The sequence below is a fragment of the Sus scrofa genome, chromosome 2 (assembly GCF_000003025.6).
Source record: "Sus scrofa isolate TJ Tabasco breed Duroc chromosome 2, Sscrofa11.1, whole genome shotgun sequence".
In the NCBI taxonomy this organism is placed as follows: Eukaryota; Metazoa; Chordata; class Mammalia; order Artiodactyla; family Suidae; genus Sus; species Sus scrofa.
The window spans coordinates 141,587,803-141,871,560 of record NC_010444.4 but is presented as its reverse complement, the minus strand read 5'-3'; the positions used below and the strand labels follow the sequence as shown (position 1 = coordinate 141,871,560).

Below are 283,758 nucleotides of genomic sequence, written 5' to 3'. Positions count from 1 at the left end.
TGGCCCATCATAAATTAATCTGATCTTGAGTTTACATCTATCTGCAAAACTATTTTAGGTAAAAGACTCCTGAAATCCGTTGACCTCAAATATTTTCACTGAATCAAGTTTAGTAAAATTATCTTTTGAGAGTTCCCTGATGGCCTAGCAGGTTGGGGATCCGGAATTTTAACTGCTGTGGCTCGGGCTCCATCCCGGGCCTGGGGACTTCTACATAGCATGGGCACAGCCAAAAAAAGAGATTTCTTTGTTTATTTCCTTGTATTTTAATTTACCAGAGGTTCAAATTACCTTCTTTCGACACAATTACATGATGCAATGCAAATTAATCTCTCAAAGAAATCTCAGTACTTGTCTTACTTCTGTTGTCCATGGACTTGACCACTGCACAATAACCAGAAAAATAAGCTCAAACAGATGGTACCCTAAAAGTCTTTTTTTAATTGAAAAAGCCATCTTGTATATAAACAGTTTTCATCAATAACTAAAAACACATGGAGATGAAAAAAGAATCCAAGGCAAATGGCAATATATGTATATTTTTGAGAACTTTTAGAGCTCCTTGTGTTTATTGTCTTTAAAACAAACAGTTTGCCATTCGTCTTTTTTTTTTTTTGGCCTTTGAATGAAAAATTTTCAAAGGCAGGGACTGGGTGTTTGTTTTCTATTTCTTTATTATATTGTTAAATATAGTATCTTATCCCAAAGGGAAACTCAGAGTATACGAATTGAGTGCAAAAGTCCCCTCTGTACCATTAATATTTGTTGACTGACAAAATGACTGAGTGAATATTCATGACCAAACAATAAGAAAGCTGCAATCACTTTCTTCTTTATTGTACTGTTGCTATTTTTGGGATAATCATTCATCAGGGTGAATACATTCATGCCAGGTGAGTGTTTTTCAGCTTTATTTATACAGCTAATACGGTACTGAGTCAAGTTGCTGTCAGCCATTGGTTTCTGTCATGTTCTCTTTCACAACCACGTGCCAGCTCTTCCCTTCTATTCTGGGGGAGGGACCTCAGGTGCTGCAGAAGTAAGACGGCCTGCTGCCAAAGCACCCTCTGAGTGGGGACTTTTCTTTTATGTCATGCAGTGCAGGTGGCCTTTTCCTTGGTTTGCTTTTGTTGTTTTGCAAGGGGTAGTCTAGAAGAGAGGCTTAAGCCTTCCCTTTTTTTCTTCGTTTTTTGGCTGGGCCTGCAGCATGCAGAAGTTCTGGGACCAGGGGTCAGATCCGAGCCACAGCAATAACAATGCCCAGTCCTTAATGCCGAGGCCACCCGGGTTTTCTTAGCCTTTGCTTCTACATGGATTGCAACATAATAACATCCTCACTCTCTGTGAGGAGGTAGCCTCTAAGGAGGCTCTGATTCCTGCCTTCTAGAATTCGTCCCCTCTCCACCGTTGTCTGAGGTTTGGGCTGTCTGACCAACAGAATACGGCAGAAGTAGTGGTACGCTCCTGGCAAGATTAGGTTACACCAGAGACCTCAGGCCAACTTAGAACCTCAGCTAGTTCTAAAGGGAACTGTTTCTGGAGTTCCCGTCAAGAAGCAGCGGAAACAAATCCGACTAGGAACCATGAGGTTGTAGTTCGATCCCTGGCCCTGCTCAGTGGGTTAAGGATCTGGTGTTGCCATGAACTGTGGTGTAGGTCACAGACATGGCTCAGATCCTGTATTGCTGTGGCTGTGGTGTAGGCCTGCAGCGGTACCTCTGATTTGATCCCTAGCCTGGGAATTTCCATATGCCCAGGGGGCAGCCCTAAAAAGACAAAAGACAAAAAAATTAAAAAATAAAAAAATTTAAAAAAGAGAGAGAAAAACTTGGATACGTAAAAAGCCATAAGTAGGAGTTTCACTGAAAGATAGTGAATAAAAGAAGAGAGCACACAATAAAAAGAAATGAAATACAGACACATGCTACAACGTGGTTGAACCTTAAAAACATGCTAAATGAAAGAAGACAGCCACAAAATACCGCATATTGTCTGATTCCGCTTATATGTAATGTCCAGAGTCAGCAAATCTTTAGAGATAGAAAGTAAATTGAGGAGTTCCTGCCATGGTACAGCGGAAATAAATCTGACTAGGAACCTTGAGGTTGCGAGTTCGATCCCTGGCCTTGCTCAGGGGGTTAAGGATCTGGCCTTGCCATGAGCTGTGGTGTAGATTGAAGACGCTGCTCAGACTGGACCCCTAGCCTGGGAACCTCCATATGCTGTGGGTGTAGCCCTAAAAAGCGGGGGGGGGGGGAGAAAGTAGATTGATAGTTGCCTAGGGCTGGAAGGTTGGGGTGGGGGAGTTTGAGGTGCAAAGGCTTCCTTGACAGTTTCTTTTCAAAAGCACTGAAAATGCTCTAACATTGATTGTGGTGGTGGTTGCAAAACTCTGTAACTATATAAGCTATTGAATTGTACCCTTTGAATGTGTGAATTGTATAGTGTGTGAATTACAGCAGACCCTCGCACATAGGGGCTTAAGGGTGCCAATCCCACCCCTTCCCGCCCCTATGTCCCCACCCCTCACCGTCAAAAATCATCATATAACTTTATATATATCTATCTCAATAAAACTGTTTTAAAAAGGATTTTGGCTTCTAATCTTGGCCTTTTTCTCTCTTCTATCACTTCTCGAGGAAGCCAGCCTCTAGGCCTTGAAGACACTCAGCCGACCTATGGAAAGGTTTATAAGGTTTCTAGCCAACAGCCAGAGAGAAACTGAGGCCTGCCAATAACTTTGTGAACCATCTTTGCTAATCCTATAGGTGGAAGGTGGGATCTTGCTGAAGTTTGAATTGGCAATTACCTATTACGAGTGATAGTAGGCATAGTTCATACAAGGCTTAAAGGCATTCGTAGGAGAACAGGAAATAAAAGCAGGCACTCCCTATTCAGTGACGTCAGGAAGTGTCTTTAACCCCCAGGCACAGTATGTGAAGGCTAAAAGTGGACAGAGAAAAGAAAAAGGACCTAAGTCGGAGGAAGGGAAGACTTCAAATGCTGTAGATGAGGAGGACACCAGCGACACGTACACAGATTTGTCCCGAGGAACCGGAGGGGCAAAGAATACGTGCAAGGAGGGAAAGAGCTAGAAGGCGGTGGATTATTTAAGAGTCTATGTAATGGTCAGGAAGTGCCCAGATCCTCTCTCCTCACTCCTACTCCAGGTAGTCAGACGCGCTCCTCTCCTTCACCAAGCAGAAGACAGAAGGTGTGGTCTCTGCAGAAAATGAACTTGGACGTGCCGGGTTCTGAGGAATGGGTATGCAAACAAGGCTGTGGTATGAAAATCATATTCGAAACAGGACAGTCTGTGCTTTCTCCTCCCCAGCTCCAGAAAGCAAGCAGCCAGACTGCTACTATCACCAAGCAGCAGATGGGGGGGAGTAGGGTGCAGGTGGGGTTCTTTCTCTGGAAAACTGAGCTGATACAGAGGAAATATTGACATATACTAAAGAGTGCTTTTTTTTTTTTTTTTTTTTTTAAGCCAGCTGCATAGTGTAATAACATTCATAACATATCCACGTCTCTCACCCACCTCTGGCCCCACCCCTCACAGTCCGGCATCCTGGGGCCAGTCACTATCACGACCCTTCCCTGCTAGTGAAACTGACCGCACTGGCAGCCCGAACCCAGCCCGAACACAGTTCGGGACTTGAACCCACGGGCTGGGACTCGAACCCAGACTGGGACTTGAACCCACAGTTTTAAATGAGAATCACTCACCCTGTGTCTGGACTCACGGAGGTTCAGGGTCTTCATGCCTCCGAGCAGAAGGAATTCAGCGAGAGACAAAGTGATAGGCGAGAAACGGATTTATTCAGATAGGACGCTTGTGAGAGCTTCCAGAGGCCAGGCCAGGAAGCTTCTACCCTCCAGAATCCAGTGGGCACAGTTTTATCATCCAAGGGGAGTGGGGGTTGGAAAGGCCCGCCTCTTCCTTTGTGGGCGTAGTAGCTCCTCCTTAGTATCCGGTAAGGTGTGTATTCAAATCAGCTGAAGGGCCCCCCTCAAACCCTCGCCCTTGGTCTGAATCTGAATGCAGGCCTCATCCCATCCCCCACCCAACGACCTGAGGCAATTCTCGCAGCTCCACTAGTCCAGCAAACCTGCCGTGTTCCGATGGGTTTCTTGAACTTACTGTGGTTTCCCAACATCCCCCAGGTTTCCCTCTTTATCCATGATTCCCCTACTGGCATGTCCACAACCACCTGTGCCTACTCTATCCCTACCCCTTGGACCACTGCAGCATTCTCCTATCTGGTTACCTGCTTTCCTTCCTCTGCCCCTAAAGCTAATTCTCACCCTGGCAGTCAGAAGAATCTTTTTATAATGGAAGTCAGGTCCTGTCGCTTTTCTATTCAAAGCCTTCTAGTGATTACAGCTATCAAGGCAAATGAAAACCCAAGTCCTTAACATAGGGTACAAGGCCATACATGAGTGGCCACCACTGCCCTTTGCCTCCCTGACCTCATGTTCTTCTAGTTTCTACTTTGCTTTCTCTGCTCCAGCCATGTTGGCATCCTTGAAAAGGCTAAGCCCTCTCCCACTTCTGAGCCTCTGCATCTGCTGTTCAGCCCACCTGCAACCCTCTTTGCCCAGGTATTGCCTTGGCTAGCCACCTCACTGCCTTTAGGTCTTGCTCAAATGTAATTTTTTTTTTTAAGGATTTTTAGTTTTTCCATTATAGTTGCTTTACAGTGTTCTGTCATTTTTCTATGGTTCAGCAAAGTGACCCAATCGCTCACACATATATACATTCTTTTTTCACATTATCCTCCATCATGCTCCATCATAAGTAACTTGATATAGTTCCCAGTGCTAGACAGCAGGATCTCATTGCTGATCCATTCCAAAGTTTGCATCTATTAACCCCAGATCCCCAGTCCATTCCACTCCCTCCCCTTCTCAAATGTAATTTTTTTTAGGGCCGTACCACGCCTATGAACGTTCCCAGGCTAGGGGTCTAATCGGAGTCGTAGCTTCCAGCCTACACCACAGCCACAGCAATGTGGGATCTGAGCCATGTCTGCGACCTACACCACAGCTCAGGACAACGCTGTATCCTTAAACCACTGAGCGGGGCCAGGGATCAAACCCATAACCTCATGGTTCCTAGTCAGATTCGTTAACCACTGAGCCACGATGGGAATTCCCTCGAATATAATTTTAACAAAGAGGCCTTTCCTAGTCCCCAAATTAAAGCATGTACTTCTTTTTTTTTTTTTTTTTTTTTTTTTTTTTTTTTTTTTGTCGTTTTGCCATTTCTAGGGCTGCTTTTGCAGCATATGGAGGTTCCCAGGCTAGGGGTAGAATCGGAGCTGTAGCCACCGGCCTACACCACAGCCACAGCAATGCAGGATCTAGCCGCATCTGCAATCTGCATCACAGCTCACGGCAATGCCGGATCCTTAACCCACTGAGCAAGGCCAGGGATCGAACCGGCAGCCTCATGGTTCCTAGTCGGATTCGTTAACCACTGAGCCGTGGTGGGAACTCCAACACATACTTGTCATCATAGTCTCCCTTAGCCTGCTTTATTTTCATCAGAGTTTTATCACTACCAGATATTATGTATTTATTTGCTTAATTAGTTTTTGTGTATCTACCTTGACCAAATGTAAGCGCTTGAGGACAGAGACTTTCCATTTTTGCTCATTGGCACATACCCAGCACCTAATACAGCATCTGGTACATAGTAGGTACATTATGAAAATGTCCTGGCTGAATGAATCAATCACTCAAAAGGGATAATAATATGCTTTTTCTCTTTTGATTTGTTAATGTGATTAGTTATTGAAACAGATTTCCTAATGTTGAACTATCCTTGTATTCCTAATGTGATCCCATTTAATCTAGGGTTTAATTTTTTTGAGAAACGACTTAATTTTTGTTAGTATTTTCTCAGTAGCTTTTCTTTAATTGTGGTAACTTTATCATATTTTTATTCTTTTTGTTTTTGTGTATTTTTTTTGGCTGCACCCATGGCATACGGAAGTGCTTGGGTCAGGGGTCAAACCTGTGCCACAACAGTGACTCTAGCCACGGCAATGACAATGCTGGATCCTTCACGTGCTGAGCCACCAGGGAACTCCAAGATTTTGTTCTTATCCATGCTTTGGATGGAAACAAAGAAGCATTCTTGTTTTTGTTTTTGTTTATTTTTCCCTCAAGGCAGCCTAGCTTTATCTTGCTAGCAGAAGAGAGAAGAGTTTGTTTAATTTAAAGAACAAGGATTCTTTTAGTACATATTTTTGTCCAATGTCTGAGGCTGAGGCTCCTTTTAGCTCAGGTTCCATGTACTGATTTTGTCCATCAAATATAGTGAGAAACTCTCGAAGACGTTTATCTGCCGCAGAGGATTCTGACTTTCTCATTTTCTTTTTTTTTTTGGGGGGGGGTGGGTTTTTTTTTTTTTTTGTCTTTTTGCCTTTTCTAGGGCCACTCTCACGGCATATGGAGATTCCCAGGTTAAGGGTCTAATCGGAACTGTAGCCGCCTGTCTACGCCAGAGCTGCAGCAACGCCAGATCCGAGCCGCGTCTGCAACCTACACCACAGCTTACGGCAACGCCGGATCCTTTAACCCACTGAGCAAGGCCAGGGATCGAACCTGCCACCTCATGGTTCCTAGTCGGATTCGTTAACCACTGCACCACAACGGGAACTCCAGACTTCCTCATTTTCTTAGTTACAAATAAGTCTTTCTAGGAGCCTTAGTTTTCCCTTCATCATAGTCTTTCTGGTTTTCTCTTCAATAGAGTGTTGACCATAATTTAACTGATGCTTTGGGATAATTCTTTGGAACATCAGTTATGTTGCTGTAAGAGAGTCATTCTCATTGGCTGTTGCAGTAGGTATGCCCTTATCTTAAAGAGACTCGGACTTGTGCGTTTTGCTATCTTGTCCGCATTCGCACTTTTGCGCTCCCTTCCTTGTTAGTTTTTCTCTCTGTTTTTCCTTCTTAAGGCCACACTTGCGGTGTATGAAAGTTCTCAGGACAGGGGTTGAATTGGAGCTATACCTGCCGGCCTACACCACAGCCACAGCAATGTGGGTTCCCCGAGCTGTATCCTACACCACAGCTTATGGCAACGCTGGATCCTGAGCCCACTGAGCAAGGCCAGAGTTCGAACCCATGTCCAAATGGAGGCTCATTGTATTCGTTTCTGCTGGACCGCAACAGGAACTCCAGTTTTCTCTTAAAATCAGCACTTTTATTTGTTCTTTATTACCTCCTATGAGTTTTAAAAATATCAACACACTTTTAAAAATGGTGCCTAAAATGAAAGCCAATAGGCCTTGAGCTTGAGGGGATCCCTTCTAGCAAAATGAAAGGCATTAAAAACTTTTGACTTCTTTTTTGGCTTTCCAGAGTTTTTTTTCTTTCATGTTTCTTATTTTAGTCTAGATTACCTACTACACTATTAGATAAGTAGAGAGACAGTACAGAGTTTCCTGGATACAACTCATGGCTAGCTTTGGGCTTTGGGACCAGAATCATAACTTTCCTGAGCCTTAGCAAAATGGGAATAAAAATGACGTTACCCCATAAGGTTGTTGCAAGGCATGAATGGTTTAATACATGTAAAACATTTAGAATGGTGCCTGGAACACAGTACGTACTCAAATTTACCTTTGATTTTTATTGCTATATTCCTAGAGTAACTCTCCCTGATGCTCTTCAAGTGTCTGATGAACACGGTAAAGACGGTCAAGGCCATATTTAAATCTTCTTGTATTTCAAGTTCAGTATTATCGGTGTTATCATCTTCCTGTCTTTTTAGCAGAGAAATTGAGTCATAGAGAAAGAAACATGATTTCCTCAGTCACACAAAACCATTAAGGAATCATGAGTAAGACCCAATTCTCTTTAGTTTTCCCTCCCGAATTGTTTATAAATCAGTTACTGACATCATATGATTATCTATATACATTGAAAACATGGATTTCATATTCAGGGAGTTGGTTTTACTTTATTTTTATTTTTTGGCCATGCCCAAAACATGTGGAAGTTCCCAGGCCAGGGATCAAACCCACACCACAGCAGTGACAATGGCAGATCCTTAACCAGCGAGGCCACCAGGGAACTTCCAGGGGAGTGGTTTGGGATGCATCATTCATATACCACTATATTTCTGCTACATTTCATTGTTCATTAAGATAGACGACTTTTTTTTTTTTTTTTTCTCTCTTTTTGCCTTTTCTAGGGCCACTCCCGGGGCATATGGAGGTTCCCAGGCTAGGGGTCTAATCGGAGCTGTAGCCGCTGGCCTATGCCACAGCTACAGCAACTTGGGATCCGAGCCACGTCTGCAACCTACACCACAGCTCACGGCGACGCCGGATCCTTAACCCACTGAGCAAGGCCAGGGATCGAACCCACAACCTCATGGCTTCTAGTCAGATTCGTTAACCTCTGTGCCACGACGAGAACTCTGAGACAACATCATTATGACCACAGTCACTGAAAACTCGTGTTATCTTGAACGTATTATGAATTGGACTATACGCTAAGGAATTCACTTGCTCAAAGCCTAATTGACTTCTCTGTCTCACTTGGCGTTAAAGATAGGATTACACACTTGAGAAGTACCGAGTTCTCGCTACAACAGAATGATAGAGAGAGCAAGCAGCCTAGGTACACGGTACGGGAACTCCTGTAGTCTCATTTCTACTCCTGTATGCTCCTGTCCAAACAAATTACTCTTGGTGGTAATTTACTCCTTTGATAATGAAAAAAAAATAAGCTTCAGCAAAAAACTTTCACCTGTCCCCCATTGGTGTTAAAAGCTTTTTTTCCCTAGTGGTCCCTTGTAGGGTAAAGTCTTAATTTCTACCCTTGTCACATAGGATCTTTAAAAACTGGCCCCCAGAGACCCAAATGACTTAGGATTCTTTTGTTGCACATGACAGAAGAATTAACTTAAAACGACGGAAGTAAATATGGAGGCGTATTGGCTAGCATAACTGTACAATCTAGGGGCCCTTGATCTCAGTCATGCTTTGATTCAGGGGCTGGATAGTATCACTTATTCCCTCGCTTCATCTCTTAGTTCTTTCTTCTGTTGTATAGAACCATTTGGTGGCACAGAATGCTCACTTCTCAGCAGCTCCAAATTCACAGCATCCTTGCTATTAGCAACTTCAGGAGAAGAGGCCATGTGGAGGCCACTTCTCTTAGGAAAAGTTTCTTTGCATCATGTTGCCCCTTCCTGACCCATCTCTGCAATTTAAGGACTATGACATTGATTCACCAGGTCTGAATCACATATTCACTCCTGAACTGTGGTTAGAGATGCTTCTACCTAGAGTTCACCTTGTTGGAAAAAGAGGGAGAGGAGTTCCCTCTTGGCACAGTGGGTTCAGGATCCGGCCTTGTCACTGCCATGGCTCTGGTTACTGCTGTGGTGCAGGTTTGATCCTTGGCCTGGGACCTGAATTTCCACATGCCATGGGTGTGGCCAAAGCAAAGGGGGGGGGTGATTTGCAAGAGGAAATTAATGTTGTTATCCTTCCTTCTCTAAGTCTCTGCTCAGCCAGGTCAGTCTACTTATGCCTCCTGATCTTTCACGCACATTCTCACTGTCCCCTCAGAGAAGGAAGGGCTGTCCTCCAATTTATGTCCAAGTACGACCCATTTTTGAATCCTTCCCAGAGTGTCCTGTGGATACATGCATCTTTCCCTCTTGTGAATTCATTAATGAGACCAGTCAGGTAAATATATCAGGATGCAAATCAATGAGGATGATGTTATCATAAAAATAATCTTGAATTCTGGGTGCATTTGTGTGTGTGTGTGTGCATGTGGGACAGAGAGAAAGAGAGAAAGGGCAACTCTGGGAACGGTTAAGTTATGGAACTTAATTATGGATATGTATTGCTGTGACATACTGCACAATTTATGGTTAACGTGTCACTGTACTGAGAAGCCATGGCTGGGAATTGCTAATCTATTTGACTCACTGGATTATTGCTCTTAGATCAGAGCTATTGACTCATACTGTAGTAATTTTTCTCGTGTTAATTTTATGATTTTTAAACATACCACAAAATTGGCAAATATTACTGAAAACCTCACACTATATTACTTTTTAGCTTTTTCTATGTCATACCTCAATCCCAACAAGATCAGAAGTTTCTTTGTGCCTTTGTCGGCATTAAGTAGGCAATTAATAAATATTTGTAAATGAATGAATTAAAAGATAACCTGGTGATGGAAAACACTATAAAAAATAGTTCTAGATAATTATAGTGGCAATTTAACAGATCTATTAAGGAAAAAAGTAAATCTCCCTATTATTAAACTTGCTGCACTTCGGTGTTCGTTCCCACATGTTTTATTCACACTTTTATTATTGCACTTACTGTGTCAGATTATAATTTATCTTTTAAAATAACTCTCTCCTCGTCCAAACACTGAGCCATTAGAGAACAGCTCTGACTCTTCTTCATTCTCATAATCCTGAGACGTGGTAGGTGTCCAGTTAATGCTCACGGAAGGAATAAATGCCTGATAATTTTGAGATCAAAATGCTATTTTTACACCCTTCTCAAAGGGACATGTTTCCATCCTCTTTTAGATTTTAACTCAGTTTTCCTTTGAGTCCATTTATAGCAGAGGCAATGGGTAAGGCTGACTTGTTATTTTAGGCCACGAGGCGCAGTTGACTGTACTGCGGTGGCATAACTATGCTCTGAGGTCTATTCACCAATGAATACTTTAGACAGTAGCAACCTGACCAGCTCCTAGCAAGGAAATAACACGGTGGTGGTAGAGAGATATTACCCTGTCGCTGATGGGCAAGATAATTAGAAGGTTATTGCATTAATCTGAGTATGAGGGCATAAGAACCTGATGAAGAAGAAGAGAGGAAACACCTTCTGTGTATGTATTTCTATTACTTTTTGTTTTCTTATTTTAATATGATATTTTGATTTTCAACAGACTTCCAAGACTGTTCAGTGGGGGAAAGAATAAACTTTTCAGCAAATAGCAATTGTGCTGGAACAACCAGATAAACACATGCAAAGCAATGAAGTTAGACTTCTCCCTCGAACCACATACAAAAATTCATGCAAAGTGGATCAAAGATAGGGATCATTATATTTAATAAGGGCTAAACCTATAAAACTTTTGGAGAAAACTAATTGTCACATCTTCATGACTTTAGATTTGACAGTTATTTCCTACATATGACATCAAAAACTCAAGCAACATAAGAAAAAATGGACAATTAGACTTCATAAAAATTAAAATGTTTTATGCATCAAAGGACATTATCAAGATGGTGAAAAGACAACCCACAGAATAGGAGAAAATATGTGTAAGTCATATATCTGATAGGGATTTATATCCGGAATATATTAAAAAACTCTTCTGACTCAACAATAAAAAGACAATTCAATTTAAAGATGGACAAAGAATTCGAATAGGCATTTCTCCAAAGAATGTGTACAAATGGGCAACAAGAACACAACCAGATGCCCAAGATCATTTGTCATTAGAGAAATATAAATCAAAACCAAAATGAACCACCACTTCACACCCCCTGGGACGGTCATTTAAAAAAACAACAAAAAAGGTAGAAAGTAACACGTGTTGACAAGGATGTGGAGAAACTGGAAGTCTGTACATTGCTGATTGGACTGTAAAATGGTGCAGCTCACTGTGGGAAAGTTTGGCAGTTCCTCAAGAATATGGAATTACCACATGATTGGATAATTCCACTTCTGGATATACTGTTGACTCTTTCTTTCTTTTTTTTTTTTTTTTGTCTTTTTGCCATTTCTAGGGCCGTCCCATGGCACGTGGAGGTTCCCAGGCTAGGGGTTGAATCGGAGCTGTAGCCACCGGCCTACACCACAGCCACAGCCACGCGGGATCCGAGCTGCGTCTGCAACCTACACCACAGCTCACGGCAACACCGGATCCTTAACCCACTGAGCAAGGCCAGGGATCGAACCCGCAACCTCATGGTTCCTAGTCGGATTCGTTAATCACTGAGCCACGATGGGAACTCCTGAATATACTGTTGACTCTTGAATAACACAGGTTTAAACTGCCAGGGTCCACTTGCATGTGGATTTTTTTTCAGTAAATATGTACCACAGTACTACAGGATCTGAGATGTATGGACCCTCAGGGTGCATAACCAAGGCTATGGAGGGACAGTAAAGTTACATGTGGAATTTTCAACTGCCCAGAGGTTAGCACCTCTATTCTTTGTGTTGTTCAAGGGTCAACTGTGTATCCAAAAGAATTAAAGAGAGATGTTCAAACAAAAACTTGTACACAAACATTCATAGCAACCAAAAAGTAGAAAGAACCCAAATGTCCACCAACAGGTGACTAGATAAACAAAATAGGTATATCCATAGAAAGGAATCTTAATCAGTCTCATAAAGGAATGAAGTCCTAATACGTGCTACAACATAGATGAAACTTAAGAATGTTAGGCTAAGTGAAAGAAGCCAAGAAAAAAGGGCCAAATGTTGTAGGATTCTATTTATACGAGCTATCTAGAATAGGCAAATCTGGAATGTTAAAAAATTGGGATAGCCCAGAAGCAGAGAGTTGGCTGAGTAAATTAGAGTATCTCCGATTATGGAAGAGTTATATGCAGTTATAAAAGTCATTTTGAAAACTACCTGATGGGAGTTCCTGTTGTGACCCAGTGGTTAACGAATCCGACTAGGAACCATGAGGTTGCGGGTTCGATCCCTTGCCTCACTCAGTGGGTTAAGGATCCGGTGTTGCCGTGAGCTGTGGTGTAGGTTGCAGACGCAGCTCAGATCCCGTGTGGCTGTGGCTCTGGTGTAAGCCGGTGGCTACAGCTCCGATTTGACCCCTAGCCTGGGAACCTCCATATGCCTCGGGAGTGGCCCTAGAAAAGGCAAAAAGACAAAAAAAAAAAAAAAAAAAAAAAAAAAGAAAGAAAAAGAAAGAAAAGAAAACTACCTGATGGACATGGAGAAATATCCTGGATGACATAGCAAACAAAAAAACATAAATAATAGAGCAGATACAATGAACATCTTCTTGATCAGAAAAACTGTGAAAGGACAAATAGATATAAACCAAAAGGTTAACCCTGGTATCTTTAGCTGTTGAAATTAAAGGTGAATTTTGACAGCAGTCCTTTAATTGTTTGTGTATTGTCTAAATTTTCTACTCTGAAAATGAATACTTATTGTAACTTGAGGAAAATAAATAATGACCGTTATTTATAGCAAGAAATCTACACCAGGATCCTTATAAAAATGTAGAAAAGTATTTGTTAAAGGAGAAAATAGAAATCATTTAGTATCTGCTACGCAATGAGAAACTCTGTAATTGCCTGTTTTGTATGCATTCGTGCTTACTTTTGCACTCACTTTGTGGGTGTGTGGAATATATGTGAATTAGTAAATCCATGTAAGTATAGAGTGTACTATGCCACAGCCACAGCAACACGGGAGCCGAGCCGCGTCTGTGACCTACACCACAGCTCACGGCAACGCCGGATCCTTAACCCACTGAGCAAGGCCAGGGATCGAACCCACAACCTCACAGTTGCTAGTTGGATTCATTTCTGCTGCGCCACGACAGGAGCTCCAACCGTTCTACTTTTTTGTGTGAGCGTGTGTGTGTGTGTGTGTGTGTGTGTGTGTGTCTTTTTGCCATTTCTTGGGCGGCTCCTGTGGCATATGGAGGTTCCCAGGCTAGGGATCGAATCGGAGCTGTAGCCACCGGACTACACCAGAGCCACAGCAACTCAGGATCCGAGCTGTGTCTGCAACCCACACCACAACTCACAGCAAGGCCGGATCCTTAACCCACTGAGCAAGGGCAGGGACCGAACCCGCAACCTCATGGTTCCTAGTCGGATTCGTTAACTGCTGCGCCACGACAGCAACTCCAACCGTTCTACTTTTAAAGCCTGCTCTCTAGAGAACTTGCCCTGGCTCTTTATCCTATCAGTTCCCGTCACTTGGGCTTCCCTCTCATTTTGAGACCCGTCAACAGACCACGGTTCACGGGTTTGTTCCTGTAGATGAAATTCAGTGCAGTGTTGACACCAGCCTTACTCTTTGCCTTCTCTTCGTTCCTTCCGCTCCCGAAGGGGCTGGGAGAGGATGAGAAGCATCACTCCTCCGCTGTTCCTCCTTTTAGTCAGGTCTTCAGCCTTTTCATCGCAAAGGAGAACTCAATTAATGGGAACCATCAGGCTTCCCACCCATTAAGTGGTGACCTGGACAAGGAAAAGAGGGCCATTTCAGCTTTGGGGGGCCCTTGGCTCCAATTTCTACAAGAATAGTAGAGAAAGGAGGTGGCTATTTCAGTCATGAAAGATTGTGTTCTCCGAGGCTAAACCTATAAATATTAAACGCCAATCTTGGTGGTGGCAAATGCCACCAAACTGGATTGCTTTTAAAACTACCCATAACCCTGGCAAATATAATTTCGGCTCTTTTTCTCACACTGCGGTATCCTTTTCCTGACGCCATAGTTTGACAGAGAAAGAATGGAACAAGCTTCATTTTGATTCATGAATGTTGTTTTTATTCGAAATGCCCCATGTGAGGGGAATGCAAATGGACACAAGATATATGCAAATTCACTTGCATACCCAGAGAAGGCAAATGAGGCTTAGTTCTTAGATTCCTTGATCAGGCTCCCTGGGTGAGAAGGCTAAGGAAAGAGGTGTCTGTAACTGAATTACAGAGAGCGTCATGTTTGAGAAGGGAGAGGAGAGATGTTGGCTGCCATACAGCTCCCAGCATTCCAGAACCTGCATATAAAAGTGAGTGCAGCTGCCAAGGCGAGAGAAGGAGCTCAATGAAAGACCGGCCTTCACGGGCCCGCGAGGGCGCCCAGGGCACAGAATCCACACAGCGGGATAAAGTGCAATCTCCAACTTTTCTGCTTTAGGTCTTGACCCCCAAACCCAGCATACATCTTTAAATCACTGACCACCTCTTCCTGCCTCCTCCCTCTGTCTTTACAGCCCAGGCCAGGCCAGGACTAGGGTCCCTCAGGGAGGCACACAGTTTAAGGGGACCCCCCCCCAAGTCAGTAACCAAGATAAATAATGTGTTAGTGGAATACTTTTTAAAAATTCAAAATTAGTGCTAAAAGCCCATGTTAAACAAAATACTTTTTTTTTCCTTTCTTTCTTTCCTTTTTTTTTTTTTTTTTGCCTTTTAGGGCCGCACCCGTGGCATATGGAAGTTCCCAGGCAAGGGGTCGAATTAGTGCTGCAACTGCCAACCTCCACCACAGCCACAGCAACACGGGATCCGAGCCGCCTCTGCGACCTACACCACAGCTTAAGGCAACCCTGGATCCTTAACCCACTGAGTGAGGCCAGGAATCGAACCCACATCCTCGTGGTTCCTAGTCAGGTTCGTTAACCACTGAGCCTCGATGGGAACTCCCCCAAAATACCAAATTTTAAATGAAGACAAAATGCTATTGTGCCTTTGTATGACCCTGCCTCTGTCACTTCACCCTGAACCTGAACTTGGTTCCTGTAAAATTTATTTGCAGGGTAGGTGGCTGGTTGTAGTTTGCCAATTGGATTTTTTTTTAGACTATTGCATTTAAATATGGTTTAGGAGTTCCCTTCGTGGCGCAGTGGTTAACGAATCCGACTAGGAACCATGAGGTTGCAGGTTCGATCCCTGGCCTTGCTCAGTGGGTTAAGGATCCCGCGTTGCCGTGAGCTGTGGTGTAGGTCGCAGACGCGGCTCGGATCCCGCGTTGCTGTGGCTCTGGCGTAGGCTGGCAGCTACAGCTCCGATTCAACCCCTAGCCTGGGAACCTCCATATGCCGAGGGAGCAGCCCAAGAAATGGCAAAAAGACAAAAATAAATAAATAAATAAATAAATATGGTTTATCATGATGACTGAGTTTTTTGGTGCCTCAAATTTGGTCCCCAAGGGGAGCGTGTCACTCACCCTACCCTAGTTCTAGCCCTGTTTCAATCCCTGCTTTTTTCCTTTTTTGACCTTATGATGGTTCTGTCTGTGAACAAGCCTCTTCCTGGACCTGGCTCTGTGTAATGAGACCTGGGAATATGCAGGATGTACAGGTTTTTGCAGAAGCTTTTCTCATTCTTTGCCTTCTTTCTCTGAAATCAGTTCCCTGTCAGAGCATTATTTTTAACATTTTAAAATTTTTTGCCTTTTGTCTTTTTAGGGCTGCGCTATGGCATATGGAGGTTCCCAGGCTAGGGGTCCAATGGGAGCTGTTGCTGCTGGCCTACACCACAGCCACAGCCATGCGGGATCCGGGCCGCATCTGTGACCTACACCACAGCTCATGGCAACACCGGATCCTTAACCCACTGAGCAAGGGCAGGGATCGAACCCGCAACCTCATGGTTCCTAGTTGGATTCAATAACCACTGACCCACAACAGGAACTCCTGGTACTGATTTCAGACAAGTAGGAGGAAGAGAAATTTGCTCTGCTTGTGACAGAGGCTCTTATGCCCAAGTCATGTCTGTGCACAGGACAGGCTGAGATGGTTCGCTTGGAAGAATGGACATTGTGTATATGCCACGACAAAAACGTGTCAGGATATCTCTGAGGCTCTTATGCCTGCGCTGTGTTTATAAAAGAAAAATTATTACTTTTCTTTCTTTTTTTTTTTTGGCTCTGCCCGCAGCACATAGAAGTTCCTGAGCCAGGGATCGAACCCACGCCATAGCAGCGACACTGCTGGATCCGTAACCACTAGGCCACCAGGGAACTCCTACTTTACTTTGGGTTGCCTTCACATTTATGTTCCGTGCTAGGTTTGTGTGAGAGTGGAGTCATTTCACAAGTATTTTAAAACTGTATACTTTCAAGTATACACAATAAGAGGGAGGAAAGGAAAGAGGAGAGAGAATTTAAACTTTGAAGGTGGATCTCAGCCATTCCCCTAAACGTGAGCACGAGAACGGACACATGAATCTGTTGTTTTCTTACAAAGCTCTGTCCATAGCCCTGTACTTTATGGACAGCTGTAAAGAATTTTAGACTAATTTGTCCATGTTCAGTTTTTCCTTACATGTTGATTTCAGAACCAAGTCCCCAGTAAGAGAGTGTTCCACCAGATAGCAATGAATGATTGTTGCTATTGTGTTTTGTAAGAGTATTTTTCCATTTTTAAAAAATGCATTTGGGGCGTTCCCCTTGTGGCTCAGTGGTTTACGAATCCACCTAGGAACCATGAGGGTGTAGGTTCGATCCCTGGCCTTGCTCAGTGGGTTAAGGATCCAGTGTTGCCATGAGCTGTGGTGTAGGTCACAGACGAGGCTCAGATCCCACGTTGCTGTGGCTCTGGTGTAGGCCGGTGGCTACAGCTCCGATTCGACCCCTAGCCCGGGAACCTCCAAATGCCATGGGTGCAGCCCTAGAAAAGACCAAAAAAAAAAAAATGCATTTGAAATCTCTTTACTCAACTACATCTACTGTCTTTGAGAGAAAATGTGGGGCCACAGCTTTCAAACAATGTTACGCTTAGATTTTTCTCCTCGGGGTTGGCAGCTGATGTCAGGACGGTGGGCTCCATACGTTGACTCCCCAGGTTCAAACTCTAGCTCTGCCATGTCCTAGCTGAGTGACCTTGGATAAGTTATTGAGTCTCGGGCTTTATTTTTTTTTTCTCATCCATAAGATGGAGATAATGCTAACACTGACCCATAGGGTTATTGGAAGGACTAGAGGAAATCATGCATTTGTCATGCTCTTTGCCCAGGGCCTGGCGTTTGGGAGGCATTCGGTACATCTTGGCTGCGATTACAATAGGGCCGGGTTGCATGGCTGAAGCGTAAGTCTGCAGTTTGAGGAGCTGCCAGTAAAAGCAGTGACTTCTGACGATGGTGGTAAGATCCAGTCAGGCTTCTTTCTAACAGAAGTCGGGTCCTCATAGGATTCTGGTTAGTTGTGAGGTTTTTTCGTAAGAGTATATTTCGTTAAGTTTATGGACCTGAACAATTGACTGAGTTCAAAGGACCACAGAGAAAATGTGGTACACTTGGAGCAAAATGGTTTGACATAGACTTCGGTAAAATCTGGGTCCTTTTTTAATTTGCACCCACAGTTACCTAATTTTGAGTTGCGTTTCCTTTGCCCAAGTGTTAATGGAAGGTGATCTTCCTCCCGTGGTTGACAGACTTGCTTTGAAGGTTTAAAACTCAGCTTTGCTCAAAGGTCTTAGCGGCTCGGCGAAAAGACCCCAAGGGCAGTTTTCTCCTCTTTTCTGTCTTCTCGTTCTCTTGCCTGGGGAGCGCTCAGCCCTCGTTCTATGATTTCTTAAAGGAAATAGAAAAAAATCCCACCACCCTTCCAATTATTTTATTTCTCCTCTCTTGGCCAAAACGTCCAGGGAAAGATTAAAAAAAAAAAGACTTGTGACCATATGTCCACTGTATCCATACTCTTTTGTAATCAGGGGTGTCTTTGGTGGTTGGCTTTGCAGCCTTAAGCTGAGAAATCCTCCAGCTTCTATTACTCCTTTCTAATCATTTCTTAATATCATTAAAATTGGTTTCTCTAGAGCAGAGGTTGGCAAACTATGGCACATCGCTGCCTGTATTTGATTTGTTTTGGTTTTTTTAAATTATAGTTGATTTACAATGTTGTGCCAATTTCTGCTGTACAGCAAAGTGACTCAGGCATACACACATATATATACATCCTTTCTTTAAATATTATTTTCCATCATGGCCTCTCCTAGGAGACTGGATATATTTCCCTGTGCTATATAGCAGGACCTTGTTTTTCTGTATTTGTAAATAAAGTTTTATTGCAGCACAGCCATGTTCATTTGTTTCCCTACTGTGTGTGGCTGCTCTCCTGCCACAACAGCAGAGTTGGGGAGTTGTCCCGGAGACCATCTGGGCCAAAAGCCTAAAACATTGCCTCTCTAGCCCTTGAAGAGAAAGTTGAGGGCCCCACGGCTGTAGAGCACCTGTAGCTTTCAGCTTTGTATTGATGCTCTGTAGCTGAATAACAGATCGTCCCCAAATTTAGCAGCTTAAGACAGCAAATACTGTTTCCCAGTTTCCGTAGGTCAGGATTTCAGGAGAGGTGTTGCTCGGTGGTTCTGATTTGGGGGGTTTTCATGAAGTTGCCGTCAAGACACTGACAGGACTCCAGCCATCTGAAGGATTGACTGGAGCTGAAGACATCCGAGATGGTTAATTTAAATAGCTGTTCGTAGGAGCCCTGGCTCCTTGCTCGCTGTAGGCGGGAGGTCTCAGGGTCTTGCCACACGGACCTCTCCATGGGGCTCCTTGCGTGTCCTTACAACACAGCAATTGGCCTCCCTCCAGCAAGAGATCTGAGAGAGGGCAAGGAGAAGGCCATAACCTTTCATGACCCAGTATCAGAAGTCACACCCCCCCCTTTTTTTCTTTTTGTCTTTCTGTCTTTATAGGGCTGCATCTGTGGCATATGGAGGTTCCCAGGCTAGGGGTCTAATTGGAGCTGTAGCCACCGGCCTACACCAGAGCCACAGCCACACGGGATCCGAGCTGCGTCTGCAACCTACACCACAGCTCACGGCAACGCCGGATCGTTAACCCACGGAGCAAAGGGGATCGAACCCGCAACCTCATGGTTCCTAGTCGGATTTGTTTCCGCTGCGCCACAACGGGAACTCCCACACACCCTTTTTGCACAAGACTCTAGTTATTAAAAGCAAACTGCTAAGTTCAGTCCACACTCACAGAGAGAATTAAGCTTCATCTTGTACGTTTGTATATTAATTTATTCTAGCTTTGAGGCTTTTTATTTTTTTATTTTTTGGCCATGCCGCAGCGTGTGGAAGGGTTCGGGCCAGGGACTTGAACCTGTCCCACAGCAGCGATCTGAGCCACAGCAGTGACAACACCGGATCCTTAACCTGCTGAGCCACCAGGAAATCCTGGGGCACTTTATGATAAAAAAGGCTGGTCCTTAGATACATACATAAATAAGAACTTAAAATTCATCATATATTTATTTCATTTTCTAGCTTGAATGTCTAGTCAATCTTTAGCTTCATTGATTTTGTCCCCTGGTATATAAGGAGACCCTGCCTTTTCTGAGTGATTTAAATGCATTATTTGTCGATGAGCGTCTCTCATTTTTCCTTTATCGGCAGTAGGATTTATGCCTAGTATTAACACTGCTTCTCATTTTATCATTTTTGGTTCAACTCCACCCCTGTAATAGCCACTATTGAAGGCAGATTTGGATAGACTGTGAAAAACTTGTTTTACCTGAGGCTCCGTATGCTTCATGATTTGCAAAACACTAACAGCCCACAAATCTTGCAGCAGCAATAGTCGGTCCACCTGCCCACCGCTGTATTGGCCATGACTCCTGGTCACCTCCCTTCCCTCCATGGAGAGTATGGTCCATCCCAGCCCAGAGGCTGCGGCCACCACCTCCACACCACTACCAGAAAGCAAATCGGCCACCACCAGCAGGCATAAGTCTCCCAGACAGGGGTGACCCAGGGCTTTCAGCTTCATCTTTTAAAGGAAGGTGTATCAAAGAATTTATGGACATATTTTAAAACCACTAAACCTTAATTCCAAACCATTTTTAAGGTTGTTTGTTTGTTTTTTTTAAAGACCTCCTACAAGAGGAGTTAAATTTTTTTCCATAATGGAGCAGTTAGTAAATATTTTTGGCTTTGTGGGCCATATGATTTCTGTTGTAACAGCTCAACTCTGTATTAGGATGGTAGCCTAGACAGCAGGTAAGGGAATGGGCATAACTGTGTTCCAATTAAATTTTATGTACAAAAATAGACAAGGACTTGGATTTGGCCCATGGGCTGTGGTTTGCCAACCCCTAGTCCAAAAGATTCTTCTTTAAGAACACAAAGTAAAAAACATCGAAGACACATAATTTAAAGTAAAAGATCTGTGCATCTTTGACCCTTATTTTCTTTTTTGGCCGCACCCACCGCATGCAGAAGTTCCTGGGCCACCGATGGAACTCACACCACAACAGTGACAACAGCCAAGTCCCTAACTGCTAGGCCACCAGGGAACTCCCTTTGAGCCTTCTTAACCAAGTCATAAGATCCTGCAAGATAAGAATCACGGTTCATAATTCCTTTCACTCTCTTTCAGCACTTAAAAATCGTTTATCATTTAATGGGTTCAGAATATTCCATTGTATGACTCTTCTATAATGCTTAACCACTTATTTCTGGTCTTTCTGGGTACAAATAAGCTGCAATAAATATGATTCTGCATATGTATTGTATATATATGTGAGTATATTGTAGGAGAGATTTCTAGAAATGTTAATCACTGAGTCAAAGATCATATGTACTTTTTTTTTTTTTTTTTTTTTTTGGTCTTTTCTAGGGCCGAACCCACGGCACATGGAGGTTCCCAGGCTAGGGGTCCAATCGGAGCTGTAGCTGCGACCTACACCACAGCTCATGGCAACGCCTGATCCTTAACCCACTGAGCGAGGTCAGGGATTGAACCCGAAACCTCATGGTTCCTAGTCGGATTCCTTTCCACTGCACCATGGCAGGAACTCCAAAGATCATATGGACTCTTAATCTGACAAAAAGTTTCAAGTAAATGTTAATGTATAATTTATTTCAACAAATGTACAATATTTCAGGACAATTTAAGGTGTTGAGTGCCTTGAACTTTATTTATAGACTTGTGTTTCCTGTGTGAGAGTCATGGAACCTTGCAAGCCTTTTCTATGCAAAGTAGTACAATTCACTGCTAATGACCAAGGTACCTATTGTTAAGGTGGTGTCTGCAGGTCACAGAGCAGGCGGAAATGAAATATGTCTTTCCTCACTATGTTCTCAGAAACTTTTGGAGGTGTCTCATAGAACTTGTAAATTTCCCAGAAGAGGATAAAGACGACCCATTACCACTGCCCCGGCCACATTAAACCTCCCTATCCTGAAGGTCTTTGTGAAAACACAACAACATTCAGAAGGCAGCATATCCCCTGATCTCACTATCCTGTCAGTGTCTCCCATGGAAGGTGCCAAGGGATTGGCCTTACAGCCTTGGACCAAGAAAAGGTGACGTTTGAAAAAGTCATTCTGGATGAAGGGAATGTGCTGGAGCGGGGAAGAAGGGGCTAAAAGGTACTGAGTACTTTCTCGGTATCGATTCTTTACCCACGTTTCTTGTCAGAGTAGATATTATTCGCTCTCTTTCGCAGATGGGGAAACCTGCTCAGAGGATTCATTGACTTTATGTACCAATCAGTCAAGATGGATTTGAACTGGGGTCTTTCTGCCTCCAAAGCTGTTTCTGCTGTATCATGCTGCTGCCTCCCACTATGCTCGGAATGTACTGATAGTCTCATGCTAGGGACAAACAAGAACTCAGGGCACTGATCTCCCTAGCCTGGCCTTGTGACACTGATGAACTTCGGGAAAATCTCAGCCTTTGTGTGTCTAAGAACAAAGCAGGAGCTGCCTATCGGAACGCAGGCTTTTCAGCAGGTAAAGGGAGACCAGCAGAAAAGATAGGGTGACCAGAAGTCATTACTTTGATTTCAAGGTGAGAGAAACGGAATGATTTAATTTAGTCATATTGTCTGGTCAGTATGCTAATAAGATGATAATACATTTTCTTTTTAGAAATAGTGTGTGCATCGTCTAAAAAACGCACATGGGATAGTGATAAGATAATTCCCATCTAGAAATCATTCAAAGTTGCTGGAAGGCAGAAATTTTTAAGATGTATGTTCTGGGTACTCTTTGAACCACAAGCAGAATGCTGAGCTCCATTCCTTCCCACGAATATTTACTGTGTGGCTACTTTGCTGCAGGTAACTGTGCATGTGTTGATTCGTCTCAATTAGCAACAATCCATCCACTTGACAGATCTTTACCAAGTATGGTCTACGCCAAACTCTGTTCTCTCCCTGGGGAATCCCTGTCTCTGGACTCACTGAGGTTCGGGTTCTTCAAGTGTCCTCGTAGAAGGACCTCAAATATGCTAATCAGAAGCAATAAAAAAGAATGAGATGGCAAATGGAAAAGAAAAGGTGATGGCTGGGGGAATACCTGAGAGAAACAAACTGTTTGCTATTTATGGTTCCAATGAGGCAAAATCAAAACTGAAACTTCTTTGCTGGGCCTTTTTATGATTTTACTTTAAGGGAAAGATCTATTTTACTGTAGTTCAGCTTTTCTACCTAGTAAATATTAGAAACCAATTTTGTGATTCTCATAACTTCGTCTCTCCCTGTTCTTGGAAATTGTTCCTGGATTGCCTTTCTTCCAAATACATATCATCGTATGTATGAACATATACATTATAATATAACAAAAAAACTAGAGTTAAAATTGCACTTATTTGCTCTCTAGTTATTCAGAATTTATACGAAAAATCAGTCATAGGTTGTGCTGAAATTTATGTTATTGGGAGTAGAGGTTTTACAAGATGATAACAAAGTCATCAGAAAAACAAATGGCGATACTCAACTCCTTTAAAGTATTTAATTACCCAAATCAAGCAATTTAACACCTATTTCATATTTCCTGCTTCAGTCTGAATTCAGAATAACAACAAAAAAAGTTGAATTTATTCAGTAAAGAAGCTCTTGTTTACATGACATTCAGCCACGGAATTAATCCCCAAGGGGCTGCTCTACCACCTTAGATCAGCTTTCTGGGAACATTGACAGTAAGAGGTTAAAAAAATAATTTTGGAGGGAAGGGTTATGCTAAAAGGAAGTAGAGAATTAGGGTCTAGAAAATATTACTGGAATCAACACGTAAGAGGTTTTTTGGTGACATCCAGAGGTTAGTTTTGGTAGTGTGGAAACAAATTTTCAGCATTTTAAGGAATGACTACGTAGTAAGGAAATGGAATCTTCTAGAGAACATTCATTCCAAATAGTTCACAGGGAAATGAAAGAGAAAAAGGACGATAACATGGGGGATGAACAATAAGTGCAAATGAAAATTTTTGCAAAAAGGGGGAGCATTCTACATGATGGGAGGCAGCAAAAGAAGACTATTCTAGAAAGGGATGGATTAAAAAGCTGGGTAGAAATGGAGAAATTTTTAAATTAGACTTTGCAAAAGACAAAAAATTCTGTTCTTCAAAGGAAAGTGTGAGAAAATGGGAAAACAAGCCACACCCCGGGAAGAGACGTGTGCAAAACCCTTATCTGATCAAGTGATGGAAACCAGAATATGGAAAAGACTCACTACACGTAATAAGAAAACAACCCAAAAAAGGAAAAAATCGGCAAATGACTTAACAGACCCCATACAGAAGAAGATGTGCAGATGACAAAGAAGTCCGTGAAAAGATGCTCATTGGTCGTCAGGAACATGCCCATGAAAATGACAATGAGACACACTAAATTCCTAGCAGCATGGCTCAAAAAGAAAAAAAGAAAAAGGAAAAACCAACCAGACAAACAAAAACCTCCAACAACTGATAATGTCAAATGCTGGCGAGTATGCAGAGAAACTGGAACTCTCACACATTTGTGGAGGAAATGCAAAGTGGTACAGCCTCTTTGGGGAACAGCTTGGTAACTTCCTATAAGGTTAAACATACGTTTATTCTAGGACGTAGCAATCCCATTCTAGATGTTTGCTCAAGAGAAATGAAGACTTAGACGCCCACAAAACCCTCTATGGGTGTATTTACAGCAGCTTTGTCCATATTATACAAAGCCTGGAAACATGCCAAATGCTCATCAGCATGAAACAAACTGTGGTACACCTGTACCATGGACTACCATTCAGCAATGAAAGGAACAAACTGCAAATACACAGCGCCATAAATGACTCTCGAAGGCATTATGCTCAGTGAAATGAGCCAGATTCGAAAGCCTACATACTGTATGGGTCCCTTTATGTGACATTCAGAGAAAGGAAAACTATAGAGACAGAAATCCAATCCAGTTGCCAGGGGGCTGAGGGTAGGGAGGTACAAGTGTTGGGGGAAACTTCTAGGATGATAGGAACACTGTATATCTTGACTGTTGTATTGGTCACATGACCAGTATAAGTCTGGCAACATTTATAGAGCCTTACACCATAAAAGGATGAATTTTACTATATGTAAATTACACTTCAGTCCACTTGAAAAACAATTTTAAAGAGCTGGGCAGAGAACAAGCTCCTGAGTAAAACTAAGAACACGAGCATGCACGCTTTTTTCTTGCTTTAAAGCTTTGGCAAACATGTTTCCTTCCCTTAAAAATTCTCCCCCTTTCCCTTTTTCCTGAGTAACTTATTCCCCTTCGGTTTTCAGTACAGCATTACTTTCCCCCAGAAAGTCATCCTTGATCCCATAGACCTGATTAGTTTTCCTGCTATGTGTTCCTAACTGCACTCTGATCTAATCCCCATGGCAGAGTGTATCATACACTGTCGCAAGTGCTTATTTAATTGTTTCTCCCTTTTGGGCTGTAAGCTCCCTGAGAGCAGGGATAGCATCCATCTTGGGTGATTATTGTATCCTTGCATTTAGCACAGTGCCAGGAAGAATATTTGTGGAATATATAAAGCAGAAGGTTTGGAATGGTTCAATCAGAAATTGAATATGAAATTGAGGAGGGATGGAAAATACGTGAGTTATTCCCCAAATGACATCTTAAGTTCTTTTTTTTTTTTTTTTTGATCTTTGTTCTTTTGCTTTGCTTTCTAGGGCCATACCTGCTGCATGTGGGGATTCCCGGGAGCCGGGGATCCGAGCTGCATCTGCTCACCACAACACCAGATCCTTAACCCACTGAGGGAGGCCAGGGATCGAACCCGCGTGGTCATGGATAATAGTCAGGTTCCTTACAGCTGAGCCACAACAGGCACTCCATACATCTTCAGTTCTGATCTCGTACCGCAGTTCTATACCATAATTTAGATGGTCTAAGTGGTATCTTCACACAGATGTCCCATTGTAACTTGAGCCTTAATATTTCTAAGCAGAAGTCATTTTCTCCCTCCTAAATTTCATTCAAATTGAATTATTTTCCCAATTATTCTATTTCGGTCAAGTGCTATCTCTGTCCTTATAGTCTTCCAGAAGAGAAATCTAATTACATTTAACTTTTCCTTCTGTTTGCCCTCCGATCTAATTTGATATAAAGAATTGTAAATTCTTCTTTTAAAATGTTCCTCATTCACATTTGCTTTTTTATATTCCCATGATGGTCAGAGAGACTGGTACTAAACAAGGAAACACATATGCGAATACGATATCATGACTTATGATAAGTCCGTGGAGGAGAGAGACAGACAGCTGTTAGAATTATGGGATGGGGAGGACCTCATCTACATAGGGTGGTATTGACTTAAGAAATAGGCACAAATGAAAAGTTGAGACTTAAGTTTTATACGGGGCAAAATGAGGACTATAGCCTGGGAGGCAGCATCTCAGACAGCGCTGAGGTACCACTGCAGAGAGGTTGGGGAAGGTCAGCACATGTGTGATGTTGGTGAACGGAAGGTCCACACACCCAAGCACACACCTTACGGATGTTAATTTCTAGTCTCATGGAGGTTACTGCCAGTCACGGGAGGCAGACCCCACCATGAAGGGTTTTTAGCGATTTTTCTAGATACAGTTGGGCTCATAAAATCTTCTCTTGAAAGTATCTATCTATCTGAAGACCTGCTCTGCCAGTTTTCCCCGAGCAGAGGGCCTCACCCCTGATCTCCACCCCGAACTCCTTTCGGGGGTGTTGAGGACCAGCAGGTGCAGGGGTAGAGGCAGATGGCAAGTGCCCACGCCCCACTCCCGTTCAGAGTGGGAAGGTTACATTTACGCTGAGAAAAGGAGAAAGCCAGCAATAGGGAGACTGGAAAGACCATACTGAACCGGAAGACAAGAACGTGTGGAGGATGTGAGGCGGGGAAAGTAAACGGTGTTCAATTGCAGCATTTTCCAGGAACTGAAAAAAAGATGATTATATCCGGAGGGCGGTGAGCAGTGCGGAAGAGGCTGGAGAAGCAGCAGGGACCCGACCACGTGAAATATTGTGAACTCTGGCAAAGGGTTTGGGTATTGTTCTTTCTAAGGGGAAGCGATGAGAGGATTTCATTTATTTATTTATTTAATTTGTCTTTTTAGGGCCGCACCCGTGGCATATGGAGGTTCCCAGGCTAGGAGTCTAATTGGAGCTGCAGCTGCTGGCCTATACGACATCCACATCAATGTGGGACCTGAGCCATGTCTGCGACCTACATCACAGCTCATGGCATCGCTGGATCCTTAACCCACTGAGCGAGGCCAGGGATCGAACCTGCAACCTCATGGTTACTAGTCAGATTCATTTCCACTGAGCCATGACTGGAACTCCCCAACTACTGAAGGATTTTAATACAGGGGATAACAAAATGCAAGAAGTGAGGGTAGCAAGAAAATTGCTAAATATGAGCTTATCTAAATAAGTATTTATTGTCAACAACATTAACGATGATACTAAAGTCTAGATTGAGAAGATGTTAAAACTGAAAACACTATAGCTAATAGTAATGAGCAAGATGGGGGGGAAGTGACTGGAGATGAAATTTTCTAATATCTTCTAATATTCAGGAAGAGAATTAGATAAATTTTACCTTCTAGTGCACATGTTAAAAATGTAAGGATAATTACCAAAAGGATAGAAATGTAAAGACTCCAAACCAATAAAGGAAAAGAGGAATAAATAAAACCAGAACGATCTAATAAAAGTCATGCAAGGAGGGAAAAAAATTTAAAAACTGCAGTATAAATAAAAAGATGCCATAGAATTGGATACGTAAATCCAAATATGTCAGTAATTTTTTTTTCTTTTTTGTCTTTTTGCCATTTCTTGGGCTGCTCCTGCGGCATATGGAGGTTCCCAGGCTAGGGATCGAATTGGAGCTGTAGCCGCCGGCCTACGCCAGAGCAACACAGGATCCGAGCTGCGTCTGCGACCTACACCACAGCTCACGGCAACGCCAGATGGTTACCCCACTGAGCAAGGGCAGGGATCGAACCCGCAACCTCACGGTTCCTAGTTGGATTCATTAACCACTGCGCCATGACAGGAACTCCATGTCAGTAATTTAAATAGATAAGTAGTACATATATTCAGTGGAATACTACTCAGCCATAAAAAATGAACTGATGCCATTTGTAGCAACATGGATGCATTTAGAGACTCATACTAAGTGAAGCAAGTCAGAAAGACAAATACCATGTGATATCACTTACATGTGGAATCTAAAATATGGCACAAAGGAATCTGTCTACAGAACAAAAACAGACTCACAGACATAGAGAACAGACTTGTGGTTGTCAAGGGGGAGGGGAAAGGGAGTGGGATGGACTGGGAGTTTGGGTTTAATAGATGCAAACTATTACATTTAAAATGGATAAGCAATGAGGTCCTACTGTATAGCACAGAGAACTACATCCAGTCTCCTGGGATAGCTCATGATGAAAAAGGACATAAAAAAAGAATGTATATTTATATGACTAACTTTGCTGTATAACAGAAATTGGCATAACATTGTAATTCAACTCTAATTTAATAAAATTAAAAAAATATATAAATATATTAAGCTCATCAGTTAAAATCAGAACTGTTTATATTAGATAATAAGGAAAAAAAGCCTAGTTATATGTGTTTGCCAGAAACATAGCTAAAATATAGAGGCATAGAAGTGTTGAAAGCAAATGAATGGAAAAGATATATGATAGGCAAATATTACCCCAAAGAATGCTGATGTAGTGATATTAATGCCAGACAAAATAGACTCTAAGGTGAAAAGTATTGTTGGGAATAAAGATTTTAAAAAACATATAGTAAAGGAGTAATTTGCAAAGGGTCTTTTTGGGGTTTTTTTGTTCTCTCTCTCTCTCTCTCTTTTTTTTTTTTTCTTTTTAGGGCTGCACCCATAGCACATGGAGGTTGTCAGGATAGGGGTCTGAATTGGAGCTGTAGCTGCTGGCCTACGCCACAGCCACATCATTGTGGGATCTGAGCCGCATCTGCAACCTACACCACAGCTCATGGCAACACTGGATCCTTAGCCCACCGAGTAAGGTCAGGGATTGAACCTGCGTCCTCATACATGCCAGTCAGATTCATTTCTGCTGAGCCAGGTGGGAACTCTGTTATAGCACATCTGAATCTGTATGTAACTTAAACATTTATCTTCAACCGATATAAAGTAAAAATTTCATTGACAGAATTGCAAGAAATAAACATTTTAAGTTACAATGAAAGAGGTTTTTTTAAAAACCACATTTCTTATAGAAACAGAAAAAGTAGATAAAAAATAAGGATAGAGAAGATATGAATAACAGTTAGCAAGACTAAATAGAGTGATTTGTAGTTTCTGCCTTAAGTACACAGGGGATGGTAATAGTGTCATTTTCTGAGGCAGCAAAGGCTGAAAGAGGAGAATGTTTTTAAGCTGAGTGGAAATGGGGTCAAAGGAAAGATGAATCAGTTCAGAGATGTCTGGCCAACCTAACACCTAATGAAGAATTGGGACAGAGGTACCTCATCTGATTCAGCAGCCATAGACTTAATGTGTCTTCTGTGACCACACTTCTTTTCAGAGAACCCTCTTTCTATTTGGGGATTTTTGTAAATTCGAGTTTGAAATTTACCTAAATTAATACTGCCAATTAATTGGTTATGCTGCCACCTAGTGGTATACATTTGGATAGCAGGTGCTGTGTTTGCTTCAGGAAGGATTCCTGTACACTTATTTTTAATTAAAGAAAGCAAGGACTATAAAACCATTGGTTTCATTGTTCAGAAATATTTCCATTATCATATCTATATTATGCACGCTTTTCATACCCAAATATCAATATTGCCGTTATGTTCAACTATTAATATTGCGAAAGTTCAGGTCCCCAAAAATGGAAAAACTGAATGCACAAAAATTATGCAAATAACTAATATTTGTTGAATGCTTACCGAGCGCTAGGTACCACTGCGAGTTCTTGATCTGAACTTCTCATTTAATGTTCACAACATCTCTATAACTACTGATTCTGATTTGAGGAAACTGAGGCATAAATAAGTAGTTTACTCAAAGCTACGTGGCTGGTAAAGAACAGAGCTGAGATTTGAATATAGGTGATACAGTTTTACAGCTCTTAAGCTGAACCATTGTGAACATGGTTTAAATCAGGAAAAACTGAATATAATCTAAATATTTAACAATAGAGAAATGGCCCTGTAAACTCTCCAGCGTCAATTTGATAGACTGTTAGGCAGACATTTAAAATGATAGATTCAAAGATTACATAATACCATAAGAAGATATTTATAATGTGAACCCAGCCAATATTATGCACACAGTATGAATTCTACATCCATATGTGACACTCGAATACTTTTTTATTTTGTAAGTTTTTAAAAACTTGTTTGGAATTAATTTCAACCCAATAAGAAGTTGCAAAAATAAAAACAGTACAAAGAACACTCATATACCCTTTACAGAGTCACCTATTATTATCATTTTACCTCTTTGGCTTTGTCATTTATTCTCTCTCTCCCACCCACCCACATACCACACATAATGGGCCCTTTTTTTTTTTTCTGAGCCATTTAAAGTAAGGTACATACATCTTAATTGCTTCAGCATATATTTCTGAAGAATAGGACCTGGCTCTATAGCTATTAAATTCATCAATTTGCATTGGTGGAATACTTTCATCTAATTCACTGTCTATATTCCAAATTTTGAAGGTGATCTAATAATGTCCTTTATAGGTTTTCTCCTTCCAGGACAGGTTCGGTTTTAGGGTCAGAGACACAGCTTAGGTGCCGTGTATCTTCAGCTGCCTCAAATCTGGAACACGCCCCCTGCCCCTTTGTCTTTTTTTTTTTTTTTGACACTGACATTTTTTGAAGACTGTACCTCCTCCACGCCTCCATGTTTTGTTTTTTTTTTTTTTAAATAGAACCCTTTTCATTTGCTGTTTCTCTGATGTTTCCTCATGATTATATTATCAAACGCTTTTAGGAGGAATACTGCATGGATGATGTTGTGACCGTCTCCGGGTATTACAGCTGGAGCCACGTGAAGCCCATCTGCCCTCGTAGATACTGCAGTGTTAATTTTGATCATGCAGTCAAGGTAGTACTTGCTTTCTGCCCTGTACAATCACCTTCTCATTTTTTTCCCTTCCAATTAATAAGAAGTGGAGGAGGGGGGAGATAATTGAAGACCATGCAAATATCCCATTCTTCACCAAAAAGTTCTCTTAGATTTAGCATCTATCAATGACTCTGGCTTGATCCCATCTTTATGAAAATGTTGCAAAATGATGATTTTCCAGCTAGCACCCTGACTGCATTTGCCACTTGTCCCTCATAGGTGGCATGACAACTTTCGTGACCCCTATGCTCTCGTGCCTTTTGGGCCCCCTATTCCGTAAACATTTTTTAAATTATATTTTATGATGGTGTTGGTACGGAGATTAATATGATCCAAGATGTATTTACTGTTATTACTTTTCTCTTTTTTTTTTCCCCACACCCATGGCATGCAGAAATGCCCAGGCCAGGGATCAACTCCGAGCCACAGCCGTGACAACGCCCGATCCTTAACCCGCTGCACCGCCAGGGAACTCCCTCTTTTTGGAAAAAAAAAAAAAGAAAATGAAAACATTTTCAACAACAAGGTCCTACTGTATAGCACAGAGAACTGTATCCAATGTCCTATGATAAACCATCATGGAAAAAATATAAAAAATAATACATATGTGTATGTATAACTGAATCACTTTTCTGTACAGCAGAAATTAACACAACATTGTAAATCCACTACACTTCAATTTTTAAAAATTAAAACAATTTTCTTCATGGGCCTTTAAAAGTGTCTTGGGCTTCAGACACTGTGTCTAATGGATAAGTTGGCTCTGGGTTCTCAGGCTTCTCCTCTGAGCAAACGACCTCCCTTCTCCCTCATTCATTGATCTGTCTCTCTGTCTATCAGTCTGTGATTAGGGATTGCTATTTTTTCAATGGTCTATAATTGACTATTGTTTTTACTTAGTGTGGTGCTCAAATTGTCCTAGATTTGGACAGGGGGAGCCTCTTCCCACGGCCCCCCATGTCCTTGCCGTGTGCTTCCATCAGCTTCTAGCATTTTCTCTCTGGCATAACAAGGTGTTTCATGCTCCACCTCTTCCTACATGGCCCTACCCCTGGAATCAGCCACTTCTCAAAGGAGCCCAGGTCCCTTTTAGTGGGGAAAATTGTTAGAAACCACAATCTGGGCACCAGACCTGCTCCTTGCTACTGGGTTGTATTTGCTTCTTTGACTATTCTTTCTTTTGCCTAGCCAGAGCTGGGAAATAGTGCACACACACACACACACATTACAGGGGCACCTACATAAATGCGTATCCACACAGACACATTCTCAAATGGTAGAAATCATGGCTTCACACCCGTTTCGCTAATTCCAGTCTAGCTCCGCAAGATTCTCTCCTGCCTTCCCTCAGTCTATCCTTCCATACCCGCCTTCCACACCAAGGAACCTGGTTCCCAACAATTTGTTCCCCCCTAGAGTACATCTAAGATAGTATCACAATTGCTTTGCCCACCCCACTCTCCAAAGAGTTCAGGACCAGGACTTGCTGGCACGCTTCCCTCTCTACCCTCTCCCTCTCCCAGACCCAGGATGTCCTGCGTCCATGCGGTCCTTGGATTTGCCCTCCTTTTAATTTTATTCCTGTTTAATTTTATTCCTGTCATGGTATTCCCTTGAAATAAACAGTGTCCCTTTGTTCACCTGGATTTTGGTTTTAGTTTTTCCTCCCTTATTATTTTTGAGTATGCAGGACATTGATATGCTTTCAAAAGTCAAAACTATATAAAAATTTACACTCAGAGAAGGGCCATTCTCTCCTGAGTCCCTATTCCTTGCAGCAAAGACCTTTCGTTGTTTTCTGGTTTGTCCTTCAGAGGTTTCTTTCTGGGATGCTAGTGCATATTTTCTTGTTTTCCCTTTTTCTTACACAAAAGGGGCCTTATTTTGATACACTGTTTTGCACTTTGCTTTTTTCCATTTAAGATCTCCTGGAAATCATTTCGTGTCAGTTGACAGAGACCTTCCTCATTCTTCTCTAGAGCTGCCTAGGACTCCATGGTACGGGGACACGATGGTGTAGTCCAAAAAACTAGACGGGCACTTTCCAAAATCTTGACATTCCAATGTAGCATCTTGTTCAGCTGGGTTTTTATGTTATTGGGGGTGTAACTTCAGGATAAATTCCTGCAGCTGGGATTGCTGTGCCGAAGGGCGCATGTCTACGCAGTTTTGCATATTCCCTCCAGCAACGTATGAGGGTATCTGTCTTCTCATAGCCTTACCAACAGTGTATGGTCAAGCTTTTGACGGTTTTGCGAGTCTAATGTGTGAGACAGGATATCTCAAAATGCGTTAATAATGTCGCTTGCTTTCGTTATGAATGAAGTTGGATACCTTTTTATAGGTTTAAAAACTATCTTTATCTATCTCTTTGTGAACTGTCTGTCCCTGCCTTTTGCCTAATTTTCCACAGATTAATCATCTATATTTTCACTGTTTAATTCATAGCCTCTAGTCACATATGGTATTTGAGCACTTGAAATGTGGTGAGTACAAATGAGGGACAGAACTGAAATTTTTCTCTCTTTTTCATTGCTTACAATGAAAATATCAACAGCCACACGTGGGTAGCCGCTCCCAGACTGGACAGCGCCACCTGATGGCTCCCTTGGAGCCCACCAAAGTTTGGAAGTTTGCTCACCTACTTTTCCCTAGAATCTGAAAAAACTGAGCTGTACTATGGTAATTCACGAATGAGCCCGTCATTTGCCCTATCTTTCAGTTTTTATCTGTAGCGATTTGATTAACATCTGCATCTCTCATTGGATCATGAGCTCCTCGGGGGCAAGTGCTGGGTGTTTTTCTTTTATCTTGTGAGAAGTAGAGTCCAGAATCTAGAGCATAGTAGGTGCTCAATAAATGAATGGATTTAAAAGCATCCCTGAACCTTTGGTATAAATGAGGATGCCACTCTCTACTCTGCATGTGTGTGTGTGTGTGAGCATGAGAGAGAGAGAGAGAGATGTTTCCAGAGAGAAACCTAAAGATGTGGAGAGGACACCCAGACCAGGTTTGGTTGCAGAATACTTTGGAATCAGAAAATTAGCTGTATTAATAAGAAGCCTCGTACACACTCATTCTATGCCAGATAGTATCCTCAATACTTTCTGCGAAGTGTTTTATGTTGTCCTCATAAAATAACCCTGTGGAATAAGTACTGTTATTGGCCCATTTTACAGATGGCCTGGAGAATAAGAGCAGTCAATTGCCCAAGGTCATAGAGCTAGTCAGTCCCAGGGCGAACATTTCAATTCGAGCAATTTGACTTCAGAGCTACCTTCTTAGCCACCAGACTGTATCGCTTTCTATTCAATTGTGTCCATATGGTGACAGAAGCTTAGGGACCTCAAATGTCTCCATCAGGCTTTTGTCTCAATTTAAGCTGCAGGAAGCCACTGTCTCCTCGAGTTTTAGGCCACTTTCCAGTGGGGCAGGTGGAGGGAGACGGGGATAAGGGGATATAGACATCTTCACGGGATGCCTTTTCTCCAAAATCAAACAGATATTTTTGCCTGTAGGATTTTCTGCCTTGTACTACTAAGGGGAAATAAAGACTTTTCTTTGATAAAACAAAACACAAAATAAAATAATCCCCTCTTCTCCGCCAAACCTCTGATCTGGTAGGAACGATTATTGAAAGCGAAGAGTTACTATAATCTTATTGTGAATTCGCTGGTTTTAAAGGTTATTTTTTTTTTTTTTTTTTGGTTGTTGTTGTTTTTTCTTTTTAGGGCCACACCTGCATGCAGCATGTGGAAGTTCCCAAGCTAGGGTTCGAATCTGAGCTGCACACTTCTGTCCCACACCACAGCCACAGCCATGCCAGATCCGAGACACATCTGCGACCTACGCTGTAGTTTGCAGCAATGCCGATCCTTAACCCGCTGAGCGAGGCCAGGGATCAAACCTGCATCCTCATGGATACTAGTTGGGTTCTTAACCTGCTGAGCCACAGTGGGAACTCCAAATTAGCTGGTTTTATTTAGCTTTCCCTCTCCCCTTCCTTCATCTCTATCATGCAGTTAGGGTTCCATACACAGTCCTATTTAGCTGATATCCCTAATAGTTGACACATTTTTCTATTTAGTTGTTTCTTTAATTATTTCATGTAAGGACATCATCTCTCCCCCCCCCCCATTCCCATCCCTAGACTCGCCCTCCATCCTTCCCTGTCCTGCTCTGAACCATGGAACACTGGCCCTGTGGGTTATATCACCTGGCATCTCCTGCCCTCTGGCTTCCAGTGGGTTGGAAATTTCCAGTGTGCAAAAGCTTGGCACAGGGGTGGGAAGAAGAGTAGGAAGAGAGGTGGGGCATTTCTTCTCCCCTCTGTCTCCTTATTTGGGTGCCATGTTCTTGCAGTAGCTGCCCGACAGCGCCTCCTACAGGGCTCCAATATTCACTGGGCTCCCATCACACTTTCTTCGCCTTGTTCCTGCCTGTCTAGGGGAGCGAAGCTTTTAGGAAACTCTTACTAGGCCCTAGGTGCCTCTGCATACCTACTGCTTCCTGAACTGCCCACATCTTTGAAAACAGTCCCTTTAATATTTTCAGTAAACTGTTTTGAGTAGGACTTTTTTTTTTTTTTTTTTAGAGCTGCACGTGCAGGTACATGGAAGTTTTCAGGCTTGGGGCTGAATCTGAGCTGCAGCTGCCAGCCTACGCCACAGCCACAGCAATGCAGAACCTGAGCCGCGACTGCAACCTACACCACAGCTCACAGCAACGCCAGATCCTTAATCCACTGAGCAAGGCCAGGAATTGAACCTGCAACCTCGTAGTTGTCAGTCAGGTTTGTCACCACTGAGCCACCACAGGAACTCCAAACATTCTTTTCTGGTTGGGTCCCTGCCTGATATATGTCCCATTTAGAAGACTTGCAAAATTCTTGAAAGCATGGAAGAGGCTTCTTAGATTTCCAAATAGGGGTAAGATTAAACAGGCCTCAGGTGGATGGTCCCACAAATTGGATTAGGAGATGTTATCACTATTCCCAGGAGCATTCGAGGGAAAGAGATTCTGACTGTGACAAACACCTGTGCACCCTGTTGTGTGTATCAGATAGAGTTCATCAAACTTTTTTTTCCAGCTTGAGCAAAATGACCTCAAGATTATCCATACCCTTTGCCCTGGGACTCTGAACATCAACAAACCTTGTGATTATTTCATTGGTTTCCTAGGTAACTGGATGCCGAGAAAGGGGTACCCTGGAGGTACCAATTTTCCAACCACTGCAAAAGTATAGTCTTCTCTTAATCAAGAAAATAAAAAGAATACAGTTCCTCGTCTTTCCCCTTTGACGTACATACAATTTCTTTCTTTCTTTTCTTTTTTTTTTTTTGGCTTAGGGCTTCAGCCCTGTATTCAAATGAAGATTCCTGCTACCCAGATCTGTAAACTCACCTGTCTCTCTCCTCCGATACGGTAACCATTTTCTGTCTTCCTCCCTGTTTTAACCGAAGAATCTCTTTTTCTGTCCAAGAGCAGCCCCTCTCCTTGGGCTGTGATGCTCTCCCTCTCCTGTCTTCTGAAGGGCTTCCCTCGTCAATGCTCGCCTTCTCCCCAGAACAGCTTCTTCCTTCTCACTGGAACATTCCCCGTGAGCTTACAAGCGTGCTCTAGCATCTCCTGGGTCGGTAAAAACCTTCCCTCCACTCCACATCCTCCTCCAACCAGTGCTTCATTTCTCTGCTTGTCTGCACAGCAGACCTTTTGGAAAAAAACTGTTTATCCTGGCTGTCACCACTTCTTTCATTGGCTCCACTCTGGCCCCCTTCCAGGAAGCCATTGCTCCACCGAAACAGCTTCGGTCAAGGTCATCCGTGTCCTTCGTGTTGCTGAATTCTGCTGCCCTTTCTCATCTTACCCAGGCTCTTATAATCATTGGACACTGTTAACCAGACTCTTTTGGAAATACATTTTTTTTCTTTTTTTTTTTTTTGGCTTCCATTCTCTCAGTCTCCTTTCCTGACTCCTCCTCCTCTGTTCAACCTCTAGTGTGTTGGGCTGCCTTGGGGCTAAGTTCTAGGCTTGCACCATCCCTATGTGGCTACAGAGTACTTGAAACGTGCCTAGCGTAAGATGAGATACGTAGTAAGCGTAAAATACACTCCAAGTTTCTAAGACTTGGTGTGAAAACTTATGTAAAATATCGCATTAATAATTTTTATGAGTACCCATCGACATAATATTCTAGATCTATTGGATGATTGAAATTAATTTCCTCAGTTTCTTTTTATTCTCTTAACATGGCTACTAGAAAATGCAAAATTGCATATGTGTCTTACGTAAGTTTTATCGGGAGGGGCTCTTCTACATCCTCTTCCCCATTAACTTTCTCTTTTCATCGTCTTGTCTCACGTCATAGCTTTAAATACCATCTAGATGTGGTCCCCAAATGTAAATCTCTAACTCTGGTCTCTCATTTGAAGTCAAGACTTAGACATCCAACTGGTATTTGAATTTCCTTTTTGAATGTCTAAAGGTATTTGAGTAGTATTAATACGTCAAAAATGGAATTTTCTTTTCTACCAGCCCCATTATGGTACCTGCTGTTTCCCATCTCAGGGGCACCATCATCTGTCCAGATGTTCAAACCAAAAAATGTCACCCTGGATCACTCTGTTTTCCTGACCCACTTCACCCAATCTTCCAGCAAGTCTTGTTGGTTCCACCTTCAAATTATACCTCAAATTCCATCCCTTTTTCTTCATCTCCACGGCCACTACCTAGGTGATGTAAGCCACTGACACCTCTCACCCACATCGCTGTAACATCTTGCTAACTGCTCTCTTTGCTTCCACTCTTTTCCTAACAGGCTCTCTCTCTGCTCCACATCTCAGAAGGATCTCTTCTAAATAGAAACTGGAGTTTCCTGGTGGCCTAGGGGTTGGGGACTTAGCATCGTCACTGGGTTGATGTTGTGGCTTGAGTTTGATCCCTGGCTCAGGAACCTTCACGTGCTGCGGGCTCAGCATCCATACGTATCTGACATGCTGCTACCTAAGCTGTTCATGATTTCTCATTGTACTTACAGTAAAATCCAAACCTGCCATAGCTTGCAAGGCCCAGCCTCAGTCTGATCCCTGCTTGTTTCCCTAACCTCATCTATGCCATTCTTTGGCCTTCTTCTAGCCACCTCTAATCTCGTTGGCCTTCTTTCCATACCTTGATCATGTCAAGTTTGCTTTTGCCTGAGGCCCTTCCGATGGTATTCTTCCCTCTGCCTCAAATGCTCAGCTGCCAGAGTTCTGTCTGTAGGGCTGACTCCTCTCCAGCCTTCGGATCTCAGCCCAGATGTCACCTCCTTAGAGGAACCATCCTTGCAAGTGGCTTTCTGTCCTAGTCACTTTCAATCTAATCATACTCACATATTCTCTTTCTTCCTTCCTCTTTTCTTTCTCTTACAGAAACGTTTCTTTCCTTTTCAGTGTCTGTCTCCCTTGAAGAGTGTAAACTCTTCAACAGCAGGGACCTAGGGTGTCTTACTTGCACCTACATTCCCAGCATCTGGTGTGAAGCTTGGTCCAGAGTAGGCAGTAAAAATAGATTTCAGTGATCCATTGCAAAATTAATAGTCATCGAATGGATTTTTGAGAAGAAAGAATGCATGAAACTATTTGGGGAAGAAATAAATCCATTTTGGAATTAATAATATGAAATATCTTAGAAACGAAGGCCTAAAACAAGGAGCTATGCATTCAGTTCCTTTAGTGCCGTTGAGTTTGTCACATTCAGCAAATATTGAGGGCCTAGCCTTTGCACACCGTGCTCTCTCTCTGCCCTCAGAACTGGGAGAGCCGAGACAGAGGGACTTTGAGCCCGAGAGGCAAAGAGGAGGGAGCTATTAAAGAAGGCAAGAATGCCTGGTGGGGAGGCCCGGGGCAGGAGCTAACTCCACAGATAATAGCTCCTGACCCTACTGTTGCCTAGGTTTTAACTCAAGCAGCAACCGTGGCGATGATTTCTTTAGCATCTAGGGTAGTGTGCATAGTAGGCTTGCAACAAATGCTTTTTTGGTAGAATGAATAATGACTTTATGAATTTTAGAGAAAACGCAGGAAAAGTGACGCCTTAAGACTTCTGACCTCAGATGATATGGGAAGTGTCTAGGAACCAAATGAAAAATAAGGCACAAGACCTGGAAATGATGAGGTAGAAACAAGGTTGAATTGGACACTCGAAGGTGCACTAGCCTGAGGATTTGGGAGTAAGGAAATAATTTCTTCTCCTCGTCCTGCTTCACGCCCCCAGAATTGAATCAACCCCAGAGTTCCTGTTGACCTCAGGAGAGGATTCTGAATACACAAATCAGGAAAACAGAGAGAGGAAAATCTTTGAATGTTAAACAGAAAAAACATTCAGCTTGAAAGACATCTCATTTTTTTTTTTTCCCCAATCCAAGTTACACGCCTTGATGTGTAAAAAAAAAAATGAAAGCTGGTGTGAAGCCCGGATGTATGATCTGATCACGGTAACACACAGGACAGATACATATGTGCCCAGATTGAGCTTCGGCTGTGGCCCAGTTTAGGCAGCTTCTGGATTTGAATCTAAAAGTGATATCTGGAAAAGAGATAATAATTTGTGCTCACATGGCGCTTTTTATCCAAAGGTCTCAAGCCACTTTACAAAGAAATAAGTATTATTATCCCAGATGGAACAAGTCAGACAGAGGGGCCGCTGCCCTCTTCTGTGAATTGGACTCCTGATGCAGCCCTGGGCTATAAATTATTGAATCATGTCCTCTCTTGATAGGGAGCTGGGACTACCAATGATGTGACTTAAAAAAAAAAAAAATAAAGTATACCATCAGGCTCTATGCTTAAGAATTTTAGCATGTGTTTGAAGCATATGAAAATGGGTGTTTTTAAAACTGTTGAGTTTGGGGTAAGGTATGGCTACTTAAAGTAAGAAAACAGCTCTTCTAATCAGACTAGTAATAGTTAACATATGCTAAGTATTATTCTAAGCGTACTATATACATTCTTTGATTTAATGCTCATGATTTTTTAATTGACGTATAATTGACGTGACATTATATGAGTTTCGGGTGTATATTACCACCATAATTCGACTTTTGTGCACATTGCCAAGTGATCACCCCAATAAGTCTAGTTACCACCTGTCACCATACAAAGTTACAACAATTTTTTTTTCCTTGGGACGAGAACTATAAAGATTTACTTTCTTAGCAACTTTCAAATTTGCAATACTGTATTTAGATGAGGCAGGAAGCGTGGTCACGTTACCCCTTGGACAGCTGAGATCCAGAGAGGTTACCTCACGAGTCCGAACCGTCAGTTAGGTGAGCGGTGGAGCTGGGACTCAGAGGTAGGCAGCCTGAGCCCATGGTCCATACTCTTTGCCAGCTACTCCGTGCCAGGTCCTGCGAAGCTTTTTGAAGAAATTATGTCACTGAATCCTCACAAACTCCCTAGAGGTTGATATATTATAATCCCAATTTTATTTGAGGAGGACACTAGGGTTAGATCGGTGAAAAGACTTGCCCAAGCTCACATTGCAGTCAGGGTGGAGCCAGGATTTTGAATCATAGACAAAAGAACACGAGGCAAGTAGTCAGGATTGTCGTGTTATTTCTGCCACTAATCGGCTGAGTGTCCGTGAGCAAATGCAGCCGTCCCCGTGGTCTCTGCCTCTTCCTCCGGGGACGGAGGCCATCGGGCTACATGGATGCCGGTTCCTTCCCCGTGCAAATATCCTCAGATTCTCCATATCTGTTTTCTATTTAGTCACTTGTTTGAAAATCCTTGGAGGAAAAGAAATGAACCACACAGAACCTGAGAGTGACTCTGGAAGCCAAATTTAGAAAACAGATCTCAAAGGAGAAAAAGAAAAAGTTTACCAAACGTCTTCATTTAGAAAATGAGACTGTCCTGCAAAGTGTTTGGCTTGATTTGCGAGACCCAGTGATCACGTAAAGGCCGCCCACAGCTCCCCGACAGGCCAGTTCCCTTGGATGGGAGAAGCCATGTACCTGATGCAGTGGCCCTTTCTGGTCACTGAATCGGCTAAAGCTGGAAGAAGCCCATCTCGTGTGGGAGGGATCTGGGAGCAGAAGCCAAGCTTTTCATGTGGGTGTTCTATCTTGAATTCAGTATGTCTATACCATTCTGTCTACTTCTGTTTTTGTTCTCAGTGATTATGATATAGTGACACAGCCCACTGCTACCATGAACCCGTTTTTTCACAATCCTGTGGGGAGTCACGGGATAGTGAACAGGTCCACCTTCCACGTCTTTGGTTCTGTTTGAAAGCATTGGTTTGATCCCCAGGACACGAAATCATTGCCTCCAAAAGATATCTGTATGCCTGTGTTCACTGCAGCATCGATCCCAATATCTAAGGTATGGAAGCAACCTACATGTCCGTCAGAGGATGAATGGATAAATGCGGTATGTATTTAACGGAATATTACTCAGCCTGAAAAAAGAAGTCCTGCTGTTTGCGACAACATGGATGACCATGGCGGACATTGTGCTAAGTGAAATAAGCCAGGCAGAGAAAGACAAATACTACATGGTATCATTTATGTGTGAAATCTTTAAGGGGTAAAAAAAAGGTTCATAGAAACAGAGAATAGAATGGTGGTTGCCAGGGGCAGGAGAGTAGGGGAAGGGGGAGAGGTTGGTGAAAGGTACGCACTTGCAGCTATAAAATGAATATGGTCTTAGAATACAATGTATAACGTGGTGATTATCGTTGATGGCTATTGTATCGCTGATATCTGCTAAGAAAGTGTCCTCATTTTTTTTTCAAAAAGGGAAATATAAGAGATGATGTTTATGCTAATGCAAATGTAGGAATCCTTTCCCAGTGTCTACACAGAGCAAATTTTCATCTCGTACACTTTAAATATACTACCATTTTGTCAATTATATATCAATACATCTGAAAAAAAAATAAAAAAATTCAATGAGGAGTTCCTGTCGTGGCTCAGTGGTTAACGAATCCGACTAGGAACCCTGAGGTTGCGGGTTCGGTCCCTGCCCTTGCTCATCGGGTTAACGATCCGGTGTTGCCGTGAGCTGTGGTGTAGGTCGCAGACGCGGCTCGGATCCCGCGTTGCTGTGGCTCTGGCGTAGGCCGGTGGCTACAGCTCTGATTAGACCCCTAGCCTGGGAACCTCCATATGCCGCGGGAGCAGCCCAAGAAATAGCAACAACAACAACAGCAGCAAAAGACAAAAAAAAAAAAAAAAAAAAAAAAATTCAATGAGAGAAAAAGAAAGAAAACCAAATAAGCCCCCAACGTGTGAGCTTGAGTTTGTGATAAAACTTGACCCCATCAGGAATTTGTGACCTTGGGAAAGGCATTTAAATTCTCTCAGTGCTCCTCATTTTTTTGTAAAACGATGCTTATACCACTTGCTCTCTAGTGTTACGAGTTTCAAAGAGCCTGACATTGGGGGAGGTGTTTTGGAGAGACTGGAGGTCCCTCAGATGACAAGGAACACGAGGCTCTGAGACCCCTGTCCCTTAGCGACGTGGTGGTGCAATGCAGAAAGCAAGCCTGAACAGGGATGCTCATCAAGCCTGCCATTTGGGAAAGCTATTAAGCCTCTCTAAGGCTCATCGCTTAGTAAAATGCAAAGTTGTAGAGGCATGGAATTACAAACACGAAGCTCCTGACACCCAAGAGGCCGCTTAAAAATGGTAGCTATTGGCACAACATTGTAAATCAAGTAACTTCAAAACAAACAAACAAAAAATGTTGGGGAGTTCCCATCGTGGCTCAGGGGTTAACGAACCCGACTAGTATCCGTGAGGACACGGGTTCTATCCCTGGCCTTGCTCAGTGGATTAAGGATCTGGCATTGCCGTGAGCTGTAGTGTAGGTGGCAGACGTGGCTCGGATCCTGTGTTGCTGTGGCTGTGGTGTAGGCCAGTGGCTACAGCTCCATTTGACCCCTAGCCTGGGAACCTCCCGTAGGCCATGGGTGTGGCCCTAAAAAGGACTAAATAAATAAATATTTTTTAAAAGGTGGCGCTTCTTATTTTATCAATTACTCATCTACAACGAAGAGTTAGCGCGTTCAGAATATCAAGCTTTCTTTTCTAAGATGTGCCGCAATTCACTTTGATCACTAGCGAAAGGCCAGAGGAGAATCGGGCTGTCCTTCTAGCAAACCAAGGGCCCTGGTCTTCTCTGCTAAATGGCTGAGGCTCATTCTGAAAGCTTATCCTCACACACTGCACCTTAGGGAAATCTAGATGGGAGCCCCTCTTTCTTTTATGAGTCTCTGCCAAAGTCCCCACCCTCTGTGGCTGCAGGAATTCTAGTGGACTGTTGGGATGTCAAAACTTATCTTTGCATTCTAAAGAAGTTAAAGTTACAGTGCCCTCATTCCCAGCTCCCCCTTTTTTTCTTTTTAGGGCCACACCTGCAGCGTATGGAAGTTGCCAGGCTAGGGGCTGACTCCTAGCTGCAGCTGCTGGCCTGTGCCACAGCCACAGCAATGGCAGATCCCAGCCGCATCTGTGACCTACACCACAGCTCACGGCAACGCCGGCTCCTTAACCTACGGAGCAAGACCCGGGATCGAACCTGCATCCTCATGGATGCTAGCTGGGTTCTTAACCCACTGAGCCACAACAGGAACTCCTAGAATCTCATTTTAAAGGAAAAATGTTTTCAAGGGATCCCATTTAATAAATAGTCCTACTTGAAGTAGCATTTGATTGAGAAAACACATGATAAAAAAATCAGCAACGGTAAAAAAAAAAAAATTGGAGGATCTGCTCTTAAAAACATTTTTTGAGAATAGGTGGTATATGAACTTGATAAGAAAAACTTCACAAGGTACAAAAGGGAACAGCATGAAATGGATTCTTCTTGCAAAAAATTCCTCAGGCACCCAGCACCCTTCCCCAGAGCCAACTATTGCTGCCATTTCTGCTGTGTCCTTTCAAAGGTAATCTACACTCCACAACTATTTATATGTTTATCCTTTTAAAAAAAGACAAAACTGGCAGCTTCTCTTGCCACTCTTCTTCAGCGTGTTACACTCTTCTTCATACTTAACTGTTTCTTATACTTTAAAACGGATAGAGGAGAAAAGGCAAATACACAGGTCTATCCATCACAAGGACATCTATTATTGAAAAGTTGCATTGCATTATTGTTTGTCTACACCCTCAGCATGTGGAAGTTCCCGGGCCCGGGATGGAACCAGCGCCAAGAGCAGTGATGAGGCTGGATCCTTAACCTGCTGAGCCACTAGGGAACTCTGCATTGCATTTTTAAGATACAGAAAGTCCTAGTGTGCTATAACTACATAGCACTTAGAGCTTCTCAGCCCTCCGACTGGGAATCACCGGTATAAGTAAAATATCAATAACATTAGACATTAATCTCCACCTTACCCGGCACCAGGCATTGTTCTAAGCACTTTACACTTATTATCTCACATAATCCACATCCTTCAAATCCTCCTAATCTCAGTTTAAATGTTATCTCCTTAGAGAAGCCTTCCCTTATCCAAGTAGACCTACCCTACCCCGTTTCCATTATTTCCTATCATTTCACCCTGTTTATTTCCTTCAGGACAGTTACCTATTTATCCATTTGTTTACTGTCGTCTCCCCAATTAGAGCTTTGAGAGCAGCAACATGTCAGTTGGGGTCACTGCCATATACACAGTGACCAGTCTCATTCCTCGGAGCTTGGCACAGTGGAGCCGTTCAACTGAATATGGATTCAATACATACAAAAGGAGCAAAAACAACAACAAAAAAAACCCCAGTTTTATGATGTAGACCCTATTATAAAATCTCTATTATACAAGTGGGGAAACTAAGGCCTAGAGAGGGAAATAGAGTCAAGCCAAAACTAGTAAGTTACAAAACTGGCTTGACACCCAGTCAAAGTTGCTTGACCCTAGAGCACAAGCTCTTCGCCCCCTACTCTAGTCTCAGAAACGGAAGACAAAGTACAATCTTGGCTGTGTGTGATCTTAAGTGAGTCTCTTTCTCCCCTGGGACAGTTTCTTCGGCTAAACAAATGAGGGTGGAGTGAGTACATTTCTGGTAGGTGTGATGGATGAAAATGGAAAAGGAGACACCGAAGGGGCAGCCCTCAAGGGGCTTGATGGAGAGTTGAGTTTCCATTCTTTAATTCCTACCTTCCTTCCACCATGAAGCATTTGCTGATTCTCATTCTATGCCAGGCACTGTGTTGGGTGGCTCTCTGGCTAGGCATTCAAAGACGACTGGGACATAGTCCCTGCCATTAAGGTGCTTAGTTTGATAGGCCTAAAGCAGACCCATTAATAGCTGCTTGAAGTACAGCATAGGTCTTTGCCATAACAGCAATATGTATGGGGCACATGGCAACACAGAAGAGGAAGGAGTTAATCCCATTATGTGATGAGGCGAAAGGTGTGGAGACCAGGTAGAAGGCTTTGCTGAGGTCCAGGTGAAGGGTAAGGAGCCTTTGGATGGCAGGAATTCACGTGGACTTGGAGAGGAACTAGATACATCAGGGATTTTTTTAAAAAGGTAGAGGCAAAGGACCTGGTGGTTGGTTGGATGAGAGAATCAAATGAGACCGAAGGACTTACTGGAACTGATTGGGTGGCCAAGTATAAAAGGATGCCATTAATAAGGATATGGAATTTGAAGTGGGGTGGGAGAAATGATGCTGCTGGCTTTGAATATGTTGAGTTTGAGGTGTCTCTTAGCCAGAAGGAAAAGTCTAGCTCTCTCCTTCCTTTCCAAGGAGCAGTCTGAGCCAAAGTCAGACATCCTCGGGCCACTTCCCTGTGGTCCACAGTCAGGGATAAGAGTCTCTCTCTACCTCGCTGCAATTCCTGAGCTCCATATCCTTCAAAGACATCAGCTGGGTATTGAAAACTGCCTGGATCCTCATGGATAGAAGGAGACTGGCTTGTGAACTTGCTTTTGAAAAGGAGATGCTGGCTTCAGGGGAACAAGTTCACCTGCCTCTTGCAAGCACCCCACCTTTAGAAGAAAACCATCTGGTATGGGGCAGCTCCGGCCCCGATGGGCTCTGGATCTGAGCCTGGCTCCCAAGAAGCCCCCGCCTCCCTGAGGGAGCACCTTTTTAACAAGAAGATGAGGTTATCCAGCATGCAGCCCGGTCCTGCCTGGCTGCTGGAGAAAGCCCAGAGACTTGGGGCTGGACCCTCTCTCAACTGCCACCCCTGGCTAGGTGTCCTCACAGCCGAGGCAAGACTCCATGGGGCCCCAACTCTCCCCAGAACGACAGGGCTGAGATGCTCCCCCATCTTAACTCAAATCGCCAGCGCTCACCAGGCGGTGGCAGGGCCGAGCACGTGGGTTCGACCGGGGGCTGGCCTCTAGGGTCCTCCCAGGGAAGGGTACGAACAACCCAGGAGGCTGGCCAGTCACCCTGGCCGGCCGTGGCGATAGCCCTGGCTCCTGCGGCCCGGGGCCAAAGGCAGGGGCACACCTCGTGTCCCACTCCCACGTTCGTAGGACCCTGCCAGCATCCGTTCTCTCTACTCCGCCCTCTGCTCACGCACTACCCTTACTGTCATGCCCATAAATCCCAAGAGCAAAAGGAGAGCACGATTCCTCCCGCGTCCCTGCGGGCCCTGAAGCCGGGCACTAAAGCAGCGCAGTCCCAAGCTTCCCCTGCAGAAGCCGCGCTCCCCACTCGGTTCGAGGGTAGAGGGGGCGCGAGAGAGCAAGTGGGCGGACGTCCCATCCTCCGCAGCCACCTCCAGGTCCTGGCGCGCAGGGTGGGAGCGCTGCGCGGCTCCGCGCTGCGCATCGCGGCCAGCTTGCCGCCTGGCCCCTGCCCTCGCTGGGCCGCCTCCCCGGGCTGCCGGTGGAGGGCTACAAGGTGCTAACGTTACGCTGTTTCCGGTTTTCCAGCGGGCTGTTTCCCCTCCCAAGGCGGCAGCGGCGGAGCGGCGGAGCCCCCCAAATGGCCTGGCCAGATGCGGCAGGTTTGCTGCTCAGCGCTGCCGCCGCCGCCACTGGAGAAGGCTCGGTGCAGCAGCTACAGCGACAGCAGCAGCAGCAGCAGCAGCAGCGAGAGGAGCAGCAGCAGCAGCAGCAGCAGCGAGAGCAGCAGCAGCAGGAGCAGCAGCAGCAGCAACAGCAGCATCTCCCGTCCCGCTGCGCCCCCAGAGCCGCGGCCGCAGCCACAGCCGCAGCCCCGCAGCCCCGCAGCCCGGAGAGCCGCCGCCCGCTCGCGAGCCGCAGCCGCCGGCGGCATGAGGCGCGACCCGGCCCCCGGCTTCTCTATGCTGCTCTTCGGTGTGTCGCTCGCTTGCTACTCGCCTAGCCTCAAGTCAGTGCAGGACCAGGCGTACAAGGCACCCGTGGTGGTGGAGGGCAAGGTACAGGGACTGGCCCCGGCCGGCGGCTCCAGCTCCAACAGCACCCGCGAGCCGCCCGCCTCGGGTCGGGTGGCGCTGGTGAAGGTGCTGGACAAGTGGCCGCTTCGGAGTGGGGGACTGCAGCGCGAGCAGGTGATCAGCGTGGGCTCCTGTGCGCCGCTCGAAAGGAACCAGCGCTACATCTTTTTCCTGGAGCCCACGGAGCAGCCCTTCGTCTTTAAGACAGCCTTTGCCCCCCTCGACACCAACGGCAAAAACCTCAAGAAAGAGGTGGGCAAGATCCTGTGCACTGACTGCGGTGAGTCGCCCCCTCCCTCTGCTGGAGAAAGGGGGGAGGGGCGAGCTGGCGGAGAATGGGGGTGGGGCGGGAGGTGCTGCAGGTGCCCAGGCCTGGCAGCGCCCAGCCGCTGGGGGGTGGGGCCACCCCTGGGCAGGGCGCTGGGCGTCCTGGGCGAGGGGTTCGGGGTTGGGGAGAAGGAGGAGCAGGCTCCAAGTGTGGCGGGGCTGGGGCCGGGCCGGGGGAAAGCGCTGGCCTGTGCCAGCAGGGATCTGCGGCTGATGTATGGCCTGTGGGGCTGGAAGGCTGCCATCCTAGCCCAGTAGCGGCAGGGAAAGCGGAGAGGTCCGGGCGGTGCTGGCCCGAGGCTCAGTGAGTCAGGAGTGGCCCTCGGAGGCCTGGTCCGCTCTGCTCCCACGGGCCTGTCTTGCCCAGGCTGGCAGGGTCTGCAGGAGCAGCTGGGCAGACTCCCAGGCTGTGAAGGCCTCTGCTTACAAGTTCTCCTGGGCAATCATGGCCCCCGCCCCCTCCTTCCTCTCCTGGGCTCTGGGCTCAGCTCGTCCACACCGCTGGGCTGGCGCAGGCAGAGTTGGACTTTTTTTGCTACTGTTTTCTGTCCTCCTTGTGGCTGGGTTTTGTTTTTTGTTGTGGTGGTGGTTTTGTTTTTTTTTCTGTCTTCACCGTGATTGCCTGCCTCTGCTAGGCTGGTAGCACAGCCCTCTCTTAACCTCTAGGACTAGTGAGCAGAGTCCGCTTTCCGCTGTTTCTGGGAGATCTTCCCAGGTCTGTTGATGGCGATGACGATGAAATAGAGTAAGTTACTTCTGCTGAATGCTGTAAGTTCAGCTCGGACATCTTACTGGCAGGATGTGTTGACTGCCTACCTCGGCCTCATGATGTTGGCTGCAGAAACAAAACACTGAAATCCGTAGCTCTGTGCAGCTGGGAATGGAGGTCTCCCTCGTCAAAAGTTAAAGAAATGTCCGTTTAAGATCTTGTGCCTGACTCCAGAGCACTTTTTTTCTCAGTTAAGATATTTCAAACCAAATTGTCCCCATTCTGGAGTGTTTGGTGTTAGCCTGTCTTGTGCTTATGCATACTGGGGCTTCCTCTTGTCCCAACTGCGCCTGAATGTAGGGCTTGCGGGGGTGCCTCCGAGCTGGGTAATCACTGAATTGTGATAGCTGTCCTGGTCTGCCATAGAAGTTGGTGTGTTTACCAGTTTACCAGCTGATTCTGGCTGGAGTAAAACAGGCTTTCCATAGCAAAGAACACGTAACAGCTTGTAGGAAGTTTGGCTGTCCTCATCTTTCTAGATCAATCAATGCCTTTGACTTTTGGAAGCTTTTCTTCTACCGCAGGTCCCCTGCCTCCTCCCCGCCCCTGTCCTTCAAGAGACAAATTTTAGTTTAGTGGTGGGTGTATGGCTAAGTGTTAAACTGTTGATCGCTTTACTTTAATCCGAAGAATCTTGCCGTGTCTTAAGAAGGAGGCAAGAAACTTTGGTGATAACAGCAGTTTCTCCTTTCTGATATTGTTCTGAGGAATAGCGTTGACTGTGGTCTAAGGCTGGTGTTAGGCTCTGAGATGTTTTATGATGGCAAGTTGAGACCAGGGGAGAATTTCTAATTCTTTATGAAGCAGTGTCGCCGAGATCCTCTGGAGAGCTGTGGAACTGTGTCGGGCAGTGGGAAATAGATCGTAGACGCATTTTTTGACCCTTGTCCAAGGACAGCTTCTGTTTTGGTTTTCGGCGGGTTGCTTCTGCATGTGCGCTGTGTGCACCGCCCCATCATCCCTCGTCTGGTCCCCTGAGCCCCGAGGGTCATCAGCCCCTGTCCGCCTCCTCCCGTGCCCCCGCCCGCATCAATCATGCTTTGTGTTTGTGAGCATTTCAAAGCTGAACAGCCGAAGGTGGAGCTCGTGGAAGAGTGGAGTGTCAGAAATACAGTCTGCTTTCAGGTTATGGTCCTCTCGTGTGATTAACGGGCGTGTGTGGGGTCGTTTTCAGAAAGATGGACAGGGAACTGCAATCCCTGCTCAGGAGGAGGCCCGCGCACAGCGCACGTTATCAAGGGGCAGGGCCAGGTATGGGAGTAAACATTGCAGAATGCAATGATTTGGGCTTTAAGTTGAGAATCTATGGATACAGGTCAGTCTGGGGGCTTTACGTAGGAGGATTAGAAATTAAAGACCATCTCCTGAGAGGAAACTCGTCGAACTGGTGATAAGAAGATACAAGAGCACAAACTGCCTTTTCTCGCTTCTACAATGGGGTTAAGGTACAGTCAACAAGGAAACCCATCTTCCTCACTAACCACAACACCTTCCTTGTGCTCAGCAGGAAATAACCAACACATTCATTTTCTGTTTTCTATCTCCAAAGAAAGCCCTCTGGGCCACAGGGTCATCGAGAACATTTTCTCCTTGGAGCAGATTTGCCCATTGCAAAATAGGGAAACTGGCCCTGGGAAACTGTCAGCCCGGCCGTTATATTGAGCAACTGTGGTTGAATTGTTACTTTGTTTAGCCCGTGGTGGCTCACGGGTGTCTAGGTCCTGAGAGGGATGGGTCCTGGGAAGCTCAGCTAGAAAACCATGTTTGGGTGGGGCCAGGGCTTTGAGATCCTGGACGCACAGAGGAACTCGTTGTGCTTAAACCTGGGCACTTGCCTCCGGAGCATCAATGCAGGGGTCCGACCGGATCCCTTCTCATTTGACTATAACTGTGAGATGTTGACCTGACGCCCGCGAAGTCCTCCTGGAATAGCAGAGGCTGTCAGAGAGGCATTTTTATAGATCTAATGTGTATCATGCATCTGAAATTACAACCTCTGGTGGTAAAGCGTGGAGTAAAATCTTTGCATATTTCAGTAGATTGCATACGTGGAGATGCCTCTTGGGATTTCTTTGGGAAGGACAGGAAAAGAATTGCAAAGGATTTTCAGGGGGCAGAAACTGTACAATGCTATTAAAGCATTGTGTCCTGCAAATAGTCCTGCATTTTTAATGAGGGTTGTATGTATTTTGGTTAAATCACCCCCGATCGCACTGCTTTCATATATATATATATATTTTTTAAGCTGTTTCCTTATTGAATAGCCACAAGAGATATAACTTAAAAAAAATAAAGCTCAAGAATGTATCTGTGTATGTGTGACTGGGTCACCTTGCTGTACAGTAGAAAATTGACAGAACACTGTAAACCAGCTATAATGGAAAAAATAAAAATCATTATCAATAAATAAAGATCATTTTTCCTTCGGGATTTTCTGAGGTGCCGTGTTCTCGTAACACAGAGCATACTCTGTTGTTAAAGATGGAGAAGGTGTCTTCCTGGGGGACTTTATACTCTTGAGGACAGTTGTAAATTACTGTGGCACCCAGATTCCCATATTAGAGGAAGGTCGTTCACAAAATTCAGTACAGCAAAGTAACTGCATCTTTTAAAAATGCTGTTTATTTAAAGAATCTTTTCTTCCCCAGCCAGCTGGAAACCCAGCTGTGCTGCAGCTTGAAGATGGGAAAGTGAAACTAGATTAGAAACTGACCAGTCCTAGCAGTGGGGACAAGCTTGGTTATAGATTTAAGGGTAGAATTACTGTCATAATGTCATGATTTCTCTCGGTGGCTGCTTTCCTCAGCAGACTGGGATTCTTGGGGGCAGGCACCATATCTTATCTTTGTGGTCTTTCTTCCAGCTCCCCTGTCCCACGGTGTTTGGTATTGCCCCTGGCTTACAGAGGGATTCTCCTAAGTGTCTTTTGAATGGATGAAGGCAAGAGAAGTTTAAAAAGCAAACCTCCAGATGAATACTAAAGCCATCTTAACTCTCCCATCTGTGACACTGAGGCCTGTGCTGAAAAGCCGAGTAGGAGGGTAGCCCTTACCTGTCGCTATGGGAACCTTTTTTCCAAAGGAGTCGTTATCAACTAGAGAACTTCGCTACAACGTGTGTAATCATCGCGCTGATTAGTGTTAATGGGATTTGAGCCGCAGAGAATCTGGGTCCTGCAGGAGAAGACCCTCTTTTATTTATTTATTTTTTGGAGGACAGATTGTCCACTCCCTCCCCCATCCCTGCCCCCGACCATTCCCATGTTTCAACAAAAATAAGATAGCTATCAGCTTGAAATAACAAACAGTTTGGGAGCTAGAGAGGGTGGCATATTAACTAACTAGGTGACTAACTTCTTCTCCGTCCCAGTGCTTTTTACCATCTTTTATTATCTAGGACATTTCAATTTCAGGTCCTAGTAGCAAACACGTTGTTAGTTTTCTCCTTTATAAAATTGTATTTATATTGTCACATATGTCACCGCTTCACGTGGCTCAAAACTTAGGAGGTACCCAAGAATAGACCTGAAGATCTCCTCGCCCCTGCCCTTCGCTACCCAGCTCTGAGGCAGTTATAAAATAACGTATTCTTGAAATGTGTATTTCTCTAAAAGAAACATGTTTTTCAGTCATCCCATGTTTTTTTTTCCTTAGCAGATGGAGAATGTTAATGTTGCCATGAAGCCAATATTATGGTAAATTCTTCCCAAGGAGTATATCTATCTTTTAAACCTAATCCAAGATTTTAATCCGTACCCCACCTTACGAATATGACCCCAGGGTCAGCAATTAAAATATAAACTTTTTTTTTTTTCCCAGATACTTTGCCATTAGGAAGTTTTCTGTGACACTGAATTTTGTGAGTGAGTTTTAATTGGCATGCTCAGAGAGAGCCACAGGTTTGTCACTGAGCATCAGGGCTGCCGCTCTGCCCAGACAGCAGTTCCTACTGTTTCACACTCTTGGTCGGTAATCTCACAGGAGCAGCCATGTGGGAAATCACACGATCCCGTAGATGGAAAGAGAAAACTCCACAGTGCCTGATGGTTTTGATTTTCATGTAGAAGCCGAGGACCCCAGATGCTGATGGAGAGTTTGATTTGACTCTAATTCCAGGGGGAATTACCCGCTTGAATCCTATTTTGAACCGTGTTGAAGCTCGCTGATTGGAACATAGTGTTCACATTTCAGAGGATCAGGGCATTGCCATTTGGATAAGGAGGACAAAAGCAAATATGCAAATCTAAACAGTGGGAAGTCTTAACCCTCAAACCTGTTGGCTTAGTGGCATCGGGCAATTGTGAATATGGATTTGTAAAAGGAATGATGATCTCACTACCAACCAAGTGTCCTCCGTGCGGTCTTTGACACTCGCTGTTGGGTCTGTCTTTTCAGGGTCTGAAGTGTTGTTAGTGTAATTTACACCGAAGGGCAAAGAATCCCCTCCCCGCCACCCCGCATTTTGATTGTGGATGGATGTGTGTGAAATGGGAATTCACTTGTTTCTAGTGAATGAACTCAATCCACTTACTTACTGGAATTTGTTTATAAAAATAAATCCAGTTTGTGCATGTCAAGAGATGATGGAGGGAACTCTTTAGGAAATTGGGGGACGTAGATGACTGGACCAGTGGACTTAAGACACATTTGAAACCACGACTGTCTTACAGGAAATTAAAGTAGGCTCCTTTAAGCACAAGGGCACACACAGATGAGTCTTGGTGTGGAGCGTTTCAAGCAAGCCTGTAGGAACCGAAGCAAACCTGGGGGATGATCGAAGGGCTTTCAGGATGACGTGGAAGAGGACACGCTGTTCGCAGGCAGAGAGCTGGGAAGCTTCGGTCAAAATCTGAGGTCAAAAGTCAGATCCACACTGAGATCATTTGCTGCTAATCGGCTATGATGGTTTCGCTAATTACGAAAAGAGGGCAAGTTAAGGCTCTGGCTAGTTGCTGCTGGCAGAGTGTGGGATGCACGCTCCGTTCTGCAGTAACATTCTCTTCCCACTTTGGACATGCAGTGGGATCCCAATAGCCTCTCCAGGGACCTTCTCTGGGACAGAGCCTGTGGCTCTTCCCTGTGCCACAGCTCGGACCCGTGCTGATCATGCTGCTTGCCTCCCGGGGTGGGGCTGGAGGCAGTTGACACTCCATCCACCCTTGCAGCTGTTTCCAGAGTAGCAGGGGCACGGGTATCCGAGAGGGTTTCTTTATTCTGCCGGCAACGCCGACCCCCCCACCCGCCGCCGGACACACATGATGTCATGTATAGGTTACTTTTTGTTCTCTTTTTGGAAGCAGAATCTTTCATGGGTCTCTTTTTTCTTCACAGATTTCCTGCCCTGTGCAGAGGACATTGGCTTCCCCCTCCTTCTTCCCTCCCTCCCCTGTTGGTACAGACTGAGGATCTGCCTTTGTCCTTTAGGCTGGGATGTTTTACTTGGTCTTGATCTTGATGTTGGTCCAACTGACAGAAGCCAAGCTGAACTAACAGTCCTCAGAACTGAATGAGAGGAAGGTTACCGCATGGCTAAGTACCAGGTCTAGACTGTGAGAAAGTCAGGACATGATTAATTCAATTGCGACAGTGATGCAATTTGGTATCCCAGAGGTTGTAGTACCCAAAGAGCTTTCTTTCAGTTCCATCTTTCAAAGGGTTGCTTCAAAAAATATTTGAATGTGTGCGCTGTGTAAAGAACTAGGTGCTTTAGTGGCATCAGACACAGTCCCTGTCCTCACGGAGCTTACAGTCTGGAGGAACGGAAAATAGAAACAGTAGTAATTCAATCTAGAATACAATAAATATCATGAGATAGACCAACATGGCACTTTGGGGAGGAGAAGAAGAGTCATAAAAGAAAGTTCTGGTTGGAGGATTAAAGAAAGTTTCTTAGCGAAGTAGTTTGCAAGAGGATTCTACCAGCCAGAGAAAGATGAAGTAGAGGTGCTATAGGGATAGAGATCCATTGACTAAATCAATTGCATGCAGACAAGCAGTAGCAGAGGGGCGTGTTTGTAGCATACCAAATACTCAGGGACAGATGGGCAGAGAGTCTGGAGGGGAAGATTAGGTTGATATTTCCACCTGTCTTGAGTGCTGGGCTGATGAGTTTATTTGTAATTATGCAAGTAGTATATGAAAGCTTAGGGTAAAAGCAGCTCAGTGATGTAGTTTCAGTGAATGTGTCTTTCACATATTTTGTTAACTTTATCACTCAGTATTGCATGTTTTCTGGATGATTTTGCCAGTGGTAGTTTTGTTTAATGTTGGTTCATTGCTAGTATGTAGAAAGGTAATTCATTGCTAGTATACACAAAGGTAATTTTAAAAATAATGACTCCGTATCCTGTAACCTTAATAAATTCACTTGTGTTCTTTAGTAGCCTTTTTTTTTTAGATTTCATAAGGACTTTTTTTCCTATGTACGTGACTGTATTATCAGTGAAAAAGACAAGGCAAATCTATTTGCCTTGATTTCATTTTCTTGCCTTATTCCTCTGGCTGGAACTGCCAAGTACAATGTTGAATAAGAGTAGTGAGGATGGGAGTTCCCGTCGTGGCTCAGTGGTTAACGAATCCGACTAGGAACCATGAGGTTGTGGGTTCGATCCCTGGCCTTGCTCAGTGGGTTAAGGATCCGGCGTTGCCATGAGCTGTGGTGTGGGCCGCAGACGTGGCTCGGATCCCGCGTTGCTGTGGCTCTGGAGTAGGCCGGTGGCTACAGCTCCGATTCAACCCCTAGCCTGGGAACCTCCATATGCCACGGGAGCGACCCAAGAAATGGCAAAAAGACAAAAAAAAAAAAAAAAAAAAAAAAAAGAGTAGTGAGAATGAATATACTTGTTCTGTTCCTGGCATAGAAATAGTGAAAGCATTCAGACTTTCACTATTAAATATGATCCTAGCTGAAGACTTTTCATAGATGCCCTTCCTTAAAAAAATAAAAAATAGGAGTTCCCGTCGTGGCGCAGTGGTTAACGAATCCGACTAGGAACCATGAGGTTGCGGGTTCGGTCCCTGCCCTTGCTCAGTGGGTTCACGATCCGGCGTTGCCGTGAGCTGTGGTGTAGGTTGCAGACGCGGCTCGGATCCTGCGTTGCTGTGGCCCTGGCGTAGGCCGGTGGCTACAGCTCCGATTCAGCCCCTGGCCTGGGAACCTCCATGTGCCGCAGGAGCGGCCCAAGAAATAGCAACAACAACAACAACAACAAAACAAAAAAAAAAAAAAAAAAAAAAAGACAAAAAGACAAAAAAAAAAAAATAAATGTTTAAAAGACGTGATAAATGTAGCATAATGACTAAGAGTTTGTGCTCACAGCCAGATAGACCTGGATTTGGAAAGCACCTTCTACAATTTTTAGCCGGGTGATGTTGGGCAAGTTAGTTTCTGTATCTTAGTTTCCTATAAATGGGGGTAGTGATAGCACTTTATAGGACTGCTATAAGTATTAAATGAGATAATGCATGTAAAATCATTAATACAGCACCTCCTCAATAAGTGTTATCGACAAAATCTTATTAACTTAGACCAGTGCGAGCAGGAAGACTAGTAAGGGACCAGCGAGTGAAAATTTTAAGTTCTGGAAGTGAACTGGAGGCAGACAAGGGGAGGAATTCTCACCAAAAACTGTATCTTTCACCCAGATGTTCTTATTTATCTCAACTTTAGAGTCCCTGGGCTGGGCTGGTGGAGGTGGTAACGAGAAGAGAATGGGTTATGTGCGTGGTGTCGCTGCAGGGAAGCTATGTGAGTCCAGGATAGGAATGCTGGTGCTGGGGTGTCCCAAGCAGGCTACAAATCTTGATATGTTCACGGGTCTGTTAGTCAATTTTTTCAGAAGCCCACAGAGAGAGTTTTCTCTCTTTTACACATGGGAGGACTAAGACTCAAACTCCAAAGTGTCCCTTTCAAAATTCCATCATGCTCGTGGGGTCGACCAAGGGTCCATGATCTGGAGTCCTGCCAGGCCTGCTCTTGAATTTCAGCAGATCTTATCTTACACTGTATCGTTGTGAGGAGGAGTTGCTGAAACTTTCTGGAAGATAGCTGAAAGTGTCTCTCTCCCCAACCCCCCCAAAGGAAGCAGATCCCTGACCCATCCTGCTTTGATTTGGGGGTTTCCAGAGTTGGGGATGGGTTCACACTGAATTATTCATACTCTCTCTTTTCCTTGTTTCTACACTGGGTTGGGATGGACCTGATGGCTGCCCAGGGTCAGAGGAGTTCAGGTGTTGGCATGTAACAGGTGGCATTTTGGGAGTTTGTGGGGTTTAATTCTAATTAGGAAGTGGTGTATGGTGCCCATCGGAAGTATGAGACTTGGATTCTTAAATATTTGTAGGACAAAGACTCTTTGCTTTGGGATCTTCCTCTAAATATTTGCTGGGTAGTATTACCTCTCAGATCTTGGTCCAGCACACATTCCTCATCTCAAGAAGGATTCTTTGTTTTTGTTTTTGTTTTTTGTTTTTTTGTTTGTTTTTGATTCTTGGACTTTTAGTATTTACGGCCTGTATCACTTATATGACACATCCTTTAAGCCATGCCCTGTTAATTGTCTTTTGATAGGTCAGGTCTGAGCTCCTTCACATGATTATAAGATCTTTGGGGCCTAAAGCTTAAAAGATGGTTAAGTAAATATTTAATTACTGGTTATTGCCAAGTAAGGGAGCAGTGAGAACTTTGCTTTTTCTAAAGACCACTTTGTCCTAGATAATTTCAAGATTCCTCAAATGACAGCCCAGGGACTAAACCAACCATGGAAAATGTCTTCGGACATTTTGACAAAGGGCAAAATTTTTCTTCTCAGTTATGTTCCAGATTTGGGTTTTTTTTTTGTTTGTTTTTTTTTTTTGCCCCTTGCTAGTCCATAGTTCCTTCATTTTCTTGCAAACAACTCTTGAGTTTTAGAATTATCTCTAGGTGGTTTTCCTCACACATGTCAATATTTTGGCTTGTGTTTCAGTCCTGTCTTTTAGTTAGCTGGCATTCTATAACATTCTCAAGTTTCACTTGCCGTATAAGCTTTTTGGATATTCCCCTATTCTCTCACTAGAATGTCCAACTTCTATTATTGTGGCCTGTTCGTGCTCCAGGCTGCATACCTTAAAGAGACAAGAGGTAAGACCGAGCATCTTCCGTAGTAATTGAGATCACGCATTAGGGGTGGTTGTACCATTTGGTCTATAGGCGGCTTGGGGGCTTCTGGATGCCAGTACTGGTTCTTAGAGCCTTCTTTTTCTGAAAGGGTAGGGATTTGGGACTCAATGTTTCTTCATGTCTCTCTTTTGGTATGTTCATTTTATTATTATTATTATTATTTTTTTTTTTTTGCAATTTCCTTGAAATGAGGCATTTTCTGCCATGTCTACTTGGCTGAATTATTGGGTGGGGATGGGTGGGGCCTCTCCAGAAGGAGTTCTCGTCTAGAGCAGGGCTCCTAAGGACCCCTGGCCATCACCTTGCAGAAGGCTCTGTCCCTCAGCGTCCTGGAGTCAGAGTCCCTTTGAGTGGTGCCTGTGGCCATAACCGTAATCTCAGCACAGCGCCTCGCCATGTTGCTTCGGGCGGCAATGACCTTCCCGAGCACCGCCCAGGCGATGGCTTCCCTCCGGAGTTAAACTTTCTGTGGTTTTAGAGAAGAGAGTTTATTTACCAGTCAGGGTGGAAAAGGTAAATAAGTAGAAGGTCTGTTGAGGCTGAATTCCTGCTTCTGGGTGAGAAATAAAACAATAGCAGGGCTGCGTCTGGTGCACCTTCACCCCAGCATTGTCACTGGTTGCCTGGATTTCAGAGAAAAAAATGATAAAGAGAAGAATTTTGTAAAAGAAAGAAAGGAGCCTCAGACCTTGGCCTGTCCCACTTGTCACAGGCTTCCAAAGGCAGCCTGAGTGCTCGCTTCTAGATGGCTTCCTTTTCACCGTCTGGTCACGTGGGTCTTGCATCTGAGATCCTCTTACTTGGGTGTCCACCCCTCCCGCCTTTTCCCATTGTGCCCCTGTTTTTCTATTTAGGCCTCTGTCCTGCTGGCTTCTCTCATAAATGTAACAGCCATTCCTCAGCCCCTGTTCCCAAGAACCAGAGAAGTTTCCAGAAGTTTCTAGGACAAAGTTCCCAAGCCTTCCTTGGACTTTAGGTCAGATGGACCTGGTAGGAAAATAGGAACAAGGCAAGAGATAGGTCCCCTGTGTGGCTGGAACCTTATTCAACAAATCGGGCTAAATTTCCTCTCAGGCCCGATTCTTTGGAATAAAAGATGGGTTTTTCCCAAGAAAGTGTCTCCCCAAATGAAATACTTTCTCCAGAAAGGCGGGTAACATTCACTGGCCCCTTGGTAACACGTACATTAAATCATCTTGGCCAAGCACTGACGGTAATCCCTCTCAGATGGCACCTCTGGGGCTTGGCCGAAGTGATACTGCCCAATACTGAGAAGATCTTAGGATGTGGAGCCAGGTAGAATGCTCTGGGCAGAGCAAGACATCACCACCTCTGAGGGAAACTCCTTGCTCCCGAGAAGGAATCTATTTGGTAGGGGGAAGGGAGGCACATGGGTGGCCCCCAGATTGGGAGCTTGCTTTGTTTCTCAGGATGTAGATCATCTGAGTAGGTTTCCACTGTGCGTGGTCTGCACTCAGCTGCCTGAGAGGGCAAAGGGGAGCTGGTGCTGAGACTGGTTCCCTTGGGAATGCTGGTTTCATCATTGGCGGTCTTACCCCAGCTTCTGCCCTTGCTCACACATAATGTGCGCTTTGTGCGTCTTCTGGGCGGTGTCACGGCCTCTGGGCTTTTGGTGAAGGGTCTGCACTTGGCCCAGAACTAGTTGTACCAGAAGAGTTAAAGGCATTGGTTTTAGATTAGCCCTGTGAAGGGATCACCTGAAGCTGTAGTGCTGTATCTAAAAGAAAACATCAAGTTGATGAAGGGTCCCAGTGGGTTCGATGGTCTTCATGGAGCCAATGTATATATATTCAAATATATATACTTGAAGTATAGTTGATTTACAATCTTGTGTTAATTTCTGCTGTACAGTGAACTGATTCAGTTATATATACATTCTTTTTCATATTCTTTTCCATTTTGCTTTATCACTGGATATATAGCTATATAGCTCCTTGTGCTACGCAGTAGGACCTTGTTGCATATCCATTCTTTGTATCATAGTTTGCATCTGCTAACCCCAACTCCCACTCCTTGCCTCCCCCCCGCCCTTCCCCCTTAGCAACCACAAGTCTGTTCTCTATGTCGGCGAGTCTATTTTTGTTTAGTAGATAGATGAACCATATTTTTAAAAGGAAGTATAACGGTTCACTTTTTTCATCTCTGAAGTTAAATGGCAGCCTCATAATTCCAGAGTAGCGGCGAGCATTGTTGCCATTGAAAGAAGAGCAGAAAGGGCCAGTTCTGTATCCTTTTAGGTGATGGCTAGTCAACCACCAGGGGAGGAGACACGGGAGAGGCACACACAAAAAACACGCTTACTGTGTTCCTTGGTCCTAGAGATGGGGACCGGGCAGTCACTGAATGCCACACAGGGTCACAGGGGAAGTGCTAGGTTTTGGGAAAAGACAGGAGAGAGGGGAAAATATTCGGTTGGAACCTTTGTTGGGGTTTCCCTGGGGAGAGGAAGGCAGGGCAGGGCAGGGTGAGCAGTCTGGACTTAGCTAGCTTGAATACTTTTGGTGGGTTCTGAGTGGTCCCTGGTTGCCTGGTACCTGGCCCTGGAGGAGGAAAGGGCTGATAGAGGAGGCGTGGCTAGTTTGCATATCAAAAGCCTGCACCTGGCCAAGTCCTGCCCTGTTTCCCTGGGAGGGCTCGTCCCTCCCCAGTCAGAAATGGCTTTTCAAGATGTCAAAACATCATAACACATAGAAAATAAAAAATGTACACAGTGCACTCAGCCTGCTCCCTACTTGTAGCTGTTTGGGGGCCCAAAGGCTTCATTTTATTTTGCGCTGCTTGGTTCCTTTTTGTCCAAGAGGGCAGTGGTCCTGCTAGTATCCTTCTTTTGAAAAATTTTTGGTTTGCCTGTGAATCTTATCAGGGTTGCCTGCATTAGACAGAACCCATACCTAAAAATCTTGTCAAGCTATGAACTCAAGCTTCCTTGAGCTCCCTGTGGGGCTGCTATGGGAAAATATTCTTCAGGCTCCAGGAATCACTACTTAATGGAAAGCCCTGAAGTTCCTTAGAGGGTCTTTTGTCTGTCTCAAAGATTTTTCGCGGCATTGTGTTTGATCTTCCTGAGATCTTAACAAAGGATACATTCACAGTGTCTCATGCTAAGCTCGTTACCGTCTCCTTACCGTATCCTATTCTGTCCAGGACACCCTCATCCTAGATAACAGCATCCATCTAGTCTCCCAAACCATTAGAAACCACAGAATCATCTTTGGTTCCTTTCTCACCTCCATCACCTATGTTTAGTGCCTCGTCAAGTGATGACAATTCCTTCTACTGCGAGTATCTCCAATTTAATTCTTTCCATTCAGGAGGCTCTAGTTGGGTCCTTATACCTCACTTAGGCTGCCACGGTAACTGTTTTGAGTGGAACTCCCCATTTTCAGAGTCTCTGCTCTCTTCCACCTGTCATCTATTGATGGAATTAGCTTTCTAAAACAAAGTAATTCTCTCTGCCCAACCCAGGCATCCTCAACAGCTTTTTGTTGTGCATAGAATAAAGTGCGAACTCCTTCCCATGGCATGCAAGGCTTTCCACAACGGGCTCCAGCTGCTGTTAAGCCTTTAGCCCACTTTTCCACACGTACCCTTTGCTAGAGCCAAAACGTACTCTTTTGAAAATTTCAAACATAGTTTACATTGTCCATCCCTAGTGCTTTTGCTCTTTGTTTCCTTGCTGTGGTATGTGGTCTTCCTTTTCTTCTCGGGCAGTTGCTAACCTCCTCATCCTTCAAGACCCAGCTCAGATCCCACTGCTCCCCAGTGCTTTTTCTGAGCCCCTCAGTCCTCTTGGACCCTGGCCTGTTTCCGTAGCCCTTCATAGCTCTTCCGTAACCATCACGCTCTATCGCATCACTTAGCGTAGCTGGATGGGGAAGCAGGTATGTGTGTATGGTCCTCTAGATGGCGAGCTCCTCGAGGCAAGATGGAACCATAGCAAAGGATGCATCTCACTCTTTGTGTGCGTCTCCTGTAAGTTAGGTGGCTAACAACTGCTAGGTGACTTGAAAAGAAAATGAATTTTACCGTGGGATGAGAACTGGCAGTTGGGAATAAGCATCTGGTTCACGGAAGGAGACTGGTCCAAGTGGGTAACATACCTTGGTAGAGATGTGGAAGTGGTGAATGTGGGCAGCCACGTTAGTTGAAAATGGGGGTGTGTGGCTTAGTTACAAATTGCTGCACTGGACTCTTTCCTATCATTGTTGCTGCTGTTTATAACAAAAACCACTGAATCTCTGATATGTGGATTGGAGTCTGTGTTTTATTAGTCTCTCTGGGAAGTACCTTAGGATTTGGCGGTTGTGTGTATCACTGTATCCCCGTGTCCTTTATGTTTCTTGGCATGTTATAGGAGCTCAATAAATATTAACTGAGGGGAAAATGAGTGAAGAAATGATTTCTTCTCCTGTGCGATTGTAGGGTACCAACACACACCATACACCCTAGAAGCAAGGCCAGGAGAGCCTGTCCAAAATCAGCCCTAGAGAAGGCTTTATTCATCACACGAGATTTCTCCAGAGTCCGCTTGGTACCCAGCGCTCTCTGCTTTGCCCCAGAGGAGGAGGAGCTATTAGGGCCTCAGGAGGTAGACCGGGTGTTTGGGGGCAAAGGGATGGCAGATCTGCCATGTGCATCAGGCAATCAGAAATGATAGGAGCTACTTTTAGGTGCCAGGAGGAAAGTCTGGGCTGTGTCCTTAGTTCAGGCAGAGGAGACTGTTCAGGCTCTGTCAGGGCTTTTGGTTGTTTTGTTTACAGATACTGAGGGTCCTTCCTGGAAGTCAGCCTCCCTGGTCCAGTCTCAGCCCACAGCTCTCTGTATGACCTTGGGCAGGACCTCCTCATCCCCTGGGCTTGGTTTTGAGCCGACAAATGGTGGTTTCCTCTTCGGCTCTGAGAGCTGGGGTGGAGAGAGTGTTTCAAGCCACTTGGGTAACGTGGCATGGCCTCGGTGTTGAGCCAGCATAGGTTTATAGTTTTCCTTTGAAAATTTTCACAAAATCTTGGCCAGAGGGACAGTCTGGATGTCTGGAGTGCTGGATTGCTTTCTTGAGGCTGTTTCTTTCTGAGCATCCAACACAAAACAGCCTCCCCAAGTCTAGAGTCTGTGATTGCGATAATTAGATGGGAGGGGTTGGGGCAATTTCGGGAGATGAAGGGGCCTGGCCTCTTCCTGCCTTTTGAAATCCACTAAAGGAGCCAGAATGGGGAAAATGATGAAGAGCTGATCAAAAACGGGGAGGGTCCTTCCTAAATGAGCTGGCTCAGGAATGAAATCATCTCACTCTCTCAGTGGCCCCCCAGGACCAGATGCTGGGAAACCAGAATTTAAACTATGGCTTTGGGGAGTTCCCATCGTGGCTTAGTGGAAACGACTCTGACCAAAATCCATGAGGATGCAGTGTCCATCCTTGGCCTCACTCAGTGTTTTAAGGATCCAGGGTTGCCATGAGCTGTGGTGTCGGTCGCAGGCACGGCTCGGATCTGTCGTTGCTGTGGCTGTGGCCTAGGCCGGCAGCCATAGCTCCAATTCAACCCCTAGCCACATGCCTGGGGTGCAGCCCTAAAAAGACCAAAACCAAAAGCACCCAAAAAACCAAAACCAGGAAACTACAGCTTTGGGCAGCTCTTGCCACACAGGGAGCGCAGGTGCCACTTCTTTTCTCTGCCCTTGCCTGCCTGTGGGCTTCCTGCCTGCTAGTGAAGTCTCAAGTGTCCTGAGGGAGGGGGCTTACTGGACCCCTGTGGCTGGATTCCAGGCAAGGGGTAGATGCAGGTGACGGGGGCCTCGGGGGATGTGGGTTTTGCAGCTGCTTGAGCTTTGGCTTGTCCTGGAGACTCTGTGCCTCTGTGTCCATGGGCGGACCAGCTCAAGGTGACCTTCCGTTTGTAGATGGGAGAGTTGCCCTGCGTGATCTCTCCAGATCCCTGAGAAACCCATTTTGCTACAGGGCTGGGTGAACCATATGGCAGCCTCAATTACAGTGATTGTTGGCGTTTGTCAACGGAGAGAGGAGGCTTTTTGGCGATAGCAACTCCCCCAGGTAGGGCTGCCCACACCATCTGTGTACGCAGCATATAGGATGAGCTAGATGGGTAAGCAGTCCCGTTCTCATCCTCTCCCTGCCTCCCAAAGGGGAGAGGCAAGTTCGTCATCAAATATTGGCTAATAGATATTTATTTTTAGCGCCTCTATTGTTCTTTTCTTTGAGGGATGCTGGGGATGGCGAGTAGACGTCTATCTTGTTGCAGAGAGGTTTGCAGTCTGGTTGGGGATATCCGATGAACACAAATCCGTGGCAAGTGAGGTCAAACAGAAGGTATATAATACTTGCAAAAGGGAAACCAGATTGTAGAATTCAGAGACTCTAATTAGGGCTGAAATTTTCTAGGACGGCGTTAGGGTTAAAGGTTAGTTTTGAAGAATCGAATAGGGTGGCGGGCTTTAGGAGGATAAGGACAAGGCTTCTAGGTCAAAAGAACACTATGAGCAGAGGCAGAGACCAGCAAGCTGTCTTTCCAGAACTAGGAGGAGAGGAGTGTGCCTGGGGTAGAGATACAGGGGAGATAAGATTAGGGAAGGGGGGCAGGGCCGGATTAAGGAGGGGCCTCCAGAGACAGCAGAGGAGTTTGGACTTGGTTCTGGAGGTGATACGGCGTCATTGTAGGTACCGGTGCAGAGATACGGTATGAAGAGAGGAATGTTTGCAGATACGTTGTGTATGCAATTCAGAGGGGGCTGGATTGGGGGCGAGATACAGGTCTGAGAGAGCAAGGAAGGAATTACAGAGTCTTTGAAGCCCATGGAAACTGGCCGAAGAGGCAAGTAAACGATCCTGTCTCTTTCCAGAATCTGTGAGACATGGTGAGGAGCTGGGGAGCAGACCTACAAGGGCTCAGGGGTTCATCCTGGCAAGCTGGGGGAAGTAATAGTGCCATTAGCAAAAATGGCCAAGTTGCAAGGAAAGGAATCTGGAGGAAAATGATGACTTTGGCGGTGATTTTATTTACTTAACAAGTACTTAGAGGACACTTAGTACGTACTTGGCATTGTCCTAACCACTTTATAAATGTTAACTCATTTAGTTGTCGTAATAACCACACGGAGTAAACACTGTTATTATCCCCTTTATGACAAAAGGGGGAAACGCACGTGCACTGAGAGGCGCAAAATACCTTGCCCAAGGTCATGAAGCCGTGTGTAAAGGGTGGAATTAAGATTCCGAACCCAGGCCCTTTATTCTAGCTTTTCTCTGGTTGATGGGAGACCCAAGGAGAAAATACAAGACCGAGTAGATCACATATTTGTTGGGTGCTTCCTTTGTGCAGAACTCTTCGCGGGAAATGTGAAAAATGAGAATGACGTGGCTATACCATCAGGGAGATTGTGAAGTTCTAGAAAAGGGATGGAAGATGATCAGATTGTTGATAAGGGTCCTACATTTTGTGCTGTGAGAGGGTAGCGCCTAAAGAAGGAGAGAGGCGGATACATGTGTGTATACTCAATAGAAATTAGAGACGCGTCTACTTAGAGACATCAGGAAAGACTCAAAGGAGAAAGACCTTGGAAGATGGGGCAAGTTGGACTTTGGCTGCTGGCAGTAGGGAAGGAAGGTCATTCCTGGTAGAGAGAAGTGCTTGAATAAAATTGTGGAAGAAAGAAAATTCAGAACCTCTCTTGGGACCAGCACATGGCACAGCCTAGCTCAGTAGATGTTTGACCTGAACTAGGAGGGGAGGGGGCTTAGTGAGCTACAACCGAAAGCCTGGGTTGGAGAAGCAGTAAGAGAGAAGGCTGCGATTCCCTGGAGAGAGGGCTGGAGGAGCTCCCGTCGTGGCTCAGTGGTTAACGAACTAGGATCCATGAGGTTGCTGGTTGGATCCCTGGCCTTGCTCAGTGGGTTAAGAACCCGACATGGCCACGAGCTGTGGTGTAGGTCGCAGACAAGGCTTGGATCCGGTGTTGCTGTGGCTCTGGCATAGGCTGCCAGCTACAGCTCTGATTAGACCCCTGGCCTGGGAACCTCCATGTGCCGCAGGTGTGGCCCTAAAAAAAAGACAGGAAGGCTGGAGCCCGCATGAGATCAGAGTGGAGAAGGAGACCCTGCCGCTGAGGAGTGGAGAGCTGATGCCCAAAGAGCAGGGGACTCTTAGAGGGAAGACCTTAGAAAGGGAAGAGGGGAGGGCTGAGGATGGAGCCTGTTGTTTTACACATGCAAATATCTAGGCTATTCTTACTTCAGGATGGGCCTACATATTTCCTAAAATCAGGGCCCTTGGCTGGTGGGATGTGGTTGTTTCTCAGTCGGGGGAGACCCTTCTGGCTCTCTGCCTTTGCTCTTCAGGGGTCTCCCAGCCCCCGGGGGAAATGAATTCTTACTGCCTTTGCTCCCTAAGCGGATGCAGACAGGTGTCCTAGGACCCCTCCACCTGGCCCGGAGGAGAAACGGACAAGACATGAGACCGTGCTCCTGTTATGGATGCAGAGGGCATGTCAGGGAACCCCTGTGTGGTGTGACGCTTGAGTGCCTGAGATTCCTCGTCTAGGTCATAGGCAGTGAGCCTCAGAGGAGAGGCCGAGCGTGGTCCATTCCACACTATTTCATACCCCTTTGGGCCTTTAAGGGTCCTTCTTAGGGAAAATATTGAGTGGAGATGGAACTTAAAAACACAGAGGTCAGACGCTACCTTCTTCAGTGGACCTGCTGGGGCGCTCCTAAGCTCAGGCTCCAGCTCCTAAAACAACACGGTCCTAGGAGAGAGATGTCACTTTACACACCAATCTGCCACTCGCTAGCTCTGCGGCCTTAGGACAACTGGCCTTTGGGAGGCGGTTTTTTGTTTGTTGTCATTTTGTGTTTCTTTAACGGAAAACGAGGGTTAGTAATATTTACTGTCCTTACCTAGCGGGGGTATCATGAGCCTCAGAGGCAAGGAGTCTGTGGAAGTGCTTTGGGATGGCAGGTGCTCTCGCAGAGTGAGCCCTCATGACAACCACTAACCAGCTGGCTCGCCCTCCAAGACGAATACTCTAAGAGTGTATAGGCTCTTCCGCATAACCTCGACACAGTCCCTCTGCCAAGGCCTTACCGGGCAAGGCCACAGAGTGGGGGCTGACACACAGCCTGGAGTATTTCCTCGGGCAGGTACTCCCTATTTCATTGGCTCTCTGCCGCACCCCCCCAGCCCACGCCCAAATCACATCTCTTCCATTTGGCCATGCCTTGCAGTTGTCAGCATAGTAAGTGGGTTGGAACCTGCTAGTTCTTTTCTGGGAGTTGGATGGGCCATATATACAAACTTTCTTCTTTCTACACGAGAAGCTATTTCATCTCCACCTCTACTGGAGAAGAGCTTGCCAAAATGCATGGGGGCATTTTGCTGCCTCAGGAAGTGTAGAATTCAGTCTGTCCTGGAGCACTGCGTCCTGTGCCTCTTTTCTCATTGCACAGACCTCTGCAAGCCGAGATCTGGCTTAAATATATATGTCTTGATCTTGGGACCTACCCTGCCTGTTGATTAAAGATGAAAAATCTCTCATGACACTTTTGTCATCGTTTCCTGCTTCTACCTAAATGTGGAAGGCGAGATGCCTTTTGCTTAACTGATGGTTTATATTACTCCGGATTTGACTGACTCGGGCCCTGGGATGTTAGAAGGTGAGGAGCTGGGTCTCCTGTTCCCGCCCTGCGTGTACGCCCCTAACATAAACCCTCCAAGTGAGTCCGATAAATCCTGTTTTAGTTTTCTTTTACCTTTAGATGGCACCTCAGATTCCCAGCTCCTGTCTTAGTACCAATTCTGTTTTATTTTATTTATTTTATTTTTATTTTTGTCTTTTTGCCTTTTCTAGGGCCGCTTCTGCGGCATATGGAGGTTCCCAGGCTAGGGATCGAATTGGAGCTGTAGCCACCAGCCTACACCACAGCTGCAGCAACGCAGGATCCAAGCTGTGTCTGTGACCTACACCACAGCTCACGGCAACGCCAGATCCTTAACCCACTGAGCAAGGCCAGGGACCGAACCCGCAACCTCATGGTTCCTAGTCGGATTCGTTAACCACTGCACCACAATGGGAACTCCAGTACCAATTCTTGTGTCAGTCTCTGATTGAATATCTGGGTGTGGATTTTTTTTTTTTTTTTTTTTTTTTTTTTTTTTTTTGTGTTTTAGGGCCGCACTCATGGCACATGGAAGTTCCCAGGCTAGGGGTTGAATCCAAGCTACAGCCGCCAGCCACAGCCACAAGTCACGCAGGATCCAAGCTGTGTCTGTGACCTATGCCAGAGCTCATGGCAATGCTGGATCCTTAACCCAGTGAGCGAGGCCAGGGATCGAACCTGCAACCTCATGGTTCCTAGTCGAAACTGTTTCTGCCTCGCCCCGACGGGAACTCCTGGACTTTCTACCTTGTAAATTGAATGGCTGGGAGCCTTCTGAGTTGCTCCCCCCACCACCCCTCCTCCTGTCCTCTGCTGTAGGTTCAGAGAACATAGACTAAGAACTTGCAGTTATGTGTATAAATCCTCAGCCAAAGGAGACAAGGAAGGGATGCTAATATCTACCGAGCTGGTGCTTTTCCAGCCATTACTTCACTGGATTCTCACAACAACCTAGAAAGGTGGGCCTTCCCTTCCCAGCCTTACATCTAGGAACCCGAGGCTCTAAACAATTAGGTGAGTTCCAAGCTGGCCACACTGGTTATAAGCGAGCTCATTGGAACCCATGCTTTCTAGGCAGAGCCGGTTCAAAAACAAAGAGACGTGATAAGGGGATTACCTGCTCTTACTGATTACCTAGGCATTCCTTCCCGGCTCAGGACTCAGGAGATGACAGGTCGGGGTTCTTTGAAGAGTTCTGTGGTTTTTCTCCCCCGCCCAGCCTTGGAAGTAGGCCGGTGACCCAGGCCCCTGGCTGGAGCTGTGCTGTATTCCTCAGCCTCTGATTGGCCCTCGGGCCCCTGCTTCCAGAGGCTCCTGATTCAGGTCAGATGCTGTTTGGTGCCCTAGAAATAACCGGGTTTCTAGCCCAGCAGGACTCCCTGGAGTCCCTGGGCCTGCTGGGGCACTGCTTGCAGCACCTCTCCCGCAAGCTGTGTTTATTTCTATTATGTCATTTGCTTATTATAGGCCGTCTGCTAGGTGTCAGTTTTCACCTCTGCATGCTTCCCTGCCTTTTCTTCTCCTTCTGTCTTTCCCAGGGCTTCGGAGATTCTGGGTGACAGGGACTTCGGAGGCAGCATCCTTAAATAGGTTCCTGCTACAGTTCTTCCTGTGGAATTAAGCTTTTCTGCTGATTTCCCCTCGGGGATGAGCTTTTGTTAGAAGCACTGGCACATAAACAAGGCTCCTTGCCACGGTCCAGGGAAATAGGGCCCAAAGGGTTGAAAAGAGAGCAAATTGGGAGAACAGGGCCTGGACTGGCGGGGCTGGGGTGTTGGGCTGGATTTGTAGGGGTCAGATGCTGAGCTGGGCTTTGGCAGCCTCTGTGTTTTGCTTTTCTGCTTCCTGTGACCTTGGCAAGCTCTTGTCCTTTTAGATCGCTGCGTCCTTCGTGCTGGTTCTGCACTTTGGACTAAAAGATGCTGATTGAATTCTGGTCCTGGAGTTGCAGCCATGGTTCTAAGTGAACTGGAGATGCTGCTCTAGATTCTAGGCTTGCGGGGAGGGGGCGCAGGTGGAGCGGTAGGTGGGGCGCCTGGACAATGACCTGAGAGGCTCTCACTAAGGACTATAGTGCATAAAATAAGGGCTTAGTCTGCCAGGCAGCTAGGCAGCCTCTGCCACCTTCCAGAGTCACTGCATGAAAGAGTGGGGATGATTTTCCCTCCGTTTTTTTTTTTTTTTTTTTTTTTTTTGTCTTTTTTAGAGCTGTACCCACGACATATGGAAGTTCCCAGACTAGGAGTTAAATCAGAGCTACAGCTGCCGGCCGACACCACAGCCACAGCAATGCCAGATCCTTAACCCACTGAGCGAGGCCAGGGATCGAACCTGTGTCCTCATGGATAGTCAGATTCATTTCCTCTGAGCCACAACGGGAACTCCTGATTTTTCCCTCCTAAAACATGCCCATCTGATTCCTCATCGGCCGCCTGGCCCTTTGTGACCCCACCTTCTCCGCTGTGTTCAGTCATATGCCCACATGGGACCTGGTCACACCTAGGCCTTCTCCGGGAGATCCTGTCACATCACCTGAGGACAGCGGGGCTTGAAGCAGCTCCCACTTGGCCTTGTTCAGACTCAGGAGCAGGGCCGAGGAGGCGGTATGATTTGTACTCGTGTCAAGAGGGGGCCCACGGGGGCTGTTTGCGCCTGGGATCTGCACTGCCCACCAAGACTGCGGGGGCCTGTAGCTGGGGAGGTTTTCTCTGGAAAACATTAGCAGAGCTGACGTTATGACTCTGTGTTTGGAGGGACGAATATAAGCAGACCTTCCCTCATCCTCTCCCCCGCCCTCTTCTTTTTTTTTTTAAATCGAATAAAAGAATCTCTAAATTCTGTGGTGCTTTACAGTTTTCAAAAGTTTCGCACACACAATTTCCTATAATCCCGTAATACCCTCCCCCACGCTACTCTCCCGCTCTTGCTCCTCCCCCTTCCCTCTCCCCACGGGTTTTCACTGGTTTATTCTCTGTGTCTGTGAGTCTGCTTCTTTTTTTGATTTATTTTTTAGATTCCACATCTCAATGATGTCTTGCAGTATTTGTCTTTCTCCATCTGACTTATTTCATTGAGTTTAATACCCCCCAAGTCCATCCGTGTTGCTGCACAGGGCAAAATTTCATTCTTTTTTAAGGCCGCATAGTATTCCTTTACATATATATGTATGAAGATAGGACTATATATGAATAGTCCTATCTTCTGTATCCAGTCGTCTGTGGAAGGACACTTAGTGTACGTCCTACCTTGGCAGTTGTAAATAAAGCTGCTCTGAACACGGCCCCCTTCCCTTCTAATGCACAGAGGAGCTGTCTCGTCATCTGAGGCCAGTCCTCCAGCTCTGCCCTGTGGTCCAGGCCTTCCCACCTTCTCAGGAGTCTGATTCAGTTGACTTTTCTTTCTCTCCACGGTCTCTCCTCTGTCTCCATTTCTGCTCAATCATTTCTATCTGTTCTCAACATACTCAAGCTCTCCTTGAGGGCGATAGGCTCGCTTTCTCTCCTCTTTCATCGCCCAGCTTCGGGAAAGATCAGGCTATACACCTTGTTTCTCTTTCATGACCTCCTCTCTCAGACCCCTTTGGCTTCTTCCCTGATCCCCCCTCCATTAAAACTGCTTTGGGGGAGCTCCAGGCGCCTCACCCTCGTGCACATCTTTCATTTCCCATCTTATTTCACCACTCTGCACTTGAATACCATCAACTAATCCTGACATCTTAAAATATGTTGTTCCTTTGGCTGCCATGATGGTAGACTTTTAAGTTTTCTTCTATCTCTATCCAGTATTTTACATTCTCTCCTTTTCAGCTCTTTCCTCTCCGTTTTTTGTTTTTGTTTTTTGCTTTTTTTGTGCACTCATGCCGTATGGAAGTTCGCAGTGACAACGTCAGATCCTTCACCTGCTGAGCCACCAGAGAACTTCCTCTCCTCAATTTTTAAACGTGAGATTAGCTCAAGCCTCCATCCTAGTTTCTCTGTCTTTCTCCCACCCTCCCTGTGTGGGCAGTTTTCCTGGCTTCACTTGTTGCATCTACACGACGCTCAGATTCAGAGCTTCAGTTCTTTAGTTGGAGACCTGAGCTCCCGATTCATAGAGTCACCTTCTCCCTCCTCTTCTCTACTTGACCTCTCCCAGCTCTCTTAAACCCAGCACATCCCAAACGGAATTAATAACATCAGCCCCTTTCCAAATGTGGTCATCCAACAGCGTTCCCTAACGTAACACCAAGGTTCCATTTTTTTTGGGGGGGGGGTCTTTTTAGGGCCGCACGCAAGACATATAGAGGTTCTCAGGCTAGGGGTTGAATTGGAGCTGTAGCCACTGGCCTACACCACAGCCACAGCAACTTGGGATCCAAGCTTCATCTGCGACCTACACCACAGCGCACCACAATGCCGGATCTGTAACCCATTGAGTGAGGCCAGGGATTGAACCTGCGTCCTCGTGGATGCTAGTCAAGATTCATCTCTGCTGAGCCATGATGGGAACTCCCAAGATTCCATTTTGGTACCTCCTTCTTTCTTACCTGCCTCCCATGTCCCTCTCTCATCTTATCACTTTTACCTCCTAAATCTCTCTTGAATTGATCTGTTTTTCCCCTGATAGCACCCTGTCAAATACTGATCATCTTTTACCTGTTGGCTTCATTACCAACCTTTTCACGTTGACTTGTGCCCCCTACAGTTCACGCTCACGTCATGTGCTTTAAAAATACACATCTAATCCCATTTCATTCCACTGCCCCTGCTCTGCTCCCGTCTCTTTCCTTAACTTTGACATACATGACAGCCACATCCCTCTTGTCAGGCCCTGTGTGGTCTTACCTGTTCTGACCCCACTAAAGTCCACTCTGCCCACTGGGTCCTTGCTCTGCGCGGGGGCCATGCTGGCCTTCATAAGATATGCCTCCTGCCTCAGGGCATTTGTATGTGCTCTTTTCTGGCTCTCAAAGGCCCTTTCTTCTCCCCTAGTTCATTCCTCTCTGTCCTAAGCTCGGCACCGGCGTGACTTCCTTCAGAGAGACATTCTGAAAGCCCAGACTCAGCCACGGCTCCTTCACCGGCTCACACAATCCCTGCCACGACTGATTTCCTCCACTCCTTCTAGAATGTATTTGGGGTAGTAAGTGAAACGTGGCCGGATGTCAGAGGTCTCTCTCCCCGCCAGACCATTGGCTCTTGAGGGCAGAAGCTGGGTCTGCCATGTTCATGCTCAAGGCAGGGCCCATAGTTGGCACCAGGACTGGGTATTTTTATGAATGAATGACAGCTGAGCTAAGGACGAGGCGGGTAAGAAGAATTTGCTCAGAGGTGTATGCGGGCAATGCTGTCTTCTCAAACAGTCAAATTAGAGTAGTCAATAATAGTTTAGTTTTTATTACAAGGACCTAGTTAGATCATGTGGCTCAAATTTTTAGGTTTAAACATGAGGCAACTAAGGCCCAGAGAGTGCAATCACTTGCCCAAGGTCACGGAATGAGGCCGTGGCAGAATTCTCCCTCCTCCGGCCTGGCTTCCAGGTTGGCACCAGCTCTCCTTCTGCACCACCCCCTTCCTGCCTCTCTTGCCTATATGTCCGCTGGCACAAGCAAGGCTCTGGAGTCGGGAAGAAGTCGGATCGCTTCCTCCTTGACTTGAGGGTGTGGCAGTAGGAGCAGCCGACCCCACAATGGCAGCACAAGGAGCCATTTCACCCCCCTCCTTCTCGTGTGGGAAATGAATGATGCACTGCAAAGGTATCTGAGCCCGTGCCAGCCTCACCCATCAAGATGCGAGCCCTGAAAGGAGAAGCACAAGGCAGGTGTTTGTTGAAGTAACTTGATTTTCCAGTTTCTAGTTATCAGAATTGGGGCCTTGGAAGCCTGACGTGGACGCGAAAGCCTCCAGGAGCCCGGTTTGCACCTTTCGCTTCTGGACTCACGGCACACCATCTGGAAACCCTACCTGTGCTGTCCGATGGTGATGCTTCCCTGACCTCTTCATGTCTAGTCCTTGAGAATTACAGCCTGAAAGATCCAGAGATGGAAAGCTCCAGGCTAGGAGTGGCCATGGAGGAAGCAGGACACTTAGAGAAGGCTGGCACCTCACAGTTCCAGTCTCACGTCACTCATGTTCAGTTTTTGGGTTTTTTTCCTTTTCTTTAGCCACCATTTATTAGTTCTCCATTCCTGTCCGGGGTACTGAGGAAGCAAAGACGAGTAAGTCACATCCCTGCCCATGGAACGCTCACAGCTTAGCGATAGAGGGACCATTCGTTTATCATTCCCTCACCCATTAAATATTTGGTAGGCATCTCTGTGTGCCAGGTACCGTACTGGGCTTATACAGTCATCCTCTGGGCAGTATGGCAAAGTTCCCCCTGTGCATCAAAAAGTCTTCTAAGTGCTCTGAATATTGAACCAACAAAAGCCCTGCCCTCCTGAATTTGCTTTCGGGTGGGTGGGACCGCTAGCCTGGCATATACATAATAAGGAAATTAAATAGTGTTTAGAACTGGCAAATACTATGAAAAGCAAAAAAAAAAAAAAAAAAAAAAAAAGAATGGAGAGGAGTAAAGGGAGTGCCACGCGGTGTTTGCAGTTTCTATAGGGGGTTATGACGGACCTAACTCGCCAAGTGACATTAGAGCAGAGACTGGCAGCAGGTGAGGAAGTTAGACATATGGTTGGCCTGGAGAGAGGAATTTCACCCAGAGGGAATTCCACCTGAGGTGGAAGCACGCCTGGCGTGTTTGGGGAATGGCGAAAAGACCCATATGTCTGGGGTACAACGAGCCGAGGTTAGAGAAGCAATGGATGCCACATCAGGTCGGGCCTTGGGGTCCATTGTGGCGACCTGGCTTTTTCTTTTAGTGAAAAAAGGATCTCCTGGAACGGTTTGAGGAGTATTATGATCTGACTTATGTTGGACAGGGATCTTGCCGTCAGCTGTGTTGAGATTAGTCTCTCAGGGTCAAAGATGAAAAGAGAGAAAGGCGTTAGGAGGCCACTGCAGACTAGATGAGAGATGCCAGTGGCTTGAAGTAGTGCTGTGCGAACGAGAGAATGAGAAGAGGTTGGATTCTGGTTATTTTTTAAAAAATACAGCCCAGAGGATTTCGTGATGGATAACATACTTGGGGGGGGGGGGGGGGAAAGGGAGGTGTGTGGATCACGTTTTAGGGGAGGTAAGGAGTTGGGTTTTGGATGTGTGACCTGGAGAGTTGGATCTGGGCTGGAGATAGACACGCAGGAATTGTCTAAGGATTAGATGGTATTGCTTCATGACAGTAAACGAGATCGCACAGGTGCCTCTGCAGAGAGGCAGAGCGAGGACCTGGGCCAGCCCAGGATGCTACAATATTAAGAGCTTAGGAGAAAGGGCGGGGTTGGGGAAGGAAGGAAACCAAGCGAGAGCCGTGATCCCAAAGCCACCCAAAGGCTGCGCATCGCAGAGGCGGGGAGAGCTGATTGGTTCAAATGCTGCTGAGGCGTCAAGGGAGACGAGGAGTGAGACTTCATCCCCGGATTTGGCAGTGTGGATGTCACCGGGGATCCTGACAAGAGCAGTGCCTGTGCCGTAATGGAGGTTAAAGCTTTATTCGAGGGCATTTAACAGAAAATCAAAGAGAAGGGATTTATTGCAAGTTCACTGCCAAGGGAAACAGAGTAATGGGTTGGTAGCTGGTAGGGAAGTGGAATCAGAAGGAAGGTTTTTATCCTCTTTTTTCTAGGGCTAAAACACACATACAATCTGCCATGTTAACCTTTGTTTTGTTTTTTGTTTTTTGTTTTTTGCTTTTAAGGGCCTCACTCACAGCATATGGAGGTTCCCAGGCTAGGGGTCGAATTGGAGCTACCACTACCAGCCTACACCACAGCCATAGCAACATGGGATCCGAGCTGCATCTGCAACCTACACCACAGCTCATGGCAATTCCAGATCCTTAGCCCACTGAGCAAGGCCAGGGATCGAACCTGCAACCTCATGGTTCCTAGTCAGATTTGCTTCCGCTGCACCATGACGGGAACTCCGCCATGTGACGCATTCTTGAGAGTACCGTTTGGTGGCATTAAGCATAGTCACATTGTTATGTGTCTGTCACCACTATCCATCTTCATCTTCCCAAACCAAAACTCTGTGGTTATTATCTTTTTAATATGTTTATATGCCGGTGGGAGCGTTCCAGCTTGGGGAGGGGGATTACTTATGCTGGAGGGTGAGGGGAGGTTGTCGGAATGGTTTTCTAGAGTAGGGGAGGGGTGAGAGCTGGTTCACAAGTAGAGAGATTGGCTTTGGGACCAGGGATAATTCATCTTTAGTAACAGCAGGAAAGGCAAAGTTGTGTGCATGGATGCTGATAGGTGCGTGCATGCGGTCGGAGTCCGTGGAAATTCTCCTCTGACTGTTTCCGTTTTCTCAGTGAAGTAGAAACAAAGTCATCAGCTGAGAGTATGGGGGTGGAGTGTGAGAGGCTGGAGAAGAAAGAAGGTGTGAAATCGTCATCTAGGAGAGTGGGTGAGGGAAGGGAAGGGACTAGGGAGGGGCAGTTTTGTAAGGCATCTCTAAGGGCCCATGTCTGGTTCATTGTCATGAATTAAAATGAGACCAGTCCACGTGGCTGTGTGCTTTTCTCCAGCTGCATTCAGTTGCGTGGGTACAAGTACCAGGTTGTATTTAACTAATCTCAAAGTTAAGGTGGGACTAGTACACAGACACAAATGAATGACAGCCCCGTGCCCTGCCCTCAAAGAGCTTGCAGTCCAAGCCAGGAGAGAAGCAAGTCAAAAGCATCGACAGCGTCGTGGGATAAATGCTCTGAGTGGGAAAGTTCAGGGAAGGGACTTGGCGCGAATGGAGATGGAAACCCAGTCTCGGGATTCTCCCTGGAGGAGAGGGATTAGAGCTGGGACTTGGAAGAACAAATGGAAGTGAACTAGTGAAGCGAGAGGGAAGACATCCTCCAGAAAGTGGGAACAGTACATGTAAAGGGAGATAGATAAGACTGACCCAGTAGGTCAGTTTCACCCCAACATGGTTCTGGGCTGCAAGTTAGTTTGGCTCGTGCAGGGTTCCTTGTGCCTGAGAGGGCAGAGAGAGACACAGGGGCCTTGATCCACTGGGGAGTGAGCCATGCAGCCCAGGGAAGCTCGTGGTGCCATCTTGGTAGCATCTTCTGGGGAATCAGATTGGAGGGTGGGAGCTGGGTTGCTCCTGAGTGCCGGAGACAGTGGCCACTGCATAGGTAGCAGTGCGACGTCTTCCTTGGCACACGTTATCTTGTCTGGTCCTCACAACAGCCCGAGGAAGGCGGTACTATTGCATTTATCCCATCATCACACGGGGAAGTGAGACTCAGAGGTTAAGGCATGAGCTCAAGGCCACAGAGGTAGTTGGAAGTAGAGATGGGCCTTTCTCACTTCAGAGCCCACATTCCAACCATACTACGAGCACCCCCCACCCCCCTGCCCCGTCTTCATGCTTTTATCCTTTTGAGCCCATCCCTTCCGTCTCTGATCATACTCATTTGGCAGAAGATTATTTTTCCTGCATGGCTGGGGCACATAGGCTCTTCTTTTTCCTTCTAGGTTTTAAGTTGGCCTTTCAGCGCTGACCCATATGGGATTCGCTGCAGGGCAGGTATACATTTCATTTGGTTTTCGTTGTGCTCTTTTGGTCATAAGCCCAAGTTAGATTCTCCTAAGCTAGCTCAGGTCAAGATGCGCTTACTGCAGGGAAACTTGGGGTGGTGAGAAGTGAGGGAATGCCAAGGGATCCATGAATAGGGCCTACCCGGGGCTGGACCTTTGAGAGACCAGGTCAGACCCAATGGCTTGGTTTCTGGGATATAATAGGTGCTCATTAAATATATGCTGAAGAGAGGAAGCCGATCAAAATTCACACCTGTTGTGAAACCTCTGATTTTCCCACGTGTCGTCTGCATAGACATTGATCTTGTCTTCAGCGGCTGCAGCCAAGTGGGGTACCTGGACGATGGGACATGTCAGAGAGAGTGACACCTCCTCTGCCGGGGCTGCTGTGTGTGCTCCCGCAGCACCAGACTTCCTGGCGGCGGAGGTGCTGTAAAGGAGTAGAGAGAACGGAAGGTCTGGGTTCGAGGGCTAATTCTGTCTCAGCTCTGGGACTTGGCCCGATCCCGCGCTGCTGTGGGACTTGGTTTCCTGGTCTGTAAAGGGAGGGGGCATTTGGCCCAGCTTCGTTCCAGCGCTCGAGCCCTGGGAGTTGTCAGTTGGACCCAAGAGCACAGGACACAGCGGCATCACTTCTGTCTCCCCTTGAAACCCATGGAGAAGTCCCAGCAGGTGGCCCCTCTGATGGAGGAGCGAAGTCCCAAGACGGGAAAGACTGTTTCTCAGGTTTTGTTGGGGCTCTTTCTCTTTCTGCAACTCCAAAGATATTTGGAAGGAAGCTAGGTCTGGCATGGTCACCCAGGACACTCGAGGTGCCAGAAGTGAAAATGCACAAGAAGGACATGCAAACAGGGCTCCTGTCCCTCAGTGTGGCCAGCGTCTTGACATCAGGATGCCCTTCCCTGCCCCCGGCACCGGCCCATCTCCTGTATTTGAGCTCTTGACCCTAAGCTGTGTTCTGTTTGCGTGTCTTACGGCTCTGGTGTGAAACGAACAATTTATTTTTCTCCAGTTGCAGGAGGACGCTTGCTTAATATGAGTAATAAAGTGCTTGGTGCTTATACCCCGGGGCCCGTCAAGTGCCACGTCAGACCCTCTGTGAAGCAGAAGGCGCTGCAGCTCGCACAGGATGTGAGGCAGGTTGGAGGCTCCTGATGTACTTTTGAGCCACTGGAGCTCTTTCAAAGTCCAGGGTGGGGGGAGAACACTGGTGGTTCCCTGGTCCTAGAGCAGGGCTTCTGACGCTGGCCCTCTTGGCACTTTGAGCCAAAGAATTGCTTGTTGCCAGGGCGCACTGTAAGATGTTGGGCAGCCTGTAGCACCCCCTCCCCCACTCACAACCAACACAACTGTCTCCAGACCTGCCAACTGTCCCCTAGGGGGCAAAATCGTCCCAGTTAAGAACCACTCTCCTCCAACTACCACTGCACTCACGCTGGCAGCTTGCAAGACGAGCAAAGCTTTGGAAAACCAGGGTCTTTATTTTTGGTTTCACGTCTGACTCACTGAAGATCCCAGGGCAAGTTAACGGGGCTTCTGTAACTCTGTTTATTCACCTGAAAAATCGGGGGCAAGGCTGCTTTCCTTATTAGAATAGCAATATATGTTTGCTGGAGAAAATTTAGACGCAAAAGAAAAGTGTGAAGAAGAAAATCTAAAATCTTTCAGTCTCTCACCCACCTAGGGATCGTTACTATTAAGGTGTATTTTCTTCCTGCATTTTATCTTATTTTTAAATGTATTTCATTGACGTATAGTTGACCTTCCTGCCTTTTTAAATGTGCGTACCTCTCCTCTCCCCCCCATACACAGCGAGTCAGAAGCCTATCATCCCACATTAGCAAACTCTTCTTGAAAAATGTGATTTTTTAAATGGACCCATAGAAGGCCATCTTATGAGTGTCCCCTATTTTATTTAATCAACTTTGGCTTGTGTAGCGTTTATCATGGCCAGTGTCTCGTGACTAGAGTTAGCGCTGGGACCGCAGCCTTAAGCATTAATCTTTGTGTGCAGCTCTGATTTCCTTAGGATAATTCCGAGGAGGGCAATTTCTGAGTCAAGGGGTGGAAACCTCTGACATATCGTCATGGTACCTTCCAGAATGGTTGTGCTGTTTCATACCAGCAGTGGATGCAACAGCCAAATTGGGGCAATCCGTACTTAAAAGCTTTCTGCAACACCTCAGGCTTCTGCTGAAGCTCAACAATCCCCATTGTGTTTGTAAGAGCTCACAGAAGCCCTGCAGAGTCCAGCGGGGGTCTGCTCTCAGGGGACAGCTGGACAGAACATGAACCAACCGGGGTGGGTGGCGGATGGCGCATTTTAGAATTATTGACAGAACTAAGACCCAAGACCAGAGGGCTCTTTCTCTTCAGCCTGACCCCAGCGGGGGGCGATGTTTGCTAATGGCCCTTTTCTTACTGGCCTTCTGAAAGGGCCGCTGATTTTCAGTCTTTGCCCTGGATGTCTTTGGCGTCCTGTTTTCTAGAGTAGGAATTCGGTGGCCTGTGCCGAAGGCTTGGAGAGTCACATCTGAGAGTCGGCGCTTCCCTCCCTGCGTCTCACCTGCACCCTTTCTCCCCCCCGCCCCCAGGCTCCTGGATGCATTCAAGGTGCCCTTGGAAAAAGCGTCACGCCCAAGGTGCCCGTTCTCATCTTGACATGAGCCTAAGTTGCTTGAGGGGCCAGAGGTGGACTGGGTGACAGGGAGGGCATGTGGTACCTGAGATACTGGGTCCGTGTGGCTGTGGAAATGACCTTGATGGCCCTTCTGGTCTTGGTGACCGCAAGCGCTCCTGCCATGGCTGTCTCTGCCCAAGAGTGTGGAAATCAACGCCGCCAGCAGCGATGCTGTCAGAGGGACAGATTTTTTTTTTTTTTTTTTTTTAATTTTTGTTGTTGTTGCCATTTCTTGGGCCGCTCCCACGGCATATGGAGGTTCCCAGGCTAGGGGTCAAATCAGAGCTATAGCCACCGGCCTACGCCAGAGCCACAGCAACGCGGGATCCGAGCCGCGTCTGCAACCTACACCACAGCTCACGGCAACGCCGGATCCTTAACCCACTGAGCAAGGGCAGGGACCGAACCCGCAACCTCATGGTTCCTAGTCGGATTCGTTAACCACTGAGCCACGATGGGAACTCCAGAGGGACAGATTTTGAGGCCGGGTGCTTGCTCCTTTCTTTTGGAGGCAGAGACTTGGGGGAAGATCAGCACTGGCTCTGCCGTGCTCCTGGGGTGACGGTGTCTGGGGACCCCCAGCTTCTAGTCTCAGACCACCTTTCTTTGGCCAGAGGAATTGCAAGTGGAGGTCTCAGCTGAACTGCTAAGTGGTGCTCGCTGATGGCTATGTCAGATCTATTGTCAGGTCCTTTCGTGTTCCCAGAAGTTCGCATTGGTAGGAGGAGAGCTATTTAAAGCTTTGGGGTCCTTCCTTTTGAATCCTCACTTCTGGCCCTAGGGAGCTCAAGGCCTAAGAGATATTTTGTCGGGGGGAGACCTACCCAATGATCCCTTTCCTAGAGGAGAGCGGGTTCCTCTTATTGTACAGGGAGAATTGAGGGAAAGGTGTCTGGAGTTGGGGGATGATGTTTAATTAATGGTAAATCTAGAGATTTCTAATTTTTAATTTTGAGCTCATTTTAGATTCACAGAAAATTTGCAAAAATAGGACAGAGGGTTCCCGTACCCCCCTCCCCTACCTTCCCCTAATATTAACATCTTACGTAATCATAGTAAAATGATCAGAACTGGGAAATGAACATTGGCGCAATACTATTAACTCAAGCGTAGGCCTTAGTTGAACTTCAGCAGTTGTCCACTCAGGTCCCTTTTCTGATCCTCAAGCCTGTGAGGACCCCATATTGAAGGTAGTTGGTTTTCCTCTTTCATTTCTTCTTTCATCTGTGATCGGTTTTTCATCTCTTCTTATCTTTCACGATATAGACATTTTCGGATCAGTTATTTTGAAGGCTGAAGCTCCATTTGGCTCTGATGCTTTCTCCTTGTTGAGGTGAGGTTATGCCTTTGGATGGAATTGCCACAGAAATGAGGTTGCATCCTGCTCGGTGGGGCACTTGGACAGGTCGTGTCCGCTGAATTGCTCCATTGTAAAGCTACCATCTTTCCCTTTATAGTTCATAAATATCTTGGAGGACATGCTTCGGAACCAGGTACATCCTTTTTCTCTTCCAACCTTTGACCACTAGGTCCTGACCCCCATTGGTGGATGCTGCTGGCAACAGTTGTTTGTGGAGCTTGTCTGATGGGAGTGTCTATTTCCTCTGTGCCTTCTGCATGTATTCATTATAGAATACTATATTGTATGAACTAGAGGGCTTAGAGACATAATCTTGATGAAATATATTATGCCCTAATCAAGCTTTTATTTGAGAGCAGTAACTCTTTCCAAAATATGATTTATGTCTTTATGCCTCTATGAATTGCCTATCTGTGCTCACAGGAAACTTGCAAAAATAGTTCAGAGGATTCCCACACACCCCTCCCTAACTTCTCCGAATATTAACGTGTTACATAACCATAGTATGATTATCAAAAGTAGGAAATTACCTGGTTTATTTGAAGGCTATTAAAACAACTAGGCAAGAGATAATGGTGGCTTGGATAAGTGGATAATTGGGGAGGTGATGAGAAGTGGCTGGGTTTTGGGTGTATTTTGAAGGTAAAATGCACAGGATTTGTGAAACGACTGGGTGTGGAGTGAGAGGAGAGAGGAGGGTGGGATGGCTCCAGGATCTTTGCCCCAAACGACTGGCCTTGCAAATTTTTTTTGGAGTTGGCGATGATTACAAGAGATCTCCAGGCAGTTCTGTCCATTAACTGACAAACTCCTCTTCTCTCATCACCTTCCCAATTACGCACTTGATCCAAGCCACCATTATCTCTTGCCTAGTTGTTTTAATAGCCTTCAAATTGGTCTCTCTGCTTCCACTCTTAACCCCGCTTCAGTCTGTTCTGAACACAGCAGCCAGATTAGCCAAAAAAAGAAAAGTCAGTCAGCTCCCATGGTTCTTCTGCTGAAAGCCTCCTCTGGTTTTCTGCCTCACCCGGAGTAAGATGACGCAGGGCCACTTGCATGTTCTGGGCTGTTACCCCTCAGACCCCAGGTCTCCCCGCTCCCCCCCATGGCTCCCACTTTACCCCAAGTGGCCCTCCTTTCCATTTGCTGACTCTGGAACTTGCGTTTCTGCCTCTGGACCTGTGTATGGATTGTTCCTTCTATTTGGAATATGCATCACCTAGAAATCTCCCTTCCCTCCTCCACGTAACCCCAGTGGGGGCTCCTGCTCCTTGGGCTGTTGCATCTAACACAGCAACTCCCATTTCTCCTTGTCCCTCTGTCTGTCCTATTTTTCATCTTGGCTCTGTCCTTATCAAACAATATATTATATGTTTGACTGATTTATCTTATAAATGCTGTCTGTCTTCTTCCACTAGAATTAAAGACTCCAAGAGGACAGGGATTTTTGTCCTTTTTGCTGTCACACCTCTTGTATTTAAAACAGTGCCTGGCAAATAGCAGGCTAGCAAAAGATGAGGCCAGCAAAGTAGGTCTCCGTGAGCTGGTGAAGGACCTTGCTTTGGGTCCTGTGTTAGAGTTTGCACTTCATTCTTAGGGGGTGAGGAGCCCCTGAAGGGTTTCTGAAGAGTGGGTTGAAGTGATTGCAGGTTATAGTGGATCAGCTCTGATGACAGATTAGAAAGAACTGAAGTTCCAGAGAGCAGTTCAGAAGTACCTACAGTAATTGTGGGGAGAGAGGACAGGGGTCCGGAGTACAACAGAAGCTGTGAAAAGGAGAGAGGTGATGCCCTGGAGAGAATTCGAAGGGAGAGTTAGTACATGGAGGAAGAGTTACTCTGGGGGCAGGAGAGAAGGGTTGATGGAAGATAATGCCAGGGTTTCTAACTTGGGCAATAGGATGGTTTATAGAAAGAAGTGTGTGGCCGGAGGTTGGGGTGGCAGGAGTGGGAGGGTGGAGGTGATGATAGAGATAGATCCTGGTAGATCCGCCTTTGACCTCTTTGAGTTCCCTGCTGTCTGACTCTAGAGCATTTTATGGCTGCTGAGCCAGGAGGGGCCGAGCCTGTCCCCAGGGCTGATACCCTGAACTCCCGGGCAGAGCTGCTTCTCTGCCCACCACCTCCAGCATCGAGGAGCCGTGTAGACCAAGCTGGTCCTGGCCATGGGGAGGAGGAGGTGCGGTGCCCGGGGAGCATCTCCCTGGGCCCAGAAGGGAGCCAACAGGGAGCAAGAAGGAGGCTCGCGGAGCCTGGAAGCCAAGTTCAGCTCAGCTCTATTTTGGGTGACATTTACAACGTTCCTTCACCCAGAATCATGCCGCCTGCCTGCCCGCCTTCAGTGTTTCCAGCTGATGGGTTCTCACGCCTACTTAACAACCGGCTTGGTTCAGGGGCTCCTAGCTCGCTGACTACTGTGTTTCAGGGCCCTCAGTGTTCAGGAAGATGCCCAAGGCCCTGGGGGGCCAGGATCCTAAGCTGCCTCCCCCCATGAAGCTGAATCGGTGGCGCAGAAGCTGGAAGCCAGGAGAGGAGGTGACGGAAACGTCCGAGTTCAGGCACCAAGGTGTGGAGGGAGGTGTGGAGGCAAGGGCCTTGCGTTTCCAAGCTTCACTTCCTCAGAAAGAGCAAGTTACCGAGGGAGACAGTGCTTGATAGTGATAGTATTTTGTGTTTCCGCATCGCGTCTAAGAACCTCCCGACACCAGATCTGCCATGGTCCCAGCTGAATCTGTGGGCATGTGCAGGGCATGTTAGGGCTCCGCTGATAGACGGTGGAAGGGACAAGTGTCATTCTTGTATAATTGAAAACTTATTATACACCCACTGTAGGAACTACACGCGAGTATAACGAAAAGAATTAAGATGACTGTGATCCCATTGCTCAGAGGGAACTATGACTAATTCTTTGGTATTGTTCCTTCCTGCATGAGTGTGTGTGTGTGCGTGTGTGTGTGTGTGTAGGCTCGTGTGTAGCACACATGCGGCCGTCTTTGCTCAGGCTCCCTCGGGGCAGGTTTAGAAGGCTCTGAGAACACCCTCAGCTCTGAAGCCTTCTCACTCCGAGTGTATTTCCCATGAAGTCTGGACGGTTTCCGTCCTACGACTTGCCACCTTTTTTCAAAAATGAAGTCGTGCTCATTGGAAGAGACTGTGGGTTCTCCCAGGAAGGGGGAGCTCAGCGCAGGGCAGTGCACAGTGGGGGAGATGAAACTGGGGTCGTATAATCATCTTGCCTCCTGGGCAGTGATTCCAAAGAGCCACAGAGCACCCGCGGGACACTTGCTGTCCCCTCCCTCTTTCCATGAGCCTTGCTGGATGGGGCAGTGACGAGCTGGGTCTGCTCTGGAGCTGGATGCCCTGACCTTGTGGATGCGCGAAAGCCAGGGGCATGACCAAGAAAGCTTTTCAGGGTAACCTGGCTCATCCCTGCAAAGATGCCAGGTCACCACAGCTTGTAAGCCCCAGATTCTCCACTGATAGTTTTGGTCCGGGTGCACCTGAAAGCAGCACGTGATGCGAGGACCTGGAGAAGAGGTGCCAAGAAGCAGAAATGCGGAGCAGCAGGAGCGGGAGGGAAGCCGGGGAGGAGGGAGGCCCGTGTGAGGGGCCGTAGCAAGGTCCCCACTGTGTGTGGTGGCATCTCCTTTCTACTAGGACTTCCTGAGAATCACACCGAGGGCCCGGGAGACCTTGTGCCGGCAGGATGCGAGGCTGAAGCATTCATCCACAGCTCCCATTCCCCGCTGCCTGGGCGTTGTCCCCCCTCACCTGTCAGAAAAGGCCCCATGGGGTTGTGTGCTCGAGGTGTGGCCCCATCAGCAGGACAGGGGTCTGAGCACTCACAGAACAGCCGAGCAGAAATAGCAGGTGCGCTGGGGAATGCACTGTGGGGCCTCAGAGGTCATGCTCTGACTTAGAACTTTTAGAACCCTTCTTGGTGTTGCTGATTTGAGCAGGTTCTTTCCTCTGTCTTAATGACTCTTCCTATCTCCCCCGATCCTGCAATTCTCTGTTCTTAGCCCGTATTTGCAAGTGATGGGGTGTTTCTTTGACTCTGGGTGGTAGATGGTGTGTGTGTGTTTTCAGCTCCCCAGCCCTGATGTCCTTAAGCTCGCAGTGGTGATCTCAGCCTTGTCAGGAGCAGCCAGGAGGCCTCCTGAGCTTTGAGAGAGTCCACCTCAGGTGACTCTGAGTTCGTTCTGCAACTTCTTGCTGCATCACCCATAGAGACAGACTTGGGGGCGATGGGAGGAGAAGAGCAGGGGAGGGAGGTAGGTTACCCTGAGCTGCAGCCCCTGGCTTGGTGGGGCTCCAGTGCCATGCAGACCAGACCCAGCCTGGCTCTGGTTTGGGGTTGGTCTGCCAGGAGGCCCCAGCGCAGGCTCCCCACCTGCCTGTGCCTGGGTTTGGGGGAAGGCCGGCCCACCAGGGCCTTCTCGGCATCTGGTTTGGTCTCAGTGTCTAAGGATTGACCATGATAAAGGCATTTCTGCTGCCCTCTGCGGCGTTTCTCAGAACCATGTTCTGACCTCTGAGCTCTTTTCCGGGCTGCAATAGCATTGGTCGCTCATGTTTCTAGTGCAGAAACCAGAGGCCCAGAGAGGTTACGTGATGTCCCCAAAGTTGCATCATTTGTCACTGGTGGCAGAGTGCCCAGTCTAGGCCTCCCGATTCCCAACTGCAGTTCTTGGCTGTCCACTCTCTACCTCCAGCCCAGCCCACCAACACAGAAGCATTTGGAGGGGCGCGTTTCCCCCCTTGCTCCACCTCTAGCCAGATGGTAGTAGCCCTGTAAAGAGAGGGCTTCCTCCCCACACACCTCGCTGCTCTCGGCCCCGGTCAAGGCAGAGCAGGTGTTCAACCTCCCTGGAGGGACGGTGCTCAGGGCAGCTGAGGGCCAGGGGGGATTCGGCTGGGCCCGTCCCCAAGGAGGACCCTGGCTCAGGGCTCTCCTGCAGCCCCAGGCCCATTTAGCGGGAGCCCGCGTCCCTGTGTGAGATCTCGGCCTGTGGGCTGCGGGCTTGGAAGTTCTGCCTTCTCCACACGCGGGACTCACCCGCCCGCCTTTCCCGGGAACATGCTCCGCTCCAGGGCCTGCCTCGGGCTCCGCGAGGGGATCCTCACTTAGGGCTCTGAGCCCTCGCCCTGGGGCTGGCTTCCGTCTCTGCTTTTTGGCCGCTAAAGCCCCACGTGGCGGAGGCGTTGCCGCGTCCATCCTTCCTCCGGGCTCAGGCAGTGGCGTGTTCCCTTAACCTTTGGGGCAGGTCTGCTTTGTTGACCTTTCTTCTGCCCCCTCGTGCCCTAAGGAGCCTGGAAGAACCGTGTGGAGGCAGAGGCGGCTCGCTGCGTAGCCCCTTAGAGCAGTGCTGCCAGACCACGCGTCCCATGGTTTTTAGAAGACCACTCCGTTTATCCCCGCTGCTCCCTGAGTTGTCAGAACTCTGACTGTTTAAGGTCAAGGGCAGGGGGCGGGGGGTGCCTGAGCTCTCGCAATGTCTTTGGAGGGGCAAAGAAAGGGGGGGGGGCTTTTTTTTTTTTTTTCCAGTTCTTCATTCTCAGGGACCACCCATAAGCCCTGATTAAAACTGGAGCATTTTCCTACAGATTTCCCTCCAGCTTTTCAATGAAATAATGTAACAAATATTTATTGGGTGCTAATTCCATGGACCGTGATTCTGGGACTTCAAAGCAGGACTTGGGGTGATCTCTGTCCTCAAGCAGCTTCTGCTGTAATTGGAGAGACAAGGGACACGTAGCAAAGGCCAGGCGGGTTTGAAGTGGCAGGTCTCACGAGGAAGAGGAAGCACTTTGGAGCGATCCGGTCAAGAGCAGCTTTCCTGAAGAAATGAGACTCGGCTCAGGTCCTGGGGTTTGCAGGGACAGTAGGGGTTGCAGCTGTCTCCCACCGGAATAGGTCTTATCCCACCAGGCTAGGATCCTGGCGATAAGGTTATTTAGGTCCTAGGCATTCATCGGAGTATTGTTTATGAGACCAAAGATGCGGAGTAACCTAAATGTCCACCGATGGGACGTGGGTTGACCGACCCATGACCTCCCTGAGTCCCCATAGCGTGGAAGAGCCATGCAAACACTACACATCATTTTTGCAGAAGTTCACTAGTTGACATCAAAAAATGTTCACAATAGATTGTTCAGCGAAAGCAATTCAGGTTCCAAAACAGGCTATGTCCATAGGAGTCCATTTGTATGTGTTCACACAGCAACCTGCTCACATATGACTATTAATTTTTGGGCTTCTCCATTTTCCGATACTTGGCTCCATGTTCACGAACTCATGCATCGAACGAAGCTTTGACGTTTCTCCTTTCTTTCTATAAAAGAATCAGATTGTCCTATATCACGGGCGGGTGGTCAGGTCCAGTGGTCCCCTGTCTCTTATTCTGTGGGGATGACTGCCCTTGGCTCACTCTGGCCTTGGGGTCCTGAAAAGACAAGTTATCTGGGCAGGGATGGGAGGCACTGAGGAGCCTGCTCCCTTCTGGTCCCGATAGCAATGCCTGGGAGGAAGCCGCCAGGCGCTCCTTCGAGTTGTGGGAACCTGCGGAGCTCCTAGGCGCGTGGAGCTGGCGCCAGGTTTGCTCCTCCCATTGGCATCTGCGGGAGCCCAACTTTTTCCATCCATCCTTCTTCAGACTTTGCGTGTCAGTCAGGGAATCACTGCTGCCCGCTGTCCAGCTCAGTGCAGTGCTGGGAAGAAAAAGGTGCTTTTGAGAGTCCAAGCCTCTGGGAAGAGCTTACAAGAGGGACAGAATCCATCTTCTGGCCGTAGTGGTGGGGACAGCGTCTCTGTTCCCTGAAAAGCTCATTCAGATGATCTGTTTGGTCTGGACCCTGTCTCAGCAATAGCTGTCACCTGAATGTCACATTAGGAGAGTTGAGTGCTTGCTTTTTCTTCCCTTCTAGCGGTTTTGAGATTAATGTGCCCAGTCTTCTAATTTGAATGCTAATTAGTATTTTTTAAATACCCCTCTTATTCACATCATTTCCCAAATCTAAAACCTTCTGTCTCTTGCTGTTTTCTCCAGGCTCAAGTCCAGACCCCTCAGCCTGGCCTCCGAGGCCATCCACATTCTAACCCAAACCGCCTTCACGCCCCGACCCCCACTCCTGGCCTTTAACCCCTGGCAGTTCAGCGGAGCGCATCTGTTTGTTCTCTGGCCCCCAAGACACTTGCACTCTGGCTGCTCTATGCGTCTCTCTCTGAATTGCCCTCCTTTGTCTGCGCAAGTCCGTTCCACTCTTCCTCCCCAGCCCAGCTCAAGTCTCTCCTCCTGAAGTCTCCCCAGGCCCCTCGTGTGCACAGGGATCCCTCCTGGGCTAAAAGCTTTTAGCACTGTAGTCTGTACCAGTCTGTGCCACTCTACTTGGCATTTAAAAGTAATAAAGTGTGTCATCTTAAGCATTTCTAAGTGTACAGCTCGCGAGTGTGAAGTCTACTCACACTGTTGTATCACAGATCCCTAGAATTTTTCATCTTGCAAAACCGAAACTCTGTACCTCATGTCCCTTTATGTGGCCCTTTATCAAAGATCCTGTTGCGATATAAACACTCAAGTGTTTATTTCAAGCAGCGTACAGTGAGCATCAGTGTTCCAGCCCTTGGTGGGTTCTGGGGGGATACGAAGCTAGCCGAGACACAGGCACCCAACCCAAAGCGTGCACAGCTGTTATTGACTAAGAGCTGGCCCTGTCATTTGGGTATGTCTCATCTCCCCAAATCAGTGATATGGGAGGGCTCTCCCTGTGAGCCACCACAATTCCTGTTTTGGAACAAGGCAGAGAAGAATACTAAGTAAATGCAGATTTAGTCCTCGGGTTCCCCATGACGCCCTGGATAGGGCTGGGCACGCATTTACCGTGTGTCATTCAGTGTGTCATTTGAGCACATGCCGATGTGTCAATGTGTTCTTGAGCCAGTTGAGGGGTCTTTACGCGCCTAACGAGACTGTGCCTTTTTCAAAAGAAAGAACCTTGTTTGTTCTTTCATCATAACAAGGTTACTCATTATTTTGTCTTACAGTAAATACAATATGTGCTTGTCAAAGAAGTAAAAAAGCAGAAAATACAGACAAGCCAAAGGACAGAAATCCCAGACGTTGTCCTTGTAGTTGTTCTCGCTTCACCCAGAAATGACTGCTGTTAACTCTGTGATTCTGTCCTTCCAGATGTGTGACACGTCAGATTCAGACACACATAAAAAAAATGAATTTTTTAAAGAAATAAAATCCTATCATGGATACAGACTACTTTTATCAGCTTGATACGGTTTCAATAGATTTACCTGTCAATAAACACATTCCCGTAATTAATTTTGATACAACTAATATTTGTTGAGATCCTACACCCTGCCGGGCTCCCCTTTAGATATGAGGAATAAAGCAGTGAACAGCAGCAGATTGAGCAAGCACCAACCTACTTAAAGTTTACATTATGGATTGGGATGAGGGTGAGATGATAACATAAATAAATGAACAGAATCATTCCAGATACTGATAAGGGTTATTAAAAACAAGCAATGTGAAAGTGACTGGGGTGCTACTTTAGATCAGAGAGGCCAGGAAAGTCTCTTTAAAGAAGGAAATTTTGAACTGAGACCTTAATGATGCTAGGAAGCTACCATATAGAGATTGGAGGAAGAACATTATAGACAGAGCAGCTAATGCAAGGACCAAAGTTTGGGAATAAACTTGACATATTTGAGGAACTTAAAAAAAAAAGCCACTGTGGCTAAGAGAGAGTGAGGAAGAGGAAAATTAAGTCAGAGAGGCAGGTGTAGAAGGGACTTTTGTGGGCTCTGGTTAAGACTTTGGATTTTATGCAAAGATCAATGAGAAGCGTTGGAGGAAAGTGGAATGATTGGATTTGTTTCAGGAAAATTGCTCTCCATAAATGTAATTCACCTCATTAACAGAATAAAAGAGGGAGAAGCCCTCCACACAACGATCTCATTAGATTCAAAGAAAATCTTGATAAAAACCAACAACCAACAGAAGAAAAGAAACCACACGAGTGATCTGGTGGCGTCACCAAATAGACTGCAAGAGGGGGGAAAAAAGAGATCCAAGAGACACTGAAAAATTAGGTAAGTGTCTATTACTAAGTGAAAGACGCCAACCGAAAGGCTACGTATGGCGTGAATCCAACTATATGACATTCTGGAAAAGACAAAACTATGGAGATAGCGAAATGGATCAGTGATTACCAGGGGTTGGAGCAGGTGAAGAATGAACAGGCAGAGCACTGAGAACTGTTAGGGCAGTGGAAATACGCTGTCTGTGACTATTTACTGTCATTACACATTTGTCCCAACCCACAGAATGTACAATGCCAGGTGTGGGCTGTGACATAAGCTGTGGGCTTTAGGTGATTATGATCTGTCACTCTGGGTCCGTCAGCTGTAACACAGGTACCACCCTTGTGGGGGATGATGATAATAGGGGAGGCTATACCTGTGTGGGGACAGGGTTTCTGAGATATCTCTGTACCTTCCCCTCAGTTTTGCTGTGAACCTAAAATCTGCTCTAAAAAAGTAATCTTAATAAATTAATTAGGCAAAACTAAACCATAGAGTTTAGGGATTCATGTTTGGATGATAAAACTACTGGAAAAAGGTAAGGAGGTGGCTACCAAAAAGTCAGGAGAACTCTTACTCTTAGGTGGGAGGAGGGAGTAGCACGTATTTGGGAAAGGACACATGAGGCTTCCGGGGATGGCTGATTGCCTTTCTTTTCATGGATGATGGTTACAAAGGTTTTTTTCTCTCTCTCTCCCTCTCTGTCTTTTGGGACCAAGGAAAGCCTTTCCTGGAGTGTTAGTTTTATAACAATTAAGCTGTATATTTGCTTTGTGCTGCTTTCTAGATTGTGTTATTTTAGCTATTGAAAAAGTTTGAAAAATCAATAATCATTCATGATAAAATGGAATGAAAGGGAACTTCCTCACCAGATAAGTGTGCCTATAAAAATGCTAGAGCCAACAATTTCTCAAATGGGGAAATATTGGACATATTCACCATAAAACCAGGAATAAAACAAAGGTGCCCATTATCACTCGTGCAAAAATAGAAGAAAAAGAAATGAAAGGCATAAAAATTAGCAAGGAGGAAATAAAATGGTCATTATCTGAATTCTGTGTCATTATTTGCATAGAAAACTCCAAACAATATACAAATTATTAGGCATAATGGAAGAATTTAGCCAATTAGCTGGACAGAATATGTAATTTTTGTATTCTACACACCAACAGCAATCTAGAGAACAAAGAGAAAACATTTAAAAATATGATGAGACAAAAATGCAATACTTAAGAATAAGTCTAGCAAAAGATGTACCAGTCCTCTATAGGAAAAAAGTGTACATTTTCATTAAGAGATATTAAAGAAGAATTAAATAAACAGAGGGAGATTCTATACGCATACATGGGAAATTTTAGTGTAAAGATGTCAATTCCCAGTTCTCTCCTATTTGACCTACAGATTCCAATTAAAACTCCAACAGGGTTTTTCATGTGACTTGATAGGGTTTCCGAAATTCTGAGAAAGAAAATTAGGAGGGAAGACTTGCCCTGCCAGAGAGCAGGACTTCAGAAACTAAGGTAATTAAGACAGGAGATGCGGTGTAGGTACAAAGATGAAGGAATTGGCCAATAACATAGAGTTCAGAAACAGACTCACATAGACATGAAACTCTCATTTATTAGCAGAGTAGAATGTCAAATCAGTAGGAACATAGCTATATAATAAATGGAACTTGAAAAAAATCGTATTCAAAAAGGTGAAATAGGATCCCTGCCTCATGCCATACTGATGACATCAGTTGCAGATGGTTTAAGAATTGAAATATTAAAAACCCCCCTCAACTTCCCAACTCTTAGTAGAAAATCTAGGTGATTCCCTTTTAGAATTTGAGTAGGGAAAAATTTTTAAATAAGACACAAAAATATTGACTACAAAAGAAAAATAGATACATTTGACCACATTAAGAGTTTTTATATATCAAAAGACACCTTCAAGATAGTGAAAAGACAGTTTAAAGACTAGAAAAAAGATCTTTGCAACACACACGACCAGTAAAGGATTCGTGTTAGAATACATAAAAACCACGCCTACAGATAAAGAAAAAAAATGAGTGAATGATGTTAACATGTATTTCACAGAACAGGAAACACTAAAGATCAATAAAAAGGTGAAGAGAGGTTCAACGTTGGGAGTGATCAGGGACATGCAAACGAAGACTACAATTAGATAGCTCTCAACACCTATTTGGGAAAAACGTAAAAGTTTTATAACAATGAGTGTTGGAAAAGAGGTGGATCCATAGGATCTTCAAATTTTCTGGATGTAAATTAGTGAAGGATTTGGAAGAGAGTTTACCATTCACATACCGTAAAAGGCAGACATTCCCCTGCTAGATACATATCCGAGGGAAACTCTTGTACTTATTCAATAAATGAACCAAAGTGTTCATGGCAGCATTATTTACCACAATAAAAACCTAGGAAAATACCCTAAATGCCCACTAATTGAGAGCCTGGATAAACTAGGTCTGTAAACCCAATGGAATATTAGATAGTAGTTTGAATGAATGAACGATAGTGACATGCAAAAAATAGTGCATGCCACATGTCCTTTTTAGCAAATTAAAAATAACTTTCATAAAATATGCAGATTGAGAAATTCCCATAGATGCCGTGAGACTATATAAAAAAGAGAGAAAGGGAATGAGGATTCAGGATGACGGCTGCCTGGCATGGAGAAGGTAGGGAGGTGGGATGGGTAGGGGGCCTGATGGTTCAATGCAGGTGATTGTCAGCTTCCTAGTTTTACATAAGGTGGTAGGTTTATGGGTGCTCATTACATGAAAACAAAGAGTTACCCAGGTAGCCATTCAGAGAGCTAGTCAGCCCTGGCTGCTCTGTGCAGTGCGGGTTGAAGGGATTCAAAGTAGAAGCAGGGTGACCAGTTAGAAGGCTAAACAGTACGTAGTCCAGGGGAAAGGGGTGCTTTGTACTCAGATGGTGGCAGGTGTGTTGCAGAGTAATGGACAGAATCAGAAATCATTTGGGAGATAAGGGAGGACGTGCCCTGAAGGCATAGATGTGGGAGGCAAGGCATATTCCATTCCACAAAGCTACCGTAATTTATTTAACAATCTGCTCATGTAGCCTAGCTTGTTGACAGTATTTTTTTTTTTTTGGCTCCCTAAAAAGGTCTAAAATGAACATCATTGTAGCTTAATCTTCAAACATCTTGAATTCATTTCTTTTTTTTAAATCTTGAATTAATTTCTTCAGTTTAACTTCCAGAAGTGAAATTGTTATGCCAAAGGATATGCGTGTTTAATAAGGCTTTTGCTACCTGTTACCAAATTATCTTCCTGAAAGGTTGCACTGTTTCAGCTCCCACTAGCAGTAAGAGGCACTGCCCACCAAGGAGGCTTCTCTTCTCCATCAGGAGCTCTGTGTTCAGAACAGTCTCACTGCTGAAGACATGGGTATCTTTCTAGAAATAGCCCTAGAGTGATTTTTTGGTGTGTTTGCTTCGTCTCCCTCTGGCCAGGATCCGTGCCATTCAGAGAGCATACCCTGCTTCCTGTGGTGGGCATCCTTAGCGTTTCGGACTCCTGCAGTGGGTCCCTTTCTGGAGCATGCAGTCCAGAATGTGAGATGGCATCATCTCCCTCTCCTTGGGAAAGGCTCCTAACACATGGATCCGAGAGATCCCTTTCCTTCTTTTCTGTAAGAGTCTTCCACTCAGATTCTGCCTTTCTCCAACCCATAAAGAGCCTTGGGGATCACTAACCAACCTGGGAGTTTTTCTGAGCCAGGTGGGTCAAGGTTAAGCAGACCTGCAAGAGTTCACTCAACACATTACTGAAGTTCATGCCCCGCAGAGCCTCTAGAACGGCACTGTCCAATGCCAAGGCCACTAGCTGCAAGAGGCCATTTAAATTGGAATTTAAAGTAATGAAAAATAAATAAAAACGTAGCATTCAGAGTCTCAGTTCCGCTAATCCCATTTCAAGCACTCAATAGCCACATGTGACTAGTGGCTGCTATGTTGGACGACACAAATAATGGAAGATTTCCAGCACCACAGTGAGTCGTGTCGGACAGCACTGCCAAAGCTGGGTTACTCAGGAAAGAGTCCCAGAGGTCCCTTTAGGTGTGAGGTTGGGCTGGTCGGGTGAGGGTGCCTCAAAGTTCTTGGTATCAACCCGTCTGACTTGCTAGATTTTTCTCTGCTGACCCAGAAATCAGTTCTCATCCAATCATGGTTCTTTGTACCTTTTCTTCACTGGCCTCGAGCAGGGGACTCCAGTTCTCTAACAGTTATGTCTTACGGACTGTGCGTATGTGTGTTTCCTGAGAGAAATCTGACGGCGCGTGCATGACAGTGGCCAAACTAGGCCAAAGCCCTTTTCTTCCAGTGCGGGGTCCTGGGAGGGAAATAAACCCTCGGGGCCACGCCTGACATGTAGACAACCTGAGCTTTCGCCTGGGTTTGCTGTGGTCCCAAGGAAGTCCATTCAACTGGAGCCAGAAATTTCTCCCTTCCTATAACCTCCGTTTCTTCCTGCGCAGTCGGAGAAGGAAGCTGCATCCTAAGATGCAAGAGAGGAGTGATGAAGCTCCAGATTCCATCTCTCTGTGATCCTAGACCTGGGCCCGGCATCTGCCCAGGTCCACACTCGGCAGGTGTCCGGACCCCGCGGTGAGAAGCAGCTCTTTCCAGGGTCCTAAATATAGCCCTGGGAGCCCCACATGCCTCATTTGAGTCCTGGCTTATGCACTGACTCATGGTCTGACTCTAAGTCACTTCCCCTCTCCTCCCAATGGGTCATCATGGGTGGAGGAAGGATAACGGCCCTGAGTCACCTTCCAGAGAGGAGCTAATTAGGGCTCGTGGAGGCAAAGAGGTGACACGCTGAGAGGACGACAGAAGGGGGGATTGTAGATAGCGCTGAGGAGGGGCCTGGCTCCCACACGGCCTGGGCAGGCTGGGCTGGGATCTGCCAGCCTCAGAAGGGCCGTGAACCTCCTCGAATTACGAACGAGAGGACGTGGGTCTAGGCCGGCATGCATTCTTCTGCAGAGGCTCCATAGCTTTCATCAGAGTCTCACAGAATTAAGTAACCGTCCCAGGGTTCCGAGCCCCTGGCCCTCCTGGGTCCTGAGGAGGGGAGATGCCATTCCTGCCGAGGAGCCACACACGTGAAGAGCAGGCTGCCCCGGGACGTCGGAGGGCAGCTGTTTTCAGTGAAGCTCTTGGAACACCCCATGCAGAAGGGCCTGCCCAGCAAGTATTTAATGAGCTCTTCCCCACGGTCAGGCTCCTGGGGTGGAATCGAAAGGCTTTGGGGCTCATTTTCACCTCCCATCCCCCACCCAAGATGTTTGGCCGCAAGTGAGTTTTTTATCTGTGTGGGCACAGCCCAGGGGCAAGGCTGGCGTGCACATGCCCGCAAAGAAAACGGTCATTAGGGAGGCCATCTAGGGAAGCAGAAGGCATCTTAGGCTGGGTCTGAGAACACCCGGCTCCTGATTCTGATAATGACCTTGCATCAATCACCTTGTGACACTGGTTGTCATTTAGCTTCTCTGGGCTCATGATGCCACCTGTAAAATGGGCTGATTTCCCCTGTCCTAATCCTGACAGTGGTTGTTTCAAAAAATAAAAAGGAATTGAGCAAAAATTAGCATTTGTTATATCTTCTTCTCTTAAAGTTGATAAATGCTCATAGTAGGAAGTATGGAAAACCCAGAAACATCGCATGAAAAACAGAAAAATCGCTCACAATTTCACCCTGTTGAAATACATCCTCTTGTAAAGTCTTGATAGTTTTCAAGTTATTTTTCCATGCATATATTTTCTTCTCCTACTAGATCTTAATATTCATGTAATTTTATATATTGCTTTTCTCCTCCATGGTTGTAAAGTGACTATTTACCCAAGCCATTAACTGTTCTTTAGAAACCTGACTTTTAATGGCCGATGTTCCATCGTTTGAAAGAACCAAACTTTAACCAATCCCCAAGAGGACGCCACTTATAAATTGCTTCTAAATATTTCATTATTACAAAGAAGGCTGTGTTGAACAACCTTGTATTTAAATCACTGTCCTGGCCTCTCTTTCCTCATAGTAATGGACCATTGCATAAAGCTGACGCAGTTCTATCTATAAAATGATGTAACTGCAAGTCACTGATGAGAATGATGACAAGCTGTTCATTCATCATGAATGCGCATCCTTAGGCAGCCGTTGCAAGAGGCATTTCTGTGTATGTGAGGTGTCTCCATCATCCCGGAGAGGAGGTAGGGCTGGGGGTAGAACTTTGCAATAGGATTAGTGCCAATTTCTCTCTTTTAGAATTGTCGGATGCCAGGAAAAACAAGTCATTTATGGTAAGAAAGTTTTCAGCATGAGAGGGCAGGAAAAGTTTAGGCAAAGCATCCCTAAGAAAGAACCAACAGACAAGCTTTCACCCAAGTGTTTGAAACCCTGGGTTCCAGTCCCCGTCCTGTATAAGCTGTTAATAATGCGGGCAGGTCGCATTATTTCCCAGGCTTGGGGACACTAAACCGGTCTGACACGGAGGAATGTTGCCAAGATGTCATGAATTGTGTGCGTGTGTGTGTGTGTGTGTGTGTGTGTGTGTGTGTGTGAACTCACTGAAAGTGTAACAGCGCTAGGAGAGGTTGTTCTTTTGCCTTCTCTCATGAGACTGCGGGCTGCTGAGGGTAGGAGGAACCACAGAGAAACAGAGGCGATGAAGCCAAGTGTCCGAGGGATGGGGGAGAAGGGAGAAGGTGCTGGAAAGCACCCTGAAGACGAGCAGCCGGCAGCCGCAGGCTGGGCTGGGCTTGCCTTGAGACCAGGCTTTGCCCTGGGTCAGCTGTGTCCCAGGGACCACTCCCAGCCTGAAGCCCTGATGCCTTCCAAGGAGCAGAGACCTTTCTCATTTGTCCCCAGCTGCATTGCGATTCCACCCTCGGGAAGGCAGTTTTAGTGGCTGGTCTGGTCAAACTCAGAGCCACCTTCTCTTTCAAATCTGCAGATAGGCTGTGCCCTGGGCTGTGGGAACGGGAGAGGCTCTGATCCATCTGCCCACCTCCGGCACAGCAGCTGGGAGAACTGCCGCGGAACATCTCGTAGGAAGTGGCTCCTCCCTGTTCGCAGGAATGTGCAACCCTCCCCACCCACAGCGGCCAGATACCCAGTGTCATAAACAGAGGCCGTGGCCCTGAGCAGTTGGGCCAGTTAATCCTCCAGACGTCAGGGCCTGGCCTGGTAGAGATGGGAGCCGGGCTGATAAAGCCTGATGAAGGGGAGCCGCGGGAGGACACGTCCTGCAGAGAGGGTGGTGTGTACCCCTGGGAAGGCAGCTCATAAAAGTCACCCCCGGGGCGAGGTGGCTTCTCGGCCAGCAGAGAGTCTGCAGGCAGAAGGACTGGGCTTCAGAGCCTGTCCCCCAGCTCATTGTCCCCGAGGGAAAGCAGGCACCTTGCAGGGGGATGGGAGGAGGCTAGAAAGTGAACACTGAAAGGAATCACGGGCATTCACCAAGCACATCCTGAGCCAAGAGAGACGCAAAAGAGCAATTCCACGTGGTCCCGACCCTCAAAGAACTTAAATCTCACTCTGCAGTCCTGGCGGGCACTCTGCTGGTCGTCGTGCCGCTCCTCTGTTCCGCCTGACTACGACTTCAAGAAAAGCAACTAATGAGCAACGGGAGATGCTATAAACGGGCTCGGTCACGTGGTGCAGGCTAGGAGTGCTGTAGGAGTTCAGAAAAGGCAGAGATGCGTGTGGGCTGAAGGGATCAGAACAGGCTTCACAGAGAACGGAGCCAGGACCTAGTGCTGGAAGGTTCGGATCAGTTGTAAGGAGGGAGAGGAGGATGGGAGTGGTCCCCAGGGTAGTGCGGGGATGCTGGGGGTGGGGGAGCAGTGGGAGGGCGGAGAGGCAGCCAGATTGCAGATTGCTTTGAATTCCAGGCCCAGGAGTTTAGTCTTGACTTTATAGCAAATACAGAGTAGGAAGTACCCCTAGTGCGAGGAAGTGCAGGAAGCCGGGCCTTGCTGATGGCTCCCACGAACTCATTCCTCTCAGTGAGGCCACCCAACCCTCTCAGCCACAGAAGCATCTGTGAGAGCTGGGACAGCTTTGGGGATGGCTGCAAGCCCCTCCTTCTCCAGCAGCCCCTCTGCTCACAGCTCCATCTCCCTTCTCCCCAAGGTTGGCAGGCTAGGGCTTGTCAGCCTGGGGCCGAGGAGAGGGCACACTTCCTGGGGGCTTGCTCGGAGCTAGGCTGGGTGCCAGAGCGCAGACAGGAACAGGGCCAGCCTCTGTGTTTGGGGCTCACAGCCTGGTCACCCCAGGTTCATTGCCATGGGCAGCGCTTGACAGACGGCTCCCTTTAGGCTTCCTGGAACCTCCAGTGCCAAATTGGGTCTTCCTCCCAGCATCCTGGGACCACAGAGCCCTAGACAGAGTTCTGGGACCTGTCCCTTTCCTACTTCTCTATTCTTGAGGACTCGGGATAGCAGCCTAGCTCTACGCAGCGCGCCCGCCCCCCACCCCCCGCTCCGAGTTAGCATCCCTGTGTTAAGAGAAGCAGGGAGGCCGAGGCTGCAGAGGCATGGCTGACCCTGGCCAGCGCAGTGGGTTAAGGCTCTGTAAGGGTCCCGACTGAGGGAGAACCAGAGCTGGGGCCGGGTGAGGGGGCAGTGGCTGGCCCCCTCCCCCGTGGCAGTGCAGGTCGGGCAGGCTGCATTTTCCTGCCCCGAACTCAGGCTCTCAGTGTGGGAGGACTGGTTCAGGCCGCTTCTGGGAGACGGGGCTGTTGGAGAAGCAGGGTAGCCGGGGCAGGGTCCAGGCCAAGAGAAGCAGCCTGAATCCGGCCGGCTCTATTCTGGGCCCGCATTTCCACATCCGTCGCACCACAGGAAGCCCTTCTGTGCCCAATGGTGGGGAGCTGCTGCCGCTCTTGATGCTTTTTGCCAGATCTTTGCAGCCCAGCTGCGCCCCGGGAGCTGTGGTTAATCGCTGTGCCTCTCCTGCCCCCTCGGAGAGGCCTCTAGAGAAACCACTTCTCTGCACAGCCAGGCTCCTTGTAGGGGGTCGTCAAGCCAAGAGATGTGTAAATTTTAGCCACTTGGGAAAGGAGAACAGGAGGGAGAGTCCCCAGGGAAAAAGAGCTGCCTGGCAAGCTCAGAAAAGTTTGGGCTGGGAAGAGGGCTCACTGGGAGAGAGATGGGCTGGGGACTGGGCGGGGGGTGGGAGGGTGGGGGGGTGGGAGGCAGGGTCTGTATTGGAACCAAGGGATTGCGGAGATTGGCGCGGGTGTCACTTGGGGCCCCTCAGGTCTGAACAGACCCCGAAGGAGCCCCATCCTTTCCCCGGAGCTCAGTGGACTCGGGGTGCCAAAGTGCCCCTGGGAGGACCTGGACCCTTCATGGAACGCAGAGGACCTGCCTGGGAAGAGTGGGCACAGGAGCAGGGTGTTGTCCTAGAGGGGACACCCCAGATTTGCACTGGAGCAGAGCTCGTCTGCCCGTACATTCCTGTGTGTCTTGAGTTGGACTCTTATTCAAGAGCACCTCTTTATCCCGAGGACAGGGAGCAAAATAAGGTTCAAAGACGACGGACTTTTTTTCAGAGATGCAGTGAACATCCTGCGAATTAGAAAGAGAAGTCTCTCCCAAAGAGCTGGGACTGAGTAACCTGGGGACACCTGATTGGCTTGATCTAAGGTAGGGCCCCTGCCTTGAGTCAGGGAAGAGCCGGGCCACCTCGCGCCAGTGTTCCTGGCCCCCAGAATGGCTGAGTCCTTGCCTGAGTGGGGAGAGCATCTCATGGGCTGTCACCCCCAAACCCGTATGCCTCCAGATGTTCAGGGAGAGAGAGGAAGGCCGAGGCAGTGATCAGTGGACTTGCCGTGGATGGGACAACGTAGAGGAAACTGCCATGGGCTCCGATGGGCTTCAGGGTTTTGTTTCTGGCTTTGCCAAATTTTTTCGTTTTCAACAAAGCGTTTTTCACAGATAGTCCTCCCATTATTACATATATATTACACCTTTTAAAAAAGGACCTCAAAACTTAGTGGCTTAAAATAGCACATATTTGTTATCTCACAATTTCTGTGCATCGGGAACCCAGGTATGACTTAGCTGGGTGCCTCTGGCTCAGGGTGTCTCCAGAGATGGCCGTGCCCTGTCATCCAGGACTGGGGTCATCTCGCGGTCCAAGGAGGGGCTGAAGGATGTGCTTCACGTGTCGCCAGTAGGCTTCAGAAGATCGGCTTCCTCACTCACTTCCTAACCTCTTCACCGGGCTCCTCGCGATTCCCTTCCCACGTTTTCCCAGGACAAGCGATCCAAGAGGAAAGCCGTTGTGTTTTTATAACCTAAACTCAGACACGGCATCCGGTCCTTTACCGTTGACGGTTTGTTACAAGTCAGTAAGTCCAGCCCACGGCCACGGGGAGAATCTTACCCAAGGGCTTGAATACCGGGAGCTGGGCATCCGCGGGGGCCGTCTTAGCGACTGGCGGCCGCATCTCTCATTCCCACCTTACAACGACTCCGTCCGCTAGACAAGGAGACATTGTCTACAGGGAGAGGGGAAAAGGCGCTCCAGCTGCCCGGGATCACAGGGAAACCAAGCGGGAGATTAGAACTGGAACCTCAGTATCCGCCTTCTGATCTAGCGGTCTTTCTCTGAGGCCTTGAAGCCGGTCCAAGCCACCGCCCTCGGTTGGGGGTTGGAGCAAACGCGAGTGGATGGAGCCTTAGGGACTTTGATGCTGGCTGATATGCTGCTTGATTCTTCTGGCTGTTTCCAGATTCTCAGGGGCATGGCTCGGGACCATCCCCTCCTATAACAAGCGCAACTTCTATTTCACCCCTTTTAACTTTTAAAAAAATAAGTCTTTACAAGTTTTAGGGTTACAGAAAACATTGTGACAACAGGCCGGAGAGTTCCCGTAGGATATCTGCCATTCGTCTGGTACGTGTGTGGCGACTCATGAACCAATACTGACACCTTGTCATTAGCCAAAGGCCCATTACTCCTTGGCCATTGAGCCAGGCTCTGGGCTCTGTAATGAAGTCTCCGGCCAATCCTACGGGGTTGGCGCTATGATCCTCTCTTTTTTACAGAAGAGGAAAGTAAGGCACAGAGATAAAGTCGCTTGGCAAGACCACCGAGCGGGGCAGCAGCCAGGCGAGCATCTGAGCTCACCCCCCGGGAGTGCCCTCGGCCACGTCCAGCTCCCTCTCCGCTCCCATCCTCCGACTCCCGCTCCTAGGGAGGGACATTTGCACATAAGCACGAACATCTGGCCCTGCTCGTAGGGCTTAAGTTTATGGGAAAGATCAGAGGAAGCGGGGAGACAGTGTTTCCGCGACTCCTCCGTCCGCCCCGGCGTTCTCTGTGAGATGAGGGATTAGATGGGTGACCCCGGTCGCCTCTGCCTCTGCCTTTCTGCAGCCCCGTCCGTCTACCCCCGAGCGCTTGTCCAGAGGATCGGGAGGCTGCTGGTGGGAAAGCGGGGGAGAAGGTGGGTTCTGCTTCCCAAGCACAGGGTCCTCGGCTCCTGTAGGTGGGTGGGATCGGTCCCTCAGGGTCTAAGATCGAATCTCTTGGCTGTCCCAGAGGTGAAGACCGCCAAGGCTGTAGGCTCTGCGTTGGAGCTTATTCTGTGAGCTGCTCCGGGAGCCTTCAGGACTAAGGCCTCTAGGGAAGCCCCTCTGAGCCAAATCTTTTCTGAAACGTAAAAGAAGCCCTGTCTTTGAGGAGTCCGAGTACTGCACAAAGAATGCATTCATCCATCTAAACAGTGACCTGTCAGGGTCCCAGAGGCAGCGCGTTCTCCGAGTGAGGGGGAACGTGGGCTTGAGAGTCGTGTAGACCTGGCCTGCCTCTTACACGCCGGTGACTTTGCACAAGTCTCTGAACTTCTCTGTGCCTCCATTTCCACACCTGCGGTATACGAAAAACGTAAGGATAGCTACCTCCTGGAGTCGTTCTTAGGATTCCATGTAATAATTACACCCAAAATAAATCCTTCACAAATGGTAGCTGTGTTTAGGATCTGTTTGAATAGTAGACCAATGTTAATTCCAGCTCTCAAAATTATTCTTTGACTCTGATGTCTGTTGCCCTATTGGAGTCTCAAGCAGCCAGGAAGTGCTGGGAAGCCCTTGGGTCCTGGGAGATGGAAGGCTTTGCTCTGAGGCGGGGGTGGGGGCGTTGAGCCTCTCCAGCCAGCTCCTTCTCCAGCAGCTGGCAAGGAAGCCTCTAGCTTTGGCAGGACAGCCCCTCCCAGCCCTGACTGTCCCAGCCGCCTGCCTTGGTGCCGCCCGATATTCCCCAGATGGCCTTGCGCTCCCAGGGCCACCTCCCCGGTAGTGACATGAGCACTAGCCACGGGGTCCTCCCGCAGGGCACCTCCAGACCTGGCACGTGGCTCTCTGCTGGCCTCTTTGGTTCCCCCCAGAGAGGCTTGAGCGCTGTGTACCAGCCTGGAGTCCTGGACACTAGGCTCAGTGCGGGGAGTGGGAGCAGCCCCTCTGTGATGGAAGGGCCTGGGCAGAAGGTGAGGCTGGGCCGGGCCACCCAGATGGGTCCGCCCCTCCAGCAGGAAGCGTCCATCTGTGCCGCTCGGGCCCCTAGCAGAACGGAGATGGAGGGATCTCACAGAATCTTCGCAGGGCTGGGCTGGGAAAGATGTTTAGACCTATTTTTTTCCCCCCCTTTTCCTTTTTCTTTTCACTGTGAAAGGCGCAGCATCAGGAAGGTTGGACTTGACGTTGACTCCAAGTCCACTGTTGCCTGGGGTTAGGCCGAGCGATTCTAGGAGGTTTAGAATGCGGAGGCTGAGGGACATCGCTCTGGTTGGTACTGAGGGTGACCTGACATTCGTATCTGTGTGGTACACGTGAGAAATAGCCATTGGTAACACACCCTCGAGGTGCTTGTGTATCAGTGTCCAAGAAACCTTTTTTCCAGAGGCTAGTTGGCTGCCAGCCCACATAGAGGCCCATGGCCCACATACAGACCAGGAAATGGGTTTTCCACATCCCGGGAGCACTCGCTGCATCGAAGGAGTCATTCCGTGGGCCTGTCCCCCTCTGGATTTAGGAAGGAAGAGGCCTGGACCTGTGGCCTGGCAGCAGAGGCGCCGTCGGGGGAGGCGGCCCCAGTGAGGGCCCGCGGAGAGAGCCGCTGTCCCCAGCCTTGGTGCTGAGGTCGGCTGAGCATTAGGCCATTCCCGAGGCCGGGATGCCGAAGGGCCGTGGGGGAGGGTAACGGCTGGAGCAGAGAAGGAGGCTGGATTGTGAGATGTTTTCATTTAGGCACCAACGGACGGCAAAACACTCTTGGTGGATTATTCCGTGCAGAAAACCACAATCGGGGCCCTCGCTGCGTGGGTGATTGTCTTGCTTCTGCTCCTTGCCCTGGGGGAGCTCTGATCTCTGATATCTCGTGGGGTGTGTGTTGGGTGGGGTTGCTGCTTTGTTGGGGGGGGAGGGATAGCAATAGCATCTCATGACACTCAGAGTCATGCGCTGCCGACCGAAACCCGGACCCCTTCGTGGCCGGCCCAGGGTCTCCACCCCTTCCCCTGGCTCTGTGGGCCTTTCGGAGTATCCTGCTGCCTTGCACTTTGGGAATCGGGAGGCGGGGGAGGACAAGGGGGCAGTCTGAGTCCTCGTCGTGTGCTGGCCTTTGTGGCAGTGGTTTTGGTGAAGAGGAACCCGAGTGAGGACCTAGAAAGAAACGATTCGGGTGGGAGGCACAGATCTCTAAGCCATGGGATCATTTCTCCCCAACGAAGCCTTTATATCTCCTGGAACAAACAAGGCCGGGGAGCACTGGATATCTAGGAATTGCCAGTGGTTCATAATTTTTCTCTTTTTTTCAATTTCAAAAATTACTCCAGAAGTGCTTAGTATAGGAAAGTCAGAAAATATAGATAATTAAAAAAAAAAAAGAAAAGAACAACAAAAGCACAAAGTCTTACCGCTCAGCAATGAAACTAACCCTTTTGGAGTCAATTTCTTCAGACCTTCCACTGTGTGTAAAAAGTCATTTTAAAAACGGGACCGTACTATGCTTATTGTGTCTGACTTTCCCCCCTTTGTCATTGAAGAGGCTATTATAAACATGTGTCCCTGGCACCACTTGGGTTTTTATGCCATCATTTTAAAAAGGTCACATGATATTTCATGTTTGAAATACAGCTATAATTTATCAATTATTTGTCATCAGAAATTTCATTTGTTTTCAATTTTTTCGATTTTTGGTTATGCCAGCTGCGCTTCTAGATAAGCGGTTTTTACATATCCTCCCTTCCTTAGGAGGGATTCCCAGACGGGACAGTAAGGACCAATGATGGCCTCCTCGGAAGGCTTTTAATTCCTCTTGCTAAATTATAATCCAGAAGGATTATGCCAGTTTACCTCCCCTGCCAGTATTTCAGGGCCCATTTCTACACGCTCTCACCAATGTGCTTTTTCCACCTTTAGAAATCTTTTTTTTTTTTTTTTTTTTTTTTTTTTGCTTTTTAGGGCGACACCCAAGGCATATGGAGGTTCCCAGGCTAGGGGTCGAATTGGAGCTGTTGCCACCAGCCACAGCAACGCCAGATCTGAGCCTGCACCGCAGCTCACGGCAACGCCAGATCCTTAACCCACTGAGCGAGGCCAGGGATCAAACCCACAACCCCATGGTTCCTAGTCGGATTCATTTCCTCTGTGCCATGATGGGAACTCCCACCTTTACAAATCTGATACATAAAATGTTATTTTAATTTATTGTGATTACCATTTAGACTGAACTTTTTAATACGTTTATTAGCATTTTGCGTTCCTTTTATGTCTTTGCCCAGTGTTCCATTCAGGTATTTATCCTTTTCCTATTGTCTTACAAGGTTCTTTTTACATCAAGAATACATATAAACGGCATTTTGTTTGATAACTGTTGCATGTGGTTTTCCCACTTTATCTGCCTTGAGTTCTGTGACATCCTTTGACCCAGAGTATCTATATTTTTTACTGTAGTAAGCATATCAGTATTTACTTTTGGACTACCTTTTGATCTGAGCTGAGAAAGATTTTTCTATTCCTATGTTACATACTCATCCACCATAACTCTTCTAGTGTTTTATTTAACACTTAAATCTTTTAACCATCTGCAATGTATTTTGTGTGTGTATTGTAGGTGCGGTATTTTAAAAAGTTAGTTCCCTTGTTATCCCAGCAGTTATTGGACAATATGAAATGCTACCTTTATCCTATGTGTATGTATAACATGACATTTTATATAAGTGCTGGCACCTCAATGACGCCTTTGTGAGCCGCTGCAATTGTTTCTCACCTTTATAATATATTCTACTGATCCATCTCTTCTGATGCCCCATCCACGCTTTTTAAATTACTGTAGCTTTACAGTACGTTTTAATATCTGAACGTGCACGTTCCCTTTTTTGGCTGCTTTTTGGTCTTGATCTTTCTCTCGGCTAGTCTCGTGTATTTATTCTTTTGACGAATTTGACAATCAGTTATGCGCTTGAGATGTTGACTGGAATGGGGTTACATTTAGAGAGGAGCTTAGGGAGCTTGACATCGTCAAGCACTACATGTTTCCATCAGTGCATGTCTTGGGGTTTGTTTGTTTCCTTCAGTAGAAGAATCAGAGCCTGGTTTTCTATTGGCAGATCTTACACATTTTCTGCCAACCTTATTCCTATCAGCTTGTGCTTTTACTGACACGTTTAATGGAATTTTTTTCATTGCATTTTCTAATTGTACATTGTTCATATAGGTGAAGCGCCTGGTTGTTGTATGTTGGTTTTGTAACTGGAAGGGAAACACGCTTAGCTTCCAGCTTTTTCCTTTGGTGCCAAAGGCCTGTTTGACCTAATTTGAGGCTATTTAATTTCCTCCTGGATCGGGGCCAGAGCTCCTCGCTGCCATCGCCTGTGGCTGTAGCATGGAGGTTGGGGAAAGAACGGCAGGGCCAGTCTGCTCCTTGTCAGCTGCCCGAGGCCGGCCGTGTTGTTGAACAGATGTCCACCTACTTCCCCTCCTCCAGCGCCAGCCACGTGGATTCTGGGAAGTGTGCGATACCAGCCGGTGAGAAGAAGTGCCACATCAAAGCTGAGGCGGGCGGACGGAGCCAGGGGGATGTGGCCCGTTTGGATTACATTCGGTGCCACCAGGGAAAGCTCTCGGGAAGCCGTTGAACGCCATAGGCTTGAGGGCATCAGAGGAGGTCCTTAGCGTGGCCCAGAGGCAGGGTGGGATCTACTTCTCCCCCATGTTAGAGAAGCCGGGGTCAGAAAAACTCCAGGATGGGGGCGGGGGGGGGGGCAGCAGCTGTGCGCTCCTTCTCAGAAGGACGGAGATGCGTGAACTCTCAAAACTCCAGAGCCAAAGAAGAAGATCTAGGTTGACGGAAACCGGCTTCCCAGTGGAGCCTGAAGCTCATTTGGAAAGACGTCGCAGGGAGTGGGAGCTAAGGCGTCCCAGCAGGTTTATACACGGTCCGCTTCGGGGGAATGAGCAGATGTGCGCTGCGTTTAGGCGCGTGGGCGTCCTTCCCGGGGTTGCGCAGCCTCTCGCCCCTCCCCTCCCGCCTTCCCCTCGCTCCCTGCCCGACGGCGCGGCCATCCGCCCCCTCCGCCTTGCCCTGCTCTGTCCTGCGTGGGTTGAATGCGGAGATGGCGGCCCCAGAGGCACCCCAGGGATCAGCCCAGCAGGGGGACACAGGGCCGGAATACCTGGGGAGAGGCAGGGAGGGATGGGGAGGCAGGGAGCCCCTGGGGGGTGGAGCTGAGAACTCTGCGGGTGTCCGGTTCCGGGCAGAGCCCAAATAAGCCTTGCCAGCGTTTTGAGTGTCCTTCCAGTTGAGGTGGGGACATGGCTCTAGTCCTGGGATCCTGCCTCCCTTTATCAGCTGAGTCTTAAAGGTCTGGCCCTGTGCCCAGACCTTCTCCAAACCAGGTCACTTCCTCTGTTCCCTTCCTTGGACCGCTAGACCTCAGTGGAGGCCCCTGTCCTTTTCTCCATCTTCCAAAGAAGCAAACACCGCAGCCTCGGCTGGTATCGTATTCCGGGGTTTGGGACATCTGGTTCCCAGAATGTTCTATTTGACAGCTAGCCCAGTCTCGCAGTATCGAACCATGACCCCGTGGCACGGCATAGAGAATGGGAGGAAGAGAGAGACACCCTCTTTCGGTAGAGCCTTTTAGGACCTTGAAGGATTATTGCATGCGCCTTTGAACTTGTGCCAGTACCAAGCCAAAACCATACTTCTCAGCTGTCATTACCCTTGCACACAGCAAAACAATGCTGGTCGCTGTTCTTAGGTCATGATAGCATACCTGCCCTTCGGGATTATGTATGTGCAATAGTTAACTGGAAGTAGAGAATTGTTCCGACCAGGATAGAAAGAGCATGTCTGTCCCTCTCCCTTCCTGTCTGAGAGGTAACTGTAGTAGGTCAAAGGTCATCATATGTCATGGGGGTGGGTCTGAGATCCCCACTAAACTCTACCATCCTTGAGGGCAGGTGTGTCTTATTCACCTCTGAAGTCCCCACTGCCCCGCGTGAATCAGTGCATGTTTGTAAAGAAAGGGAGAGAGAGATGGTGGCTATGTGGCATCTCGATGTTGGAAGGGACACTAAGATCCCTGTATAGAAGCTGCCCTTCTAGCGTCTCTGCCAACTAGGGATCCTGCCTCGCCTGCTTTCCTCTTAACTCCCACCCATCAGTGTGTCCCACTGAAGAGAGCTCCCTCCCCTTCCTTGCTTCCTTCTGCCCGATCTAGGCTGCACCTCGGAGAAGCCATGGGAGGTTCTGGGTCAGAGTCAGCACCGGTCATTAAAAAAAGTCAGGCTTGGGGACCCTCATCTTGGAGGGTTGCATAAGAAGGGTCCTTTCCCAGCACTGCCCCAGGGCCAGAAGGCTAGGACGCAGCCTCTGAGCCTCGGCTTCAGGGATTTCCCGCCCTCCTCCACCAGATGCGTCCAGCAGGACCTGCTCATCGTGTGTCATTACTTTGAGGACGTCTGGCACCAGGGCCCAGGGTGCGGGCTCTGGAGCCAGAAGCCCTGGGTTCACATCTTGGCCCTGGCAGTTCATTCACCTTTCTCTCCTCCAGATTCCCACTTGCAGAGCAGGATTCGTCCTCGCCCCCACCTCATAGGGGTTTAAATGGGTTAGTTCATATAAAGTGCTGACCGCAGCGCCTCCCATATACTAATCGCTACATAAGTATTAGCTGTTATTACCCTTGTTAAGATTATAGCTGTTCTTGTTCATGTTCTAGAGAAAATTTTGTAGGCAATTCCGCCTTAGCTCTTCCAGATATCCTGTGTGAAATTCTTGGTGTGCTTGTCTGCCACTCACTAGTGAGTGCACTTCCACTTGGGGAAGGGTCATTTCTCATGTGGTTCTGTTGCCACGGTGCCTGGCACATATCAGCCCTGGGGGAATGTTTCTTTAAGGAACGAAAAGCCTGAGGTTTGTATTTAGGCGTTGCCACCCACCAGCTGTGAAATTGTGGACCGTCATTTTACTCCTGGAGCTCGACTGTTTTCATGTGTGCGACGAGAATGACATTATGTATCTCTCCGGAGTTTGCAAAGATTAAGGGAGATGATGTATGTGAAAGTCTTTGGGGGGAAAAAAAAGCCTTATTTGGATAAGGATACTAGAGCTTAAGTTCCCTGAGGGCCGGGATCAAGTCTGGTAACGTATTCCACTGCAACATCTCCGCGGTACCTTGGATCTGGTTAGAGTGTCTCAAGTATTTGGTTAGATGAATGGGTGGTTGGAGGGTGAACGACCTGAAGTGAAAGAAGGAGCCTGTACAATTGTATTGTCTCATCTTTTACATCCCTGAGCTCTCTGCCTCTTCCGAAATGACTCAAGGACCACGTTCACGCCCCAGAAGAGTCCACCCTTCCTACTTTAGCCTGGGATACCAGGCTGCTAAGGGGCGGAGTGATTCTGGCCAGAGCTCCGGCACCCTCCGCCCCAGCTTTCCACCAGGTGGCAGGGCACCACCTGTCTCAGCACCGTCTCCAGCGCCTTCCTCCTCTCTCCACCAGGTGGCGCAACAGGCTGCGCCTGCGATGCTGCGCTGCCCTCTGGAAGGGGGCCCCTCCTCCTGGGCCCAGGCTCCCTGGAAAGGCTAACCTGGCTGCAGGTGCACCCAGATGTCTCCGGCTTCTCTCTCCATTTAGGGCCAGCTGATGCCCTGCTGCCCCTCTGGGGCGGTGGAGCAGGGCAACCTGGAGGCCCTGCTGTCTGAGTCCGGTGCAACCTGTCAGAGAATCTACCCCGTTGCTCATCAGTGTGTCTAGAGTAGGGCCGATGGGAACAGGCCCTCCGTGCAGGTCAGTCGGATGGAGATTCCCATGTGGGTGGCTGATGGATGCGCCAGCTGGGGACCCACCCCCTCCCCCTGCCCTTTCCAGCCCCCCTCCCTCTTCCAAACCCCCGCTGTCTCCCTGCACCACCACCCTCCCCCCCAATCGGCACTGATCTGCCCCGTTCCTCCTTCACACAGCTGGGATAATGGCCAGGCCCAGGCCGGCCTTGCAGAGCCGGACAAAAGGCAAGCGTGCCAGGCCTCTTCTCTGGGGGCGGGGGGTTGTCCACATCTCGGGCTGCTCCTTAACTTCTGGGGCTCCAGGCCCAGCTCCCCCCCGCCCAGGCCCTCTCAGCTCTGGGCCCAGACCTTGGTGTTCCGTCATCAGCTACTTCCAGCTTCTTGATCCCAGGCTCCTCTTTCCAGCCCCTTCTCAGACAGACTAAGAGACGTGGTGATGGTGGCCCCGCCTTGGCTATTTCATGGAGGTGGGATGGCCTGACGGGAGGCTGCCTGTGTCCCCTAGGAAACCAGAAGCCATCTCCCTCAGAGGACTGGGGGTCCCCCACAGCCTCCTGTCCCCAGGATCACAGCACCAGCAAGCCTTGGGGGACCACAGAGCCCTGCTCCCCTTTTGTAGTGAAGAAAGTCAAGACTCGGGGTTGAAGGAATTTGCAAAGTTACGCGACAGCGTTTTCTGACCAGAGCCCAGGCCCGCTGTGTCTGTGATGAGGCCTCGCCAGCCCCCCGCAGCCCTGTCCAGCTTTTCTTTCTCCGGGTCCACCTCACCCACAAGCAGCAGCATCTGCCTCAGCTTTTCTTCTCCCACCCTGTGGCCTTGGTGGGCTGTGGGATGTGGAAGCTCCTGGGTGGGGCTCTTGGGGAGGCGTGACCTGTATCCTGAGAGGCTCCGTGGGTTTTCTGGTCCTCCGTCTGGGAGGAGCGCTTCTTGGACCCCTCCCTGCTTGGAGCCTGAGCAGGACGTGCGCGCCGTGGTCTCTGGAGGTGCTTGCGATCTAGGGAGGAGGTTGACTCTGTCGCTCCCGTGACTGCACGGCCCATGGCCCCAGCAACACTCTGTCCTCTCCTATCTCACCCTGTCCCCATGGGCCCCGCGGCAGGGGCCCCTCCCACGCGGTTCCCATGTGCCTGGCATCCTGGGGCTCCTGCCGCTCCCTGGGGCGGGATGTTCCTGGAGAAGCAAAGGAAGATGCGCCGATGGAGCCGCTGGGGGAGGCTGGGTGCCCCGCACCGCCTCCCGGGCTGCTTTTGGACTCTGGTCCTCACCCGCCCGCCCACCCACCCATCCATTAGGGACGCAGGGAGGAGCATTCACCCTCTGCCTGAGCCCCGGTGGCCTGAGCTTCCGTTTCTGAGGACTCAGGGGATTTTCTCAATCACAAGCTTAATTCTTTTCCTTTCCTGCTTATAGCCCTTCAGCGGCTCCCCCTGCCGTTTTCCAGGCCCTCCGGGGCCGCCCGCTGGCCTTTGCAGCCTCTCTCCGCGTGGCCTCCCCATCATGCCACGCGGAGCTCCCATCTCTCCGGGTCTAAGCCGCACGCTGTCACTTATGGACCCTTGCCCGCACTGAGCTTTTTTTTAATGACATTCTCTCCTGCCCCCACCCTCCGTTCGGACCTCTCCGACGGACTGACCTGTGGCTGTCTTGGATATGCCTTCTTTACCAAGTGGGAGCATCGTCTTAAGGGAAGGGGCCAGGTTCTGGGGGGGTTATTTCTTTTATATATATTTTTAATTACACGGAAGTGTCCTCTGCTGCCACTTCCACGGAACAGGCACTCAGGGTAGACGTGTGGAAAGTGGGGTGAGCTGATGGGTGGGTGAGCAGGCGGGCCTTCCTTGCAGCACTTCCTGTCATTTGTCATCTGGACCCCCTGGGGCTCCAGGTCCTTCGCTCCTGGGTTTCTAGGCCATAGGGCTCCGGGGGCAGAGGTTCTGTGGGCAGGGGCCATTCGTTCATTAACTATCCCGAGTCCCTCCCGGGTGCCCAGCGCCGTGCTGACCCTGGGATATGACCCTCAATAAGGCAGACATGGTCCCTGACCTCATGGAGCCTGTAGCCTAGGGGAGGAAGCCAGCAATGGGAAGCAAAGACGAAAACAGCGCACGTACGTGTTGTGATCCGTCCTAGAAAGGAAGCGGATCGGATGCTTTGGGTGCCGTGGCCACGTCCTCTCTCCCCCGTGGCTGGTGCGCCTCTGGCCCTGCAGAGGCCGTCAAGCCCCCAGTCCCATCTCTGCAGATTTACTCCCGAGTCGCATTCCGGCCTTGGCGAGCGCTGTGCTGCGTGCTCCTGGGCACTTTCCTCTAGCCCTGACTGCGTCTGGGATGAGGGCCCTGCAGGGTGGGAGGAGGGGGCTGAAAGGGCAGCTTGTGCCCGGCTGCAGCGGGGCAGCCTCCGGGAGGGCCCGGTTCATCAGACGTGTCAGGGTCCTTGTAGCTGGTGTCTGCTTGCGGGAGGTGGGTGGTTCCTGGTGACCTACTGGAGCATCAGCAGGACTGATGAGGGGGTCGGGGGGGACGCAGAAGTCACCTCCTCTTGTGGCAGCTGGAGCTGCTGCTGCCAGTGCTGCTCCCAGGCTGGGCTGGGCTGGGCTGGGCTGGGGAGCGTGGTGCCTCCAGCTCTAGAGACAGCTGTGCTGGCCTGAGCCGCTTTCTCCTCTGAACAGCTATTTGTCTTCTTGGGAAACCCATGGCTTTGGTTTGGGTCAACTCACGTTGAAAGTGTTGGGGGGGGTCCCCTCTGGGCTGCTTTCCATGGACCCAACCTGGGACATGGGGAGCTGCTTGGATTCCTCGGGGCCATTCCCACGGGCCCTCGGAGGTCTTAGAGGGGGGCATTGCCAGCTTACGCCCCAGGGCCGGGGGTGGGGTGGGGGGTGGCCTTCAGGAGCCAGGTGAGGAGGCTGGAGGGCCAGCCTGACCCCTGTGGAGTTAACAGGGTGGCGGCAGCTCCCGGCCCCGGGGCAGTGCGGACATACAGCATCTTGGCACCTGTGTCTCAAGGCACCTTTGTTTCCCCTTCTGGGGGGAGAGTGGATTCCAGCTACAGGTTAGAGGCGCCTGCTGGCCCGAGGCCAGAGACTCCACTCTCTCCCAGGGAGACACGGTGGCGACTCCTGACCTTGGGCCACACACCATCCTCCCGGGCGTAAACGTGGCCTCTACTGGCTCAGGGAAGAAGAAGCATTCTGTGGGGCGGGGGCCACGGGGGCTGTTGGGAAAGGCCCTCCCCGCTCCCTGGACTGGACGGGACCCAGCCCACTCATGACCTTCCGAGAGCGAGTGGAGCAGGGGGCTGAGGAGGAGAGACCCCGTGACCCGGGCAAGACCTCCGAGTCAGCGGTCCAGCTCCCGCCTCCTTTGTTCTGTGGGTCGGTCTATAAACGCCTGTGCCGAGAGGCCTGGTACGCAGTCCCCGAGCGTGCATGTGACAGTGTTTGTGCTTCAGAGAAAGGGCATGTTTATGGCAGGGCTGGAGACACGTGAGGGGAGCGCATGTGTTGGTGATTATGTCTTAGCCTCTGGGGGTTCGTGTCCCTTGAGGCTCTGAGTGTCTCAGTGAATGAGACCAGGCTGCGATGTGGGGTTTCTGACACACACTCTGGGGTAGGCCCCCGTGTGTGTGTGTACCACACATTCTCTCCGGAGCACCTTCTCCAGGCAGGAGGGGGACCCAGCGCGGAGTCCCGAGAGGGTAGCACCCGCATCAGAGGGCCCGGCTGGGAACTAGAACTCCTGCTCACTTTGCAGGCCCCTTTCTTGCTTGGCTTTTCTTCCCGCCCGTGCCGTTCGTTTCGCTCTTGGAGATACAGAGAGGACGCGAAGACCCTAAAAAGGCTGTGTGGCCAACGGTCTTGCCACATTTGGGGGCCGGGCACGGCCGGGCTTGTCCGAGAGTCAGAGAAGTGAGAAACTGGGCAGCACAGCGAGATGGTACAGCTCCTGGAACAGAGCTCCCCCGTTTTGTTTTGGTTTTTTTTCCTTGTTCTTTTTTCCTGGCTTGGAAATAATAGGTCTTCAACCTGAGATTAGGAGAAAAGGAAACAACCAGAAAAGGAACCAGTTTGAACAAAGCCAGATTGCTGGACGTGAACAACACCCCCTGTTGTGTTGCGGCCGTTCTCACCTGTTGTGGTTCTACGTGCCGGGCCAGGGGCTGGGGGTGGGGCAGGGCCCAGCGGGGACATGCACGCTCCCTGTCACCACCAGGGATGGGGAGGGGGGGGGCGGACAGCAAGGGAGGTACACGGGGCTCCGGAATCGGGCAGGACAAGGTCCAAGCCTGCCTTGGTTGGTTGCTGTTCAAGCCTCACCCGCCCGAGTCTCCGGTTCTCTAACCCAGACGGTGCTTTGCGGACCCAAGGGGAGGACCCACCGGAGCGGGGGGCACGGGGCCTGGCAGTGGGAGCATAAAGGGACGCCTGCACGTAGAGGGCTCCGTTCTTTCCATGGCATCAGAGGGGCCAAGAGAACGGGGATTTGCAAGGACACGGGGCTTAGCCGCCTGTAAAAGTAACCCTCGTTGTCCAAAGGCCACAGCGGACAGACCAGCCCGCTTCAGACGGGGATGGGTTTGCCCATGGGGGCGGCGCCTCTGCTTTCCCTGGACACACAGGCCCCTGTGTGTATGCACATGCGTGTGCAAGTGTGCGTGGGGCTTCGGAGGCAAAAACACGTTGCCCCAGCCCCGTGAAGGCGCTGAAGCTGGGAAAGCACTACGATAGCGAAGGAGGGAAAATACCCATTTTTTTTTACTGCGTAAAAATGGAAGTATAAGCTCATCGATGATGATGACAGCAAGAGGACTCAGTTCTACACGTTTTCAGGTTCTTTTCCCTTAGAGGTTCTTATAAGATATTGAGTGTAATTCCCTGGGCTCTCCGGTAGGTCTGTATTCTGTACTTATTTTATATACAGTAACGTGTATCTGTTCATCCCAGCCTCCTCATGTACATCCCCCTGCCACCTTTGTAACCTAAGGACATGGCCTAAGGCTTTCTCCAGATCATGCTGGGCAGCGGCTGTGCACATAACGTCAGGTTGTTAAGCAAAGTGAGCGGTGCTGGGGCGTCCGGTTCATGCAGGTCATTATCTGGAAACTTCTGGTTCATTTGCTTCCCGTCGATGCGCTCTTTTGATATTGACTGAGCGCCTGGCGTGCACGCCCCGTCAGTCACGGGAGGTTTGGGTCTCTAGAGAACAAACCTAGAGACAAGAAAGCTGAGGGGGAGCCCCCCCCCCAAAGGACCTTCACGTCTAGAGGGAGCTTTGATGCGACTCCATCTTGCCTGTGAACCAGAGAAGTTGTCTGTTTCAACCACAGCAGGAAGGAATCAGGCTAGATTTGAATTCGGCACATATTTGGCCCTGATGTTTTAAAAATAAATAAGCAAGCAAGCAAGCAAGCTTCCTGACAGGGCTAGGCCCAGGCAGAAGCAGCCCCATGTGTTGCCACCCGGTCTGCCTGGGGCAAGCGGTGGAGTAGGTGACCCCTTGAGGACCTGGCCACGCCCGGGCGTCTAGAATATTCCACTGGCTTGGATGCTGATGTACTCTGAGACCTTGGGCAGATGACTAAGCGCTGATGAGCCTCAGTTTCCCTCTCTGTTAAACAGTGAGGGGAGGGTTTCCCTCCATTCCTCCCTGCCTCCCAGGGCTTGGGAAGGGCGAGGAGCCGTCTCTGGAAGGCTGCTTTGATCTCTGAAGAAGAGGTCCCTAGATTTTCACTGCGGGGAGTTCCCGTGAAGGTAGTCTGAGCTGACTGCCCCGGCTCCACTCTTACTCCACCCCGAGTCCATGTGCCTCCCTCGCGGCTCAGGATCCCCAACGCGTCATCTTGGGGCCCCTCTCCCCCGCCCCCAACACACTGTGTGCCCGGGAGGAGCCAATTCTCATGGAGACGTCAAGGGGCTTCCCGCCTCCATTTCTTGCTGGTTCTCTGGGCCCTGCCCAGAACCTCGTCTAGTGTGTATCCTCTTCGGTCCTGACTGTCCGAAGTCTGCTGGTTTCTGGCCAGCCCATCCCCCCTCCCCCTCCGAGGTTCAGTTTCCTCCCCACTCCATGCTCCATAGCTTGCGTCCAGCAGCATACGCCTCACTCGGTGCTTGCTTTGTACTGACGCCTGGTACATGCATGGTCTGCCGTGGCTACTTAGCAGCATCAGCCGAAGGAAGACCTATGGGGAGCTAGACTGGGGACTACCAGGAGCTCGAGGGAGCGTGGAGGGGGGCAAGGATGCTGGGAGGTCAAGGGCTAGTTCTTGGGCCCGGAGGCAGCTACCCTGGAAGAGGAGTGCGGGTGGCCCTTGTTGCCGGTGTCTCCTGCCACCTGGCCGACGATGCAGTGACTTGTTGCTTTCGGGACAGGTCAGGGAAGCAGGAGCTTTGGCGGGGAGCGCACACGTTGGGGAAGCCAGAAGACATTCGCTTAGGGCTGTCACGCTCTGCCCCCCGCCCCCATCATCCTGGGATCCAGGTTCAAGGCCATTGCGTGTCCCCAGGCCAGGGCTAAGGTTAGAGCAGAGGCGACTACACAGGCTTCCTAGAACTGGACTAAACAGGCGGAAAAAGAGCTCTTCTTTTCGGGGGGCTGGAGACGGCCTGGTCTCGGCTGCTCTTTGGCTTTAGCGGCCCCTCTTCCAGTTCTCAGGAGCAGCCGGGGGCCACGCACACCCTAGAAACCGAACGGGTGATACAGCCGCGTGGCCGGGCAGGGCCTTCTGGAGCGGGTTTTATTGACCAAAACGTCCCTTCCCTGGTCAGCCTCCCATTAGAAGCTCCCCAGGCGAGGGAGGGCCCTGCCGCGTCGGACCAGACGTGGGGGTCACAGAGGGAGTCCAGGCCCATGCAGATCACCCCCTCCGGGTCACTGTCCCCGGGCTGGGGGGAGAGGGAGGGCCTGGCCCCGGGGAATGTCCTATTCTTCTGGCTGCCGCGGCCAGGACCAAGGCTTCCACATGTTTCTCAAGAGGCCGGATTGTCCTTGGGAGGGATGTGTCACACGCAGGGCTGGGGCCGGAGTCCTGGCAGGAGGGGAGGAGAGGGAGGCGGGCTGGGATTCTCGGGAAGACCAGGCCGGAGGGGTGCGGCCCCGGGAGGGGGAGGCTGCAGGAAGCTAGCAGGGCAGATGCCCCGATGTGTGGAAGGGCAGGTGAGGGCACCCGCCGGGGCTCCCCCTTCCCCACCGACCACAGACCCACTCGGCCCCGCCACCGGCAAGGCCTCGCACCGTAAACAGCCTGAGTCAGAGCTGGGCCGCAGCTTACGAGCGTGTTGGTTCTGTCATTAGCAGTAATAGCAGCATCTCCCCCCGATGCTGGTGCCTTTCATCCGAGCCTCTCAAAGAACTTGACAGAACAGCCAAGGGCTGTGTTATCCCCACATTACTAATGGAGAACCCGGGGCCCAGACGAGCCAGGCAACTTTTCCAGGGTTCACGGAGGAGCTGGGAATGGGCAGGTTCTGTCCGGCTTAGGCAGCGGGTTCTGGGTTCTTAGGCGCACACGCGATTCTTTCTTCTGCAAGTTGCCGATACCGAGCGGACACCAGCAGCAGGAGCAGCTACTGCTCACCTGGCACGTGCTGCGGGCCAGAGGAGGTAGGGGCTAGGGTGTGATTCGAACCGACAGAGAGGGAGCAGAGTCACAGCGGAGGGAGCTAACTTTCAGCTCAGACAGCAGGGGAGCAGGAGCATCAGGGTTCAAACCTCAGCCGTCTGGTGCCAGTGTTCTAGCCTCAAGATCACACTCCCGATCTGGCCCATCTCTCGGGCAGACCCTTTGCACCAAGGCAGAGCTCCGCCGCAGTGCCAGCCTGAGGAGAGGAGAGCCCCCGGCCCCTCCCGCCTCCTCCTGGGGGGAAGCGGGTCGGGGGAACGACTCCCCAAGAGCCAGGGCCGGGATCTTGGCTCTCAGGAGGTTGTGGCGAAATTCCCGATTGGGCCTAAGTTCTGGCGAATCGGAGCCTGGGATCCAGGGAGAGGCGTGTGGCCTCACCAAGCTCTATTCGCGCTTTCCTCTCTGCCAGCTGTTCGGGGGCTGGGGTGGCCCCAGAGCCCCCTGGGGCAGTGGCTAGCGTGGTCAGCGTGTTCTTCGAGGAGCGCCTGCTGCCCCTGCTCCCAAGACGGGGAGGAAGCCTTTGTCCCTGGCCCTGCGCCCTGGGCTCCACAGTGCCCGCCTTCTTCTCAGTGATGGCCACGGCCCAAGCACCGTCACACACGGCTTCTTGGCCTGGTTTCCCCGAGGCCCAGAGACCCTGCCCTGGTCTGCCCTGCCGCGCTTCTGAGAGTGACAGCTAGGTGAAAAGCCAGCCTGGGGACCTGGTTCTGGGGGGCCGGGGGGCAAGTCCCTTAGGCCCTCTGATGGCCTTTGGCTTCCTCCCCTGTGACCTGAGGATGTCACTCCAGAGCTGAGGCCTTTCCCTGGCGCTCAGCTTCGTGCCTGACTCCTTGGTGCTTGATGCCCAGAGGGGAGAGTCTCATGGACATGCCTGGGTCCTTTGAAGGCTTGAGTGGTGGGGGGCGGTGGGGGAGGAAGGTGGCCAGGAAACACTGGGAAATCGAGCTGGGTAAGGCCATTGGCCATCTCGACGACATGCTTCTATTTCAACTATTTGTAACTTTCTGCAAAGTTCATGGTTTGGGGATTTTTTTTTTTTTTTTTGGCCATTTTTTCCATATTTGGTCATGGCCTGGAGCAATGATTTTTGGAAAGATAGAGGAAAAATCCCTTCAGCTGTTTGTAAGCATTGCAAACACCCACAAAAAAAAATATTCTTTTTCCATTTAGAAGAAGCAACATGTAGTTATGTTTTCTTTTGCAGCTCAAATAACTCCCAAACAACTCCAAAGCCTTCAAACTTGGCTAGTAATTAATCCGTAATGAGGGGACTGTACACTATGTGCTCAGCAAGGTTTGGACAAAAAGAGGTTTTGGATTCAGAAAAGCAGGGATGCTTGACACAGCGCTGCCCTCTGCCTGCTCACTGGCCCTCGCCCCCTCAGCAGCAGCCCCACCTAACAAACGGATGGGGACATGTCTTGCGAGCCAGGCATGCGGTGGCCCCGCTTTCTGCCTAAAGATGCTGCTGCTTTGCCCTTTGAGTGGCCTTGGCCGATTTCACAGCCTGAGAGACTGAGGCTGAGCAAAGCTGGAGTCAGGCCTGGCGCTGCTCTGGAAGGTGAAGTGAACTGGGCTTTGGAAAGCGTACGTTTGGGGGCCTTGTCCCAGGAACTTTCCAGAATGGGCTAGAGCAGTCACCATTGCTGGCGTCCCAGGAGGCACCGGGCAGGAGAATTCAGAGGACTGGCCCCGAGGCACGGAGGGACAGTGGCTCAAGTGTCCGGAGGAAGTGAGGGACTCTCCCTGGGCTGAGAAAGGGAAGCGTCGCCCGTCAGGCCGCACACCTCTGGGCTGCTACATCCCTCAGAAACCAGTGTTTGGGGGTTCTCCCCTCTCCCAAACCCCTCTTGGCTTCTTTCAAGTGTTTTTCGATCCTGCTTGCTCCAGCCTGGCAGAGGCCATGCCAGCCTTCGGTTGCCCCTTCTCCCTCTGACATATGCATATAAACACTGGCAGTTCTTGACAGGGGAGCCTCAGCCCCAGGCACGGGCCGCATCCCTCTGCACATCGGACGGGGCTTAGAGCGGGCTGTGTCTGGGGGTGGAGTGGGGTGGGGTGGGGGAAGGTGCCGGTGTGGACAGACCGCAGAGGCCTGATACCCAGGGTCCAAGCCTGCCCCCCTTCCTGCATGCCCCTGGCAGAGCTCTCTTCTCCTTCTTGGCTTCCTACCCGCGTAGCAAGTGAGCAGGGCTGTGCCCTCCCCAGGCCCCTTCAGGGCCGGGGAATCTGACTCGGCCTCATGGTCTCAGGATTCTCCAGGTATGTGCACACACTTGCACACACATCGACACACACACAGCCGAGTTTTGACTGGGGCATGGTGACTGGCTAGTTCCCATCCCCACAGAACAAGAGAAGGACCTGACTCTGGGCTGGACCGAAGCCAGACACGGGGACCCACTTGGACCACCGGGGGAGCCTCGCAGCCAGCAGCGAGGGGGGCGTGTGGGTGGGGGCGTGGAGAGACAAGCCTCGAGAAGGCCCTGCGGGCTGGGCAGTAGACGAGGGCCCTCAACTCGCCTATCGGCCAATGCCAGGGGGTCATTTTCTCCCATCTGGCTCCACATCTGGAACCAGCCAGATGCTCATTTCAAAGCGCTGATGAGGCCTGGCGGATTGCCTCGGGGAGAAGGCCTTTTGGTGACACTGTCTTCCAGACCCTGTCATCTTCTCCAGATGGTAGCCCATTTTTCAGCTGTGCTTCCCCGGCCACACCCCCTCTACCATGAAGCTGGGGAGGGGAGGGGAGGGGCGGGGGGCGGCGGCCCGGAGCGGGCCTCGCTTTGGACCCGTCGCCTGGCACGGGGGCCCGCAGCGCATCTGAGTTGCTTGCTGGGCGGCTGTTGACCTCGGCGCCTCGGCGCCTCACCCGGTCTCCCGGAACGTCCACGTCCTGCCTTTGGAGATGTCCACACTGCCTTAGCCGCTCCATCTGACAGCCACGTGACCGCGGCTCCAGTTTATGGCCCTTGCCTGGGAAAGCCGAGCGGGTGAACGTCAGGAGAAGCTACTCGTCTCCCCTTCCCCCTGCCGGGGGCCCAGCTCGGCACCATCCAGACCCTCAGATCCTCTTCCTCAGCTTCCGAGAGGAAGGAGCAGCCACCAGCCACCCGGCACCTTTGGGAAGCCCACTCCAGGGACCGTGGAGGATGCCGGTGAGACAACAGCCGGGTCCTGCCCTCAAGGAACTTAGCGTCTTGGGGGAGGGAGGGGCCCTGCGAGAGCGGAGAGCCCTCAGAGGGACGTCACCGCCATATGCCGCCTGCAAGGGCAGAAAGTCAAAGAAAGGAGAGCACGGTGAGGCAGGGTCAGGGAAGGCTTCCCGGAGGAAGTGCCAACCGGTCAGGAGAGCGACAGCCCAGAGCTGGCTAACCCGACCTCTTCAGGCCCCTGATTACTACAATATGTGTAGGGGGAAGGGCGACCAGGCAGCTTTCAGGGCTGACAGTGACTCCCACCAGCTGGAGAGAGAGAAGTGGACAGAGAGGACACTGTGGGTGGCGTCGGGGACTTGTTGAGAGGACATTTGTTTCTTGTTCATCTTGGCTCAGGCTCCCTTCCTCGGCCTCCAGCGCCAGCCCGGCGGTGGGGTCCGGCCTTCCTCTCTCTGTCTCAGCATCTGCTTCCTCCTTGGGGCACCTGTGCAGACCTTCTACCTGCACGCTCCTATGTGGCAGGCAGGTAGACAGGCAGCATGATCCTCAGTTTAGAGAGGAAGAAACTGCGAGTTGGGGCCTTGTCCCCAGCTTGTCCCCAGGCTGCTTGTGGCTAGGGGCCGTCCCAGGGTCCTCCCTCCTCAAGGGCGGAGCACTCCTGCCACACCACCTGGCCCAGGGCACGCGAGGAGCTCCTGCTCCCCGCACAGCCCGGAGCCGTGCTGCCGCCCTCAAGGAGCATCTAGCAAATGTCTCCTTACTTATACTCCAGCTCAGTGAAGATGGGCGTGTGCTAAGGTGGCAGGTTATCAACCTCCTGAGAGACAAGTGTGACAGATACGAAGCAGTTAAAAATAGTTCCAGGCACATGTCTTAAGGGCCAAAGGGAGCAGCCGCGCCCTTCCCGTGATTTCCAGGTACCCACAGGCCTCGGCCCCAGCATCCTAGTTCAGCTGACGCAGTCTTTCCAGATTTTGCTCCTGCCAAACCTCTCTAGCCTCGGCTTTCACCGTTTCTTCTCACGGTGGTCCATGCTGCTTAACCCTACTGAGCTCATGGCGTTTCCCAGATTCATCACTCTCTTCCTCGCCTCGTGAGGTCCCTACTGCGGCCAACACCTCTCTTGGCCTTCACCCTGCTAACTCCGACTCAGCTTTCAGGAGCCCACTGGTTTACCACCTCCTCCGAGACGCCTGCCCTGATTTTCCTTGCTGGTCTTGCCTCTGTGCTCCCGTTGTGCTCTGTGCGTAGGCTGTCTGAGCCCAGCACTCAAGAGCACTCCCGCCTGTAACTTCCATTTGCTTGTTCGGTTCTCCCCAGACTGTAAGCTCTTTGAGGGCTTAACTCTCTTCTTCGCCATTTCCTCCCTGCTGCCCAGTGTGGTACCTACAGCATCGCGTAGGATGCTCACTTGACATGTGGTTTGGGCGGAAGTGAACTGAGCTAAGAAGTGCAAGAAGGAAGGGGATAACAGCCATGGTTGGGCAGGTCAGGGAGACGGCGCACCGTAGAGAAGGTAGAACTTGGGCTCGGACTAGAAAGGGAATGGACCGAACAAGAATAACCGCACAGACGGCTAACGTTTCCTCTGTGCCAGGCTCAGTCCCAAGCACTTGCCGACGTTCCCCTAACTTACAGAGCCCCTGCGAGCCAGGCATCATCGCTCTCCCACTTGTCCAGATGAGCGGAAGATAAGAGCAGAATAATAATGAGGTGGCAGAGATGAAAAGGCATTTCGTGACGAGTCGGAGGGACTTGGCGGGATGCGCACAGGGACCTCTCCAGAGAGCAGCCCAGTGGAGGGCAGGGTTCAGGAGCCCCAGGATGGAGAACCGATGAGGTCCGGGCCGCTCACTCTCGGGGAAGCTTTACATCTGGGCTCTTGATTTAGGCATTGGGAAGCCGTGGCTGCTCTCTCAGCAGGAGGTTGGTGGGGTGGATCTGGGCAGGATGCTGATGAATGAGTTAGGGGGACGAAAACAGGCGAGAAGGCCAGAAGGAGGGCGCCGGCGGGACGCCCCTCGCGCCCTGCTCCTCTAGAGCCATTTTCATCCCCCCCCCCATCACAGCGCCGACCTGGTGGCCTGGGGACCGCAGGGCTGGACAGCAGCTGCAGGTCCCTGGGGGGGCCCGGCCTGCTCTTCTCTGGCTTGGCGGAGGCTGGCTGCTCAAGGCTGTGACCGTGACCTGGACTGGGCTGGATTTCTGCTCCACGGTCACTTCTGCTAATGAGAAGCAGTTGTGCTTGCCTCGACTATGGAGGTGGGAGAGGGGGAGGGGAGGGGAGGGGAGGGGAGGGGAGAGGAGGGGGGAGAAGCCCGGGGAGGGCCCCCTACTTGCTCCTGCGTGACTCCCCCCACCCTGGGTCTCCTTGCCGCTGGCTGCCAGCGGCCACCAGCCCTTACCTCACAGGTGACCTGCCCTCAACTCCGCCCATTCTTCTTGGCTCTTTGGGTTCCCAGAGAGCCGTCGAGCCCAGTGTTGGGGGTCCCCTCACAGCTGCCTCCCGCTCTCCTGCCTTCTGTCGGGTACAGGGCCGGGGCCACAAGGGCCGCACTGAGTTCTGGTTCTCAGGGCATCTCTCTCTCCCTCTTCTGTCTCCACCTCAGCTTCTCAGAGGCCTGAGGCCTCCTTAGCCCAACAGGACAGCTCACGCCCTCTTCTCGTCATCTGCCCAAACCCCTCTTATCTTTTGAGACCCCGTGTCCTCCAGGAAGCCTGCTGTGACCACCCCAGCCTGTCATTGTTCCAGAAAGAGCTGGCTGGGCCCAGGCCCAACGCCCCCAGGTAGTAAGGCAGCCCAGCCCTGATATCCTGGCTTGGAGTCTTTGTGGCTTGTCTGGCTGGTTCTCTCAGGAGAGGGGGTGGGGGGAGCGGGGACAGGGAGGTGTAGACCTTCTGCATTCTAGTGCTTTCCGGGCTGGAAGCATCCACCATACCCAGTCTCAGGAAGGCCAGGGAACGAGGCCCAGAGTTGCTGTCTGGCTCACCTACTTCTAGCTCTTCCCCGGATCCGTTAACCCTTAAACCCCAGTCACAAAGTCTTCAGTAGCTTTCTCCGCAGGGTGGGCCACACACCTCTCAGCTCAGCCCTCAGCTCCTCCCAGGTGCGGGGCTAGGCCCGGGCGGGGTGGGGGGGCTAAGAGCTAGTTCAGCCTCTCTCGCCACTTGTCCCCTCCCCCAGAGGTGTGTCAGAGGCCGCTCCCGAGGCCTCGCTCTTTCTTCTCCTCTCTTTATTGAGGCCTTTTTTATGGCGATGCTGTAGCTGATGCACATATTCCTGAGTAATATGTTCAGGATTAGGCCGCACAATGAGGTTACAGCCCCCTCCTGTGCAGCCCCCTCCCAGGGGAGCTCGCCCGACATCTGGCCGGCGTGCATCTGGCTCGGGCTCACAGCTGGCCAGATGTTGGATCCCCGCGAACCCCGGCCTGCAGCCTCGTCTGCTCAGGGCTGGAGCTGTGCACACACGCGCACACGCACGCCCGCCCGCCCGCACACCCCACTCCCTCTGTTTGCAGCCCTGAGGCGCTGAGGTCATCCAGCCCTCCGAGGGGAGCCCGGCCTCGGTGTGATTATTCCTCCTGCACGGCGGTAGGGCGGGCAGGCCGTAGGGATGCATCTGCAGAGGTATGCAAATATCAGGTTCCCTGTTTCCAGCCCAGACAGGCTAGTGGGAAGGACCCACTTGAAACCAGGCTCTGAGGCTGGAGCCCAAGCTCCACCCGGGGCCCAGCGGCGCTTAGCAGGTTCCCTGCACACTTATTTTGAGGCGCTCCAGGCCTTAAGACTCTCCTGCCTCTCACTGAGCCTCCCCTCCGCACCCTTGGGCCACCCACCCGCCTCCTCCCCACGTGGTCTCATCTTCTGCCTTTGCATTCCCGCCTTTTGTCGTCTATGGCGAGTGCAGCTTCAAGCAGCAGAGGCTGAACCCGGGTGGACCTTCCACTGACAGGTGACCTGCCAAATTTGTTTGCCCAGTGGGGTTGGCAGAGGCTGGGCAGGGGGATCGGGGAGGGAAAGGAAACTGGCATTTAGTGGGTGCCAACTATGTGTCAGGCACTGAGCGAGGTGCTTTAAATATATTATCTTGGTTAATCTTCGCAAGCACCCTGCAAGGTGGCTATTATTATCTTTGTTTTACACACGAGGAAAGTGTGGCTCAGAAAGGTTAAATCTCTTGCCCAAGGTCACATGGCCGGGAAGAGGCAGAGCCAGATTCTAAACCTGGTCTGTGTGACTACACATCACAGGCCCCTCTGCCGTGCGGTCTCCCTGACAACTGGCTGGTGAAGGCCTGTACCCGCCCGCAGGTCCTCCTTCCTGGCCGCTGTATTCTCTGGCTCTTCCAGAGCTGAGACCCTGGGGCTGTGAGCTTTGGCTTTCCTGCCAGGCCAGGCAGGACTGCTGGGGAAAGCGGGAAGCAGGGGGTGTGCAGAGAGGGGGTGCGGGGCTGAGGTTGCAGGGTTATAACCAGTGGATTTTCTGCCTGGTTGGTCTAGGGCCCTGGGGACCGAGGTTTCAGAAACACAATTAGAAGTTGGGGAAACTGGGTGATGGAGGATGAAAGGCAGGCGGATGGGTCCAGGCGGCACCTGGGGGGAGCTTGGGGGCCTGCCATGGCTGTGGGGCAGAAGGAACTTCATTAGAGGGGAAGAAGCAAGCCACAGTGCCCAGGCTGCTAGGGTCGCTTTATCATCCATCGGCCCTCCAAAGGGCTCCCAGCAGGTGGAACATTCCACCGGCACTCCCAGGATCCCACTTCCTGACCACAGAATGTGACATTCTAGAGGGGTCTCAAGGGGTGGATGTGCGCCCTCCAGCCTGTCCATGACTGATGAGGTGCCCATGGCAGCTCTGGTACTCGGTCCCTGGGCTTAGAGAGAGGGGACAGCAGCCTCTTCCGTGCCTCACCTCATGCCAGTACATGGCTGAAGTCACGAACACTGCTCTCTATCTGTGCCTCGTACAAAACTGTCCTTGTGGGGATGAAACTGAAACACAAAGAAAGTAAGTGACTGGCCCAAGGTCACATAGCCAGGAAGTGTGTAAGTTATCCTGTCTGTGTCCAGAGCTCGGCTCCAGAAGGAAGCAACCTGGGGCAGTGGGAACAGCATCAGTCGAGGGCCCCATCCAGTCTAGATGGAAATCCCAGCATCCCCCTCTTCTCTGGGCTGTGACTCAGCCTCTTGAAGCCAAGGTTTCCTCCTCCGTGAATTCCCAAATTCAAGGTGAAGATCAAGACAGTGCAGCAGGTGCTCAATCAACGGGAGCTGTTTCTGGCAGCAGCGGCCAGGGTACCAGCTGTGCCTATGGTTGGAGTGGAGCAAGGATGTTCGGCTGGGACAGGGCCAGTGAAAAGCGAAGTGACGGGAACAGTGACGTGTGAGGTGAACCTCTGTTTTGAGGACACGAGGGGTCCATTCAGGCTCGGTCTCTCAGGAAGCCCAGAGCTGAGCTTCTTTCCCACCATGGGTACAAAAAAGGTTCCATATGTCGGCGCCCTGCGCTGGACGTGACCAGATGTCAGGTGTGCACTCTGGTTCAATCCTGGCTGCGGAGAGTGTTTCCCCAGCAGCTGGGCGCAGTTAGGCATCTGCAGGAGGCATGGTCACCCGGAGCATGGCAGGACCACCCCTCCCCGGTTCCCTAGGAACGAGGTCACTGCACAGCCTTCGGACTGGCAGCTTTTTAAAGAGATGGGAGTGGGAAAGGGCTCATAGGTTTCAGGGAAAAGAGAGGCTTAAGCTCCCCCTGCATCAGGAACTGTCTGCTTTGGAAGAAGCTGAATGTTGTCCAGGCGGCATATCGTAGCCCTAGGGTGCGGTGTGGGGCAAGTGTTAGAACCTCTGGTGCTGCCAGGCAGTTCCCTGGGGATGAGCAGACCGCCCCCCTCTCCCACTGTCCCCTGGGGTGGGTCAGGAAGGTCCAGCCAGTCAGGGATGCTCCAGTGTTGACCATCTGTGCCTGGCATGGGCAGCTTGTTCTCTGCCATGTGGCTCAATCCAGTTGACATTTTTTGGGGGGGGGCAAGTTGGAAATGTTGAAACAGGCTGGCCCAAAGGCAGTTCTACCCTGGGGAGCCCAACATTCTTTTTCTACTCATTATCCTTTGAAATCACCCTTCTCATCGGGTCTCCCCTAGGAACAGAATGGGACACCACTCTCTTAATACGTTTTCACTGGTCTCTTTGTCACACGCGGGCTGGTCCTAGTGGCAGTTTACTGCTTGGATGGAGGCAGGAGCCGGGCAAAGACTGCAGCCTTCCTGGCTGTCCTTTAGGAGACCCCCGCCTCTGACCAGACCCCTGCCTCCGAGGGCCTCTGTTACTCCCCTTGTCTTCGTCCCCAAAACCAAGGTGGGTGGAGCTTGTGTGGAGGAAGCTTCTCAACATGAACACCGAGCCCTGGCCAGGTATCCAGCCGGGTCTCACGTGGAGGCAACCCCCCCATGTGAAAACCTGAGAAATGCGACTTTAGAGGCCTTGAGGAAAGCTCTCTGCACCCAAGAGCAGCCAACCCTGGGCTCATGCCTCAGCCTAAGACGTTCTTCTCAGGGAAATTGTCAGCTCCCTAGTTAAGACAAAAGAGAAGCAGAGAAGAAAGACCATAGACGTCTGGTAAGAAATAGGCTAACGTGTTTATAGTCATCATCTTTGGACGGTACAAGTTCTAGGGATTGTTCTGTCTCATTTACATTTACCCATGAATTAGTTTTGGAAAAAAGCAAAAAACACAATTCAAATCTCCCTTAAAGATCAAGTTAAGACATCAGTCGTTGGTGCTGCCCTAAAAATTAGCTCTGGGTCTTTCCCCAGGAATAGAGAGTGCTGCAGGGCCGGAGATCACCTCTGATTCCCTCAGCTTAATATGGCACATCCTGCCTGGTACCCAGCACCATCGAATGTCTGTGGAATTGACTGACTGACTGATTTTGAAGAACTGATGGGTGGAAACGGCAGAAATTTGGTAGAGGAAAGAACAGGGCTCCTTGAGATGCTTCGATGGGCAGAGTGAAGGGCTTCTTTTTCTCTCAAAGGGAAAAGGGAGGCCGGAGACCGTTTCTGTGATGGTCACACTAGTCCTGCCAGTTTTCTTCCTCAATGAAAGGCTGACAGCCTGGATCTTCGGGGAACCCTATCGAGGGAGATTTCAGTGATTAGGTCTCGGGAGCCTCTGGGTCGTCGACGTACAATTTCTCCACATCTTCACCAGCCCTTGATAACGTTTCTTCCAGCCGTCCTAGAAGAGGTGAAGCGGTGCCTCGTGGTTGGCTTGTTTGAGAGGTAGAGCTCCGTGTTAGATTAAGCTGACATGAATTTCAGCACAAGTTATAACTCATTACACTTAAAATCGTGCTCTGTCACAGTGCCGACGTAAAGCAAGAAACACTTGAACGTGCTGCATTACCCTCTCCTGTTATCCTTGCCTGGTACTCTCTGCTTCATGTAAACTTTAACATTGAGCTCGTGGCATCAAAAGTCCTTCCTAGAAGGTGCACGCGGACTGTATCCCTTTGGACTTTGCACGTGAGCAGCAGAGGTTTGTGCGCATGTCGATAAAGGGTTGGCGTTGACATTCCCAAAGTCTCCTCCGCTGTCGCAAAGGGACCTATAGCTTGGTTCTACGTCTTTGAAACCCAAACTCCCATTCATCCTTCCCAGTTGTATGCTGTCCTGCCACATGTCAGCGAGGGCTTAAAACACATAAAACTGACCATCTTGACCCGTTTTAAACATACAGTTGCGCGGCGTGAAGGAGCTTTACGCTGTTGTGAAGCCCATCTCCAGAACACGTGCATCTGGCAGATCTCCAGCTCCATACACATGGATCGGCTTCCATTCTCTCCTCTTCCCAGCGTCTGGTGACCACTGTTCCATTGCCATTCCTACGAATTTGACTACTCTAGGTCCTCTTAAGTGAAATCAGGCAGCATCCATCTTTTTGTGACTGGCTTATCTTGCTTAGCACAATGTCCTCAAGGTACCTGTATTATAGCGTGTGTCAGAATTTCCTTCCTTTTTAAGGACTAATATTCCGCGGTACACATAAACCCCTTTTTTCTATCCGTCCATCCCTTCATGGACATCTGGTTGATTCCACCTGTTGGCTACCGTGAATAGTGCCGCAGATACCCCCAGAAGTGAGATAATTGCGTCATATGGCAATTCTAGGTTTAATTGCTTTGAGGAGTCACCTTACTGTTTGCCCCGATGGCTGCACCATCTCACCAACCCTTGCTATTTTCTGTTTTGGGGGATAGAAGCCGTACCTCCTGATGGGTGTGAGGTGACATCACTGTGATTTTGAGTTGCATTTCACTGATGATTTGGGATGGTGGGTGTCTTTGAATACACTTGTTGGCCAGCTGTATATCATTTTTAGAGAAATGCCCATTCAAGTTCTTTGTATATTTTTAATTAGGTTTTTCGGTATTTTTTTTTTTTCTTGTTGAGTTGGAGTTCTTTAAATATTCTGGATATTAACTGTTTCAGATTTATGATTTGCAAATATTTTTTCCAGTTCCATACTTTGCCTTTTTATGTACTGACTGCATCCTTTGATGCTCAGAAGTTTTAAAGGTTGGTATAGTCTTATTTGCCTATTTTTGCTTTTGTTGCCCATGTCATACCCGAGTGTCTCATAATTTTGATTTGCGTTTCCCTAATGGCTAATGATGTTGAACATCTTTTCATGGACTTATTGGCCCTTTGTCTCTCCTTTGGCAAAATGACTGTTAAAAGTCCTTTGCCCATTTTTTATGATCAGGTTGGTTTTTTGTTGCCCATTTTAAATTGCTCATTTTTAATTGAATTATAAGCTTTCTTCATGGAGTTAGAGAGGATTGTCATCTTAACAATATTAAGTCTTCTGATTTATGAGCATAAGAAATATTTCCCTGCATTTAGTTCTTATTTCAACAATGGTAATTTTGAGAGTAAGTTTTACACTTTATTTATAAAACTTATTCCTACATATTTTATTCTTTTGGATGTTATTATAAAGTAAGTTGTTTTCTTAATTTCATTTTTGGATGGTTTATGGCACGTATATAGAAATTATACTTTGTAATATATTATAGAATGCAGACTATAAAAATGATATATATTATTCTTACAAATATAAGGAATATATTCCTTGTATCCTATAGCCTTGCTGAACTCATTTATTCTAAATTTTTTTTAGTGAATTCTTTAAGATTTTCTATATACAAGAGCATGTTATCTGTAAATAGAAATAGTTTACTATTTCCTTTCCAATCTGGATGCTTTTATTTTTCTTAGCTATACATTTTTTTCACAGTTGAAAAAAAAAATCAAAGAATATTTGTGACATATGAAAATTTTATGAAATTCAAATTTTGGAATGGAGAGCCACACCCACTTGCTTGTATATTGTCCCTGGCTGTTTTTCACACTTTGATAACAGAATCGAGTAGCTGCAATAAAGACCATGTATGATACTGTCGTCACTTTACTCCACTACAAATCACGGTGATGCACTTTTAGCTTCAGTGTTTCCAGTGACAGTGGCTAACTGTTCTACAAAATTTTATTATTTATTTATTATTTATTTATTTATTTATTTTGGTCTTTTTAGGGCCGCACACACAGCATATGGAGGTTCCCAGGCTAGGGGTTGAATCGGAGCTGCAGCCACTGGCCTACGCCAGAGCCACAGCAACTTGGGATCCAAGCCACATCTGCGACCTACACCACAGCTCACAGCAACACCGGATCCTTAACCCACTGAGTGAGGCCAGGGATCAAACCTGCAACCTCATGGTTCCTATTGGGATTCATTAACCACTGGGCCACGACGGGAACTCTAACCAAATTTTTTTTTATTACCAGTGCACACTCATGTCAAAACAAGAATAGACAAGTGGAGACTTTGAATGTCAGACTTTTGAGGCCAATGAGGACTGTGGATTATTTTGTTATCAAATTAAATGACAAAGACTCATTTATTATGTAACAACACTATAGCTCTGCTAAAAGAATAGACATCATCACCACTAAACTAATTCGTCACAATACCCCCAATTCACAGCAAAGCCCTGGTTGGAAAAATTGGAAAATTTAAAATGAAATCTCATTACCGGAGAATTCTTCACAAAAATAAAAAATGAAAATCAGGCTCCAAAGGAAGTTTCCAAGTGGCTCCTTTGTTAGTAAAGCAAGGAAGCCTGTTTACAAAGGGCGAGTTAATTAAATCGTGTTTGACTGTAGCAACCAAAGAATGTGTCCGGAGAAAATAAACTCCCTTAAGACTATTTAGCCTTTCGGCAAAAACAGTTGTTCAAAGAGCTAAGGACATTAGGAGCAACATAAACAGTAAACTCAAAGACAAGGCAAACGATTTCAAGTGGTTTTCCTTGGCTCTGGATGAGGTGATGGCGTTAATGATACTGGACAGTTATTATTGTTTATTCAAGGAATGGATGCCAAGGACGAAGTGACTGAAGAATGAGCCTCAAAGGACGGTCTGCACAGAGCAACTATCGACGAGAATAGTCGAGAAAACGTGAATTCAGTGCAACCTGAAGTGGAATCTGCTAAGATGTACTGTAACTGCTGATGCCAAAAACATGTATCAAACAGAAAAGCCTTCGTTGGGCAAATTACACAGCTCCTTAAAATGTTAATGGTGTTTACAGCTTATAGTTTTTCATTGCATGAGTCACTGGCAAGTACTCTGAGGACAGTGTTTTAATCTGCCATGTGCTGTTCAACCAGTAGTGACAACAGAGAACTTTGTATCTTTACAGAAATAGGTATAGATCTAAGGATATACACTCTTGGGAACTTCACTAGTGCACTTCTGTGAGTTTCTGTCAGAAATAAGAGCTGAATATATTAACTTCTCCCACCATACAACATTTTGGTGGCTTAACAGTAGTAAAGTTTTACGGTGATTTGTTGAGCTCAGAGCTGACATAGAAATCCTTCTAACCAAGAAAAACCACCTCAGTCACTCAATCCCTGAAAGGCTTTGGAATTTAACCTTTGCAAAGAAGAGAAGCCAACGGAACACTTCCCAACCCATTCTATGACGCTGGTACTGTCCTGATACCAAAATCAAACAAAGACATGAGGAAAAGAAAACTACAGATCAAGATCCCTCACAATCGGAGTTCCCATCGTGGCGCAGTGGTTAACGAATCCAACTAGGAACCATGAGGTTGCGGGTTCAGTCCCTGCCCTTGCTCAGTGGGTTAATGATCCGGCATTGCCGTGAGCTGCTTGCAGTGTAGGTTGCAGACACGGCTCGGATCCCGCGTTGCTGTGGCTCTGGCTTAGGCCGGTGGCTACAGCTCCGATTCGACCCCTAGCCTGGGAACCTCCATATGCCACAGGAGCGGCCCAAGAAATAGCAAAAAGACAAAAAAAAAAAAAAAAATCCCTCACAACCATAAACACAAGTGTATTAATTATATTTAGAAAAATCAGTATCTTGAAGGACCAAGCAGTGTTTATCCCAGGAGTGTAAGATTGTTTTAACCTTAGAAAATTAATGTAGTTAACTCTATTAACAAACAAAACGATCAGCTCCACAGATGTAGAACAGCATTTGATGGAATCTGACAAGTATTCATGACAAAACCTTTCAACGAACAAAAGGGAACTTCCTCACTTTGATATAGGACATCTACAAAAAACCTAGAGCTGACATCATACTTGACAGTGAAATATTAAAAGCTTTTTCCATAAGATTGGGAATAAAACAAGGCAAGGATGTCTGCTTTTGTCACTTTCACTCAACATTGCAAAAAAACAAGAGGAAAAAAAGTTGTATAGATCGGAAAAGAAAAGAAAAACAGTCTTTATACACAGCAACAGGGTTGCCTATGTAGAAAATTCTAAGGAAACTACAAAAAAAGCTTCCAGGATAAGTGAGTTCATTTGCAGGATACATCATCATTATACAAAAATCAAAGATGACTCTATCTTCAAGGAGTGATTATCCAGGACACAAGGGAATTTTCTTCGGGGTAATACCAACATTCCCTAACAGAACTGAAACTTAAACACCACCACTTGCAATAGCATAAATATGAAAAACTTAGGGAAAACTTTGACAAAAGATGCATACGACTACACACTGAAACACCGCTGGGGAAAAAATAAGATCTGAGTAAATTGTGATATATTGTGTTCATGGAACAGGAGACGCAATACTAAGATGTAAATTCTCTGTAAAGTGATCCATGGATTCAATGAAATCCTAATCAAAATCCCAGCAGGCTTTTTAGTAGAAGCTGACAAGCTTATTTCTAATATGTATGTGGAAATGCAATGCACCCAAAATAGTCAAAGCAATTTTGAAAAAGAAAAAAGTTGGAAACCTTTCACAACTTGGATTTCTTATAGACATCTTTCTTATAAACTTATTATAAAGCTACAATAACCAAGACAGTGTGATAGTGGCACAAAAATAAACATGTAGAACACAAGAGAGTATCCAGAAATAGATCTACACAGATACGATAAATGAAGTTTTAACAAAGGCCTTAAGCAAGTCAAAGGAATTCTTAAGGGGAAGTGATTTTTTTCTTCAACAAAAGGTGCCGAAACAATTAGAAACCGAATGCCAAAAAAAAAAAAAAAAAATGAAACCTGATCTTGCCTCACGCCATTAAAAAAAATTTGCTCAAAATAGATCATAGACTTAAACATAAGAGCTAAAACTTCTAAGACGTAAACACAGAAGAAATTCTTAGTGAACTTGAGTTTGGCAAAGATCTCTTAAACAGCACTCAAAAATATGAAACAGAAAGGAAAAATAAATTCGACTTCAAAATTTAAGACTCCTTTTTAGATTAGTGTTATGAAATTGAAAAGGCCAACCAGATTGGAAAAAAAAATATTCAAAACCTATCTAACAAAGGAATTATGCCTACACTATATAAAGAACCCTTATGTCCAGAAGGGAGTGGTGCATTGGGGTTTTTTGATCTAGGGGATAGTTATTTCCAGGGTTTTGCTGTTAAGATTATCAATTAACAGTAATTCCTGTAAAGGATACATGCACTAATTCCTATACAGGACACATGCATTGATCAAAGGATACATGCATTTAAATTTTTGGCAGATTGAAACCAGCGTCCCTCCATATAGATGACAACAGTGTATACACGAGAGCTATAATAGCACCTGCTGCATGGCTTGCTTCACACACCAGAATTATCCTGCATCCTGTACGCCCAGCACCTGATACGGCCTCCAGACTTTATCTCCCCCCACCTGTCCTTCTTTGAAATGACAGAATCGTACTTGACCCACTGGGCTTCCCTCCTTGACCTTGGCTCCAGCATTTCCCCTCCGGCCTGGGAACAGGGAAAGGCCTCTTCTCCACCTTGTCCTTCCATACCCTGCTCTCAAGGACCTACTCTCATCCCACCTTTCCAGATGCACGTGCCTGAGGACCGTGAGCCTCGGAGAGCTTGTTCATCTCTGAGCTGCTGCATTTCGATTTGTGCCCCACAATCAAAGGCTTGATCACATCCTCTTTGTTGGCTAATGTTCGGGTCATTTCTGTGGCCAGCTAGATTCAAAACTCCTCCAGGATTGGGATTTTTTTTTTTAATTCCCTCTAGAATATCAGCAAATTGAGTTCCTTCTGTGTGACACCTTGGCTTGGGCACTTTATATTATCGTTTCATCTCGTCTTTACAACAAGCTTGTAAGGTGGATGTGGGTTTCCTCATTTTACAGATGAGGAAACTACGCCAGAGGGTCAGGCGGTCGATCCAAAGTGACCTGCCTCTGAGGCTCAGTGACTAGGCTGGCATTCCGACTTGCACCATCTGATTAAGAGCCTCTGTGCCCTTGGCTTTTTGCTCTAGTTGGACATATAACCTCTTGCTTTTTTTTTTTTTTTTTTTTTTTAAGCATAGTCTCCATTTTATTGTCTTTTGAAAGGATAGAACTCCTTCAGCCTCTAAAGGACCCAGCTCCTTACATGGGCTTTGGTGGAGGTCGTGGGGCAGCGCCTGCAGGTCTAGATCGGGGTGGAGGTGTTCGATCCTTCCAGGCTTCCCCGAGAACCATTGCTGACTACCTTGCTCTGAATGGTACAACTCACGCAATGATGCCGTTTCACGTACAGCCTGGGAAGCACGTAGGCATGAAAACACTCGCTTAGGAAGTGTCCCTGACCGCCTCGGCCTCTGCAATGTTTCCCATGACGACCTTTTTAATGGCCTTACTCTGGGGCACGCGTTGGGCAGGGTTGGTGCAGTGAATAGGCTACACATGGCCACGCCCCTTTTGGGCACAGCCCTTGTTCCTTCTTTTCTTGGTCATCTTGGAAGCGAAGATGCTTGGCTCTTCGCTGGCCACCAGTCCAGGTGTCACCCTGTACAACAGACCCGGACACCCCTGTTTGTTCTTTGGATGGGCTCTGCTGGCTCCTCCTTCTCGAAAGCTCTTGTCACTGCTGTAGCGCAGGCCACCCTTCCCATCAGGATCCACCCAGGGGCTGCCACTCCCCTCACCCCTCCCTGGCAGCCCACCTGGCCCTTGCTGTCCCCTTAGGGGCTTTCCCTGGCCAATCTGGCCAAGCAGGGCCCTGAGCAAGGCCAGCAGCAGACACGGAGTGTCCGGAAGCCAGCGAGGCGTGGCACTGGGTCAGCAGAAGCAGAAGCGTGTTCGGTAGAGATGGAAAGCAGCCCTCCTGCTGGGAGGAGAGAGACACAAACCAGAGGGAAGCTGGGTCAAAGTTTGAACTGAACTCTGCTCCTTTGCTATCTCTGAGACCTAGAGGGGTTTGGTTGTCTTCGTTGAATCTTTTTCCAAACCTACCCTATACATGGCGGAAACAGACCAGCCACGAACCATCTCTTTGCAGGGACCCTTTCGGCATCAGCGTGCCTTCAGCGCCCTTTAGACGCAGTCACCTCTGCGCTGCCGGGTTACTCGAGCATCCACAGACTGGGAGAGGAAACTTTTTTAATCCATCTGCCTCCCTTTCCCTGGGGAAGGTATGACACAGCGAGTATGTACAAAGACACCGGATCTGCTTTAAGCTGGGTCTTTGGTTCCGTCTGAGAGCGAGTATATACAGTCATGACTCGGAATGGGACATTTTCAGGAAAGGGGGAGAAGGGGCTTTGGGAACACACACTAATCCTGGTTTGCCCACAAATGACCCTACCAACGTGTCCATACAGATGCCCTCTCAGAAGCTGAGGGGCAGATCTTGAGTTAGGAATTACGTTGAAATGGCTCATACCAGGTGCCAGGATGCAGTCAAACAAATGAGCGGTAAAGGGCCCCGCTGCTGCTTTTCACCCTTTATCCTCCAGGTAGAGTCAGAATCAACTGGAATATGGAGGCGACCCTGCTCACTGACAGAATGACCCAGAGCTGAAGGGAAGGCTGACGTGTGAGGGACTCGGCAGGTGCCGGGCGCCATCGGAGGAAGGCGTCTGAGGGATGGAGGGGCCCTGAGAAGTGAGGGTAGCCACTGTCTTGATAAAGAGGAGAAGCAATCCCGAGGCGAACAACATTTTGAGAAAAACCCACGAGGGGCCTCCTGGGGTGCCATTTCCTTGGTACTTGGCTGGAGGTGTGGCTTCTCTGCTTGCCAGACGCTTCCGTCCAGCTGGGACCACATTCCCACCTTCCTTCTGCGGCCTCCCAGCCGCACCCTAATCTCACTTATTCTCCCGCCTTCCTCAGGAAGCGAGAGGTCTATTCGGCGTCATCTGACAAGCACCATGAACACCCCCCGTGTTAGGTGCTGGGAGGGCGGTGAGGAGCAGAAAGGGGCCCTTGGAGTTAAAGATCACAGTCTCATCAGGTCAGTGAGGCCACGGGAATCAGGATGGTGGGAGGCGGGATGCAGCATCTGGTCCCGTTCTTTAGGGATGCCTGGGTTCAGAGATGGAAGAGATGGCATCAGGAGCCAAGGGGCCAGAAGAAGCATCGCTAGGAAGGAGCAGGGTGTGGTTGAGAAGCAGGTGGACAGAACCATCAGAACAGACACAATACGGACGCCTTGAGTGGCAGGCCAGAGGATGTGGCTGCTACTCAAGGGACCCTACTTTGAGCAGAGGAGTGACAAGATAAAAGCTTTGGGGAAGGTTTCATCTGGCAACGTTCTGTGGGACTTTTGGGGGGATGGCGACGAGAGAGCCAGCACGCAGCAGGGAAGGTGGGAGACTCTGGGAGGCTTGACTGCAGCGGTAGCGATGAGGAGAGAGGAAGCGGTGTGAGACGGACATCATGCTGGCAGAATTTGCCAGACACAGCCAGGGGCTGAACGTGACACCAAGGGGGTCACAGACAACGCTGAGTGTCCGCTGCAGTGGCCAAGAAAATGCTGAGGCAGGTCACGAGCAGGCTCTAGGAGAAGATAAGAGTGATTTGCAGCTTCTGAGCTCCATCTTCCAGGATCCAGCTGGAGTTCAGAACCTAAGACTCAACCATCAGAAGAGGCCGGGGTGGGAAACTCACTTGGGTGTCCTAGGAGGAGCCGTGGCTGTCGCCGTGAGGGTTGCGGAAGGCCGCGGGAGGGGAGTGAGTATTCCAATGGCCAGCCCAGTACCTGGCCGCTCTCACATCCTCGAGGAAGAGAGGGGTAACTGAGTGGATGAATGAGCTGCGGGAAGAATCCTGAGACGCGCTTACACAGACAGAGTGCGAGAAAAAGCAAGAGTCCATCACTGAGGGTGAGAGAGACACAGCCTTCAGAAAGCTGGGGACACCAAGAGGAAGAGGGGGCCTGGGAGAGGGAGACCTGGGAGGGGAGATGTCCAGGAAGGAGGTGGCCCCCAGAGTTCATTTTAGCAGAAAAGTGGAGACTCTGTCCGGACGGCTGGCTTCGCTGCTGTGAACTAGCCACGCGCCAGAGCTTGGCGTCATGATGGGACCCGGGGCGCATTCACGCCCATCTCATCATCTTTCCCGTTTCGTCACGATGGCTGCTCCAGTCATCAGAGTGTTGGCCATGGCAGGGGGCCTGGGGCAGGACGGGCTGGCGGGGGGTGACGAGGGCTCCTTTGTGTCTCTTGCCTTTGGCCGGCCGGGGAGGAGTCCAGGGCAGGCAGTGGGGTGACAAGATGAGGGCTGAGACGGTTTGTTTTCTAAGACAAAGGGGCTTTTCCCAGGGCAGGGGGCAGAATAGGGCCTGGCACCCCATCTCTGCAAAGGCTGCATCTTGGCCTCCCCGGGGGAGACTAGACACAGCTGTGAGCTGGTGGCCGTCCCATCCAAGGTCAGTGGCGTCATTCTGGGGATGGCTTCCTTTGGACCTGAGAGAGGGGGAGATGTGGGGCCAGAGAGTACTGTCCTTTAGGCGTTGCTGGATCTTTTTATAATTTTCATTTTCCCCTCTGCTGTACTCCTGGGGGGGAGATCCTACAGCCTCTAAGCAGGGAATGGAGGTTAAGAGGGGGGTGAGGGGAGGGGGTGAGGGAGGGGGAGAGTTGCTGCCTGGAACGCCCCCCAGTGAAGGTTCCAAAGAGGATCCAAATAGGATGGGGCTGTAGGGCGGAGGTGAAGCATCTGGGCCCACCGCGAGCCCAGTACCCCCAGGAGGAGGGGCTGGGGAGTCTGCTACTCCCACCATGTGCTCTCCCAGTATGGGCTCCTCGAGAGGCAGCTGGGACCTTTGCCGGGTACCCCTTCTTGAATGAGGCTCTATCTTGGCCTCTTAGAACAGGATTGTACGAGGATCTTGACTCTGCGGAAGAATCCCGACATGGAGCCCTGGCCGAGGGCTGCTGGCACAGACCCCAAGCGCCATCCCCTCAGGAGCCAGGAAGCTTCTCTTCCTTCTCCGGTCACAGAGGGTGCAGTGTCCAGCTGCCCGGCGGACAGTCTAGATGGAATGTGCTCAGAGGTGAGCTCAGGGGATGCAGGTCACCGGTGGGGCCCGCTGCTCCCACTTGGATCAGACCTCCCCCCAAGTAGAGGGAGCGGAGGTTCCCTCCCTGGAGGGGTTGACTGAGCATTCGCTTATCACCTTTGGGCTGGAGGCAGATCACTTCTAGACCAGCAAAGGAACAAAGCAGAACAGCCCAGGCAGACGGCTTTCCTGCCCAGATGTGCCTCTGCACAGGAGCCCTGCTCATTCCCACGCCGTGGTCCACTTGATGGGAGCCACGGCTCTGTCCTCTGGTCACTGTGCAGAGGCCGTAAGCACAGCACCGTCACTCGCCGCAGCCAGCCTGGCGTCTGGGCAGCAGGGGGATTCGGGAAGGGGCAGCGACTTTGGAGGGCCACGGAGAGCCAGGCTTCTATAATCATGTGACTGCGCACGAGCACGCCTGCCCTGTGTGCACTGTTCCCTGCAGAGCCTTGTGCCCTTGCACTGCCTGTGTAGCCTTATCCTTCCCCATGGGCACCTCGGCCCGGCTCAGAAAGCACAGAGGCAATGGTTAAAGGCAGGGAGCCCACCGACCAGGCTCTACCCTCTCCCTGGATCAGAAGGCGGCTCTGGGGTCTCCCGATCCTGCTGCCCTGTCAGGGGTGATGGGATGACTCAGAGGCTGCAGTGGCCACATTTACTGTGCCTGCCAGGGGCACGTGGCAGGGGTTGAGGTGGAAGGAAACAAGGTGAAGGTGCCCTGGGTGCCAAGGATGGGCCCTGCCAGCTGGAAGGTGCAGCCTCCCTGTGTCCAAGGATGGCCGCTTGGAAGACCCCGTGGAGTAGGGTGCAGTGGGGGCCAGGTGGTTGAGGACAGATGGACCGGAATAGTGTCCTGCCTCTTCCCTCAAGTCCTCGGCCTCTGCAGAGTCCTCTTCAGACACCAGGAGCCTATCCCAGCACGGTTCCTCCCCTGGGCTTGGCTTGGCTGCAGGGGTGTTGGCACCGCCCAGTGGGCTGGCTCAAGGGCTTGAACTGTGCTACTCCAGCAATGGCCCCCGCTCCGGGGGTCTAGGCGATCTACAGAATAGAAGGGGGTCTGGAGAGGCTTCTGGTCTACACAGCAGCAGCAATCAAAGAAAGAGTCGCCAGGAAAGGTGGGAAGCCTTTCCCAGCCACCTGGCGACATACAAGTGTCCCTGCCTGTGACCTTAGGGTTCCGTAGGTCCAGCCCCAAAGGATCTGCGATGGCTGCTGCTTTGGAAAGCAATGTCTCAGCTTCCCACCGGCATAGAAACTTCTCGAGGGCAGAGGTGGGTTCTGCCCGCAGCACAGCACAAGAGCAGTAGGAGACGGCAGGCAAGGAAGTACTGCGTTGGTGCCGCGCAGGCAGCCACCAGTCGATTCTCCCGCAGCATCATGAACCCAGGACTTTCACTCCATATGAACTTTTCCACCTTGACACTGGTTTGTAGTCAGGACTTAGCTCCTGGGTCAACAGTAAGACAGCCAGACAGAGGACGTCGCTGTTCAACCGACAGACCCCGCGGGCCCCGCTCTGTCCCCAGAGCTTGCTGAGCCTCACGCCTTCCTTGACCTCCGTCCCGCCTCTTGCTCCTGCCTCCCGCTGCCTCTGCACAGGCTGCCCCTGGTCTCGACCGCTGCTCCTGTCCCGAGGCTCAGGGAGGCCCCAAGCAGCGCTCACCGTCTCTTCTCAAGATCCCCCCGCCAACATCGTTCTCACGCTTCGTCCCGACCCCTGCCCCAAGAGCTGTTAGCAACTTAGTGCCCTGGCCCTCCTCCGAGGAGCAGGCTCAAGTGAGCGATGCTCTGTGTCCCAGAAGCAGCAGCGAACAGCCATCCGTGAGGCCCTGGAAAGGGAGGTGGCCGGTGGAGCCTGTGCCAAGCCCCATCGGCCCAGGGAAGCCTGACGGAAAGATTCTTTCTGGAGGAAAGAGGAGATTAGCTGAGCCTCCCCAAAGAAGACAAGCAAAGAGAACACAGAAATATTTCCTTTAAAAGGGAGCAAGAGCAGATGGAAAGAGGGTTTATATTAATGAAATCTCCGGATATTAAGGATGAAATGAATGCCAGGGAAGGTTATTATCATTTCATTAGAACACAAAGGAAGAAACAAACACGTTATTATGTGAGACCAAGAAGTTATGAACAAGGGAATCCAGCAGGGAAGTTATTAGCTGGGTTAATTAAAACAGAACAAGCCGGTTGAGTAATTCCGTCTGTAGGACACAACAGGGAAGGCATAATTCATTGCCCTTAAGAAAAATATTCAGGTTTTTTTGTTTTTTTCCTTTTTTTCATTTACCAGAAATCTTGCCCTTTTGATATTGTCTGGCAAACCAAAAAGATTTATTCTTGTGAAAACCTAGTTGATTTATCAGCGGGAGGTTTTATTAGGTAGAGTTCGGTTCTGATCAGAGGAAATGGAAACCCACACGAAACACTTGAGCTGTCCTCTCTTCTCCACTTCCTCTCGCCATCCTGAAGCTGGGAGTCCTTGGCCCAGGACATGATCCCTGGAGCCGCCGTGGCCAGTCTTTCTAGCTAGCCCTCTCGGCACCCAGCACAAGGGGGAAATGGCCAACAGGAATGTCGCTGCAGCACGGGGCCACCCGGTCATAGGGCCTGGGGAACCACCTGCATATCTGAGCTGCTGCCCCGCTTCAGGGAGCTTAGAGGTCCCACAGGTGGCCCAAAGGGGATTCCATCGGCCCTCAGGATTTTGCTGGTCTCTTGTTTGTCAGGCTTTGTGAATTACAACCGGGGCTCTGGGCTCAGTTCAGCCTTTGGAGACTGATCTCCAAAGCTTTTTCTCAAGGTGGGTCCCCGAGAACCAGAGTGCCCAAGGTCTTTGACTCAGGGATAGGACACGAGAGCTGGAGGAGGCCTTGTCGAGGGGACAAGTCCATCTAAACTCTTTGTTAAAAGGGAGGATACTGGACCCCGGAGAGAAGGGAGAGCCTGAGACCGTAGTTTCTGAGGCCACAGAGCTCATCAGGGGCTGAGCAGGACAGGCTGACCAAGGTTTCTTAGCAAGTCCTGGTAGCTCACATACGCCCTGTGCTCAGGCCTATTTCAGGGCTGTCTTCCCCAGACATGCCTAGGAGACCTCTGGAGAGCACAAGATACATTTCAAGGAGAGATCATGTGCCATGATCAGTGTTTCCCAGGTGTTACTTGCTTTGTTGTTGTTGTTAGTAAACTTTATCTTTCGAGCAGTTTTAGGTGCACAAAATTGAGCAGAGGGTGTAGAGTTCCCATAAGCCCCTCACCCGCACACTCACAGCCTCCTCACTGTTGACGTGGTCGTGGCCCATCACAGTTTGCAACTGATGAACTTACATTGACACATCAGCCAAAGTCCAGAGCTTCCATCAGGGTTCACTCTTGGTTCCGTGCCTTCTATGGGTTTTGACAAGTGTGTAATGACAGGTACCCCCATTGTGGCATCATAAAAAGTTTCACTGCCCTAAAAATCCCAGGTAGTCTTCATCCCTCCCTTCCCTGTATCCCCTGGAAACCACTCATCTTTTTTACTGTCTCCATAGTTTTCCCTTTTCAGAATATCCTAGAGTTGGAATTGTACAGTAAGTAAGTAGCCTTTTCCAGACTGCCCTCTTTCTCTTTGTAAGATGCATTTAAGGTTCCCCTATGTCTTTTCATGGCTTGATGGCTCATTTCTTTTTATTGCTGAGTAATAGTCCATTGTCTGGGTGTTTCACAGTTTCTTTCTTCACATATTGAAGGACGTCTTGGTTGCTTCCATGTTTTGGTGATTATGAATAAAGCTGCCATAAACATTCCCACGCAGGTTTTTGTGTGGACATAGATACTCAGTTCATTTGGGTAAATAGCATGGAGCAAAATTGCTGGGCCATATGGTAAGAGCACGTTTAGTTTTGTAATAACTTGCCAAACTGCCTTCCAAAACGGCTATACCATCTTACACTCCCACCAGCCATGAATGAGAGCGTTCCTGTTGCTCCACATCCTTGTCAGCATTTGGGCCATTCTTACAGATGTGTAGTGGGGTTGTCTTGTTTTCATCTGCAGTTCCCTGATGGCATACGATATTGACTCTCTTTTCATTATGTTTGCTTGCCATCTGTATAACTTCTTTGGTGAAGTATCTGTTCATGACTTTTGCCCCTTTTTTTCAGGTTGATTTGTTTTCTTATTGCTGAGTTTTAATAGTGCGTTATTTTGGAGCACAGTACTTTATCAGATGTGTCTTTTGCAAATATTTTCTTTCAGTCTGTGGCTTTTCTCATTATCTTGACATTTTTACAGAAGAAAAATTTCTTTTTTTCATTTTTTAAATTGAGGTATAATTGACGTATGTGTACATTTGAGGGGTTCAATAGTGTCAAGTTGATACATTAATGTATTGCAATATAATTATCACCACAGTTTTAGCTAACACCTCTATCATGTCACATAATTATCGTTTCTTTTTGTGGTAAGAACATTCAGAAATTTTAATGAAGTCCAGCTTATCAACTATTTTTTTCATGGCTTGTGTCTTTGGTATTGTGTCTTGAAAGTCATCACCAAACCCCCGGTCATCTAGATTTTCTTCTTCTATGCTGTCTTCTAGGAGTTCTACAGTTTTGCATTTTACATTTATATCTATCACTCATTTTGAGTCAATGAGTGAAGGGTGTAATGTCTATGCCTAGATTTTTTTTGCATGTGGATGTTCATTCATTCCAGCACCACTTTTTGAGAAAACCATCCTTGCTCCATGATAGTGCCTTTGTTCCTTTGTCAAAGATCAGTTGATTGTATTTATGTGGGTTCTGTTCCATTGATCTATTTGTACTCTTTTGCAATACCACACTGTCTTGATTAATGTAGCTTTACAGTAAGCCTTGAAGTTGAGTAATGTTTGTCCTGTGGCTTCGGTCTTTTCTTTCAATGTGAGGTTGGCTATTCTCGGTATTTGCCTCTCCATATAAATTTTAGAAGCAGTCTGTCAGTATCCACAAAATAACTTGCTGGGAGTCTGATTGGGTTGTGTTGAACATATGTATAAAGTTAAGAAGAGCTGCATCTGGGCAACATCGAGTTCTTCCTATCCATGAACATGGGATCTCTTCCCATTTACTTAGTTCTTCATTGATATCTTTCAAAGTTTAATGCACATTTTGTTAGATTTATATCTAAGTATTTCATTTGAGGGGGATGCTAATACAAATGGCAGTGCATTTTTAATTTCAAATTCTACCCGTGATTGCCGGTATGTAGGAAAGTGACTGACTCTTGTATGTTAACTTGTATTTTGCAACCTTGCTGTTACCATTTTGTCATTTGCTATTAAAACAGAAACCTTCTCAGAGAATGGTAGCTAAACATTTTTTAGTCTCACGTTCTTTGTCTCCTTTGGGTTTTCTGATATGTTCTTTCCTCTTTCTGGAACAGTCTCCTTTCCCTCCCCGCTCAGTCTCCATTCCAGATATCCCTTTCTTTGTACTTGATTAATGTCTTCAAAGTCTCAGAGAAGCTTTTTTTTTTTTTTTTTTTTTTTTTAAATGCTGGGAAGACGTCTCTGACCCTGTGAGTCTGAGTTAGCTGATAACCCCCCCCACTTCCCTCCTTTCTCTGAAAGATGGAATCTCTGCCCTCAGGAGACTTATGGTTTATTTGGGAGATAAGCCACAAAGATGATAATAATAAACAAACATGTACCTCTGATCTAGGGACTTTACCTGGATTAACTCATTTAATCCTCACAAATGGGAAGATTGAGAACTGCTGCCCAATACACTCAGCAACTCTCCTTAGCCTATAAAAGAGAATCCAGACACCTGATTGGTGTAAGCCCTCAACAACTGGTCTACCTCTACCTTTCCAGGCTAAGCTGGTTTGCTCACCTTGCTTTGCCGTAGTCAGTACATTCCTGCCTCTGAACCCTTGCAGATGGCATTCTCCCTGTTTGGTATGTTCCCTCCCCTCTTTGGCTTGGGAGAATTTTACCCATCCCTCCAGGCCCAGCTGTAGTCTCGGTCTCCTGTGACCACTCCATGCTTCACAGTTCTATAGCACTTATTTGCCAGACCACTCATTTTTGTTATAAAACTAAGTCAGTTTACGGGAAGAAAACTTGTGCAACAAACAGGTAAATCCTTACTGCCCTCCATAATCGCTGGATGTGGGCTGAGAGCCTCACACAGCTGTCTCTGGCACAGTCTCTGCCCTGTTTAATTGCTGTATTTTATTTACAAACTTCGTATGCTGACAGAGCCAACATACTTGTTACCTAGTATTCCCTGGTGTACTAATCCCTAGTATTCATTGCATGTCTTGTAGAGCCCTGCATTGTACATTTTGATTCAATTTTGTTTCCACAAATATGTGTGTGCCATGTATGGACGAGAGACCCCATCTCTTGTCTGTTACATGGCACTTGTGAGCTCCTCGAGACCAGACTGTCTTCAGCATCACTGGCCCCTGCACTGTGCTTGGCTTGCTTGTATTAGGTGCTCAGAGAGTCCTGCTCAGTAGAACCAAACTATCACAAAGCTCGGCACTTAGCCATGTAACTCGCCCCCCACCTCTACCCCGACACAAGCTAAACCCCTGAGGGCTAAGACGTGGAACAAGAGAGTACCCGGTACCCTTCTCCAGAGGCCTGATCGCTCCACCACTGCTTTGCCCATCTTGTCACACCCCTGGTCCCTCCTCTCTCCAGGGTATCATCTCGCTACAGAGATTCAGGGAACCTTGAGGATCCTTTTCTCCAGCAGCTAAGGCGTACAAGCTACGCATAAGGACCGGGTCCTGGCAACCGCTTCTTGCTTTTAGTAACACAGAGCCACGTGGTGCCCAGTGGGTTATGCAGGCGGGAGGGTGAGTGGTCCCGTCCCTGCCATTCCCCTTCCCCATATGTTACTTTTAACATAAGCTCCAACAAAACACACAGAGCTGCTTGCTTAACCTGGCCTGGCTCCTCTGCCCTGGGAGGGGCAATCCTTTCAGAAGCACATTGCCATCCCTTTTGTGGGCAGACATAGCTAACTTCAAGCAAAACTTTTATGCGAAAAATCCTCTGAGACCATGATAGATAGTGTTAATTGGTTAGTGATTATTTGTTTTATAAAATGACTCAACAAGTGTTGCCTTCAAGTAACAAAGTCCCATCAAGCACTGAAATGTGATTCATTGACCAAAGCTTCGAAACAAACATCTGTGATGTGTCCCCCGGGCCCCTCCCCTCCACGCACCCACCTTGCCCTTGCCAAGTGTTCTCCCTCCGGGCTAGTCATGCAATTTTCCTCCTGGTTGACCCACCCTATGTTCAGAAAAGGCTTCTCTTTTCCCACCCACTGTGCTGCTGGCATCTTACACTGGCGAGTTCTTCCTGGCCTCCAACTCGAGGTCTCTTTCCACAGGTGCCCGCTTCAGGCTTCCTCTTCCCCATCCACCCCTTCTCCCTGGCCGGCTGGCCTGCCCTGATGACAGTCTTCACGCCCTTCCACAGTGACTCCTCAGACTTATCTTCCACCCTTCTCTGGCGCTGCTGGTCATGTCCCGCTGACAGCCCACCTCCACCCCGTCTGAACAGCTCAAGCAGCTCTGCCTCCCACTGGCCCTGCTTCCATCAGTTTCTAGTCATTGATGTTCAGAGTCTCAGCCTTGTCTTGGCTGCTTACTAGGCACATCTTGGACCCTCCGTTTCCTCACTTGTTTTAGGGAGGTGGTAATGGCCCCTCTGCCTCACTAAGAGGACGGAATAAGACAAGGATGTGGATACATGTTTTTAGCTGTTAAAGGGCACGAAGAGCAGGTGTAATCATGTCGTCATCATCTTTGGCTTTGTATCGGTCACGACAGCCATTGTGTCACCTTACATTACCATTTCCTTCATCCCTTTCATCTGTCCTTTTATCTCAGTTCTCAATATGACCACCAAAGAGTGAGCCCTTCCAGCCCTGGCCTGCTCAGTTCTCTATCCTTTTAACCCAGTGGTTCTCTGACTACAGTCCACAGAAGAATCACAGAGAGGACCTGATGAAAAATGCAATTATATCCCTATAACAAGGGTGTTGGGACAACTGGGTACCCACATGGAAAAGAATAGCTTGCACCATATACAAAAATTAACTCAACCTGGATCAAAGATAAAAATGTAAGAGCGCTAAAAATACAAAACTCTTAGAAGGAAAAACAGGCATAAATCTTCGCGACCTTGGATTAGGTAATGGTTTCTTTTAAAAAGATACCTGAAGTACAAGCAACCAAAGAAAAATGAGGTCAATAAGAATTCATCAAAATTACAAAGTTTGGAGTTCCCGTCGTGGCGCAGTGGTTAACGAATCCGACTAGGAACCATGAGGTTGCGGGTTCGGTCCCTGCCCTTGCTCAGTGGGTTAACGATCCGGCGTTGCCATGAGCTGTGGTGTAGGTTGCAGACGCGGCTCGGATCGTGCATTGCTGTGGCTCTGGCGTAGGCCAGCGGCTACAGCTCTGATTAGACCCCTAGCCTGGGAACCTCCACATGCCGCAGAAGCGGCCCAAAGAAATAGCAAAAAAAAAATTACGAAGTTTTCTGTTTCAGAGGACACTATTAAGAAGTGAACGACAACCCAAAGGTTGGGAGAAAATGTTTGCCAGTCATATGTCTTATAAGGGACATGTGTCTGTAATCCATAAAGAACCCTTACAACTCAATTATAAAAAGATAAATGACCCAATGCAAAGTGAGTAAAGGATCTGAATAGACATTTCTCCAAAGAAGAAACACAAATGGCCAACATGCATCAGAAAAGATTCTCAGTGTCATTATTCATCAGGGAAATGCAAGTCAACACCACAATGAAATAATTTAATATTCCTATTGAAACATATAAATGGGTGAATCGTATGGTGTGTGAAGTATATCTCAATAAAGCTACTTTAAAAAACCATAGTGAGATACAGTGAGATGCCATTTCACACCTCCCAGGGGAGCCAAAATCAAAAAAGTCAGATAATGGCAAGTGTTGATGAAGACATGGAGCCACTGGAACCGTCGTAAATGCTGGTGAGGATGTACAAAGATTCCGCCTCTTTGGAAAGCAATCTGTTACTTCCCCCAAAGTTAGAGAGGTACCACATGACCCAGAAATCCCACTCGCAAATAGGTATACACCCCAGATACATTAAAGCATACATCCACACAGAAATGTGTACACAGGTGTTCGTAGAAACATTACTCATAACAGCCAGAAAGTAGAAAATCCAAACGTCCAGCACCCCATCACTGGGGAAATGCGGTACCACACAATGGAATACTATTCAGCTCTTAAAAAGAATGAAGCTCTGGTACATGCTACCATAGAGACGAACCTGCAAATATTATGCTAGGTGGAAGAAGCCAGACACAAAAGACCATACATTATTCTATCCTCTGGCAAATATCCAGAATATGCAAATCCATAGAGACATAAAGTTGATCAGTGGCTGCTTAGGGCTACAGGGGATTGGGGGCGAGGGGTGCTAGCGTACAGGCTTTTAGGGGTAATGAAGATATTCTAATATTAATTGTAATGATGATTACACAACTCTGAATATACCTCCCCCTCAAAAAAAGACCCAGTGAGCTGTGTACTTGAAAAGGGTCATTTGCCTGGTATGTGAATTATGTCTCAATTACCTTTAAAAATAGAGTTGTGGGGACAGGTTGCAGAAAACTCTAAATGCCAAGCTGAGCAGTGGGGACTGGATTCTCTAGGGCCAATTTTTCTCCAAGTGTGTTTCATATGCCATCTGCACCAGCAGAGCTACAAATACCAAGTCTGGCCCCACCCCCGGGACTGTAACTCTGAGTGTCGTGGATGGGCTCAGGCACGCCGCCTTCACGGGAAGGCCCCCAGTGAGGCTGGAGCAGGTGGCTGCGGCCCATCGTGGGGAAATTTTGCTCTGCTCCATCTCGCTGCCTCCAGGCTCCTCCCGCTCCATTCTGCCCTGCATGTTGCTGCCAGGGGAGCCTCCGAAAGGAGAGCTGGGCTTGGGTCCCCTCCTTGCTCAGAGACCTTCTGTGTCCTCTCATGTCTTTGGCATGAGCTCCAAGAGCTCTCCGAGCTGTCCCATTCTCACCCACCTCGCCCAGCCTTCTCTCTCATGACACCCTGTGTCTTCCGTGTCAGTCAAGCTGGAATAGTCATCATTCTCTGAGCCTATCCTGCCAGTTCGCAGTCTACGCCTTGGACCAGGCTGTCCTGTCGTCCAGAGCCATCTCTCCTGTCCTCGCAGCTCAACTTGGCGATACAAACGTTCCCGTGATCTTTTCATTTTAAGTAGATCATCTGAAATTCACCACCTAGCCTTTCATCAGCTTTTAGGCTCTGTGGTCCTGCTGCTTGTAAGTCAGAGAACAATACTCCAAGTTGGCATGAGAGACGCATGCGGTCAGCACAGCCTGGCACACCGTAGGAGCAAGGTGAACAGAGCCTTCAAGCCTAGGTTATGGGCACGGAGATGGCAGTGCGGGCTTGCAGGGAGCAAACTCCGGGTGGCAGTGTCTCCTGAGGAGTTCAGTGTCTTCCCCTGCCCGGTGACCCAGTCATCAGGGACCTGCATGAGACACTGTAAAGTGGCATGACCTGGGGGTCCTGGCCACCACCACGCCTGGCAAGCCTTGGCAGCTCAGCTGGCGCTGGCTGCTCCCAGTAGCTGGAAACGGCTGCCCTGAATCCTCATTTCAACTGGTGACCCCAGAGCGCAAAGGCTCCCCACCCTGGTGTCCACCAAATCACCCCATCCCACGGCAGAAGGCTGGGGAGGGAGTTCCAGTCGCTTTGGTAATGAGGCTTTTAAAAATAAAATGATTGTCAGATAATTATTTTACAGTGCAACAAGAGCCCCCTGGTAACCATGTCGGTAATTACTTTAAGCCGTTCTATTTGGGAGAAGCTAATAGGAAACAAACCATTAATTAGCATTTTGTCTTCCCTCCCACTGTCCCTTCCCCCTTGAATTGGGGCCTCACCCTGGGGCCGAGGAGCACAACCATGGAGGCGGGAGACACTAGAGATACAGGGCCCAGGCTCACCAGGCGGGAAGGATGGAGAACGAGGAAGGCGTCAGAGCCTTCGGGACTCTGGTGTAACCCGCCCCGGGCCTACCCTGGCCTGGGGCCCACCTGAGCGGTGGCCCGGGCCTACCCTGGCCTGGGGCCCACCTGAGCGGTGGCCCGGGGTGGCTCTGGGGCCTGGAGTAGCTGTAGCCAGTAGCCGCGAGGCAAGCTGAGCCCAACGTGGGCATGTTCCCAGGGGCCTCGGAGCCTGTGGGTGGGGCGGGCACCTGGGCAAACAGAACTAAGAAACGGGCAGGAATGACTCAAGGACAGCTTAAATATGCAGAAGTGCAGCCCATACCTCTGGGCAAAAATAATCCCAAACAGAGTTATGTAACGGATGGGAGGACCGTGCTGGGAGAGGGGAGGCTGCGCGGTATAGACGGGTGTCAGTGAATGAGGGAGAGAGAGAGGACCGCGACAGTCAGAGGATGCTGGGGCTCTTGTTTTTAGGGCGGGGGGGGCGCATGCGCACGCATGCGCATCTTGGCGAGGGGGCGTCCTTCGTCTTCAGGGAGCCCTGGAAAGCCGCTAAGGGAAGGCGGCTCGAAGGGGGGCTGAGGTCTGTGCCCACGGTGCCCATAAGGCCACTCCAGATGTGTGGGCTCCCTGGTCCCCAAGTGGGCCGGACAGGGACATGGCCGGGGGCCTCAGGTGTGGGGGGCGAGGCATCCTGATTTCTCTTCCAAGTCAGCGCACCTCCCTCTGACAGCCGGGCTCCCATCCCCAGTGCCTTCTGCTCTCCGCAGTCGTCCGTCCGCTTTCTCTCTGGGAGGTCCAGCTTGACGGGCCGCCCCAGGTCTCACCAACGCTCCAGTTTAGGAAAACTATCCATAAACCGCTGCTGCTGCCTTACACTTGCTGTTTTGCCCCCTCTGTGAAAGCGTTATCCTCCCTCTAGACTATGAGCCCCTGACGACAGGGCCTTTGTGTCCCGCAGCGCCCAGCACCGTGCCTGTCCCTATGAGCAGGTGCTGAACGAACCACGTCTGACTCCAAGGAGCAGACAAAAGTCAAGCAGGGGTGACGCCGAGGCTCTGGTGGAGAGCCCCTCAGGGGTCAAGAATGAAGCCGCTGGCCACGAGCTGAGCCCCACGGCCGGGTTGGCAGCATGGCAGCTGCAGACTGGTTTGGGGGGAACACTGTGTGTAAAGTTACATAAAGGAAGCACGTGGCTGGACATCCCTCTGAACCCAGGACAATGTGGGTAATTAGATGCAGGCTGGTGGTAGGCACTTGGCTGATCGTGGTTTTCAGAAGCCACTGCTTCCGAGCGGGTGGAAGAAGATTCATCAGAAGCCTGGGTGTGACTGGGACGGGGTGTGGGAAGCAGACTTAGGGGTGAGTATGAATGCCAGTGGGCCACCGACGTCCCCATCACTGACATCCTCCCCCTTGTCACTGTCGTGATGGGAAGAGGGCGGTAGTGGTTGTTTCGATGCTGCGGCCCGCAGCCCTAGCAAGGCGGCAAGGAGCTCTGCAGCATCCACGGGTGCAGGTGCTCAGAGCTGCTTACTGGGTCCCGTGGGCAGCCCCCTGTACACCCACAGGCTGGGCTTACAAGAGTGGGCTTTCCCAGAAACAAGTGGCTGAGCTTCCGAAGGTGGGAGGGAAGCTGCTAGAGCTGTAGGGGCAACAGCTGATGGCCGGGGATGGAGCTCCCAGAGGCAGGAACGTATTCAGAGACCCGGAGCTCTTTCCTGAAGGTTTGTTGTGAAGGTGGCTCTGGGAGAACCTTTGGGTTCCCCTTGGTCCACAGGTGAGCTGCCGTGGGGCCTGGAGGGGAACTGGGGCTTCCCCAGGAGCCACCAGGAAACAATAGGCCACTCTGCAAAGAGAACGCAGGCTTCCTGGCCCCATCTTGATGGCCAATCTACTTAGAATTTGTAGCTCCTGCTCCTGGGTGAATTGTGGTATTCACAGTTCCAGCATATTCCAAGAGCCATCAGCCTACAGATGTTCATGATTCTTGCTTTGGGGTTAGTGCCGAGGCTTTCCTAAGCCGTGAGCAGGGGCTCTGAGCAGAAGGCACGTGGTGATGTGGGGTAGGAAGAAGAAAGAGGGTAGGGCCAGAGTCGGGCTGTTCGCGTCCCTGAGGCCTGCCACAGCCACCACGCAACTAGCACCTGAGAGGCTGGCCCGTTGGGAACTCCTGAGAGGGCCAGGTCCAGATGTGAAGCAGCCCCCCGAGCAGGCCAGGGAGGCCGGGCTGTGGTCCCAGCAGCAACCAAGCCTGGGATGGCAGGGCTGGGCTGGGCTGGGCTGGGCAGGGCCAGGCTGAGAGGCAACAGAGAATTTTTTGCCTCCAGGCTCATAAATGCCTATATTGGGCAAGGCTTCGTGTTTCCTTGGGCGGTGACCAGGAGTCTCTCCAAATTTGCCAGCCTGGCTCGAACAGTCTCTCCTTCCACCTAGAAAGGGACTGCAACCCTCTAGCTGAGCCCCGTCCGCCCTCAAAGGGACACCTGGACACTGACCCCTCCAGCCTGGATGGAGAGTCCCTGCTGAGCCGATTCCATAGAAGAGGAGCGGCTCCTTGCTTTCCCTGCTCCAGGGCCTGCAGGGCAGCGGGCGCTTTCTCCCGGCAACACCGGCTCCGGTGGGCGGCTGATCCACCCAGCCATTGTGTCCCCCGGACGGTGTAGACAGTAGCCAAGCCCTTGTGCGTGGTCCCCACAGCCCCCCAGGCCAGCAAGCAAGACACTGCGTCGTTCTATAAATAAATTGCTTTCACAGGACTTGGGGTGTGAGTGCCAGTTGTCATTATCACTGCGTAATTACGCAGTTAGCTTGAAGGAGGCGGCAGGCGGAAGGACTGAATCACCCCACATCCTGGAAGGTAGACAGGCTCCCACCTCTCACCCCAGGGAGAAGCGGGGCTCCGGGTCACAAGATGAAGCGCCAGAGCCTTCCAGGGGTTTCCGTGTAGACAGGGCAGTTTGCCTCCAGGCTAGGCCCTGGAAGAGGCCAGCACCAGGCAACAACAGGACGGCAGGGCCTGACACCCGTGCCCCAGGCTTGGTGCTGGCCCCCCAGTTCCCTCCCCGCAGCCTAACAGAGGGGCTCAGAGACAACAGCTCGGGCCTTCGGCCAGGCCAAGAGGCCCAGCATGTGGCTGGGAGATGGGCCTGTGGCCAGTAACTTCCCCTTCTCCACCTGTCCGACTGGGGGCTGCCGACTTGCTGCTCCCGGCCCCCCACCTCTCGCAGGCCAGCATGGAACCCTTCGGTTCCCCAGATGGGACGACCTCTCCGGATTGTCCAGTCCGAGGTCACATTTTCCCAGTGGGAAGGCCGGCCGGAGAGGGAAAGAGACCCGCCCAGCGGGACCCAGCAGGTCCCCGGGGACACTGGAAGTAGCGCCAGGCCCAGCCCACTGCCCGGGCACCACTTCTCACTTCCTCTCCATCCTGCTCCCAGCCCTGCCCGGGCCTGCCTGTCGCCTCACCTCTCCCCTGCTTTGCCCTCCCACGGCCTCCTCCGCCTTCTTCTCCGGGCCCTGGAGCCAGGGGCGGCTCCCGCCCTCTGTCCGGCCAATGCCGCCTCCTCTCTCCTGGGCCCTCCCAGCTGGTCCTGGGGCTCCTCCTGTGACGGGCCTGCCCCTTCTCTTCCGCCTCCAGCTCTCTCCCCAGAGGGTGTGAAAGGAGGATGAAGGCCTGAGCGGGGATCATGGACCCGTGCGCCCGGGCTTGGAATGGGTGGACTGAGGCAGGAAGAGCCTGCTCCACCAGGGGAGTGGAAGCAGAGGTGCCCACCCATCAGCCCCCACAGCCAGGCCCGCTGCAGGCTCTGGGATGGGCTGTGTCCCACGGGAGCCAAGGGCAAGGGGGTGGGGTCAAAAGGGCATGACAGGGAGACGTGGCCCTGCCTTGGCACTGCTGGCTGGGGGGCCTTTGGGCCCAGGGAGCCGCCCCAGGCTGGGTCCTTTTCAAGCGTCCTTATTTCTGGAAGGTCAAAACTGAATTTCCTCATGCACTTAAGGCAGGCTCTGTGAGAAAGTCCCCTGGGGCCTCCCCCACCACCCAAGGGGAAACCAAGTCCAGCTGAGTAGCTCCCAGTCTGCGGAGGGCAGGTTTGGAGCCTGGCTGGGCTGGCTGAGCTCAGTCTCTGAGATGCCCGGGCTCAGGGAGGCTCGGGCACCTGGTGTGGGTGTGGCTGTGAGTGCGTGCGTGTGCTGCATGGCAGGCCCAGTTCGCAGGGGAGTAGCCAGGCCTCTCAAGGCTGTGTGTGGCTCCAGGCGGCTCGCCTGCCGTGGCCTTGTGCTCTTTCAATCACCAGGCTCCGGAGGCCTTCCCGGGCCGGCGTCCCTGGGGATCTAGAAAAGTGACCTGCTCAGATTAACCCCATCTCAGGGACAAAACTGGGCTCCAGCCCCGGCATCCTAGCAGCTAACACCCAGCCCCTTTCTGCCCCGACCGTGCAGCACCCTGCTTTTCGGCTGCCCAGCTCTCTGCAGGCTGGCAGAGAGGCGGAGGCATGAGCGAGCCTGTGCGAGAGAAGCAGTCTGCTGAGGCTGACAGGGATGCTGGAGCCACAGGCCAAGGGCACGGCCGGCTTCAGCCAGGATCCCACTGTCTCCCAGACCCCTGCCTAATCCCCCAGGGTGACCAGGAAGTCCTCTGGTCCTGCAGAGAGTGGCAAGACCATCTGTCTCCTCTGGTGGCCTCGCTGGGTGAGGAGTGAGAGAGAGGAGCCTTGGGACTCGGAGGCACTGAAAAGGGGGTGGCTAAGAGGCAGGGGAGCCTCACTTTTTCCAAGGACAGACTTTAAATTCCCAGGCGAATGTGTGGTGGCCCAAGGCTGGCTCGGGGCACCCTTTCCTGGGGCTGGAGGCAGCCCGAAGGAAGTGCCTTAGGCTGCCCCTGGCCTGAGGTCTCGGACACGCTGCAGGAGAACCCCACCAAGCAAGCAGTCCGGGGGTGGGGGGAACCCCAGCTCAGTCCCGAGACTCCTTTCCAGAACTTTACAGGCACTCCTCTTGGAGCCCCAAAGTCTCGTGGGGGAAGGGGTAGAATTTTCCCCCCCTTTTCACTCAAAGGCATTTCTGCACATGACTCAAACAAGTCTAAACTTTGCTAAACTTCAAAGTTTGCCCATGGCACAGCCTCAAAGTGGAAGGGAAAATGTTAAAAAGGAAAAAAAGAGTGGCAGCCGGTGAAACATTGTGTTGTTGCTCCTTAAAGGAATTGAATTAACTTGTTATGTCACTGCTCATGTCCCATTGTGAAACCAGGGTCGGGGAGAGGCGGCTTCTCTGGATGATGTGGTCTCTGGGCCTGTCCCCAGGTTCAGCTCACTCCCACGAGAGGTCGTACAGGGCATTGCGCAACCTGGGTAAGACGCAGGAGTTCCCAGGGCAACAGGCCTGGCTCCCAGGGTCATTTTCAGGCTCCTGGCAGGAGCCCCTGGTCCAGGCTGGGGGCGCTCCCAGGGCCTGGTAACCTTCCCCCCACGCCGAAACCTTTTGCTGCAGGAGCTGGGAGGTCTGGGCTGGCACAGCCCCTAGGGCTCTCTCCACCTGCCCCCAACCGAGGCGCTGTGGCTGTCACAGGGCTGTGGGGACCTTGCAGGGCCCAGGGCCAGTGGGTGGCCTTGAAGAGGCCCTTTCTCTTCTTTTTCACAGCTTCTGGAGCAACGCAGGGGAGCTGTGCTCAGGAGACAGGGCTCTGGGTACCCGACTGCTTAGGTGCCTCCCCCTGCTCTGCCACTGATGGGTCCTTGGACTTGGACAAATAAAATCACCTCTCTGAGCCTCAGTTTCCTCCTCTGCCAAATGGGGATAATGATAAACACCTCGCAGCGTCGTTGGGAAGGCTGAGCGAGTTCACCCCCAGCGTTCGCTGCTCTCCCCTCTGCCCTCCACCTCCGGCCCTCCCTTCCTGACACTCGCACTGGTCAGAGCCTGGCCCCTAGGAAGCTCCGCTTCCTGGAGAGGTGTGCTCCGTTTCCTGGAGTGCCTGGGTCCCCTGCCTCCACTCCCACCCCCTTCCCATCCACCCCCCAACTCCGGCCTGATGACTCTCTCTAATGCACACACCCTGCCTCAAGAACTCATCGGGGGATCCACGCTGTTTACAAAAGCCTCAGCCCGGCCGTGGCCGTCGGGGAAGTGCAAGACAGAAGCTTCGATGCAAGGACCTGGAAAACGGGGGAAATGACTGACCCTCCCTCACCGGGGGTGCCATGGAGATGATGAGAGGTCACCGTACAGCTGCTTGGCGCAGCGAGCTCTGTGTGCTCGAGGTGGCCCGTGAGGGTTTGCCACAGTCAATACTAGCAGCTCCGAACATCAGCCTGGTGTGCTGTCTCCTGAGCCCGTGCCCAGGGACTGCCCCCGACAGGTCCTTGCCACACCTCACCCACTGGCACCCCGTGCCTGCCCCTCGTCGGCATCCTCCCCCACCGGGGATACCTTTCTTCGAGTCCCTCCTTCCTCAGCACCGCATCTGGATACCCCACACCATGCAGAGTGCTCGTGGCCCCGTCTTCGAGTTCCCACGGCATTGCTGACTCGTGTCTCGCGTTGCTACTAAGCGAGCTCTGGCTGCAGGCTCCCACCTGGATCCCTTTTGTCTTGCTGCTGCCCTTGGCCAGTCTTCACCAGTGGGAGGGGGGGTCACTCAGCTGTCCCCCAGGGAGGTACTGAGCACCTCCCATGTGCCAGGTGCCAGGCTCCCAGCCCTATAGGGGCCTGACTCCGTAGGGGAGGCAGAGGTGGAAATTGAAAAGACAAAGTGGTATCTTCTTATAGACACATAAGTTCTGAGGAAGCAGAGGCTCTAACGAGGGGCCTCCCCACCCCTCACAAACCCTGCTTTAAAGCTTCTGGAAGGAGACCATTGCTCTTAGGATAAACCCCATTGTCATCACTGGGTCTACAGTATCCTGCTGGATGTCACGCCCCCCGCTCGCCTCCTCTCCAGGTTCCTTCCACACACACACGCCACCCCTGCCAATACCTTACGTGCAGATACACACCCCATACACACTCACATACACCCATGCTCACACCCCTTAGCACACCGACTGTCTTTTGAGTTTGCAAAGGCGCAAAAGCTCTCTCCTGCGCCACAGCCATTGGCTGTACCGTCGCTTCTGCCAGGAATGCTCTCCCCACCTCCCTCAAGTCCAGCCAACTCTGGCTCATTCTTTGAATCCCAGTTTAAATACTTCCCGGGGAAAGACGTCCCTCGCTGCAGTCTGTTTCCTCTCTCAACCTGTAGGTTAACATCTAGAAATGTGTTGAGTGAAGGCCTCCTCAGTGTTTAACACAAAATCATTTGTCTGATGAGCCGTTTGTCCATCCCCGCCCAAGACTGTCCTCGGCATGGAAGCAGGCCCGTGTGCGTCTTGCTCCCGGGCAGTCCCCAGCCCACAGCCCTGGGCCTGAAACACAATGAGCCTTATTACACATTTGCTAAATGACTGAGCAGAGAGGTTGGCCAGGCCAGGCCGGGAGGAAGGCCGTGCTGGGAAGAGAGATTCGTGTGCGCAAAGATATGGAGAGAAGACAATACGGCATGTTTGGTTTGTAGGCCGAGGCGGCTAAGGCACGGGATTAGAGGCTAGAAGGCCTTGAGCTGGGGCCCAATGGAAGAGGGTTTGGCTATCCACGAGGAGCTTAGGTTTAACCCACAGGCAATAGCGAGTGAGGGGATCCGGTTTGTATTTTAACAAGCTCACCCTGATGGCCTTGAGGCGGTCAGGACGGAGAGGGCAAGACCCACCTCAAAAGCGAGGAGACCAGAGGCCGTGGCTCAGGAGGAAACGGAGACCGTGACCGGGTGGCTGCGAAGGGATGGAGGCCAAGGCAGAAGCGCAAACGAGTGCGTCTTTAGAGCCGGAGAGACCTCAGCTCTAGCGCCGCCCAGGACCCCTCGAGGCCCACCTCACAGAGAGCGCTCCCTGTACCTCCGTGGGCACGTGGGAGCGGGCCGAGCCCTCACACTGGGTCTTCCCCAAACTGTCACCTGACGGGACAGGCTTGAGGCCTCAAGAGCACAGAGATAGATGAGCCGTGCACACAGGCATCGCCTGCATCTTCTGTGTCCCCCACGCCCGCCCCCCAAGTTTGGCCTCAAGGTCTGGCCAGGCCCCCAGGCAGCCCTGGAGCCTCAGAGTCCCTGGCCTTGACCCAGAGCCCTCGCCGGCTCCAGGCTCTCCTAAGGAGGACACTGTCCAGAGGCGGCCGGGGACCCTCTCCTGAGGCGGCAGGGGGCTGGCTGAGATGATCTTTGACTTGGCTTCCAGTTGGGATGGCTGTAAGGGGACACCTCAGGCAGAGCGAGGCAGGCAAACCGCAGGCTCAGGCTTTCTGGGAGCCAGGAGAGGGAGAGCCTTCGCTGTGTAACCCTTTCAGCACCACGCCCAGGCAGGAGGCAGGAGAGCGTTCTTTCCCGCAGCCCTTGTCCACTGGCTTCTGAGAGGTGTGTGTGGGGAGGGGGCCAGGGTTCGAATTCACCGCTACAGGCCTTAAAGAGAAGAGCCAGCTGGTGCTAGCGGCCCCGGGCTCTCGGTGTGTGTGGGAGGGGCGCTCCTAGCCACGGGGGTGGGGGGGGGGGAACAAGCAGGTTTCTGCCTGCAGCCGGCAGGGCTCCAGGGCCACAGGTCCCTAGGCAGGCATCAACGGTGGCTGCATACAAGGTACTCCCCCAGTTGGTGGCATCTCAGGGGGGCTGCGGCCAGCCTTGCAAGGATGAGGAGGCCCAGGCAAACTGCCCGTGAGCTGGGGGCCGGCGGGCTGGTGGGGGCTTGAAGCGGCAGAAACAGGAGCCCAACAGCCCCATCGGCCGGCCGGGCTCGCCCGGGGGCTTCGTTTTCGTCCCTTCCTGGGCCCTGCTCTCGCCGTCTCCCCGCCCCCACGCTGCCCCGAGCCCGGCCCCCGCTGGGGGAATCTCTACGCCCCCTCCCCAGTCGCGGCTCAGGCCCCCCCGCCCAGCTCCAGCCCCGTCTCAGCAGCGAGGCGGCCTTGGCGCTCCGTGTGGGCGCGGGTCCTGGCTGCCTTGATGGGCCCGGCGAGGGGTCCAGGCCGGAGCCGGCCGCCCCGCAGCGGGGGGGGGGGGGGGGGGGGGGACCGTGGGCGGCGGGCGCGGGAGGGGAAGAGTTAAGGTTCGCCGCTCCCCTCCCCCGGAGGGTGTGACCGCCTATAAGAAGGCGCCGCGCTCGGCACTGGGGCTGCAGGCGGCGGCGGCGGCGGGGGCGCAGCGTGCGGCCGCGGAGAGCTCCGGCGGTCCCTGCCTCCCGCGCCTCGCGGCGGTGCCACCGCCCCGGACCCCGGGCAGAATGTCAGAGGCCAGGAGGAGGGGCCGAGGCCGCGGCAGGAAGCACCGAGAGGGGAGGAAGCGGGAGCCCGAGCCCGGGGAGAAAGGTAGGGCACCTCGGCGCGCCCGGACACCCCGTTTCCCCAGGAGAAACCTGCCGCTGGCTCAGCCGCCCCGAGCGCCGCGCCAGGGCGTCCCAGGCAGAGCGCGGGGCCGCCAAGGTGACAGCCAGGCACCCGGGGGGGAGGGGGGGGCGCGGGTGCCTGCTTCGTGCGCGAGCGGGTCGCCACGGCCCGCAGGCAGGCAAGGGACCGCACACAGGAGCTGGTCGGTGGCCGTGCGCGCCTGTCCCCGGGCTGCCGCGTCCCGCGTGGACTGGCTGCAGAAAGGGGCGTCCGCGTGGGGCCGGGGGGCCGAGATCAAAAGACAAGGATCGGGCAGCTGTCACTGCCTTCCCGTCCCGTCCCGTCCTGTCCTCGGAGTGCTGTGCGCTGAGCTCGCTCCCACCCATGTGCCACACCTCCAGGAGTTCTGCTCAGCCATTGGAGCAGGGGCAGCAGCGCCTGCCACCTCCAGAAGACTTGGAGGGGTTACTCCTGGGATAGGTAGTTCCCCGAGAACTGAACCGGGCGTCAGGCGGTTGTCCCTGCTCTGGTTTCCAGGAGTTACTTCCTCCGGCCCTTGGGTGCTGTTTCCAGCAAGGAGATGAAGGGATGCTCTGAGTGAGCAGAGCCTGTTCTGAGAGCCACTTTGGTAGCTTCCCTGGGCAGCTGCCCGGTGAAGGAGGAGGGCTCCTCCTTCAGTGATGGGAAGCCTGACCTGGGCCTTCTCAGGGATGGGCCTGAGGTGTGCAGGTCCTCCCCTCTGGAAATAGGCTTCTCTTATTGGGAGGCAGGTGGGAAACCTCCGATTCTCATTTTTGCTTCTGCAGGCAAGCCTTTTATTCATGTCTATTCGGTACTAGTCAGCGGCCCGGCCTGTTCCATGCTTCATCGCCCTTCAATCCTCATCATAAACGGGGGGGGGGGGGGGGGGGTCGTCCCAGCTCGGTCTTACAGAGGGAGCAGTTCAGGCTTATTGAGGCCAGAGTCGCAAAGTAGGTTTCAGGGATGCTCTTGGGGCTTCAAATCAGCCTTTCTGGACCATGATGCCTATTTTACTGGACCTCTGTCCCTCACCAGAGTTCCTGCCAGGGCTGCCGCACAAAAAGGTCTTCAAAGGGGCACTGGACTGGGAGTTGGGAGACTTCTATTGTGGTTGAGAATCTGGCTGAATTCCTATCCTTTTCTGAATTTCCGTAAGAGGAAGAAACAGGTAGCAAGGTAGCCTCTGAGGGTTCTTGATGGCGAAGAGCCTCGGCGGTAAACGCTGCCTTCAGCGCATGTGAACAAAGGCCCTGGGGGAATTTAAAGTCCAGCTGTGTCCTCTTCTGCACAAAGAGGGTCCCTTTGCCCGCTGCTGCTGGGCAAGGGTGACGAGGAGTCCTCCGTGCCCAACCCTGTGGCTGAGGGCTAGGCTCCTGTAGTGTGGGGTGACCTGCAATCTGAGACCTGAGGGAATTCAGGGTTCCTGTTTTCAGGATCCAAATTCACTCCTCTTCTCCCCAGCCCACCGTACACATCCTAGTATGGATGCCTTGGAAGGCTGGCTAGGTCAGGGCACCCTCCCAAAGTCAAGGTTACAGGAGCTGAGCTGGCAGCCAGCTTCAGGGGCTTCGGCAGGTGGGAAGGAATAGTGCGGGGAAAACGGGCAGCTGTGGAGGATACAGGTGCTTTGGGACAGAGGTGGGAGAGGGCGCTCCCGCAGGCCTCCCAGGGATCGCTTCCCGCATCATTTACTCCTGTGAGAAAGTCCTTCTTGATGTCTACCTATAATCTTTTCCAGTCTTCTCTTCTTTCCTGCTTCCCAATGGGCAGCTCTTCAGAATGCTGCTTTCAGGGAGTTGGCGGGTCAGCAGATATCAAACAGACCCACGGCCTGAGCTAGAGGAATTTTGGAGACCTGGGATGCTCTGGAGTAGGGGGCGGCCATGCTCTGAAACAAGATATCGGGAGAAACCATGTCACGGAGAAGCAACAGCTTAAATCCCTGCTGTGCGACTGGGCGAGGCCAGGGTCCGATTTCAGAACCAGTAGGATGTGTGCATAAGCCAACAGTGGCCTACAGGGCTGCAGGCTTCCTTCACAACTGCCCCCCGGGGGTCCTCCTCGTGCATGCTCAGAATGCCCCAGGCAGGGGGAACGCAGACGCTGGGCAGCTGGGAGAGGGGTCTTAGCCAGGGCCAGGCCATGTCTGGTTGAAAGCTTGGGAGGTGCCAACATGGGGCGAATACCCAGCTTATCCACTAAACCTTCAGCTTAGATGGGGAGGCAGTCCGGAGAGTGGGAGAGAGAAAAGAAGGAGGGGGGACATTAACTGGCTCCCCTGTCCCTGACCACATACCCGGCAGCCCCCATCTCCTCCTTGGCAGAGAGGGTACTCAAACGCCAGCGGCGCAGGGAAGCGGCAGGTGTCGCTGAACTGCAGGGGTGAGCTCTGCTCCACGGCAGAGTTCATGGGCCTGACGCCTGGTAGCCCCTACCTGGGGCTGGGTCCCCCCCCCATTTCCCCTTATCCGGGGGGTTGGGGTGGCTGCTGAGCCTTGGCGGCAGTGCTTGGGGCAGGGGAGTGGATAAGCAGCTCACTCGAGTACCTGGGGTCCAAGCCTCCATGGGGCCGCAGCCTCTGCCCACCCCCACCCCCACCCCCACCCCCCCTTCTCTCTGGGCCTCTGCTCTGCTTTCAGCTCCCACCTTCTCCAGGGCAAGGGCAGCACCTCAGCCCTCAGCCCTGCCTCCGAGACTGGGGAAAGAGGGCCTCCAAGAAACTGATAACCCCGGGAGGTGCTGGGTGGTTTTGAAGAAGGACTGTGGAATTCGACTCGAAATCTCTAGCCTTTTCCGTGTGCCCTGGGAAGGACGGGCCAGGGTGCGACAGAAACCCACCGTTAGCGCCCTCGTGTGAACTGGAACCCTTGTCTGGCCACAGGAGGGCAGAAGGCAGGCTTTGGTCGTCACGGGGCATGAAGGTGGATTAGCATCACTAGCTGAGAGCTCTGGACACATCTCATCTGAATGCGCGCAAAGAAATCCTTGCGAGGCTTTCTCTTTCATCTTTCCTGCCTCCCGCCCGCGGTAAAGATAGCGCCCAGACTTGCAGGATCAACTCCCGTCTCGAGGCTGTCCAGGGCCAGGTCAGAGGTGGCCATGTGCCTGCCTGTGTGCATGCGGCTGAGCCACATCTGGCAGCTCTTTTTGGCAGCCTCCACCTCTGGCCTTGGCCTCTGGCTGACCCTGCTGAGCCGGGCACCTGGAGCGGTCCCTCCTGGCCCTCTGGGGCTCAGCCTGTGCCTCACGCTCTGCTCCGGCTCCCGGGCACCTCGGGGTTCATTAGAAACAAGAACAACAAGCCGAGAGGGACTTTGTACTTCGCGGCAGGCTTTCATCCCGAGAGCTCAAAGCAGCTCACCCAGCAGGCATCATCCGTCCTCAGCCCGGGTCCAAGGCCCTCCGTGGCAGGGATGAGGGGACAGAGAGCTCTAGGCTTTCCAGACCGGGGCTGGGGTCACATGGTGAGTCACCCAAGGTGGGGGGGCATCGGGTGGCCAGCAGGAATGGGAGAGAGGTAAAATTGGACCAAGGGCTTCAGGCTGCAAACAGAGGGGAGAGTCGACCTGAAAGAGTCTGAACTGGGCCTCCTCCCCTCAGGGCCTCTGGGTCGTGTGGGCTCTATGAGTCGCTGGAGGAAGCGGAATCCCTAAGTCACCCCCACTGCTGCCCTCCGCCCTCGTGCTGGGAGCTTCTGGGCCAGGTCAGACCAGCCCTGACCTCACGGCGGGGCCAGAGCGAGGCGGGTGTGGAGGAAAGGGTGCCGGCCCAGCACGGTGGGGCCCCGCCCGGTCGCCAGCCCCCTCTCCCGTCTAGGTCTTCTCCGCATCCCGGCCCACAGAGCGGGCCTCGCAGACAAAGAGCGTTTTTTGGTTTTGTTTTTCTTAAAAGGCTGGCAAAGCATCGCCCAAACTTGAGACCTGGGGTCCATCGGAGCCATGAGCTGCTGTGTTTCCCACCACATCTGAGCCTGTAGCGCACCATTTATGACTTAGAGGCGAGTCATTCCTCTCTGACTTCCTCCAGCCCAGGCCTGGCCTGGCCATCCATCCACCCATCCATCCAGACTCCCGGGTCCCGGCCAGGTGGTAACCACACCAACTGCACGTGCTTCCGCTCAGCGTTGTATGTTCTGCTCTGCAAACGCGCTGAGCTCGTTTATGGGACCTAAATCAGAACTCCTGCCCTCAAGCTCAGACAGCTCCTCATACAGATACCTGGGACTGCAGCCAAGGGTAAAGCCCAAGAGAAGGCTGTGCGCCGTAGGATGAGGGAAGGAGGGGTTTGTTCCCCTGGGAGGCTGTAGGGAGGGCTTCACAGAGGAGGTGACGTTTGAGCCGAGTCTGGCTGGTGAGGGGCAATTCGCCAGGAGGAGAAAGGGCCTTCCAAAGACGTAGGGACAGTCCATACGCCACTGGCCTGGAGCTGGGGAGGTGGAGGAGCAGTGGGGAGAAAGGAGGCAGCTGTCATTTCACTGAGCACGTAACCACATGCCAGGCCTGGTTCTCTCAAGTAGCGATATTATTGAATCGTCCACACATCACAGGGAGAGGCCATGGCGTGCCTGTGGTCCAGCATGGATTAGTGGCAGGCTGGGACCTCCAGGTCAGGTCTGGCCCCTTCTCTGCCTCTCCAGGTACAGTCCACCTGGCTCCAGGCCCGTGCAGTCTGTGCCCCTCAAGACAAACCAGTGAGTAGGGGCAGAGAGGGTTCTGTTGGTCTACTTGTTGGCGCAGGCCCTTCCCATCGCACTGCTGGTCAGCTGTGCGCTTCCTGGGCCCCTGGGCAGGGTTTAAGGTGCATAGATGAGCGGGTTGAGTCCCGCCCTCACACGGAGCTTGCAGTGTGACTGCGGCAGCACCAACAGGCAGGAGTTCCTGGGGAGCCTGAGGTTTTCGTGGTCAAGTAGTCTCACCAGAAACCAAGTTTGGTCCAGATGGCCCAGCACGATCTAGCATCAGTCTGGGTGGTTTTCTTTTGCCCCTTACGCAAAAGGTGAATGTTTAAATTACTGAGAACCTGGTTTAACGCCGACACTTGCAACTTGCTAGAAACTCAAGTTTCTGAGCCCCACCCCTGACCTCCTAAATTAGAAACTGTGGGGCTGGGGGCCAGCGCGTATGTTTTAGCAAAGCCCTGTGGTTTGCTGTGATGCACGCTGAAGCCTGAGGACCGCTGGTGGAGCCTCTTGGGGCAGAGCCACTGTACACATCACGCGTGTGCCAGGCACGAGGCTTGGGGGGCTTCAAGGAGAAGGGTGAAGGGAGTCGCCACCTTGTGGGCCGAGAGTGAGGGGGACAGGCCTCACTACTGCTGCTGCAAGGCTGAGCCTGGCGAGGGCTGGCCCGGAGTGCCCTGGACTCACTCCCATCGGAGGAACCTGGGAGCCTCCCTGGAGGAGGTGAGGTTGGCGTGGATCTTGGAGAATGGACGCAGTGTCGCGGGAGCTCTAAAGCAGGGCATTCCAGCTGAGGGAACCATGCAGGCCCAAGGGGAAAGAGGAGATGCTCGGGAAATCCAGTGCAGCCCCAAAGATACGCTGTCCGACGCCGTGTTTAGGAGGCACAAAAGCAACCGGGCCAAACGGGTTTTCTGAATGTCGGGCTGGTGAGTTTAGCAGGGAGTGAAGCTGCTGGGTGGGAGGCCGACCCAGGGTGCCCGAGCTACCCTCGAGGCATCGTTAGCCACCTCCAGTTTGTGGAAGGGTGGCCAGAGTGGTGGGCACAGCCAGGGTTCCTGCTGCAGGTGCAGCTGACTGGGCAGGATGTGTGGTCATGGATGCAGGGTGGGGGGCACTGGCTTTGCCTCAGGAGGGCTCACCAGCTGCCGACGCTTTAGAAGGACTCGGGAGGTTTGGGCCTGGCCAGGAGCTGTGACTTCCGGTGTAGTCAGCTCATGGGCCAGTCCTTTCACGGCACAGAGGGCAAACTGAGGCCCAGGCAGACACGTCCATGCACCAACCAGGCAAAGGGCTTGGCAGCCACTGGGCAAGAACAAGAGTGACAGCTGCCCTGCCCGAGACATCGCCCCATCCCCCAGCTGGTCACCCCTTACCCTGGCTGTCCAGTCAGGTGGAATTTCTCCCAGGGCTCTGGGATCTCCCACCTGCCCCTGGATCCCTTTGCCTGGAACACGGCCTCCCTCCTCTGGGCCAAGTCCCGTCGTGTCGCCCTGCGGGTCCAGCACAGGCTTCGCTTCCTCCGCAGAGCTCGTCCTCCCTGCCCTCGAGGTGAGGAGCGGCTAAGGCGCAGCCTCCGTGCCCCCCCCCCACCCCCACAGCACGATCCCACTGGGGGCAGTGCCCCCGCCGGGTCCCTCAGCACCTGACGTGCCCCGAGTGTCCAGTACACACCTGAGCAAATGCACCAGGGCGGCCGCTGTCAAGCTCTCTGAGCCCCGCACACGGGCACCTCGCCCGCCCCTTCTGCTGGCAGGGGGACAGTCGCTGCCCTGGCTGAGCTTCCTGCCCACAGCCAGGGGCCCCTCAGTGGTTGGGAAGCTGGGGAGCCCAGCTAGAGTCGTCCTTCAGTGAGGCCCCCATGGCACCACCGGCCCTGCTGTCCTGGGCCAGCCGCCTGTCGGGCCGAGCAGGAGGGGCAGGGCTGCATGAGGAGGACTCCTGGGTGGCCAAGGGCCCTGGGCTTAACCTCTGGGAGGCACCACCCTCCCCTGAGCGCTTGCAGGCGTCTTGATCTGGGCCACTCGGAGGCACCCATGGGCCACAGCCCAGCCTCACATTATCAGTTCACTGGTTCGGCCGGTGAGCTGTGAGCGCCCGCTCAGTGCCAGACACCAGGAGGAGAGCCATGCTCCCCCTCGCCCCCTCCCCAAGGTCCCCACGGCCTAGGAAAGTAAGAACCCGGTTTGCTCCCAGCCCAGAAGGGCAGATGAAATGCTCAGGGAGTGTGAGGCAGAGACTGCCCTGGCCTGGGCGTTAGAGGCGGCGGCGGCATCAGAGGAGATCTCGAGGGATTTAGATTAAAACTGCCAGTTACGAAGCTTGCGCTCTGTTCCAGGCACTGTGCTCCATTCTTGACATACGTAATCCCCACTTAATTCTCACAATCTTAAGAGGTGGGTGAGACTGTCCCTGTCTTACGGGCGAGGAACTAAAGGCTCAGAGAGGTGAAGGAACTTGTCTAGCTAGACGAGAGCCAAGGAAACTTCTGAAGGTTAGGCTCACCCAGAGGCACGTCTTCCCAGTGTGCCCTGCTGCTGGGCGGCAGCTACGGCCTGAGCCAGGGCCTGGCACACGGTGGGGGATCATGAAGCTGAGTGAGGCGTGAGGGCAGGTGACTGAACTCTCCCCGAAGGACAAGACCACAGAGACCCTGGGTTGTCCCAGATGCCAAGGTGACCAAGAGGGAACCCAGGAGAAAGCAGGGTCTTGGGAGAGAAGATGTGGGAACTGGATTTCCACGTGCTGTACTGAGGTAGTCAATTTCCGGACAGTGACTTGCTTTCGGGCGAGTCCTTCCAGCACCCCCCGCCCCCCCGTGCCCCCTCTCATTTGCCTGGACCCCAAGGACCGCATCTGAGGCCTCCCAGACAGCTTAGGCCGGGCTTTCCAAGGACGCCTTGCAGGGAGGGTGGCCAGGCCACCTAGGCGCCTGTGCCCAGTGAGCCCCTGGGCCTGCTTCCCTGAGTCAGGCCTGCGAAGACCCTCTCCCCTGAAAGCCAGCCGTTCTTCAGTTCTCATATTTTCATCTTAAAAATCCACATGAGCTTGACATTCTCTCCATCGCAGGGCTGTTTGTTTTAATGCAGAGGTGCTTTCCTTACTCATGAGCTTGGCAAACCCCTCAGCAAGAGGCCCCAAGGTCATCCCGTGGCTTCGCCTGCATCCCAGTTGGGGAAGCCAGTCTTGCCTGGGCCGCCAGGCGCCTCTGCGTTCCCCGCCCCCACTCTGTTTGCAGAGCAGCAGGAACGACTTCGTTCCCAGAGCAGCAGGAACGACTTTGTCCGGCCGGGCTGCTAAGGCGGGATGCCCCGGAGGGGCGAGGGGCTCTGGGATCCCCTCCTCGCCGCTCTCTCCCTGGGTTTGCTGAGCATGAGGCGGCCTAGGCCGGCAGCAGCAGGCCTTCTCCCGAGGGTTCTCTGGGGCCAGGGCGTAGCCTTCCCCAGAGGGAAGAGTCAGCGGAGCTGGGCGAATGGTAGCGGCCTTCTAGGCCGGTCCTCTGTGCTTCGTCCCTCCCTCCACCCCCAGCGGCTAAAGAGGCGGTAACCTCTTTATTGATAATCCCTCCAGAGAGCTGTCTCTTCCCCATTGCTCTGAAATGGGCAGAGTGTGGATTATAGATGAGCCGGCGGAGGCCCAGAGAGGCTAAACTAGGTACCTAAGGGTGGGCCGGGCTGCATCATCGGGGGACCAGGACAACGGCCTGAACTCCAGTGTCCCTTAGTTACCACGCTCTCCGCCCTCTGGAGCTGCTTTCCCTGCGCCAGCTCCAGCGTCTGTGGCCTGTGCCCCCAACACCGGTAAGAACTGGGGAGGCTGTGCGTCTGCGCTGTGTAGCTCTGTCTCGGGAGGGTTCCCAGGAGGCAGGGGGCCAGGAGGGCAGAGTAGTGGCCCAGGTGGTCAGGCTGGGCCCGTTCACGCACTGGCCTCGCACCGCACGGCTGAGTGTCAGCGCACGGATGCTTCTGGATGGGCAGGCGGGGCTTTAAGGCAGGAACCATCTCCGGAGGCCCTGGAGCTGCCAAGCTGTGGTCCTCCTCCTTCCTCTGCTCCCTCCTTTACCCCCTGCCTGGCCCAGCAGCTGTCTCCCCTTTCTGGTCCCATCCCCAGCCAGCCCTGACCCCTCTTTTCTACCCTGTAGCTGAGATTTGCAGGCCCCTGGCCTGCTGAGCCCCTCGGGCCTGGGCTGGTGCAGGGACGGGGCCCGACGTCAGGGGCCATGCTGTCCTGCTTAGACCATGGCCCTGACGCTGGGAGGCGCCTGGTACATCACAGCCGCCGAGGTGGCCAGTGGTGGGACGTGTGTGAGCAGAGGGCCCGGCAGCAAAAGCAGCTCAGGGAAAGCCCAGAGGCCCAGTGGGGCCGGCTCTCAGCTCATGCTCCTCTGCGGGCTCCAGGGAGGTTAGGAACAGGCCCTCAGTGTCCACTAAAACCAGCTGTGCTTTTAGTTGTTGTTGTTTTTTTCTTTCTCATTTGAACTTGGAGTCTGTAATTAACCTTCCATAGGTGGCAGGCACTTGGTGGGTGGGAGTGGGGTGGGGTGGGGGCCAGCCCACAGTCCAGCAGCAGCAGCAGGACAAGGGAGGCTTTGATGCCGCCGGGCTGGCCGCATCGTCTCCAGGTGTTGCCCTGCAAAGGGGACTGCTCAGCCTTAGTCATGAGGTGGGGATCATTAACCCTTTTAAGAGTCCGTGGCCGCTGCCCCCTGGCTGCCGGGGGGAGGCTGGGCCAGGGCCTCCTGGCTGCATGGCCTGACCGTGTCCCGGGCGCCCGTCTTGCTCTCAGATCTCTGCGGGCTCCGCACCCACCACCCACTGCCGAGAGGGATGAGGCCAAGCTGCTGGCAGCGGCGGGACCGCCTGGCCTCGGGGCTGCGGTGTGGGGAAGGAGCAGCCCTGGTTCTCCTACTGTGGCTGCTGTCTTCGGCCAGGGGCTTTCTGGGGATTCCCTGCCACACGGAGGCACAGGCCAGGTCCCCACAGGCCAACCCGGGGCAGCTGAGACCTGTCTGAAGGTTCCAGGGGACCCCTCCTCTCCCTCCCTCCTTGCTGGAGATCGGTTTGCAGAGACCAGGCTCAGCCTTGAGAGACCTTCCTCTCGTTGTTCTAAAGCCAAGGCGCTCTCTGCACACCCGCGCCCCCAGACTCCCACTCCAGGCAGCCCAGGCCTCTGCTGAGGTGGCCTTGCTCCGAGAGGAAGCCACTTCTCAAGGAGGAAGGGAGCTCAGGCAGGGCTTGGTCTGAGGAGGAAACGACGTCCCGGAGGTGAAGGGAGGGCTGGCCAGCACCCCGGGACCACCGGGGCCAGCAGCGGGCCCCGCCCCCTCCACCTGCGCCGAAGCAGCAGCCCGGGTCCTGGGTGCTCCGTCACCCATGCAGGGTGTTGGGAATTTCCGCCCCCTTCTTTTGAGCACAGACCTTCCTCCTGCTGCTTCTACCTGAGGCCTCTCGTCTTGCCCGCTGTGTGTGCTGGGCCTCTGACCGTCCCCTCTCTGTGCGGGAAAACACCCCCATGCAGGCACCCCCTTGCCTTTGGCTGCAAAGCTGAATTTGTAGAGAAGTTTATGGCAGTACTGCTAATATCAGTAAAGCGCTGGAGAGAATTTAAGAAATTCATCTCAACAATGGGATATTATGTAGGCCTTAATGCAATTTAGAGCTCTTATTTCTAGATTTGGGGAAGTGTCTTTATGATATATTGACCAAGAAAGTCGGCTATAAAAAGTTTTAGAAGAGAAAAGCCTTGCAGGAGGTATTTGAAAATGTTGACAGTGGTTCTCTCTCTGGTGGGAACAGAGGGATTTCAACACGCTTTTTCCTCGTGTTGTGTACTTCTCCCGCAGAGAGCATGCGTCTTACGTAAGGGACAAGCTAACCTCCTCGGTGGGTGGCAGCATTTCCTCTGTACATGGCTAGGTCCCTTCGTACATGGTAGGAAGCACAGAACCTGGCACGCAGTAGGCACTCAGTCCCCGCAGGGAGCCAGGCTGGCGGCAGAGAGCCTCCCCACCGAGCTGCTTCAGCCCTTGTCCTGGCTGATTCCACCCGAGCAAGAAAGCCCATTTCTCTGCTTGGCTCAGCTCTGACCCCAGGCCACCCTAGGGGCACAGTACACTGGTCTCCACACCTCACACTAGCATTGCGTTCTGGGCTCTGAGCCATAAGAGGGACCCCCCCCCCCCAGGCAATAAAAGGCCCGGGCTCAGAGGGGTGCCCAGGCCAGGGCTGGAGCTGGCCAGGTTGCATCTCAGGCCCCATAAGCTGTATCTTCAAGTCTGCAAAGGTCTGCCCTGCCAGCAGCCTCTTAGCCTTGTCCTGGGTGTCTCCAGGTGTCCCCAGGGGCTGGTACTGGATCCACAGGGACACGGTGAGAGAAGCAATGGTGGCTTCAGATAAGAAGGAGCTTAAAATGCAGAAAGTAAAGTGAGATCCAGCCATTCCCCGAGAAAGCACGCCTCTGGTGCATCCACACCACTCCTGGGCTGTCTTGGGCAGGTTGTCCCTACTCCTCGCCACAAACAGCCCGACTTTGAGGCACCAGGCCCAGAGGCCCTTGGCCGCCACCACCCTGCCCCATCCAAGGGACTTGCCCGAAGCAAAAAAAAAAAAAGCAGCCTGTTCCCAGGATCCTATTCCTTTTCAAAACAGGCATCCTTGGCTTTCAAACCATGAACTGTGATACCTATGAACAGGAACCAGAGCTAGATGCTGCTGCTAGGGCAGGAGACAGTTTCCAGGATCTCAGATGATGCCCGTGAGGAATTGTTACGAGACAAAGACGACTCTGGGGAAAGAGCACAGCGGGATCCAGACGTCTTGTTAGCAGGACTACAGAGCAGTCCACATACATCATCTTAAAGTTTCTAGTAGGTACAGAAAAGGAGGGTGGGGGGAAGCAAACCAAACCCAGACTTCTCATCCTGGCTCACGCAGCCCCACGGCAGTCACCTCCCTTCTGGAATCTTCTAGCCACCTGCACCTCTTCTATCCCTTGAACTCACTGAGCTCCTTCCCACCTCAAGGCCTTTGTCCAGGAGCTTGTCACTGCCCCGTATTTCCAGAGACTGTGGGCTGTTATCTCCCTCCTCCCCCTAAGGCGGGCCCCCCAAAAGCAGGCGGCTTGCCTGCCTTATTCACTGCTGCGCTCTCGGGGCTGGACCAGTGCTGGCATGCCGTGGGGTGAATGAATGAATGACTGAATGGGGAGCAAGGGATCCGGAAGGGCTTGTGCCGAAGGGAGCAGACTATCAAGGGGTGGCTGGCAGGTCACACAGGCTCTCACTGGATGGGGTGGGTTCCTTATGACCCCAAGTGCTGTCCTGGATTTTCTACTGACGGCAGAGAACGACCTTGAAGCCCCCAGGCCTCTGAATTGGGCTCGTGCCTGCCATTTCCAGGTCAGACTCTGAAACCATCCCCGCCACCATGAAGCGGTGGCCACGGGCTCAGGGCTCAGTTCTGTGCCTGGACTCGGGGAGCATCACCGCCGCCCGAGCTCATGGGGAGGAAGGTGGCCTGGGGTGGGGCCAGGGAAGCTCCCTCGGCTTCCCAAGCAGGGGAAGGAGGCTCCTCAGAACCCGAGAAGGGCTGTGTCCCCAGTTCTCGAGGAGGGGGAGGAACCGGGTGGGAAGTCACCAGATGACCAAGACGTCAGATTGATTCCTGGGTGCCAACCCGCCCTTGGGGCAAAGCCACCCGGGAAGATGAGTTCGGTTTGCAGCCAGTCCTCGAGCTCTGCGCTCGCCATGTGGCCTCTTGCCTAGAGCACGTTACCCATGTGTTAGGTATTTTGAAAACCCACACGCCAGGACCCTCTCTCCCAGGTCCTGCTTCAGAATGTCCAGGACATGCCGCAGGCACGTTCATGCTTTTTAAAGCTTCCCACGGGTTCTCATTTGCATCGAGTGTTGGTAACAGCTGGTGAGGAGTGACTGGCACCCTGGGAGCGAGCAGGTGAAGGAGCAGAGGCTGTAGGGAAGGGGGAGGGAGCCGAGGCCGGACGTCACACTAGAACAGCGAAGTTCCAGAAGGTCCCACAGGTGGGTCGATACACGCAAAACCTCCAGTGTCCAAAACATACATAAACCAACATCCAACACCAAAAAGGGTTAGCGGTAGGAAACCGGGGCAAAAAAACCCTGTCACAAAACATGAATAGCCTTAATATTTAGAAAGGACTCTACAGATGATCGAGAAGACGAGCACCCAATAGAACACCAGTACAGACAAGAACAGGCAATTCACAAAAATAAGCCGACACACTTCTGAAAAGCGGTCAGCCTCACCAGGAGTCAAATACATGCAAATCCAAACAACAAAGAGGCGTTATCTTTTGCCTAGTTAATTGGCAGAGATTGGATGCATGATAATATCTGGCGTTGGTAAGGGTGTGGAAAAAACAGGCACTGTCATTCACCGGTGGGAGTGCAAATTGGCGTGACCTTTCCAGAACGCAATTTGGCAACGTGTGAAGCCAAGGGAGACGGCGTGCGCTTCTGACACAGCAATTCCACTTTTAGGAAGACGGCCTTAGGAAATAACCGTGCAGAATAATAATAGCCAGCCTGTATTAAATGTTCGGTGCCTGCCAGGCTCTACATGCCTTATCTCATACGCTCCTCACAGCCGTCATCTCATGAGGTCAGGGCTGCTTTTGAATCACTTGTGGGTTTTTTTTTTTTTTTTTTTTAAACAGATGAACAAATGAGGCCCCAAGGGATTAAGACAATGATGCAAAGACACAGAGCTAAGGAGTAGCAAAGTCTGGATTTGAACCCAGGCACTCTGAGTCAGGAGCTTCCATGCCCGCACAGCCGCATACACTGAACATGTGCAAAGGATAGTGTGCACGGGTTATTTACCCTGGATGAGGCTGCAAGGAGGGTCCAAGAGACTCGTTTGGAAGGGGGAAGGGGTGGCAAGGAAGGGGAGAATGTCAGCTGAAGGCCCCACCATAGGAACTGGTTACATAAATTATGATGCACCCATATGGGAATAGTATGCAACCCTGAAAAGGCTACAGAGGAAAAAATGTCAATACTAGCGGGGTTTGTCTAGGCATCGAAGATCTCTGAAGGGGTAGAAAAGAAAACCGGTTGCCTCCTGGAAAGGCGGCCATGTGGCTACAGTCACAAGTCAGGAGACTTGTTTTTAAGCCATATGTACCCTTTTTCACTTCTTGAATTTGAACCATGTGACTATGTTATCTGTTAAAATTCTCTCTCTAAATACATACGTTGTAGAACTTGTTTCCCCCATAACTATTTCCTTGAGATGCTACTAAGGGTTCCCCCCAAAAGCTCCGAGACCTCAACTTGGAGTCAGGCTGAAGTCCATCAAGACAGTTGAGTCTGTCCCCACATGTTCCCCCAACTGACAGGCTTTTTCTCAAGTCATCATTTCTGGACAGGGATGTCCTATCGAAGTTGAGGAGACATTAATACTGAATATGCCAACTTGAAAGGCTTGCAGTGTTTCATTAAATGAAAGGAGCACGTTACTGGCTTAAAAATAGGCGTGTGTGTGGGGGGGGGGTATTCTGCTTGTGAGACCTGGGATAACGGGTGGCTTTGTTTTCTTTTATCCATCCATGTTCCTAAGGTTTCTAAAATGAACAAAGTCACTTCGCAAGTACTGTATTTTGAGTCTACGTATACTTTTAAGCTTTGGGAGCCCCTTCTCCCCACACCCCCCACTCTCATCACCTCCCCACTCCAAGCAGCAGCACTGGGTTTGGCTCAGGGAGGGGCCCGCAATCCAGAGCCGGGCCCTCTGTCCTGTTTTCATCCAGAGCTAGTTTGGGCTGTTGCTCTGGGCTGCTGGGGGAAGCACCAGGGGCCTAGATGGGGCCAGTCGGTCCTCAGACACCCCCCTGGCCACAGCTTCACCTCGGCCCTCTGTTCCTTAAAGAGAGGCTTCAGGGCTGCAGAGGCAGATGCCAGCCTGTCCTGAGCCGGTACATCGCAAATCCCGACACTTGGGCATTGTTCCCGGCTCTGTGGTTGCCTGTGTGACCCTGGCCAAGTTTCTTGACCTCTTTGGAGTCTCCTCTTCACCCTCCTGTCAGCAGGGACATCTGCCTTCCAGAGCTCAGGGACCAAGGGAGAGCATGGGAGGGCCCCGGGCACCCCCCTCGAGGCCGTCCCGGGGGAGGGCACCATCGCACCCTGCCGTCACCTTTCCAGGAACCGAGCACTTTTTCTTCCTGTTTTTAGGTTGCTGGGGGATAGGGAGCAGGAGGTGAAGCAGGAGGTGAAGCAGGGGAAAGCAGGGCACATGGAAACAGAACGGTGTTCGAGTGGGAGAAGCCCCTTAGCTCGGCATCTGCAGCCCTGCAGCCCTGCAGCCCTGCCTGGGCCTCGCCCACCAGTGTAGCCCAGGCTCCGTCCCCGCCCAGCCACCCCGCTTCACCCCTTCAAGGCAGCCCCCCCTCCTCCAGACCACACGTGATTCTCCTAAACTGCAGCGCTGACCCTGCCGAGCCCGGCCCCCTCCCTTCCCCTTCTGGCCCAGCCTTCAGCTCTTAGCGGAGCGAGCGCTTCTGTCCAGCCTAGGCTGGGGCCACTCCTCAGGGCGTCAGCAGCCCCCCGCCTCCATCAGCCACGCTGTGGTGTCAGTGCCGGGGTCCAACGCCCCTGCCAGACTGAACTTCCTGAGGGCAGGACCCGTGGCTGTATCCCCTGGGCCCAGCAGAGGCTTAGGGTCTTGGGCAGGGGTTAGATCGTGAGTGCCGTAGTCACGGAGACCTGGGTTTGAATCCCAGCTCCATCACCTTGGGGAAGTGGCTTCACCATGCCGGGCCACAGTTTTCCCCATCTGGAAATGGGTTTGATCATCGCAGGGAACTCTGAGCGTTATTTTATCGGCTCAGGTAGAGAGCGCCCCGGGTACCATTTGAGGCATGAGGGAACCCACAACCCCAGGCTTAGGGAGGTACCCACCCCGACATCATCACAGACGCTCTGCAAAGGCTTGCCGATCTAGACTAGGAAAGGACGGCAAAAGGGGGGCCCCCAGGCTCCCCCCTTCACCTCCCCCAAGACAGTGGACCTGCCTCAGCTGCTCATGCTTGGCACTGCCCCCCGCCACCACGCTCACCTCCCGCCTTGTACCCCCACAGCCACCCGGCCCAAGCTGAAGAAGATGAAGAGCCAGACGGGACAGGTGGGCGAGAAACAATCGCTCAAGTGCGAGGCAGCAGCCGGGAACCCCCAGCCCTCCTACCGCTGGTTCAAGGACGGCAAGGAGCTCAACCGCAGCCGCGACATTCGCATCAAGTACGGCAACGGCAGGTGAGCAATGTCCCTCCGTCCCCCCCATCCAGCCGCCCTCCTCCTTCCTGGGAGGGGCCTGAGAGGGAAGAGCCCAGGCTGTGCCCCCAGATCCACCCCGGAGCCTGTCCCAGTCAGTACCCCCTCATCTCCACGCCCCGTTTCTCCTGGCAGCTCCAGTCCCTCAGGGGACATTGGCCCCGTGTCTTGCAGGCGGTCATTGCTTCATTCATGTCCCGGGATGGTTGGAGGCGATGATGTCATTTTTAACTGTGGAGGTCCCCCTCTTATCCCCAAAACCTCTCCGAGGACCTGCCAGTGTCTCAGAGCCCCACTGGGCAGCCTTTGGGGAAGGACTCGGACTCCAGAATGTTTCTGGGAGGTCACATATGAGGAGAGGCTCAGCAGGCGGTCAGGGGGCAGAGAGCCAGGTTAAGGGGGAAGGGCCATGGCTTTGGTGCCAGCAGAGTCTGTGTCTCAGACAACCCCGCACCCTGGCACAGGAATCCTCCTCCTCTTTGCTGGCTGGGGGAGCGTGGCCCGCCGTCTGCTCCCTGGGCCCCGACTTCCCTCTCTGGCTGGGCACCCCCAGCCTTTCCTGCCCCTGTAGAGGAGCTGTCATTTCCTCAACCCCCCCAAAATGCAAATGAAGATTTTAGAGGACCCCACCCCCACTGCCACCACCTGCCCCACGTCAGCAAGGGATGGAAAGGTGGTCTGGGCTCAGGCTGCTCCCGGTTTGCCGTGTGGCCCGAAGCGCACCCACCCTGCCCTGAGCCTCAGTCTCCCGAAACTTTAGAAGAGGGGCTGGGGAGGTGCTTCCAGGTTGACTCGTTCCAGTAACGGGGAGCAAAAACAGGACTGGTCACCCTGGAGGGCAGTCTAGGCAAAAACAAAGTCATTTAAGAAGGGTCTGCTTGTGCTCAAAGGCTTGTGGCTGAAAGACTGCTGCTTTGTCAGGGAGACCGGCAGGTGGGGGCCCCAGTCTACAGAGTTCGCAAGAAATGCAGGCTGCCCATCGAGCTCCCCTCCCGAGCCGCCTCACCCCTTCCGGCCAAGGCTCCAAGGCCCGGAGAGAAGAGCGGACAGGCTTCCGGAGCCGTGGGGGCGCGTCTCCCTCCCGCCACTTGGCTGGGACAGCAGAGATCAGGGCAGGGTTTGTCTTCGCCTCAGTCGAGGACGTGGGGCGTCCTCATTCCATGTCCCTCGCACTCACCGTCAGAGCCCTTGTGCCACCAACTCACTCCTTCCTCTGGTGACTTAGCCCGTCTCTACCAGCAAAGCACCAGCTGCATCTCTGCTAAGAGCTGTCCCTCCGCCCATGCTTGCCCATCGTGCTTCTTCCCTCCACCGCCACGTGGAGAGAGTTTCGTGCCCGCTGATCCCTGCAGCTGTGGCTTCTGACAGACCCGGGGACCTCAGAGCTTCCTGGCCGCCAGGCCTCTCAGCAGCTGTTGGCCTGAGTGCCACCTGCTCCCCTGGCCCTGCCATCCACCTCCTGGCTCCCTTGTGCCTCCAAGCACCGTCTCTCAGGCGTCATGAACGCTGGCACCTTCCTGTATTCGGGGCTTCGCTCTTCTTCCTCCCCCCCGCCCCCCGGGGGGGGATTTCACCCTCTCGTGTCTGATGACCCCAAACCTCCATCTCTACTTTGATGGCTTTTTCTCTTTCCCGAGTTCCAGACCCAGGCTGCCAGCTACACCCTCAGATTACCAGCCCTGAGGTGCCGCAGAGACACCTCTAAGCCAGACCACCACAGTCTAGCCTCTCCAGCCCTGCCTCGCCCTCCTGCGCTCCCCCTCTCAGATGTGGCAGAACCAGACTGCCCGCTGCCCAGCACCCGCCCCCCGTGCCACGGACACATCTCCCAAAGGAGGCACCCTCCGCCCTGCCTCTGGCCTCTCCCTCCCCTGTCTCACTCTTGGCCACCCCCTACCTCTTCTGGCCCCCGGGCCCCTCTGTGAATTCATTTCTGTGGCGCACCTGGACGTGCCGGGCATCGAGCGTGTGCCAGGCACTCAACCAGAGGCTAGAGACCCACTAGAGATGAGAGCAGACGCAGTCCCTACCTTCGGAGCTTCTAGTCCAGCTCCTAGAAGAGAGCCCAGTAGAGGCCTCTGGCCTTTCTTTGAAAGCACGTGTGCCTTGCCTTATGCACCCGGTTTTGCGCGCAATTCGAGAGGTCCCTAGAGTCGCTCACCGACCCCGTGACTCTGAGGAGGATAACCTTTCTACCAGGGTACATATCTGATCGATCATTCGTTATTTAACAGTTCTTGCGAGCCTGCTGTCTGCCAGGAACAGCCTAGGCCTTGGGGCTCCTCTGACAGGTCCTCTTCCTGGCCTTGAACTCACGGCCTCACTGTTCCCAGATACCTCGGTGCTCCTGACTCCTGGTCTTGCCTTTCATGACCCTGGACTTGAGCCCAGGCTAGAAGCACCACCCACCCCTTGTCCTCTGCAAAGTTCTCCAAGGCCCGGCTGAAATGTCACGTGCTCTGGGTCACCCTCGAGCCCTCTGGCAAGTTCTCGTCTCTCAAGATGCCTTAGGCACGGCCTCGCTGCATGGTTGGGGCTGCCCGTCGCAGCATGAGGGCGTCTCCGAGGCCACCTCTCTCCACACTGTCCCCCAGGTGGCCTGGCAGAGGAGGTCTGCGTTCCGTGGCAACTGACAAGGGTGTCTCAGGATCGGCCCTCCCCGGCCGGCTGATCCTGGGCAGGACCCTTAGGGTTGACTAGGCTTTGAGCGAGGGGCTGGCCAGGTCAAGCCTCAGTGTCATCGGGCAAATCGGCCCCCGTCAGGACCCTGTCCCATTGGTGGCATTTCTGAAACTTCCTTGCTGCGCCCCCCACGCCCCCAGGCTCCCCCTGCAGGGAGGTGACAGGTTCGGGGAGCAGGGCCAGGCTGGAGAACTGCTGAGTCCGTGTCTCCAATCCCACCTCCCCACACACACACGTCCCCCGGCCTGGGGGCAGGGGTCTCCTTTCTGGCAAAATCTCCTTCTGCCCACACTGCAGCGGGACTCTGGCCCTCCCAGGCCCCATCCTGCCCAGTCCACACTGGGCCTCGACATCCCTCTTGCTCTGCGGAGGCCCCCCTTACCAGGGGGTGCTGCCCCGCCAAGGTGTCTCACCCTAAGCCTTCCTGGGCCAAGAGCAAGCCGCCCCCCAGCCCGGGCCTGGGGCCCTCCCCGCAGAACCACGTGTTCCCTCGTTTATGAGGGGCAGGCTGCAACAGGCCCCTGAGCCAGGCACGGAGGAAAACGTGCGGACGGGCGGAGGAGGCAGCCGCCCAGATCCCGGCCCCTGCCAGCAGAAAGCTGGCGGAGGGAGGGAAGGAAGGAGGGCAGGCGCCCATCGCAGGGCAGACCTGGGTCACCCTGGCGAGGGGGCACCAGGCCTGCCAGGAAGGTGGGGAGTCCCAAGTCCCTGGGGCTTCCCGCTGGAGCTGGGGGCGAGGAGGAGAAACAGCAGCCCCTGGTCCTTCGGGGCCGAGACAGCCCAGGGCCCCCTGTGCAAGGCTGGGGCCACCTTCTTGGAATGCGTGCAGCCAGCGAACCCTCCCCTGTCTGGCTCCTCCCTGAGCCCCCGCCTCCTTTCCACGGATCTCACCCCCTCCATGCGGGAAGGCCCTTCCTTCTGCTTTTAGCTCCCATCCCTCCAGGTAACTGGGAGCCTGGCTCCCTTTGTCCTGTTGCATGTGACGTCAGGGAAGTGTCTCTGATTTCCGCTATGGGTGACAAGGAGGTTCTGGCTCTGTGTCCCACATACCTCCTTGAGTTGGCGACCCTCAACTGAGGGTCTGGCTCATCCAGTGTCAGGGAAGAGCTGGGGGCCAGGAAGCCTGGTCCTGGGGCAGCTGGGATTTGCAGCATCTGATTAGGCTGGAGCCAGGGAGGAGATGCTGCCTCAGCCAGAGGGGCCCTCCAGGGCCCTGTTTAATAAAGAGAACAAACCTGAACTGACAGGAGGGGGGTGAAGGCAGACACCAGGCCAAGGAGACAGAGACCAACGTGAGCCAGGAGGGGTAGAGCGTAGTCAGGCAGCTGTCACCGTCCCGTCGGCAAGGACATCCCTGCAGCAAAAGGCCCTTTGGCGAGACAGCCTCATGGAGGCTCACTTGCAGGATCTTGGAGCCAGGAGGTCTGAGAAGAGGCCCAGCCCCAGAGGTCAAGGTGGAGCTCAGGAGTTGGGTCCCCAAAGCACAACCCGAGGAGGGCTGAGGGTCGTCTTGTCACCCCCACCCTTGGCCCGGCCTCTCTGCTCAGCGTCCTCCTGCTCCCCACCTCAGCTTCATGGCCGTTTTCCCATCCCTGGGCTCAGGGCAGTTGCACCCCCCACTCCAACCCACCACGCGCCTTCTGGGAGTCTGGTTTTTTTTTTAACCCAGGACTAAAAGAGAGGGTTACATCACAGTAAGAAGTTTTCAGGCTACCTCTCGTTTCCCTCCCCCGGGACCAGTCTGGGATCCCCGGGCTTATTCCACAGCTCCGTCTGGCCCCAAAGAGCATGAGGGCAGAGGAAGGGGTGGGGGCAGGGGAGCCCACGGAAGGAAAGGGGTTTGGCAGGGCCTTCAGGAAGAAGAGAGGAACCAGGGCCAGGTGCCCTGGAGTCACACACAGCACTGGAGTCCCTGCCCGGGCTGGGCCCACACCTCCCAGCCCGCGGGCCCGGACACGAAGCCCTCCATGGAGGCTGAGCCTCTGCATCAGGCTCTGCAGACACACCTGAACTGCGTGGGACCCAGGTCCTCGCCCGCTCCAGCCCCTCCTCCACCAAGTGCCCTCAGACGAGCCCGGAGGCCCCTCTGGGGCTGCACTTTCTTCATGGGCCCCACCCTGTCGTCCTCCAGCTCAGCCGTGAGGGCCAGGGCAGGCCTTGAGGAAAGGAGCTCTTTGCTCCCCGAGGCAGCCAGCCTCCCAGCACTCAGTAAACATCTGCGCAATGAATGAGGCAAAACCCCTTGGAAAGAGGCCATGGAGCGCCCCTTAGCGGCCGGGCTGATGTGAAGGCAGGGGAGACACACAAGTTTGGACTGGGACGCTGGGCGCAGTCGCCATGGGAACCAGTTAGCTCCCTGCCCCTCCCGGGTACCTGGGACTAGGCCCTGCTCGCCTAGAGTGAGGCCCCCGGCATCTCCCCCCTCCCACCCCACTTCGAAGGCAAGCCTAGGGTAGCTGCGAGCCAGCAGCTGCTCTGCTGCAAGGGGGTGGGGGAAGACAGGCCAGGACTGGGAGGAGGACACTAGGGGCAGAGGGGGGAGCGGGCCTTTCAAAGGGATTCCAATTTCTTCTCCTAGAAAAACAGTGACAGAGACGGTGCCGGCCCTGGAAAAGGGGATGTGAGAATCCATAGACTTAGAAACCGTGTAAAGCCACGAGCCCCACTCTGTGTTCTCCTGAGCGCCCAGGTCTCCCTGTAGCCCTGGTGCTGCCGTCCACCCGCACCCCAGAGATGGCTGGTGCGAGGGACTCCGCCCTGCGTAGACTCTGCGGCTCTGCAGGGAGAGGGGAGCGAGGAGGAGCCGCAGCTCACGCCTCTCCCCCCTCTTATCCCCCCCCAACCAGAAAGAACTCGCGACTGCAGTTCAACAAGGTGAAGGTGGAGGACGCCGGGGAGTACGTGTGCGAGGCGGAGAACATTCTGGGGAAGGACACGGCCCGGGGCCGGCTCTTCGTCAACAGCGGTAGGTGACCCCCAGCCAGAGAAGGGGTCCCGGGGGGCGGGCCGGTCGCCCCCCACCCCAGCCCTGAGGAGGCTCGCCCTTGGCCCCCTCCCGCCTGCAGCTGCCATATCAAGCCCCGAGATCTGAGCTGATTCAGAGAAATGCAGTCGAAGCATAAATGTTTAGCTTTGTTATCTGGACCTGGAAGAGCCGCCAGCTCTCATTTTAAATACCCTGAAAACTAAATATTTTGAAATCAAGAGGTGGAGGTGGGGGTGGGGGGAGGATATTTTTAGAAGGCAATTATGGGAGCCTGGGCTGCCAGGAGCAGGGCTCCGGGGAGAGGCAGGTCCGTGGTGTGTGCGATCCGCTTGCCTTCTGCTTTGCTGGGCTCCACGGGGCCTCAGATGGGAGGCTTGGATGTCCCAGCCTCCGGGGGCAGCCTCTGTTCAGGGATGGCAGGCCCCTTCCCTTCATCCCATATCTGCTCTTCCTCCCCCTGCCGTCTCTCCCCAGGCAGCTTCTCGCCCACCACCACCCCCCAACCCACTGCAGTGGCTGAGAATGAAGCCGGGAGAGGTTAAATATTCTGCCCAGAGACAAACTGAGAGCGCGCCACAGGCTAAAAGCACTTGGCAAACAATGCCCCTGGAAGCCCACGGGGCCGTAGTTGGCCTGTTGAATTTCACTCCGGCCTCAGGGCTCACCAGGGTGCCAGGCTTTAGTTGGCAACCGCTAAATAGCACAGCAAAGACCACAGACCCCGCTGCGAGGCTTCGACTGCCCCCATGAGCCCCAGGCTGGGCAGGGCTGCCGCGGGTACCGGGCTCTCCTGCTCCTCCCAGCCCGTCTCAAGCCTGGGAATGCTGGCCACGCTGGTGGCCCAGCACCTGCCACCCCCAGCCAGAGGGGGCAGAGACTCTCAGGTCCACTTTGGATTTGAAGTTTCCTATTTTTCAAGATTCTCTTGGTTAAGCTAATAAGGAGGTGGCCTTAAGTTGGGTTCTTAAGGAATTTTTCAGTTTGGAAAATTGAAATGTCCAGAGGTAGACCTGGCCGTAGACACGGCAGAGTCCAGAGCAGGGGTCAGGACGCGCTCTGCTCCTGCACGTTGGCCTTTCTCTCCTGCCAGATGGGCTTCTCTCACCTCTGGGGAAGGGGCCATGGCCTCAACGTAGCTCCAAGGTTTGCGTCTTCCCAGCACCACCCCAGGGAAAAAAAGAGCTTTGTCTGTTTATACAAAGGATGGATTCCGGTCCGTCATGCACTCAGGGGGAAGGGGTGCCATCCTCGCCAGGCCTGTGGGAGGGCAAGCGGACACTGAGCGGCAGAGTCCCATGAGAGGTGGCCCTGCCAGAGCACACGGCCACTTCCCTGGGGGGACTGCCACGCCAGGCAGAAAGCCCCAGTAGCATCCTCTCCCGCCCTGGGCTTAGAGCCCGAGGCAGGCACCGCTGTGAAACCCTTCATGAGTCGCAGCCCCGCCCCACGTGTGGGCTCCTGTTGGTGCTCAGCCGCCCCGTGCTGTGACGGCGAGGGATCAGACAGATCAGACAGGGGCACTCTGGGCTGGGCCCCGAGGGCTCTGTGCCTCTCATCCCTCCGGCTTGACAGAGCTGGGGACAGTCGAGAGCTGTAGTCTCTGACCAGCTCTGCTATGCGACCTTGAGCGAGTGACACCAGCCCCCTGGTCCTCGGCTTTCCCCTGGGAAGGTGGACGAGATGTGCTCTCTCAGCCCCTTCTCCCTGGAATCCTAGGCTTCTCCGTTGTGTGTCCGCCACCCCGGGCACCAGCTACAGCTGCACGTGCAGACACTGCACCTGCCTCAGCTGCCCTTCAGTGCACTGCAGACAAGAGCCTACCCTTGATGTGGGGAGATGAACTGGGCCACGGAAGGGGACTGGGAGTCCCCCCTGGGGACGTTTTCCCAGGCAGAGATGCTCAGGCTCCTTGTTTACCCACGGAACTCAGCAGACCTGCTGCGGCAACCCCGCCCTGGGGAGGGGGTAGAGGGCGGGTAGTGGCAACCGGCAACCGGCAACCATGCCTGCCCCCCTCTGACTCATCCCAAGGTGGGTTGGCATGGCCCGCCCAGGCCCCAGGGAAGCCAGAGCTACAGGGGTGGGGCGGCCAAGAGAGGGCCCGGGAGGGCTGGCAAGGAGCAGTGGCTGCTCAAGGGCATTGCCATGGCCTTGAAGGGTGAGCAGAGGTTTTCCCCACGAGCAAGGGGAAGGCAGCTGCACAGGCTGGGAGAGCATCGCCACAGCGTCCCCTCCTGCCTGGCCAGTCCCTCTTCGGGGGCCCCAGTAAACTCACTCACAGAGACGCTTGTGGCAGATAGAGGCCTCCTGGGTTGTCCCTTCCCAGGTGTTTGCTTTTAAGTCAGTTGAGGCATCACTTACATACCATAACATTCACCCTTTTTTTCAAGTATACAATTCAGTGGGTTTTAGTATATTCACGGCTGTGTAATCACTGCCACTGATTCCAAGGCATTTTCTTTCCTTGGAAAGAAACCCCGTGCCCACAGGCAGGTGGTCACTCCCATCTCTCAGGTCAGAGCCCACCCTGCTTGCAGTCACAGCGCAGCTGTCCCGAGTTGGCCAAGAGGCCACCGCATCAGAAAGTCCGTGGTGCTTTTAACAATACAATCACCTTGATTCAATCTGCTTCTGGGTCAGAGAAACCGGCTTTCTCATCCCCAGGAGAGAGAACTTGGGACTGTCTCTCAGGGTGGCCATGCAAGTCCCAGGATGTCGGCTTCAGCCCAGAGGATAGACAGGTGTGACCTAGGGTGTCACAGGACCACAGATGTCCTGGAGAGGCTTCTAGGCCTGTCCCTTACCTGGGGGCTTAAAAAAGCTAGCCATTTAATCATGGGCCCACATACATTTACTCTCACACCCTGGGCAAGGCCTCACTCAGCAAGACGCCGTTCTGAGCTCTGAGGGGTCACAGACGTGGCTCCCAACAAAGTCCCCCCCAAAAGGCACGAGGCTACAACCTGAACTCGAAGCATCTGCCTGTTCTAACTCACAGAAGAGGAAAGACAGGCAGCTAACCGACAGGAGAGGGGGCGTTCCAGGCAGGTGGGGGGTGCCTTGAGAGATGGAGAGACCCTTGGTCCGGGCCATGAAAGGTGAGCAGAGGTTTTTCCCACGAGCAAGGGGAAGGCAGCTGCACAGGCTGGGAGAGCATTGCCACAGCGTCCCCTCCCGCCTGGCCAGTCCCTCTTCGGGGGCCCCAGTAAACTCACTCACACCAAAACACTCGTGGCGGATAGAGGCCTCCTGGGTTGTCCCTTCCCAGGTGTTTGTTTTCAATCCTTTCAATCCCCCAGCCCCTGGCAACCAGAATCTACTGTCCCCGTGGACTTATCTATTCTGGGCATTTCCTATTCATCGAATCATAGATGATGTGGCCTTTCATGACTGGTTTCTTCACTTAACGTTTTCGCCGGTCATCCACATTGTAGCAGCTGTCAGTACCTCTTTGGTCCTTTTCATGGCCGAGTAATATTCCATTGTAGAGGTCTACCACGTCTCATTTCGACTTTCATCCATTGGGGTTGTCGCAGCATTCTGGCTGTTCCCACACTGGGGTTCTCTGAGTAACACTGCTCTAACATCTGCGTCCAAGTTTGTGCGTGGACACACGTTTTCTGTTCTCTTGGGAGAACTAGGAGTTGAACTGCTGGGTCACATGGTAACTGGGTTTGATTTTTTGAAGAACTACTAGCTGTTTCCAAGTGGCTGCATCAGTGTACATTCCCAGCAGCAAAGTATGGGGGTTCCCATTTGTCCCCACCTTCACCTCCGCCTGTAATAGCCAACCTCTGTGACAGCCCCTCTGAGGGGACGGAAAGTGGTGTCTCACTGTGGCTTGGGTTTTCATTTCCCTGATGACCTTCCAGGAATGTTTACATTTAGTCAGAGACACTGCTTTACAGAAACGAAGGTACCGTCAGCCAAGGAGACCAGACTAGACCCTGAGGAGGCGGGGGTAGAAGAACCGAAAGGAATCGGTTACACACCTACTACCAGCGTGGAGCACCGTGCCAGACTTTGGGGTCCACTCACTGGTGCACAAGACAGACGCGGCCTCTGCCCAGAGGGAGTTTACATCCTGGTGGAGGAGCTGAGATGTAGGCCGCTAGGAATTGCACAACGAGTTCTTTAATTGGCGGAGTAGGTACTCCACGTTAGGAAGCTGCAAGGAGGATGAAGGGAGGAGCCTGAGCAGCCTCCGAGACCCTGACATTTTCAAAGTTCTGGACAAGAAGGGCCCTGGCTTCTTAGAGAAGCTGGACTAAGTGGGTGTTGTCGGAATATACTGCAAAACAGGGGCAGGCCACGGAACCGCAGAGGTGGCAAGGCCCAGCTTAGACGTGGGGAGGGCTTGGGGGATTTTTCTGGGCACAATGGAAGCCCTTGATCAATGGGCGAATTTTAAAGACCACTTTGGCAGCTTCAAAGCAAGAAGGTTAGAGATGAAGGTGAGAGTGCGGGCAGCAGAAAGGGCAGTGAGGAGGTGAATGCAGCCACGCAAGGAAGACCACGGAGGCCTGGGCTGGGCAGGCGGTGGCGAGATGGCCAGAGGCCCCAGGAGACGGTAGGAAGGCAGCCCTGGGTGACAGACAGCTCGGTGAACAGAGGAGGACCCCCTCCCCCCAAGTCAAAGCTGCCCTCTAGGTCTTGGGTTTGTGCAGTTCACGGAGGGGAGCAGACTAGAGAAGCAGGTGCCTGGGGCCCAGTGCCTAAGAGCGGAGTGTAGGGAGGCTGGCGCCATCCCTGTGGTGCTGCCAGGGGAGCAGCCAGATTCTCCCACTGGGGAGCCCCCCTGTCGTCTTCACATCCCCAAGCACGCGGGGAAGCAAGACGGCCGGGCAGACAAAGGGAGTGGGACGCGTAGCCACAGGAGCCCATAGCTTCGGTGCGGAAACTCTCCTGGCAGGAGCCGTCACCACCAACAGAGTTGGCTGCGGCGACGTGGGGGGGTCGCGCCATCACAGGGGTGGAAAGGCCTGTGGTCTCTGCCCCCCCCACAGTCATGGGGGAGCAGAGACGCGGCCCTGGACGGGCCCAAGTGTGCAGCCGCCTGCTGCTGGCTCCACGCAGAGGCGCAAGGCCTGGAGCCGGGCTGAGACCTCCCCGGCTCGGCCGGGGCCCCCCGCGCATCCTCATGGGGTCATCCGCCTGCCCAGGCCAAGCCTCAGCGCCGACCTGCTCTTCCACCAGGGGCCTGGTGAGAAGGCTCAGCCAGGCGTCGCTATTACCACACACGCTGGACTCCGGGCAGGACAGCCTCTAGGGCCCTCCCAGCAAGGGGATTTTACAACTCGCAGGCGTGGTCACCTCGGCTGTCCCTCTGCCCTGTCCCTTCCTTAGTTCCCTGGGTCTCCCTGACCCAGCAGCAGCAGCAGCATGTGGGTCCCAGCCGGGTGTGGGCTTGAGCAGAGGCGGGAGACGTCAGCAGGGTGGGGCCGGAGGACCCCGGAGCAGCCGCAGGCACGCCGGGGATGGAGGGGAAGGTGCGTGCTGGCCCTGCCCGCTGGGTCTTATCAGCGAGCTCCCCAGACATATACAGAGGCAGAGCTGTGTACACACTCCCGGCCCCGCGCGCCATCTGTCTCCCCGCATGTCTAAACACTGAGAGTGCCCGCTGCTGCCCTCCTCCTCCCCCACCTCTCCCTGCGGGGCTGGTGGAGATCCAGCACCTGCCAAGGTAGGACGGGCCACCTCAGCCAGGTCGTCACTGCCAGGCAGGCAGGAGAGGCCCTCAGAGCCCCCGAGGCTGAGGGAGGAGCAGGAACCCGTCGCAAGCTGCCCAATATGGACACACAGCCTAAGGGGGTAGGGGACCGATGAGACCTGAAACTCAAGGCAAGAATTTTCGCTTGAAACCAGGCTTCTGGACACCAGCCCATTGGGGAGCAGAGCTGTCATGATTTTCATTTAGCAGCAGATCTGATGCATCAGAAGCACCATCTCGGTTAGCAGCCGTGCTCTCACCTAGTGGCCACATCCCGGGTGCCCCCAGCCCCTCCCCAGCAACCCAAAGCCCGGGATGTATAGCCGGGGCTGCCCAAGGCCTGGAGGCAGTAACTGACTAGGTGGGGGAGGTGGGAGCTGCCTGGCCAAACTGGACATGAAGGTGGCCCCGGAGGCTTGTGGAGATGGGCAAAGTGGCTTTTGTAGCATTTCTGGGAGGCTTGTCCCTAGACTGGGGCACAGGGGTGAGAGGTGGAAGCTAGGGTTCTCCCACATCTCAGAAAATGGCCATGCTCCCCTCAAAGCCCAGCTGCCTCCAGCCACACCCTGGCCCACGAGAGCCCAAGCAGCACACGTGGACGTAAGTGTGTCCTGCCAGCGCCCCTGGGACTTGTTCCCCACACAGACCTGGTGTCTCATCCACCTGTAATGGAGCCCCAGAGAGGCAGACAGGGCCCTCACTCCAGAAGACAGAGCGGCACCTGTGAGCCTCTCATACCCTCCAAAAAAAGAAAGCCCTCCCGGCCTTTGGAGGTCTGCCCAGAATGAGGGTGCAAGGTGGCGCTGGGCAGATGGTCAGAGTCACGGTGGCCTCCCCTTGGCCTTGGCGGCAGAGGGACCGCCGGAAGTTCCCTCCCCAGCCATTCCTAGACTGGTCCTCCAGCGTTGACATAGTCCCCGAAGGAGGCGATTCCGGGGGCCCAGAGTGGTCTCAGTGGGTCACTGGCGCGTGTCTCTCGTACCTCCAGTGAGCACCACCCTGTCATCCTGGTCGGGGCACGCCCGGAAGTGCAACGAGACCGCCAAGTCCTACTGCGTCAACGGCGGGGTCTGCTACTACATCGAGGGCATCAACCAGCTCTCCTGCAAGTAAGTGACCAGCGGGGGTCGACGTGCAGGTGGGGGGGGGGGCGCTGGCGCGGACATGGAGGGCTCTAGGAAAAGTGGGCTTCGAGCCACTGGTAAGGGACCTCTCCAAGGGGTGTAGACAGGGAGGTTCGCCCGGCTTCCTGGCCCTCTGCTGGAGTGTAGCGAGATCTAAGCGCCAGAGGGCTCAGGGCTTCTGCTGTCCAGTCTCCCAGGCCCCTCCCCACCCTCCACCGCCCACCCTTTACCAGCACCTCCAGGGAGCTGGGGAGGCCAGTCTGGGCCCCAGGCACCGGCTTCTCCCTCTCGCCTCTCCCTTTCCCATCCCAGCAACTCTCCCAACTGTGTTCCGATGAGCAGGCCCAGGGTGCAGCTCCCCCATTGGTGAGGAGCCGGCAGGGTCAGGACGGGCCAGGCTCCGGAGCCCCTGCAGCTCCGAGGAAGAGGGCTCTGTCCCCTGCCACCGCCTCAGGCCCTGGCTGTTCTCCCTGCCCAGCAGGCCCCCAGGGCCCGATGTGCCCTGGTGGCTGTCTGTGCCTCTCCAGCCCCTAGCCCCCCCGCCGTAGGGTGAGGGGACACTGGCGAGGGCGCCACCCAGGGTGCGGCTGAGTGGGAGGTCAGGGCTGAGGAGGAGCTCCCGCTGGGACTCCCCTGCCTCCCCAGGGCTGAAACCCCCTGCCTCCCACTCCGCCCACAGGGCAGGTGGGCGCACAGGGATCAGGGGGGGCTCATTTGGGCCCAGCCGGGTCTTCTGGGAGCTGGGCCCCAGGGCTTTTGATAGCTCTCGAGTGTGGGAGCAAGAACCATGGGGGTTCCGGAGGACAAGAGGGAGGGAGGCCTAGGTGACAGCTTTGGGTTTCAAAGCAGCCCAAGCCTAGGGCCCTGGTAAGGGGCCAAAGCTGCCCCATTCCCACGGCATCTGGGCAAAGGCCAGAGCACGGAGGAAGGTTCAGAGGCGTCTGCCTGCCCCGCAGATAAGGTCAGATGCGACCCTCTTTTTGGCTCTCCCGGCCTCCGGGCTCCAGCTTCAGAGCCGCAGCCTCCGCCCCGACCACAGCCTTGGCCAGAGACCCCTCCCCGTCACGATGTGCTGACGAAGGCCGCGCCCCCGTCCCCTCGCCCTGAGGCGGGTGATGGGCACAGCCGTGTCTCTCACTCCACGCCCTCCACCTGCTGCCATCTGCCTCCCAGCCTCCCCCACCCTGGACCTCCCCACAGCCACAGCCCAGGGATGTTCTCAGCCCAGACTTGGCCCTCATTCTTCTGCCTCTGGGAAGCTGCCCACAGACCTTGGGGACTTATCCCTGCCTAGAGAACGCTGAGCGCTTTTGAATAGACCTATAGAAACACCTAAGGTTCTAGAATACCTCACAGACACAGCCTAGCCCTGACCCTCTTGTCCCCAACACACATGGCAAGCCTCTCTTCCCGAGCCCTTGGGCCCCCAGAACCTCGAAGAGAACCAGCACTGTCACGGAAGGCAGACCTGGCCCCAGACAGGGAAGGGGTCAGCCACCCAGGTCAGACACGTGCCAGGGCAGAGGGACAAGCGCCCCCAGGCCTCAGGTGCCAGAGCTTAGTGCGGGGAAAGAGAGCAGTGAGCTCTGCGGCCCCCAGAGGGCCCTGCCAGCAAAGCTGCACCCCTAGAACCCTCTGGGTCCCGCCCAGCAAGATCTGAGCAGAGCGCAGGAGCCTGAGCCATTGTAAAGAGGCCGTTTTGTAGCCCCTCCCCGCTGGGCAACTGGGGTTCACTGCTTAGAGCCTGAACCCACACCCAGAACCATCACCTCCCCATCGCCATCCGCCCGGGGTCCCCCCCAGCCAGGGCTCCTGGAACCCACTTCCCTGACTCCCTGAGCCCTCGGGAAGAGGGGCATTCCCGGCAGGGACCGCGGTCAGGAGGGCAGGTCCTCAGAGCCGTGCTGGAGAAGGGCAGAGGGAGGGGGGCAGCGCAGAACCCAGAGGCCACTCTGGGGGTGGGCGAGCCGGGGGGGAAGGGGGGCAGGCCTCTTGGGGTTCCTGACATCACCCTGAATGGAACGGATGGAATAAAAAGGAGAGAACGTAGGAAACGGAACTCACGTCTTAACCATTTGTGCTGTTTGTTTACTTTTTATTTTGATTTTTTTGCATTTCCGCTTAGCTTGGATAATGAAACTAGACTGGTCAGTTTCATTCCAGTTTCTACCAAAAACTCAGTTTTCCTTCCTGGTTTTCTGACACGTGTGGTTGTGTATTGGGTCAGAGCCCTGCGGGGAGTGTTGGAAAGCAGGCACCCTCCGGCCCTGTTTTGGTTGTTTTTTTTTTTTCCCCTGGAATTCAAGAGCCAAAAGACACAGTGTCTGTCACTGATACTGAATTTTGTTTCCAAAAAGAAAACTTAGGGGGATTTGAAAACGGGGGTCCAAATCAAGGTGACCGTCTCCTGCCTGGGCCAGACGGGCCCTCTGCGCTTCCTCGCGCTGCTTTCTCCTCCTCTCTCCGTGTTTTTATAGAGCACGGTTGGTGCGTGACTCTGGGGGACTGGTTCAGGGGATGATGACAGAACAAGACTCTTTCCAGCCCTGTGCACATACCAGTGGCATGCCTCCCTCTGCCATCGGCTCATCTCCCCACCCCTCTGCTCCCCTGCCCTCCCCCCTCCCTCCCCGTGCAGGTGACCCCACCCCGCACCCACCTGCCTGCTCATCCTCGCCGCATCGCCACCCTCATGAGGCCGGAGGTGCCTGGGGCGCACCCTCATCCTCCATTCTCCCGTCCCCCGGGTGAGGGCAGCACACATGGCATTATCCCCAGGCTACCAAAGGGACAAACAGAGGCCCGGGAGGTGGGGTGGGAACGCAGGGAGGCGGCGTCCCAGCCTCTGTCAGCCCAGCAGCAGCCGGTGGGATCTCCTCTCTGCCCCCTCACCCCTGCTCTTCTCCAGCCCTGAGCACAGACCTGCCCGTAGTCAGAGGATGGCACGAGGGGAAGGGCTGAAGCCTGGTACCTGCTGTGCCTCCCAATCTGCCCCTGTTTCCCAGTAACCGGAACCCCAGAGGCTCAGTTCCCTGTTTGAGCGGGAACTCGCCCCCCACGCCAAGGCCAGCCCCTGCTCCTGGCGGATAGGCAGTGTAGCCTGGACCCTGACACCAGGTCCTGGGAGCAGGGTGGGGAGGCTGCCAGCCCACTGCCAGAAGCCCCAGCACCCCCTCAACGAGCAGGGCTACGGAGGGCAGGTTTGAAAAGCCCGCAAAGGAGCCAGCGCCCAAGAGCAGCACAGGGGTCGGTCCTCGGCCGCGCGCATCCCCTTCATTCCACCAGCTTCCCAGGGCGGCGGGCTCAGGACGACATCCCACAGCTCCAGGAGACACGTTCGTGCCCTAGACGGCGTCCACGGCGCCGCCTGGAGTTGTGCACCTCTGTGGCCATGACAGATAGGAGGACACAGTCGGGGTGGTTCCAAGCTGGGGGTGAGGCCAGGAACGCAGGGATGTGCTCCATTCTCCAGCTCCCAGAGCTGCAGGGGTGCCCCGAGCAGCAGCAGAGGGATGACTTTCCCCTTCGTCTCCTCCTGCGGCACCGCCCCCGCTCTCTTCACACACACGTTCCCAGGAGCCCAGCTAATCGCAGACACTGGATACCGTCACACCCATCTCTTATCCCTTTGCGGATTCCAAGAGTCGTTTTGGCAACTTCCTGGGTCTTCATCTTCCACCCCCCAAAATTGCTGCTGCTCAAAAAAAGTCACTCCTATGCCTTTAATCCCCATCCCAGGTGGGAGCAGCAGTTGGCAAGAGCTGAGCGGGAAGCCTTGGCCGCTACCCCTATTTTCCTGGGCTGGGATGACTGGGTGAGGGGTCAGAAAAGGAATACTGACAAGTTGGTAGGCTCCTCCTCCAAGCCGCCCTGTTCAACAGGAGTCAGCTCCACCTGCAGGCTCCCCACCCCCAACTTCTCCAGACCCACTGCCCCTACTCCTGCCCTGTAGCCAGGCACACCTGCACACACTGCGCCCCAAGGACCAGCCTCCCGCCTCCCCTGAGGGAGACGCCAGAAGCTCCTGAGTCTCCAAGCTTTCTGCTCACCCACCACTCCCAACCCTCAAGGCTAAACTAAAGGCCACGGGGGTTTCCGTGTCCATCACACCCAAAGGCCATCACCCCCCTCTAAGTTCAAGGGGCTACTGATGCTTAGCACACACTAGGAACACTAAAAGGTGGAGCACATCCACCTCCTGGGGGCAGTTTACTGTTCTTGACCTGTTATTGCGGGGATACTGGCGATGGGCTTGATTTAAGTTAGAAGAGGCAGAAAAGCAGAGAGCCATCTCTGAGGAGGGGGCTGGCCCTGTCTGTGAGCATCCCTCAGTATCCAGCCTTGCTGGGGGTCAGAAGAGAATACAGGGCTGGGCAGGCCTCCCAGAAATCTACGAGAGGGCCTCCCTTGAGGGGAGAGTGGCAGCCACAGAGCAGAGGAAGTCTTCCTAGGGGGGCAGGATGAGGCCAGGGAGATAAGTGGACAGAGGCGACCATGAGGAAGGCTGACCTCCCACCATAGCCAGGCAGCCGTGCAGGAGCAGGTCATGGGGAAAAGACAGTTAGTTCGTCCCAGGAAGCCAGCAGATTCCGCTGCCTCGGAACAGGCTGCAGAGTCTCCAGAGAGCCTGCTTCTCCTGCCTCCCCCGCCCCCCACCCCGTGATTCTTGCCACCTGCTGCCAGCATCCCCACACCCGCCCTCAGCCCGCCAGCTCGGAGATGCTGGTAGGTCAGGCTCCTCTCCAGCCCACACCTGTTCCCCCACTAAGCTTTTCCCGTGTTGATTGCTCTAGGGCAGCCTTCTCCCTTTTTCTCATCAGAAACTGACTTGCATGGTCACACACACTTGCAACATACTACAAAGTTGAGCTCTTTCCTCCTGCAAAATTTTCATAGCCTTTCTCATGCCAGCGTGCACTGCAACCCTACAAGAAGCCTGGGAGTGGGTTTCCTGAGCTTACGTGGCCACAGCACCCTCTGTGAAAGCAGACGACACCTCTCCAAGGCCCCTTTTGTCTGGGGGCACAGCACTCCCGAATTTCCCTTGGAGCTTTCAGGGGAGCCTGTTCCGGGGATGAGAAAACTGCCAGGGCCCTGGAGAGAAGCCTTTGGTAGGGCCTAGAAGCTCAGAGGTTCCCTGCATGTGGTATTCCAGGAGGCTCACAGCCCCTGCCTGGCACCCAAGGGGCTACAATCCTGGCTTCACAGGGCCCCAGGCAGTCAGAAGGGACGCCTCAGCCACTCTTAGGGCTTTTCAGTAGCAGGTTCCCAGTCTCTCGCCCCTCTCCCCCGCCCCTCGCTTCCTTAAGTCATCTTCTTCCCCGCCCCACGCCCGCTTCCCCCCCAACCTGGAGCCACACCTTTGAGAGAGATTTTAAAGGAGAGTGCCGTGCCCTCCACCCAGCCCTGACTCCAGCCCCCTGAGCGACGAGTGTCCCCGGCGCTCGACTCGGTTTTCTCATTCATCACTGTGCACTTTGATTTCTGACCGACGCCTCGCGGATGATGCCAGTTTGTTCTGTGATTTTTCCCCTTTTCCTTCTCCAGATGTCCAAACGGATTCTTCGGACAGAGATGTTTGGAGAAACTGCCTTTGCGATTGTACATGCCAGATCCTAAGCAAAGTATGTTTGAAGATACAAACACGAGTCCCTGCTCCTTAGAAAGCTTCTGGGTGCAGTCCCCCCACCCCACCCCCGTTGTAGGGCTTAGGGCCAGGGGTGTTGGTTGTTTTGATCTTTGGCTTTTTTTTTTTCTTTGTATTTTGGTTCGTTTTTTTTTGTTTTGCTTTTTCATTTTTTGACCTAATCCTCGGGTTTAAAGTTCAGGGCTGCAGGTAAGGGGCAGTGTGGCAAGGCCGGTACAAGTGTTAACAGTGGCAAGGAACCCAGCTGGCATCGGCAGGAGCCCGTGCCGGGGTGTTGCAATGTCTATGTCTTGCTATCCTGGCTCGCTCTTTCTGGTTTTCTTTCTTTTGGTAGGTGTCCTGTGGGATACACCGGGGACAGGTGTCAGCAGTTCGCAATGGTCAACTTCTCCAGTATGTCTCTTTCTTCTATTTCTCTTCTTCCCTGGTGACTGACAGTTTTTCCCACCCCACCCTGCCCCACCCTTTCCCCTAGGAAGAATGGGGCTTTGCTTAGAAAGATGAGGGGACTGAGGGGGTGTCCTAGGCTCTCTCAGTCTTCGTCGGAAACCTGCGCTTGTTACCCAACCAAACTTGGCTCCGCTTGCCCACCTAAAGCTACACTACGAAGCCGGGTTGTAGAGAAGGAAAGAGAAAGCAAAGAGGAGGAGGGGAAGACGCTCTGCTGCAAGGCGTCCAGCAGAGAACGTGAGGGGCTCCTGGGAAGGGTTTTTAAAGACTGAGCGAGGCGGGTGGGTCACAAGGGGCGTGCCAGCTCATGCTCGATTCTGATTGGTTGAACGTTGGACAAAGTGCTGGTTCAGGAATCTCAATCATCAACCTTCTAGTTCCAATGGGTCTGGGGTCTACCTGCTGGCGGTCAGCAGGTCAGCACGTAGTTAACGTCACGCACCTGGTGGGGATTTAGTGTCTGCAAAACAGCTGAAGGCGCTGATGTTATCTACAGCCCTTGAGGAGAAACCAAAAGCCCTTGACTTTGTTTTACAGTTAAACCCTTATTATTTTGCTGTGTTTGACTGTTTTCCTTCTTTTGGCATTTTCTTACTTCTCTGATTAAATGTGCTCTTTGGAACTGGATGAGGAAGGCCTGGGAGGCGAAAGTTTATCTACAAACAAGAGGCAGGGGTCGCTGGGGGCTGGGGTCTTTCCTGGGGAAGGCCCTGCAAGGTCCTGGTCCGTTTCATGCGGGGGAGACTGATAGCCCCCACCCCCCTGCCTCAGATGTCACTGTACTGCCTGGTCGCAGTAACAGTGAACTCTTTCTGCAGCCAGCCCCAGACCCGCTCAGGCCTCTTCACCACTGGGGTCGGGCAGCCTGGGCAGAATGGCAAGAAGCATTTTCAGAACCTCAGCTGCCTCTAAGAGCCTGTTCGAGGAATGTCAGGCTGCCCTGGGGCTGGGCAGTGAGTGTGTGCACGTGTGTGCTGGTGTGTCGAGAAGAGAAAAACAAGTTCTCAGAAAGCCTGCCTCTGGGGCTAGCCAGGCTTTGTTTTGGTTCGATTTGGGGTGATGGGAGAAAGTGGAAAGGAGGATGGAAGGGAAAGAGGTCCCAGGGCAGTGGTTTCCATGGAGACCAGAGTCATCCGTGCAGCCAAACGTGGCGAGGTTGGGGGCTGGGGGAGGGTGCTGAGAATGCTGGAACAGGGCAGATAAGGACTGGAGGGGACTGGTGACTCTTCCAGGCCTTCTCAAGTTTGAGTCCCCGCCCAGCACTTCATTTGCTTCCTTTCCTCCACTTCTGGGGATGGAGTTTCTGGTTTGCACAATTGCTAAGAAAAGTGTGAGCCCTGAAGCCAAAGTATGAGACCCTAACTGTGGAGCGGTGTTTTTTGGGGGGTGAGGGGCTAAGAGCACTTCCCTCATGTGCCACCAGGTGGAGATGGAGCAGAGCAGAAAAACCACAGGCCGGCCACGGACTCTGTCTGGGGCCCAGCGGTCTGTTGGCCTAGATGGGGGGGCCCTGTCTCCCGTCCTCCAGAGCACGCCAGGCCTCTGCTTGACCCACTGCCCATCTCCTCCTCTCCGGGGAGGCCAGATGGGTCCCATGGGGAATTAGAACCAGGTTGATGGTGCCAGGCCATGGAGAGGTGGGGCTCCACAAAAGGCTGAGGGCAGGACCCAGGGGGCCATTCTGGTAGCTGTTTGGAGAAAAGCCTCCTGGGAAAGGAGGCTTCCAGTCCTCCTCAGACTACACCCCAAAAGCCCACACACCCCCAGCCCCCAACCAAGAACCTGGAGGCTAAGACTTGGAGAGGAGAGAGGGGCACTGGGGAGGAAAAGGCCGGTCAGCCCCGATGGTCAACTATCTTAATAGAGGCCAGGGAGGAAGGCTCCAGGGATAAGAGCCGAGCCTGTGGGCCTGTGGCCCAAGCGAATTCTCCAAAGCCCAGCCTCCAGGAAGAACTGCAGAGTCAGATCCAGCCCCACTGGAGACTCGCGGTCAGGAGGGCCGAGTAGCCAGGTGGGTGAGGCGCAGGGGAGAGAGGCAGTGGAGGGCCTGTTCCTTTGCCCCCTTAGGCCCAGAGCCTCCCTGGCTCACGGGACTGACCTGGACCGGGAGTCCCAGCCCATTCTGATCCGGGCAGCAGAGCCTCCCAAACTCGGCCACTATCCAGGCTTCACTGCCAGCCGGGCTGCTTCAGCTTTCAGCTCAGATCTTCTGGGAGGGTCAGCACGGCCCCAGGAGCCCAGAGAAGAGCCTAGAAACACAGCCTTTCCACCTAGTGTTACTGGGATCCTTGCTGGTACCTTTCAGTAAAGGATTTGTACCCTTCAAGCACTTTGCCCAGAGCACTTCAGGCACTGCTCTATCGGGTCGTTATTGAAAAGGGAGTGCAAAATGCCAGCTGAAGTGTTCAGGCTTTGGATTCAGAGAGATCTGAAGGAAAATGCCAGCAGCTGAGTTTCCTGTTCTGGGGCCTCATTTAACCTCTCTGACTTTGTTTTCTTATCTGTGAAATAGGGGTAAGGGCATTTATGCCTCAGGGAAGCAATGCACACAGAGGGGTGTGAGCGGCGGGGTCGGGGGGCGGTCAGAGGGCCGGCATCAGTGCCCTGGAGGCTGACTCCTGGTGCATCTGAGCAAAGTGCCTGACCTTCCCCCTCTGCCCGGACAGCCTCTAGACCAGGGTACCTTTTGCAGAGGCCGCGGGCACAGCCTGCGGCCACAGTAGCACTTGGAAGCTTCTCCTGCTTCCCCTGACAACCCCTCCACGTCCCAAGGGTCAAAACTTGTGGAAACTCTTCATGTACAAGAGCACACACACCTGCACGCGCGCGCACACACACACACACACACACACATACACACACACACAAGCACCTGCCTGCCATACACACAACCACACAAGTGCTGACACCTGCTCACACACGCACAAACACAAGGGCACATGCTCCGCGGTCTACATCATGGCCTCCTTGCTCTGATGCCTGTGACTGTGTCACAGGACACATCAGGAGGAAGACCTGGCCTGTTGTCTGGTAAGCCTGGCTTGCCAGACCAGTTGCCCTGGTTACTGGTCAATATGCAAATTTCTGCCCAATTAGGACCTGTCTGTGATTCATTCCATCCTAGCCAAGTGGCAGTCAGTGGACAGGACAAGTCCCCTCAGAATCCATCCCCAGTGAGAGGGAAGTCCTGCCGGCCACCACTGTCCACCCAAAACAGTTCTGGCCTTTGACTCAAAGGGGAGCCAGTCCGGAGCCCCAAAATCTGCTGCTGCTGCTGCTCGGTTCCCAGAGAAGTGATGCAGGAGAAAACTCTCCGATGGCTTTGGGAGCCCTGCTCACTCCTCCAGATGGTCACTGTCCTGACCAGTCAGGCCTGCCCAGGGACTTGATGGGCAGCAAAAGCCATGGCTTAGCCCCAGGAGACCTGAGACCTGGCCTCCACTCTCCCTTCTGCCTCCTAACTTGCTGTGTGACCTTGGGAAAGTGTCCTAGCACCACTGGGCCTCCGCTGCCTCATCTAATACAACCACCACTAAAAGTGGGGCCCAGGCCACAGTTCTCCGAGCGTCTGGGGTGCTGTGGTCACACCAGGCTGTCCTCTCTGGGGATCCTGGCTGGATATCCCAGCGTGGAAAAAGACCAGAGAGTAGGATGGCTGTGACTGAGAGAGCCCTGAGGGAGACGCCGGGGCTCAGACCCCCAGGTCCATGCCAAGCTTGCGGTGTGGGCCCCTGCGTCCTGCCGGCTTGCCCTCCGCTCACTGCGTACAGATGAGGACACAGAGGCTGTGACTTGCCCACACGCACCCAGCGGACTAGGGACAAAACAGAGAGCCAGGGCCTGCAGACAAGTGCGGCTGCAGGGGGCCCTTCACAAACGCTGGGGAGTGCGCTGGGCTCCCGCTGCAGAGCCCCGTGCCCCCGAGGGGCCAATGCGTGGCACAGCCAGGCTACAGACCTTCCCCCAGATGCCGTGGCCGGGCCTGTGCCCCACTTGAGGGTGAGAAACTGAGAGCCAGACAGGCAGGGTACACTGAGAGCCGCATGCTGGGGCGGTGACAGCTGGCCCTTGGGCAGGGCCGTGTACTCTCACCCTTCGATGGCGTGTGTAGCTACCTCGGAGGGCCCTGAAATCACACAGTGACGACATGGCCCCACTTGCAAGAGGGCAATTAGCCACCACTGAAGGGACACAGGCGCTCTATGAGGCCACTAGTCTCCTTCCCTGAGTTGCAGCTGGCTCCCTAAGAAGGAAGTCAGGCTCGGACCCCAAGCCCCAGTCCCTGCAGGCTGCTCGGCTGCTGGGGGTGTCAAGGGGCAAAGTGACCTGCTGCCCAGGGCCTCCTCCTCCCCCTGCAGACTCTGAGTCTCCACACCAGACACACGGGCAGCCTGGGGGCCCGAGGGGGCAGGACAGGGACAGGGGCCAGTCTGAGGACCCCGGACCCTTGTGCTGAACAGCCATAAGGGTCCCATGAATGAGCGCGGGCCAAGCAAGCTGCCCCCGGGAGGGGCTTGCAAGTGCCCACAGCCTGGCGCTGGAGCTGGGGGGCGGGAGGACAGGGACGGCTCGGACCCTCGCCCCCAGTCACCCTTCCTCCTTGGGGACATCTGCCAACTGACTCTTGCGCCTCTGCATCCCCACCAGGTACTAACCCCCCGGCTCATCTCTAAGGAACCCGCTCCGCCTGCTGAGCCTAACATGTCCCCTGTCCACCCCTCTCAGGGGCTCTTGGGGACTGGGGGCTGGGGAGGGGACACCACTAACTGCTCTCACCTCACAGGCTGGCTGCCGGTGTCTGAAGAATCCTGACCAACGTTTCTCTCTCTCTCTCTCTCTCTCCCACCCCGCCCCCGTCCGTCTGTCCCTCTCCCTCCATCCCCCCCTTCTGCACTGCCAGAGCACCTTGGATTTGAACTAAAGGGTACGGAGCCTCTGTGTGTCGGTCAGCACCATCCACACAGCCCCTCTCCACAGCCTCTGACACCATATGTGCTGGATGTTTGGCTTTCTTTCCCCCCAAAATGGAAAAGGGATGATCCTAAAACTCCCCCGTCCCCATTGGGACGGCCTAGAATCAACTAGATTGATTTGGCAGAGACGCACAAGCTCATGAAGATGCTGATTCTTTATGCCCCCCGGCCTGGGGCCTCTGAGGGAGGCAGCCCCTGAGCTGTGTGCAGCCCCATGGCTGGCCAGACAAAGCCAGGCCCCTGGGAAAGCGGGCGTCCAGAAGCCACCAGGTCCCAGTTGGGAGACTGTGCAGAGAGGCGCCCCTTCCGACCTGACCCCTGTCCTCCCCCCTCTTCCCATTTCCATGTCAGGCGCTTTGCATTCCGCATCAGGCTGGTGGCTGACGGCGCCCCTCCATCCCTGCCCCCTGCCCTGTGTCTGTCTGCCAGGCCTGGCCATCCGCTTGAGGCTGTCACTCCTTCATGATCTGTCCCCGTGACGCCACGCGTGTTTGTCTGTGGGCAGTGCCAGCACGACGGGAGGCTGGCCGTCCTCTGGCCCCTGGATGATGCCGTGGGCAGGAAAGGACTTTGAGGGGTCTGTCTCTGCAGACCTCCGGCTTTGTGCTAGGGGCCCCCACCCGGATCCAGACACATTAGAGCAGGAGACAGGCAGGGGCTCAGAGGGGTTGGGCTTTGTGGGGTCAGCCCTCAGGTGTGTTCGGAGCCTGCTGTCATGAAAAGGCTGTTCTCAGAGCAGGTTTGGGGAGGCCCTGGCTCCCTCGCCACCTCGCCGCAACCGGCCGTTCCCAGTAGAAGATGCGGCTGAGAGTCTGTGTGTAAGAGCATGTCTGTCTGTCTGCTGTGACGGGGCGAGCAGGAGAGGGGCCGAGGCTGTGGGTCCGTGTGATCACGGCCGGGTGTGCGGGGTCAGTCGGTCGGTGCGCATCTTTGTGTCGTTGTGGGGATGACGTGTGTACACCTCGCTGGGCCTCTCAGTGCCGGGCCCAGCGTGAGCACTTGGAAGCATGCGGGTGCGGCGGTGAGTGAGAACGGAGGTGTATACGCGTCCGAGTCTGTAAGGCTGGCCTGCGTGGTCCCTCCCCACCTCCAAGGACATCTACTGAGGCCCAGAGGCGGCCAGACGCAGGCCATCTAGTGCACAGAGTCCCTGCCTCCCGGTACTCAGAGTCACAGGGAGACAGATGGACAGATACACAGGAAAGACACCAGGCGGTGCTAAGTGCTGTGCAGAACAGAAGAGGAGCTGGGACAGTGCGGGGCCGGCGTGGGGAACTACTTGAGCTGAGTGGCCAGGGAAGGCTTGTCCAATGATGTGACACGTGGGCTAAAAACGGCCAGCCCTGCAAACAACGGGGGGAGCGTGGTGGAAGCAGGGGGCACAAGCTAGGGACAGTGTGGCTGATGGGCTTGCCTAGGTCAATGGACAGAAAGACGGCCAGTGACCAGCGCACAGTGGACATGAGGAAGAGCACCACAGATGAGCTCTTCAGGAGGGGACCAGGGGACCCTGGGCCTCGTAGGCCAGGGTGGGGCTTTGGGTTACATGCACACTGCAGCGGGACAGCACTGGGAGTTTTTTTGTTTTGTTTTTTATTTTTTGTCTTTTTTTTTTTTTTTTTTTTTTGCTATTTCTTGGGCTGCTCCCGCGGCATATGGAGGTTCCCAGGCTAGGGGTCGAATCGGAGCTGTAGCCACCAGCCTACACCAGAGCCACAGGAACGCGGGATCAGAGCCACAGGAACGCGGGATCCGAGCCAAGTCTGCAACCTACACCACAGCTCACAGCAATGCCGGATCCTTAACCCACTGAGCAAGGGCAGGGACCGAACCCGCAACCTCATGGTTCCTAGTCGAATTCGTTAACCACTGCGCCACGACGGGAACTCCAGCACTGGGAGCTTTTAAACAGGAGGGAAATGATGCGCTTTATGGTTGGAAACCAGTGTGGCTTCGGGGCAGCGAATAGACTGGGTGAGGGGACAGGGTGTGGAGGATCAGAAGCAGAGGACGAGCCAGAGGCTGGGCAGCTGCCCAAGTGCGCGAAGGCAGCATCTCGGACTGAGCTGGAAGCGGTGGAAACGGCAAGAGGTGGTCAGATCCAGGATCTACTTGGGAGGTAGAGCTGAAACGATCCGCTGGTGGATCAGGTATCAGAGCGGCTGCAAAGATCAGGAATGACTCCAAGATTTGGGGCAGTGCAACAGGAAAAGTGGTGCTGCCACTGAAGAGGTGGGAAGAGGCGGGCGCGGCTTGGCAGGAGGCTGGGGCATCAGTGCTTCTGCCTGGCCACAGCCCTTGGAGGTGGGGAACCAGAGCAGCTCAGGGAGAAGGGAAGGCAGGAGAGAGAAACATGAGATTCAGCTGCATACGGGCAGTATTTCGAGTCTGAGTCTGGCTGAGAGGGCAGGCAGAGAAAGGGAGAAGCCAGAGAGCTCTGGGCCCTTCTCCCCTGCAGCCGGCCACGCAGACAGACAGATGAGCCCGGGGGGAGGGGAAGCCCCGGGAGAAGGCCCTCCAGGGGAGGTGCGCCTGGCAGGGGCAGTCTGCTGAGAGGGAAGCGGATGCCCACAGCCCCGGCAGCAGGTGGTTATTGGTGGCCATGAGCAGGGTGGTCTCAGAGGAGTGACGGAGACAGAGGCCTGACTGGAGGGCTGAGGGGTGGGCGGGGATGAGGACAGGACGAGGACCACAGGGCCCGGGAGGTGGGGATGGGGGGCTGTTTGTTCAAGACGCCCCATGACTGTCAGTGGCCATGATCACGTGTGCGTGTGTGCGCCTCTCTGGACACGAGTGAGTGTATCTTTGTGAAGGGCCTGTGTGTCAGGCATGGCCCTATAGTTATGTGAGTCTGGGGATCTGTACCCCGTCTTAGCTGCTGGGGGTACCTTTGCCACAGGAGGCACTGCGAGCCTGGGGCTTAGCGACACGGCCCAGGGCTGCTCCAAGGCGCTGGGTCCTGCCGGCAGGAGGGGGCCGTGTGGAGCGGCCGGCCAGCAGGTGCGGGGGACGGGGTGGGTGTCTAGGCTGAAGACCTTGACCAGGTCTGGTGCTGTCACTTTTTTCCCTTTCTTCCTCCTGGCTTTCTCTGTTCTAGAAGGGTAGGCATCGCCCAACACAAAGTGGGAGGCAGAGGGGAGAGTTTTGAGGGCTGTGAGGCCCGGCCTAGCTCAGCTCCTTCGGGAGGGCAGAGACTGCTCCCTGAGCACGAGGCCCGTGCTCGGGGCTTCTCCCAGGCAGGGGCAGGGAAGGCGGCGTGGACCAGGGCCACCAGCCTGACGGGGCTGCAGGGATCAGCCACGGCCTGTCTCCCCGTTCCAGCCTCAGTGGGCCTGGTCTGCACTGTCCCCGCTCCTGGTCCTGGGCCTGATGTCCCGTCTCCAGCCCAGAACAAGCCACCCTCTGCCTTCTTAGGGAAGCCCAAGTGGCCGGCCAGGCCTGTGCCCCATCTGCATGTCTGCCGCCGTGGAGACCAGCCTCCCCCAGGCCACACAGGCTCTTTGCAGCCACTAGGCCGCCGAGGGCTGCCCTCCCCGCGGCCTCGGGAAGCTCACCTCCATCCCGCCTCCTCCATCCCCTGCATTCTCCATTCACGTGGTCCAGGCCGAACGTGGGTTTGGGGAAGGCAAACTCAGGGTAGTCACTTGGGACCAGATCCACAGGTGGGCGGAGGCGGGGACAGGAGGAGGGAGGGAACTGGCCGGGGAGGGAAGAGACGCAAGGGAGCCAGGCAGCCCGTGCAGCTCGAGCTCTCGGGGGTTGGGGGGCAGGGGGCGGGTCTGCCTCCCGGCCCGCCCCCATCACACCCTCTCCTCTGCAGAGGCCGAGGAGCTGTACCAGAAGAGGGTCCTGACCATCACCGGCATCTGCGTGGCTCTGCTGGTCGTGGGCATCGTCTGCGTGGTGGCCTACTGCAAGACCAAGTGAGTGTGGGCCGCCCCCCGCCTGGCCTCGCCTCCCCCAGGCCTGTGCGCCCCTCGGGGGCTCCTGCGGGGCCCAAGGGCTGGGCCACGAGGCAGGAGCAGAGGGCGGGGATTCAGGCCCCAGAGGACGGCGCTGGAAGAGGACAGGTCTGGGTTCGAATCCAGCTCTGCCACCTCCCGTGCGACCCTGAGGAAACTGATGGGCCCCTGAGTTCTCATCTGTAAAATGGGTATGACCCTACGACGTACCTCAGAGGCTGCTGTGCGCAGGTATTGTCCTGTCAAGGAGGCAGGCGCCGGGGCGGTGCTGGGGGCAGGGAAGCGCACAGAGGGCGGCGCCTTTCCGGGGGGAAGGAGAGACCTCACAGGGCACTGTCCAGTCCTACTAGGAGCAGTCAGGCAAGAACCGAGAGAAGGTGGAACGGGGCCACCTCTGGGCAGAGGAAAGGCTGGGTCAGAACCTTGGGGCCAGGGGCAGAAAGGGGCCTGGGCAGTTCCCGCAGAACAGTGCAAGGTAAAGACAAACGCAAGGGAGCGTCAGCGGCCTTCGTGGCACTTGAGCAGCCCGGGCTAGTTGGAGCAAAGGGCTGGGGTCAAGGCAGAAAGGCACCTGAGTCTAAAACAGCAGCTGGAACAGCAGCTGGAACCTGGATGGCACATTAGGACCTTGAACACAAGCTCAGGGAGCGTGAGTGGATCCCGCAGATGACAGGGAGCTGTCGCGGGTCGCAGAGTGATGTGGCACAGAAAGAGGTTTGCCATTTCCGTGCTTATCTGGAAAGCAAAGGTTGGGGCAGGGCCACCCTTTGAGGGACTAGGCCCTTGGTTCCTGACTCCTGCTGCCCCCATCTATGAGATCTAAGGCCCTGGCAGCCAGGGGATCTGGGGCTCAGGGAGCCCAGAGGAGGAGCCTGGGCCCACAGAGGAACGTGGGGGCCAAGAAAACGGGGGCGGCGGCGGGGGAGCAGGCTCCCTGTTCTGACCTCCACTGCCTTTACTCACTTCTTCAACCGACTTTCATTCAGGGCCTGCCGGACAGCAGGCCCATGGCCAGTGCCCAAGCAAGATGTCCAGTGTCACAGGATATATTTCGGGGGTGCCTCACCTCAGCGGGAGGGCAGCAAGGGCCTCCCTGAGAAAGGTGCATTTAGGCAGAGAAGGCTGCAGTCGGATGCGACCGTCTGTGCAAAGGCCCAGAGGCCGGAGAAGGCAGGCACCACAGAGGGTCAGAAACAAGCCCTCCAAGGCTGCGCAAGCTGGCCGGAGAGAGGTCACGAGCGGTGCAGCCGGGGGAGAGATGGGACGCTGAGACCCAGGAGGGGTTTTCAGCAGGAGAGTGACACGATCAGACTTGGGGATTACAGAACAAGTGTACTGAACACTGTAAACTAACTATAATGGAAAAAACAAAAAAAAAGGTATTGAGCACCTAAGATGCGCCGAAGCAAAGCAGCCCCACAGGCCTGGCCTCCCTGCCCACAGCGCCCCCTGTGATTCTCCTCCTGGCACTCCGCTGGGAGCATCCTGCCCCCCCCCGCCGCCCCGATCCTGCAAGCTCCCCGGGGGCAGGGACCGCGCACATCTCTTCTGCTCCAAAGCGGCACCTGGCACGTAGTAAAACCCACTAAATACCAAACGAAGGAGCCAGTGAGCAACTGGGCCAGCACCGCGCTTGCGTATTTTCTCTGCTGTTAATCCTCAGGGGCCCTTTGAATGGGTACATGAGCAGCCCATTTCACAGATGAGCAAAGTGGAATTTGGAGAGTTTAAGTAACTTGCCCGGGTTGCATGGCTAGAACAGGGTGCAGCTCCACTCTGTCGGCAGCACCAAAACTCATTACCACCCCATGAGCTCCTGCTGAATGGAGGCCGGTAGTGATGATGCAGGGGGGAGAAGGAGGGGTCCTGGCTGGGGGCAGCCTGGGCACGGGCAAGCAGGAGCGGGAGCCCACCACGGCAGGTCCCCTGGAGTGACAGCCAGTGTGGGTCAGGGGATGGCGGGGCGGGGGGGCGCCAGGCTGATGCCCCCTCCCCCGTGCAGAAAACAACGGAAGCAGATGCACAACCACCTCCGGCAGAACATGTGCCCAGCCCACCAGAACAGGAGCCTGGCCAACGGGCCCAGCCACCCCCGCCTGGACCCTGAGGAGATCCAGATGGCAGACGTGAGTGCTGGTCCCGGGCCCCATGCTGAGCCCACGCCGTGTGCCAGCCTGCTCGTGCCCCCTGCAAGAATGGGAGGGGGAAGTGGCCAGCCCGGCCTGGGCTCAGCCTCGCCTGCTAGCCTAGCCTTGCCTCACTAGGACAACCTGGCCTCGCCCGGCCCGCTTCCTTCAGGAAGGTCTGGGGATTGACTTCCAGAGGCCATCGCTGACCCAGCACCGAGCCCGGTGGACCCCCTCAGTCTGGGGCTCACGGCCTCACTGCCCCGCCCCCACCAGGAAGGAGGGCCGGCCTGGTCATGTGTCACTCCCTCTCCGTTGCAGTATATCTCCAAGAACGTGCCAGCCACGGACCACGTCATCCGGAGGGAAACGGAGACCACCTTCTCCGGGAGCCACTCCTGCTCTCCTTCTCACCACTGCTCCACCGCCACGCCCACCTCCAGCCACAGGTGGGCACCAGCCAGGCCCGCACGGCCCCGCAGAGCAGGCCACACGCGTCACACACCTGCCCGGGGACACACACGAAACTCCCCAGCCAGGCTGGGCTCTATATCCAGAGTCCCTCTGAGCAGGATAAAGGTTGGGGGGCTTCAAACCAGACACCACCACCAAACATTCATCCAGATTCTCAGGGGACCAGAGTCTGTTTTCTAGTCCAAACCGGGAGCAACAGCATCACTGGCTCCCTAACGTGGAGTTTTCTTTGGCTGCATCAGCACCTCTTGAGCTGCCATAAAGTGGCCGCTCACTCAGCTACCCCTCCTAGGTTTGCCTGCAGAGACCCAGTCCACCTCAGCCTCCTCTCCAGAGGAAGGGAGGCCTGTCCACACGGCGCGGGGGCTCATTGGGCTCAAGAAAGAATGTGGTTGGTCCCTTTCTTCCCTGGGGAGTAGCATGCAATTGGCAGGGTCCCTATATTGGCCACCAGGACTGGTCTCTTGAGAGAGGTGGCCAAGGACCATAGGAGTGGGCCAGTCCCCAATGGGGGGCTAACGGGAGACTGGTTTCGGGGAGGCAGGGAAGAGGCCTCTGCACAGTGCAGCTGACCACCCACCGCCGCCCGCAGGCCTCCAGCTCTCTTCCTCCCAGTGAGGGGGGTGGGGGGCATTCACAGTATGACCCGTCGGCCCGCAGCAAAGGGCAGGGGGCCGAGAGAGCTGAGCCAGCATGAAGAACCAGGGAAGGGGTGGCCGGGGGCCACCTGCTGGGCTGCCCTGCCCCATCCTGGCCCCTCACCTCACCCCCACTGGCTTCTCCAGGCATGAGAGCCACACGTGGAGCCTGGAACGTTCTGAGAGCCTGACCTCAGACTCACAATCGGGCATCATGCTGTCATCAGTGGGCACCAGCAAATGCAACAGCCCCGCGTGTGTGGAGGCTCGGGCGCGGCGGGCAGCAGCCTACAGCCTGGAGGAGCGGCGCCGGGCAGTGGGGCCCCCTCACCACGACTCCACAGACTCCCTGCGTGACTCCCCGCACAGTGAGAGGTCAGTGCCGGCCCCGCGCCCCGCCTTGGCCAGGGCTGACCCTTAGGTCACCTCAGGGACACCCCAAGAGCCTCACCCCCATTTTCCAGATGGGCAGACAAGGTCCCTGAGAGGTTAAATGCTCTATCCAGGGTCCTCGGAATATTGCTGACAGGCCGGGACTGCAGCTGAGCCGGCACGCCCTGGCATGTTGTAACCATTTAATGTCATTGTCCTGCTGGGACAATTTTCAGAGGAGGAGGAGCTGTTATTAAGAAACTGCCCTGGAACATGAGGAACAAACAGGGGCTGTCCTGGACAAACCAGACGCCACAGGGCTGTCCTACCCTGGGGTCGCCTAGAAACCCCATGTCCCAGCAGGAACAGACACCAGGCCTCGCCGACTGGCGAGGGGGAGGGGAGGCTGTCTGTGATGAGACTGGCCAGGCCACATGGGGCTGCGCCAAGAACACCTGAGGGCCCCAGCAGTATCAGCGGCCAGGCCCCCGGGGATCCCGAGACCAGGGAGTTCATGAGCAACGGATGCCCTGAAAACCAGGCGACTCCCCTTCTTCCCTGACTTCAAGTCAGGAGTCACAGGGGGCAGCCTCCACCTTCCTCAGCCCTCGCAGGGCCCTTGGCAAGTGGGTGTGTCGGGGGGAGAGCAGGGAAAGGGTCACGGGACTAAGAACTCCTATAGGGCAGAGAAGGCTCCACTCAGTCTGGTCCATGCCAGCCTCATGCTGGGCAGGCCAACCTGGGATCCAGAGATGGTCCGCCTGGATCTTGCTCCCAAGGGAGCTCCCAGCCACCACACAAGCCACTGAAGCGCACAGCTGCTGATAGAAAGGGCTAAGCCTAGGAGCCCCCACCAGGGCGTGGGAAGCTGGCCTGACTGCAGTGTCTGGGAAGCCGCTCAGGTTTCCAGGACCAAGCTTTCCAAGCCCAAGCTTTCCAAGCCCAGGCCTACCACGTGTGTGATCTGGGGCAGGGGGGCCGCCTCTGTGCCTGTTTGCTCAGCTGTAGGACAGGGCGCGCTACACCTCTCATGTGTGGCTCTTATGAAGGCCACGTAAGACCATGCACAAAGCTCTTTGCCTCGTACCTGGCACGGAGCAGGTGCTCACGAGGTGCAGCTCTTGTGATCAATCGTTATAACAGCAGTAGGACTCCTGAGTGGATGGCGGGTAGAGAGGAGGGGAAAGGCGGCCAGACAAAGGCAGACACCTTGAGCTGTTCCAACAGAGGCACTAAGACCATGGCTGGTGAGCGAGGCGCCTAGAGCAGGGCGGGCTGTGGGGAGAGTGGAACTGGGCCCAGACAGATGGCCATTGGCCTTGAGTGGATAAGCAGGAAGGGCCTCCTAAAGCGGAGAGGTGGCTTTTTTTTTTTTTTTGGCTTTTTGGCTTTTTGCCATTTCTTGAGCCACTCCCACGGCATATGGAATTCCCAGGCTAGGGGTCTAATCGGAGCTGTAGCCACCAGCCTACGCCAGAGCCACAGCAACACAGGATCCGAGCCGCATCTGCAACCTACACCACAGCTCACGGCAACGCCGGATCGTTAACCCACTGAGCAAGGGCAGGGACCGAACCCGCAACCTCATGGTTCCTAGTTGGATTCGTTAACCACTGCGCCATGACGGGAACTCTGAGAGGTGACTTTAAAAGATGGTTCTGAGACCTGCATAGGCTGAAGGAAGAAAGCCCCTGCAGTTGGGGGCTGACCACAGTGAACAGCCAGTTCCTCGACAGAGTAGAGCAGGGCCGAGAGTGAGTTCCTGGAGAAAAGGACTGGGTGGGACCTGATGGCCTTGCCCCAGGAGACAGGGAAGAGACGGGAGTCGGGCGACTCAGGGAGACACGAATGCGGACTGGGAAGAGCAGCGAGGGGCCCGGCTCCACAGTGAGGGAGAGAGGCCCCAAGCTGGCCAATGGCCGGGCCAGAGGCTGGCTGGCTGAGCAAGGGGAATGTGGCGAATGCAAAGGAGGGAAGTGTGCCCGCGACCCAGCCTGGGAGATACTAGCAAACTTGAAGGAACCAGAGGTCGTTAGCCCCAGGCGGAAACTGGGTAGCAGTGAGCTCTGGGCCGAGGACCCTACCTGAGTGAGATGGGAGCAGTCACGTCGCCGAGGCAGCTTTTAGCTTCCACTTTAAAAGGAACGTCTTCCCACTGCAGCCGCCAGCCAGGGGCTGAACGGTCCTTGAGGGGAGGTGAGTCCGAGGCGCGGTGGTGGCTGAAGGCAGGGACTGGAATGAGGAATTGGGCAGCGTGAGTCCTGGGTCCCGCCCAGCCTGGGTCCTTCCCAGCTCTACCGCTTCCCGGCCCTGCGAACCTTGAGTCACTTAAATGATCGGAGCCTGGGCTCCCTCGCGCGCGCGTAGGAGGGGACTAACATTAGCCTCTTCCAGACTTCCTGTACTCGCTGAGATGGGACACGGGAAGGGTCCCGGCCTGAGCCTGACTCCCAGTAACCACTCAAGGGTACCACTGCCTGTGAGCGGGCCTCCAGCCGATAGGGAGTCATCCCGACAGCAACACGGAACGAGCACTGGGTTATCCCTGATGAACAGAGGAGGAAACTGAGGCTCGAGAGATTAAGGAAATGGCTCACGGTCCCTGAGGAAGGCCCGCCCGGCTCTCGCAGGAGGGCTGCGGGGCGAGACCGCGGCGTTGCCTCGGGTCGGCCCCATGCCCCGGCCACAGGCCCACGCCTCTGCCTCTCCCCGCAGGTACGTGTCGGCCCTGACCACGCCCGCGCGCCTCTCTCCCGTGGACTTCCATTACTCGCTGGCCACGCAGGTGCCCACTTTCGAGATCACGTCACCCAACTCGGCGCACGCCGTGTCGCTGCCGCCGGCCGCGCCCAGCAGCTACCGCCTGGCGGAGCAGCAGCCACTCCTTCGGCACCCGGCGCCCGTGGGCCCCGACGCGGGGCCCGGGCCCGGCGCGGACATGCAGCGCAGCTACGACAGCTACTACTACCCCGCGGCGGGGCCCGGGCCGCGGCGCGGGGCCTGCGCGCTGGGCGGCAGCCTGGGCAGCCTGCCCGCCAGCCCCTTCCGCATCCCGGAGGACGACGAGTACGAGACCACGCAGGAGTGCGCGCCCCCGCCGCCGCCGCCGCCGCCGCCGCGGCCCCGCGCCCGCGGCGCGTCCCGCAGGACGTCGGCGGGGCCCCGGCGCTGGCGCCGCTCGCGCCTCAACGGGCTGGCGGCGCAGCGCGCACGCGCGGCGCGGGACTCGCTGTCGCTGAGCAGCGGCTCGGGCGGCGGCTCGGCCTCCGCCTCGGACGACGACGCGGACGACGCGGACGGCTCGCTGGCGGCCGAGAGCACGCCCTTCCTCGGCCTGCGCGCGGCGCACGACGCGCTGCGCTCGGACTCGCCGCCGCTGTGCCCGGCGGCCGACAGCAGGACTTACTACTCCCTGGACAGCCACAGCACGCGGGCCAGCAGCAGACACAGCCGCGGGCCGCCCCCGCGGGCCAAGCAGGACTCGGCGCCCCTCTAGGGCCCCCGCCGCCCGCCGCCCCCTCCGCCGCGCCCGCCCCACTGTCTTCGAGGAGAACAGAGACCGTCGCCTGGAGAGAGAGAGAGAGAGAGAGGAGGAAAAAAAAAGAAATAAAAAATATTTTTATTTTCTATAAAAGGAAAAAGGTATAACAAAATGTTTTATTTTCATTTTAGCAAAAATTGTCTTATAATACTAGCTAACGGCAAAGACGTTTTTATAGGGAAACTATTTATATGTAACATCCTGATTTACAGCTTCGGAAAAAAAAAAAAAAGAAACAACAAAAAAAAAGAGAGATGGGCCAATTTTTTGACTCTTTACTAGAAAACCTATATTGTGGTGCCTTTTGCTGTACGCTATTCTGGAGCTCCTGGAGAGAAGTGTGGGTGGCGGGGTGGCAAGAGGGGAGGATCCCGAGCTGGTGAGCCCTGGCGGGGGTGAGAGAAAGCGGGAGAGAAGGGGCTGCGGGTTCCCGTGGGGTCGAAGCAGGGGGGGGCCAAGGAAGGAAATGAGGTCCCGGTAGCTTTGCCCCCGAATAAGACCCAGAGTCCTGGGCCCTTGAGAAGAGGGCGGGGATCCTAGGCTTGGAGCTAGAGTTGGGGTCAGGTTAAGGTCCAGGGGGAGACTAAGGCCCAGCGACAGCAACCAGAATGGGGAGGGGGCCTCCCCGCTCCTCACAGCTGCTAAAGGAGGGGGCACTGAGCAAGAGGTCTTCCAACAGCCCCGGCCCGGGGAGGGGGGGCAGCTCTGCCAGGGCCCCAGTGTTCGCGGCTCCTCCTCCCTCATGGCCTCCAGGACGCCCCTCCGTCCTCTGCAGCACCTTCGTTTACAGGTCGTCTTTTCTATTTTCCGCCTGCATGTCCTTTGCATTTCAGATTCTTTAGATTGGATGCATGGTCACGCTGGGACCGAGAAGAGCCACTCGACAGTGTATTTGATTCCCCTTTTAGCAATAAAGTTAACACCTTTTCCTTCTCCCAGCCCGACCCCCCGGCCCCCAAACCCACCTAGGACTTCCACTTCCTCTCCAGCCCTGTCCTCTGCGCCCCCCCACCCCGAAAAAAACTGGGTCCACTGCTAATTTGTCAAAAAGGTAATTGTTAAAAAAAAAAAAATCCTCAACCAACAAATGAGAACCCTGCCCCTCGAAATGTCCAAACACCTGACTGTTGACACTTGAACATTTTTATATTATAAATAAAAGCAGAAATAACTCCTGTTTGACTGTGTCTGCCTAGCCTTCAGGCGAGGAGGGAAGACGGATGAAGACCCGTGAGGGAGATGCATGCTTGTTGGCCTGGAGGTCTGAGTGGACCAGGGCAGTCCCTGGGAGGAGGAGACCCCGCCTTCCGTATCCCTGGCCCCAGCTCCCAGAGCAGGCTCCAGCCCTCCTTCCTGGTCTGAGAAACTCACAAGGTGTCTGCCCCCCCCCAACCCCAGCGGCTGGAGAACCTGGCCAAGGACTGATGCAAGTTACTCTGCTTCCCAACTCAGCCTCAAAACCCTGGCCCAGTTCCTGCCCCGGAACTACAGGGGCCAGAGTGAAGCAAGAGTTTCCGGGCCCAGGTGGGTGAGGAGGAAAGAGGTGTGAGGTTGGCACTGGGGCCTCTGAAGCAAGATGACCCTTGGGGCCTCAGGCATGTCGCAGGCAAGGTCCGGACATGAAAAGTGGCATAATGGGTACCCTCAGCTGCCAGGAGGGCCACAGCTGCTGCAGCTTGTAAGCCCACAGGGCGCTGGAGTTTTTTTACCCCCCTCAGAGCCGGAGCCTGTCTAAACGTGCAGTCCCCGACCCAGAGCACAGGATTGCCAGCCTGCGGAAGGCAGAGGGAGGTCAGGGGTGAAGACGCCTCTCCCCTCATTGATAATGTATTAAGCCAGCGCCCAACACCAGAACCCCTGGGTTCCAGCCAGTCACAAAGGAGTCTTCTAGCCACAGAGGTGGCTGCCCTGTGAGAGCGTGTGCACAGATGCCCCTGGAGTGTGTGTGGTCAGTTCAGAGACCTGCCAGTGGGAAGGCTGGAAGGGCTCAGCGATCCACAGGGCCCGAGTTCAGGGCCAGCTCTGCCCCTCACTAGCTGTGTGGCTTCACTAGGCTGCACTTCCCCCCGCTGGGAAATGGCGAAGCTAGTTCCTACCTCAAAGGGCTGCTGCGGAGATTCTGTGAAGCACCCAGGGTCGCTTCTGGCACGTGACAGAGGCCTATTAATGGCTAATCTGGGGACGACCATATCCTGTGCCCTGCGTTCTGGAATCACACAGTCAGAGAGTGGCAAAACTGGATGAAAGGGAGGTGACAGGAAAGGAACTAGACCTGTGTTCATTGTGGGGATGCTGGGGGGAAAGTACCTGTTACAAAGAAACAAAGGAAATACATGAACTAAGCGCAACGCAAACCCGCAAATCACTGACTTCGCCAGCCCCTGTCCGACGATCTCAGCCAAAGGCCCGTGCTGGCTCGGAGTTTGTTATTGGCTTTACATTTTTCAGAGAGCCAGTAATTTCTCTATGTGATTTCTGACGTCTGTGTGACCCCGATTAATTCCGAATGACCTCTTGGGGAACCTACTGACCTTTCCATGACCCAGCTTAGTGTCCTCATTTGATCCTTCTGAGGGCCTGAGTTGCTGTTATCTGCTGAAGTCTCAGTTAGAATCACCTCCAGGATTCCAACCTGTACACTGACCTCCGCGTAACCCCCAGTCACTCGGGATGACCTCTTGGTGAACCTACTGACCTTTCCATGACCCAGCTTAGTCCCCTCATTTGACCAGTCTGAGGGCCCTGAGTTTTTATCTTCTAGATATTTAGTCAGAAACCACCTCCATGACCTCCGTGAACCCCCCCTACTTCCGTGTAACCCCACTTCACTCTGAATGACGTCATTAACTCACTGACCTTCACATGACCCCCATATGGTACCTCATTATCTGCTCTGGATTCTAAGATCCTTGCTGGGAGTCTAAGGCCAGGCCCTAATCAAGGTTCCTTGATTCTTTCCTTATCCCATCAGCCACCTATTCAAGTACAGATGTCAATGGAACCTAGAAGCAGGTGCAGCCAGAGAGCCCCCTTTTCTACTCGGCTTCTCAAGTTTCTGCCTTTGGGCATCTTCAGTGTGACTTGTCTGGAAGAGGTGTAGAGTGACTGTTAAGTGACTTTCCCACTACCCCCCTGTCCCCCAGGAGAATTGGAGGGGGGGCTTCCTGGGTCAGTCTTCCCCACCCCTCCAATTCTTTCTTCTCTTTGCCAGGTCATTTCTGACTCACCCCCCCAGCCCTTCCAGAGTCCCAAATGGTAATGACGACTGCCTGTTGCCCTCCCCACTAGACTGTGAGCCCCGTGTGGACAGGGATCTGGTCAATCCGGTTTTTAGCACAGCATCCCCAGCACCCACCACCCTGTGCAGAGCTGTTGCCCTTTGTTGAATGCGAGGATGAAGGCTCAAGTGATACTGTCATCAAGGGACAGCCCCCAGGGGTTCCCGAGCCATTTCCCAGGACCACCAGGTGGCGCAAACCACTCACTGCAGCTCACCGGCAGTCCTCCGAGGCTCTGGCTTTGGACAGTCCTGGAAAATGGGCAAATCAATAGGGGCGGAGGTCGTGGGGGGAACAGGATGGCCATTAGAATGCAGAAAAAAAAAATGAGAACTTTGCTTTAGATTTATTTTCATCTCATCTTTTTTAAATTTCTATTTTTGTGTATGTTTTATAATGTACATAATATTTTAGTACAGTAGTACATGTATATAATTTACAATAAATAATTATACAATTAAGAAAGTGAACTAAAAATTTTTTTTACCGTTGGGAGGCACAGCTAGCGCTCAGGGAAGCACACTTGTCTGCAGCGGCTGGGCCTGCGCCTCTGCTTTCACCCACCCGCCCTCACAAGGCGAGGGGTGGGAAGCTGACCCCCAAAATCAAAGAACCTTTGAGACAGTGTGGAGAAAGTACAGAGAGGTTTCTTTTTATGTGGCCACCTCGCTCCTTCAGTTTCACTGAAATGAACACTTACCTCCCCTCGGCACAAGGAAGGGGCCAGATGGGTTCCTTATAAAATACACTCAGCTGATCCAAATGAAATCATCTGGCTTTAAATCACTACCTCTCCCCATAGACTCACACGTGCCTTGCATCAAACAGGAGCGGGCTGGTAACTGTTGGGAACTTACTTGCAAGGCTGGCTTCTCTTATCAACTAAATGTGTTACCACTGAGGTCAAGTTGCTGGCCCAGCTACAGACATCTAAAGAATACGAGGGATCCGCTGCTCTGAAGGTGCCATCACCTCCACCACTCTTCCGTCTGAAGAACGCAGGGTTTAAAGGATGCTAGGCTGTGATCGTCACATGACAGATTTCTCTGTTCTTCGCAGACATGTCCTTCTCTAGTGTTTCTGAGCCACTAGAAGAGTGGAAGAAATGTCAACCTAAAAAACAATCAACAACTTGTCATTCCACCTTTTCCCGAGACCGAGAATCAATGGTTTCCATAACCTTCCCCCACCAAACATCTTTGGGCCTGTTGACGAGTGGCTGTTTGCAAGGCAGAATGTCTTTTATTCCCATTGCAGTAGATCTGTACAAGAGGCCACCTCTGGAGCTCAGAGACCTGGCAGCACCAACATAAAGACCAAAATATAAACAGGGCCACGGTCCCATCCCACTCACACCCCACGATGCCTATGGGACAGATGGGGTGGCGCGTGCACATGTACACACGCGCGCGCACACACACACACACACACCACACGATTTATTCCAAAGCATCAACTGTAAGAGCAGTTTAAGTCACAGGTCAGCCGGAAGAGGGGGAACAAGGGGGTGAGAGGAGGTCACGCTATCACTACCTTCCCTCTCAGAGTGTCAGGGCCACCAAGGGCCAGAGAGAAGCCCTCCTCGCTCACAAGTACGTTGTGAAATAGGCTTTTCCTTCCTCTTATTTCATCCTCTAACGGATACCACTTCCAAACCCATCTTTAAAGGGGGTCCTTTTATATATAGAATTCTCATACATATCCGCAAGTACGTCCGTATAAGAGAAAACAGTAGTGGCCTCGACGGAGGGAGGCGAGGTGGACACACACGAACGGAGACCGCTTGGCCCTGGGGGACAGGCCTGGGTTGCTGCCACGTGAGGCGGGAGAACGGGGTGTGGTTCCAGAGGTGGCCGAGGGAGGGAGGGGCGACAGTGCTGGTGGTCTGCAGACCTGCTGCTGGTCAACTCGGAGGGAGGGAGCAGGGGAAAGGATGGGAGTCCCAGCGGAGCCCCGGGGGCAAGACCTGCCCTTGGAAACGGGGGAGATGGAGGGAGGAACTCGGGAGAAGAGGAGCAGCGGGAAGCCGACCGCCCGGCCCGCTTCTCCAGTGAGACGGTGTCCAGAGCATGCACGCGACGGGCCTCCCAGGTGAGGCTCGGTGCTGGAGAGGGGCGTGAGGGCTGGGGAGAGGGGCCGAGGCTCGGAGCAGCCCCAGGACGCAAGAGCAACACCGTGAATGGCACCTCCGTCTCCACACCCCTCTGGCGGCCCAACAAGTGCCCGGAGCTGGTCCGAGTGGCCCCCGGCTGGAATTGTGCTCACTGACCCCTCTGGGGGCGTTGGCCTGACTCTGGGGCCTGCCCATCCATGCCAGCTAAGTATCAGGCCCAGTGGTAGCCCTCGTGGCCTTGCTGCCAGTCACAGTTCCATGGCCCTGGCTGAGGGCAGGGCTCGAGTGTGTCTTGCGGAGGGAAGGGTCTTCGCCTTCCAGGGTGGCCAGCCGGGCCTCGATCCGCTCCAAGTCGTCCGAACCCACTTTGATTTTCACGGCCAGCAGGTGGATATAGGTCTCATAACGGCTTTTCTGGGGAAAGGGCAGAGAAAGGCCAAAAACAAACGTCAAAGGACAAACCACAAAATGCAAGAAAATATTTGTACCTTATACAACAAAAGACTGACTCCCTTGATAGACAAAGAGCTCTCGCCAATCAATAAAAAGGAGATTAAAATCCAGTCAAAAAACTTAGACAAAGGACAAGCAAAGAAATTTCCCTCATGATTTTTAAAATCCAAATTCATTGACAAGGACCTTTTTGGATATTATGCCAAAAGCACTGGCAACAAAAGTAAAAACAGACAAATGAGATTTTATGAAAATGTAAAACTTCTCTGAATCAAGAGAGTGAAAAGGTAATCTATAGAATAAGAAAGAATAATTGCAAATCATAAATCTGATAAAGGTCTACTATCCAGAATATTTAAGGAAAAAAAAAAAACTACAACTCAACAACAAAAACACAATTTTAAAATGGGCAAAGGAGGAGTGGATAAAGACGATGTGGTACATATATACAGTGGAATACTACTCAGCCGTTAAAAGGAAAGAAATAATGGCATTCACAGCAACATGGATGGACCTAGAAATGATCATGCTAAGTGAAGTCAGACAATGAGACACCAGCATCCGATGCTATCTCTCACATGTGGAAGCTAAAAAAAGGACACAATGAACTTCTTTGCAGAACAGATACTGACTCACAGACTTTGAAAAACTTATGGTTCCCAAATGAGACAAGGTTACAGGTGGGGGATGCACTGAGGGTTTGGGATCGAAATGCTATAAAATTTGATTGTGATGATCGTTGTACAACTATAAATGTAATAAAATTCATTGGGTAATAAAAAAATTTTTTTAAATAAAATAAAATGGGCAAAGGACTTGAAAAGACATTTCTCCACTGAAGATACACAAATGGCCAATAAGCACACAAAAAGATGCTCAAATCAGGATCAGGAAAACACACATCAAAACCACCATGAGATACAACCTCACATGCATTAAAACAACTCCTATCAAAAAAAAAAAGAAAAGAAAGAGAGTTCCTGTTGTGGCTCAGTGGTTAATGAATCTGACTAAGAACGATGAGGTTGCGGGTTCGATTCCTGACCTCACTCAGTGGGTTAAGGATCCAGCGTTGCCGTGAGCTGTGGTGTAGGCCGGCGGCTACGGCTCTGATTCGACCCCTGGGAACCTCCATCTGCCACGGAAGCAGCCCTAGAAATGGCAAAAAAAAAAAAAAAAACACCCAGAAAATAACAAGTGTGTAGGTGAGCATGTGCTGGAAGAATTCATGGGAACCCCAGCATACAATGAGTGGGAACGTAAAATTGTACAGCTCCAGTGGAAAGCAGTCTGGCTACAGCTATTCCTCAAGAAGTGAAAAAATAACGTTACTCAGCAATTCCACTTCTGGGTGTGAGAGCAGGACTGAAAGCACGGTCTCAAGAAACATTTGCACGCCCATGTTCATCACGGCAGCGTTACTCGCAAATCACAGATGAAAGCAACCCGAATGTTCCCCAGCCGATGAAGGGACAGACAAAATGTAGTACAGACCACGTATTCCGTCTTAAAGAGGAAGGAAGTTTGGACACCTGCTACCACAGGGATGAACCTTAAAGACATTATGCTAAGGGACACGGGCCCGTCACAAAAACACAAATTCCACATGATTCCACTTAAACAAAGTACTAGATTCATCACATTCACAGAGACAGACAGTAGAACTGTGCTTGTCAGGGGCTGGGGCCGGGAGGAAGGTGTTTAATACTTATGGAAATTTCCGTCTGGGAAGATGAAAAAGTCCTGGAGACTGACGGACTGCCCGACGCTGGGAACGGATGAACACTCCTGAGCTGTGCACTTTAAAATGGTTCAGTGATGGCTTTTATGTTTTTTCACCACAATTTTGGTTGGTTGGTGTTCTTTGGCCTCACCCAGGGCGTGTAAAGTTGCCGGGCCAGGGATCAAACCCACACCAGAGCAGCAACCGAAGTCGCTGCAGTGACAACACCGGATCCTTAACCTGCTGTGTCACAAAGGCCCCCTCACCACAAGTTTAAAAATTTAACCCAGGAGTTCCCGTCGTGGCGCAGTGGTTAACGAATCCAACTAGGAACCATGAGGTTGCGGGTTCGGTCCCTGCCCTTGCTCAGTGGGTTAACGATCTGGCGTTGCCGTGAGCTGTGGTGTAGGTTGCAGACGCGGTTCGGATCCCACGTTGCTGTGGCTCTGGCGTAGGCCGGTGGCTACAGCTCCAATTCAACCCCTAGCCTGGGAACCTCCATATGCCGTGGGAGCGGCCCAAGAAATAGCAACAACAACAACAAAAAGACAAAAAAAAAAAAAAAAAAAAAAAAAATTTAACCCAAGTGAAACCCATCAGATTAACAAAGATCGCGGCTGCTGCTGGTGAGGCGGTGAACAGAGAGGCTGCCGTGAGCTCTTAAGAGGGGCCGAGGCCTTGACTCTGAGCTTCGAGCCCTCTCCACGGGCAGGGGAGGCTGCGGTCCTGGGAGAGGTCGGGACTAAAGGCCAGGAGAGCCCGTCCTCACCCAGCTCTGCCGCCTGAGCTGAAAGACTCGTCACGTCTGGCTTCCCCTCCCCTCCCCTCCGCCCCCCATGAAGCCAGGGTGGGGGGCGGTGAGAAGGCCACAGCTCTGGAGCCATAAGCAGCCGCCTGGCCCAGCATCCTGGCCCCTACACTCCTTTTTTTTCTTTTTTTTTTTTTTTTGCTGGCTCCTACATTTCTTAATGTGTCACCTCAGGCGAGTGATCTGACCTCTCCAAGCCTCAATTTCCCCATCTGTAAGATGGAACTAATAAGGAGGATTCAATCCGTCGAGGAACACGCCTAGCAATCATCGGGGTTTTTGCTAACATTGCAGAGAGAGTGGATCTGAGAAGGCTTCCAAATGCTATAAAGCCTTAGGTTTTTCAAAAGGTCAGGATCTGTCCTGGGAGCACTCCTCTCTCCCCGACGCCGCAACAGAAAACCATCGCAGAAGTGGGGAGCCTGAGGTGGGCGACTCCCTGCCCTTCCTGCTCTGGGGGCTCCCTGGCTGGGTCTCAGCCTCTTTTCTACCTGTGCACCCCCACGTGCAGGGCAGTCCATGATGGTCCCTGCCTTCCTCCCGCAAGCTGGCCCCTATCCTCCACCCAGCAAAGGGGAGGCTCTGTCAGGTCGCCTGCAGAGCTCTGTGGGGCAGAACCAGGGTCGTGGACGAGATAAGATGGACAGAAAGAAGAGCCCAGGAGGGGAGAATGAGCTGCTCTGCCTGATAAACCCACGAGAACAACGCACAGGAGACGCGAGGGGGAGAGCCACACAGAGAGGGCTGAAAGTTTTGCGGTTTGGTTGAAACAGCTTTCTGAGAAGCTGGGCCTGTGAGGACAGTGGAGGTGAGGAAGGGGCTTGAGGAAGGAGGGAGAGGGTGCAATTGTTTGATGAACAACTGGTAGCCAGGGAGTTCCCATTGTGGTTCAGTGGGTTAAGAACCTGACTCGTATCCTGGTGTCACTGTGAGCTGTGGTGTAGGTCACAAACTCAACTCGGATCCTGCGTTGCAGTGGCTGTGGCACAGGCCAGCAGCTGTAGCTCCGATGTGACGACCTCTGGCCTGGGAACCTCCATATGCCACAAGGGCCGCCCTAAAAAGAAAAGACAAGGAAAAAAACCAAAAAACACAATTGGCAGCCAGGCTATGCAGGGACTGGCCCACAGGAGACCATGGGTCCTGACTACCTCAAGGGAGCCCCAAAGTTGGGACCCCCAAAGCAGGAGCCCCTGGCTGGGGGAGGAGGTAGAAGACCGGAGCCGCCTCCCCCGCGGCCCAGCCCGTCCTCCAAAGCCCAGCCCGTGAAGGGCGCACCTCGAACGTGAGATAATGCTCCTTCAGCCGGCTCTCCTCCGCCTCCTTGGACTTGAAGCCCCTCTCGACCGGGTGACTCCTGTGCTCAGCCAGCTCCGCAGTCACCTGCCTCAGCTTATTCTCGTGAGAACGCAGCTGCTCCTCCTGCAAAGACACGTCCTGGACCTTGAGATCCGCTCTCAGGACGTCACGGGGCGGGAGCAGGGGGGGTCTCATCCAGCCCCCAAAGAGCTGGACAGGAGCCGCTTCACCAAAGAGAAAGTGGGGCCTGGCCTGGGTCACTGGATACCCAGGGCTTGAGCCACGTCCAGGCTCCTCCGCCTCCTCCCTCCCTCCCCGCTGCCGCTGGCACCCGCTCTCCTAGGGCCTCCCCGGCGGGCTCGGGAGACGCCAGAGCCACACACTTGTGTGTGCACGCAGACACTCCCTGACAAGGACACACCCGCCGGCTCCCATGGACCTCGCAGGCACACGCATGCACCGACCGGGGAGGGGGGGGGGGCAGCCCACTCCAGCTCCCGGCTTCACACGAGACACACACTCTCACATTCACGTCCAGACACATCTGATGGCTGCACACCCAGGATCACACCCAAAGAGGGACAGAGACACTGTCCCTCACAGACAAGCGCAGGTACACTCCCACCCGCCACAGAACAGCCAGCCCCCTTTCTGTCAGGTGGGCCCTGGATGGCACATGAGCGTGCAGACTTGAGTGTGATGCAGCTGTGGGTGCACAGCACATGTGCCTACACAGAAACCTGCGTGGGGGAGCATGGGCACCGCATGTGCAGCCCCAGGGGCTCCGTGGGGAAGACTCCAGACGAGGGCCCAGCAGGAAAGGGCCCTGGGCAGCCGCGCAGCCAGGCGCTGCCCATTGCCCAGCTCAGCGGCAGTGGCCTCCACCGGCCGTTTTCTCCCCAAACCTTCGCAAACCTGAGAACGGATGAGTGGAGCTTTATGAGGACTAGAAACAAAACACTGAAGGGCAAGCGGCGGCAGCAAGAAAGCCCTGGATGAAGGCTCCGCCAGGCCTCTCTGTCCCTCACTCCCTCAGACACACACATCCTCTCCCACTCACGCCCAGACACACACACAACCCACAGGCCACACCGCCACTGGCACACCCAGGCCACCCACCACAGCACGGCCAGGCCTCTGCAAACGGGGGGCGGCGGTGCAGGAGATGGAAGGTACCATCTGCCCCCCGGACAGGCGCCGGGTGGGCGGAGGCAGCCGGGCCAGGTGGTGCCGGGATCCCAGCAGCTGGTACCTGGCAGAGGCGAGTGGTGCAGGAGGGCAGCAGGGGCCGAGAGAACTTCTTCATGGAGCTGACGGCCGCTGGGAAGGCGGGGGCTGAGAAGACGGCAGCCACCAGGTTGATCCTGAGGACCCAGGACAGCATTTCTTCCTTGCTCCTGGGGACGCGACGGGAGGGGAGAGGGCGCTGGCTTCTCACGACGGGACGCCCCAGTACCCGGCGCCAGCCCAGCACAGAGAGGGCACGGAGGCCTCCGCATCGGTGGGCAAAAGGAGGGAGGGAGGGAGGGTGGCGGGATGGGGCTGGATGGCCCCGTCACATCTGGGGGGGGAGCTCCCCCTCCTGTCCCAGCTCCCAGGCAAGACCTGGGTTCTCACGTGAAAATTAAGCTGCCCAGCCAGGTCCACAGCGAAGGGCCCGGAGCCAATGCGTCTGAGACCAGCAGGCCCAGGGGGGTGTCAGAGGCCGCGGGGGACGGGCCGTCCCCACCCGGCCCTGCCCCCCACCTCGCCTGGCATGTCCACTCCTGTCCTGAGCTCACCTACTAGCCTCCCCCCTTCTAAGCTCCTCTGACACACGGAACCCCAATCTCGAGCCACAGAAAGATGGGGTGCAGGGGGGTGGAGGGAAGGCCTTAAAGGGCAGGCGAGGCTTTTACATCCGTCCCCCTGCCCCATCCCCCACCACTTTAAGCGGAGGATGATTCATAAAGATTCCATGGGGCCCACAGGGGACTGCAGTGTCCCCATCAGGATCACATGGAGAGATGGTTAAAACACAACGGCTGGCCCGTCCCCGGCGTCTCTCTTTCAGGAGGTCTAAGGTGGGGCCAGAGAAACCGCATTTCCAGCAAGTTTTCCAGGAGCCGCTGGGGGACCACCCTTGAGAAGCCCTGCTGCCGGGGAGGGCCCAGAGCGTTCGTTGGTGCCAAGCGGACACGTTCTTGCGGGGGAAGCGAAGGGCGCCTCCCCGGAGGCGGACGAGAGAGGGTGCAGGGCGGGTCCCGAGCCCAGGGTGGGAGCGAGGGGGTGCCCCCTCCTACTTACGGCGCCTGAAAGAGGAAGACCCTCCAGTCGGCCGTCTTCAGCTTGAGCACGTTGGACTTCTTGCTATAGTCAGAGGCCCTGGTGGCCAGAGCGTGGTGCACACGGATGGCGTTCTTCAGGTCGCCCTCAGACAGCGCTTTGTCAGGCCTGTACTCGTCCTGCAGGCCATCGTCAGGCTGTGGCTCACTGACCCCACCGTCCCTATCCATCCCACAGCCGCTGCCACTCTGAGGCCATGCCCCCCCCCAACAAGAATCACACAGGCGCTCCTCCCAGCACCCCAGTTGGTCCCAGAAGCCCAAAGAGTCCTTACATTGGGTATCCTCTGAACCCCTGGACATTTAAGAGATTCCTCCCCAAAACCACCAATGCACCGGTGAGCCCAAATCAGGCCCTGGATGGGGGCGGACCCAGGATCTGCCTAAGCCCTAGGTCCTGCCCAGGACCCTCTGGGCACCGCAAAGCAGGAGCTGGATGGGCGCTGAGCTGGCCCTTCCCAGGTAAGGGCTCTGGGGCAGTGGCTCACCTTCTGCAGGTACAGAATGGTCCCTTTGAGCACCGCGTAGAATTTCTTCCAGCCACGCCTCCCTCGGGGCGCTGGGGAGGGGGCACGGGTAGTGTGGCCACAACCACTCCCCCCCCAGTATCTCCTCCCTCGCCTCCCCCACATGTCCTCCTGTGTAGGCACCCCCAGAGAATGGCCAAGGGGGGTGCAGACCCTCTGGACTAGCAGCATCCCTCCCCCTGCCCCTGCCCTGCCAGACACCCACTCCTCTTGCCATCCATGTCGGCGTGAGTCTTCCGGGTCAGCACGCCATGCTTGTAGGTGGTGGCGCTGAGAGCCTGCGGGACATCCAGGAAGGGGTTGCTACCATCCAGGATCCGTGTCACCTTCTTTGTGCCTGTCCCAAACTTGTCATCCACCAGCTCAGACAGTGACTTCCTCAGCTCCTCTTCATCACTGGGAAAACACTAGGCCTGAGTACCCGCTCCATGGAGGCCTCAGCCCCACATCAATAGGCCCTCCCCCAGCAAACACTCCTTTGGAAGCCGGTTAGCAGTGGAGGGCAGAGCCAAGGAGCCTCCAATTCCAGACTACAGATCCAGACCTCTGACCCCTCTCCCGAGCCTTCGGTTCTGAGCCCTGGCCTCTGAGCTTAGGTTTTTGGCCTCTAAGCTCCAATCCTCCCCCTTGATCACAAAGTTAGAGACCTTACTACCTTCAGGCTTCCTTCCTGGTCTCCCGTCTCTCTCCAACCCTGAAAGCCCAGACCAAAGCTGCTGCCAAAGCCCCAGGACATGCTTGGGGAGGGGCGGCCAATAGATGAGGCCCCAGAAGTCTAGGTTCCCCATCGGAGCCCTCGTGGGAGAATGCCAGCTCTCCCCAGTTGTGTTGGGGTTCCTAACAACCCCTGCCTGGGATCTTCATGTGGACTCGAAGACCCAGGCTGCCCTGGGGACTCCAGCAGGGTGGGGCAGCAACTCTCCCCAGAGCCTCTTGGTCTCCCCAACCCTCCAGGTCACCACACTTCTTTCCAGATGGATGGGCATCTCCAGGCCTCACTGCCCTGGCAGGGGAAGAAGTTAGGGGGCAGTCACTGCTCCCCAATGCCAAGAGCAATCACCCCCTAAACATGGTCATATTATGGGGGCTTTAGGGGGACCAGTACCTTGTGCCTAGCCTACCTCCCAGAGGGGAAAGAGCTATATTAGGAATAGTGGCAATATCCCCTGAACAGAAAACCAGTTGTGAACATCATGGAACTAAAGTCACAGTCCAATCAACTCCAAAGCTGTGAACAGTGTGCACTTCTTATCAAGGCAGAAAATGAACCCAAGGGGAACTCAACTCCAGAAGCTGGACAGCTAGACGGGGGTCACCGGGGCCCTGGGCAGAGAAATCAGCACCATGGAGAGTAACAGGTGGGCCTTCCCTGTACCCCCAACCACCCCCTCCCGCTCCCACTAATTCAATCTCCCCATACCTGTGCCCATGGGCACTACTCACATGGCCCATTCCAGCTTTTCATTCTTGATGGAGGTGTAAAGGGTCTGGGGGAGGGGAGAGAGAGAGAGAGGAGTTCAGTGAGGAGTCGACCTCCAGCAACGTGGATGCGGCGAGGGAGCACCTTCACAGCCAGTGGGGCGAAGTGGGTGTTTGAGTCCCACCTGTTTATCAGATGGGGCTGGGCCAGTGGGTTACTGTTTAGATGACTGGATAGACTTGAGGTTGAGTGAGTGGCTGAGTTGGTAGGCAGGGAAATGGGTGGGGGGCTGGGCAGGAGTGTATGTGTGGGTGACGGGGGACTGGGTGGATGTATGGGCGAGTGAATGACTGAGATGCAGGGTGGGTGGCTGGATGGGTAGATGGATGGATGAGAAGACAGGGAGAAGCAAATAGGTGGGTGAAGGCATTGGGATTATTTGATCTCACTTACAAATACGCTCTTAACAAGTGCTTCTTGACAGTGAAGAAGATAATTATGGTACGAAGAGCGATGGAGACGATGTGTATTTTTTGACCTTCAGACTCACTATTCAACTACCCACCTGGTATCCCCAGGTCCTTCGAACTCACTGTCTAAAACTGAACTCATCATCTACCCCCAAAAAACCTGTTCCTCTGCCTCCTAGATGGAGAACTGACCAGGCGTGAAAGGCCCCAGAGGCCCACCCTGCGCTTCAGCCTCAAAGAAAACTAAAGAGTCGCTTCATTCCTAGTGATGATGAAGGAATGAGTGGGCTCTTCCCCGCGGTGACAATAGGATGGTTGTGGTGAAGGTGGTGGCGGGTATAGAGGTGGAGGTGATGGCCAGGGTAGCTGTGACAATGGGTGGCAGTGTTGAGGATTACCGTGACAGTAGGAATGTTGGTAGATCACTAAAAACAAATCTCACGAAGCCTACTCCTCTGCCTAACTCGGGGAACAGTCAAGAGTTGAGCCAAATGGTCTCTGTCTCTGTCCCAAAGTCATCCTGACCCTGACCCCAGAATCAAGAATCTGGAGTTCCCGTTGTGACTCAGCAGGTTAAGAACCCAACTAGTATCCACGAGGATGCAGGTTTGATCCCTGGCCTCACCCAGTGGGTTAAGGATCTGGCTTTGCTGCAAGCCACAGCATAGGTTGCAGATGCAGCTCAGATCCAGCGTGGCTGTGGCTGTGGCTATGGCCTGTGCTGGCAGCTGCAGTTCCAATTCAACGCCTAGCCTGGGAACTTCCATATGCCGTGGGTGATCAGGGTTTAGTGGGGGCAGAAACCTCTCTCCTCTCCCCCCACCCCAGGCAAGCTATACCTTCAGCAGGTCTTTGGCAAAGTCTTGGCCGTCATTCAGCTGGTCCAAGTTGGCAATGAACTGCTGGCAGGACATCTTCTTGCCAATGTTCTGGAAGGGAGAAAGGGTTCTGCCTGAGAGGAGGGATGGAGGCTGGCGTGGTCCCCGCCCCCCGCCCCGCCCAGCCACAAGCGATGGGGCGGCATCAAGGGCAGTGATGAAAAAAGACTGCCTGGATTTCCCTCTGTGTCCAAGAGTTTACAGAACTCTTTTTCGCATTCAAGATTCGATTTGGTCCTCCAGCAGCATGAGAGGTTGGGGTTCTCCTCAAACCCGGATGGAGGAGTCAGCTTAGATGAAGTATTATAAGAGCAGACATGTGCCTGGTGCCTAGCAGGTTCCAGGTGTTGTACTCAACATGCATTATCTTATTTCTTTCTCTCAACACAGACAAGGGGAGGTGGGTGTTATCAATATCCCCACTCGACAGGTAAGGAAACTGAGGTGCAGGAAGGTGAGGTGACGTGCCCATGATCACCCAGCAAGGAAGAAGAGGGCTGAGTGTGCCTGACACCAAAGCCCGTGCTCTCACCCGCTACTCCATGGTTAACTCTCCCAAGGTCACACAGCACCAGGACTTGAACCCAGGCCTCTCGGCTCCTGAGCAGAAGCTCTGTGTGTTCCGTCACAACTGTCTCACCCTCTCACCTGTACAGAGGGGCGGCAAGACCTCCAAGAGGTACATGAAGTGAGGGAGGGTTTGGTCTCAAGAGAATCAAAAATCACTTTCCACCAACACACAGGGGTACCCCATGCTGAGCTGCACTGGGACCACAGGAACCCGGGCAGGTGGTTTGACTCCAGGAGGCACGAACAGAGAGCTGCAGGTGACTGTACCCCAACGTTCTGCCTTCCTTTTTGGACCACTGATTAGAAGAGGGGCTCCAGCCCTCCAAACCCAGCAGCTGAGGTGCATACGTGCACCCGTTCAGGCTCTCCCTGCAGTGTCCACATTTGGTGGCTCTTCACCCTTGAGAAGACAAAGACCCTGGGCCACCAGATATTGCTGGTATAGGGTTTTGTGGATTGAGGTTTGCTAAAAGTCAGTGTTTCCCAAGATTCACTTAGAGGTGAGAAAAGAATTCCCCCCAAAAAGATTTTGTAATCAAATAATTTTATTCACATGTTTCAGAGTCTTTAATGTGCTTCTGTGTATTAACAGTCTCCAAAGAGAGGAGACCATGTAGGTTCCCGAAGTTATTGACCTTGGCAACATTTTAGCAAAGAGGCTCTATGAACATCCCAGGGGCTATTCACACACCACAGAACATAATTCCGAAAACAATGATAGAAAGCTTTTTATAAGTAGCTGACAAGCAAGAATTTTCTACACCTTTTCCAAAGGGTTAAGGAGAAATGCTTATACGTGTGTGCGAATACAGTATGTTTCATACGTCTATGCATAGTTCACATGTACACGTATGTGTGTGTGTGTGTGTGTACACGTATATATAGCCACTTGTGCGTATTCATAACGGAGGAGTATGGGGACAAGGCCAATAATATCGTCTGGGTTCCACACATGGACTAGTCCCCGGCCATCAGTCAGGGTTGCAAAATCACAAACTAACCAGGCAAGATTTCCAACCCTAGTCATGACAGACTGTCTAGTTGCAGATGAACCTTCCCATCAAAAACCAACTGCCGGTCAAAATACTACTAAAACACCTGTGTGAAGACATTGGCCACCCTGCAAAGAAAGGAAGCACGGCGAGGAGAGCCCGACAGGAGCAGCGTTCCTCTTTGAAGCATTTGTCGATTCTCAAACAGTGGCCAAAAGGCTGAGCAACTGAGTGATCAGCAGGACGAGAGAACAAAAAGTGGACCTCGGGGCCCACCAAGGGTAAGAAGCCCCGAGACACACCCCAGTCATACCTCAACAAAAAAGGTAAACCTAAGACAGAAAATACTCAAGGGAGTCCTTCAGACAAAAGGAACGTGAGCCCAGATGCAAACATGGAGAGGCAGAAAGGAACGAAGAGCAACAAAAAGGATGCTACATCTAAATGAATATTTTGTCAGGTCATGATATGAAGTTTTCTGGGGAATAAAATACAGAAAGAGATAAGTAGTATCTAAAAGAATCAGGAGTTCCCGTCCTGGCGCAGTGGCTAACGAATCCAACTAGGAACCATGAGGTTGCGGGTTCAAACCCTGGCCTTGCTCAGTGGGTTAAGGATCTGGCGTTGCCGTGATCTGTGGTGTAGGTCGCAGATGTGGCTCAGATCCCGAGTTGCTGTGGCTCTGGTGTAGGTCGGCGGCTGCGGCTCTGATTAGACCCCTAGCCTGGGAACCTCCATGTGCCACAGGAGCAGCCCTAAAAAAGCAAAAAGACCAAAAAAATAAAGAAAAGAAAAGAAAAGAATTATGACAGTAGTATATAAGCTGAGAGGACAATAAATGAAATTAAAATGTTTTAAGGGTACTTCATTTCCCAGGAGGCAATAAAAGTACTTTAATAAGTCAGGGATGCACACTGCAAACCACAGAAAGAATTCTAAAAGAATTCATAACTAATAAGCTAACAGGAAAATTGAATTTTTTTTTTGGTCTTTTTGTCTTTTTAGGGCCACGCCTACAGTATATGGAGGTTCCCAGGCTAGGGGTCAAATCCAAGCTGTAGCCACCAGCCTACACCACAGCCACAGCACTGCCAGATCTGAGTCGAGTCTTCAACCTACACCACAGCTCATGGCAACGCCGGATCCTTAACCCACTGAGCAAAGCCAGGGATCGAACCCGCAACCTCACGGTTCCTAGTCGGATTCATTTCTGCTGAGCCACAACAGGAACTTCAGGAAAATGGAATTATAAAAAGATACTTAAGTAATCCAAAAGCAGGCAAGAAAGGAGGGAAAAAAAGGCAACACAAAAGAGATGAATCAAAGAGAAAGAATAACCTGGCATGTTTGAACTCACATACATTTGTAATTCATTAAATGGAAAAAATTAAAAGGCAGAAATGATCAGACTTGATTTTTAATGAAAATATATGATATAATAGACACCTCTTAAATATAAAGGAACAGAAATCCTGAAAGCAAAAGGATAGAAAAAGATACACATGCAAACACTAACAGAAAAACTCCAGTATAACGACGCTAATAACTGACAAAATAGACTTGAAGGCAAGAAGCATTACTAGAAATAAAAAGAGACTTTTCATAATGATAAAAGGGTGAATCTCCAGAAGATATAAGCATTCTAGGAGGTCCCATCATGGCTCAGGGGTAAGGAAACCAACTAGTATCCACAGGACACTAGTATCCTAGGACATGGGTTCTATCGCGGGCCTTGCTCAGTGGGTTAAGGACCCAGTGTTGCCATGAGCTCTGGTGTACATCTCAGGTGCAGCTCGATCTAGCATAGCTGTGGCTGTGGTGTAGGCCAAAAGCTGTAGCTCCAATCTGACCCCTAGCCAGGAAACTTCCATATGCCCAGGTGTACCCCTAAGAAGACAAAAAAAAAGACAAAAGACAAAAGCATCCTAAATTTGTATGCTCTTACTAACACAGTCTCAAAAAATAAAAGACAAAAATTGACAGAACCAAAAAGAGAAAGACATTTACATTCAATGGAAAAAAATAGAGAACCCAGAAATAAACCCTGACACCTATGGTCAACTCATCTTTGACAAAGGACGCAAGAACATAAAATGGGAAAAAGAAAGTCTATTCAGCAAGAATTGCTGGGAAACCTGGACACCTGCATGCAAATCAATGAAACTAGAACACACCTTCACACCATGCACGAAAATAAACTCAAAATGGCTTAAAGACTTAAATATAAGACAGGACACCATCAAACTCCTGGAAGAGAATATAGGCAAAACATTCTCTGACATCGATCTTATGAATATTTTCTCAGGGCAGTTTCCCAAAGCAATAGAAATAAAAACAAAAATAAACCAATGGGACCTAATCAAACTGACAAGCTTTTGCACAGCAAAGGAAACCAAAAAGAAAACCAAAAAAAGTCTTCTTTGCAGATTTTAACACTGCTTTCTTAGCAACAGGAAGAACAAGAATACTAAAGAATTTGTTAACAACAATCAATTAATAGCAAAATTAGATAACCTAGATAAACTGAAAAAAATTCCTAGAAGCACACAAACTACCAAAAATGACTCAAGTAGAAATAGGAAAATGGAATATGTCTAAAAAGAAGCAGTTTCAATCAATAATCAAAAACCTCACAAAAGAGAAGCCCAAAACAGGATAGCTTCATCAGTGAAGTTTACCAAATATTTAAAGAAAAATTAACACTAGGAGTTCCCATCATGGTGCAGTGGAAATGAATCCAACTAGGAACCATGAGGCTGCGGGTTCGATCCCTGGCCTTGCTCAGTGGGTTAAGGATCCGGCGTTGCCGTGAGCTGTGGTGTAGGTTGCAGACGCAGCCCGGATCCCGCACTGCTGTGGCTGTGGCGTAGGCTGGCAGCTATGGCTCCGATTCGACCCCTAGCCTAGGAACCTCCATGTGCTGCGGGAGCAGCCCAAGAAATGGCAAAAAGACAAAACAAAAAAGGAAAGAAAGAAAAAAAAGAAAGAAAGAAAAATTAACACTAATACTTCTCAAGCTCGTCCCAAAAATTTAAAGAGGGAATACTCATTCTATAAGGCCAGCATTACCTTGATACCAAAACCAGACGAAGAAATCACAAGAAAATAAAACTAGAGAACAATATCCCCTATTAATATAAATGCAAAAAACCCATAACAAAATACTAGCAAACAGCAGCATATTAAAAGGATTATATACCATGACCAAGCAGAATGTATCCCAGGACTGCAACAGTGGTTCAACACATAAGATCTATTAACATAAACCACCGCATTAAGAGAATGAAGGGGGAAAAAACACATGATCATTTCAATCGACGCAGAAAAAGTGTTTGGCAAGATTCAACACTTCTTTCACAAAAAAAAAAAAAAAAAAAAAAAAAAAAAAAAAAAAAAAAAAAAACCTCAACAAACTAGGAATAGGGCGAACTTGCTCAACATGCTAAAAGGCAGTTATCACAGTTAATATCATATAGCAAGGCGAAAGACTGAAAGCTTGCCCCCTAAGATCAGGAGAAGGCAAGGATACCCACTTTCCCACTTCTATTCAACATTGTACTGGAAGTTCCAGCCAGAGTAATTAGACAGGAAAAAGAAATAAAAGGTATCCAAATTAGAAAGACAGAAGTAAAATGATATCTACTCACGAATGAAATGATCGTTTACATAGAAAAAAATCCTATGTGGGAAAAGAATCTGCGAGAGAATGGATGTGTGTATATGTGTGATTCTATCTCTTTGCTGTAGAGCAGAAATTATCACAACACTGTAAATCAACTATACTTCAACAAAATGTTTAAAAATTGGGGCAGTGGGTAGTTCCCATCATCACTCAGTGGAAACGAATCTGATTAGTAACCATGAGGAGGCGGTTCGATCTGTGGCCTCACTCAGTGGGTTAAGGATCCAGCGTTGCCATGAGCTGTGGTGTAGGTCACAGATGTGGCTAGCATCTAGCATTGCTGTGGCTCTGGTGTAGGCCAGCAGCTACGGCTCTGATTCGAGCCCTATCCTGAGAACTCCCATAGGCTGTGGGTACAGCCCTTGAAAGACAAAAAAATAAAAAAATAAAATGGAGGAGGGAGAAAATCCTAAAGAATCACCAAGTGAGAGTTGTGAGATGTAAGGTCAACACACAAAAAGCAATTACATTTCTATATGTTAGTAATGAACAAGCACAAAATGAAATCTGGAAAACAATTTCATTTACAATAGCATCGAAAGGAATAAAATAGCTTAAAATAAGTTTAACCAAAGAGGGGAAAGACTTGTACACTGAGAACTAAAAAGGATCGCTGAAATAAAATAATGACATAAATAAACAGAAAGACATCCTGTGTTCATGGATTGAAGATTTAGTGTAGTTAAGATGGTTAATCAAGATAGTTAATATAGTTACTTCCCAAACTCATCTACAGATTCAGTACAATTCCGATCAAAACCCCAATGGCCTTTTATGCAGAAATGTAAAATCTTATCCTCAGATTCATGTGGAATTGTAAGAAAAAAATCTTGGAAAAGAACAAGGACGGAAGACTCATGCTTTCTGATTTCAAAACTTACTACAAAGCTAGACTAATCAAAACAGTGGGGCCACTGGCATAGAATTAAGACTCCAGAAATAAACCCATACGTATGCAGTCAAATGATTTTTTTATTGACTAAATTTGACAGGTAACATTGTGTCAGTTTAAGGTGTACCGTGTGTTACTTTGATACACATCTATCAGTTGTAATACTAGGGGCAATTGACTTTGGGCAAGTTCACCAAGACCATCCAGTGGGAAAGGATAGTCTCTTCAACCAGTGGTGCTGGGACAACTGAATATCCACAAGCAAAGGAATGCAGTGGGACCCTAGTCTCACACTATATACAAAAATTAACTCGAAATGGATCTAAGATCTAAACATGAGAGCCAACACTATAAAACTCTTTGCAGAAAACATGGAGCTAAATCTTGATCTTGTACTTTGCAATCATTTCTTAGATGTGAAACCAAAGCAATAAGCAACAAAAGAAAAAATAGATAAATTGGATTGCAAAATCAAAAATTTTTGTGCACCAAAAGACACTATGAAGAAAGTGAAAAGACAACACACAGAATGGGAAATTTTTTCTACCATTATATCTGATAAGGGTATAGTATCAGAATAGTTAAGAATTCTTTTTTTTCTTTTTTTGTCTGTTCTAGGGCTGTACCTGTGGCATATGTAGGTTCCCAGGCTAGGGGCTGGACCAGAGCTATAGCTGCTGGCCTCCACCACAGCCATAGCAACACGGGATCCAAGCTGCATCTGCAACCTATACCACAGCTCATGGCAAAGCCGGATCCTTAACCCACTCACTGAGAGAGGCCAGGAATCGAACCGCAACCTCATGGTTCCTAGTTGGATTCGTTAACCACTGAGCCACGATGGGAACTCCAATATAAGAATTCTTAAAACAACAACAAAAACACAAACAACCCAATTAAAAAATGAACAAGGAGTTCCCACTGCGGCTCAGCAGTAACGAACCTGACCAGGATCCATGAGGATGAGGGTTCCACACTTGGCCTCGCTGGGTGAGTTAAGGGGTTAAGGGTCCGGCGTTGCTGTGAGCTGTGTGGTGTGGGTGACAGACACGGCTCGGATCCGGCGTTGCTGTGGCTGTGGTGTAGACCGGCAGCTGTAGCTCCAGTTCGACCCCTAGCCTGGGAACCTCCACATGCCGCAGGTACAGCCCTAAAAATACAAAAAAAGAAAAAGAAAAGAGTAGAGCAGCGGTTGCCAAGGCCTGAGGGGGAGGCGAGCAGGGAAGGGGCATTGTCAGCGGGGATAGGGCCCCAGGGGTGGACGATGAAAAGGCTCTGAAGAGGGTTGCGCGACCACGCGAAGAGACTTGATGCTACTGAACTATACACTTAAAAACGATGATGATGGTAAACCTTAGGTATATTGCACCACAATTTTTTATTTTTACCACGATTTTAATAAAAATATAAAATGCCCCAAAATGGGCAAAGTCCTTGTGTTCAAGGACCACTGTCAATGTCCACTGACATTTCGCCAAAAAAAGACATACAAATGGCCAACACGCACATGAAATGACATTCCGCATCATCAGTCATTAAGGGAGACGCAGATCAAAAGCAAAATGAAATAACACTTCACTCCCACGAGAACAGCTATCATTAAAAAGGAAAGAGGAGTTCCCACCGAGGCGCAGCAGAAACGACTCTGACTCGCATCCACGAGGACTCAGGTTTGATCCCTGGCCTCGCTCAGTGGGTTAAGGATCCGGCAGAGCTGCAGCCGCTAGTCTAGGAACCTCCATATGTCACAGGTGCAGCCCCCAAAAAAAGAAAGGAAAGAAAAGAGGTGTTGGTGAGGAAATGAAGAAACTGAAACCCTTGTACCTTGCTGGGGGCAAGTTTAAGTGGTTTGGCCACTGTGGAAAATAGTTTCACGGTTCCTCAAAAAGGTCAAAATGGAATTACCATATGATGCAGCTGGTGGGCTAGGAACTGAAAAAAACAGGCAAACAAAAGCTTGTAAACAAAGGTTCACAGCAGCACTATTTACCGTATCCGAAACGTGGAAACGATCCAAATGTCCATTGAAAGACAAACAGATACACAAAAGGTGGCTACCCGTGCAATGGAATATAATTGGGCCATAAAAACGAATGAAATGATGACGTGTGCTACAACGTGGATGAACCCTGGAAACACCACAGGAAGTAGCAGAAACCAGACGCAAAAGGCTCCATGCTGTGTGATTCCATCTGCATTAAACCTCCCGAACAGGCAAATCCATACAGACAGAGAGCGAATTAGTGGTTGCCAAGAGCCGAAGGAAGGAGAGAATGAGGAGTGCCCACTAAGGGGCACAGGGGTTCCTTTTAGGGTGACGAAAAAGTTCTAGAACTGGAGAGTGGTGACGGCTGCACACTATGTGAATGTGTGTAATTCCCCCGAATTGTGCACCTTAAAACAGTTAACAAGGTAAACGTACGTTTTGTGTATTTCGCCACAATAAAACATCGTTCAGGACATAGAAGATTTTTACTATACAATGAGAGACTTGACCTTATCAACCCACATAGACCGTTATAATCAACAACTGCAGAGCACAGTCAAGTCCACGTGAAACGTTTACTAAAATCAGTCTCTCTCCGGATGGGAAAGTAAGACCATCGATTGCAAAGAAGTGAAATCGCACTGGGTAAATTATCTGATTTAAAATAGAACAACAGTAACCAGGCAAAGAGACATGTACCCAGAAAAGAAAAAGAAAGGAGGGAGAAAGAGAAGAAGGAAAGAAGGGAGGGAGGGAGGGAGGACATGTGGCCCAGAACATTCCAAAGCCAAAGGGAAGTGGATGATTTGGGACCTTCGGGTTCCCAGTTCCTCCCTTCCTCCCAGCCCCATTTGGATCTGAAGGGCTCCTGGCCTGCCCTTGACTCTCAAACTTGTCCCTATAGCCTCTGTCTCTGATCAGAAAAGAGTTACGGGGAGTTCCCGCTCTGGCACAATGGGTTAAGAATCCCACAGCAGCGCCTCGGGTCGCTGCAAAGGTGCAGGTCGATTCCCCGGTCCAGCAGTGCTCAGATTCAATCCTAGGCCCGGAGAACTTCCACATGCCACGGGTGCGGCCATAAATTTAAAAATACAAGAGTTATGGTTGGTCTGGCCACGGCCCCAGGCCAAGGCCTTTTGCACAGATCTGCGGTGACCTGCCCGTGCGGCCCGCAGGTCAGAAGAGTCCCAGCCTGGCTTTAAGGCTCCCCTCTGATGCAGAATGAGACAGACTGAGCACAAAGAAAGTAGATGCATCCTTCAGGGCGAGGGGTGGGGCCAGTCAGCAGTCCTAGGGGCGGGGAAAGCCCCACCACTGTTTGCACATCTAGACCAAACCTGAGGTATACTTGGCGCTCCTTTCACGTTCTTGTATGAGGCTTGGTCACCATCTGAGAATGGGCAGACCCGCCCCCACACCCCAGTCTTCAGAATAGCATCCCAACCCGTCCAGCTGTCCCTGAGTCCTCCACCATCGAGCCCCAGCCCACCTCCGCAGCAGGCCCGCTGCTAACCTTCAAGCAACCCAAGTGTTGAGAGAAACTGAGCCGTTCTTGAAAAACACCGCATCTTTGTTTCTGCCTGGAAGCTCGTGGCACAGCCTCTCCCACCTGTCGCCTCCCCTCTGCTGGCCTCATCCCAGATGCTTCTCCCTGCTCTACCCCAACATTCACTCCGGTAACCACTGCCAGGGACGGGACACCCAAAACACATTTTCTTTGTCCGAGCCCACAGCATGTGGAAGTTCTCGGGCCAAGGATCCAACCCGCGCCACAGCAGCAGCCCAAGCCACTGCAGGGACAACGCCAGACTCTTAACCTCCTGCACCACAAGGGAACTCCCCAAACGCATTTTTAACTTCTCTCCTTGTCTCCACCTCCAATTCTGAGCCAAGCTGCCATCTTCTCTTGTCCGGGGGCTAAACTCGCCCTTTCCAGCTTACTGTCCTGGGAAGTGAGCTTTCCCGCCCTCAGCGAGGGCCATTCTCCACCTCTGCCCTACTGCTCATCCCCAGGAAAGCTTCAATTGTCCCCTCTCTCTCCTGCATCAGCCAGTTTCTCCTTGTCTGCTGGGTGGATCCTAGTGCCACACACGCACGCCCTTGTCAGATTTAAAACAGTCCCTCCTAGACCCCTCCAGCCACTGGCTCATTTCAGGATCCCACTCAAAGCCAAATAGCACAAAAGAATTCTCCACAGCCTCTGCTTCCTCACCTTCTAGCCTCATCTCCACCCACTCCAGCCTGGCATGTATCCTCTCCATGCCACCTAAAGTCTTTTGTAAAGGTCTCCAATGACCCAGACCATCCAATGATAATGACCCATGATGGCCATTCGAACCCCAAAGGTCATTTTTCTGTTATCATCCTTGTTGACTTCGTGCAGCCTTTTCCACCATTGGCTGTTCCCATCTCTCCTTTTTTTTTTCTTGGCCACACCCATGGCATGGAGAAGCTCCCAGACCAGGGATCAAACCCTCGCCACACCAGGGACCCAAGTTCGCTGTGGTAACAATGCTGGATCCTTAACCTGTTGCACTGCAAGAGAACTCCCCACTCCCTTCTCCTTGAAACTCTTGCTTCTCTTGGCTTCTGAGATGCCACACACATCTGGTCTTCCTCCATCTCCACAGCTGCTTCAACGCCTCTCCTGCTGCTCTGCTTGATGTCTGGGTAACACCAGGCCCTGGGGCGAGGCCACCAGCCTGCCTCTCTTCCTGAGACACTCAGCCAGTCCCGTGGCTTTCATACCATCCAGATGACAGTGACCTCTTCACCCCATCCCTCCCGTGCATGCCACCTCCTGGGCATCTCCATGTTCACGTCCAAGAGGCATCTCAAACACGGCAGGTCAAACATGGGCCTCAAGCCCCAGCTCTCCCACGCACCTGCCCTCCACGCACCTACAGAAGGTCCTTCTCCATCCCAGGGAAGAGCACCACCATCCAGCCAGACGCTGAAGCCGTCCTTACCCCTCTCTTCCCCTGATCAGCCCCATCCGCAAGTCCTGTCAGGCTCCCCTCACCTGGGCCCCCTCATCCGTCCCTCCTCTCCAAGTTCACGGCCCTCTCCGCCCAAGCCATCATCATCTCCCACCTGGGCTCAGACTACAGCCCTATGGAAACACTCTGACTGTCCTCCAGAAGGTAAACACATGACCCAGGGACCCACTCCAGGTATGCGCTCAAAAGAGCTGAAAACAGGTGCTCGAACAAAAACGTACGCTAAGTGATACAAGACAAAGACATACACTGTGTAATATCATCTATATGTGGAATCTAATAAATACGACTAACTAGTGAATAAACCAACAAAGGAGGAGACCCACAGAAAGAGAGAAGACACTAGTGGTCACCAGTGGGGAGAGGGAAGTGGGCGGAGCGATACAGCAGTGGGGGGAAAGGAGTTACTATGGGATTATATGAAATGATATGAAACTTTTCAAAACTGTAAAGCCCTGTAGAATTTAAAGATTCTTTTATTTAACGCTGCGGGCACAAGTAAAAAAACCCAGCAAAGCCGCTTTCATTTAATAATAACCAATGATTAATAAAACCTTGCACACCACTGTTCACGGCAGCACGGTTCACAACAGCCACAAGGCAGAAACCAGCCTCGCTTGTCGTCTGCCTGGAAGCCTTTTCCCTGATGTTTCTCCGGCTGCCTCCGGCTGACCTTCCAGGTCTCTGCCCCAACCTTGCCTCCTCCGCGAAGCCTTCCCTGACTCCCCCGTCTAGTCCCCGTCGCACACCCATGCTAATCATCATCCCGGGTTTACTTACGGATTTTCTCTCTCCTCTACCGAGAAGGCAGGGCGGCTCCTTCCTTCTGTTTATGGAACACGGGAGGCGCTCCGTCCCTAGAAGCCAAACGCCTTCCTACGGGAAGTCCTCCTGACACCCCCGCCAGGCCGTGCGCATCTGAAGAGGGTGCCGCTGCTCCCCCGAAAGACCCTTTACTGCCTCCCTCTCGGACCAGAGCTACTTTGGGGGGGCCCTTGCAGGCCCCCTATTCCTGAGATCCCTGCCTCCTACCCGGCACTCAGTCTCTGCGGAAGAGCAGCAGAATGAGAGGAGGCAAAGCCCAAGGCCGGAGACCCCACTTCCGCTGGGCAAGCCCAGAGTGACCACCCGGCCCTGGGCGAAGAGCTTTGCAAGCGCTGTCTCCTTGGGTCTCAAGGGGACTTTACGACGGGGACACGGAGGTTTAGGAAGGTACCTAACTTGCCCCAGCCACGCCCAGCCACAAGCTGTCCTGCAGAAAACTAGAGAGAACTCCAGCCCAGCACCCTCGGCCTTGGGGTCTTGCAGCAGGAGAGGGAGGGCTCCGCCCGGGCTGGCGGCTCCAGAGATGAACCATCCTCTACCGCCCTCGTCCCATCGTAACGCAGGTGATGTTTCTCTTCAGCTGCGGGCATAATGCGGTGCCACGGGCAGCTGGGGCCGGCCAAGCTCGGGGTCACTGAATGCTGCCCCTGTGAGCTCTCAGCCCTGAGGAGAGACATCCAGGCCTTGGCACGGCCGTGACTGGGTCCTGAGATGGCCCTCGGCCCCGCCAAGAGTGGGGATGGGGAGACGAGGGGGTGCCTCATACTCCTTTTAAGGTACACAAGCAACCCCTGCTCTGCACAAACCACCAGTGAGCAGTCTTGGGGGAACCGCAGCCCGTTAGTGGGTATTAGCTCTGGCGACACGGCCGTGGGGTATACACAGCTTCTCTCCTGTTCCACGCTCCTGATGGCCCAGGAGGACGTAATCCAAGCTGTCACACAGTCACTCCCAGTGCCAAGGTCACTGAGGCGCTCACCCTCCTCGGCCCGGGGCCCCCCCCGTGCGCCCACGCCCGCTCAGGCGGCCACCAGGCTGTGGCTGTCACACTCGATCCTGCAGGGATCTGCAGGCTGGGCCTTCAGGCTCTCCATCCGTTCAATGTTAATATCAATAACGAACAGGATCATCATTATTAGGCAACAATATTATTCATAATGACATCAGTCTCCATAGTAAAATCCGTACTAGGGGCCAGACCCTGACACTTGGTGGTGCCCCGCTCAGCCTGGCCCAGGATGCTATGGGCCACCTCCCAGACACAGAACCTGGGACCCAGAGAGGGCTGGTGTCTTGCGGGGGGGGGGGGGTCCCAAGGCACCACCTGGAGACAAGAGTAGGATCTGATGTGGGCCCACCCCGGCTCCTCCTTCCACCCCATGTGCCCTGGGCTTGTCCAGTTAACTCCAGAAGTAGATGTGCTGGCCTGGTGTCCCCTTGAGTCACTGAAATACCCCCAACCCAACAGAGGGACTCTGACACCCCTGGATGAGCAATGACGGGACAGTGATCGTGGGCCAGACAGGGGGATGGGGACACAGAAGGGAGCATGGAGAGGGGGACCTCGGCTCACAGCGCATGCAGACCGCCCGCCACACTTACCACCTGAGCGAGGGCAAGAGAGCCCAAGGGGGGGTCCCCGGAGCAGACAGAGGAAAGAAGAAGGAGTTACTGAGCCACAAGCAACGGTGAGATGCCCAGGGCCCAGGCCCGACACAGGTTTACAGCCCGGGGCCCCCACCTGTCACTCCCCCAATTGCCTAGTGGGGGGGGGGTGAGACTCTTGAGAGCAACCTACCATGTGACCCGAGGGGGCTGTCCAGAGCCTGGCACGTCACCAGGGCTGCACTCAGGCTTCCAGCACAAGGGGGAGGAAGAGCCTGTCTACGTGGACGTGGCGAGGAGCACACATCTTATTTAGCACGTCCTGAACTTGCGCGGGCCTCAGCTATTCTTACTGCCCTGCGTGGGGGCAGGATCTCGAGTGGGCAAAACCAGGACAGGGCCAAGTCTAGGAACCAGGCTGCCCAACTCCCGGGTCTGCTAAAGAAACGGGGGCCAGCGAGCACGGGGTCTCGGGAAGGTGGCTGCAGGAAGGGCTGGCCCTCGGACGACTCGGTGTGCTGGTCAGGGGGAGGACCCACCCTCCCTGCCTCCTCAACTCACATGTCCATGCAGGTCCGTGTTCAGCAGCATCAGAGCACAGGTGAGCGTGTGGATCCCGTCTAAACGAGAGAGGGTGGCACCCTCAGCCTAAGGACCCAGCTCCTTCCCAATTCCAGCCACCCCGTCTTTGGACAGAGGCAGCCTGGAGGCCTTGGGCGACGGGAAGAGGCCGGCCGCCTGCCAGCCTCAGGTCAGGGCCCAGGGCCTGCAGGCTGCTCCATACCCACCCCCCTACAGCCCCAGAGTCACTCGCCGGCCTCTCCCTCCCAGGGGACGGACCACCCCGGGCCTGCTCTAGCCCACGTTCCTGCCTCCTGCCAATCTCACCCTGAATCTCAGATCCAGGAATGGCCCTAGGTCCCAGGCTCTGTCCCTTCCATGGCCTGAGCCTCCTCTAATAACCGGCCCAGTCCCCCAGTTCCTGGGACTCGAGTCCGTTCCTAGGACAAGTCCTGCCCCTAAGGGGCCCCGATCCAGACCTCCACACCAGGGCCCTCACCACACCGACAATCAGCACTGGGACAGGGGACCAGAGGGGACACAGAGGACGGGGGCCCAAAGAACTGAATCTAGGACGGGGGACTGTCAGGCCCAGGGAAGGACAATGGGCAGGGCAGCTGGGCGGACCCTTGTCCGCAGACAGTCCCCATTCCCGGTGCCACTGGTCGCTCGCTCCTGTTTCCTGAGCAGGTGGACCAGGGGTGGGAGGAAGCCAGGACCTGGCGGGGGGGGCAGGGAGGAGGGCAGGGCACGCTTGCCTTCTGAAGTGCTGTCGTCGGGGTTACACTGGCAGTAGCGGCGGGAGAAGTGCGTGAGGACTCGCTCGCGCTCCTGCGTCTCCCCCATCAGTGGGAAGGCCTTCAGGAAGGTTCTGGAAGGCAATTCAAGGATGCTGAGGGCCTCCCAGGGCCCACATGTCAGTCCGGATCCTCGCTCAGGGTAGGAGCCCCTCCCAAAAAAACCTGCCCGAAGGGCCAAGGCCCCAGAACCCAGCACCTGAGCCCAAGGAGGCACCCTGGTCGCCAGGACGGCCTCTGAGGGTGGCGTTTCAGCCCTCATCACCCACCAGGCGCTTCAGGAAGGAGACAGGGGACAGACTGTGACCACAAAGGCAGCCCAACATCTCACTGCCAGCATCCGCTCCCCTCCTCGCTCTCTGGTCCTCGGAGGAGCCCAGACCACCGCGCTGCTCCCCAGACCCTGCTGCCTCTGCCGTTGCCACTCCTCCCTCCGCAGCGACCACCCCAGGTCCAGCTCAGGCCGCCCTCCCTTCCCCACCCCAAGTCTGAGCTGTAGCCACGTCTCCACCATCCCTCCTCCTCCTCCACCCTTGGCGTATGCCCAGGACACGGGCAACAGCCTCCAGCCAGGGGCCCGCCACCCTCCTCCCTGCAGGTGCCCAGCGCTCTTTCTAGACACACGCGCACTCGTGCCCGGATCTTCCTGGCCACACCACCTCCCTCCTGTCCCTCCAACCCTGCGCCCACCTGCTGCCTCCACACCCTGGATGGCACGGGCACTGCCATCGCTCAGTGCCTCTGAGCAGGCTGGGCCCCACCTGGAAGGCCATCCCCTCGTCGGCCAGGCCAGTCCAAATCCTTCTCAAGGCGCAATTCAAACATCACCCCCACTTGTGGTGTTGGGGGGGACCCTGGCATCGGATACCGAACCAGGGGGGCTAGAGGATGGACTGGTGTCCCTCACCTGGGCCAGGCACACCCCTTCCTGGGAAGGGGAACTGCCAGCGGAGACAGCTTGGGCCCCTGTCTGTCCGGGCCCCTGTCTGTCCGGGCTCATGAGACTGGTGTGTGGCTACTTTTGCCATGGCTACTTGCCTTCGGCAATGCCTGCTCTGCCTCATCCTCCCTCGCGCCGCCTCTAAGGCACCCTGGGACCCGTTTCGGCCAGGCTTTACCCTCAGACGCTTCCCAAGACACCCCAAAGGGCAGACCACTCTCAATTCAGTCCCGACCAATCGACTGCTGTTCACAACCACTCCACCTGCCATCTGGCCTTCTTTCCCCATCTCCGTGGCATCCGGCTCCTCCCTCTTCCCCTCACACTCCACTAGGGCTTTCTAAACCCCGTCCCTATCCAACCTGAGCCTGGCCTACCCAGGGGCCGCCCATCCCTGCTCCCACTGGCAGCACAAACACCGCTTCCCAGCAGCTGTCACCGAGCCCCAGTCAACCTCCCGGGCTGCCTCCAGGAGCAGCCTTGCTGCTGCCACCCCCTCCACTGCATCTTGGCACCACCAGCCCTCCTCCTCTATCCTCTGTGCTTCTCACGGCAGTCTTTCCTCTAGCCCCATGGACCCACTTCGGGCCTTGTCCTCTCTCACCCGACCCTCTCCAGAAGCCTCTGGATCAAAGGCCGCCTGCACGCTGCTGCCAGCACTGCCTCCCAGAACAATGCTTGACACCCAGCACCTTCTGTGGCTCCCCAGTGCCTGTGCACTCAAACCTTAGCTATTGGGCTGTATATATAAGGTCCCTCCACCCAGCACCCACACCTCTGGCCATGAGCCAACCCACTGAACACGCTCCCCACCCAGTCATCCCGTGCGAGCTTCAGCCACAGCTCAGGACCGAGCAGCTTGCAGCTGACCAGCGCTTCCACTGAGAACGATGAGAAAAGCCAGACAGAATATATCTCTCTTAAACCATCAGAAAACTGCTGACGCAACAAACGCCAGCAGGACCAAGATTCTGGAGAGAAGAGAACGGAGGAGAGGTGGGGGTGCTTTTCCCCCGGGGGGCAACGCTGATTACAGGCCCAGGCGAGATGCAGGACACTGAGTGGCTCCAAGGAGTTGAGGAGACAAACTGGGGGACCCGAGGGGCTTTAAACACGGGACCAGTTTCCCCTCTGAGATATCTGCCAAAATCTAAAGCTGCAAGGGGGAGGACTCTAAAAAACTATGTAGAAAGCCTCTCTGAGAAGTAGAGAGGTTTGTGGGGTTTTGGGACAGCCTTGCCGCATCAAGGAGATAAAATGAGAATTCAGGCCCCACCAAAGGGAGAAAGGCCCACATGAACACACCCGCCTCCCAGGGGAAAGTCCGGCAGCCTTCACCCTACAATCACTGCAGGAGGAACCCTGAGCCTGACCAGACTTTAGGGCAGCCTCTCCTCTGCTCAGCCCAGGATGGAATAGGATGGCACCCCTCCTGCCCACCTCCAGCTGCCCAGCAAAGGACAAGGTAAACCCTCTGGAGGAACAGACATTGACCCAGGGCTGCTGCGATTCTCAACAAAATGTGCAGCATCTAATAAAAACAATTGCTAAGCACGCAGAGAGACAGGACACGCGATGGAAAACCAAGAGAAAAACAATACGATAAAAACAGAGATGCCTCATATGAGGCAGAAATCCAGGAGAGTAGACAAGGACTTTGAGATAACAATGACGAAGATGTGCAAGAAAAGAGAGGGGCGAGTTCTCCTCCGGGGCTGTCGTTGCCGTGGCTTGGGTTCGATCCCTGGCCTGGGAAAGTTCACGGCCAAAAAAAAAAAAGAAAAAGAAAAGAGAAGAGAAGGAAAGACGGAGAAAGTAAGTAATAGGAAATGAAAAAGATGAAGAATTGTCCCAGAGAATTAGAACTTAAATTTAATAAAGTAAAATTTATAGATCTGAAAAATGAAGTAATAGAAAGTAAAAGCTCGGAAGATGTGGTACATACACACAATGGAATATTACTCAGCCATTAAAAGGAGTGAAATATCAGCATTTTTTGCAACATGGATGGACCTAGAAACTATCATGCTAAGTGAAGTCAGCCATACAATGAGACACCAACATCAAATGCTTTCACTGACATGTGAATCTCATGTGGAATCTGAAAAAAGGACAGACGGAACTTCTTTGCACAACAGATGCTGACTCACAGACATTGAAAAACTTATGGTCTCCGGAGGAGACAGTTTGGGGGGTGGGGGGATGTGCTTGGGCTGTGGGATGGAAATCCTGTGAAATCAGATTGTTATGATCATTATACAACTACAGATGAGATAAAATCATTTGAGTAATAAAAAAATAAATAAATAATAAAATTTAAAAAAAAAAAAAAGAAAGTAAAAGCTCAGGAGTTCCCATCGTGGCTCAGCAGAAATGAATCTGATGAGCATCCATGAGGACGCAGGTTCGAGCCCTGGCCTTGCTCAGTGGGTTAAGAATCCTGCGTTGCTGTGGCTGTGGCATAGCCCAGTGGCTACGGCTCCAATATGACCCCTAGCCTGGGAACTTCCATATGCCTTGGGTGTGGCCCTAAAAAGACAAAAAAAAAAAATAGGGTAACTGAGCTGGAAGCAGGTCAACAGAAAATACCCCAACTGAAGCAGAGACCAAAGAATGGAAAATACATTTTTGGAAGCGTGAGAGACACGTGGGAGGCGGAAAGGACTCCCACCCCTGAGCTCAGAGACTGCTGCCCCCTCCCCACAAGGGCTCTGGCCAGGGTCTCCCGCTGGCCCGCCACCTGGTCACTAGACCCCCGAGCTCCCATTCCATGCCCTCCACTTCCTGGGGCCTGCACCTGCCCTTCCTGGGGCTCCCCCCAAGTCCCAACAGTAGGAGCTGAAAGCAAACTCCATTTTGACTCTCTCCCCTCTCAGCAACCGTGGGGAACTGGCCCAGAGCTTCTTCAATTGTAGATGGCACGATGCCCCAGGGTGTGGCTGGGACGCAGTCAGCACGGTGTGTAAGGGTCTGTGTGGCAGACAGGACGCGCCCAGCCCTCTGGCCCCTTCTTCTCAGGGCTGCACTCCCACCTTCTCATCCTCAGCAGCCCCGCACAGTGCTCTCTGGGTCACTGGACTGCTGCTGTGCCCAGGGACCTTTCCCATAGCCTCCCCAGAGGGCTCGAGAGACTTGCCCAAGGCTGCACCACAAGTTTGTAGTAGAGCTGGCATGAGTATGCAGATGTGGGACTGCCCCCCTTGTGGGCACAGCCCCATCCCAGCCCCACTGACCTGAGCGCGCGGTCCAGAGTCAGGCCGGAGAAGTCGAAGAAGCTGAGGTACTCCCCTGCCACCAGCCTGCTGAACTCATTGCTGTCAGGAGAGCAGAGGGCGTCCGTGAGAAGCAAGGCACAGCAAAAGAGGGGGCACCTGGACAGGGGGGCCCTGGGGACCCTGGCCCGCCCACCCAGACCTGCCTGCCCCTCCGCTGCCTCCCCTGCTGGGCAGTGGGGCTCTGACAGATCAACCTTGGGTCAGCAGGGTCAGGAAGGCTTCCTAGAGGAGGTGACAGCTCGTCCCATCCCTCCAGGAAAGGGGGGGGCAGCCAGGGAAGGGAGGAGGGGTGGGAGGACGCCAAGTGTCCTTGGTAGAGGGAGCCATCCAAGATGCCAACAGCAGGGCCATGCAGCCAGAGCCGAGAGCAGGAATGGGGCGGCAGAAGATGAAGCAGGGAATGGGGCTGAGGGCCAAGGCAGGCCTGGGGCTGGATCTGGAAGGCTCCACAGCAGGGGCGGGGGGGCAAGGTGGTCAGATCTGCGGGTGGAACCGGCCTGCGGAGGAGAGACCAGCTGCTGGGCCCATTTCAGAGGCAGAATCCGCAGGACGTGGAGCTGGAGGGAGTGGCTGAAGGATGACAGCGAGCGTGGAAATGTCCCCGGCCCAGGACAAAGGGTGGGGCTGGAAGCACCCACGTGAGCATCGCCGGCCCCAACCCACTGGGAAGGGGGTCGAGCTTGTGCGAGAGGAGGGGGCGCGGACAGGTCAGAAGACCCAGCTCGCAATCCGAGGAGAAGCCTCCGGGGCTGCAGATGAGAGGGACACACAGCGGCCGGACAGGGCGGGGTTGACGTCCTGGAGGCCAAGGAAGAGGGCGTTTCAAGCCTGGAGCCATGAATTCTTGCCGAAAAGAGAAGGAACAGCCACCTGAACCCCACCAAGCCCCGGGGCGCTCCCTCCCCGGTTTACAGAGAGGCGTGAAATCACACCACCAGGATACAACGCCCAAAAACCCTTCAGGAAAAATGTCTCTGTTTCCTCAACAAATACATGGCATTTAAAAAAAAAAAAAAAAAAAAAAAAAGGTCCTCGGAGTTCCCGTCTCCCGTCGTGGTGCAGTGGTTAACGAATCCGACTAGGAACCATGAGGTTTCAGGTTCGGTCCCTGCCCTTGCTCAGTGGGTTAACGATCTGGCGTTGCCGTGAGCTGTGGTGTAGGTTGCAGACGCGGCTCGGATCCCGCGTTGCTGTGGCTCTGGCCTGGGCCGGTGGCTGCAGCTCCGATTCGACCCCTAGCCTGGGAACCTCCTTATGCTGCGGGAGCCGCCCAAGAAATAGCTAAAAAGACAAAAAAAAAAAAAGAAGGTCCTTATCACGACCTTGTAAATTAACTATACATCAATAAAACTTTTAAAAAATTGAAAAAAAAAAAAGGAAGGTCCTACTGTACAGCACAGGGAATTATATCCAATCTCCTGGGATAGAAGATGATGGACGATAAGGTGAGAAAAAGAATGTGTGTACATATGCATGACTGGGTCACTTTGCCACACGACAGAAATTGACACAACATTGTAAATCGGCTATACTTTCACTTCAAAAATTAAAAAAAAAAAAAAAAAACCAAGGAAGGGCTAGAGTTCCCTGCTTGGGGGCCTAGCGATTAAGGACTCGGCATTGTCCCTGCCACGGCTCAAGGTCAACGCCTGGCCCAGGCGTGGCCAAAAAAAAAAAAGAAGGGAACTGTCAACTATTGCTGACTAAAAGAGGCCTAAGAGACATACTGGCCAAAGGGGTAATGCATATACCGTGTTTACATTCTGATTTTTTTTTTTTAAGGGCCGCACCTATGGCACATGGAGGTTCCCAGGCTAGGGGTCAAAGTGGAGCTGCAGCTGCCAGTCTATACCACAGCCACAGCAACATAGGAGCCAAGCCACATCTGCAACATATGCAACATCTTACAGCAACACCAGCTCCTTAACCCACGAATGAGGCCAGGGATTAAATCCATGTCCTCACAGACATTGCCGGTTCTTAACCGGCTGAGCCACAATGGGAACTCCCTGCAACATGATTTGAACATTTTTGAGACAATCAGAGGAAATTAAACATAGACTGAATGCTAGAGATTAATTTTGTCGGAAATTAAAAAGGAATTATGATTATGTAAAAAAAAATCCTCATCAGTTAGAGACTCATGCTAAAATTTGTGGATCATATGATAAAGTGTCTGAAATATGCTTTAAAATATTCTACCAAATGGGGAGGAAGCTGCTGGGGAAGAATAGAGGAAACAAGAATAGAAAAATGGTGATAGCTCTGGGGCTGAGTAATGGGTGCACGGAGGTTTAAGATAGGACTTTCTCTGCTTTTGTGTATGATCAAAATTTTCAAAATAAGAAGTTTAATTAAAGAAAAAGAAGGGAGTGGCTAGTGTGGCACAGCTGTTAGACAGAGAAAGGGGAGGCCTGAGGGCAGCCACCAGACTCTAGGACACGAAGCTACTACTGACCCTGGCAGGGGGGCTGGTGAAGGGTGGGGAGCGGGGGCCAGGAGCCAGCCTGGAGCGACAAGCGGGAGGGGGGACCGAGGCCCTCAGCGCGGAAAACAGATTTTGGCTGGAAGGGGCTGAAGGAGGAAGGACATTTGAGGAAGGAATTTTGTTTCACACGGGAGAGACTTCAGCACGGCTACATGCTGAGAGGAAAGCTCTAGAGGAAGGAAATATTGGGGGGCGGGGGGGGACCGACCCTAATGACCCTAATGCAGGCTCCGGGAGGATGTCACTAGGTTCAGGGCTACCGGCCAGCAGGAGAGGCGAGGGTGTCAGCAAGGTGATTTCTAGGCGGCCCTGGGCAAGGGTGCTGCGGAAGGAGGGAGGGAGGAAGAAGAGGGGTGTCCTCAGGACCCCGCTGTGGCCTAAGCTCCGGTCAGTTCCGACTTGGGGTCAAGGGCCTGGGAGGCCTCGATTCGCCTGGGAGCAGCTCTCTCTGCAGGCCTGGGTGCTCCTAGTGCATCTGGGAGCGTCAAGTGGGCGACGGGGACACCCCAGATGGCAAGGCGAGAGGGCCAAGCAGGTAGGTGGGCTGCGGGGGGTCAGCCTGCTGCCCTCGGAGCCGCTGCTGCCGCCCTTCTGCACGCCCACCTGACTGGCGCCTGCCCCCCACTCCAAAGGCTGGGGCTTGTACTTTGGTGGCTCCCGTCCCTTCGGCTGTCCCCACGGACAGGAGGGCTCAGTGAGGGCCAGGACCCCCTCCCTTCCCCAGCTCCCGGGCCCCGGCGTTCCCAGAACAGGCCCAGGCTCTCCTTCCTCCCTGGCCTCTGGCCCCTGCCGGGCTGCTCTGTCCCCACTGCCATCACCACATCCCATTCCCCCAGCCCCAGGGGCCGCCCCGCCACCACCTCCCTCCCTGAGAACACAGGCTCTTGCCCAGGCAGCTCAGGAAAGAAAGAGATTTAGGGCGAGGCCCAGGGCAAGGACAGCAGCAGGTGGAAGAGGCCGTGGGCACTGCTGGGAGCCCCAGCACCGGGCCCCTCTGACAGCAGCCAACCAGACCCACTTCGGTTTGCCCGGGGTGGGGGTGGGGGTGGGGACGGAACTCACTTCTTGCCCAGCTGCCGGGCGACGTCACAGCGCTGAAAGCCCTCCAGGTGGTAGAGGCGGCGTGCCAGCCGGCGGGCTGCTTCGCTGACGCCCTGGCCCCCATTGGCCAATGGGTCTGTGCTGCCAGGCTCCAGCCCCTCTGAGCTGCTCAGCTCTGAGTCTGAGTCTGACAGGCCACCCTTAAGGCTGGGGTCACTGCGGGGGGCGGGGGGCAGGGGGGGAAGAGGAGGGGTTCAGAGGCCCTGGCTGGAGGCTGGAAGCTCTCCCCAGACCTCTGAAAATCCAGGGGCCAGACCAGGAAAAGAATCTTCCCTGCCTCGGGACAGAATCACGCCAGACCTTCAGAAAAGCTGGCAGGGGAGATCACGAGATGCCCAGCACCCTGACCCCATTTGGGCTGGAAAGGTCTGGAAGGGCAGAATGGAACCTCGGGCTGAGCATGTGAAGTCCGGGCGGGGAAGGCGGGCACAACGACCTTGCTGGGCTGTTCGCTCTGGGTCTTGGGTTGCCCTCACTTGCCTCGCCTTCTCGGGTCTCAGTTTCCCCATCTGCTCAAGGGCTCTCCCGGCTCCCAGCCTGGGCCCCGTCTCACCTGGCCGAGGTCAGCAGCTGCTCTGTGTCCTCCTCCTCCTCCTCCTCGTCCTCCTCTTCCCCGCTTGGGCCCGGAGAGCCGTCTTCGTGGAAGCCGTTGGGCACGGCCGCGAGAGACAGGCGGCTCAGGACATTCTCAGAGCGGCTGCTGGAGATGGAGCGCCGCAGGGGGCTGCCCAGCTCCCCGTCGCCACCAGCTGCCCCCACGTCCCCCTCGGACCCCATGTCCCCCAGGCCCAAGCCAGCCCCTGGCTCGGGGCTATCCCGGGCCCGCTGCTGGATGAGGGGTGTGAGCGGAGCCTCGAAGCTGACGCAGCTGTCACTCTCGTCGGTGAGGCTGAGCACGTCGAGGGAGTCCAGGCTGCTGTACTGGGTGCCCCGCAGCAGCTCTGACTCCACGATCTTCTCAAACGTGGCACTGAAGCCGTCCCGCACATCCGGCTCTCCCGGGCCATCCAGCCTGCAGGACAAAGGACCGGTCACCCTCCTGCCCGGTGACCCACTTACAGGTGCTGGGATCCCCCAGCTGGGAGCTCCCTGGCACGGATCATGTCCTGTTTATTCCTCCAGCCAATATTTCCTGAGCCCTGGGTGTCAGGCGCTGGGCCGGGTCCTGGGGTACAGCAGGCAAAGGATGGCCACTGTCCTGCCCTCCAGCATCCACTGTGTCTGGCCCACAGTAGGCATCATTCATCTAAATGAGTGAATGTGGAGCGCCCGCCATGGCGCAATGAGTTAGGCATCTGACCTCAGCGTCTCGGTTCACTGCGGAGGTGCGTGTGGGTTCAATCCCTGGCCTGGCGCAGTGGGTTAAAAGATCCAGTGTTGGTGCGGCTGTGGCTTGGATCCCGTCCCTGGCCTGGGAACGTCCCTAGGCCATGAGGCAGCCACAAAAATAAATAAATAAATAATACAAAGAAAAGAAAATTAGCTTATTAAAAATCAAAATAAAAAATATATGCATGAATGGGAGGCCTTCTCTCCAGCCTGGCCTGGGAAGGGGACGGGGGCTGCTCCCCCCGGGCTCCCCCATCACAGAGCGTTCCACCCAGGGCCATAATGTTGCCGTCCCCACCGCCTGGCTGGTTCTTAGCTCGGCTGCCCACAGTCTAGCTCTCAGGCCTTGCTTTAGAGAGCCTGGGGGAGGCAGGCCACAGCGTCCCCCACCCTGGCCCCTCATGAGTGTCCATCCTCGGGACACCCCTTCCTCTCCCCACCCCTCTCAGCATGTCACGTTCTGCTTGTTCCCTGCTTTCGCCTGTTTTCCAGCCCCACCCAGCTCCCCACGTTCAGGGCCAGGGAGCACCCGGCACGGCACACGGGAGGACCTCTGAACCCTGCTGAATGACGCGCTGGGTGAAGAAGCAGACACCTGTTAGCCCAGGCCCACTACACTGCTTTTGGAGGGCCCTGTGTTGCCCCCGGAAAGGGCCTTTGCACCGGCCGTTTCCTCTGCCCAGGGGCCTCTTCCCCCAGCTCAAGCCCTCCTTCTGCAGCCCTTTCTCACCCGTCACCCTGTTTATAACTGGGACCTCACCCCAAACACCTCAGCCCCTTTTTCTATCTTTTTTTTTTTTCCGGCCACACCCACGACATATGGAAGTTCCCCGGCCAGGGATCGAATCTGAGATGCAGCTGTGACCTACACCACAGCTGCAGCAACACTGGAACCTTAACCCACTCTACTGGGCCAGGGATCAAACCAGAGCCTCCAGAGAGAAACACTGGATCATTAACCCACTGCACCACAGCGGGAACTCCCGTTTCCCCACTTTACTTTTTCCAAGGCACTGTCCCCTTCCAACATACTATATAATTATCTGTCCTTTTTATGATGTATTATGTCTTCCCACTAGACCATAAGCTCCATTAAAGGAGGAATTTTTGTATATTCTGTTCGCTGATACAGCCCCAGCACCTAGAATACAGCACCACACACACAGACGAAGCAAGGCCTCTTATCCACCGGGGAAATACACAAGCAAGCAGGGAAATGAGGCAAGGACGAGGACTCAAGAGATAGAAGCTGAGACGAGGAGAGAGAGCAAGGAAGAGAACTAAAAGAAAGACAAGAAAGAGAGAAAAGATACAGAGAGCATGAAAACCAGGGAGAGTTAGAGAGGCAGAGATAGAGAGAGACAAAGAGAGACAAAGAGACAGAGACAGAAGCATCGAGATGGCAAGACGAAGAGACCCAGGAAAAGAAAGAAGCCGGCGGAGCCCAGCCCCCTTCAGCTGAATCACGGCCCCCCAGTCGCCCCAAATGCTCCCTCCACCCCCTGAGGATCCGGCTGGGCCCCGCTTATCCCGGCCCCTGGGGCTCATCTGCATCTGGGGGACCCGGAAGTGCCCCTCCTTGGACCTCCCGGGGTGCCTCCTGGACAAACAGTAACTGGAGAGAGAAAAGCTGAGCCATGGGGAGAGGCAGATATGGAAAAGGTGGTGCGATGCCCTGCAGGGGGCTGGGGAGGAAGGCGCCGCCTGACCCCAGGAGGACGGAGCCAAGAGAGGGGCCTGCCCGCCCCCAGAGCAGACACTCCGAATCCACCAGCAGCTTTCTCTGCCAGGCCGTGCTGGGACCTGGAACAGGGCAGAGTCCTGCCCTTGGGGGCTCTCACCTCCTCAGAGCCATGAACACCCAGCCCAACACACGCACGCGTGCACACACACACACACACACACACTTACCTCTCACCTTCTCGCACTCCTAGCAGACATGAGGGGCGGTTTGACAGGGGCTTGAAAACTATCAGCCCAACATCCAAACTTGCATCTGTCCCCATCTTCAGCCATCCTCCAAAACTCCACCACCTACATACCAACTGCGTGCTGCCCCCACCCTCTGCCTGCACCCTGCTCAGCCCTGCTCGGGTGGAAACCCTCTTAGGGCACAGCTGGTTACACAGGTGCTGACCCCACGTTCTCACATTCCTGCCCTCAGAGACCCAGGCACACTCAGCCCAACATAGCCACGCCCAGGCCCGAATGTGTATCCCAAATGCACAGGCCAAGCTCACCAACACGCTCACACATCCCCGTGCACACACCTGTGTGCCCCTTCCACACACACGCACACACACACGAGCTTGCACACCTCCTGCACCCTTGCCTGTCCAGGTCAGGTGCACACTCAGACTTCTGTATAGCCCCCCCCCCCCGGGGGGCTTCTAGACCTTGCCCTGCTCCATCCCTACCTCCCTTGTCCCACTGGCACCTCCAAAACACCATGCAGGGGCCGGGCCACCCCCGGCTGAGGATAACAGAAATGAGGCTGTAACTCCAGGCAGCAGGACTTGGTCCCTGGTCCAACTCGCAGACGGAGCTCAGGGAGGAGCAGCTGACCAGGTGAGGCCTTCCCCGCTCTCTTGAGGCCGCTGCAGAAATGGGAGAGCCTCACACCCAGAAAGCAGAGGGGGGATGACCCTCCCACGTGGTGGCCTTTTGGAACCGCAATGCCCAGCCTGGGGGAGGGAGCGCGGCCCTCCAACCGCGTATAGAAGCACCCACAGCGGTTGAGGGGCTGAAGGTGAGGGCCTAACCCGCCTGGCCTTTGAAACCTGTCTTATGGTTCTGTCCTTCCAAAACAGGGACATAAAATCCCTTTTTTTTTTTTTTTGCTTCTTAGGGCCGTGCCCCCGGCACATGGAGGTTCCCAGACTAGGGGTTGAATTGGAGCTATAGCAGCCGGTCTACACCACAGCCACAGCAATGCCAGATCCGAGCTGTATCTGCGACCCACACCACAGTTCACAGCAACGCTGGATCCTTAACCCACTGAGCGAGGCCAGGGATCTAATGCGCATCCTCCTGGATGCCAGTCCGGTTCCTTTCCACTGAGCCACAGCGGGAGCTCCAGAATTCCCGTTTCACGTATGAGAAAAACCAGAAGCAGAGAGGCTAAGTGGCGAGGCCCAGGCCCTGCAGCACTGGGGCAAAGGCAGTGAGCCCCACAGGAGACACCCACTCACCCCAGCTGAGGGTCCTCAGCGTCTGGACAGAGGCTCCCGGAGGCATCTTCCCCCTCGGCCAGCCCGCCAGCCCCCCAGGGCCTGGACTCCGTAGAATCTTCCAGAATGTTTGAGTCGGGCCCCAGGGCTAGGCCATTGGTGAGAGAGAGGCCAAGGCTGAGGCCATGGCGGGCCGCGCCCAGGCCCTGTGTATGCTCCTCAGTGTCCGCCAGGGGGTCCTGCTCCTCACGCCCTGGGCTCTTGCGGCTACCGTTCGGGTCCTCACTGGATGCCATTCCGTTCTGGTCCCCAGGCTCCTCCTCAGGTTCCAGGCTGGGGTCCCAGGTGGCACCGTCTTCCCCAGGCAGGGCAGATGGAAGCTTCTCCTCATCCATGGCAGCTGCTGCTCCCAGCCGTGCCAGCTGCTTTTGAGATTCCGCTAGACCTGGCTTCGAATGAAGAGATGGGGGATCAGACAGAGCAGGGGCTGGGGGTCTGAGGCCCAGCAGACCCAGCACCAGGCAGCCTGCCTGGGGACAAGGGGATGGCCCAGGTGCCCTCCTGGGGGGCCTCCTGGCTGGAGGCTGCATTCAGGCCGTGGTCTCACTGCCCTGCTCAGGCCAGCCCCTCTCGCCTCTCCCGTGACCTCCAGCCACCGCGTGCTCCAGTCCTGCCTTCGCTGTCACCTCCTGCATGTCCACGGGGCCCTTTAGAATTCACCAACACCCTCGGAGGAAGGCCCAGGCCGGGAGGGACTGGGGAAGGGACCAGCACTCCTCCAGGACCCCTTCTTCTCCCGCTGGGGAGTGAGGGGACAAAGCCCCAGGCTGACAGCAGCCACCTTGCCCCTTGCGCATTCCCTGGCCTTGGCTCCAGGAGCGAGCCAAGCGGCGCCTGGAGAGAACTGTGCTGGGGCTGCCCTTGGAGTGAGAGTTAAGAAAGGAGGCAAGGAAGTCAACAGCTGGGTCAGAACAGAGGCCACCCCAGAGGAGCCCAAGCCCAGCCCCAAGCAGGCCATCGTGAGGCCCAGCACGAGGCGCTGTCCAAGGTGCTGGGTGGAGCCGCGCCACCCAGAGACCGCAAGAACGCGGGGTTGCCTCCTCCTCTGCCCAGCGCCCAGAGCCCTGGCTGGGCGAGGAGCAAGGAGGAGGGGGCCTGCCTGGCTCCCCTCCACATGCGGCCCCCAGAGCTCACCCAGCCTGGAGGAAGGACTCACAAGGTCGCTGCCATGGGCCCCTCCGGGGAGAGCACCAGAGCGGGGGTCGGCCCTGCTCTGCCCACTCACTGCAAGACCCTGTGGGGTCCAGGCTGGGATTCCTCACCACCCCGCCAGGCCCGGCCCACTCCCCCCTGCCCTGCTCAGGTCTGCTTCTCCTCTGCAGAATGAGGACACCAGAGTTAGCTGCCATCTCCGCCACCCACTCTTTTTCAAACAGATCAGAACCAGCTCAGTTTCCCAGAGGCTCCCGGTCCGTGTCAGGTGGGAGGGCAGTCAGGATGCACTGGGTTCCGCGTCTCCCCTCCGCCCTCTCTGCCCCACCCCCAGGACCTCTGCCGCCAAGGACAGGGACCAGTCCCTCCAAAGGACTTCCTCCCTCCCCTCTTCAGGTCTCAGCCACCCCCCCCTGCCCCCGCAGCCCCACTCTCCTCTGGAGGAGGAGGGCAGAGGGCTCCGGGGAGGCTAGAGGAGGAGAGGCCGGCCAGCCTCCTGGGCTGCAGCAGAATGAGCTCAGGTACAGCCACAGGCACTGAAGTGAAGGCTGGACGTCCTGTCCCCACCTGGTCCTAAGTGTCACCGAGGAGATTGTTGAAATACAGACTACAGTCCTTCCCCCAGACCTCCTGAACCAGAATTTATGGGGAATGGGTATAGTCATCTGCTATTCTTTTTATTTGTTTGGTTGGTTGGTTGGTTGGTTTTTAAGGGCTGCATTTGCCGCACATGGAGGTTCCCAGGCTAGGGGTCAAATCAGCACTGCAGCTGCCGGCCTGCGCCACAGCAACACCTGATCCTTAACCCACTGAGCAAGGCCAGGGATCGAACCCATGTCTTCATGGATACTAACGGGTTTGTTACCAATGAGCCATGGGAACTCCTTTTCTCTTCCTTTCTATGGCCACACCTGCGGTGTATGGAAGTACCCGGGCTAGGGGTCAAATCACAGCTGCGGCTGTGGCCTATACCACAGCCACAGCAACACCAGATCGGAGCCACATCTACAACCTACACCACAGCTTACGGCAATGCCATATCCTTAACCCATTGAGCGAGGCCAGGGATTGAACCCACAATCCTCACAGACTATGTCAGGTTCGTAACCCACTGAACCACAAGAGGAACTCCCCAAATCTGTTATTTTTATGATAAGGCAAGTCTGAGAACCATGGGTTAGATTCCAGGAGAAACTTCCCACTTAGATAAGCCTGGAGAGGAGGGTGCGTCGACCTTTCTGGGGGCTTCGGGCCCTTGAGGGGCGCTCTTCCACTACAAGGCCACTGAAGATTCATGCACCCCTTGGTTTTCAAACATGGGGTGGACACGAGCGGGTGGGACCGACGGGCATCTGGGCCCAGGCCCCCCCCCACACACAAGCATCACTTCCTAGACTTTTGAAGAAGCAGAAGATTCCACTCTAACAACAAATCAAAAACTTCTGCAGACTGAAAAAATCTGAAGAGCCAGACGAGAATATTTAGAATATCTGGGCCCGATCCTAGGTCACTGGGGACCCCACGGGGCTCGGCACTAAGTGGTCTGCCCTAAATCCCTGCTGCTGCGGTTGCTATTTTGATCCGTCCCCTCAGCTCGTGTGCTCAGAGGACGGAGAACGGGAGGCCATCTCCTCAGCTGAGACTCCTGCGGGGGTTGGGGAGCCCTCAGAACAGGAGGAGGAGGGAGAGTGGGGCCTTTGGCCTGCTGCCTGAGTGCGAGTCCTCTGGCCTGCGTTCCAGCCCACGGGCCTGGGTGAGCAATGGACCTGGGGCACCCACTTCCTCCGGAACGCCTCAGGCTCCCAACCTACGCCTGGAGCGAGCTCAGCAGGGTGCGGTGCCTCCCCTTTGGCCGGGGCCTCTACCTGAGCTCCCAGTGAAGCTTGAGATTTGAGAGTATAGACAGCTTCATCTGGTGCTCAGTCTACACCAGCCCCGAAGCCAGACTTATGGACAAATCAAGGACCCCCACATCCCGCCCCAGCTTCCAGCAGCTGCCTCCGGCTGGCTCTAGCCCTACCTGCCCTGCCATGTCCTCCTGCAGCTGGGAGTGAGATGCAGGTTCTGCCAGCACTGGGCACTGGTCCGTGTCCTGGGCTTCTGGAGATGAGCAGACAAGGGGCAGCATTGAACTCCGCTTTGGGCGGGGGCCCAGAATCCCTGCCTGGGCTGAGGGCCAGCTGCCCCAAGAAATAGCTGAGCCGGGATGCCCCTCTCTCACTGAGCCCAAGGGAGGGGTGCATGCGGGGGGGCGCTTTCAGGGCAGGGGTGTTTAGCAATGCCCGAGTCCTCACTCTGCATCACCATGTGCCCTGGGACTCAACACTGTCCCCTCTGAGCTCTGTGAACCCCTGTCCAGAATGCGAGCATCGCCTCTGCTCTCCTTCCCCAGGGCTAGTGGGAGAAGGTCATGAATGCTCAGAAGCCTGAGAGCCAAGGAAGAACAAACTCACTACAGAGGCCAAGGAGAAAGGCAGCTAGGGCCCCCTCTTTCCACAAGCACAAGTGCCACATGGGGACACTGAGGCACAGAACCAGACAAGGTTCTACCCGAGGCCCCACACTAAGTAGCTGCTTCAAGACTCAGGAGTAGCTTCCCTCTGCCCCTGAAAAGGGCGGCAGGTGCAGGATGAGTCCCCGTTTCCCAGAGCCTCTGTCAGAGCCTCCCAGAAGATCAAGGGCTCAAACCCTCAGGTGGAAGAGTCTACGCAAAGCAGTGACCTAGCCCACTTCCAGCCCTGCTGGCAAGAGCAGGGGCGGGGGATATAGCTGGGCCACAGGGTGCCCATGCCAAGGAGATGCCTGCAAATGACAGGCTGCCAGTGGCCAGAACCCTTGTGTCCTCTCTTGGCCTGAACCAGGCTCCATTCCAGGCAGGGGCTCCTGTTTCTGCCCTTGGGATGACCATGGGCTTAGCAGCCTCTTTTTCAGCACCAACCAAGATGAGGCCCGGAACGGTAGCGGAACCTCGGCTGGGCCAGGGCTGAGGTCAAGCCAGCCCTTTTCCAGGGCTCAGCTGCTCCTGCAACAGCCCCGTCCCCCCACACACCCTCTCCGTGGCCTCTGCAGCCAGTTGGGAAAACACAAACTACATCGCACCCCTCCCTCCCTAGCCCTCCCCCAGCTCCCCTCCGCAATCCGGCCTCCAGCCTGGCCTAAAAACGCGCTGCCTGAGCTGGTTCGCGGCCCTCGCCCCATCCCCCGCCCCCCACAGCCACACTGGCCTTCTTTCTGCTCCCTGAGCTCATTCCCACCTCAGGGCCTTTGCACCAGCTGTACCCTTGGCCTAGAATGCTCCTTCCCTGGATCTTGAAACGACCGCCCCTTCTGTCACTCAGGGCTCAGGTCTAATGCTGCCTCTGCGGAGAAGCTCCGACTACCAGGCACGCGTTCGCACCCCTTCCCCGCGCATCCTACCTCCTGAGCTCCATTTCGCAGACCTGAAACGCCCTTTTCTATCTGCTCCCTTCTCTTCTGCCATCTCCCTCCCTAGGAGTGGGGGGACCAGGTCACGTTCACTGCTGTCTCCCCCAGAGCCTAGCACAGGGCCCAGACGCCTGGACACTTTTTAAACACTGGGCAGCTGATAACCTGGCAACTGTCATCACCCCCCTGCAGGCAGAAGCCCAGGGAGGCCGAGGCCCATGCTCAGGGTCACCAAGCTGGAAAGTGACCAGGCTGGCTTCTGCTTGGAACGACGCTGGGCTGTCACAGGGATGACCTTTTATCCCTAGGCTGGAGTCCAAGCCAGGGACTGTGGAAAGCCCGAGGAAGGGGCTGGAGGCCCAACATGGCCCAGAAGACAGACAGCAGGTGCCTGGGGGCCGGCAGCTGTGTGCACATCTGTGAGCAAGCGTGCAGTACAGGCATTTGTGGGCACGTGGACACACACACACCAATGCACATGGAGGGAGCTGGGCAGCCCCTCCTGAGTAATTCCCGGGGTGGTGAGTGGAGATGCGGAGCCTACAGGCCTAGGGGCAAGGGCAGGGCAGCTGGACCCACATCACCGGGCAGCTGGGGTCAAAACCATTCCGCTTTGGGAGAGACCAGGAGCGGGGAAGGGACAACCCTTCAGACTAAGGCGGGGGGCAGAGGGAAGACAGGCAGCCACACCGGCCACCGCCAGGCCCAGTGGCATCAGGTGTGTGCTGTGGGCTTGGGAAGAGATGGGGAGGACGGGCGCTCGTGGTGGAAATGGGGACACAGGGAGCAGGGCTGGGAAAGGGGGCGCGGGGTGCGGAGCCTTACCCAGAACAGGCAAATCTAAGCGCCTGTGAGACCTCCCAGGGGCCCGGAGCTCCGGCCGGGTATATAGAGGGGACCGGGAGCCGAGAAAATCATTCTGAAATGTCAGTGTAGAGGCAAAACCGAGACCACTGCTGTCCCGGGAGCAGGGCTGGGAGCCAGGCACTCAGGCGCCGCCTCCCACGAGCTCGGGGAGCTTAGGCGACTGGGACTCCTCTCCGGCCTCATTTCCCCGGGTACGTTACACACTTCCAGCCAAGTTCGAAGCCCAGACCGCTTCGAGCATCTCATGGAGCTCTGGTCTTCCTCCGGAGGGACTCACAGAGGTGCACAACATTTGAGCATTTTTTGAGAGGCACAGGGACCCTACATAGCCCATCCCTGGGACCTGGGCAGGAACCCCCACCTGGACAACCCCCAAGGACACTGAACACTCAGAGTTCCATAAAGGCGATTTACAAAAAAAAAAAAAAACAAAGCTGGGAGCCCTTCATTCTCAGACCTGTTCTCTGCCCCCAGGAATCTACCCTGAACACCCGCACTGGTCCCACTGCCCTCCCCCCAGTTTCTACTACACTAAGGGCCTCCCGAGTCACCCAGATTTTAGCTCATGGGCTGGGATCTTCACACACACACACACACACACACACACACACACACACACACGTGTACACACGTGGACAGTTAAATAAGATAATCAGTGCACAGGGCTGGTGTGTTGTACCTGCTCAGGACAGATCCTGCCGGCGGCACCCACACCATTCCCAGGACCTAGGCCTCCACGAGAACCGACAGCTTGGGCAACAGGGAGTGGACAGCAAGACCCCTCGGTGGGGCCCTAGACCACACAGCTCACCGTGCTCCCCCACAGCCTCCGCCAGCCAAGGGGTCTGGAGGTCAGGTCCCTCCTGTCATCCCAGGACTTGGGCACACTCCTAGGCACAGATCAATCTGGGCCTGTGTCCTCGATGTCCCCAGTGCTCCAATGTCCTGGGGCAGGGAGGCTTCCAGAATAATCGGGGAGGGCTGTCTACTCAGGAGCCCTGGGAACTGCCCGGCCCCATTTCCCAAAGAGATCCTAATTCCACCACCCACTTGGTCTCCCAGCTGGGAATCTTGTTGTGCAGCAGCAAGGACCTCAGAAGGGACAGTCCAGGACAGAGGGTCGGCCCCCTAACTGTGCAGCCAGAAAGACTAGGCTTCAAATCCCACACGCTGTGTGACCTCAGGAAAGCTGCCCACCCCCCTGAGCCTCAACAGCCTCCTCAGCAAAGTGGGGGAGGCTAAGGGCATCTGCCTCGCAGGTCTGCAGAGGAGCGGGCTGGCTGCCCACGCGGGGGGCAGAGGGCACGGGAGGGCAGCTCCGGACCCCCAGTGGCCCCAGCAGCCACTTGTCAGGGGCAGCCTGTCAGAGGAGGCTCTGCAGGGCTGAGGCAGGAGAAAGGGCCTGTGGGGGCCAGGGGGCGGGCCAGAGAGGATGCCCCACCCTTCCCCGAGGCAGGTGCGAACACTGCAGGCCTGGCCCCTCTAACACCCCTGCCCCAGGCCAGTGTCCCCCCAGCTTTCCATCTCAAGGCCCAAGAGCCACACCAGGGGCAGGGCAAGGACCCAGGCCTGGGGCTCCCTTCAGAGGTGCCATCCCTGCAGGTGCTGTCCATGTGGGGTTAACCTGGAGCTGGGCCCCACTCTGCCTTTTTCCTCTCAGCTTGGCCCCCAGGGAGCCAGCCTTGCTTTGGGTTGTGGGCATCTGGAAGGCCTCCTTTCTCATGGCTGGCCAAGCAGAGGTTCCTGGGGCTGGGGGCCCATTTGCATATTATCTGCATGTGCCCCACAGCCTGCCGGGACTTTCAGGGGCCCCTGGGCCCAGCTCTGCAAAGGTCATTCTTTGACTTCTCCAGGCTTACTTCACTCCCTAACCCCCAGCCACTTGGCACCTTCATTTGCCTATCATTTGCATACATCTGCATGCTAGTTCGGAGAGCCCTGACACTGATGAAATTCACAATGTCTCTTGTCAAACCCAAATCATGTTTATAGCTGGTGCCTCTACCCCCCACCAACCTCCCTGCAGGGCGAACCTTCAGTTTTCCTCCGGACCACAAAGGACTAGGCTGTTCTGGTTAAGGGGCTGCTGCTGTCTCCCTGGAACTTCAGCCGGCACCTGGGACTCACTCCGCTACCTGAGCCACATTTGATCCCTGAGCCTGCAGATTGACAGCTGATCCCCCAAAGCCACGATGGACTGACCAAGGGCAAGTCTTCTCAACCAGTCCTGCCTCGGCAGACGCCAGGACAGGAGCAGACACAAGGGGCTCCAACTCTGAGCGGCCTGCCCCCAGCCTGGTTCAACAGCCAGGAGAGGTGAACCTTAGAAAATTCATCCTCCTTCTCCGAGCCCACCCTCCCTAACCCACCCTCTCCAGACCTCACATTCTGTGCACCCCAGCTCTCCTTCCCTGCCTCTGCCCCCCTCTCCACGACCTCTGGATTACGTCGCTCCAATTAACCCCCTTCTTGCTGAGCCCCCTTCCCCTCCTGCCCTCCTCCTCCCCAGTCCTCTCGTGCCTCTGCTTGAAGCTTCAGCACAGGGTCTGACAAAGGCCGTGGGCTCCTTGCTGCTGGTTGAGCAGCAGGCGATGCAAAGCAAGCAGGTGTGAAAGGGTCGCTACTGGGCCACCCCACTATCGCCTCCCTGTCCTCCTTGGAAAGCGGCCCTCCCCCTCAGCCACAGGCCACTGACAGGGGATCTGGGGGCTGGTAAAAGTCTCATTCCTTGATGGGCAGGCCGTGGGGTTAGAGAGGAGTCAGGAGCGACCGCCGTGTTTGGATCCTGAGCGCCAGGAAGCGGGGAGGTGCCATTCCTGAAGTGGGGAGACGGGGTGGAACAGGTCTGGGAAGGCAGAACAGATCAGGCAGAAAGGAGGTCAGCTTTGGGCAAGTTGAGTTGGAGGTGTCTGAGGCTGAGCAGACGTGGCGCGTCGACATGGCCCGTGGGCTGCTGGAGCTCAGGAGTGAAGTTAAGATTTGGGGTGTAAATCTCGGAGCAGACAGCATGGTGGCGGTGCTTAAAGCCACAGGACTGGATGAGATTGGCCCAGGAGTGGGCACGGACGAGGAAGGGCAACGCCGACACGATGAGGTCAGGGCTGGGGGAAGACGACTGAGATGGAGCACGCTCCAGGTCAGAGGGAAACCGGAGCATGGGTGTCCCGGAGGCCAAGGAATGCATTTCAAGGAAGAAGAAGAGACTGAATGGGTCAAAGGCTGCAGGTGAGGAGAGGTGGCCCTTGGGTACAGCGACTTGGAGGTCACTGGTGACCTTGAGAAGAGCAGTCAGTGGAGTGGAAGGTGGTAAAAGCCCAACTGGAGCAGAGTCAAGAGAGAGTGAGAGGACGTGGGGACAAGGAGTCTAGACAGCCCTTCTGGGGAGATGCAGGGGTCGCTGGCTGGAAGGAACCATCTTGTCGGACAGGAGACACAACAACAAGATGCCCACTGAAGGGCTGATGCTGCAGAGGAGGAACCCGCAATGCAGGAGGGGACATTTAGGGAGCGGTTGGCACCCTGCCCGCATTCGAGGCTCCGCCTCTACTGCGCAAGGGCACGGGATCGCCTGCACGACAGGAGGGTGGCCAAAACCAGGAGCACAGACACTTCACCCACCCACAGAGACAGAGGAAGGCAGAACAGTGGGTGCAGAGGCTGGTGGGTGGGTGACCGTAGCGCTGGGACGCTGAGGATATTCTGTAGGCTCTGTTTTCGCAGAGAAGCAGAGGCGGTGTCCTCAGCTGCGAAGGAGGACTGCAGAAGAGGAGCTGGGGTGAAGGCAGAAGAGAGAGAGCGAAGCGGCCATCGGGTAGGAGGAGAGGGGACAGGCTTGGGACCCTGCAGAACGGCAGGACAGAACTAAGGCCCCACCAGAAGGCCATGGCTCTGAACTAAAAGTGAGCCCGGCTGGGGCAGTGAACTCTCGCAGCCCGCTCAGCTGCACAGGGGAGCAGACCCCGCACTGGATTTCCCCAGAGCTGGGGGCAGGTCACACGAGGGTGAAGAAGCCAAAGGAGGGCTTGTAAGGCAGGTGGGGGCTCTGCAAGGGACAGCTTCTGCCGACTTGGAGAGTGGCAGCTGCCTCTGCGCCAGCCCCGCCCCCTGCTCGAAGTCCTGCCCCTGCGGGTGCCAGAAAGCCCAGCATCCGCTCTGCTCCCTGCTGTGGGTCGTATGTGGCCGTTCCGCCACCCTCACCCCGAAATGAGCCTCTGAGAGGAGCTGGGGAACCGAGCTTCCTACACACTGTTCCTCTGACCTGGAAAGTGCCTCAGACCTCACCCGCCCACAGCGGCCCTCCGCACCAATGCCCCCAGGCCAGCGCCTATGGCTCCTCCCGCCACGAGTCAGACACCAGGGCCATCACTGGGCCTCCTAACCTCTCCTTAGCCCAGCCCTCCTCTCCACCCACCTGTCGCACCCTGGTCCCCGCAGGGCTAACGTGCAGCCAACTCCATCCCCCCATGCACGGCCTCTGTGCGCCCCACACAGCGGCCCGAATCCGTGCACCAGCATCCTGTGCTGGACCGCGCCACGGCCTCCTGACCAGCCTCTTTTTCACCTCGCTGGCCCTGCCAGTTCCATGCCACCCTCCCCAGGGCGCTTTTCCCATCACTCACCTCTCTAAAACCCGCCAGGAGTCCCAGTGCCCTTGAGGAAAGGCCAGCTGTCAGCCCACGTTTCAGGCCAGCTGTGGTCCAGGTGCCCCCCCCCTTTCTTCCTTGGGCTTCTCCTCCGCCCTGACGGCACCTGTCTTGAGGTGCGGCTCACGCCACGCCCACCCTGACGTCTGTTGAATCACCCTTCTCCAGCGTATGGTCTGAGGTGGGGGTCCAGTCAGTACTGTTGACCTGGTGTGTGGATGAAGCTTCTGGAGGCAGGGAAGAGGGAGGGATGGGGGGAGACAAAGGGACTTCTTAGCCAAGTGGCCTCACCGAGCATCGCCTGTTAGAACACAGGCTAATGGCACGTGCCTCCTGATGGAAGGCCAGGAGAAGGACACGACATCACCTAAGGGACATCCTTGCCCCAAAGGGTTTAACCTGCATCTACTCACGAGGAAGCAAGAAGACAATCCCAAATGTGGGATATTCAACACAAACACTGACCAGGGCTCTTTAAAAAGAACAACGTCATAATAGACTTTCAGGGGAGTTCCCATCGTGGCACAGTGGTTAACAAATCCGACTAGGAACCGTGAGGTTGTGGGTTCGATCCCTGCCCTTGCTCAGTGGGTTAAGGACCTGGCGTTGCCGTGAGCTGTGGTGTAGGCCAGGGGCCACAGCCTCGATTCAACCCCTAGCCTGGGAACCTCCATATCCCTCAGGTGTGGCCCCAAAAAGAAAAAAAAAAAAAAGACTTCCAAGAAAAATTAGGGGATTGTTCCAGATTAAAGGAGCCTAAAGAGACATAACTAAATGCAACGTGGGATTCTTCATCAAAAAAGTTTTTTAAGCTCTAAAGGACAGTGCAGGGAGGACAACGACGGAGATTTGAATATGGATTACAGGAGATGAGACTGTATCTTTAAACTGCTTGGATATGATTAAGACGATAGTCATTATGTAGGAAAAATGTCCTTGGCTCAGGGAATTCATGCTGAAGTATCTAGAGGTGAAATGCTGTGATGTCGGCAACTAACTTTCCAAAATTTCAGCGACAGAAAGGAGTGACAGCGGCCACAGGATCGACAATTAGCAAACGGAGGGCTCCAGGTGAAGGTGACACAGGCAAGCGTTCACTGTAGCATCAGGTCTGACAAGATAACCACTTAGGGGAGGAAGGCCATGGAGGGAGCCACTCTGAGGACGGGAGCTCGAGGCCCAGCCCGATGGGGCAGGGGCAGGGGGGACGGCAGCTCGAGCTCCCGCAGCCCGCACGCTGGGCGGTGGGCCTGGCCTGGGCTGGGATGGGCTGGATGCCGGGGTCACCCCATGCCAAGCAGACACCGCCCCAGAGCGGCTCACCCTCTAAGCAGGCTCAGGCACCCCTGTGAGCCAGCCCACTGAGGACAGGGCCCTGCAGGCCACAGCCAGGTCCCAGGGACACCCGCAGGGCAGCCCTCTGCCAGGGCAGGGCTGGCAGGAACTGGGGCCCTAACCCGGCTCTGCCTGAGCCGTGGCCCGAAGCTGGGTCTGGCCCAGGCCTGCCCCCCCCAACACCCCTCCAGGGGCGACAGCCTGCGTGTATCTTCCCGTGAGAGGAGCCAGGCTAAATACGGAGCCCCAGACATAAGATGCCGCTCAAAACAGATTTTCCTGGAAAAGCCCATCTGGCAACGCATGTCTGGAGCATCGTCTGTTGTGAAAGGCAGTGTCGTTCTCCTGCAAGCCGGCGACCGGAACGGGAAGGCCTCAATCCTGCTCTCCGGAAGGCCTAGCCGAGTGCCTCAGTCTCCCCCAGTTCACCCCCTCGCTCCAGATGAAAAGGGGCTCAGACCCAGCGGCCTCCCGACGTGCGCCTCTTCGGAACAAGAACGTAAGACTGGACACGAGCCCATGCTGCAGACAGCTCTGCCCAGGTGCCTGATTCTGCCACTCGCTAACTGGGTGACTTTGAACAAGGAACTTTGCCCGGAGCCTCGGTCACCTCCTCCACAAAATGCCCATAATCCCTGTAAAGGCTGTTGTGTTTCGAGAGTACTTAGCGATTACTCAGTACAAGCGGGGTGAGGCGACAGCTGCCACCCCGCACTCAGTCCTGGCGAAAGCACCAAGTCCTTCTGTCCAGCGAACTCTGCTCCCCCTGCTTCAGGAAACACTACGGATCAGGTCGGCCAGGGGAGCGCAGGCCCCTAGCTGTCAGGACAGGACAGGCGGCAGGGAGGCCTCTCAGACTGGCACAGAGCGCTGCTGGCCCTACAAGGTACCCAAGTCACCCAAGCACCTGGGGTTTCAGCCCCGGCAAAAGGCACCAGCAGGAGAGGCCTTCCAAGGACAGTCCAGTCAACCTTCTATCTCTAGTTGGGCCACCACCCACCTACTCGTCCCAATGATCTAGGCCACAGGCTGGGGACTGGCCATGTTTCGACCAGGACCAAACTTTGTAGTAGCCCCAATCAGAAGCCACTGCCTCTCGCTGTCTGCTGGGCAAAGGGGGCTCCTAGAGGAAGCTCTCTCTTCCAGAGATGTGACATGGGGAAGGGGGCGGCTGGCCCATTTTGCTGATTCAGAGATCACAGGTCATACAGCTCTGGCAACCCCGGAGGTAGGTTCCTAAGCTCCCGAGGAAGGGGTGGAAGAATGACTCTTGTCTGCTGGGCCAGGGGTTGGGCTGGAGCTGATCCTGATGCCCCCGCCCCACTCTCCCTCCAGCTGCCTGAGTATTTCCCACGAAGCAGCTCTTGTTTGCAGGGTCTGGAAGAAGGAGCTGGAGAACCCAGGAGAGTCCCGAGCCCCTCCTCAGACCCAGGCTGCCCACCTGCCCTCTCCCTGCTCCCCATCCCCCACCCTCAAGTTCAGCCTGCCTTATCCTGAGCCTGCCAGGGATTTTAGACCCACTTCCATTGTGGCTGGTGCCTCTGCCCGCCCCCTTCTCTCCCAGGGCCCCCCCACGATGGCCCTAAGATGAAGGGATAGGCTGAGGCAGTGGCCCCATGGGCCTGCGCAGAGACAATGCCCCCCGTTCTGACTCGGAGAGCCCAGGAGGGGCCAGCTAGGCAGGGTGGTCCCCATCAGGACCCCGTGCCCCACCCCAGACCCAACAGCGACTCCAAGGACCCTCCCTCCCTGCAGCGGCCACAGCCATTATGTGCCTCCTGGCCTTGCCCACTGCCTGCCACGCCCCCACGCGAGCCTTGCTCCAGCGGCAGAGCTCAGAGCCGCTGAGGCCTGGCCACCAAGCCAGGCTGTCAAAGTTGGGAAACTGGAAACAGAAATAAATCCTCAAAGCTGCTCTGTGGTAAAGGTGGCTGCCAGCAGGCCCCACACCCAACACCCAAGGTTCCTGGCCAACAAGCTCCCACTGGTACCCCATCAGCGCACACAGATACACTAGGATTAGGCAAAGGGGGTGGGGGGTGGGGGGTCAGGAAACAATTGGGCTGCCGGCCTTGACCCTCCCTGCAGGCTGGCCTGGGGTGCTCTAGCAGTACCCTCTCTCCCTGGCCCAGACTCGGCCATCCCGGGCTTCCTCTTTCGGTCCCATCTCCATGACAACCGTATCCTTCGGATGCTCCTGCCGCCAAGGAATTGATCTCGAATTGTAGCTTTGTTAGCAGACCCAGGCGGGCACGGAGGGCGGAGGGCGGCGCCGCCACCCAGCGTGCTCCCCCCCAAGCAGCCCCTCCAGGGCCCCAGCACGGATTTGGGAGGGGCGGGTCCCGGAGCGCGCTGGCTCTGGGGACGAGGTGGCCCCGCGGCCCCACTCACCGCTCTGGCTCCCAGTCGCTGGGTCCAGCCGCTCACGGTGGGGCCATGCGGAGGCCGCCGCTGGACGGACCGTCCCGCTCCGCCGTGGCTTGTTGGGGCTCCTGCGCCCGCTTCTGTCCCTTCAGGTGCCCGAGCGGCCGGCGGCTGTGGAGAAGCAGAGCAGAGATGGGGGGACTGGCGGCAGGAGGGAGGGAAGGAAGGAGAGGAGGAGGGAGGGAGGAGCGGGAAGGGCGGGGAAAGGCGGGGGACTGCGGGCGGGGGGCGGGGGAGCTGAGGAGGGAGGCGACAGCGGCCGCTGAGGCCACCCGCTGGCCGCTCTGCACGGAGGCCCCGGATCTCCTGCGCTCTGACCCGGCGGGGAAGGGGCGGCCAGCCCCGAGGTGCACCAGCCCTCGCGGGCCCTTTAAGAAAGTGGGGGAGGGGAGCGCTGGGAGGTTCCGCGCCCCCCCCACCCCCCAGCCCAGCCGAGCTCCCCCTGGCCTCTAACCCTGGTGGCCCGCTGGACAGGACAGCACACCTGGTGGGACCCTCGGGGGCGGGGGGGCAGACCCTGAGCCCTCAGGAAGACTCGGCCCTCCTCCAGGTGAAGGAGGGAGGGGGTCCTTGCCCTCCCACCATCTGTTCTTGGTCTGACTCCTTGCCCTCCCCAGCCCCCTGATACCCACACACACACAGCCGTCCAAGGGAGACCCAGCCAGAGGGAGAGAAGTGTGGAGTGAGGTGGCCCATCCCAGAGAGAAGGAGACTGAGCCCTACTTACCTACCTACCTATGGGGACAGAGGGACAGACAGACCTGGGGCACTGGGTGAGCAGAGGGGCTGGGACAGAGCTGGAAGGAAGGCAGTGAGGAGGGGCACCCCAGAGAGGGACCGAGGGGAGAGGCCCTGAGGGCGGGGGAGGGGAATGCAGAGTCCCAGGCCCCAGAGCCCAGTGCTCCGGGCTGCCCCAAGACCCAGCTGGTCACCCTCCACCTTGAGGCCCTCCCCCTCTCCCAGGGGACAGTCTAAAAGGACTTCCTGGCGGTCAGGCTCCTACAGAGCAAGGCTCCAGCCCGCAGAGAGGGATCTAAGGAGCTGGAGAAGTGTGGGGAGGCGGGGAGGGCGAGCATCCCCCCCACCGCCAGGAATCCGGTGCAGCGGGCCTTGCACAGGAAGCCACTTCCCGCCTCTCCCCTTCCACCCCAACCCCCTGGGGGCTGTTCCCCACACCGGCTCCTTCCCACCTGCGGACCTTTGAAGGCACCCCACCTTCTGCCCAGGCAGGCCTTGGTCGTACTGTGCTCAGTGAACTCCTACCCAAACCTCAAATCCCTGTTTAAATGCCTCTTCCTCCATGAAGCTTTCTCGGACCTTCTTTCCACCTGTACACACGCAGACAGTTAGGGACCCTCTTGTTAAGGAGGAGAGGATGAGCTGAGAGGGGCTCTGAGGGCGGCTAAGCTGGGTGGGTGGCGCTGAGCTGTGATCTGCGCCCTCCCCGACTCTCCAGGCTGGAGCTGGGGTTTCAGCTGGGGTTTCACTGCGACACTTCTACGAACTGGGCAGCCAGCACGTGTCAGAGTCCACGGTAAATGCTTTCCACATGTGACATGTAACCCGCAAAACAATCTCACACCCTATTTCACAGATGAGAAAACTGAAACACCAAAAGGACAAGCCAGGAGGTCTGACCTCGCGGACACCGCTGGGCCGCGGACACGGCACTGGCCACACCTCGCATGGCCCTGCACACCCTGGGACATCCCCGCAGCGCCCAGAAACAAGGGGGCCACTGCAGTGCGGGGCCCAGCATCTTGAAGGACACAGAGAGAACGGGGCTTCTGCCCTCCTGCCGGCAAGGCTGGGCAGCCGTCAGCAAGAAGCAAGGGCTGCAGGGGGCAGCGGGGGCGACAGGGCTTTGCACCTCGTCCCTGGGACCCACGGCCTCCAGTCACAGCTGGGCCACCTCTCCGAGCCTCCATGTCCCCATCTGCGCAATGACGATGGTCGCGGCCCCCCTGACGGGGCAGGGAGGGGAAGGAAGGGAGCCGATGTGCTCGGGGGTCCACCGCCCAAGACCACAGAGGCGCCCGGCCGGCCTCCGCTCTTCCAGCCGCAATGACGGCCTTCCTCATGGACGGCAATCTCACGTCTGTCCACCTAGACGGCCCGAGAGCCCCGTGAAGACATGGTCTGCGCTTGCTCACAAGGTACCTCAGCAACCCCCGCACCGCATGGCGTAGTAACTATATGTGAAAAAAAAAAAAAACCAGAGAGAGGGAGGGTCTGGCTGGCTCTGCGCCTAATGTGAGCCAGGCTGGTACACAGGACTGGGCTCCCTGACCTGTCAAACTCTGCAAGCCTTCTGCAGGGGGCATGAGCTGGCCAGGACCGGGAGCCCTGGGTTCTAGTCTGACCACTGCTGCTTCCTGGCTGTGTGGCCACGGGCAGCTGTATCCCCTCCCTGAGCCCCATTTTCCCGTGACTAGTGGAACTTGTCGACAGGCTCAAAGGACTGTCACGAGGCACAGGTGGCTCTGTGCGAGAGAGGGCTGTGGCTGCCACGCGCACAGGAGGGAGGACTATTGTCACTATTCCTTGTGGCCACTTTTGCCTTGAAAGGAACAAGGTCAGTGTCCGCTCAACCAGCAGCCAGAAGGCAATACGTGCCCCAGCATCCCTCCAGGGAAAGAAGCCTCGGCAGCTGCGCCCACTCCTCCTGAGCGTGCGTCTCAGGGAGGCCGGCCCTCCAGGTGGACAGCGGCAGGGGACATGGTTCCCGGCCGACTCGGCCCATCACAGCCTTTGCCACCCCGAGGCCTCTTCCTGACCACCTGCCTCCTTAGGCCCAGGCAGGGGCTCCTGCTCTTCCTCAGCCTCAACAGGGTGGGGCATCCATGGAGGAGAAGAGCCCGGAACCTGAGAACTGCCAGCCATGGGGGAGGCACTCGGGTCCAGGCCTGACTCAGAGAACACTTGAAACCACCATTGCCCAGGTGCCAGCTGCGGGACGGAGGCCTGGGCAGGAGAGGCTGGGGAGGGACTCCCGGGCAAGCCCAGGGCCTCTGCAAGCACCAAGTGTGTGCCAGCCATGCTCCAACCCTGCCCCCAAGGTGAGGGCGACGGGCCACCTCTCCAGGATCTCTCCTGACACTTCCCGCCTCCAAGGTCATAGGCCAGGAGCCTCCCACGCTCCCACGCTCCAGCCTTTCCTAATGAGCTCACTTTGCTCTTGCTGGTCCCCCTCCTGGGAGGCCTTCCCCTCCCCGGCCCTCACCTGACTGATTCCTCCCAACCCTAGAGCCCCTTCTAGCTGCTGTCCCTGTCCCTCCTCCCCCCACCCAGCACAGCAAAGCTCCTAGAAAAATCCACGCTCTTCAACTCCTTTCCCATTCCCTCCTGAACATGCTCCAATCTGACCCTGAGCCCCTCATCCCCACTCCCTCCATCTGGTCTCCACTGACACCACTCATCAAGGTCACCGACACAGCTGCTGAGTACCGAGGTTCAGGTCGGGCACTGCGCAAGGCCCCCTGCGGGGGTGAGGGCTAGAGAGGGAGCTGAGAGCCAGCCCGCTGTGCTCGCACCATGCTGGCTGCCTGGTACAAGGCTGCACTGGCTGGGCGAGGGAAGCCTTCCCCTTGACACCGAGCCGTCTCCCTGCTGTGTGCCCACTTGACCGGCTCTAACTGGAGGGGCCGCCTCTTTCTGCTCTTTGTCCAAAGGGACCGCTCAGACGCCAAATCCCAAAGTCAATTCTCAGACCTCATCTTAACTTATTGCCGGCATTTGGCATAGTAGGTCACCCCCTCCTTCTGGAACTATGTTCTCCTCTTGTCCAGCAGGAGCCACACTGTCCTGGTTTTCCTCCCACCTTGCTGGCTCTGCCCTTCGTCTTCCTTTGCCCATGCCCCTCCCCTCCCTCCCCTCTAAAGGTGCCCCAGGGTGCGGTCGTCCGTCTTGTCCCCCTGCTGTGCCGTGGTGTGCCCACCTTGGCTTCAAGGCCCTTCGCAACCCCGATGAGTCTCAGCCCCGATCTTTTCCCCCTGATGTCAGACCCTCACAGCCAACGTGTGGTCTGAAGGGTCCACTAGGATGTCCAAAGAGCAGCCCCGACTTGGCCCAACCACAGCTTCCTCGGGGCAGTGAACGCCACCAGCATCCTGCCATCGGCGCAGGCGGAAAAACGGGGCGCTAGCTGTCCTTGCCTGTCATCGGCTCACACCCCCCAGCCAATCCCTCAACAAATCCTATGGGATTTGCTTTCAAGGTAGGTCTCCAACTGGCCACTTCTCATCAGTTCCACGGCCACCACCTGGCCTGAGCCTCCATCCTCACTCCCGGGATTATTCCTGTCGCCTCCTCACTGGTCCCCCAGCTTCCACACAGCCCCCTACCCACATTCCGGCACTGCAGCCGGATGGGCCCTGTTCAATGGCAGTCAGATCAGGTCACTCCAGTGTTCGAAATCCTCAAATGGGGAGTTCCCGTCAGGGCTTACCGGAAACAAATCCGACTAGGAACCATGAGGTTGCGGGTTCGATCCCTGGCCTTGCTCAGTGGGTTAAGGATCCGGCGTTGCCGTGAGCTGTGGTGTAGGTCGCAGACACGGCTCTGACCTGGCGTTGCTGTGACTCTGGCGTAGACTGGCAGCTACAGCTCTAATTAGACCCCTAGCCTGGGAACTTCCATATGCCACGAGTGTGGCCCTAGAAAGCAAAAAAAAAAATCCTCAAATGGCTCCCTTGTCACTAAGACTCAAGCCAAGTCTTACAATGGCTACAAGGTCCCACATGCTCTGGTCCCGGTCACCTCTCTGGCGTCACACCTCCCTAGCCACACTGGCCTGCTTGCTGCTCCTCTGTCACATCAGGAAAGCTCCAACCTCAGGGCCTTTGCACTTGCTGTTCCCTGTGCCTCCTCTAACCTCTGCCCCCCCATAGTTGCATGACTCACCCCTCACCCCCTTCAGCTCTCTGCTCAAATGTCATCTTCCCCAACACCCTCCCTAAAATACCAACCCCTCCCTCACCTACGTGTCCCCTTCACCGGCTTTCTTTTCTTCCACAACACCTGTCTGTACACCACGTGTCTACTCACTTCTCCTGGTTCTGGTCTGTGTCCTTCCCGCCACTGCCATCACTGCCCCCAAGCTCCAGAAAGGCAGGAAATGTGCTCCTTCACTTCTGTGACAGCGCCATCCTCCTCCTGCTTCACGACACATATCACACGGTCTGAACTGGACGGTCCAGGAGGGCCAGGACCCTGCTCCCTCCTCGCTGGGTCCCCAGCTCCTCCTGAGCCCAGAGCCAGCACAAAAGGCAATAGAGCCCAAGGATGGATGCACGAGAGGTCATGGGCGAATCCACGCATGGCCCTTGGGACTCTGACAGGGCTGGAGGCAGAGAAGCCGTGCAGTGAGGAGCCAGGGAGGCTGGGAGCCAGAGCGGCTGGAGGTGGCAACCTGGGAGCCCAGGGTCTTGTCTGTTCAGCCCCAACGTTACCTGTGACTCCTGTGCTAACTGGGAGGGAGGGTGAGGCAGAAAGACCATAGCCCCTGGCAGCCCTTGGCTGTGAGGTTAAGGATTCATGCATTCATTCAACAAGTATTTACTGTGTGCTTGTGTGCCAGGCCCTGGGAGGGGGGTGCAGGGCCCAGACTAAGTCCCTCCCTCCACAGCTTACAGCCTATCAGATGATTTCCTGGGGGGAAAAGCTCTCTAGGTGGAGCTTCCGGGGGCTTCTCTGCTTCACCCCATTTTATCACAAGATGAAATCACATTTTAGGTGTGGGTTTTACCAGTCTCCTGCCTCATGTCACCCAGACTGTGAACCCTAAAAAGCACAGGGACTGGGTATCTTGTCAACACTGGATCCCCAGCATCTAGTAACGGTCTCGAGTGTAGCAGGAGCTCAGCAAGTATCATATGAATGGATGGATGAATGACACCTGAGCAGAAGAGAAGCAGGCCCCTGAAGAAGGTGAAGACTGGGGCTTGCAGCCAAGAGGAGAAGGCAGGGCACTCCTGAGCAAGGCCCCTTGGAGGGAGCAAGGCCATGGGCAGGAGCTGAGGGAGCCTGCTCAGGCTCTGAGAACTGCCCCACCCCCTCCCCGGCAAACCTGGCCCTGCCAGCACTGGTCCGGGGCTGGTGGACAAAGCCCCACGAGGAGTGCCAGGGACTTGCAGTGCCTAGAGCCAGCCGGCTGCGGGCCCGGGGCACAGGCAAAGCCTGGCCCAGAACTTTGTCTGAGGGCCTTTGTGGGCCTCTGGGAGCCCGTCCAGGAGAATGCCCGGAACTGGCCAGGGTGGGATGGGGTGCCCGCCACGGCTTCCGGAGGTCCAGCTGGCCATCCAGGCCTGGCTTAATGAGGGCTTAGAGAAAGATCTCCTTCTGCGCCCCAAATCCTTACCCTTGGGGAGCTAACACCAGCCCATCTCAGGAAGTCGGAGCTGCTGGGATGAGAGTGCCCAGTAGATACCAGTCCGGTTTCGGAGGCCCAGGCGATGGGGCTCACCTGAGCTAGGATTGAAGCGCACCCTTCCCCGCACTGCACGTGTTGCCCCGGGAAACCCAGCTGGAGGGAGGGAGACAAGCCTCTTTCAAAGCGGAGGGACCTGGGACAGGGCGCCGCCAACCGGGAAGGTCCAGGGAAGGCGAGCTCGGGGCTAGAAGGGGAGCCGCGCGAGGCCCACGAGGCTCTCTGCCTCCCTCTGGTGGTCACACTCCGAACTACCAGAGCGTCCCGCGTCACAGCGCCACGCACCCAGGTCCTGGGTCCTCCGCGCGGGACAGCCCGGCTCTGTCCCTCTCCCTTTTCCAGAAAGGAAGCGAAGAGCGGTCACAGAGGTCATCCCCTTGCCTCAGCAGCAGGCCCAGCCGCGCCCTGAGGTCCAGTCGCAGGCCCTCTGTAACCCACCTCCGTGCTGGATGCTCGCTCGTTCTGCAAGTTCTCTACCTGGACCAACCTGACCATTTCCTTAACTTGGTTCAGGTCGTCTCCGAAAACCATGCGCTTTCACAACACAGACAGAAAACTGAGGCTCCACCGATTATCTCACGGTGACCCAGGCCCACCTTCCGTGGAACTGATGGGAGGACAGGTCCCTCTTGGAGCTCAGCCGAGAAGGCAGGCGTCTAACTGGCAGAAAAGCCACAGGCCGCCCGGCCCAACCCCTTCCGGAGCCCTTCCGCGCGTCCCCGGCCTGGAATGGGCTCTTTTGAGGTCGGGGCGCCACCTGCTGGCATCTGTGAGACTTGCACCTGCTCCACCAGACACGCACAGGCGCGAGACCGAGGGTATCAGAGCAGCTGCCTTGAATTAAGGCTGTTGGGTGAGCCAGGTTCACGCTAAGTTCTTGGCATTCTCTCATTTCACGCATTATCCCATTTCGTCCTCGCAGAATCCCTGTGAGGTGGACATCATTCATCCCATTTTACCCATGAGGACAATGAAGCTAGGAAAGTTAGGTGACCTACACCACCAAGTTTAAAAAAAAAAAAAGGAAAGGACCCCAGACTCCGCTCTCTGGTGTGTAATTTGTCCCCGGTGTGCACTTCAACTGGGCTCTTCCGCCTGCACGGGAGGGGATGGGGGAGCGACAGCTCAGGAAGGGGAGACATCCCCCTCCCTACTTGCCTCCCTGCCTTGGGCGCGATCCATCTCAGCTTAGTTTGACGCTGATAGAGCAGCTGTTCTTGCCCCATTAGTGTCCATGGCCTTCTCTCCTGACAGCTTGGGGGCTCCACGACGACAGGACCAAGGCAAATCTGTTCCCATGTTCTCTCCACTCAGCACTGACAACTGAACACCCTCGTGTGCCGAGCCCATCCCACCTGGGGCTGCACCTGCGGGCTCCACTCACCCTCTCCCTCATTCCCCGGTTCAGGAGCTCAGGCAGGTACAATACAAGCGGTTGTAAGTGACAGAAACGGGCTGCAGTGAAAGGGGGGATCGAGTAAATCCAGGTTCCCGCAGGTGGTCCTTCTCCACATCGGGAACCCCGTATTCCTCCCCGTATTCATTGCCAGGCAAGCCCCTCCAAAAAAATGCAGCTCAGTCAGCTCTGACCTAACGTCCAGCTTTGCGGGAAGAAGCCCTCCCTAGCCCAAGGATGGAAGCAAAAGTCTTAGGATTCAGTCCTTGGCCCCGCCCGCAAAATATGCACAGCCCTGAACCAGCCACTGTGGCCTAAGGAGCTACTGCCCACCCCCCAGGAGTGAGGAGTGGGGGATCCACAGGGGCTGATGGTAGGAGGGGCAGGTCCCAGAGGAAACCGGAGAGGAGTCCCCAGGAAGAGGAAGCTGCTGCTGCTCAGCGGACAGCACTGAGCTCGATGAGCCTGGCCACGCCAGAAGCCCACCTTTTCTTGGCTCCCAGATTCTTCTTCTTTTTTTTAATCTGAGGCGTTTGAGTCACAAATGTCACAGCTGCAGCAACGCCAGGTCAGGGATCAAACCTGCATCCCAGCGCTCCAGTAATAGTACCCATCCATTGCACCACAGAGGGAACTCACCCCATTTTTAGACCGCAGACCCCTTTCCAAATTATCGTCCTTCCTTCCTGCGTTCAGCAAACTGTTCCTGAGCCACGACACGGTCTCTGTTCCAGGTGAATCGTATCAGTAAACAAAAGCGGTGAAAATCCTTGCCCTCCTGAAGCACGCCCATTGGGTTGGGGGGGGGCAGAAAGAAATAATGAATAAGTAAAAGGTATAATATTATAGACAATGATGAGTGCAGGAGGGAGGGCAGCTTACAGGGGAAAGAGGGCAGCAGGACAGCTATCAGGAGGGTACATGGGGGAGGGGTGTTGCAACTTAAACACGGGGCCACTGGTGGACACCTTGAGAGGGTGAATTTGAGCAAAGACAGAAAGAGGTAAACGAATTTGTCGTGTAGCCATCTGGGGGCGGGGGTGAGATTTCCAAGGAACAGGAACAGCCAGTGCAAAGACCCTGAGGCTGGCGTGTGCCTGGTGTTTTCCTGGAACAGCAAAGAGCAGAGGGAACAGAGGAGTGTGGCGGAGAGGAGGTGGAGAAGTCGGGGGCCGGCTGACATAGGACCTTGGAGGCCACTGTAAGGACTTTGGCTTTGACTCTGAATGACATGAGAGCCACCCAAGCCTTGGGAAAAAGAACTGGCCTGATTTGACTTGCAGTTTCAAAGGGTCCCTCTGGCTGCTGTGTTGGGGCTGGGTCGGAGGGGTTGGGGCTGGGCCTGGAGACCAGCGAGGAGGCAGTGACAGTCCCAGGTGACAGGGACTCGGCCCAGGGTGGTGGCAGTGGAGCTGGTGAGAAGTGGCCAGACTCTGGATGTGTTTTGAAGTGAAAGCCAATACGATGAATTCGGGGTGGGGTGTGGGGTGTAAGAGAAAGGGGCGGTGTGAGTGGAGAAGAGGGGGTGAGGGGCAACGGGCTCCCACCGCGCAGCTCAGGGAACAGCTGTGACTGCGTCGCTTTGCTGTACAACAGAAACTGGAGAAACGCTGTAAATCAACTCTAATAAAAATACATATTTTTTTTAAAAAAAGGAGTGAAGAGTAACGTGAGGACCTGAACAGGAAGATGGAGCTGCCAGGAAGCAGGTGGGGCCGTGGAGAAGAAGGTGTTGCAGGGGCACAGGTGGCGGCTGAGACATCAGCTGGCCGCCCAGGCGGAGATGCCCGACCGACAGTGGACACGTGAGCAAGGCTGGGGGTGGCGATGGACATTCCAGGGAAGTCCTGAGGCCACGGGGGGCAGTGGGGGCGGGTACGGGAGGAAAGAAGCCCTGAGGGGCTCCCGCAGGATGCGGTGGGCGGGGAAGAAGCATCTGGAAAGGTAGAGGAAAAGCGGGAGCATGTGGGGTCCCGTCACCAAGGGAAGCAACCACTTCAAGGAGGAAAGAGATGGACGGTGTCAAACACGCCTGATGGTTCACGTGACATGAGAACTGAAAACTGACCTTGAGCCCTAACGACGTGGACGTCACCGAGACCTTGATGAGAGTCAGCGCGGTGGGAAGGGCCGGCAGAACCTGATAACAGTTAACAAGCTTGATAGGAGCATCATTCACCAGAGCCAAGAGGTGGGTACAACCCAAGGGTCCAGGAGATGAAGGGACCAGCAAAACCTGGGAGAGCAGGTCTTGAGAGGCGAGCCGCCACGCGCCGTCCTTGGCCTTGGACTTATTTGGTCCATAGGTTTGGGGGAGTTTTTTGGAATCAATAACCTGGATAAAGACCTAGAAGCAGGAGTTCCCGTGTGGCCAGTGGTTAATGAATCCAACTAGGAACATGAGGTTGCGGGTTCGATCCCTGCCCTTGCTCAGTGGGTTAACGATCCGTGTTGCCGTGAGCTGTGGTGTAGGTTGCAGACAGGCTCGGATCCCGCGTTGCTGTGGCTCTGGTTTAGGCTGGTGGCTACAGCTCCTATTCGACCCCTAGCCTGGGAACCTCCATATGCCGCGGGAGCAGCCCAAAGAAATAGCAAAAAGAAAAAAAAAAAAAAAAAAAAAAAAAGACCTAGAAGCATACCCAGCATGCTTGAAGAAGCTGGGAGACGGAGGCAGACAACATCCAAAGCCAAAAAGAGGAGTTCCCATCATGGCGCAGTGGAAACAATCCGACTCGCAGCCTTGAGGACGCAGGTTCATCCCTACCGGCTCAGTGGGTTAAGGATCCGGTGTTGCCGTGAGCTGTGGTGTAGGTCGCAGACGCAGCTCGGATCCCGCCTGGCTGTGGCTGTGGTGTAAGCCAGCGGCTACAGCTCTGATTGGACCCCCAGCCTGGGAACCTCCACATGCCCCGGGTGCAGCCCTAAAAAGACAAAAACAAACAAAAAAGAACAAAGACCCAAAAAGAGGCAACAGAGGGAGTGGTCAAGACCATGATGCCTTGGAGTTCCCATTGTGGCGCAGTGGTTAACGAATCCAACTAGGAACCATGAGGTTGTGGGTTCAATCCCTGGCTTTGCTTGGTGGGTAAAGGATCCAGCATAGCCCTGAGCTGTGGTGTGGGTCACAGATGAGGCTTGGATCCCGCGTTGCTGTGCCTGTGACGTAGGCCGGTGGCTACAGCTCCAATTAGACCCCTAGCCTAGGAACCTATGCCGCAGGAGCAGCTCAAGAAAGGCAAAAAGACACCCCCCCAAAAAAAAAAAGACCACGACGCCTAGACCCAATTCCCAGCCCAGGTGTGACTGGGTCAATGTGGGCAGGTAACTTAAGCTCTCAGTGCCTCAATTTCCTCAGCTCTGAAATGGGGATAACTGCAGTTCCCTGGTGGCACAGCAATTTAAGGACCCAGGCTTAGGTCACTGCTGTGGCGTGGGTTGAACCCCTGGCCTGGGAACTTCCATATGCCACAGGCACAGGGAAAAAAACAAAAAAAAAAACACAGATGAACAGATGGAGGGAGGGGAGATGCTCGGATGATGAGAGAGCAAATATAAACTGTCAGATCTGGGCAGTGGCTACATGGGTAGACTTTGTTCAACTTTTCTGTGTGTGCAAAATGTTTACTCCCCCCGACTGTACCAACACACACACTGGCATCCGTCTGGAGGGAAAGTCCTGGGGAGCTGGCAGAGCTTGTCTTCGAGGCGTGGGATGGGGGATAGTTTTTCCTGGTGTGCATTTTCTAACTTCCCATCACAAACACATGTTTTGGACCGAGAAAAAGGTAGTCACCAGAGAAGAGCCCATTCCCACCCAGAGGTTACGCGGTGGAGATGGAGGGCCGGAAAGGTTACTTCTGGGGGTCTGGGACCTGTAAGCTGGAGAGAAGGCTGGCATAGCGGTGACAGGGCACAGACCTCGCTAGAGCCGGCTGGGGCATGCATGCAGCACACAGAGGTGGGTGCTGGTGCTCCACGGGGTGGAAGGGGAACCAGGAGACAGCACAAGAAAGCCAGTCTGGTGTCACTAAAAGGAACTGTCCTACCATGGAACAGGCTGCCTTTTAAGGCAGTGAGCTCCCTGTCACATGAGGTGTGCAAGCAAGATGGGTAGCTGGCAGGAGGGTTAGAGAGGAGATTTCTAGCCCTTTCCAATGAAAGTGCATAGGGCCACAGCCCCTGCATCGCTGCATGACCTTGGATGCCTTTCTGTTTCCCTCTGGGCCTCAGTCTGCCCCCTCTGTTCAGTGGTCTCAGCTAAAACTATCCATGTACTTTTTCTGCAAAGATGGCCAAACCACCGGAGCTCCCCTTGCAGCTCAGTGGGTTAAAAACCAACTAGTAGGAGTTCCCGTCGTGGCGCAGTGGTTAACGAATCCGACTAGGAACCATGAGGTTGCGGGTTCGATCCCTGCCCTTGCTCAGTGGGTTAACGATCCAGCGTTGCCATGAGCTGTGGTGTAGGTCGCAGACATGGCTCGGATCCTGCGTTGCTGTGGCTCTGGCGTAGGCTGGTGGCTACAGCTCCGATTCGACCCCTAGCCTGGGAACCTCCATATGCCGCTGGAGCGGCCCAAGAAAAGGCAAAAAGACAAAAAAAAAAAAAAAAAAAACAAAAACAAAACCAACTAGTAGCCATGAGGATGAGGGTTTGATCCCTGGCCTTGCCCAGTGGGTTAGGATCTGGTGTTGCCTCAAGCTTCAGTGTAGGTTGCAGATGGGCTCCGATTCGACCCCTAGTCTGAGAACTTCCATATGCTGCAGGTACGGCTCTGAAAAGAAAAGAAATAGATGGGGCGGACTCTGGTGGTATCCCATTTACAGTCCTTGAGACTTGGGCCTGATGCTCAGTTGAGATTCAGCAGGGAGAGCCGGGGCTCCAGAGGCAGGCCAGGGGCTCAGGCCGCAGCCCTCAGCCAAGAGGAAAGTCAGAACAAGGGTTGATGTTACTACACCTTGTTATTCCCGTGATGATGGGAATACATCTGAGCTCACCCCAGAGTCCCGAACCCCCTCCTCCCAAAGGGAGGACCTCAGGGAGGGGTCGGAAGTCCTAGCCTCCCTCCCCAGGCTGTCGTGGTCCTGCCCAAGAGGGAGCCTGCTCTGATGAAGTAGGAATGGTGGGGGCCAGGGAGCGCCAAGAGACAGATCAACAAACCAGCACTCATCTGCAGAGGGCGTCATTCACGGCAGGCAGTAGTTAGAGCACAGGCGAAGGTCAAGCAGGCCTGGTCTAAACGCCCTGCTGAGTGACCTTGGGCAAGCGGCTGCACTTCTCTGAGCCTGTGAGGATGTGGCTGAGGATAAAATGAGACTCCACCGGGATGGTGATGAGCTCGTGGCTTTCTTTTATTCTCACACGCACAGTCGCTGGAGGCAGAAACAAACACAGAGCCCCGCAGAGTTCGCCCCCAGATCTGCCCGCCCCTCGGTCCCACCCCTCCAGCCCCGCCTTCCTCTCCCACCGCTTCCTCCCTCCCCTTCACCTCCTCAGGGTCCTCGGCTGCCCCCGTGCGGCCTTTCTCGGTACTGCATCAGCCCGCCCGGGTTACCCAGTCCTTGGCCCCCGCGTCCATTGCAAAGGTGAGGCGCCGCGTCATCCATCTCCTGGCCTCGGGCGGGCAAGCCGTCGTCTCCAAACCCTCAAAGACTTCATCATTCTCGGAGACCAGCCTCAACTCTTACGTATGGCTCCGGATCCTTCTTGCTGCTTTCCAGGCTGCTGGCAGGAGCCGCGGAAGCAGCACTGCACCCTGCTGGCTGGGGCGGCCATGCGGAAGCAGGGAGGTGGGCACAGGATGCACTTGAGAGAGACGATCACCTATGGAACGGGGGCCTCTGGGAGTGGCCAGACACACACACACACAAGCACCCACACGCCCAGGCCGCCAGGTGCACACACACAGGCACACACACCCGAAAGCACCAAGTGCCCATGTGTGCACCTGTCCCTGTCACGCACAGCGCCATCACTGCCCAGTCAGCCCCATTTTCCCTCTGTCCCTCCTGTGCCGTGTTCCCCTCCACCCCTCTCCCGCCCACACCTAAGGAAACCAGTGCTTACTGTAAACTGCAAATACAAATTCCTTTCCACGCCTAAAGCCTCGGATCACCTAGCCCGCCCCTCAGACCTCATCTCCCACCCCCATGCCCTCGCCCATTACTCACTATTTCTCCAGCAAACACATGGCTTCAGGCCCCTCGCGCTTCTGTTTCCTCTTCGGGAAGTGTTCTTCCCCCAGGTCCTCCAGTGCCTGCCTCCTCCCTGTCTTTTAGGCCCAGTTTATTTTATTTTTGTCTTTTTAGGGCCACACCCACAGCATATGGAGGTTCCCAGGCTAGGGGTCGAATTAGAGCTGTAACCACTGGCCTACACCAGAGCCACAGCAACGCTGGATCCTTAACCCACTGAGCAAGGTCGGGGATCAAACCTGCATCCTCATGGACGCTTGTCAGATTCGTCTCTGCTGAGCCATGATGGGAACTCCAAAGGCCCCATTGAAATACCTTCTGGACCACCAGAGCTAAGAGGCCCCTGACCTCCGTTCTCTCCAAGCGTGGTTCCTTCAAAATGTGTATCCTCTTCATTAGAGAAACACACATCAAAACCACGGCGAGATTCCACCTCCCATCCATTAGAATGACTACTTTAAAAAAGGCAGGAAATAAGTGTTGGTGAGGATACAAAGAAATTGGAACACTGGCGCATGATTAGTGGGAATGTCAAAGGGTGCAGCCACCGTAGGAAACGATCGCCCCCCCAAAATTAAAAATAGAATGAATGTATAATCCAACAATTCCACTTCTGGGGATATACACTAAAGAACAGAAAAGCAGGTCTCGAAACGATATTTGTACACCCATGTTCATAGCAGCACGACTCACAAGAGCCAAGAGGTGGAAGCAACCCACGTGTCCATCAACGGATGAATGGAGACATAAAATGTGGTGCACAGACACAGTGCAACATGACTGTCCTTCAAAAGGAAGGGAATTCTGGAGTTCCCGTCTTGGCTCAGCAGAAACAAATCTGACTAGTATCCATAGGAATGCAGGTTCGATCCCTGGGCTCGCTCAGTGGGTTAAGGATCCAGTGTTGCCGTGAGCTGTGGTGTAGGCCACACACATAGCTTAGATCTGGCGTTGATGTGGCTGTTCCCGAGGCCGGCATCTGTAGCTCGATTTGATCCCTAGCCTGGGAACCTCCACATGCCACAGGTGCAGCCCTAAAAAGACAAAAAAAAAAAAAAAAAAAAAAAAAGAAGAAGGGAATTCTGACACATGCTACAGCATGGATGAACCTCAAGGACATCATCCTAGGTGACATAAGCCAGTTACAAGATGACAAATACTGCATGATTCCACTTAAGTGAGCTCTGCAGAGTGGTCAGATTCATAGAGACAAAAAGTAAAATGGTGGTCGTCAGGGGCTGGGGGGTACAGAAGGGGGCGCTATAGTTTAATGGGTACAGAGTTTCAGGTTTGCAAAATGAAAAGAGTTCTGGGAGTTCCCGTTGTGGCTCAGTGGTTAATGAATCCAACTAGGAACCATGAGGTTGCAGGTTTGATCCCTGGCCTTGCTCGGTAGGTTAAGGATCCGGTGTTGCCCTGAGCTGTGGTGTAGGTTGCAGACTCGGCTCGGATCCTGTGTTGCTGTGGCTCTGGTGTAGGCCGGTGGCTACAACTCCGATTAGACCCCTAGCCTAGGAACCTCCATATGAGCGGGAGCGGCCCAAGAAAAGGAAAAAAAAAAAAAAGAAAAGCATTCTGGAGATGACAGCAGGGATGATTGCACAACAATGTGCATGTACTTAATGCTAGTGAACTGTACACTTCAAAATGGTTGAGACAGTGCTTTTGTTAGTTGTCTCTAACCACAATTAAAACTAATAAAATGGACTTTCTGCTGTGGCTCAGTGGCTACGAACCTAACTAGTATCCATGAGGATGTGGGTTTGATCCCTGGCCTCACTCAGTGGGTTAAGGATCCAGCATTGCCATGAGCTGTGGTGTAGGTGGCAGACGAGGCTCGGATCTAGCGCTGCTGGGGCTGTGGCTTCAGCCAGCACCTGCAGCTCAGATTCGAGCCCCAGCCTAGGAACTTCCATATGCTGCAGGTGTGGCCCTAAAAGAAAATTATAGGCCAGTATCTTTGATGAATATAGACACAAAAATTCTCAACAAAATTTTAGCCAGCAGCATGTAAAAAAGATCATACACCACAACCAAGTGGGATTCATCCCAAGTTCACAAGGATGGTTCAACCTACGCAAATCAATCATCATGCACCACATCAACAGAAGAAAAGTCAAAAACCACATGGTCGTCTCAAAAGATGCAGAAAAAGCATCTGACAAAACCCAACATCCATTCATGATAAAAACGCTTACCAAAGGGGGTAGAGAGGGAACACACCTGAACACAATCAAAACCATTTATGACAAACCCACCGCCAATATAATACTCAACAGAGAAAAGCCGAAAGCCTTCCTGCTAACATCTGCAACAAGACAAGGATGCCCACTCTCACCCCTTTTTTCAACACTCCAGTACTGGAAGTCCTAGCACAGCAATCAGACAAACTAAAGAAATACAAGGCATCCAAACTGAAAGAGAAGAGGTAAAACTGTCACTGTATGCAGAGGACATGATGCTATATACAGAAAACCCTAAGGACTCCACCCAAAAACTACTGGCAGTAAACAATGAATTCAGCAAAGTAGCAAGATATAAGCTGAACATTCAGAAATCAGTTGCATTTCTGTATACTAACAATGAAATGTTAGAAAAGGAATATAAAAATATCTTCTAAAATCAAACCCCCCAAAAAATGAAATACCTAGGAATAAACCTAAGGATGTGAAAGACTCATATGCTGAGAACTATAAAACATCAATTGAGGAAATTAAAAAGGATTCAAAGAAATGGAAAGATATTCCATGCTCCTGGATTGGAAGAAGTAATATTGTTAAAATGCCCACAGCACCCAAAGCAATCTACAGATTCAATTCAATCCTGATCAAATTACCCATATTTTTCACAGAACTAGAACAAATCATCCAAAAATTTATATGGAACCATAAAAGACCCTGAATTGCCAAAGCAATCCTGACGGAAAAAAAAACCAAGCAGAAGGCCTAACTCTCCCAGACTTCAGACAATATTACAAAGCTACAGTCATCACGACAGTGTGGTACTGGTACCAAAACAGACATACGGACCAACGTACAGAACAGAGAACTCAGAAATAAACCCAGACATCTAGGGTCACTTAATCTTCGACTAAGGAGGCAAGAATATAAAATGGGAAAAAGACAGTCTCTTCTGCAAGTGATGCTGGGAAAACTAGACAGCTGCATGTAAATCCATGAAACTAGAACACACCCTCACGCCATGCACAAAAATAAACTCAAAATGGCTTAAAGACTTAAACATAAGACAAGACACCATGGGCGTTCCCGTCGTGGCTCAGTAAAGCCCACTAGGAACCATGAGGTTGCAGGATCGATCCCTGGCCTTGCTCAGTGGGTTAAGGATCTGGCGTTGCCGTGAGCTGTGGTGTAGGTTGCAGACAAGGCTTGGATCCCGCGTTGCTGTGGCTCTGGTGTAGGCCGGTGGCTACAGCTCCGATTCGACCCCTAGCCTGGGATCCTCCATATGCCTCGGAATCGGCCCAAGAAATGGCAAAAAGACACACACACACACACACACACACAAAAAGACAAGACTCCATCAAACTCCTCGAAGAGAACACAGGCTATACAATCTCTGACATCAACCTTACAAATGTTTTCTCAGGTCAGTCTCCCAAAGCAATAGAAGTAAAAACGAAATCAAATCAATGGGACCTAATCAAATTTACAAGTGTTTGCACTGCAAACGAAACCATAAAAAAAAAAAAAAAAAAAAAGACAACCTATGAAATGGGAGAAAATAGTTTCAAATGATGCAATTAACAAGGGTTTAATCTCTAAAATATACAATTTATACAACTCAACAGCAAAAAAGCCAACAACCTAATTGAAAAATGGGCAGAAGACCTGAATAGACATTTCTCCAAAGAAGATAGGCAGATGGCAAACAGGCACATGAAAAAATGCTCAGCAAGTCAAAACTACAATGTAAGAGAAATGCAAGTCAAAACGGCAAGGTACCACCACACACCAGTCAGAATGGCCATCATTAATAAGTCCACAAATAACAAATGCTGAAGGGGGTGTGGAGAAAAGGGAACCCTCCGGCACTGCTGGTGGGAATGTAAATTGGTACGACCACGATGGAGAAC

At 52.9% G+C, this 283,758-nt stretch overlaps 2 protein-coding genes, 1 long non-coding RNA gene and 2 pseudogenes across 8 annotated transcripts; 1 reads left to right on the top strand and 4 right to left on the bottom strand.

Annotated features, from left to right (window-relative positions):
- Window positions 19,557–21,287, bottom strand: LOC110259508 (annotated as a pseudogene).
- NRG2 (neuregulin 2) lies at window positions 46,280–210,625 on the top strand. The gene is made up of 11 exons (XM_021084879.1): window positions 46,280–47,733; window positions 174,363–174,534; window positions 180,081–180,199; window positions 186,919–187,039; window positions 192,602–192,678; window positions 198,052–198,075; window positions 201,945–202,047; window positions 204,089–204,212; window positions 204,534–204,661; window positions 205,472–205,699; window positions 208,412–210,625. Exons 1-11 carry the CDS (start codon window positions 47,031–47,033, stop codon window positions 209,190–209,192), a joined length of 2,580 nt encoding a protein of 859 aa, XP_020940538.1. The 5' UTR covers window positions 46,280–47,030; the 3' UTR covers window positions 209,193–210,625.
- Window positions 134,137–136,261, bottom strand: LOC110259506 (annotated as a pseudogene).
- Window positions 201,921–208,414, bottom strand: LOC110259507. Its single transcript, XR_002341941.1, has 3 exons — window positions 207,781–208,414; window positions 202,297–202,821; window positions 201,921–202,035 (listed from the first exon to the last, which is right to left on the bottom strand). It is a non-coding gene; the product is annotated as an uncharacterized LOC110259507 (long non-coding RNA).
- PSD2 (pleckstrin and Sec7 domain containing 2) lies at window positions 212,850–279,837 on the bottom strand. Of its 6 annotated transcripts, XM_021084874.1 has the most exons (21): window positions 279,642–279,837; window positions 278,960–279,294; window positions 278,632–278,843; window positions 275,542–275,613; window positions 274,113–274,251; window positions 265,618–265,761; window positions 261,868–262,118; window positions 251,765–252,192; window positions 247,798–248,256; window positions 247,206–247,400; window positions 243,614–243,694; window positions 239,402–239,514; window positions 238,642–238,702; window positions 224,492–224,582; window positions 223,206–223,249; window positions 221,968–222,158; window positions 221,724–221,794; window positions 221,198–221,355; window positions 220,164–220,308; window positions 218,891–219,034; window positions 212,850–215,042 (listed from the first exon to the last, which is right to left on the bottom strand). In XM_021084874.1, exons 8-21 carry the CDS (start codon window positions 252,136–252,138, stop codon window positions 214,833–214,835), a joined length of 2,337 nt encoding a protein of 778 aa, XP_020940533.1. In that variant the 5' UTR covers window positions 252,139–252,192; window positions 261,868–262,118; window positions 265,618–265,761; window positions 274,113–274,251; window positions 275,542–275,613; window positions 278,632–278,843; window positions 278,960–279,294; window positions 279,642–279,837; the 3' UTR covers window positions 212,850–214,832. The 6 variants fall into 6 exon arrangements, with proteins under 6 accessions (XP_020940533.1, XP_020940535.1, XP_020940532.1 ...); XM_021084876.1 differs by having other exon boundaries at window positions 224,492–224,581; window positions 238,644–238,702; window positions 278,960–279,837; XM_021084873.1 differs by having other exon boundaries at window positions 251,765–252,188; window positions 278,960–279,837.

Coding starts and splice junctions, on each gene's coding strand:
- NRG2 (XM_021084879.1), top strand. CDS start 47,031: ATGCGGCAGGTTTGCTGCTCAGCGCTGCCGCCGCCGCCACTGGAGAAG. Junction 47,734..174,362: donor GATCCTGTGCACTGACTGCG/GTGAGTCGCCCC, acceptor GTACCCCCACAG/CCACCCGGCCCAAGCTGAAG. Junction 192,679..198,051: donor CATGCCAGATCCTAAGCAAA/GTATGTTTGAAG, acceptor CTGCACTGCCAG/AGCACCTTGGATTTGAACTA.
- PSD2 (XM_021084873.1), bottom strand. CDS start 252,138: ATGGATGAGGAGAAGCTTCCATCTGCCCTGCCTGGGGAAGACGGTGCC. Junction 247,401..247,797: donor CAGCTGCTGACCTCGGCCAG/GTGAGACGGGGC, acceptor CGCCCCCCGCAG/TGACCCCAGCCTTAAGGGTG. Junction 238,703..239,401: donor CGACGACAGCACTTCAGAAG/GCAAGCGTGCCC, acceptor TCTCTCGTTTAG/ACGGGATCCACACGCTCACC.